At 37.2% G+C, this 288,358-nt stretch overlaps 5 protein-coding genes across 5 annotated transcripts; 3 read left to right on the forward strand and 2 right to left on the reverse strand.

Moving 5' to 3' along the window:
* Window positions 1-593: 593 nt before the first annotated feature.
* Window positions 594-63,067, forward strand: LOC145999730 (polycystin-1-like). The gene is made up of 22 exons (XM_083137009.1): window positions 594-614; window positions 1,636-1,823; window positions 4,065-4,286; window positions 4,828-4,991; window positions 6,252-6,439; window positions 9,903-10,062; window positions 11,840-12,008; window positions 15,969-16,159; window positions 17,463-17,576; window positions 20,094-20,252; window positions 22,517-22,680; window positions 25,143-25,343; window positions 29,564-29,737; window positions 33,283-33,381; window positions 34,744-34,846; window positions 37,268-37,466; window positions 41,116-41,272; window positions 45,230-45,389; window positions 47,334-47,558; window positions 53,747-53,988; window positions 59,748-59,972; window positions 63,059-63,067. The coding sequence occupies exons 1-22, from the start codon at window positions 594-596 to the stop codon at window positions 63,065-63,067; spliced, it is 3,534 nt and encodes a 1,177-aa protein (XP_082993135.1).
* A 3,142-nt stretch (window positions 63,068-66,209) lies between these two features.
* LOC145999363 (polycystin-1-like protein 2) lies at window positions 66,210-123,490 on the forward strand. Its single transcript, XM_083136309.1, has 15 exons — window positions 66,210-66,313; window positions 74,043-74,152; window positions 80,066-80,231; window positions 81,213-81,491; window positions 82,852-82,978; window positions 84,220-84,292; window positions 90,243-90,429; window positions 94,475-94,598; window positions 95,311-95,407; window positions 100,429-100,570; window positions 101,896-102,077; window positions 103,547-103,693; window positions 107,171-107,366; window positions 118,580-119,344; window positions 123,193-123,490. The coding sequence occupies exons 1-15, from the start codon at window positions 66,221-66,223 to the stop codon at window positions 123,481-123,483; spliced, it is 2,979 nt and encodes a 992-aa protein (XP_082992435.1). The 5' UTR covers window positions 66,210-66,220; the 3' UTR covers window positions 123,484-123,490.
* Window positions 123,491-127,048: 3,558 nt separating this feature from the next.
* On the reverse strand, window positions 127,049-188,056 carry LOC145999535 (uncharacterized). Its single transcript, XM_083136519.1, has 2 exons — window positions 187,911-188,056; window positions 127,049-130,609 (listed from the first exon to the last, which is right to left on the reverse strand). The coding sequence occupies exons 1-2, from the start codon at window positions 188,017-188,019 to the stop codon at window positions 129,753-129,755; spliced, it is 966 nt and encodes a 321-aa protein (XP_082992645.1). The 5' UTR covers window positions 188,020-188,056; the 3' UTR covers window positions 127,049-129,752.
* A 40,431-nt stretch (window positions 188,057-228,487) lies between these two features.
* On the forward strand, window positions 228,488-243,731 carry Pmi (Transmembrane protein Pmi). The gene is made up of 3 exons (XM_083136310.1): window positions 228,488-228,575; window positions 232,301-232,521; window positions 243,179-243,731. Exons 1-3 carry the CDS (start codon window positions 228,553-228,555, stop codon window positions 243,460-243,462), a joined length of 528 nt encoding a protein of 175 aa, XP_082992436.1. The 5' UTR covers window positions 228,488-228,552; the 3' UTR covers window positions 243,463-243,731.
* Window positions 243,732-252,857: 9,126 nt separating this feature from the next.
* LOC145999365 (dehydrogenase/reductase SDR family protein 7-like) lies at window positions 252,858-272,177 on the reverse strand. Its single transcript, XM_083136311.1, has 7 exons — window positions 272,035-272,177; window positions 269,827-270,044; window positions 268,044-268,187; window positions 264,504-264,723; window positions 261,926-262,010; window positions 259,102-259,262; window positions 252,858-253,703 (listed from the first exon to the last, which is right to left on the reverse strand). The coding sequence occupies exons 2-7, from the start codon at window positions 270,007-270,009 to the stop codon at window positions 253,486-253,488; spliced, it is 1,011 nt and encodes a 336-aa protein (XP_082992437.1). The 5' UTR covers window positions 270,010-270,044; window positions 272,035-272,177; the 3' UTR covers window positions 252,858-253,485.
* Between the last annotated feature and the right edge of the window lie 16,181 nt (window positions 272,178-288,358).

Below are 288,358 nucleotides of genomic sequence, written 5' to 3' on the forward strand. Positions count from 1 at the left end.
AATGACACAGTATGCCAGAGACATGGGTTCAAGTCCTGGCCGAGCCTGCATTTTTCACTGAACATTCTGCATAATACATCGCCTGTGTGCTCTAAAGAGAATTTATGAAAAACCTTTAAACAAGACTGTAATGGATAGGTAGAACATGCATAAATATGCATTAAATTTTGGGAAATATTCTCTATTCTATTATGATATCCTTATTTATGCTTGCATAAATGTCTATTGGTGTATTTCAGGAAATGAAAGTAAATTTAACAGTGGAAGCCTGCAATACCCAGCAGGGTTGCACTCAACCAGTTTTCCTCTATATAGAAATTGTTGGGAAGGTTTCAGGACTCAAGATAGATGACCATTCAGTAACAACAAGAAAGGCAAGTTTGTTTACCATTATTATTTCAACTAGTGTGTTGAAATGATAAATGAATGTAGGTAGACCTTGTCACTCTGCCATTGCAAGAATAGAAGGTATTATTGAACCAATTCTGATTTATTGATATTGACTAATATCAGTGGTATCTGTTTTAGAAAATATTGATTCATATACCTAAAAGTCAACAGATGATAATTTAGTAGAATTCAGATTGTGAGAAATGTCAACAGATGATGATTTAGTAGAGTTCAGATTGTGAGACATGTCTACAGATGATAATTTAGTAGAGTTCAGATTGTGAGAAATGACAACAGATGATACTTTAGTAGAGTTCAGATTGTGAGAAATGTCAACAGATGATAATTTAGTAGGGTTCAGATTGTGAGAAATGTCAACAGAAAATAATTTAGTAAAGTTCAGATTGTGAGACATGTCTACAGATGATAATTTAGTAGAGTTCAGATTGTGAGAAATGTCAACAGGTGATAATTTAGTAGAGTTCAGATTGTGAGAAATGTCAACAGATGATTATTTAGTAGAGTTCAGATTGTGAGAAATGTCAACAGATGATAATTTAGTAGAGTTCAAATAATCAAAACTTTAAAAACTACACTGAGAAACGAAGAGTAAATTGCTTTGAATACATTACCTCTCTCTGCATACAAGCCAAATGGATATCTTTATTCTCTAGAGATGGAACAGCGTTATAATCATTTCATTGGTTAAATTACCGATCTCATGTATCTATAAATACCATGTAATTTATGAATATAAAGATAGAATTCATATACAATGCTTCTGTCTTCGTACAAAGTTTCTTTTTAAGGAAAGAGTATTGAAACAATATGGTTGAATATACATTAAATTAAGTATTAAGGTGAATTAAGCATTCAGATTCCTGAAATGTTTGCAATTTTATTTTGGATTTATAGAATATTGGTTATTAGCATCTGTAAATTCCATATCGGTACTATAACTGTATTTGCATAATTTTCATATCTGTCCTCTGCTTGAAATTATGATTAAAGTGCAATTTTGTTTAATTCTCTGTCAACATTATGTGTAAAATATATAATTTCATATTTAATTAACCAACTTTCAATTTTCCTTGTAAAATATGGAAGCTGAACCTGATAACCTGAAAGCTCCGTAGAAGAGCATTGACACAGAATACCAAAGACCCACGTTTGATCCCTGGATGAGCCACAATTTTCACACAACATTTTCAATAAATTTCAAATTAATGTTGCTTTGTTTTCCAGAATGAAAACAAGACACTGGCAGTGACGTTTGAGTCTATTGGTGGATCAACCTGCTTAGTATTAAATTATGGGGATGGGAGCCACCTGGAGTCATTTGGGCCTGAGGAGCTGTGCAGAACTAGATACAATAATATTGCTGTGGTATCATCTGAACTTACGAATCCAATGGAAATATCACACGTCTACATGTGAGTTGCTGATCAGATATGTAGTCAGTATTTACAGATTTGAATGCTCATCTGAGAACCTAAGTGTTTCTTTCACCAATTTGTTCCACCAATGTGTGACAAGTTGTGAATTTTTTTAGTTGTGTTCCATAGTTTCAGCATACAGTATTCCTTAGATATCAAACTGCAGACTGAGACTAATAGACCAAGTATGGACCAATTGAAATAATTTTTATGTTGTACATATAGGGTGACCAGACACATAAAAAAGGAGGACACAGCAAAAAGTGGCAACTCATAATTTAATCAATGTTAAAAAAAAAAACCTACCAAGACTTTCCTCACATATAATTCTGACGATTTTTTAAATAATTCCCTCTTAAAGGTTTAACCAATGAAAGCAATCTCCTAATCTTTTATTTAACACATGACAATCATAACTAAGAATATCTATACTTTGAAGCACAGAATTTTACTCTTTTTACAATTCTTGGATATTAGAATGCAATATCACCATAAGTGAATGCAAAGGCAACAAGCAAGCTTCGCTTTAACTTATTTCCAAAAACTGAATTTAAATTTTACGTAGGTTAGATTGTGTCAAAAAAATATGATTTTAATGCCATGAACATTTCTAGCACTCTTTCAACAGCAGGGGAAAGTGACAGCCACCTTACACTTTATCTCATATTCGTTTCTTCCGTCCTTTAAAAGCTGGATATTTTCTTTCAAGATCATTGATGAATTTACACTTTCGCTTCGTTATTTCATAAAAGTAAATACTCCCTCTGTCCCGTAATTATTGTCCGGTACACCCTTGTTTTTTGTCTTATAATAATTGCCTGATATTCAAACTGTGACATTGGTGTATTCAGAAGAAGAACATGAAACACAGGAATGAGTCATACAACTTTATTACTCAAGGATCAGTACAAATTGTGCTTTCCATCTGCCTCTTCGTCTGTCATTCCTGTACTACCATTTTGGCATACTGGACTATAATTATGGGACAGAGGGAGTATGAATTAATAATCAAAATTATCACTAACTCGATCAAAGTTGTTTGATTTAATTGAGGTGATTTAAATCGTGTGATTTTTTTAATCAGTTACTTAAATCACTTTCAGATTAAAGAACTAATTTTCACACAGAAAAATAATTTGTAGATCTCAGAATGACTTATGAAAGTACATTAATCTCGTAATCATTCAGTGATTTTAATAGGCCCTTAGATACTTTGACATTTTCAAAGGAAAAAATATTTCATATTTAATACACATATGTACATGATGGAATGCATGCCTCAGAGCAGACAGCCTTGAATTTGTTCACACTGGAAAATGTGGAAGGATCATTTGGGACGTGGTGAAGAAAAATATGTCTTCCATTTTGGAGAAAAACCCAGATACAATACAATAATGCAATATTTCCAATGCCTTGGAAAGTGAGTACACACCAGAAATTTGTGAAAGTAGTGTTTCTCCTACCAATAAACTAATGTGCCTATTTGAATATGGCTGATACCAATAATGTGATCCACTCCTGATAGATACAAGAGTCGGCATAATTCAATTTACCAAAAATGTAAACTATGTTACTGTTTGAATTTACATAGAAATATAAATTACTTGTTACAACAACTGCTCAAAATGGCCACCATTGTTTTTGATCCACTTATTACACCTTTTGGATACTGATTTACAGATTTACACAATTGTGGTGTGAGTATTTGTGAAATTTTAAGTTTTATGAGTTCTTTCAAGTGTTCCCAATCTCGCGGCTTCATGGCATTAACTTTGTTTTTCAGAATTCCCCACATGGAGAAATCACATGTAGTTAAGTCCGGAGATCTTCCAGGCCACTCTTCTCTTTATTGACTCCCTGAAGTACTCATTTAGTTTGTGTTTACCATGATTAGAGACTCAATCACAACGTCTGACACTTATCTCAGCAAGAAACAGGTCATTGCTAGTGGCAGGGCAGTAAACTGACTTATGCCTACCCCTGTATAAAATGACAATGCTGCTTCTGCACTCTGGGGGCCATTATTAACCAAAATATTATTTTCACGACACTGTGACATACAGCGAGAAACACAGGCAACTGAAAGCATGGAAATAAATCTGTGGATACAGGAGCACTGCTGTGACAATTGGAATATGAGAACAGTAAAATTAATAACAATTTCAGCAATACACTCATTGACTAATATTTGCCTCACTTCTCGAGTTTTAATTTATCTTGTTTTGTTTTTCTCTGCAGGACAGAGGGAGCTTTCAATGTAAGCGGACATGCATTTAACAGGCTCTCGGATGATGTGTATGAGTTTACAACAATTGTTTCATCAATCGAGTGCTCTGTGCCATCTCTTATTGTGCCAAGAAACAGCACGGACTTCTCAAAACCCATTCCATATGAGCGATCGACATCATTCACAATTTCAACTTGGGGGACTATAAATTGTTCAGTGGCTCACAGGACTAGGTAATGAATGTGGATAGCTTAGTCAAATGAATAATTGTTTTATGAAATCTGTGTTTGTTCAGTGGTGAGCAATTAATGTTTAGTCAAATGAATAATCGTTTTACGAAATCTGTGTTTATTCAGTGGTGAGCAATTAATGTTTAGTCAAATGAATAATCGTTTTATGAAATCTGTGTTTGTTTTACTGCTCATACCAATTAATTCCGATATCTTACATACTATAGTATACATATTCCAGCACCTTTATTGGGCTTTCATTATTCCAATTTACTCCAATGAAGTTGACTGTAAACCAATTCAGTTCAATTTTGAATTGGAACCAGTCAACATTTCCAGCTTGGTTGATAAATAGAAATACATATCTTAAGGAAACAAAATTATATATTGGAGGTAGCATGATTTTTTAATGTGACAATAGTGTATTAAAAATAATTTATTATTGCATAAATATCTTGTGTTAAGGAATATCTTGTGACAAATGTAGTAGTTTTATTTCCAAACAAATAAAAATCAATTTTTTTAATTGTGCCGTACTTTTTAGGAAAGTGTGGGAAATCTTCAAAATTAATGAAACTTCAGGACAAATAATAGAGCCAGTTGACATAAAGGACATCCTCCGATCGTGGAACAGATCTGAACTACAAGTACCATCTCGCTTCTTGAGATATGGAACATATAAATTGAGACACACACTTAGGATGTGGAGTGAGTACTTTTAAAGGATTACATTCTTTGTTTTTCTTCTCTGTCGTACATTCCTATTTCAAGTACACCGAGAGATAATTTTTCATTGTTGTTTAATCATTAGGGACACATATTTATGGTAAATAAAATATCAAGATATTGGTACAAGAACTGGGCATATTTCGGGATCAAAAGCAGTATATAAAATGGCCATGGTGGCTCAGTCGGTAATGCGTCTGACTACTACCATGCTAAAGGTTGAACCCGGCTAGTTCAAATCCGGAAACTTTTCTAACGTTGGAAGTGGCCCCGGTGCTCACCCAGCATCGAATAACATGGGTACCTGGGGGAAACCCTGGGGGGTAAAGGCGGTCAGGGGGATGATGCTGATCACATCACCCCCACTCACGACCGGATCAAGAAAGTGTGGGGCATTACCCCCACACCCCCTATACGCCTTCATGGCATGGTGCTAAGCACAGGGGAGCACTTTACCTTTTACCTTTTATATAAAATGGCATATTGGTATTAAAATGGTGAATAAAGTCTTAAATTGGATTTAAAAACTACAAAATTAACATTTCACTTTTAATAACACATTTATATAGTTATCCGAGTATTAAGTTTATTCCTGTGTTAAGGAGTGAGTTCATTTTTGTTTCTCAAATATTTACAGCAGAATTAATCAATTTTCTGTGATTTGTATAACTCACAGGATAATTCAGACCTCAGAAGGTGTTGCATCATAAATAAACTCTTAATTTTGTGTTTAAAAGTTTATTGCACATTTTGCAGTTCATTTCGCATCATTTTGTGACAAAACATGGTTACATAATCCACATGGTTACAAAATCCACCTCACGTCTTTCAAAAACATGAAAAATTGGGGAATGCCTTGCTTACTTCTGTGCAAGATTACTGATCTTGAAAGGTCCAGTATCCAAATCTCAAATGCCAGATTTGATATCCAATCCTCAAATCCATGATTCTGTATCTGAACCTTAGACGCAGGATTTGGTATCTGAACCTCCAATTTGATCTGAATCTCAGATCCTTTATCCGAATCTTCATTTTCTGAATCCATTATTATCCGATAACCAAATCTTCAAAGATTCAGATACGCCTATGTGGACTATATACTCCATCTTTGAATATAGAAAAATGGAACAACTTCTGTGCAACCATGTCACAGACAATGACACAACCGCAGAACCTTTTTAAGAAATATTTTATTAAGAAAAACTTTCTCGTTACCTACAAATTTTGTAATTTCGTTTTCAGATCCAAGTAAAATACCTGTTGATATACCATTCCAGAGAATGATTGAAACTTATATAAAAATTGTAAAATCGAACTTGGTGGCTCAAATTATTAATGGAACAGTCAGCCTTGTTAGAAGAGGCTATGGGCAATCTTTGCGACTAGAAGCTCTCTTGTATTCCATCGATAAGGACTTTCCTCTTGAGAAGGTGAGTACTCATTTATTTTTATTGATTCAGCAAACTTAGGATGTTGATATAATAATTATCTCTTTTGTCATGTCTTGCAATTAATAAGTGAGTCCCGGTTTCCATACCCAGTGGAGGCACATAAGCCGCGCGTCAGGCTAAGTTTGCAGCAGGTTTTATGTATCAATCCGTGCGGGAACTGAGCACAGAATCTTACGTGCCAGTCTTGCCTCAACCGCCGAGCTGCTTACATCGCAGACACTGAGAAAATCCACAGTATTGCCAACCGCACAACACATCAAAACCCGCATGCATGTCAAGCGGAATATATATGTGTTTCTTTTTGTCTCCTGAAACATAACATTTTAGAAGTACTTTCGGCGCATAAATTATTTTAAAAAATGTGTCATTACTTAATATAAATGCGAAATATCTTCGAAACATGAGTATTTTTCCCAGGGGGGCAAACAAGTCACATTTCCCCCAAAAGAGTGTAGTTCCCTAATAACATTGCTTAAATTTGAATTTATTGTGTTAATGCAATAATTAACACATATTATTGTGGCTAAAATGAAATTATATGTGTGAAATACATAATTTTTGGTTGACTTTCATTTTCCAGGGAGGGAACGGCCCCCTTGCCCCCCCTTCCGGACGCCCATGAGCATGTGTGTATATTTCGAGCACGCAAAAATAAAAATAAACAAAGATATAAGTAAACAACGACAGGCCCTCTTGAATTTAATGACAAATTCTTGTTTTTGGTTTATAAAAAAATACGTTTATGAAAACCTTTGTTACTGTAAGACACACGCACTTCAAGTTATACCAGAAAAAAAAAAAGTATGATTTGTTATTGTGGATATATACAATCAGGTGCATTGTCTGCTGCTATTATTCTGGTTACAATTTATGAATCACTTCACTAAACCAGGATTCAAATCTTGGTCTGTCCATTTCTTGCTAATCATCCATCCCTTTCCTTGCACGGAACAGTAAATATATGCACCTTCAACAAAGACATCATTGCCGTCAGTGGGTGAAACAATAAGCCTCCCCCTTCCCCTCTCCCTTTCTCGTCGGTTTCTTCAGCCCTGGCGGTGGTTTTGCATGGTGATATATATATAAAAAAAAAATCAATATAATGCCCACGCCCCTCCCAGAGTTAAAGCACGTCTGGTCCAAATAATAAACATGTTTCTTCTCACGGGGATATCTTTTAATACCGGGGACATTCTTTTGTAGTCAAACAACAAACAATCGTTTCCTCTTCCTAAACTCAAACCGCAAATCATTCAACACCCGGGATACTGTTCGTGCGCCCATTGACAGCAAATCACCTCACGCCCTGTTTTACTTTGATCTTGTTTCCGTAAGGAGGATTATGCATTTTAAACAACTTGATGATTTGAAGAGCTTTTCCCTTCCAGATGAAGCCCACAATAACACTCGCTGAACAGGAGACCTTGCTTGATTCAGCCATTCTCGCCGCTGTATAGCACGATTATTAATCACAGTAAGCATAGGGTTAAAATAGTGGGATGTGCAACACTGGTATCACGGATTCCACGCGCTCTGCAACGTATTCAGTCTTGCTCGACTCGCACTTGGGCTTCAGGGATTCCTCAGCTCAATACAAACTCCAGTTGGCGAATCTGCGGATCCAAGTTCGTCTGCACAGTGATTGCAACCGATCAAGTCCACACCTGCTAATGGATGTATTATTTTGTCTGTATTTTACAAATTAAATAACTGTTTTCTTGCAAGTATGCAGTTGTGTCGGAATAGAACCCGTCTCAGTGGAACTATATTCTTGCGCGCACGTTTGGATCTACATATGCGAAAACCTGCTGCAAGGTTAACCTGACGCTTGGCTTAGTGGTTCGGATCCAACTTTAAACTGTAGGTCCAGTCCTGATTAGCCTATCTGTGCATAAAGTGGACTTAAATTCAAATTCTATTACAATTAATAAGTGCTAAACTAAACTCCATGATGCTACAGGCCTCTAAGGGGCAGGACCTGCCAGACTGGCTTTTTTTTTCATTGGGTGAATTATGATCAGTGCATCTTCTTTTCAATTATAACACCATTAAGCCTTGTTTCCATGATTATAAAAAAATAAATATGCTGACCAAGGCAGTAATTTATTTTATTAAAAACATAAACTAAACGTAACGTTTCAACCTTCTAGCAAGGTCTTCTTCAGACTCTGTACCAAGTACAAAAGTAACAAGATACAAAAACAGGGCATTATATATACACAAACATTACTCCCCTCCAGACTATTAGAAAGTTGTTCTGGAACTTTCTAGCAGGTGGCTTTCACAACTTTCTAATAGTCTGGAGGGAGTAATGTTTTGTGTATATATAATGCCCTGTTTTTGTATCTTGTTACTTTTGTACTTGGTGCAGAGTCTGAAGAAGACCTTGCTAGAAGGTTGAAACGTTATGTTTGGTTTATGTTTTTAATAAAATAAATTACTGCCTTGGTCAGCATATTTATTTTTTCTTCTTTTCAAGTAGATCACCAATTGTCCTCAATGTGCTGGGTCAGTGCTGAAATTTTGGTGGCTCCCATTGTAAATCGAACCCAATACTGATCACACCTAAGGCAATAAACCAGTTGACGTGGAGTCTTACAGAGGTGCAGAGAATGTGCAGTGTTGTCTGTGGTTCCACGAAACACACTCCGTAGTTCCCGTTCAATGGCGTTTCAGAAAACAGTTCCGCCTCAAGCAAAGACTGCCAATTCCTGGTACAATTGTTTCATCAACACAGAGAATGAGGTCAGGAGCACCCTAGGGTAGCAGATCATCTTGTGGAAGCCATGAGGGAGACTTTGTGTGAAGTCCAAGAAAGTCTACTTTGAGAAGCCATATCAAACATTTATGTTACTCCCGAGGTTGTGAAGGCCGTCGAAGAAGAGAGGGAGTTCACCTTGGAATGGTGACATATACAATCGTAAGAGGGGAATGCTGGAGGGGAAATTTCACCTCCCACGCAGGATAGGAGCCCTCACAGTCCATGTGTGCTACCCAACACTGACGGAGGTAACTAGGGGATTGTAATAGGTCTTCGATATTTATTGGTTTTAGTTGTGTTTTTTGAGGGATTTTTAACCAGTGAAGACTTACATCGGGGTTTTATGATGTCATCGTAAGTTTTTTACCTTTTCCTCAACTTACGATTTAACAACGCGGTACCATGTTTGGCACCTAAAGTTTTTTTTATTACCAGATGAAGGAAGTAGTACAGACTTCCGAAACATCATTCTGAAACATTCCTACTCACTGACGTAAGTTATTTATATATTTTTATTTGATTTATACGAAACTTGATGTTAATGCAGCAAATTAACTATGTAAGTATATTCTAAGAATGGAGTTATTTAATTTTAGTTTTAAGTAACTAATTATGAATAATCATGTATGGTATTCTGTTCTTTGAACATAGTAGAATTTTTATCTTATTTATTTTTTACAGAATTTTACATTTGATTGGTATTGTAAGCAGATTTATCCAAATGAGGAAAACTACACAACTGATGAGAACGGCAGATACCTTAATGATGTTAAGCAGAAAATCCCTCAGGAAGGAGACAATGTAACAGATGATAAGGGAGGATGTTTTGGAAATGGTCCAGGTTTGTACTAATAGGTTTTGTTTTCCTAGTAATATATATCTTTGGCTACTCATAGAAGAACTGAAGATCAATTTTTTTCTCTACATGTTTGTGGGACAATTTGAGTCCAGTTTAAACTGATGCAAATACTTTTACTGTTACCAGTGCATGATTGATGTAACAATTTAAAGTGATGCAAAATGAGGAAAATACAAATTTTTCTTTAAATTGTTCATGATTTGTCTTTGCACTTTGCTTATTTTGCTTCACTTTTCTACCACTTTTGGCTAATCATTATTAAATTTGGTCTGATGAATTTCTTGGAACATTATTGCTTTCAAGCACAGGTACGACGTAAAAACATGTGTAATAACATTCACTTCTTCATCAAAATTTGATGGAAAATCACTGACCACATGTGATATCTTCTAATGAGAGCTGCTATCCAATCAGACAACAATCTACAGGTCACCATTTAGAGTGATAAACAGACTAATGATGCAAACTATAGCCAGTAGTTTTTTTTCCATTGATTGTAAAATGACGAGGAATGTAACCAAACATTGTCAAAGAGCTTTTTTTTCGAGATTCAACCTAGTTTCTAGTAGCTCTAGTTCTATCTTTAATACGATCATTCATGTCCTTGGTATTCAAGCCCATCTGCTTGAAACTCATTTATAACTTGAATGATGATGTATCCTGCTGAAACTTCCTTCTAAACTGCACTTTCAGTGTCACTTTAGGAGAAAGTTATTTTCTTAAAGGTTTAGACTCATTTCAGTACCTACGTAACAGTTGGGCTGAAAAGTTCGTAGGCTAACATAGTAAAAAATATTTTTTTGACAAAATTCGATTTTATTATTCAATATAGTTGCCTTTGAGGGCGATACAACGATTATAGCGGTCATACAATTTTTCGATGCCATTTTTATAGTACGATTTCTCTTTAGCCTCAAAATAGGCCTCAGTTTCGGCGATTACCTCTTCATCAGTGCTAAATTTCTTTCCAGCGAGCATTCTTTTAAGGTCTGCAAACAGGAAAAAGTCACTGGGGGCCAGATCTGGAGAATATGGTGGATGGGGAAGCAATCGTAGTCTAATTCATATAATTTTGCCATCGTTTTCATTGATTTGTGACACGGTGCATTGTCTTGATGAAACAGCACTTTTTTCTTCTTCAAATGATGCCATTTTTCCTTTAAACGCTCCAACAACGCTATGTAATAATCTCAGCTATCTCGATCAACTTCACTTTACGATCATTTAAAATTATTTTGTGGACTTTTTTGATGTTTTCGTCGGTAACAGCCTCTTTGGGGCGTCCACTGCATGCATCGTCTTCGATGCTCATTTCGCCTCGTTTAAATTTAGCAAACCACTTCACAATGGTTGATTTTCCTGGTGCAGAGTCCGAATAATGTTTATCAAGCCAAACCTTGGCTTCAACAGTATTTTTTTTCGCCAAAAAGCAATGCTTTATTTACACACAAAATTCTTTTTTATCCATTTTTTCACAATAACAAAAGCTGCTTCACTCACAATGCTATATCTCACAAACTAATTATCCGGCAGCTGTCAAATTTCTACACGTATCTTTTGAAGGTTAGTACTAAGTAAAAATCACATGGATTTAATTCTAGTAACGCCATCTATGAGTCAGCCTACAAACTTTTCAGCCCAACTGTTATATCTCAAAAGAATGAAGAGTTATTGTGTGCATAATACCCCAGTGTAAACACTTGAGCTTCACCATACTATGGTGTACATTGATACAAATGTTGTAATTTTCTCAATCTAGGAGCATTAGACGTGGATGAGGGTGCGTTAAATCTCCACACTGGATCCTTTGTGAGGAGAAACCAGAGTGTTTACCAACTGATGGTGATTGTGAAGAAAGATGTGAGGCATGCAGAAGCAAAATTGGATGTGGAAATGGTGGACACCACACCACCAGAAGTGGAAATTATGTAAGTCATTACTTGCTTATTTCAATGTTTTATCCTATTTTTTTACTTCGGAAAATATCTTTTTAATGGGGTGCATGGGATGGCCCTTTCCGAAGACACCAAAATGTCAATCTCTCGTCAGGGTGTTCTGGTATCTGGACTCCCAACTCTGTGGGGTTGTGTTGTGTCACCCATGTATATTTGTAATTGTCCCTTCATCCACTTCATCTTATCATCATCATTCATCCCAATGCTGCATAGTGGTCAAGCATGTTAACTGTCATCCATCATCCATCATGTTGTGTTTAAGGGTGGGGGTGATAGGTTGGTATCAGATTTCTTGGTGTGGTTGTTTAAACAGCTCGGGATATTTGTTTTGTGACTAGGATGGAAGGATGATCAAGGTTGACCAGGGCTTGGTGTAGATGAAGGTTCCCAAGTTAAACATGCTATGCATTATGTTAGAACTATAGTTTTAACCTTCAGGAATTGTTCCAAGTAAGCTATTGTGTCTAATTCCAGTTGAATATTTATATTATTACCAGGCACGTCGCCTGATAATGTTCGCATGAGCACGTGAACACTCATGTATCTGTCTTAAATTAGCTACGTACATATTAAATGCACACACACACACACATACATATATTTATTCGAAAAAATACTATGTTTAATGTACGAGTATACACACACAATTTACTCTGACACGACTTCTTTCACGTCTGATAACTTTTCTAGAAAGTTGGTAACACTGAATCCCACGGTGTTCCACGGAGGGCGTTGAACACAATTGCTGCACGTGTTGCATAGATATGACAGCTAAGGGGCTGTTGGCCACTATACCCCAAAAATGTTCCCTTCGCTGTGCGAACACTGATGCAAGCGACACTACTTCTTACATTTCGCACCAGAGTGCAGCATATACAAGGCATGTCTAGGGGGACTCGAAAAGGTCGTCTGTGCTACATAGTTGCAAACTTTAGCGAGGATTCGCTAAACCTGGTGAATTTTAAGGGGGAGAAGGACAATTTCCCCATGGTCTTCTTGTATTGCTTCAAATATAGCGTGATTGGGGGGGGGGAATGTTGAAAATAAATTGAATTATAAGAGAGAGGAGTAAATCTCAGTACAAAAACATTATTGTGAACACTCGTATACGAACTTCACGCGACGCCACTGATTATTACTCTGCTAGGACTTAGTGTGATCATATTTTAACAGATGTCATTTGAAGCACGCTAAAGCGTACATTTGGAAATTTTTGCCCTGGTGGAAATCTGCTGGTTAATCTTTGATGATGGAGTTTTTGAGTGATTCTGATAACACATTTACCGACCTGGAACTGGACAGCAACTTATTACAAGAATCTAGGAATTTTGAGACTGATGCGATGAATGTTCAAAATTCACTGTGAATTATTTCTTTGTGGCTATAACAAAATTTTTATCCATAAATCATGGCGAGGAATAGAACACTGTAAGTTAGAATAATGACACTTAAATGAAATGTAGTGTTTATTATATATTTTTCATCTGATGCATACAATTCTTGAAGATAAATCTGATTGTTAAGATTTGTATTTTGCATACAGCCAGAAATGTATCAGGGTAAAATCCACATTTTTTGGGGCATCTAGGAGAATATACTATTCTGTCCTCCTCCATGGCTGTGCGGTCTAAGGTGCTGTGTTGTGCAGGATGGCATGGGTTCGAGTCTGCCTGGGTTCAGTCTTTGGGTTCTCGGCCTGTGCATAGGACCGGTGACAACCCACCATCATGAGGAAATTGGGGAGCTATGAGTGAGTAGCATAACCTTGTCTGGGAAATATCTTGCAATGACTGAGGGTTTGATTTGCTGACCCCATGCCACCCCATTACCAGTTGAAGATCTCTACACATCTAGGTAGAATTGGGGGAGGGAGACTGGCAGTCGGGAGATAGGCCAAGGGCTGTCGCACCATGGGTTATGTTTTTTTATATACATTAAAATATTGATTCAATTGTTATATTTTACAATACAGCCCCTGGCCATATTATTAGACGCACCACAATTTTTTTGAAAATAATAGTTTTGAAGGGGAAAATTATACAAAATTCACCATTAGTTATCTGAAAAGTTTCCACCATACCGCAAGATCAATAAAATAGTTTCTACAGAGTGAAAATGCTCCTCTCTTGCCCTGGCCGGGAAACTCTCCAGATATGAACCCAATTGAAAATGTTTTGTACCTAGTGAGAAAGGAAGTGGCAAAGCAAGCAATTACGACGAGAATTGGCCTAATTGAAAAAATAATTCAAGTGTGGATTCACCATCCTCATATGAAAGAGACAGTACAAGCATGCATTGATAGTATGCCAAGACGAATCCAAGCACTGATAAAGACCAAAGGCGGCTCAACCAAATATTAAAATTGACTTCCAGTCATATGTACATATTATATATCTAATATTCAAGAAACACAGAAAGAAATTGTATTTGTAACTATTAATGTATCAAGTAATTGTTTTTTGTTAAGGTTCACATGTAATCAATGTAATATTTCATGTAAAAAAATATAAATAAGATAAATTGAGAATAACAAAAAAATTAGATGAGATAATAACATCTTTAAAATTTTGCATACAATTTGGAGGTGCGTCTAATAATTTGGCCAGGGGCTGCACATGGTAAAGTTATCTGAGCTTGCAATGACACCAGAGGTCCTCAGTTTAAATTTCAACGTGGCATGGCTGAGTTCCCATTCATGATTTTCATTTAACCATAACTCATCCTCATCACTGTGATTAGGAAGAAGTGGCAGAAAAGGGTGATGGAAAATGTAATCCAAATAAAAGTATAGCATGTTTATGTGCAAGGCCAGTAGGTCCCAAAAAAATACAAGAATTCAAATAATAATAATGAACAAGATTTGCTAAAGAAGCAAATAAGGGGCCAAAATAATGAATATGAATGTAATGGACAAATACAGTACCATGTAAGTATAGGGATGTGAAATAGGAAAGGTATGACATGAAGTTTTTTTTTTAATACCTATAAAGTATTGATATATATTATACCAGTATTAATAACTGTTATTCTCCTGATGTAAAGTTGTAATTGTTCTAATTACTTGAATTATTCATTATCCTTATTACCGTGTATTCCTGAATCCAAGACGACGTTTTTTGCTACAATTTTGTGCCCAGAAGTATGGGGTCATCTTGCTTTCGCAGCATATGATATGGAGTTTTTATTTTCTTTACTGAACAGAACCACACGCTTCCATTAAGCTCTAACTCTACCCTCAACCATGCCTACCGCTTTAGCCTTGAACCTTCACATGCACTTTGAACATTGTACGATATCACATAGTGAGTGTTGTGGCGAACATTTTTTTTATCAATTGTTGTGACACATTGTAGATTCCACTTTTAAACTTCTGTGGACCATTTCAGTGAGGAGAACTAAGTGAGATCTGTATCTGACTAAGGGATGTCTGTATCTGATTTTATTTTTTATGTACCGCTACTTTTAGTGTCTCCATCAGTTACTTGTAATAAGGTAACCATTTGTAAGTTTTGAAAATAGTTTTCCTGTAATTTGTTGAAAAATGGGGGGTCGTCTTGGATTCGGAGTCGTCTTGCATTCAGAGATATACGGTAATTAATGTACACAACCAGGTGACTGAAGTGGGTTTTGTCTTTGAAATAGAAACTGCATATTTAGACATTTATTTCACAAAGTATGTTTGTAAAAATGTAATTGCAAAAATGGTACAATTTTACATTAAATCACAATATATAACACTTATATCACTTGATATATATATATATCCTTCCCATATTCACATGCTGACTTAGGAAATTAGCATTAAACAAAAACTTTATTGTGTTATTTATTTATATATGTATGCTTCTTTATATTAAGTACACGCAGCTTCAGCATGATTTCATAGCTGTGTATGTAACATTCTGTAAATTTTCTCAACCATACTCAATATAGATGTTCTCATGCATCTCTGTGCAAACCCTACAAAGATGGATACCTTGTCAATCCTTCTACAAGGCTTGGTCTCAAAGGGCACTGTATGGATCTATGTAAAGGACCGTTCACTTATCAGTGGGAGTTAAGCACCCCTTCAGATGATGGCAAAACATTTACTGAAGTACAAGTTGATGAAACTCTTCTAACAGGTAGGTACAACATTTAGAATTTCAATAATACGTCTGAGCAGCTACTAGTATATTGGTACTGGTTCATACTAGAGGTACTGGTATGGCAGAAAGTCAGTTGGAACTTAATCACTGACAAGGCTGCACACAGGATTTCTTCCCAGGAGGCAGCAGTGCTTAAAGTGGGGGAGGCCTCCCTGATGGAGGCACATAGTGGTTCGGATCCCACTTTAAACTGTAGGTCCAGTCCCGATTAGCCTTACTGTGCATAAAGTGGACTTAAAACAACAAATCAATCAATCAAATCATTAAAGTGTGGGGAATGTGGGATGATGCTATACCCCCAGTTAAGAAATTTCTAACGGGCCTCCCCGATGGTGCAGAGGTAGTGTTTTTGCCTTGTAATCAAGAATCCCGGGTTTGATACCCGGTGGAGGCACGTGACACAGTGGTTCGGATCCCACTTTAAACCGTAGGTCCAGTCCCGATTAGCCTTACTGTACATAAAGTGGACTTACAACACCAACTCAAGACATTTCTAAAAAAGCATCCCCTCACGGGGATTATTTGTATATGCATCCCCCCACCCCCCACATACTGCATTGTCTCCATGTTGATCCATACAAGCATCTCCCACTTTTCCCAAAACTGAGCAAAGCATCCTCCAGGTAGGAATTTCCACTTTGAGGACTGGGGCCAGTGTAATATTTCACATCTTGCTCTACAGTCATAAAAACTCATATTTTAAATTTTATTGACTATTATTGTTTTACAAATCATTAAATCGAAAATGAAATTGGATTCCTAGGTTCGATACCAGTGGAGGCACAGTGGTTCAGAGTCCATGTTAAACTGTACGTCCAGTCCGATTAGCCTATCTGTGAAATTGAATTGAAAATACCATGGCATTGTTATCAACTTCAGACTTGAGTCCACTGTTTAAATAGAGACTGGATTCAACTTGCTTCTTTTCCATAAACATTTATCACTTTGTTCATGATTGGTTGTTTGCATTCTTGTGCTTCTTCATGATCAGAGACCACTTAATCTGCTGTCTTTCATAGCTTCCCTCATCCATGTTCTTGTGCTACGATTTCACGAAACTTTATATCCAGTTATATTCAAATACACACAAAATAAAACAGGTACGTGGATACATTCACATGTTTCGTGTGTATTTGAATTCAATTTCAAAGTATATGAAGTTTTTCCAGGTAGCTCAGGGGGAGAAAGTGCCTCCCTGGTCCCTCTCTGTGGGTGCCCTTGATCACCGATACTTTTCTGGAGTTAGAATAAACATTATGTATTTTAAATTTATTTTCAGGACAAGATAAGCCAGAAATTGCAATACCAAAGTCGTTCTTTTCTTTCTTCAACGAAACCAAGACATTTCATATAGCAGTGCATGTCAACAGCAGTTGGCCTCATACCACAGAAGGTACGACATGTAAACTCATCATATGTTAATGTTAAAATATGCAAAAGTTAAGCCACCTTATGTACAGAGCATTCCCTGACATTCACTACGAGACTAGGCGGCAAGCGGCCCGGCATCAGCGCTTGTCTTTCCCAGTGAACGGGTCCACGACAGTTGCTAGAGTCGGCTATTAAAATTACAGTTTTCATATTGTGTACTAACCTTGACTACAGAAGGTGTTGAAAATGATGTCCCTCTGCTGCAACACATTCCTGGCATCTCTGAAGGAAACTGGCATTTACACGTGCAAGTTCGTCTACTGTAATTCTCGCAATTAAGAATTTTAGCGACTCTAAATGCTGTGGTTTTTGAAACACCCGTTTCTTGTGAGAGGCGGCAGATAGATTTCCGAGGAGACTGTTCTAACCCTTGTCCTATCTCATCGAGTACACATGGGTGTTTCTGTCCACTTTTATTCAGAACTTTTTACGAGGTTTAATATAGTGGTGCTATGTGGAACGGGAACACCAGGAGATTTCGTTGCAAAACGTCATCGCACTTTTCCACAATTCCTCTTTCCGAAGTAACACTCGACAAGATAAATCCTTTGTTGTAATGTAAACTTTTGTGGTGCCATATTAAGCCACAATCTTCAACACACGGACACAACACAACACAACTTCCGAGGGAGGATTATACTGGCGTCAGTCTGTAACGTCAACAGAAAGGGAAAGAGAGCAAAGGCAGGGAGAGCGAAAAAAACAGACTGTAGCATGCGACTGTTCACCATTCACCGGGAAAGGCAAGTGCTGATGCCGGGCCGCTTGCCGCCGAGTCTCATAGCGAATGTCAGGGAATGCTCTGTAGTATACCAACAGTATGCCATAATTTTAAACGTAATAAGTCATACGTGTATATCTTTAAGCCAGGGCTACCCAAATTACAGCTTTCGGGCCACATCTAAACCACCATGGTTTTGATGTGGTTCTCCTTATTACTTAACCTCTAAATTTATTTTGATTGATAGATTTGGTTTATATTACTTCGCTTTTCTGCCACTAATTGCATTTGATTGATAGATTTGGTTTATTTTACTTCGCTTTTCTGCCACTAATTGCATTTGATTGATAGATTTGATTTATTTTACTTCACTTTTCTGCCACTAATTGCATTTGATTGATAGATTTGGTTTATTTTACTTCACTTTTCTGCCACTAATTGCATTTGATTGATAGATTTGGTTTATTTTACTTCGCTTTTCTCCCACTAATTGCATTTGATTGATAGATTTGGTTTATTTTACTTCGCTTTTCTCCCACTGATTGCATTTGATTGATAGATTTGGTTTATTTTACTTCGCTTTTCTGCCACTAATTGCAAAGATGAGGATGAGTGATGACGTGATGAAATTGATGAAGAGACATGCCTGGCTGGGATTTGAACCCAGGACCTCTGGCATTGTAGCATACTGTGGTAACCACTCTGCTACATAAGCTGGCTAACTTTATTTTCAAGCATTAACCTTTGTATAAATATAATGTAATATGACCATCAACCAATAGCTCTAGGCCATCAGCTGCCACTGTGAAGAAGTTCTTCATGCTTCAGGGATGGAAGGGCATGGCTGCAAATTACAGTGGAACCCCGATTTTGCATTCCCAGGGTTGGCATTTTCCCGCAATATGCATTTAACTTTGATGGTCTCAACATAGCAAAATGTTATAAAATTTTCCTCAATTTTACATTTTACCACATTTGAATTTCTATCAGCTTAGTCTCCTGAAAAACTTAAAATCGACGTTCCACCATAATATACTTACTTTAATGGAATGAAGTACTTAACTTCATTCCAGTAAAAGGTGGGAGCATGATGCAGATCACATCATCTCCAGAAATTGTGCCTTCATGGCATGGCGCAATGAGTACAGGTAACCTTATAATCTTGAAAGTATTAAAATGGCTTAAAATAAATTCCTAGGCTATTTATAGAAAAGCAGATTAGTGAAATTATTTGCAATTTATCAATACAATCCTATGCCTATATTGTCTCATGTCAGTAGTACTGATTAACATGTCCTATTCCTGGTAATAGCTGGCCCCCGTGGCGGAGTTTTTGCACATCGCACTATGTTGCCAGGCAGTGGCGTTCCAAGTATTTTTGAAAGGGAGGGGTTATGTATACTTTTTCTTGGTAGTCAGCCCTCATTTTGTCATATTTTCCTACCTTTGATGTTTTTTTTTATAGGAATACTGGGCCAAAGGGGGGGGGGTTATAACCCCCACCAACCTCCCTTGGGCACGCCACTGACGCCAGGGGTCCCAGGTTCGAATCCTGGCCTGGGCACGGATGTTTGTGAGTGTCCATTCATTACTTTCATCATATCATCACTCATCACCATCTTCACAATTAGCCAAAAGTGGCACAAAAGCGAAGTAAAATAAAGCAAATCAATTAATTAATTAAATCATGGTAAAAGTCATCTCAAACTCAAAGTTTGTTCTTTGTCACGATTTGAAACGTTTGTCCCACTATTTCAGGTCTTGCTGGTATTTACGTGCAAATGAACGAACCCCCAAAAGGTGGGAACTGCACATTATCAAGCTTTACAGGAGTAGCAATGATTGATAACTTTACCCTCGAATGTTCCAATTGGAAGGATCCTGAGGATATGGGGATTGCTTCATTTGATTTCTACCGTAAGTGTTTGATTGTATATGCATGAAGACTATAGTCAGTTCATGTTGCCTCTTTGCTCATTCATTATTCATCACACCTCTATAGCTGAATACAAGGCACGTCCAGAAAGTAAGTTCCGTTTGGTAATAAAATTAAATTGTGTACAGATACAGAAAAGTTATTTATTGCACAAAATTCTACAACTCTTAAACTACTTTTCCACATAACTGCCGAAATTTTGCAGGCATTTGTCATAGCGTGGCACAAGTTTTTGTATACCTTCTTCATAGAAATTTGCCGCCTGTGTCTTCAACCAGTTGGAAACAGTTTCTTTCAGCTCGTCGTCATTGTTGAAGTGTTGACCGCCAAGGAAAGACTTGAGATGTAAGAACAGATGAAAGTCGCTAGGAGCGAGGTCAGGGCTGTACGGAGGATGGTCAAACACGTCCCAGCCAAATCCCTGTAGGAGGTTTTTCGTCACATTTGCAGTGTGTGGTCGTGCGTTGTCGTGAAGAAAAACAACACCTTTTGACAGCAATCCTTGACGCTTATTCTGTATTGCGCAATAATAATAATACAGAATAATACAGAATAAGCATCGAGGATTGCTGTCAAAAGGTGTTGTTTTTCTTCACGACAACGCATGACCACACACTGCAAATGTGACGAAAAACCTCCTACAGGGATTTGGCTGGGACGTGTTTGACCATCCTCCGTACAGCCCTGACCTCGCTCCTAGCGACTTTCATCTGTTCTTACATCTCAAGTCTTTCCTTGGCGGTCAACACTTCAACAATGACGACGAGCTGAAAGAAACTGTTTCCAACTGGTTGAAGACACAGGCGGCAAATTTCTATGAAGAAGGTATACAAAAACTTGTGCCACGCTATGACAAATGCCTGCAAAATTTCGGCAGTTATGTGGAAAAGTAGTTTAAGAGTTGTAGAATTTTGTGCAATAAATAACTTTTCTGTATCTGTACACAATTTAATTTTATTACCAAACGGAACTTACTTTCTGGACGTGCCTTGTATATTAGTTGATTCATCATTTGAAGTTCTTGCTTTTCAAAATATCACACAACCTGTAATAGTCATAGTAACTAGTTCAACTACTAATCTGATTACCAAAATACACTCCTCCACAAAACTTAAGGAACACCAAGGGAATAGAAGGAAACAAACACAAAATCAGGGTTCACCCTGTATACCATTTTGCAATGTCGCTGGTCATTCTCGTTGCATTTTCCATCTGTACCTTATTGGTGTTCATAAGCCTGATCAAGAGCATCCCACACATGCTCGATAGGATTGAAGTCCGATGAGCATTCAGGCCATTCAATATGGGTGATGTCTTCTGTTTCCAGGAATTCCGACACAATATGTGAGCGATGCAGCCGAGCATTGTCATCCATAAACAGGGACTCCATGAAAATTGCAAATACATGAATGCAAAATGTTGTTTCTCTCAATTTCAGATGGGGCCGAAGCCTTATCAACCTCTCTCTGCCTACACCAGTGTGGTGTGACAAAGCTTAAATAAACTTGGGACGATGATATGCAGAAGAGATATTTTATTGTAATCACCCCCTATACGCCTTCATGGCGTGGTGCTATGCACAGGGGAACACTTTACCTTTACCTTTATTATTTTCAAGATTTACAATATTCTCTAATACTCTACTTGCTCTCATAATCCCTTGGTATTCCTTAAGTTTTATGGAGCAGTGTATATTTCTAGATAGTATACATTGAACACATTTCACATAAATTGCATGGATTATATAAATAATATGCATAATTACTAAGGATATGGCCCACTACTAGGGGTTGTCCTTTCGATATGAAATTTTGGTTGATACCGATAAAGTACTGGTATAAAATTTACCGATATCAATAACCAATATTTGACCGATCCTATTTAAAATTTCAAATGGTCCTTGAAGAATCTAAGTGGTTCATTTATTCCTTAATAAATGTGTGTCAGCAGAAGACTGCAATGGGAAGAAGCTGCATATTTAGACATAGTAGGGCATAGAGATTGTATGTTTATATCCAAAAAAATTATAACAAAATGGCAGAATATTGCACTAATTTATAATATATTTATAGATATATCGGATCGGTAAAATAATCGGTAATTTTACCAATAGATCGATATGCCAATAGAGTAATAACAAATATTTTTTTTACATTGCATTGTTCATAGTTTTTTACTGGAAATCTTAATCATATACTTGATTATACAGATATATAATTACTGTTTACATGTTTTCTCAAATTAGTTGTCTATTCTGGCTCGGACATGTACAAAAACACCAGGCAAGATATAGTTTCGACAAACAACTTCCCAATCATGATTGTATTTCCATATGGAGATGCTGAACTATATGTTGAAGTCAGGGATGTAATGAATGCCTACACTGTACTTCTTTTAGGTGATATTTCGGTAGGTTGTAGATTTCGTTTTTAACAATTTAGGTGTTTGCAGAAGGATGTAATTGGGGCATTTCATTGTCACGGGTGGGACACGTGGACTACATTTTTTATATTAAAGTAACTAATCTATTGATAGTTAAGTAACATTATCCTTGCAATGAATTACGAAACTAAAAACTGTTGATTAAGTATTAACACCCTTACAATACTTTCCCAGATTTATAGCTACAAGTGAACAATTTTGTATTACGGGTGGGACTGATAAGACACTGCCTCTTTACTTAATAAGAAATTTATTTTAATTTCTGTGAATTGTCAAACGAAAAATAAATTGTTTAATATAAAGAGAGAAGGGGGGAGTTGAAGGGGAAATGTAAGAATAAAAGAAGAAATTACAGGGTAGCTACTCACCGGGAATTCCTTGAATTCCAGGATTTATGCGTGAATTCTACGTGAATTTTTCTGTGCAGACGTGAATAATTGGAACTTTCATTAATCTAAATCCCACTGAATTATATTTATTAATGCCTTGAGGCAAGTTTTTCACAGCTTTAGCTTTTATTTTTACCAATGAAGCAAAAGAAAAGACAGCTGCATGAAAAATAAAACAGAATTCTCTCAACCCATTTGCTTTGTTAGTGTCCCTTGCAGAACATTCTATCTGACAGACGGAAAATTATTGCAAGATATCTTAAAGTTCATTAGGTGAATTTGAAATTTTTATACAATTATTAATTTCTCGTAGATTACTACGAGGGTCATCCAGAAAATAAAGACAGTTTGGTTATACAAAATGAAAAACACAATGTTTATTGGAAAATAACAATTCTGTTACATACCTGAAGCTTCCTTCACTTCTGCTATATGATGAGAATTCTGAGAAACGTTTTATCTTTAAATGATTTAAGGACAGTATATTTTGGACAGATTCAACCTGTACGTACATATGGTATCTCTTTCTGGGGCAGTTCACCCAAAATGCAGAAAATTTTTATTTGGCAAAAACGGATATTAAAAATGATGAAAAATGTATCCCTCTCAAGCCCAACGAAACAAATTTTCAATGAATTTCAAATATTACCTCTTCCATGTTTGTACATATTATAAACATTGTACTTTATTCATACAAATTCTGAAATCTTCTAAAAAAATCTGGACATACACAAATACAGCACTCGTATGCATAACTCCTTCCACCTTTCTACTGTCCAAGAATCCAAAACACATAGTGGTCTAGGATTTCAAGGTGTAAAACTTTATAACAAACTGCCAGAGGAATTCAAGAATCATAATCCAACTAAATTTAAAATGACAGTAAAGAGCTTGCTAATGAAGTATCTGTTTTATAGCACAGAGGAGTACTTAGATTATATTTTTTATTAATAGACATAACTTTTGATTTCTCTTCTCATTAATAGACATAACCTGGATTTTTCTTCTATTTTTTATGTTATTTTATACTCTTTTATATTTTTTAATATGCATAAGTATGTGTTAATACCTTAGTACTCAAAATTATACATGTAATTGACCTATCCCATATCATAGTGCTATTTGTACTTATATGATCAAGTGGATGGAAATAAATCTTATCTTATTTACTTATCTGCATACATGTTAGTAGACAAGAACGTGTACAATCTAAAATATAAGTTGTTTCAGTTTTCCTTAACTGAGAAAAAATAAAATTGCATGTAAATTATTTTGTGCAATGTGTATAATAGTATCTGTATATTAAGAAATATTTATTTATTGAGCCATTATTTTAGTCTGTAGGATGTCTCATTTCCAAGCAGAAGACCTAGGTTCAAATCCTGGGGTGCAATTGTTTGTGTAGAATTTTCCATCTGGGGATGTTCATGTTTGGGCAGGGGGCGGGGTTGGAAATGGTAAATTCAGAGCCAAAATGGCCAGAATTTGGGTCTTTGTGAAAATATTTAGGGGTGTTTTGGAGAACTTATGAAAGGGTAATAGGGGTGAGGTGTGTAGATAGATAAATCACTACTGGGGGTGGGTTTTTCCCAGGTGGGAATCTTTCTGACAATGTCCCTGCATGAAGTGGCTCTGGGGCACACCAGCCTTACATCTACACCCTTTATGTGACAGTTCAAGGCAAATAAGGCAAATCTTCCCCTGTGCATGTAGCACCGTGCCATGAAGGCACATTTAGGGGATGTAGGGTTAGGGTCCCACACATTCTCAATCTTGGACATTTTGGAGGTGATGTGATCAGCACCATGCTCCAGCCACTTTTACACTCCATGCTTGCTCTCAGGTACCCATGGATTTGAGGCTGGGTGAGCCCTGGAGCCACCTTATTCCAGGACAGGGATGAAAAAATTCGAATCTAGATCAACCACCCCGGGAATCAAACCCAGGTCTCACACATGGCAGTCAGGCAAAACTTCACCTTCTAAAATGTATTTTCAAGTGGTGCTGCTACACTAATGCATTTTCTCTCTGATTTGCAAGATGTCAATGCCAACCGAAGATCAGTACAGCACCTACATTGATTCGGCAGAGTACAAAGCCATGATGGGACCAGGAAATCCCAAGATCATCTGCATGTATTCCCAAGCGCAAGCCTCCATCCTCTATTCCGCACCTTGGCTGCAAGTTGAAAGTGATGTTGATGCGGAAGAGCAGGCAGATAAGATACGAAGCATTTCACAGGTACTTAGTTCTCTGTTAGTTGTATTGAAATTATGCAAGTTTCTATCAGTGCTGGGTGCCTCCCCAATGGCATAGTGGTAGTGTCGTCATCTTGTAATCAAGCGATCCTGGGTTCGATACCCGGTGGAGGCACATAGTGGTTTGGATCCCACTTTAAACTGTACGTTCAATCCCGATTAGCCTTAATGTGCATGTGTTGTTGGAATTTCAGCTCTATTTTCAATAAGTTTCTAACAGTGCTAATTTACTTCTGACTGTACTTTATTACAATAAAATAATAAGAATTTTTAAGTCAGCAAGTGAGAATTCAATATTCAAAATTTGGTGCAGTTCACAGAGTGTGATTAATGAATGAAAAATATGACTTGTTTTGATATTGTGCTTCTTATTCTTGACTAATTAATTTCAAAGGTATTCGAAGGTGCCAATATGCACCATGGCCATCCAGTCTAAGGTGCCATGCTTTGGGCTCTGGCTATAGAACGTCTGCAGGTTCGAGTCTCCTGGGGGAAGCGTAACAACTTTTCTCCTGAGATTTCGGCCTCTGTATGTGACCGGTGGCCATCCACCATCATGAGGAAATTGGCAGTGGTCAAAAGTAGCGTGCTACTTGTAGCGTCGCTACAGTAGCTAGCTACAAAATTTGTAGCTGTAGCTGTAGTGACGCTACATTTTGAAAATTGTAGCTGTAGCGACGCTACATTTTGAAAATTGTAGTTGTAGCGGTAGCGAAGCTACAAAATTCCTGTAGTTGTAGCGAAAATTTCGCTACAGCTACATTTTCTCTCAGCATTTTGAGGTGAATTTTGAATGTGGCAACAGCATCAGAAAAAATCGACAATAGCCTTTAATTTTGCAGGAGGTTCATAAAGACAAAGTCTATTACATGGAAATACAGATTATCTAGATTGTAGATTATAGATATCCGCATCTTACGTAATTAGTATCTGAATAATTCAGATATTCAGATAACTAACTGACATATATGAACATATTCCAGCTAACAGCTACGTTTTTTTGTGCTGCATCGCTATTTTGGGGAGAAACATGCCTAGTTTGCTGCACCGCTGGAAAAAAGTGCCTCGTTTACATCACCCCCAGAACAAATCCTGTGGATATCCATGGTGTAAGAGACACCAAAATGTCATTAATTGCTGTGTAAGATACAACTTGCAGGGCAAAAACGAGCGATGGATTTTCCACTGCACTGACAAAAGAATAGTGCCAGCAATAAATGGTTCAGTACGTTAACAGCATTGATCATTGTCAGTACATAGGATCTCACCAGCAAGATATTATTGTTACAAGAATGATAGAGTTTCTGGAATCACAATTATTTTCGCGATAATATTTGTTCACAAATTTTAAAATTACAATACGTTTAGAACACTCGGGTTTACACGACAGTTTCCTCAATATATTGTATCACATTGTATAAAGTACGTACGAGTTATTGACTTTTCTGCAGAAACGACAATTTTCTTCAGTTAATATACATAATTTTCAAATTTATGTATTTTTCCTACTTTTGCGTCACTTTTCTGTAACCATTGCTAATCATGACATCATCATCATTGTCCTTTGCTGTTTCCTGCCTCTGACTGGGTAGGCATAGAAGTCAAGCCTCTCTATTATTTCCTGGTCTTCCACCACTCCTCTCTTTTCACGGTGTTACAATCTTGTCCTCTTCTCCTAACACTCTCCACTATCTGCTCTTTCCACCGACATCTTGGTCTCCCCCTTGGCCTTATTCCCACTCCTTGTGCATTATAATGTCTTACTGGTAGTCTTTCTGCATCCATCCTCTTCATGTGTCTGAACCATCTCATCTGTGCCTGATCTATCCTGTCCTGAAGCTTCACCACACCCACTGTCTGTCGGATCTCCTCATTCCTTATTCTATCCCTTCTAGTCTTCTCCCATAGACTCCTTAAACATTTCATCTCCACTGTCTGCATATTTTTCTTGTATCTCTATGTCACGTAATTATTGGCACATAGTATGTGTTATATATTACCTTCTTGCATTTCATAGGTACATCCCTGTTCCATATTAATCTTCGAACGCTTTGATATAGTCCACCACCCATTTGTCCATTTACCTCCTCATCCATTCTTCAACTCTTCTCAATCATGACAATGATGATGAATGGTTTATTTAATTATTCTCTTATCTATGGTCGCTTTCTGCCACTAATTGTGAGAACGAGGAAGAATGATGAATGATGAGCAGTGTGGGGAATGGAGGAGCAGGAGGATCCCATCCTTCCAACTTGGAATTTTTCCTAGTTTTTGTTTTGTGTTCCATTTTATGCATAGATAAGCTGATCAAGACTGGATCCGAGCCACTATGTGCCTCCACTGGGTATCGAACCTGGAGCCCTTTTGTAAACAAAGGGCCCCAGGTACTTTTCATTCAAAATGCTGCCTTCATATCAGTCTATTAAAAAATGAAATATTTATTCTCAAGAAAAATATGTTGATGTGAACATAAATACGTAATTCTACCAAATTTCATCTGTATATAGTTGTAATCATTAATTTGTGTAACACCCTAATTGCAATATTCATATATCAAATTTGAATTGAAATGCCACTTGCATAGGTATGTTAATCTCAAAAACTATAGTAAATATAAGTAACTGAAGTTACGCTGCTTTCAAAATTATCGAATCACGGGAATCATGATAATAAATAACAGAATCTATTTACCAATAGTAGGGGATTTTTTTAATATCCACATGCTTATTTTTAATTTTTTTATCCAGAAGTAGCGCAAAAAGTAGCGAAGTAGCGAGTAGCAAACAGGAGTAGCGTAGCGAGCTACTTTTTGGTAAATGTAGTTGTAGCTGTAGCGAAGCTACATTTTGGAAGAGTAGCTGTAGCTGTAGCGAAGCTACTTTTAAAATGTAGCGTTCTGATCACTGGAAATTGGGGAGCTACAAATGAGTAGCTTCACCCGGTCATGGAAACCTACAACAATGACTGGGTTCCTCGTGCTGACCACACATCACCTGTAACTTGTTGGATGATCTCCCACCTCGGGGTGGGAGTGGGGCCTGCAGTCGGTAGTTAGGCCCAGGCCCATAGGGGCTGTTGCATAGCAGGTTATGTTATTCGAAGGTGGCAAATGGTTAGGGCACTCACCTTTGGTGTGAGTGGTACTTGGTTCAATTCTCAGTGGGAGCTCAAAATATCTCGTTACTGACCCAACACGATGAGGATAATTCTACTTGAAAAGACGAAGTAGTGGATTCCTCTCTTGAAAGCCAGAAAACAGTGGCGATGGGACTCAATGTGCTGACCACCCAACAAAAAAGCTTCTTGGCAGGCAGGCAGATCTGTTGTGCTAAGGCTATTCATAGTTTCTTTTACTACCTTCATTATCATATTGCCAGTTGAATGCTGTTTCGTCGTATCTCAACTGTTTGCCGGAAAAGAATGACATTATTGTTTTCTGTATGTCTTAATGCATCATTTTCTAGTTTAGTTTAGTTTATTTGCATCCAAGGACTACAGGTGTGTACAAATTACAGTACATGGTACATGTCAATACTTACATTACAATACAATACTACATTAATAGATTTTACAAATACAAAATACTTAGCCAAAAATTATAAAAAATTGGGTCTTACTCTGGTATTATATCAAAATCACAAAAAATATAACATGAGAAGATATAGAACATTACAGCCTACTTCTAGCTGATATTAATTATTCACCTTCATTTGACATTTAATTTTACAAGAATAATATGTGATTATACTACATTATATACATTTTGTCTTATGTAAAAGTTACTTCCATGTATTCAGCTATAGAATAAAAAAAACATGCTTCAGAATCATTGATTTTATCTTGTGCTTGAATATCATCAATTTTGGTTCTTTTCTCACATCTTGTGGTAGTTTATTGTAGAGATCTATGGAAGAGTTTAAGGGACCTTTCTTACATAAGCAAGTTTTGTGAATTATCAATAATAATAAAATGTTTGCATAAATTTTGTAGTGTATTTGAAGTCCACATGAAATTTCAATCAGCCATCCTGAAAAGTGTCAAAAGTGACAGAAACGCGCAGTCAAAAAAATCAAATCATTCATTCATTCCTGAAAATTTTATTGCAGATAGACGTGTGACAAATAGTATTCAGCCGGCGATATGTGGATTGATATATAACTAATTAAATTGGAATTTTAATAAGTAGAATTCATTTTACAGCAACTTCTGGATTCTCTAACCTCCATGAAGGAAGAACTGAATTACAACAGTATCGGCCAAATCAACAGCGGAACAGCAGCACTGAGTTCTGTTCTGTTAAGCGCAAGCAATGATGGAGCTAAGTCTCTTCTGATTGGCTTGTATTCAAGAACAACAGCAGTTCATATTCTCAAGGTAAGACAAAGTTTAATGTTTCTTTGTTATGTGGTAAGCAATTCTCTCATGCTTGAGGTGAGTAGTCCTGGCTTTCATCCCAGCTGAGAAACAATAGTTTTTGAGCCGATACTATGACAAAGTATCAGTCAAAACCTGTGGTATTACGGTAGAGCCACACATTTATGGTGAATAAAAGAACAAGATTTCGATACAAAAACTGGGCATATTTTGGGATCAAAAGCAGTACATAAAATGGCTAGAGGCATGCAAATTTTGTTTTTGATGAAAACACGAAATATGAAATAACATCCTGTAATGTTCATTTTTCATGTTTCTGAAAGGTGTGAGGTGCATTTTTCTACCCTGTCTTGTCACGAAATAATGAACTGCAAAATGCGAAATATACTTTTAAATACGAAATTTACTGTTTATATACCGACGCAACACTTTCTGAAGTCTGAAGTATCCTGTGAGTTATGCAATTCATGGAAAATTGATTAATTCTGCTGTAAATATTTGAGAAGCAAAAATGGACACCTCTACACAGGAATAGACTTAATACTCTGGTAACTACATAAATGTGCTATTAGAAAGGGTAAGTTTATTTTGTGTAATAAGTGCAGTTTTTAAATCAAATTTAGGATTATATTCACAATTTTAAAACCAAAATGCCATTTTATATATCACTTTTGATGTGATTATTCACCGCTATAACACCGAAATTTTATTTTATTTACCGCTTTTGAACCCAAAATCGACTCTGTTTTTGTACCGAAATTTTGCATTTTTATTTACCACAAATATGTGCCTCTAAAAATGGCATTTCGGTGTTGAACTCGTGAATATAACCAGTATAAAACCTTTCTCGGGTTTTGGGATCGAACCTAGGCTGTGCCAGCCTAGACCTACTTGTTCTGAGTTTGCGAAAGGTATTGGATGGGGTAATACCTCCGGAGAACAACATTAACACGTAACAAGCAAAGGGGGCTCGCCCCCTGTGAAATAAGAACAACACTGAAACATTCGATATTAACACTTCGGGGTTGCTGGTCTGGCAGCGTTGTGAGACTAATAGAAAGGGGATATAAGAACGTTTGTTTACGTCTGCTGTCCTGTAGAGTTGATGGTCTCGTTAAATCAGTAGACAAGGCACGGTCCTGAAATAAGCTTCTTTCGGTAGCGCAACTCCCATGGTAACTCTTTACATAACAATTGATTATCAGATAAATTGGAGCCAACAACTGTTTACGCGATAAATTTCTGAGTACAACTGGAGTGAGAAATGATCTCTCGAACTATTTATGGTGGATTCGAATTTCCGATTGTTAAAACTGTTGGCGAGACTGCATCTGCCGTTAACGGTGCTTTTAGCATAAAGCTGAATTTACTTTATTTTTCATACGATTTCCAATAGGATTCGTGTTAGCGGATTTTTCAAGATCCGCTGAAGATTGCTGGTGTTATGTGTTTGTAAGAAGCTCTTTCCAGCTCTTCAATGGGCCCCATTTGTTGGAGTGATTAAACTATCAAGTTATGATGCCAGGGTCCCGGATGCCTTCGGCATGATTCGAACCAGAATTTTGACTTTAAAACATGTATTACACAAAATAAAGATACCGCGGTGGCTCAGTCGGTAATGCATCTGACTACCATGCTAAAGGTCCCGGGTTCGATCCCCCGGCCAGTTCAAATCTGAGAACTTTTCTAATGTTGGAAGCGGCCCCGGTGCCCACCCAGCTTCGAATGAAATGGGTACCTGGGGGAAACTCTGGGGGGTAAAGGTGGTCAGAGGCGTGATGCTGAATCACATCACCCCCACTCATGACCGGATCAAGAAAGTGTGGGGCGTTACCCCCACACCCCCTATACGCCTTCATGGCATGGTGCTATGCACAGGGGAGCACTTTACTTTACTTTACTCTTCTCATAATACATTTAGTCATTGTCAGAGTATTAAGTTTATTCCTGTGTAAAAGAGTACATTTTTGCTTGTCAAATATTTGCAGCAGAACGAATCAATTTTCTGTGATTTGCTTAACTCGCAGGATAATTCAGTCTTCAGAAAGTATCACATTGGTACACATACTCTAAATTTCATTTTTAAGAGCATATTTCGCATTTTGCAGTTCATTTTACATCATTTCGTGACAAAATATGGCAGGAAAATGCACCAAACACCTCTCAAAGACATGAAAAATGAACATTATAGTGCCCTATTTCACATTTCGTATTTCCGTCAAAAACGAAATATGCATGCCTCTAGGTATTGGTAATGAAAAGTATCAGTTCGAAATTATTCTCCAATACAGGTTGGTAATCTCGCAGGAACCACAAAATTGCCGTGCAACACTTTTGCGGTGTCTTGCATCAGTATAACATGAAAAAATGCAACTTGTGATTAAAAGAAAGTTAATTTATATTACAATGTAATTTTTGCCAAGGGTTCCGGGTTCGAATCCCACTTGGGTTTGGTTGCTTGTAAATGTCCATTCATCAATTTCATCATTTCATCACTCATCTCCATCTTCGCAAATTAGCCAAGAGGCACAAAATGCAAAGTAAAATATACTCAATCAATCAATACAATGTAATTTTTTAATACTAGTTAACTGGTTCCATCATGCAATATCTACACAAAATCATTTTTTCAATGAAATCAGTAGAGAAAATTAGACACTGATGAAGATAATTATCATCGTTAGAATTCAGAATAGAAAATTGTTCCACCACAGTTTGCCACAAGACCTCTTTTCATTATTTTTCCATGAAATGAGTTCTAAAACTTGGTTTGAATGATTAATTTGGTTTATCTTACTTTGCCTTTCTTCCACTCTTGGCTAATCGCAAAGATGAGGATAAGTGATGATACAATGAAATTGATGAAGGGACACTCACAATCCATTCCCATGCCATGATTCAAACCTGGGACCCCTGGCATTATATGTGTTTGTGGATAAGGTAAAAATCCCTGTGCCATGAAGGCACATTTAGGGGATGTGAAAGTAGGGCCCCACATATTCTCAATCTTGGTCCTTTTAGAGGTGATGTGATCAGCACCACACTCTGGCCACCTTTAGCTTTCCAGGGTTCTCCTCAGGTACCCTTTGATTTGAGGCTTGGTGAGCCCCAGAGCTGCTTTATGCAGGAACAAGGCTGGAATCAATCCCAGGTTCCCACATGGCAGCCAGACGCTGTACCGACTAGAACACTGTTGCTCTATGTTTTATGGAACATGGCCTTGGACGTCCGCAGGATTTTTTCCAGGGAGGGACAAGCAAGGTAATTTTTTCCAGGGGAGCAAAGGAGGCATATTTTTCCTCATAATAGCGATGCCCCCCTAAAAAAAACACTATTTCAGTCTGAAATTATCATGTTCCTTCAATGTATTTATAATAATTAACATAAATTACTGTGGCTGAAGTGAAATTATGTGTGAAATATATAATTTTCAGCCCTCCCTCCCTCCGGACATCCATGAACGTGTTAAAGAAAAAAGAACTTAAAAATAGTTGACTTGTACATTTTGACCTGAATTAGATGAACAAAAACTATCTCTATTTCAGGACATGGTCTCTAGTTTGGTTGATGTCAATGCAGAAACCCCAGAACAAATGAGGCAGATTATCACTAATATTGCATCTGCAATGGGAAGCTTAATGAGTGTAAGTTTATTATTATTATTCTTATTTAAACACAAGAAGCACACATAAAAAACTTGAAACATTCTCTGAACACCATATTTTAACCTTTAATTCTTGAAAATTTGAAGAGCACAAATACAAAAACAACAACACTTCTGGATTTGTATAAAAAAAACTCCATGCTCAAAGCCAAGGCCTGCCAGAATGGCTTTTCATTGGGTGACGCATGGTCAGCTCATCGAGTCTCATTGCCGTTATTTTTCTAGCTTTCTAGACTGCTACTTCTTTTTCTTTTAAGTAGCTTTCCAATTGTCCTCATGATTCTGCTGGGTCAACTCTCAAATTTTGGGAGCTCCCACCAGGAATCGAACCCCGAACCTCTTGCACCAAAGGTAAGAGTGCTAACCATTTGGCTGCATTAGGGCCCTTCTGATATTGTATACTTCTCACCAAAATCATAGGAGATCAAAGGTGATGTAGAAAAATTGATAATTGGTACAACTGGATGGTCCAATCTTTATCTTTGTGCTGTTCAACTTTTTAATTTATAAGTACAAATAGGCCACATCTTCGTATAGTCCAGCGTATACCTCTTCATGCTTTTTGTTTATGTAACTGGTAAGAAAACTGATTATGTTACCAAAGAATTTATTTTATTTATTTATTTATTTATTTAAAAGTGTTTTTAAACTGCCGAGAATAGCTTTTCAGCCTTAATACAGCAGTATTACATGTTACACGTTACAAGGTTACATATTACAAGGTATCCAAAACCACAGTATTGGACAAGAGAGCATTTCAAAATATTTAGCAAACATAACCTAAAACTACAAGAATTTTAAAAATGCATTAAAGAATATACAATTGTTACATTTCAACTATAGAACTACGCATAAAAGATTTCTTACATAATTATCCTTATATATGAAGTTGAAATTGTTTTACAACATTATCAATATCTATCTCACGGTATTCAACTTATAACTGTTTGAGATACAGAACATACTTGTTATTTTTGTAGTTCTTATCAAGACATAATAATTCACTATTTCCTCTCAAATTGTATGATTTCACCTTAAGCCATATCATACGAAGGAGTTTTGGTACCATATAATTTCCCTACAAGATTCCTTCCATATAAGATATAATTCGCTTTTCAGCTCTGACATCAAGTCTGTCTATTTCTAGGTGATTCAGCAGGTTATCACACTCATAATAGTATTTGAATAGCTTGAATTTGTAATATATAAATGTGATAAATCTGTTTTGTATTTTGAATAAGTTGGCACTACGTTTTAATATTATATAGTTTCATATATAATATTAAATATAAATTACATTGTTTCATATATGTATTTTCATATATATAGTTTGATATTTCAGGGCTCATCAGGAATTCTAACTGAGGATTCTTGCTCCTTTGTTCCACCTCAAGACATTGATATAGCAGATGTTCTTTACTATGACACAGACATTGGAAATGACAGTAAGTTTTCTTCCCTTTTTTTATATTATTTTTACTAAATGGGACAGATTATGAGGGCATTGAACCAATCTGGATAGGCTCAGTAATCTGTCTCTTTAAACAGCAGTACTGAATGCTCAGCGTGTAGGTGATCATATGCAAGCACACTCTCTGTATTGAACCCGTTCATTATCATGGCAGACATGATTGATGTGAACAAAGAAGTCACACATAAATGCAGTGATAAAATCCATGCAGCTAACACAAGTATAATGGATCAAAAGGAATGGAAAGTGGTTAATTTATAATTCCTTTTAATGTTCTTATCAAATATTTATTGAAAACTAACTTATATTTGTTATCCTTGAATGCCGCAAGGTAGACTACTTTCTGCTACATCATTCTATACATTTATGCTATTTCCATCAACTTTAAAAGTCAGCACATACACTATAATATTCATTCATCATGTGTAGTTCCGAAGTATGAATAGCATACTTTTCCCACTACAAAAATTCACTAATTGTTATAAATGCTTTGCAAAATTTCAGTTCAAAAACTTTCACTGAGCTGAAGCATTTAACCTTTTGCATCCCGAGCACCTCCATCGAGATCCTACATGTAACCCCTTGCATCTCGAGCGTCTCGATCGAGATCCTCTAGCATACTCGTAGTTTTTACATTAAAAATGTCGCTATTTTTGGCTGGATTTGCAATTTTCTTGTTTTACATTATTGTTAGCACACATATTAAACAATTATGACTCTTGCACATCTTGGTGTCGAACAAAAAAAGAAGGCCAGATATGTTAGTAATTCTTTTCTTCCACCACTGGAAACTAGACAGGTGAAAAGTTTGCTTCTCGGTACCCAAGGTCACAAGGAATTTTCCCCCTGTTGCCACAAGGAGGGGAAGAGGGGTTGAGGAAAACTGCACTATTACAAAGAAGAGTTTGAAAGCAAGACGAAAACAGGTCTTGTTGCCAAGCACATGTTTTTTCAAGTTGCTGCAATGTGACCTGCATTGTCTAAAAATAGAAATGTGCTGCAGATGCAAGAAAGGGGAAGATTTGTGGCACTTTCGTCACCCCTTTCCTGGCTATCGATCTAGCAACATCTCGTAGCTCAGCAGTGGTGGTTTTGTGTGTGCATCAGTTGGCTTTTTTTGTGTGAAGTTTGTTATACGACCTCATCAATTAGTTTGGTCATATGATAATAATGCAATTATTTTTGTGTTCCTAAAACTCTAGTGATTATTTCCATGTGTATTGTTACAATTTCTTGTACTTTTTGTCGGGGTGGGGGGCAAAACCCCCAATTTTTCAAAAAAATTATTGAATTTTCAGGTTCATCCCCCCTCCCTCCATATATACGCCAAATGTGCATCAATTTTATATAGTCCGAATCTATGGTTCATTCCGAGTAAAACGATATATCATTTGTCTGTCTACGGCAATTAACGTCCGATCTACAGTAATTTTTATAAAACTCTGCATTTTGCTGAAAATCAGCTCGGGCAGCAAGGGGGTACATGTGAAAGAGACTTGAGTGGCTAAAGGTTAACAAACTTTGAATTACTAAAATGAAGTCCAGTTTTGGCATGTTTACTGTTTTCTTCTAGCTTTCACCACATCATGTAGCTTCATCAGGAGATTAGACAAGTATAGCAAAAATTTAAAACACGGGAAGGTAAGTTAGGTTAAAAAGGTTGAGTAGGAAGGAGTGACAGGGCACTGCATTGTCTTTTACCATTTTCTAATGCATAGCAAGTCACGAAATATGCTGGAAATTACATAGGAATAAGCATGTACAGTATATTGTAATGAGATAAATATCAATCATTTTCCTGTTTTTTTTTTATCCAAATCTCTTATGGCGATGCTTTCAACCCAAGAAAAAAATGTAGTGGATATCATTATGATTGTGGCATGCTATGACAAAAGATTCCAGCGAACATCACTCAGACACATTACCAATTTTAATAAGAAATTTTGAGAAATGGTTGCATAATCTATCAAACTGCCTGTAACATTTGGGTTTGAAACATCATGAAGTTACATTGAGACTAAGCATATCGTATGCTTCTCTATTGAAAATCTAATTTGATATAGCATATGAGCACCATTCTATTTTCAAGATAAATTTGACTCCAAGATGGTGGACTTCAAGATGGCTACAATGCTGGTAACTTTCTAGAAAGTTTCTTTCCTTTTGCATATCATGTGTCAGAACATTTGTTTTGCATTTTCCTATCTGTATGTGTTTAAAACCATTGTTTCCACTCTTTGTTGACCACCCTGTACAATACTGTGTTATTTGGAACATATGGTATTAAGGTGAGTATTAAATTAACTTAGATGTATGTTTGTGAACTGTAATAGAGACTGTGAATGATTAATCTTGTGAGGTAAATCTCCTAATTCCACTTGCGCATTTCTTCTAGTTAACATGGTAGTCCCTGCAACTCTAGAAGAACAAGAACGCTGTAATGTGTTGGATCACACCAAATACGACACTTCAACGCATGTTCCATCAATGGAGGACATGGTGTTTCAGCTGTCCTCTGAAGTAATTGGCATGAGCATAGTTGGAGAGCTATTGGAAACACAGTCAGAAAATGACGTCTATATTAAAATTGGAATGTAAGTAATATTTCTGTTCTATAATTTTTTAAAATATAGACTAGCATGCAATCAATGATTGCCAATCATACAAGGTTTTTTAAGAAAATGGCACTCACACTTCTAAATGTCAATACATTTATGCATGCAAGTATTGAAATTTTGCCATAACATTTGGTAAAGCTACTTCCTGAACATTGCAATATGCTGTGAAACAGTGACATATTCTGAAAATTTGACCTGCTTTTTCACAACAATTCTTTTTAATTGTATATATTTATTAATATTAATTAGATACAGTACTTCTCTGTTCCTTGTCTTTTTGTATGATATAATGGTATAAGAAAGCAAAATTAATTAAATCAACAAACTACCGTATTTACTCATGTATATTGCACATTTTTTTCCAAAATTTTGCCCTCAAAAACTGTGGTGCGTATTATGTACAGAATAATTCAGACAGCCAACATGAAACTGTACAGGGTCTTTCCTTGATTTTGTGACACTTGTATTGATTTTTCATGTTTACGGAACCCTATCATGTTATATATCATCGTAAAGCTAAAATCCTGCAGTTTCTGAATATGGCAACATTATTGCATTCAAGATAGCGACACTAATGTCAAATGCAGTTGAAATAAGGTCATCACAAAATGGAGGAACATTCTGATTTTTATGGTACTTTTGATGAAAGAAAAGATAAGGAAAAAGTAATAATAATTATAATGTATTACTGGCCAAGTAATATGATATATATGGTGTGTGTAAATGTCTTAATGGAAGAAATCTTTTGCTGCTAACTGCTAATCCTTTTCCGCGCTTAGAAGGGACTGCACTGTAAACACAAGGGCAAAGGTATTACTCCGCCAGGCTTCAGCGATTGGATGATCGTAAAGCTTCTGCTGCTTCCACCACGTGTGAGAGAAAGTTGGCGCGAAAGCAATGTTACAAGCTACGAGAAATTAAATAAAAAGGAAAACTATAACTATTCACAAGATAAGCTGAACTTCTGTACTTAAGAATTTAATTTGAAGATATAAAAGTGTTTTACTTGCCTAAGCAGAGTCGGATAGAAAGTCGATTCCTTAAATAGATTCCTCCCCTTCACTGTTGGTGCCGCCGCTACTGCTATCAGCTGGATTGATAACAAGTCGGTCAACAATCGTGTCGCACATGTAATCTGATTCACCCACGTTTCATCAAGGAAATACAACTTTCGCCCCTCCCGCCTGTATTCGCGTATTTTCCTCAGGTAGTTCCGGCGCCACAACAATATGTCTTCTCGGTCAACAATAATATTTTTTCTGTTGCGTTGCACAAACTCGAAGCTGATTTCTTTCAGAAGTGTGTGGAAACTTGTTTTCTTAAGGTTCGGCAGATCCGGATCACTATTCACACTCACCAACACTTTATTTATTGTTGGCGCTTCGTTCCTATCCAAAAAGTGATGAACCTTACAACGGATCCTCGCAAACTCATCGCACTGAACTTGTAACACAGGCTTTTGACGTTGACGCTTTTTCCCTGGTGTTGTTAAAATGCCCTTATTTAGAACCTCACTGCACGCAGATTTTACACTCTTAACAGAGACACCAGTAAACTCAGATGTCAATTTCATCACGTCCTGGATAACCATAGTTGGATATTTCTCGCAAAACTTTGCGAACACATTCAAATCAATTTGTTTCTCGGCGCTTTTCAACGGTTTCCCGCTGCAGTGTTGAACGTAGCCAAAGCGAACATGCATCTCGCACAAATTGAAATTCCCTCCCGCCTGCCCAGCCTTTACGCATGGGTGTTGTACCCAGAGTAAAAATTGTCACGTCTTGTGTTTTTATGCCAACCTGGAGTTCATTTACATACTAAATATTGGTTATGATAATTCTAGAGTACAATAATTACAATTGTGTTGAAGGAATGTTCTATTCTTGCAAGTTAGAAAGTGGACTATATTTTGTTGCGCGTGGCAGGGTCTGTTGTTCAAGCAGACTCAACGAGAAGTGTTGCCAATCCGCCTATTCTTTTGCTAAAATTAGCTGTTTGAACTTTTTGGTCCTGCATTGGTGACAATAATGGCTTTCAGATACTATTTGCACAGTAGTATCATACTTATTTGACTTCATTCAAAATTAGACACGGAAGTGACCTATTTTTCGTTTATTTATATTCTTTAACAGCAGTATTAATCCTTGTGGTATTGTTGCAGATGTTCCTATTCGAACGTTCTCTACGTCGCTGTTTCTAAATATGGTGCTAGATTTTAAAAATTTTGAAAAATGGAAGAAATAAAGTGGCTGAAGTTCCATTTCGTTGGTAATTTTCGATTCGTCAAACCTCTTACGATTTTTGAGTAAATTAGACGAAATTCTGCACATATATTCTCTACGTCTATTGCAAGACAGGGTCTACTTCATTTTTTGATAGCATAAAAAAAGAAAATCGCGGATCCACGATATTGGATTTTTTTTCAAATTCTCTTACAATTTTGTCCAATTTGCGTGAAATTTGGAAAACTCTAAAAATGTATGCAAAACTACTCTAGTTATGTGAATATGTTTATACTACATATATATATATATATTTAATAAACCTACGGATATACAAAGGTAATACTCGGAATGAACTGGCCATTCAAAATATGGCTTTTCTTTTGAGGGAAGTGGGGAGGAAAATTTGTATTCTTTATTCTATGAAAACTAGCAACAAATAGGGTATGACATGTCCACATTGTGATTATGGTGATTATCCATAAAAAGCATTTCTACAATATAATGTAGAACCCTACATACACACTGTGAGAATTCGCTTTTCGCTATATTCTGCAGTTATTGGTTGGCAACACTGTATTCATACACTTGCATTTGTTTACAGTACAGTTCCTTCTAAGTAATAAAAATAATTTCTACAATATAATGTAGAACACTACACACTATGAGAATTCGCTTTTCGCTATATTCTGCAGTTATTGGTTGGCAACACTGTATTCATACACGTGCATTTGTTTACCGTACAGTTCCTTCTAAGCGCGGATCCAGTTTAGTTTAAAGGTCCTCAATGTGCTTCGTATAAATGTTAGTCACTGAAAAGTATATATTTTGAAGTTTTATTTTGAAAAAGTAAAGAAGGAATGAGCAAAACCATGTATAAAAGTTTGAAGGCCATGTCCCACAATTTTTCACTTTGTAATGTAATGTTCTGTGACACCAAGAAAAGCAGTGCCATTATTGTTTACACAAGAGGATATTCTCCTCGTGGTCAACATAGAAGAAATGAATGGAATCATTGAACAGATATGATGTCATTCACTCTTGATCGGCATAGCAACAGCTTTACAACCTACAACTATGAAAGCCATGTCTTGAAACTAGATTGTACTGCACATTATATGTGAGATATAACTGTTTGTCACTTTTCTCCATCAAAAACCAGGGTGCGCATTATACACACATGTGCATTATGCACGTGTAAATACAGTATTACACTAAAGTTTTCAATTAAAATTTACCAGTGCTTCTTACTCTTTTGGTATTATTTAATAACATATTTTGAAAAGATGTTTTCTTGCCTGCCAGTGACTGAATCATTGATTTTAATTTTAAAATATATGTTGAAATAAAGTGTTCCCCTGTGTCATTCATCTGTTGCCAGAATTTTTCCATTACTTTTTCAGACTTGAATCATCAGACTTTGAAAATATGAATGTAACCTTTGGAGATTCAGGAGGTAGTTTTACTCTTCCCTCAGGATTTTGCCCAATGACTCGTGAAGATGGCAACTGCACAAAAGCCACAGCTGTCACGTCGATTCAGTGGCCTTCGAAGACACATGTAAGAATACAAAACACAATTTTATCTTAATGTATGTTTATGCATAAGGCTAGGCATTGCAGATTCTTTATCTATGTGATTTTACAGAAAAACGTTCCAATTTTTAAACATTATTAAAAAGAGCATGGTATTAAAACTTTTATTTCACAGTTTGAGAGAACAACCCTTTCTTATCTCTTTTTTAAAAAAATTATGTCATCCAGCACTTTTTTCTAAGTACAATCTCACAACTCTCTCCCACACATTTTTGTGAACTTCTGTTGACAGTTTGCGCAATTTACAACCTGTTTCATACTATCAGCCTGTTATGAATTTGTAGGCTCATTGTGCATATATTTTCCAACACAAGGCATAAAATGTTGCCTTGTGTGAGAAACAATCTTGAAATTATTTGATACCTTTTGTTCTGTTTCTGTAAAGAAAACTAGTTATTTTAAAAAAAATTGTAAACAGAAACATATTCTTGAAAACTGAAATTGGAAAATGCTGAAAATGAAAGAGTGAAAATTGGTTTTGAAAACTGAAAAGCAACTTTAACCCTTACAATACTAAGTGAGATCCAGGTATCCCAAATAGTAACATCATGTATTATGAGACTTTGGGGACTTGCTGTAGCTCAGATGATGTTTCAGAGATCATATTTTTATTGCTACAGGATGCTTAAAATGTGTCACTGGTAATTTGATAATGGCTACATGGGTGGGGTGGAGATAGTCCCAGATTATTATTATTATTTTTTAATCGATTTAAAAGTATGAATCATTTCCTTTAATTGTCTTGTTGAAATGTGTGTTTTGCAACTGTCAATCTGTTCATACCTGCAGACAAATATGTACATGGTTGCTACGCATCTTGAAAACCTGGAAAACCAGGAAATTTTGCTTGTCAGGGAAAAATCAGTAAAATGTCAGGGAATTTTGCAGATCGTCCAGAATGTACTTGCATTTTGGAGTCTGCAAGAGAAGAAGTTGCAAAATGAACAAGCAGTTCACTTCCACTTCTTATGATTCTGTCTTATGCAAAATTATGGTTCCTTTCTCTAATAAATTTTCACTTTTATAATACTAGATATTAGAATGAATATCAAATTAAAACTTGCAGTCCTGATATCTGATTGATAACTAAAGTACCAGAGGCGAAGATATAGTACAAGCAATGCAAGCACTGCTTGCATAATTCGAATATCATTTAATGTACTTAATGTTCTAACTGTATTTAGTTTCCATCGCACTCGATTTCGCGAAAAAATGCGGCCGCAAACTCCCCCAGCAGCTCTGTAGCAAGCACCAGCCTCAATGCTTGCAGCCGTTCTGCGGGAAAATAAGGCCTCCGAAGGAGTCACATGGCGAAGCGTGAAATTCTGGTGGAACCCATCCACAAAGCTTCTACAAAAAGCTGTGCTTTCCGAGCTTGCGTGATTCCCGAAAATAGCCGAGTTCAACCGAAAGCAGAAGGATTCATCTATGGGTACGTTGCCAGCAAAAACTAGTAACGAATATTTGTCTTCATGAACACGTAAACAAGATCGCAAATATAATAATAATTGTTAGTCATAAAATAACTGAAAGAAGTTATTATCACTGTTCTAAATTCCATATATATCATATTATATTACAAATTATTTTAGATTTCGCGAAATGTAAAACGCGTAAAAAAAGTTGACATTGGGAGTTGGGGCAGTGGAATTTCTGCACCCCCGTGAAGAGTTTTCTCAGGGAGGGAGGGAAGATTGGACGGACCTTGGTCCTGCACCCTGCTTCCTGGTCGGTCCAGCTCAAATTATGCCAGAAGTGTTGACCGCTACCAGTGTTTGCAACTGCCAAATTATTTACGCAGTAATTCAAGTGAGCTCTTTCACAAATTTTACAATCAATAAATTGACTGCTTTTGAATAAAACTTGGGGTGAAAATAAAGCTATCTGAGAAAGAACTATCTACTGATATTTGTACATGGCATAGAAGTAAATCGTATACTTTCTGCATATTATGAGCACAAGAATATGTTTTAATGATTGATTGATTGATTTGTTGTTTTAAGTCCACTTTATGCACAGTAAGGCTAATCGGGACTGGACCTACAGTTTAAAATGGGATCTGAAACACTTGTGCCTCCACCGGGTATCAAACCCGGAACCCCTTGATTACAAGGCGACGACACTACCACTGCGCCATCGAGGAGGCCCGAATATGTTTTAAGTTCTATTATTATGACGCAAGTGGTGTTCCCAGGGTCATTTTACGGTCCCCATTTTGTCATCTTTTCCTTCCTTTGACGTTTTTTCTTAGATATACTGGGCCAAAAGGGGGTTATGTCTACCATCCACCCCCCCCCCTTCGCCCCGGGCACGCCATTGAATGACACTTTATTACTTAAATATTAATGTACATACTCGTTCTGCTGAAATGATTCTGATTCCTCCGCGTAATTTTTATCTCCAAACTGATATATCTTTCCTTTGTGACGGATAAAATTAAGGAAATAGGTTGGTATCACTTTCTGTTGTTTCAGAGATTTTCAAAGTGATCTTGTGTGGATGCTTGTATTTGCAGTTGTGGAAAGCGCGTGGGATAGTGTGAGTGTTTGTTGCTTCGTGTTTTGTGCTGTGAATTTATCGGAATGAACGCGTATTTAGGAACGGTTGATGTGAAGTGCGGGTGTATTATTGAGCAATTGAAAATTGCTTCGTTTAGCTCGAGAGAGATAAGTGTTAAAATGAAAATCGTGGAAGGGGGTCGACCAACACCAAGAGTTTGAAATTTATTGTGGTGAGTACATCGTCAATGCATGTGTTTCTTTGCTTTGAAATGAATTTTTTATTGTTTGTGTTTAACTTTTTATTTAGTGTTTAAGTTACTCCAATGCGGTTTTTAGGGTGCCCAAAAATACTAAATTACATCATGCAGCGTAAAATCAACAAATGATTCCCATTTTTTTTTTTATCTAAATCGGTTTGGTCACCGTTTGACCATATTAAATAATAATGAACAAATAAAGGTACTAATAAGTAAGTAAGAAATTCCGTCTCCCTTTAGTCGTATGCGGAAAGTTCGCATATGCAAAACGTTTAATATCATATGAATAACGTTACCTGGATTTTTTTTAAAAAGTAAATGTGACGTTTGCGGATCATATGGTTTATTTTTAGTACAGTCACTTTATTACGATATTTTGACAAATCCAGCGACTGGGTAAATGAGGCTATAAACCTTGAATCTTTCCCCTCGGCATGTCGTTGTACTACATGTTTTGTTGTACTGAAACATTGCTTGCCTCCTTCGTAAGACTACGCTTTGCTACTGTAAAGTACATTGACAATATGAACATAATTATCGGAAAGGTTGATGAAGCTGAGGTTATCGTTTATTATTTTATACATCCTAGTCTTGTTGGCATTTCGTATAGAATTCCTATATGCAATAAAATATCTCCTGAAGCTGTGTACTTATAAATATAAGCAAAAAACAGCATTTTCTACGACACTAAAAATCCGCCAGAAATTGAAAAATTGTCTAAGATTTATGAACTTTTTATGTTGTTTTGATATTTTGGAGATCTGTTAATGGTGAAATAATGTACCTCTGTTACCGTAGCCTGAAGGCTAGATGCATGTGATTGTAGCACCCCCTACATTTGATGCCGATTGTAATTTTACATTTTACTGTTCGAATTTTCACGTGTTCTTGTGTGTGTAGAATGAAATTTGTATAAATAAAGTTGTTAATATTCATAATAATTAACATATTATATATTTAATTCAAAAGCAAAAATCATGATGATAAACATGTCTTGAAAAATTTCATTTTTGGACTGGAAAACCTGAAAAAATTGTAGCAACCAAGATGTAGTTTCTTTTTCACAGCTGAGTGATAAATTATTGGAAGGGAGAAAGGAGGGGTGGGGGGAAGAGAGTTGTGTTTCTGGTGCATTTACTTTCACTTGTTTCTTTTATATTTTAGTCTTATGTTAAATCAGCAGCAAGATTAGCTCCTGGCACAAACATTGTGGAACTTTCTCTACACACACGTCACATGCAGAAGATCTCTATTTCAAATTTGACAGAACCAGTCAGTTTCATTATTCCCAGAAAGCAAGTTGGAAGTAACAAAACACTACCAGGTAAGTATGCTGAAAAATCAGTTAATCAGCTTAGATCTAATCATGAATTGATAATCACAAATCTGTCAGTAATATTACTCATAATTATACTAGACAGATAAGTCCATAAAATGCATCCATAATTCTGTTATTTCATTATTGTTCCTATGAGTATAGAAAGTTAAATCAATACAAATATTTCTGTTGATTAACTTTAACAATATGAGCTAGTATTTTAGGTTCAGAGAAATCTCGTCCCCTACATTGCTCAAAGATGGAGTTCAATAATCAGGTTACACAGGTAATTTTGTTTGAAGATTTTTTATCTTTTTTTTTTAAAAAAAAAACGTATATTGTGTTACTTCAATACTACTTTTTTACTAATCATGATGATGATGAATGAGGTAGTGGAAGTACCAGCACCAGTGCCTCCTTCTCATCATCATCCTACTTCTCCTCCTGCTGCTGTTACTACTTCTTCTTCTTCTTTTGGTGATTGTGGTTCTTCTTCTTCTTTTGGTGATTGTGGTTCTTCTTCTTTTGGTGATTGTGGTTCTTCTTCTTCTTTTGGTGATTGTGGTTCTTCTTCTTCTTTTGGTGATTGTGGTTCTTCTTCTTTTGGTGATTGTGGTTCTTCTTCTTCATTTGGTGATTGTGCTTCTTCTTCATCTTTTGGTGATTGTGGTTCTTCTTCTTCTTTTGGTGATTGTGGTTCTTCTTCTTTTGGTGATTGTGGTTCTTCTTCTTTCTGCCATTTATTCACTACAATGAGCACGAGTGATGATATGATGAAAGTGATGAAGGGACTCGCAGAGAACACCCTTGTCCTGGCAGGGATTTGAACCCAAACCCATAGCATCGTACCATGCTAACCACTCTGCCATGGGGTTGGCAAAAGAAACATGGGATGGGAGATTTCTTTGATATTCAGCACAAGATTGACATTACAAATTTCATCAAATGTAACACTGAAAAAATGAAAATAAGCATATGATTCTGGAAAAAATAATAACAAGAAATTAATGCTTGTAGTTATCGGTATTTTATCAGTATCCAGCATCAACATACATTCATTATGTCAGTGACTGAACACATTGTTTTGTGTGGCTGACTTCCTTCCTTACTATTTCCGGCCGCCATATCAGAATGGTTAGCACATCCCACTGTGACGCAAAGGGTCCCGGGTTCGAATCCTGTCCTAGGCTTCGATATTTGTGAGTGTCTATTCATCAATTCCATCATATCATCGCTCATGTCCATCTTTGCAAATTAGCCAAAAGTGGCACAAGAAGCGAAGTAAAATAAAGCAAATCAGTCAATCAACAAACCTTCGTCACCATTGAAAATATTCAGTTCTAGTCCCATTACTGGGGATAGTAGTCATCAATTTCACCTAAAGGTAAAATTCTCATCATTACAATAACCTCAAAGTGGCACAGAAACCATGTAAATGAGAGGTAGAAAAAAGAGCCCAGGGCTGAGCGGATACCACTTGGAACCGATATCCTTACCGATAACGATACTCGTATTCATTCCCATCAATAGTGATACTTGAAAATTGTAACAAAAAATGTTCAAAATATTGATTAATATTAGTGTGTGAGTATTCAATTCCAATTAGGATATAAGTATCAATTTACCAGAGTGTTGCTATTAATATTACAAAAAAACCACCAGCATATTAAAAAATACCTGTTATGTAATTGCAAAATACAGTTCTTCTACATAATATTAGTACAAAATCAGAAATCCGAATTTTGCATAACTTTCAAGATAATTACACTCTGTGAAAGTTTGTCACGGCATCTTTGCTGCTCAAAACACTGGTATCAGTTATTAAAAAAACAACCAATATTTTCTGATACTGATACCACTGGTACCAGCTGATATCGATACATTGACATCTGTATCAGCTCTGCCCTAACAAAAACACATGCATTTTTATTATGCATTCCCTCATTTCAGATCCAGTGTTTGTGAATGCATCAACAGAACTAGAAGGCAAAGCTTTACCGATTGCATACTCAAAGTTTGTTGTTTCCATGCCTGGTTCCAGCATCAATATAGAAATTACTCCAGTGGAGGACACAAACCACAGTCTTTTCATTCTTCTGGATCACGAACGGATGCCCACACCTGAGATGTTTGAGAGAATCATCTTGGTTAGAGATATTCTGACTGTCAGAAATGGTATGTTTATATTCTGTACTTCAGCAAAGAATGGTAAGAATTTAGCAAATCAGAGAACTTTGGAGTGAAGGTAGAGAATGTCAAAGATCCAACAGGGTTTCCACTGAGGGTGGGTAACTTTATCCCTCCCAGATAGCAAACTATTTGCATAGCACCCCCTTCCCCCAACTATCTCACTGTCTCCATGTTAAACCATAGAAGCACCCCCCCCCCCTGCTAACCCCAAGTCTCGACCAAGCATTCCGCAGCTAACATTTTCCACTTTAAGCGCTGGTCATGGAAATACGAGGGTCACTATTTATATTTTGAGCCTAACAATGAAAAAACAGGAATTTGGCATTGAAAACTGCTGTATTGTTTTTCGAAGTATTCTCCTTTATGGTCAATACACTTTTGCATTCGTTCGAACCATTTGTCAAAGCAGTTTTTCCAATCTTCTTGAGACACCTCCATAATACGGTTTTTGAACGCATCAACGGCATCTTCCGCAGACGAAAATCGTTGTCCACGCAATTTATTCTTGACATTCGGGAACAAGAAGAAGTCATTGGGTGCCAAATCAGGACTGTATGCCGGATGACCCATCAATTCGATTTTTTGACTGTTCATAAAGTCGGTTGTTACACGAGATGCGTGACAGCTGGCATTGTCTTGATGAAGAATGATCCGACGGCATTTGTTTGTTTTCCGTATTTGACCGAAGACCTCTGGCAAACAAATTTGTTGTGTACCATTCTGAGTTGACCGTTCTACGTTCCTCTAAAGGCACGGTTGCCACATGACCAGTTTTCCCAAAAAAATAGGCGACCATTTGTTTCGATGTGCTTTGAGCGCGAACAACTTTTGTTGGATTGGGTTCATCTTGAAACACCCATACAGTCGACTGCTGTTTACGTTCCGGCTCATATGCATATATCCATGATTCGTCACCTGTTACAATCTTATATACGTCTTTTGAAGCACCGCGATTGTGTTTATTGAGCATTTATTTGCACCAATTGACGCGAGCGTCTTTTTGAGATTTTGTCAAATTGTGTGGGATCCAACGAGAACATACCTTTCTCACAGCTAAATGATCATGTAATATTTTATATATGCTGGTGGAACTAATGCCTATGGTTGCCTCAATCTCAAAGTACGTCACATGACGATCTTGCAGTATTAGGTTTTGCACAGCATCAATGTTTTCTTGAACAACAACTGATTTTGGACGACCTTCGCGAATCTCGTCGGTGAGCGAATGGTGGCCACTATTAAATTTGTTATACCAGCGTTTCACAGTGGCAAAGGATGGGGCTTCATCGCCAAATGTGGAAGTAAGTTGATCGATGCACTCTTGTCTTGATAATCCACGTCGAAAATCGTAAAAAATCATCGCATGAAAATGTTCACGAGTTAATTCCATTTTATTGTTGTCGTGCAATCTCCAAGGCAACATAAACAACACAAATGAAGCTTGACAAAACATTTGAAGTACGTTATGGTCAATAATGCCAGACGATTCTGTGCAAACGTCAAATCGCGCCTAACTTCAATCAGTGTTGCCAAGGCTCAAAATCTAAATAGTGACCCTCGTATGAGAATTTTGTAAGAACATTTCAAAACCTGTAAAAAACAGAGAAACTGGGTGGTTTTTGTGCTTGTCAGAATTAGAGACTTAAAATCAGATCAAAGTTAAGTTTGTTTTAAGTCTATTTTATGTACAATTAGGCTAATCGAGACAGTTTAAAGTGGGATCCAAACTACTTTGTAACTCCACTGGGGATCATATTGACTGCACTATCAACCTGAATCGGTGATGTATTTATTTCACTTGAATCAAACCCAGGATCCCTTGATTACAATGAATCAGCAATATGCTGTCAGAAAGGTCTGAAAAAACATATTTCACATTTCTCTCCAACAAACTTCTGTGTAATAATATTTTTATAGTGTGTTTTTCATCCTTTACTTCCAACAGTGTTGAATAAAACTCTTTTCTTTAAGTAGTATGTGAAGTTGAAGACTTAACATTTACATATTAGTGTTTTATAACAGTATAAAATCACCTGGAAAGTTATTTGAAAATATGTGCAGAACCTGGAAAAGTCAGGAAATTTGGTTTGGCAAAATGAATGGGACAGTGTTCAATAACTGGTTGAACCATAAGTTTTGTATGACTTTTTAATAAATTATTTCCTAATTTTTCTTTTAATTAGGGATGTGCCAAAGCTGATTAAAGATGTATGAAAATTGGCAGAAATTGACACATCGGTATCAGTATCGGCAAAAGTCCGATATTTAAACCGGTACAAATAATGTTCGAGTTTACCTTCTAACTAGTGTAGAGATATGGAGATTATTAAACCGAGAAAACCTCGTCATGGTAATATTTACGCTTGTTTATTTCCTGGAATTGTCCGACCAGCGGGCGATCCCAAGAATGCACTAACTTTGTAACTTCCGTGAAAACAATGACTGAAAGGCAAACGCGTGGATCTAAGCAAGATCTGGCGTGTTCGAAAGGTTTAACAACCTTTCAAAGCCTAAGGTTATAAAAGGGAGCTCACTCCCCGAGCTCGCTCTCATTTGGATTACTTTTATCATCGAACGCTCATTTGACTCTCATTGGATTTTGACTCTCATTCGACGCTCATTCTGGAACATGAGTCTCTGATTACACTTTACTCTACAACACATTACAACTACAGAACTACAACGACGGAACACGAAGTTACGGCTGCCTAGCATGCAGCGAGTCACGCGGGATCGCTCGGTTTGGTGAGCCAAGGGTCGCAGGATAGAACCTTGGCATCAGTCACAATTCGGTCTGCAAGAAGCATCTGGACAAGAACATCACACACGTACCAGGTATGAACAAGCATAAATAACCTTTAAATTCAACCTTCCATATCTCTTCCCTCTTAATCGGAGCAGGTTTAGCTAACAGATACAATTAAGCTCTACCTAAAATGTGTAATTGAAACTTCCCTGTGACTTCAGATCCCAGGTAAGATGGGATTACAACATGGTGGAGGTGCTTCAGGCCCTTTTTGCAATTGAGTACCCTTCTGTACAGATTGCTTTAAATTAAATTAGTCTTCCCCCCCCCCTCCCACTTTGGGAGCATTTTTGAAAATAAATTTTTAGTAATTCCAATTCATACTCCCACAGTACGCTTAAGATGCGTCAGACCCAGTGACAATTTTATATATTACCATATGGAATACAACCCCTCTTTTTCTTTTTGTGCCGAGTCCCCCCCCCCCACAAAATCTAGTTCTTCTGCATAACATTCACTCTGGACGTATTTGAGCATCATTCACACAGGAATGAGAACAATTGCTTATATTTATTTGACAGACGATATATTAATGACATAAATAACTGCATACCCATACTTTCATTTGTTCTTTGGTCAGCACGACGAACTTTAGTCTATGAATACGTCACAGATAGCATTGCACGAACACCTAGATTCCTCCCTCGACCAAATCATAGAGTTAGCTACTGCAATTACGGCGAACCCAATAAATTCACGACCTTTATCCCCAGTCCCCTCCCCTCCACTAACACAGTTAAGATCTGCTAACAGAAACTACCCTCAATTTGTACTAGGACTAGAAACACCTAACAGAAACCGACACCAACCCTTAGCAAGCACTCCAGCTAACGTTCCTACTGCCTCGAACAATACTAATAGCCCTGATAACGTTACTGTAGAAATTCCCACCACTAACATGGCCACTCCAATCCCAACTGCGTTATATCCAGCGCCTTTTAGCGGGAACGACCCCAAGGAAGTTGACCCCTTTTTCCTCAAGTTTCAAAATGTAGCACACACCGTGGGATGGTCGGAAGCTAAGCGTAAAGAGATGTTACCTTTATTTTTGACTGACACTGCTTTGACTTATTTTCATGATATACAGAAACGACCTAACTTTGCAGACCTGACATATACACACATCAAAAATGATGTGTACGTTGTTTAGAGGCTCGTACCTATCAGCGGAGCCCGTGCAAATAGTCTTATCCAGAAGACAATCAATTACAGAACCAATTCACACCTACGTTATTGCTAAGAAGGCATTAGTCCAGCAATACTTCCCGAACGCCACTGAAGAACAAACTCTATCTTATATAATCACGGGACTGCGAGCCAAGTACATTGGTTGTTTAACTAATAAGCACTTTGCCAAAACAGAGGAATTAATAGCCCACCTACAAAATTTCGAACGCCAGCAGTCATTGATTAATTCCCGTATGATGGAGGAGAAGTTTGAAATTGACCAGGCAATAGCACAAGCAAGCTTGCAGCATCAGATATTGACCCAGACGCCACTTCACAGCTGTTCTCATACACAGGTTTACTCCCCCTACCAAGTAATCCGCAGAACCCGAATCAGCAGTTTGTAGCATATAACCAGAGTCCATCCTTTCTCCCATCCCCTGCTCATCAAGTCCAAAGTCTGCAATCAACTCCCGCGCCCGTCATTCCCTCCCAGACAATGTATCAAGGACACAGTTTCCCTTCTCAGTTTTCCGCTTCACAACCTATCGTGGTTTTTGTAATATTTATTGAAAATTAGGTTATGATTCTTCATCATTTGTAGAGTTTTTGTAATAAAATTATTGCAAACTCTCATTCAGAGGATCAACGTACTTCAAAATCAGAAATAAAACAGTACATTGCTGAACCAACTATTCCTCGTGACCAGGATCCAATACAACAGATAAGCTGCATCAGTCAGTATTCAGTGTTGCTGGACAGATTTGCGATAAGAGAAGAAGTGGGTTACGTCCAGAGGTGCTTCCAAAACTCGTGTTTCTGAAGTTGAATCTGCCAGCATTAAATTTACAACATTAAGAACAGGAACTCATTTTGCGTTTCAAAGAACTGCTTGTGTACTAATGTTAAATCTCTTGAGAATTTATGTTCTTCTTAAATGTTCACATAACCTCTTTTTTTTAGATGCAAATGTACATTTGCATATCTTGAGAATATACAGGGTGTCGCAAAACTCTTTCAACAATGCTTGGGAGCTGGTAGATATCATAAAAACAAGTAACTTTTCCCTATAAAGTTTACCTCGAAAGCGCTTAGTTTCTGCGCTATAAGCACTTAAAGTCTATTCTGTACATATGCAACCCAACACAGCAAACGCTTGCTCTGACATAACTAGCAGGGGCACGTGGCAGGGTTGCCACTAGTGTTCCTCGTTAAGAGAGACGACTTAAAAACAACAACTTGGGAGTTTTGCCTGAGCAAAATCCAAAACATTGATGAAACTTGCGATGTTGTAAGAAGGATTCACAGTATTTTTAAACTGACCAAAACAAATAATGGACAGACTGAAATTCAAGATTACTCATTATTAACAAATGACACCAATGTCTAGGCCAGGATTTAAACCCGAGACACCTGGCACCGTAGCGATCTGTGCTAACCACATCACCACGGAGTGTTTCGTGTATCATGTAATATCAACAATTGCAAGGGACACGTGAGATAGGGGAAATCCACGAACGAACAAATGTAATGAACAAATGGTCTATACATTGGTGTCATTTGTTATTTCATCATATCATCCTCATCTTCGCGATTAGCCAAAGGTGGCAGAAAAGCAAATTAAAATAAACCAAATCAATCAATCAATTATGGAGATATTTTAGAATGAGTAATCTTGAATTTCAGTCTGCCCACCCTGTATATGTATATACATATGATACACAATAGAAATGTACATAGCAGCCTCCCCGATGGTGCAGTGGTAGCACCGTTGCCTTGTCATCAAAGGGTCCCGGGTTTGATACCCGGTGGAGGCACATACTGGTTCGGATCCCACTTTAAACTGTAGGTCCAGTCCCGATTAGCCTTAGTGTGCACAAAGTGGACTTAAAACACCAAATCAAACCAAACCAAATGTACATAGCAAATTTATTTTTGTCATGCTGAAAATAACATTCCATTTCTGTTGAATAATCTTACATATCAGAATCGGTTAAATATCGGCATCAGTATCGGTTCCAAAAATTATCAGCGAGTACATTTCAGCTTCATCACATTCCTACTTTTAATATAAGCAATACTTACATTATCTGTATCTGGATACAATGTAAAGCTCTGCCATTGAAGAGGTGTGGAGATAAGGTGTGAAAGGTCTCAATAATTATTCTCGATTGTTTCTAGTCTCTATTTTTCCTTACAGGAACATATGACTATTTCATCGATAGTGACTCGATTGAAAACAGAACTGGGAGATTTTTCATCGGAATTGCAGAATTTGCAGACAGGTTCAATGTAACCACTTCCGAGGATCTTTATGCAATGAATATAACAATACGTGACTTGAAGAAGAACTTTAGTACTGACTATTTCTTGAGGATTTTTACATCAGGGTGTTACTATTTTGATAACGAAACAAAGGAATGGTCGTCAGAAGGTGTGAAGGTAAGTTAAATGTTCTTCTTCCATTTAACACTGATATTTGGCTATCTAGCTTCTGGTCCTTTCTTGTGCACAAATTATCAATAGACCAAGAAACAGTCTTAAACATGTTTTTCCATTAACTAGTATGTCCAACTGGTGGCCAATTGAATTGAATTGACTTTATTGCTGGGTGAGGTTCAGCTGTTGCTGGTCTACCACCTAACTCCAAAAAGTACAGATTAAAATAAAATTAAAGATTACAAAGAAATTGAACAAGAAAGTACAATAAAATACAAATGGAATAAAATCCCATACAATAGAACAGATTGAAATAAAAAATAAAATAAAATTAAAGATTATGAAGAAATTAAACAAGAAAACAAAAATACGTTAGAGTATTGAATTTCATCTACTTACGTAAGTGAGTATGTATTCGTTGTAAACTATGTTTCGGAAGCTTTACTGCTTCCTTCTTCTGGTGGTTGTATTTTAGGCTCAGAAAATCAAGCCACGTCGAAGAAGTGTCATGCGAGGATACTAGATGAAAGGTTTGGGTTACAAACACTTCATGGTGCTCGACACATACAGATTTAAAACTACCTTTGTTTAAAACCCTTAAAACTCACAAAAAAACATGTTAAAATCACCACCACGGTGTGCCTGAGTGGCTGTTGAAAGCCCTAGTTCCTTGCCAAGGTGAAGCGTGCGTGCAGCTGGCGCCACGCTACGGAGTTGTGGAGTACTTCCCCTCCCATGAGAGGTCCTTCCCCCTTTTTTTTTTTCTTTCTTCCGTCACCAATCCAAGGAGAATTCGCGTTCCACTTCGGCTGTTTTCTATACCTCCAAGGTGACATGGAAGCCTATCGGGCACTTTTGTCATTCATATTGTCCCACTTTTTAAAAAGCTAATTCATACATCAACCAAATTACCATCGTTTCGGTTCAGTTTATTTCTGTTTCCCGCACAAATAAGTGCCGTTTTGTATACATTCCTATCCAATTTACTGTTACTTCTTTCGATAACCTCCCTTTTTATTATTCTATGCCCACTGCTATTAAACAAGAAAGTACAATAAAATAGAATAGGAATAAGACTATATACAATGGAACAATATTAGCAGTGAATTGGATAATAAAGTAATTGAAGTCGAGAAAGTTGATAGTAAGATAGAAATAAATTCTGGCAACTCACAGTCTTTTTCATTATTCATATGTTGATTTATCCTGCTTCTGATTGTTGATCAGTGATTCACCGAGCATATTGCGAAAACATCTGAAATTCTAACTGCAAACAGTAATCAGGGCTGATTCAATAAGAGCGTGAAAGAATAAACTTTATTAAGGACCTGGGCATTATTATGGATCATAATATGATGTTTAACAAACATGTATCATACATGGTAAACAATGCATTTATATCATTAGGTTTTCTTATAAGAAATACGAGGAATCTAACTAATGTAGACAGTATTTCTCTCTTGTATAATGCATTAGTTAGAAGTAAGCTTGAATATGGTTCTAATGTTTGGTTTACATATTACAAATCCCAGGAGTTGGTAATTGAAAGAATTCAAAAACGATTTTTAAGATATTTGTATTACAAAAAGTATAATGTACCATCATATTATAATAACTTATCATACAATGACCTATGTAATGAGTTTAATTATGAAAGTCTTATTAATAGAAGGGAAATTACACAACAAATATTTCTGTACAAAACAATGATTGGCATCATAGATAACTCTACTTTTCTCCGAAAGATATGTTCCAAAGCAAGGAAATGTGGCTTAAGGCTGCGACAATTGATGTCTTATGATATTCCTAAAACAGAAAGATTCAAGAATTCACCATTATTTAGAATGCCCTTTGAGTACAACAAAATATCTATATTACAATCTAATCTTGATTTTAGTATCTCTATCAATGAGTACAAAAGAATATTATGACAAGTGTTTACAACATAAATTATCAGAATTAGTGTTATACTTGGTAATATATCACTGCATATGAATAAAAATGACATCTTGTTTTGTTTTTTTTGTCTTGTTTTGTATTGGGTGAAGTGCTTCTATATTGCTAATTTGGTGTTGTTATTCTATAGTATAGTTTAGTAATTTAAATTACATTATATTTGTGTATGTGTTCTACCTGTGTTTTGTCTCACTGTATTATATTAAGTGTTTCTTTTGTTTTTGTCCACCTTCTGTAAAAGGAGATAATTTCTCTGTTGAAGGAAATAAAATAAATAAAAAATACAATTTTCAAACAAAACCCATATAGTCGCTGATTTCCATTAATAACAACACCAATAGTAGAAGACAGATGAGCTCAGTCATTAGGCATCTGACTACCATACAAGAAACGTGTGTTCGATCCCCTGCAGGGGAGAACTGGAATTTTTCCCACCTGTTCAAGTGGGTACCTAGAGGAAACTCTAGGGGTTAAAGGCAGCCAGGGGCATGGTGTTGATCTCATCATCCCCACCTTCGGCCTTGATCAAGAAAGTGTCGAATCCAACTCCACACCCCCACATGCCTTCATGGCATGGTGCAAAGCACAGGGGAGCACTTTACTTTTTTAATAGTAGAAGACCTTCCCGATGGTGCAGTGGTAACATCATCACCTTGCAATCAAGGAGTCCTGGGTTTGATCCTGCCTGGAGTCACACAGTGGTTCAGATCACACTTTAAACTGTAGGCCCAGTCCTGATTAGCCCATCTGAGCATAAACCAAATTTGTAATAATTAAGAATTGTTTAAAATATTCATTGATGTTAATATGTAAGTATTCCATTACAACTGTTCTGCACTTTGGCCATGCAGTCTACAGCATCATGCTTCGGGCTCTGGCTGTGGGATGCCTGCAGGTCCGAGTCTCCTGGGGGAAGCATGACAACTTTTCTCCTGAGATTTCGGCCTGTGTATGGTACCGGTGGCCACCCACCATCATGAGGGAATTGGGGAGCTACGAATGAGTAATGTAACCCAGTCATAGAAAACCTACAACATCGACTGGGGGTTTGTCGTGCTGTCTACACGTCACCCCATAACTGGTTGAATGATCTCCCACCTGGATTGGGTGAGTGAGTAGGATCAGTGAGGCTTGCAGTCGGTAGGAAGGCCTGGGCCCTCAGAGGGCTGTTGTTCCACGGAGTTTATTTTGAATTATTTTAATTGTAACTAGGGATGTGACGAAGCTGAAAATTTACCGATGACGATGTACTCACTGATAATTTTTGGAACCAATACCGATGCCGATATTTAACCTTTTGGGTCCCAAGCATCTCGATCGAGATACTGTGTCAAGGTCGTAGTTTTTACATTATAACTTTTCTATTTTTGGCTAGAATATTGATTTTTTTATATATATTGTTCCTAACACATGTATTTAACAGAAATGTTTCTTGCACCTTTTTTTTTTCTTCATGAAAATGGAGGGGAAAAGGCAGGAAAAGGTACTTTTCTTTTGCATCTCTTTTCAAGGGAAAATTTTTGCCGACAAAGGAAGATGGGCTTTGTTGTTCTAACGCAATGCTTTTCACTCCCGCCTGGTAACTGCATTCGAAGGAAGCTTGTTTATCAGTATCTGATGTCAAAATGAAAGTTTTCCGTGAGGGTGCAAGCAGGGGGTGGGGGAGGGGGAAGACTGGTTGTTGAATCTGCGTTGTGAGAATGGAATTTCGAAGCACGCTGAAGGAAACCTTTGTTTTTTTAGCACAAGTGTCCACAAGTTGCAACACAGGTTACCCTGCATTGTCCAAAAATAGAATTTCAAGCAGCTGCAAGAATCGGCGCTCATTTTTCACGGCGTTCTAGCTTTTCGTCCGTGAAAGTTGTGCATAGGTGTGTCATTTTGTGCTCAAGTGCGAGGACATTTTTTGAGTGGACATAATTTTTTAAAATTATTTTTTGGGGGTTTTCTCCCTTCCCCTCCATATATACGCCAAATTTGCATAAATTTTGCATTTTGTGCATTTTGACATTTTGATACTTTTTTTTTCAGAGGGGCGGGGGAAACAATTTTTTTAAAAGTATTTTTGAGGGGATTTTACCCCTTTCCTCTTCCATATGTACGCCGAATGTGCATAAATTATATATCGTCTGAATCTGTGATTCATTCTGCGTACAACGGTATATCGTTCATATCTCTAGGGCATTTAGTTTCTGAGCTATAGTCATTTCAATGTAACTCTGCATTTCGCTCAATTCTGAAGCTTGAGACAGTGGCATACAAGCCTTTCGTTTCAGGGGTACAACTTGCATAATATTGGTCATATGAAAATATTTTTCTGTTTCTTACATGCCAGCCATAATTTCTATGTGATTTTTGAACTTTTCATATCTTTTTTTTCGGGGTGGGTGGGGTGGGGGAGAAACCCCTTTTCTTTAAAAATATATATTTTTCAGGGGATTTCCCCCCTTTCCCCCTCCATATGCACGCCGAATGCGCATAAATTATATATCGTCTGAATCTGTGATTCATTCTGCATACAACGGTATATCGTTCATATCTCCAGGGCAAATAGTCTTTTAGCTAAAGTCATTTCAAGGTACCGCTGCATTTTGAAGCTTGAATCAGTGGCGTGCCGACCATTCCTTTTTGGGGTACAACTCACGTTACATTGGTCATATGATAATAATGCAAATATTTATGTGTTCCTTACATGTCAGCGATCATTTCCATGTGCATGTCGACACTGTTATGTATTTTTCTTTGGGGGGGGAGGGGGGCCCCATTTTTTTCCCCTGAAATTTTGGAATTTTTAGAGTTAGCCTCTTCCCCACCACCACATATACGCCGAATTTGCATAAATTTCATTTAGTCTGAATCTCTGGTTCATTCTGCGTACAACGGTATATCACTCATCTCTCTAGGGCAATTAGCCTCCAATCTACACTCATTTAATTGAAACTCTGCATTTTGCTCAAAATAAGCTAGGGACCAAGGGGGTTACATGTGAAAATGGTCTTGGGACTCAAAAGGTTAACAGATTCCGATACATAAGATTATTAAACAGAAATGGAATGTTATTTTCTGCATGACAAAAATAAATTTAGTATGTACATTTCTATTGCATATCATATGTATATACACATATATTCTCAAGAGATGCGAATGTACATTTGCATCTACAAAAGGTTATGTGAACCTAGAGATTTAACATTAGTACACAAGCAGTTCTTTGAAATGCAAAATGAATTCCTGTTCTGCCAGATTAAACTTCAGAAATACAAGATTTGGAAGCACTTCAGGAAGTAACCTACTTCTTATCGCAAATCTGTTCAACAACTCTGAACACTCAATCACTGAATACTGATGCAGCAGGTATGCCCAAGTATTTTCTCAGGAGTTGCTTCAGGTTTGCATATTAATTTTTGAATTTCCAATACAACAGCAGATCCTGGTTCAGCAATGTACTGTTTTATTTCCGATTTATAGTTAGGTTGATCCTCTGAATGAGAGTTGCAATAATTTTATTACAAAAACTCTACAATAATGACGAATCATAACCTAATTGTCAATAAATATTACAAAACTAGAATAGAAAACTTATTAGAAGGTAAAACTCTAGTATAATCTGTACAGTTTAAATATCGGATTTTTGCCGATTCCGATACCGATGCTGATGTGTAAATTTCTGCCGATTTTCATACATCTGTAATCGGCTTCGGCACATCCCTAATTGTAACTCAGGTACTTTAAAGAAAACTAACTTTCCAAAGACTTCATATGATTTATCTTGAATTCCATTTTTTATTTATTGCATCTAATTGAAGGTGACTGCAGCAGATTACAGCATGACACATTGCCAGTCGACTCACCTGTCAGCATTCGGTGCTGGTTTCTTCATAGTCCCCAACACGGTGAATTTCTCTTATGTTTTCACCCATGCGAGCTTCTCCGACAATCTCACCATTTACATGTGGATCATTGTTTCGTTCCTGGTTTACTTCATTCTCCTTATATGGGCACGCAGAAGGGACAAGGAAGATTTGGAAAAGGTAAGGACCACATGCTGTGAATTGTTGCTTAAATTGTGCTTATTTGGTACGAGGGTCACTATTTATATTTTGCGCCTTGGCAACACTGGTTGAAGTTAGGCGCGATTTTACGTTTGCATGGAATCGTCTGGCATTATTGACCATAACGTACTTCAAATGTTTTGTCAATGGCTTGATTTGTGTTGTTTATGTTGCCTTGGAGATTGCGCGACAACAATAAAATGGAATTAACTCGTGAACATTTTCGTGCGATGATTTTTTACAATTTTCGACGTGGATTATCAAGACAAGAGTGCATCGATATATAAAAAATATTATAAAATATAAAATATTACATGATCATTTAGCTGTGAGAAAGGTATGTTCTCGCTGGATCCCACACAATTTGACAAAAACTCAAAAAGATGCTCGCGTCAATTGGTGCAAACAAATGCTCAATAAATACAATCGTGGTGCTTCAAAAGACGTATATAAGATTGTAACAGGTGACGAATCATGGATATATGCATATGAGCCGGAACGTAAACAGCAGTCGACTGTATGGGTGTTTCAAGATGAACCTAATCCAACAAAAGTTGTTCGCGCTCGAAGCACATCGAAACAAATGGTCGCCTGTTTTTTCGGGAAAACTGGTCATGTGGCAACTGTGCCTTTAGAGGAACGTAGAACGGTCAACTCTGAATGGTACACAACAATTTGTTTGCCAGAGGTCTTCGGTCAAATATGGAAAACAAACAAACGCCGTCGGATCATTCTTCATCAAAACAATGCCAGCTGTCACACATCTCGTCTAACAAGCGACTTTATGAACAGTCAAAAAATCGAATTGATGGGTCATCCGCCGTACAGTCCTGATTTGGCACCCAATGACTTCTTCTTGTTCCCGAATGTCAAGAATAAATTGCGTGGCCAACGATTTTCGTCGGCGGAAGATGCCGTTGATGCGTTCAAAAACCATATTATGGAGGTGTCTCAAGAAGATTGGAAAAACTGCTTTGACAAATGGTTCGAACGAATGCAAAAGTGTATTGACCATAAAGGAGAATACTTCGAAAAACAATAAAGCAGTTTTCAATGCCAAATTCCTGTTTTTTTCATTGTTAGGCTCAAAATATAAATAGTGACCCTCGTACTATATCAATTAGATCTAAACACTTACGATTTTGTTTACATAGTGGCATTTATCCTCTTGTTTACCAAATATCTCGATCCGAGATATTTGCCTGTAACCGGGGACCAAATATCTCGATCGAGATATGTTGACATGTTCGTAGTTTTTATGTCCTAATGTTGCTATTATTTGCTGGAGTTGCGATTTTTTTCTTTTGTATTATTCTTAACACATATACTGCACTGTAAAGACTCTTGCACGTCTTGTTCTTCCATAAAAAGGTGGGAAAATGGCGGCTTCCTTTGAAACTGAGTCATTGCAGCACAGACATGTCGTTTGGGGGGTACAAGTCATGTTCTATTGCTCATATGATAATAGTGCAATTATTTTCTTGTTCCAAACATGCCTGCGATCATTTCCATGTGTATTTTGACAATGTCCAGTACTTTGTTGTCCAGGGAGAGCTTGGGAGGGGCTTTTTTTCCAGAAATTTTGGAATTTTCAGATTCCTCCCCTCCCCTGCATCCATATATACACTCAATGTGCATAAATTATATGTTGTCCAAATCTATGGTTCATTCCGCATATAACAGTACTTCATTGATGTGTCTAGGGCATTTAGCCTCCAATCTACAGTCATTTCAAGGTACCTCTGCATTTCGCTGAAATCCGAGGCTTGAGTCAGTGGCGTACAGATATGTTGTTTGGGGGGTACAAGTCGTGTCCTATTGCTGATATGATAATAGTGCAATTATTTTCTTGTTCCAAACGTGCATGCGTCATTTCTGTGTGTATTTTGACAATGTCCTGTACTTTGTTGTCCAGGGAGGGGGTGAGGGCAATTTTATAATGAAATTTTGGAATTTTCCGGTTCCTCCTCTCCCCCCGCATCCATATATACATACACTCAATGTGCATAAAATGTATGTAGTCCGAATCTATGGTTCATTCCGTGTATAATGGTACTTCATTCGTCTATCTAGGGCAATTAGCCTCCAATCTACAGTCATCTAAATGAAACTCTGCATTTTGCTAAAAATTAACCCGGTCTCGGCGTGCTTCTATGGCAAAATGGGCTCGGTAATCAAAAGGTTAAGCACATGCACATATTCGAGTTTCACTGAAACATGAAATTAATTTTGAAATTCCATTTTATTTCATTTGAAATGCCTTGCAAGTGCATAGTGACAATAAATGTGGTTGGAACTGTCTCACCGTGATCCCTTCAATGGAATATTATATTAAAAAATAATATTGAAATGGTATTTTTTGTCAATTTTTATTTTGTGTGAAGTTTCCAAAGTTAATATTTTATTAACCATAATAACGACATATCACTTCATTAAGGAAAAAGAATTAACCAAAAATTGAGCAATTTTTGTGTGCCTCCCTGATGTCGTAGTCGCCTTGTAATCAAGGGGTTCTGACTTTGATACCTGGTGAAGGCAACTTGCACAGTGGTTCAGATCCCACATGAAACTGTAGGTGCAGTCCTGATTAGCCTATTTGTGCATAAAGTGGACTTAAAACAACAATTCAACTAAGCAATTTTTGTACTTAAAAATTTTGATTTTCTTTTTCATTTATCACAAATATGTGTGTCTTTTGACATTCTTAACAATACTTTCTGATTCTCAGAGCAAGTGTCTTTTTAAACCACTTTGAACCAATACTGATGTCAATATTTGTACTGATTCTCACCGATACTGATGCTTGAAAATTGTAACAATTAAAAGGTGTTCAAATTATTTATTTATATTAGAGTGTAAATATTCCACTCCTGTCATAATTATCAATCTACCAAGAGTTTCCCTCTAAAATATTCAAGAATTTAATCAAAACATCAATTACATGTTACAGAATCAGAAAATCCTGTTTTTTACACAAAGTAGTGCAAAACAAAAAGAAACTTTGAATTTTTCATAATTAACAGGATTATTAGACTTGCTTAAAGTGTCATGTGGCTTTTTTGCAGACCCTGTAAAAGACCAAAATTGCAGAAAAGCATCACCAAGTATCAGTAAATAAATTCCAACCATACTTTCCAATACCAATACTTTCCAATATGCTACTTTCTGATACTTTCCGATACTGATACTTTCTGATAGCGATACTTTCTGATACCAATACTTTCCAATACTGATACCTTTTGATACTGATACTTTCCAATATGCTACTTTCTGATAGTGATACTTTCTGATACCAATACTTTCCAATAACGATACCTTCTGATATCAATACTTTCCAATATGCTACTTTCTGATAGTGGTACTTTCCGGTACTGATACTTTCCGATAGCAATACGTTCTGATACCAATACTTTCTGATACCGATACTTTCCAATATGCTACTTTCTGATAGTGATACTTTCCGATACTGATACTTTCCGATAGCAATACTTTCTGATACCAATACTTTCCAATACCGATACCTTCTGGTACCAATACTTTCCAATATGCTACTTTCTGATAGCGATACTTTCTGGTACTGATACTTTCTGATAGGGATACTTTCTGATACCAATACTTTCTAATACCGATACCTTCTGATACCAATACTTTCCAATATGCTACTTTCTGATAGTGATACTTTCCGGTACTGATAATTTCCGATAGCAATACTTTCTGATACCAATACTTTCTGATACCGATACTTTCCAATATGCTACTTTCTGATAGTGATCATTTCGGATAATGATACTTTCTGATTGCGGTTCTATCTGATACCAATACTTTCCAATACCTCTGATAGTGATACTTTCTGATAGCAATACTTTCCAATACCGATACTTTCTGATAACGATACTTTCTGATAGTGATACTTTCCGATACTGATACTTTCTGATAGCGATACTTTCTGATACCAATACTTTCCAATACTGATACCTTCTGATACCGATACTTTCCAATACGCTACTTTTTGATAGTGATACTTTCCGATACTGATACTTTCCGATAGCAATACTTTCTGATACCAATACTTTCCAATACCGATACCTTCTGATACCGTTACTTTCCAATATGCTACTTTCCGATACTGATACTTTCTGATAGCGATACTTTCTGATACCAATACTTTCCAATACCTCTGATAGTGATACTTTCTGATAGCAATACTTTCCAATACCGATACTTTCTGATAACGATACTTTCTGATAGTGATACTTTCCGATACTAATACTTTCTGATAGCGATACTTTCTGATACCAATACTTTCCAATACTGATACCTTCTGATACTGTTACTTTCCAATATGCTACTTTCCGATACTGATACTTTCTGATAGCGATACTTTCTGATACCAATACTTTCCACTGATACTTTCTGATAGCGATACTTTCTGATACCAATACTTTCCAATACCTCTGATAGTGATACTTTCTGATACCAATACTTTCCAATACCGATACTTTCTGATACCAATACTTTCCAATATGCTACTTTCTGATAGTGATACTTTCCGATACTGATACTTTCTGATAGCGATACTTTCTGTTACCAATACTTTCCAATACCGATACCTTCTGATACCGATACCTTCTGGTACTGATACTTTCCAATATGATACTTTCTGATAGTGGTACTTTCCAATACTGATACTTTGTGATAGCGATACTTTCTGATACCAATACTTTCCAATACCTATACCTTCTGATACTGATACTTTAAAATATGCTACTTTCTGATAGTGATAATTTCCGATAATGATACTTTCTGATAGCAATACCACTGCAATTGGCCGATACGGATACATCAGCATTGGTATCGGCTCAGCCCTAATTGTTTTATATAACTCTTCTACCTGTTGTGTTAATCTCAATGATGAGAAATGATGAATAGAAGAGATTGATGATGACAAACAGTGAAACCATCCTTGCCTTGACTAGGATTGAAGCTCTAGCATCACAGTGCATTTTGTTGATCACTCTGTCACACAGGCTGGTTGTAGGTGTTTTAGCAGTAGCTACAACTGCTAGAACACAGTTGTAAGTGTTACATTTCAACTATGTATAACACCAATCTACCAGAGCTTCGTTTTCATAAAATTCATGGATATATATGTGAAAACATCAATATATTAAAATCCGCACAATTTTATTGTTGAATCAAGAAAAATCCACATTTTGCATAATTTTTGCAATGTGCAAACTCAACATATTGGCTGATGCTAAGTTTTGTTCTAAGGTAATGAAGTAAACAGGCAAAGCTTTACCATGAAGCTTTCCATTATGTGAAGTGTGGCTGCATATAGATTCCTGTAGCTGTTGTATTTGTTCTTTTGGGAATACCAAACTTCTGATGTCGTAGAAAAAACACATGAATGAAAAGAGGACATGTTGAAGATTTGATTTGTCGTAGAAAAAGAACATTGGCTGTAAGTCTTATTTATCATATTCATGGGTGTAACTTGGGACCTAACTTTGGGGGGCAGACTCAAGCTTGGGGGTCCCAGAATCAAACTTTGTACTTAACTTTTGGGGAGTCAGAATCATGCTTAGGACTTGACTTTTAGGTGGGGCAGGGGGCAGAATCAAACTTAGGACTTAACTTGGGGGAGCAGAATCAAACTTGGAACTGAACTTTGAGGGCAGAATAAACTTGGGACTTAGCTTTGGGGTCATAATCAAACTTGGCACTTAACCTGGGGAGGGTCAGAATTAATAAGTTTTCCATCCCATAAAAATAGCATCCAGAACTATTTTCCTGAATAGCTTACATTTGCACAATCATAAAAAATATACTTCAATACTTTGCTACTCAGGATTCAAGAGGTTAACAAAAGCATCATTAACTTTTACATTTACTAGCCTGAAAATTGGGGGTGGGGGGTAAGTGCCTCCCCCTTGCCCCTTCCAAGTTACGCCTATGATCATATTTTTCAAACATTGTGTCCAGCTTAGAAATCATCTTGAAAAATCACTTCCACTTGCGACATGGGGAGAAATTAATACTCTCTCTTATATAGTCAGATTTCTTTATAGTAGCAGTGTCCATTCGGACAATACTGAAATAAATGCACACCTATTCTTCATCTTAAGTGTAATTTTATTAATCGCTATACTTTTGGCCCTGATGTCTACAAACTTTATATTATATCTATATTTTAAATTACACTTTTTCAGCTGACTGCCACAATCATGCTGGACAACAAGCCAACCGATAATTACCTGTACGAGATCCTGGTTTACACAGGTGATAAAAGTGATGCAGATACCAGTTCACAGATATTCGTGAGTATATTTATGTTTCTATCGGCAATGTAGCTATGCAATTTCCATTATTAATTTTTGATCGTAATAAATGTTATAAAAAATTCATACTGATCTGGATATCCTGCAAAATCTGGAAGAGTTTGGTTATTTAAGAAAAGAACGTAGAAAGTTCTAGAATAAAAAGACTGGTGTGGGCGTACCGCCTATTATTTTCGACATTACAATGGTTATGGTTGAATGCTTGATATGGACATATACCTGATGGTTTAAGACAGTGGCAGCGAGGGGAGGCAGTTGCTCCCCCTACTTTTTGCCAGTTTTGCCCCCGCACTATGCTAAACCTTATCTACGAAGGGAAATATATTGTCTTTGCCTCCCAGTTTTGGAACCTTGCCCCCCCCCCCCTTGGTTTTGGAACCCAATCGCCACCACTGGTTTAAGGGTCTGGAACATTGGTGTGGAGATCATAATTTTCGTAGCACAGTCAAATGTTGCATCATGTTTTGGCACACTTTGCATTGTATTATTTGAATAAGACCTTTCCCAGGGAAGGATGGGCAGGGGAAATGGAGGTTATATTGGAAGAGGTTCTAAAGGGCATGTAGATTGTTCATCAATGACAGAGTCAGAAATAAACATTTATGCACAACATAAGAGTTACGAGCAGCTGTGGAAGATGCCTTCATGCACTTGACCCCCTATTCTCTGCAAATAATCTGCCAGAACATGATGCAGCAGCTGTGATATGAAAATTACGGTCTCTATACCAATGTTCCAGACTCTTAAACCATCAGGTATATGTCCATATCAAGATTTAACCATAACCATTGCAGTGTCGAAAATAAAGGGGTCCTCTTTCGAAATTACTTCATATTTTCTCCTGGTGGGCAAGCGCCCACCCAAAAAATCCTGTGCCCACCCCATTGCCCACCCAATCAAATTCACTAAGTACAAACACTTTGGGATATGTGAATGTTGCAATAAATAAGTATATTCTGGTATTCATTACTTGTATATTTTACTCATGAATATTATGTATACTAGAAATGTTCACATATCAAATTCCATAAAAAGCTGTCTTAACTTTGTCATTAGAATGCAAAAAGAATTACTAGAGATCTTGAAACAAAATAAACTATCATCAATTGAATACTTATATGATTAGAAGGAGCTAGTAGGCTTAGGAGGTGCAAAATTATGCAGGGTATGGTCAGGATTTAGGGTGACCTTGAGGGCTGCAGCTCTGGGCCTTCACTGGGAAAAACTGCTTGGAAAAGTACTGCATAAAGAGAAAAAGGAGGTACTTCGGATGTGATGAAAAATGTAGAAATACGTATAACTAACCACCTCATGTAGATTAGCGAGAAGTTATAACTGAAACTGTGGAGGGGATTGGGGTAGGGTCTTGGCGTTGTAAGCTCCGGGCCTTCACATATAGAAATCCCGGCCTGCGCATGATTAAAATAATCTCTAAATGAACCAATAAAAACCCATCTTAGCGTTGCTTCCTCTAGCAACACAATAAATTATTTCCACTTTGTAATTACGTCCACATTGAAATTCCAGAGGTGTCTCTTTCTTTATTTCATTACAATTTTTACATACATGTCATCTTCAAATATCTACGTGATATACAAACAACAACTTTGTAGTCGTTCTGCTAATAAATACTAATAAGAAGTAATTACAATAATCACTACAATACCGAGGTGTATAAATTGTGATGTAACAGTTATGTGGGTTTGGAAAAAGCTACTGAATTATTGAATTGATAATAGCCTATCAGTTACATAATGATGCGATTTTTTCTTGTGATCCACTTTTATACTCAGATAGGCTAATCGGGACTAAACCTACAGTTTAAAGTGGAGCCCGAACCAGTGTGCATTGTGCTTCCACCAGGGGAGGTGCCAGTAGAAGCCAGAACCTCTTCATTATAAGGAGACAATGTTATGCCATTGGAGAAGTAAAATATACAGAAAGAACTTACAGGAAAATTGTCATTTTATCACCACATTTAAGAGGGTGTATTGCCAGAGACAAATATTTGAGACTTTCGGAAAACAACGTTATTGTTCACGGAGTTAGCTGCCTTGATCCAACAATGAAACAATGTGAAATTGAAACTACCACCTCAACTTTCGAAGGATATGAACTAATGAAACTCCACTTTTGAAAGAGTAAGTTGTTGCTGATTCGACTGATTTGTTCTATGTGAAGTCACTTTTCTGGCTAATGGCGAAGATGAGGTTCAATGGTGATTAGGTAAAAGTGACGAAGGACGAAAACAAATGCACGCAGACACTGAAAATACAACACACCACAAATTATTATTTTGACTGTGCTTCCAGGCGCCAGAGATTCGTTCACCTGCAAGATTTAAAGTTCTCAGGGTATGCTGGGCAGGATAGAGGTTGACATTTGAGAGTGTTCGAAAAGGTCACGCCATACAACCCAAGTCGTCTGTGAAAAAGAGATATAACACCATTAAGCCTTGTTTCCATGATTATGAAAAACTAAATATGCTGACCAAGGCATCATTTATTTTATTAAAAACATAAACTAAACGTAACGTTTCAACCTTCTAGCAAAGGTCTTCTTCAGACTCTGTATCAAGTACAAATTTAACAAGATACAAAAACAGGGCATTATATATACACACAAACATTACTCCCTCCAGACTATTAGAAAGTTGTTCTGGAACTTTCTAGCAGGTGGCTTTCCCTTGTCAACTGTACTTTCACCTAAAAGGCTAAACATATTTACTTCCATATAGAATGTGGTTGGACTTTTTATCTCACACTCTTTTTCATTTATTTTTCTTCCTTCTCCTCTCCTCTTTCTCTCTTGTCCTTTCCACTCTCTCTAACCTGTCATCAGCCTCTTTTTTTCGTTTCTCCTATGTACACACTCTGACATTCTTTATATTTCACTTCGTAGATAATCCCTTCCTCTTCCTCTTCTCTGTTTTCCTTTTTCTTGTTTGCATTCTTCTCTATTCCTAAGATGCTTCTCCCACCCTTCTTCATATATACATTTTACGAAATGAAAAACTGGCAGGAGAAGTTTAGAGAGAAAATAAAAATAAAGTTGAAGAAGAAAGGAGAAGGACTAAAATGGAAAGAAGAAAGGAGAGAAGAGGAAGAAGAGGAGGATACCAGAAGAAGAGGGTAATAGGGAATGTAGACCTATCAAAAGAAGAGGAAGCTTTTTTAAAACTAGGAAGAGGTTTCAAAGTTAAAGAAAGAAATGTAGATTATGAGGAAGTTATATATGACATTGAAGAAGCTTCATACAAAAGAAGAACCAGAAAGAGACAAGATTAGAAGAAGAACAGCAGCCATTCTGAAGAAAGAAATGGGAAAACAAGGAAAGTAGATAATTTGAGTCAAAAAGAAAGGGAAGGGATGAAGAAAATCAAGACAAGAAATGATGTGGTGATAGAGCAGGCAGATAAAGGAGAAGTAATTGTGGTGATGGAAAGAGAATGGTACAAGAGAAAGTTTGAAGACCTAAAAGAAAATGGATATGAGGAGATTTGTGGAACAGAAGAAGAACAAACTATAAATGAAAGGGTCATACAAGACTGTAGGAGGAGAGGATTCAAGAAATGCAATAAAGGAAACAGGAAAACTACCAAGTTTGAAAGGCTTTCCAAAGATTCACAAAGAGGAGATAAAGTTAAGACCAGTAATGAACTGCAGAAACAATATTTTGGAACCTTGGAAAAGAAATTAAAGAAAGTTATTCAAGTGTTAGTGGCACAGCAAGAAAGCAGAGCAGTTAAGAACAGTGAGCAAGTAGTAGACCTCATAAAAGGACTTAAGTGAGATGAAGACGACAATGTTTAGCTTAGACGTGAAAAGTATGTTCTCGAGCATCAAGAGGGGACACGTATTGGACATTATTAAAAAGAGAATGGGACAAGAAATTATAGGAGAATGGGATAGTGAAAGGGTAATGAAGGCGCTGGAAACCATTTGGAATAACAGTTACAATATAATGGGAGATAAAATAATGTTAATGAGTGAAGGACTGATTTTATAAAGAATATGGAGAACAGAATAAGGAAAATATACACAAAAGAATGTGAAAAAGAAGGCAAAATAAATAGCCTATGGAACCAGCTGGAAAAGAATGGCTATGAGAAGCAGGAGAGACTGGACATAAACAGAAGAAGGAAGAAAAGGGCAGGGGAGAATTGGAAGAGAAAGAAAAAGAGGAAGAGAAAGAAAAAGAGAGAAGGTTTGGAATAAGAAGTATGGGGAAGACCACAGAAAAGATATGCAAAGTGCTTAGAAAAGCGGGCATTAAAACTTACAGGAAGGGAGGGAGAAGCATCTTAGGAATAGTGAAGAATGCAAACAAGAAAAAGGAAAACAGAGAAGAGGAAGAGGAAGGGATTATCTACGAAGTGAAATGTAAAGAATGTCAGAGTGTGTGCATAGGAGAAACGAAAAAAAGGCTGAAAGACAGGTTGAAACAACATAGGGATGATGTACGACTTAAGAGAGAGAGAAATGCGATATTTAAACACACGAGAGAAACAGGACATGACATAGAGTGGGATGAGGCTAAGCAGTTAGGAAGGGAGAAGAGAATGCTAGTGAGAAAATGGAAGGAGGCCAAGGAAATAGAGAAGAAAGGTGAAGAAGACACAATGAACTGCAATGGGGGACTGAAGTTAAATTAAGAATGGAAGAAGGTGTTAGAAAAAGTGGAAAGGACAAGAGAGAAAGAGGAGAGGAGAAGGAAGAAAAATGAATGAAAAAGAGCGTGAGATAAAAAATCCAACCACATTCTATATGGAAGTAAATATATTTAGCCTTTTAGGTGAAAGTACAGTTGACAAGGGAAAGCCACCTGCAAGAAAGTTGCAGAACAACTTTCTAATAGTCTGGAGGGAGTAATGTTTGTGTATATATATAATGCCCTGTTTTTGTATCTTGTTACATTTGTACTTGATACAGAGTCTGAAGAAGACCTTGCTAGAAGGTTGAAACGTTACGTTTAGTTTATGTTTTTAATAAAATAAATGATGCCTTGATCAGCATATTTAGTTTTTCAGAAAAAGAGATGAATTACCGGGTATGGTGATCAATTTCGATGTATTCTTTGTGTCCAAAATCACATTCTACAAAATGTAAACTATTTGTTACCTCAGTGCATGTGTTTATCTAACCACACGTGCATCATTTCTCCTGCATTAGTAACGAAGACTAACTTCAGAAAACGAATAGCAACTTATCAAGCAAATAATCTCTTCAATTCTTAACAGATTTTTCAATGTTACTTGATTATTACTTTTGGACGATGTCTTGTCAAAATAGCCTTTCATAAGCCTTGGGATACTTCATGCAGAATGAAGAAAGAACTGTTTTCTTGTGTGTTTTTTTTTTTTTTTTCGCGTGCGTTTGTGCACATTCCTAATAAGACATTAATTTTAATCCAAATATCTAGTGGCGGCGATTAGGAGGAACAAGGTGGGAAAGTTTCTCCCCGCCACATTATGCCACACTTGTTGTATCCACACTATGGCCTCTTAATGCTAAGACTTTTCTACCAAAAAAGTAAACTGTCCTTGCCCCCAAGTTTTGGCACCCGATCGCCGTTACTGCAAATATACATTCAGACATTTGTCAGTTGCAATAAACTTGTAAGCCAAGAAAAGTGATCATTAACCCCCAAGTTTCAGTCAAAAACTCATATGATGAAAATTATATGATCAGGAACATGCATTTATATTATGAGAAAGTAATTTAATTCTTCACCATTGTCTGCAATCACACTTTCCATCACTGTCGCCGGATAGCTATATAAAATTGAGTATGTGCTTTGTATTTTTTGCACTTGAAGGACAAAATATGATGCAACCGATTCACATTTATTTCACTACATTGACATGAATGAAAGAATGTGATTAGAACGTATGACTGCGCACACACAAACACTTCCTTGAAATAATTGTGTCCATCGGAGACAAAGAAGTGGAACAAGATGCGAGAATATATTAGAAAAGAAAGATGAAAGACACCAAACACACACATGTGTGTGTGTGTGCCGTTTAAGAGAAACATTTGAAGAATGGAACGAGAGAAGGTGAAAAGGAGAAAGGGGTAACAAGCTGAGAAAGATATAAGAAGGCATTAAAGAGTAAAAAAGAAAAGGGAAATCGGGAGTGTAAGAGAGGAGGGGATACATATACATGTATGTCATACATATATGTATATGGCCTTACATTTATACCTGCCCACCCTAATCTATCAATATACAGCTTCTGCCCACCCGGTGAAAAATTTCTGGCGCCGCTCCTGGTTTTAAGTCCACTTTATGCACAGTAAGACTAATCGGGACTGGACCTACAGTTTAAAGTGGGATCTGAACCACCATGTGCCGTCACCGGGTATCAAACCCAGGACTGCTTGTTCTCTCCTGGTGTGTTCTTTTGATTCTTCTACTGTATGGCTTCAGGTGTAAAATTTTGGTAGCTCGCCATGCAGACGTCATGCAAATGTATGTTTCTTGTGCAAGGCACCAGAGGGATTTTTGAAAAGTGTGTACCAATCAAGCACCATCGTCATCTAGTTTCTCTCCAGTAAACACATGCCATTTCACCCTTCACTTCTTATCAAGAGCAGACATTGTTTCCCTAAATTTGCTCATAAGTTCTCGAACATTGTCTCTGTGTGGAACAGAAACATCTGGGAATTCTGCTGCCAAACACCTTCTGATTTCCCCACAACAGTTCGTAATGACACAAGAGTCGTACATAAAAATCCCTTGTTTTAAATTGTACTCATAGCGTGGCATTATTAGACTGCAGAAAATCACCAGTTATACATAAACTAAAACAAAACAATCTTAAACACTTGTTAACACCTTAACACTTTACAAACATGTTCAAACTGACACCAGTTATGACCATGTCTAGTGCCAAGGTCAGCCTAAAGCTGACCAGCCAGCAGATGCCCTCCCACCGCCGCTTCACGGAAAACTCGACAGTGAATGGCACTGTATATTCACCAGTTCGGTGACTGAGCATGTTAAGTGGTCAACGTTTGATCTCTCCACTGAAGTTCTTGGGTTCAAATCCTGGCCTGGGCATGTGTAAGTGTTCTTTTATCAATTTCATCATATCATCACTCAACCTCATCATCAAGATTAGCCAAAAGTGGCAGAGAAGTGTTGCTAAATTATGATAATACAAACTATTATATGTTCATATTCATAAAAATAATAATAAATTGACAGAATGTTACTTTAATTCCAGGCTATTTAGAGATATATTGGATTGGAAAAACTACCGATAATTTTACCAATAAACCAACACACCTATATCAGGGGGAACGAATAGAGTACAGATTAATCTGTCCTGTCCCTAGTATATATGGTTATTGTATTTGCAGTGTACATAGATTTAGCAAATGTATGTAAACTCTAATTTGTCGTGAGTGAAAAAGAATTTCAGAAAAATAAAACATAAATTTTCTTCGAGCTGGAGCAATTGTTTTCATATTTCCACTAAAAAGTTATTCACAGTAAATTGAATTTAAAAATAAGTTATATTATTGCAAAGGTAACTGAAGTTCTGGCTACTTATTACTTTTGGTTACATTTCTTTGTGGACACTCTGTACATAATAGCCTGGAAATTTACTTATATATTCAGAGGTAACCGTGAATAGATATTAGCAGTAGTAGTGCACGTAATTGCTGAAAGTGCTAGAAACTCAAACATAATGTTTTAGTTTACAGTTTCTGGAGACCTCGAGGACACCGACATCAGAACATTTGGGGACACAAGAGGCAAGCGCTTCAAGAAAGGAGAAGTGGACTGCTTTGTTATGAGTACTGCAAGGTACGTTCAACAAACTGTGTGTTTAGCTTTTATCAGTGTCTTTCTTACCAATATGTTGAGTTGGCTGTAGATTAGGGTGCTGGATTTCTGTATGGGGAGCCAAGCAAATAACGTGTTAGATATTGATGTCATGCACAGAATTATTTTTCACCTTTCTTATCCTCATATTCTTGGTATTTAATAAGGATGGCCACAATATCCAGATAATTCGGATATCCAGATAGTACAGATTTCATGAAGGATTTGTAAAAAATCCATACAGTGAAATACGAACATGATGAATATGTGGATAGCCCGTAAAACGGACAAATGATAAAACTGTCCGGATAATGCATACATTCAGATATCTGAACATTTTGGATAATCTGAATATCCAGATAATAACCTGTGGCGCAACAGCCCGCGAGGGCCCACCGACTGCCAGCCTCACTCCCACCTGACGACGTGGGATATCATCCAACCAGTTACAGGGTGACACGTGGTCAGCACGACGAACCCTCAGTCGTTGTAGGTTTCCATGGGCAGGTTACACAACTCACTCATAGCTCCCCTATTTCCACCTGTCCCATACAGAGGCCGAAATCTCAGGAGTAAAGTTGTTACGCTTCCCCCAGGCGACTTGCACCTGTGTGCGTCTCATAGCTGGAGCCCAAAACATGATGCCTTAGACCGCATGGCACGGGACATAAATATCCAAGTAATCCAGACAATTTGCATATTCTTATAATTCAGATAATGTGAATACCTGGAGAATTCAGATAATCCAGATAACAGAATATCCTATATCCTGATTCCTAGTATATAGTTGCCCTCTATGGTATAATATTTTAAGTTCTTAGTAAATATTACATCTACATATATAGAAACCAGCCTGTGGACTAGTTTTTCCTCAACCTTTAAAATGACATGTTTTACGTGCTCATAAAAGTATTTTAGAGTGAAGTTACAATTACTGAGTTTTTCCTCTCCAGGTCCACCTTCCTATTGTATTCAATGGGTTCACTTTCCACTATAAATTGTAAATTCTGTACTGATTAGCCTATCTGAGCATTAAAAATGGCCAAAAATGGACAAATCACACTTAGGCGAAAATAAAAACGGCATAACTTACACCACATGCCATCATTTCACTAAATAATAAAGACTAGTTTTGGCATGTACTTACTTTGTTCTCAAGCTTTCACCACATCATGTGGATTCCTCAGAAGATAGGACAAGTAGTAAAGATTTAAGACATTACAGTCCCGTGCGAATTAATCGGAACAAGATATTTTTATGCATGATAGTCTCAAACTTGACTATGGTTTCATGATGATGAATCTATGACAAATTGTGTAATACAAATTATATAACAGAAATAAGAACATATTAGCTATTGAGTTTGAGTTTGAATTTAAAATTTTGGGTGCGTCAGCACTTAGGCTATTTTGCACCCTTCACATTATACTGGGGCCAGCCCCTTATCAATACAAATAACAACTCTAACGTTGCATAACTAAAAATCCTAAAATCTTCTGACTTAAAAGCTGAGGCAGTAAACGGGCACTCAGCACACACAAGGACAAAAAACAGGAAACACAAAAACTTATACTGGCCATAGTGCCAGTCGCCAGAGCCTCGTTAGTCTTCAGTCCAGGGTGCACTATGTGGAAGTGAGGTTGACTTTTGGGTGCCTACGTGGGAGGCACCCCTTACACCCCAACATATTAGCTATTAAGAAATATTACGAATATGTAATTTATTGTTTCTGAATAGTGTAATTGATGAATTAGGGTATAAGTACAAAAAAATACACAACATGTGTAGTTATTGTCATATTTCAATTAATTCTCACGGGACTGTAGACCTCATTTCTGATTGTCCTACTTTATTTGAAATATTTTCTCAACGTTCATACATTTAGTGGACGAATTCACACACACGTACAGTCCCATGCAAATTAATTGAAGTACGACAATAACTACACACTTTATGTATTTTGTTGTACTTATACCCTAATTCATCAATTACACTATTCAGAAACAATAAATTACATATTCGTAATATTTCTTAATAGCTAATATGTTCTTCTTTCTGTTATATAATTTGTATTACACGATTTGTCATAGATTCATCATCATGAAACTATAGTGAAGTTTGAGACTCTATCATGCATAAAAACATCTTGTTCCGATTAATTCGCACGGGACTGTAGAAGGTAAGTGTGAAGGTTAAAAAAGGTTAAATAGATATGAGACAATAAAAGGTAAAAGACAACGCAGTGCCCTGTCACTCCTTTCTACTCCAACTCTGGCTGCCAAAGACTGTCCTCTCCTGAGGAAGCCCCATGATATGGTGAAAGCTTGAGAACAATTAAGTACATGCCAAAACTAGTGTTAGGAAAATTAAAACCCTTTACTTCTCTTGAAGTGCTGACTTCTGTTAATCCATTCAGTTACTAGTGTTAGTTCTTAAAACGCTTTTCCATTTCTTGTCAGATATTGCATGAAGTCTCATGCTTTTATCCACTGAAATTACTATATGTTTAATACTAATGTACAGGGTGGGCCAAAAGTCAGGTGACAGCATTGTCATAGAAAAGGCTGGTGTATTGGAGGTCCACTTTGGCCACGTGTGATGTTTGAGGGGTGGGGCCAACCCAAGGACACATGTGACCACCCCAGGCGCCATCTTGGAATCCGCCATCTTGAATGCAACTTAGGTTTCTTAAATGGAAACATAGGCATGTGACATATGATTTCCAATTGTTTTTTCATCAGGAGTTCAATGCCGCAAACCGTTTTGTCCTGTCGTGAACCTTTTCCTAATTATGGCCTGCCTTTCCTTCTTTGTGTCTCCTCACAACACATGCTTGAAATGACCACCCTCCTGCACAATGGTTTGTGCCACACGCCTCTTCCAGTCCTCATGCACTGCCAGCAATGTCTCTGGACGCACAGCAGCACAGGCATTCACAATCCGCTGCACCAGATGCTATAAATTCTGGATTTTCACGGGGTAAACCATGGCCTTGTGGCGGCCCCACAGGTAGAAGTCGAGAGGCATGAGGTCCAGTGACCGTGGGGGCCATTCTACCAGTCTCCGATGCCCGATCCACTTCCCAGGGAACTGCTGGTCCAGGTAGTCCCATACACAATGTCCGTAGTGGGGAGGAGCTCCATCCTGCTGGAAGAACGTTGGGTATGAACCATCCTCCGACAAAACCGACGGAAAAATCTCCTCATCCAACAGTCGTTGGTAGTGGTCGGCGTTCAGCATGCCAAAGATGAAAAATGGGCCAATGTTCATCGTGCCAAAAATACCACAACCATACCTTAACCTTCTCGGAACCAACAATCCGTGATGCATCAATCCAGTGTGGGTTGTTGTCATTCCAGTAATGGTGATTTTGTTTGTTCACTTCTCAGTTTATGTAAAAAAGTGCGTCATCGGAGAACAACACTTGCAAGGGGAGATCCGGGTTTGTATCCAGTTCCTTCGTCACCCATTCGGCAAACTGTACCAGACGATCAGGATCGCCCTCTGTCAGATGCTGGTGCATCTGAATTTTGTATGGGTGCCACTTGTTAACGACAAGTATCCTCCGTATGGACATTCGGCTAACTCCAGATTCAAGGGCGATACGTCTGGTGCTACGTTGGGGGCTTTTGTAGAAGGATGCGAGGGCAGCGACAGTGGTTGCCTCATCTGTTTTCGGGCGACCACTGCGTGCTTTATCAGCCACAGATCCCGTCTTTCGGAATATGCTGATGAGTTTGGCCACACCATTGTGGGAAATAGGCTTCCTATCGCGATGTAACACATTAAACTCTGCAGCCACCACACACGAGCTCCGATTTCCACACATGAGGATGATCCCCACATGTTCTTCGGTCGTCAGCACCATTATTCAGTCGGTGATACCTGCATAGATAAAACAGGCCATAATTAGGAAAAGGGACACGATAGGACAAAACGGTTTGCAGCATTGAACTCCTGACGAAAAAACAATTGGAAATGATATGCCACATGCCTATGGTTTCATTTAAGAAACCTAAGTTGCATTCAAGATGGCGGATTCCAAGATGTCGCCCGGGGTGGTCACATATGTCCTTGTGTTTGCCCCTCCCCCCAAACATCATATGTAGCCAAAGTGGACCTCCAACACACCAGCCTTTCCTATGACAATGCTGTCACCTGACTTTTGGCCCACCCTGTACTTTGGTTTTAACTCTTTCCGACAAGCCTGAAAGTATAGATTTTTCCCCAGGAGATGTGGTTTTTAACTGTTTTTAAGAAAATCATAAAAATATGTTGTTAAGTGTGTTATTATTTAACAATCTTTTCTGAAATCTACATGTCCTCTTTCCACAGATATATACTATGTTACATTTTATATAAATTTCCACACATTTATGAATATTTTTCTGTAATAATATTTTGAAAGTAAAAAAAAAATAAGCATTGTAATAAAAGTTACTAAAAATATGTTTTCGATACATAATATAGAAATAATTAATGAAAAATAACCAAGAAACTTCTTGGAATTGAAATCGTCACTAAATGTGAAATCCGGTGCAGAATCCATATACAAAATTTCAAAATGTGCATATAAATTATTCAAGCCAACATAATTTGGCACAAGTTCAAGCAGTCACAAGTAAAAGCAATATTGAATATCATAATAGAAATTATGTAACTTTATGTAGCCATTTTGGTCTCAATGCCTTGAAAGACAGGAGAGTTTTTAATGATCTAATGATTTTTATGTAGATTAGTAAGACGAGATTGGCTATGTTCTGAGCTGTTAAAGAGAATAAACTCCCATGTAACACCTTTCTACAGGCCATTCTCAAGGTTCAGGAATCGTTGAATGAGTTATTCTTAGTGCATGATTTGGACATATTTTTCGATTCATGTAATGTTATTAGGTGCAAAAGTCTGTAAAACATTATATTTTATCGGATTTGTCTGTAAAGGAGTTTTTAACTGTACAGTAGACTCGCGATTAACCGATTCCCGATTAACCGAGGCTCCAGGTTAATCGAGGGAGTGGTTGGAAAACATCGTGCTTCATAACGCACCCGCTGTTTGTTTACTAGTAAGTTGGAGTCAAGTCACCATCCACGCTGCACGTGTTCGTTACATTGTCAGTGTATCCAATTGTTACGGTGGTGTTTAAATCTGTGTATAGGCATATTCTAAGCCAGTAATGTAGTATGAGTGGCAAACGGAAAAGGTGTGTCCAAAAAACTATGAAAGACTTTTTGAAAAGTAATCTTCTCATTTATGTTGTACTAGTAATAAATAATTACTATACAGTTTTAAGTTTTGTTTTGTCATTTACGACCTATTAGTACATTATCTCCATATTATCCGAGTTTTTCCGTATCCGAGGTAGTCTCGGTCTGAATTAGCTTGGATAATCGCGAGTCTACTGTATTTATATGTTGTCACACTATCAAAAATTTTAACATTATTTTTTGTATTAACATTAACATTATTGTTAACATTTGTAGGTATTATTAATATTATCTTTGTGTACATTATGTTCAGCATAAATGGGTCTTTGGTCCTGTGATGGACAAATAAATTATATAACAAAACCGTGTTAATCTGAACCCCAATAAGCCAGACTTTGCCTAATCCGGACAGCCCCCCCCCCCAAAAAAAAGAGCAGAATGCAAGAAGGTTTTAAATGTGGCTAGAAGCACTGCATTGTCGTATTGCTTTACAATTTATTTACATTTTACTGTACTGTATAGTGTATTTAGGCCTATGCACTTTCTACTGTTCTTTTAGGTTATTTCAGTTAATCCGGACTTTCGTTAAACTGATCAACTTATCCCACCCATTAGTCCAGATTATCAAGATTTTACTGTATTTCTTTTATCCTGAAAGCTAAGTATAACAATTCTTCTTCTGTATTTTTAGGCCATTAGGCGATTTGAACTACATGAGGATTTGGCATGACAATTCTGGCAAAGGAAGGCTTGCATCTTGGTACCTGAGTTTCATTATAATCCATGACCTACAGACCGGAATGAAGTATGAGTTCATAGCTGATCAGTGGTTTGCTCTTGAAGAAGGTGACGGGATGGTATGTTTCTTCAAAATGCAGTGGCAAATATGAAAAAATATGTAATTTAGAAGTTGTGAAGAGGTCTTGAGATAGTGAATTTTACTGGATTGTGATCTTTAGAAACTAGTGTTTCTCAGCCTAAATCTTTGTATACTCCAAGGTTATTTTCACACATTTTATTAACAGATTTTAACATATACAATTCTCACAATGAATATATTCAGTATGTAAGTTATCAAATAAGCTGAAGTATGTGTCGCATCTTTTCTGTTTACTTTAAAGGAACATTTATTTTTATAATTTTATAATGTTTTTTTTGCATTTTTAAGGTAATCCTGACAATAATGAACAGGTACCAGATTTATACATGTGGAAGTTCACGAAAACATCCCTCCCTCATATACAATTTTCAGTTATAACCTTTTGCTCAAATTATGCCAGATGGTTAGTACTATTTTTTTAAATAAATATTCTTATAACATTTCAAATGCCTCAATTTTATTTTACATTTTCTGGCCCACACCAAGGCAATTTTTTTCCCAGTAGAGGTTCAGGGCTGTAGCCTCCCAAACCTCCCCCAAATCCAAAATATCGATAGAGGCATAACAGTATCACAAGAAGCTCTGTCGAACCTGCTGTAACATCCCTTGAGTTATTCTGACGATATCACTGGCAGCAAGGATTCTTGCCCTCCTCACTCTACCGGTGTCTTGTAGACAACACTTTTGACATGACCAATCAGGCAAACGAACTGGCTGCTGATGCTGGGGGCTGCCATTTTGAACACCTACTGTAATGTTTTCATCGTATAGTGCTACGATACACTGTAGTAATGTCAGTATTAAATCTACAAGGCGCATCTTTCAGTCGTCTCATTCCACTGCCATAGGCAGCCCCAACTACTTTTGGCTTGTAACTTCTTAATGCTGCATTTACAGATGAATGAAGGTGACAGAAACACCCTTTATTTCTATAACAAAAAACACTTTTGTCTTGCAGATAGATAGGTTGCTGCCTGTCGCCTGTGAGGCAGAGAAGAAAGACTTCTCACATCTGTTCAGCAACCAGAGCCGACAGAACCTGAGAGACACCCATTTGTGGTTCTCCATATTCCTTCGGCCCCCAAGAAGTCGCTTCACAAGGGTGGAGCGTGTGTCATGCTGCATGGCCCTCTTGTATCTGACCATGCTGTCGAACGCCATGTGGTACGAAAAGGCACCCAGCAAACCGGGAGAAAGCATTTTGAAGATTGGACCACTTTCTGTGACTCCGGAACAGGTACGTAATGTAATATATACACAATTCCTACTGACTTGGGACTACATGAATACTAGGAAAAGTCAGGGAATCTTAAAAATATTGAAAAACCTGGATATTAAAAATGATATTTTTGTACATGTAGTGATTGTGGATTTTTCACATATTTCTAAACCTTAATTTGATGATAAGCAAAAAATAAATACTTCATAATCACATACCGTGACATTGACGTTAAGGGGCGCAGCAACTTTGTTCGTCAGTGAAAGGAAAGTTTCCCTCGTGGCTTTATGGTTGTGACGGAATTCGGATATGAGGGTAAGTTGATGATATGCAAGGTGGACAAAAACGTGAAGGTGAATGCCAGATACTTCCAAGACTCCATTGTGACACCTATCGATCGGAGAGACATCCCACAATTGTATGGAATGGACGCGAACCAGGTGATGATCCATATGGACAAGGCTTCAAGTCATACTGCCAGAACATCACTACGTTTTTATCAGGAAATTGCAGAGGAATTAGGAATTCGTGTCATTCCGTTTGAAGACATTCCTGTGAAAAGCCCAGATGCCAGTCCAATGGATTTTTTGCGCATTTGGACTGTTGAAACGACGTCTTCAACATCGCCGCCCGCGCACCCTGGATGGTCTATGGAAAGCTTGCAGGGAAGAGTGGGACAGAATTCCCATGCCTGTCCTGCGCCGGAGCTTGCTGCAATGGAAACTGCGATGCCGGGCGATAGTCCACGATGCTGGGGGTCCAATAGAACATGATCGGTGGTGGCAGCGCAGTACCTCAAAAATGGTTGGATATAAAGCGAACAACCTTCTGTAGTTTGAATTCTGATCACGGAAATTACATCAATTTCTTCCCATCACATCAGGATTTTTCTCCAAGTCACTAAGTTCAATCAACCTATTATAGCATTGAGTATTGGACATTTTGTGAAGGAAATTTTTATGAAAAGTTTTCGAAAATTAAACTACTCGTATATTTTAAAAGTCCACACAATTTTAATGCAAATGTGTCTTGTGAAGGTGGATTAAATGCATACAATTCTGTATGTATTTATAGTTCAAAACTGGAGGATTTGTATTGTAGAAAATGAACATTTTTACCACCATCTAAACGGGGGGGGGGGGGGGGGCAAACAAGACACATTTTCCTCCAAAATAGTGGTTTTCCCTAAAAAAATATTACTTAAATTTGAATTTATGGTCTTTATGCAATAATTAACGCATATTATTGCAGCTAAACTGAAATTATATGTGTGAAATACATAATTTTTTGTTGACTTTCATTTTCCAGGGGATGGGGGCATGCCCCCCCTTGCCCCCCTTCTGGATGGCCATGACTGCACATTAATGTATTGTTACAGGTGGGAATTGGAATCATAGCCAACATAATAGTTTTCCCTGTGATTATTCTCATTGTAATGCTGTTCAGGAAATCAAGATTGAGGAAACTGAGGAAAAACAGGATAGACGAGGCACTCAAAAATGCAGGTAAGTGTGGCATCTTCTGTTTGGAAATTTTGCAAAGTAATCATTGAGTATATTGGGTTGAGGCATAAGTTCGTAACTTTTTTTTATCGTGGCAAAGGATTTTTTTTTATTTCGTACTCATTCGAGATGAACAAAAGACAAATTAATGAGTAATATAATTTCCTTCATTGTCTATGACTTTCTACTAATGCTGGGACAATCTTTCGATTCCACGCCAGAAGAAGTCAACTGATTTGGGGTTAAGGATGTCGTCAAGCCAAGTTTGAAGATAATTTTTGTTACCAATGGAGTTTCCTTGAAGATTGGTGGATTGAGGGCTGAAAATATGGAAATCTGAGGGTGCAAGATCAGGGATGTAAGGAGGATGTGGAATAACCTCCTAAGCAAGCTCTTGGATAACAGCTTTTGCCACTATAGCAAAGTGTGGGCATGCATTATCCTGTTGGAGCTTATTTGTGTTGTTTTCACTTATCCATGGAATAAAAATATCGTATGATGAATGAATGGTCACATTTGCTAATTCTCGGGTTGACTGATGTGGATCTTCCCAGATTAAAGCATTTAAATGGTGTTCATTAAAGGCTGATGGTATTCCTGAACGTGGAGAATCACTCAAGTCAAAATTGCACCCTCTCTTTGAAATGACAAAACCATTTTCTTCTCCTGCTTTAAGCTTTACATGCTGACATTATCCCTGTACATGGCACAAGTGTTTTCAGCCTCCACTGCCTTTGCTCCTCTGTTAAACCCAGACAGAAAAATATGTCGGAAGTTTTTTTTTTACCTGACACTTATTGTTCTTTAGCCCAAAACTAACACTGTCTTCCTTCAAACCTACAAAATTCAATGCGTATTCACAAGCATAACAATGCCACTCCAATTGATGAAAGTTAAACGATAAACAAATTCCTAACACGGCAGTGTTGCCATACCAAACACAAATGCTACGAACTTATGCATCAACCCAATAAATATTCGTTTTTGTGTTAATTCAAAATTTTGCAGTTGTGGCAACTACATTGGATCTAAAGATATCCATTGGGTGGATATGTGGAGAGAGGTGATATGTGCCTGACGAAGCTACCAGATACATTATGAAATTGATCACGATCATAAAACCTGTGTGGAAAAATTAATAGTGAGATGATTCTAACAGTTGAGACAACTAATTTGTAGACACTAAGCAAGTCTATCAAGCTGAGACTAAAATTTACAAAACCCAACTTTATTTCTTTACCTAGGTGATGGATCAGAGGAGTTACCACCAAAGGAAACTACTGACAATGAAGAGGATATAGATGCAAGAAAGAAAAGGTAGTTTTTATTTTATGTATATTTGTTGAATGTAATTGTAATGAATACAGTCGTACCATGGTCACACAAAACATATTTTCTGTACAGATCATAATACAACAAAATATGCAAACCATAATATAATTATGAAATTGCTGCACACATGAGTAAGAAAATTGCATCTGAAGCAGATGGAACCATATTTTATGCAATGATCCATATGTGTCTGTGCACCTAGGGATGTTTTCCTTATTAGTTTCTGCTAATTCATTTTGATTTCTTGTAATTTTGTTCTGAATACTTGTGAAAACATAGAAGAAGGTTAAAGAAACAATTGTTTCACTAAACATTTGTTTGTTTTTTAAGTTCATGTTTAAGTTCATGTTATGGTTAGAAACAATTATGTCATTTTATTGTTCATGTTATTGTATAATGTGCAATCTGAATCCCTGAAATGTATGTTCAGTTGTAACCAGGGTCGCCGACTTGTCAAAATTATTTGGGGGGGCTCTGATCACTGAAATAAATGAATGAATGACTCACTCCCTCCCTTTTTTAAGTTTTGGCCTCAGTGTTCGGAATCTCGTAAAAGCTCATGAATTCCTCAAAAATGTTAAATTTTTCATTTACAGTTCGAATGCAAAATGTCAATTGTTCACGGATGGATATGTCACAAGTTTCGTCAACCATAATAGCAAAATATTCCCTACTTTTAATATCTGCTTCCACGGAGCGCAAAACAGATCTCCCTAATATATCAATGATCTCGTTCTGAATGTCATGTGAGAGCCATTTGTAGCCCGAACGTCCCATCCACTCTCCTAGTTCATGCACATCTTCTTTTGAAACTCTTTTGAGTAAAAATATTAACAATACTCATAATTATATACTTCGTATATAGTAATAAGTCATGAGTTTTGCTGTCTCTGGTCATAGCCCCTCCCCCCCAAAGTTTATGGTTTAGCAGTCTCAGCCCCCCAAAGTTGATGGTCTAGAACAGGGGTTTCCAACTGGCGGCCCGTGGGCCACATGCACCCCACGATGCCCTTTTTTGCGGCCCGCGAAGTCAGTTTGCAAAATACATTAATTTTATGTATTTTTATTAAAATAAGTTCTATTTTTTCTGAAGGAACGGAAGCTCTGTGAAGAAAGACAATATCACAGGTAGAATTTATTTTGCAGTCAATAATGATCATCAGAAGAATCTAAAGTAATGTAACTTTCTCTTCACATCATGCATTTCACCCCTTCGCTATGTGGAATGAACTCGCCCGCTTCCGTTAAGACTTCACTCTGTGTGTTTAGAAACAAACTGCAGAGCGGCGCTAAAGAGATCTGTTTTACTACGCACGAAGTACGAAGTGAGTTCCAGTGTTCCAATTCGGATTGTACTGTAACTAATTGTTAAAGTTTGTGCAAATATCGAAATGAGCAATATCTCTAAAAAACGTAAGATTGAAAATGAAAATAGAACCTACCAAGAACGTTGGGAGAAAGACTACCTCGTTACAAACAACAATGGAAAGCTGCAGTGTTTGGTGTGTTTTCAAATTATATCAGTGTTCAAGGAATATAACGTGAAGAGACATTATACAACTAAGCATGAAGAAAGATACGGAAAATATGAAGGAGAGTCTAGGGATTTGCTAATTGTGGACCTGAAGAAGAAAGTCAAACAGCAGAGAGGTATGTTTAGCAGTTTTACAAAGGGGCAGACGTCAGCTCTGCATTCTTCTTATGCAGTTTCACTTGAACTTGCTAAGGCAAAGAAACCTTTTTCTGATGGAAACATAGTGAAAAGGTGCGCAATTGAAATGGCAAAGGCTTTCGGGGACTCTATCGTTGCTAGCAAATTTGAATCAGTGTCACTTTCTAACCAGACTGTACAAAGATGGGTTATGGATATAGGAGAACAAGTAACAGAAAAAAATGTATAACATGGTTAAAAGTAGTTCCTATTTTTCGTTGTGTCTGGATGAAAGTACTGATCAGACAGATGTGAGTCAGCTCTTGTCGGTAGATAAGATCGGAGGTTTTGATAAGTGTTCATACATTCTAACAGATGGAGCAAAATTGATGACAGGAGAAAAATCTGGATTTGTAGGAATGCTTAAGGAAAGTGGAGTAAATTGTCCAGCGTTGCATTGCATTCTTCAACAAACGGCTCTGTGTGGGAAATCAGTGAAACTAAATGAAGTATTTAAAACAGTTATACAAATAATAAACAAGACTCGAGGGGGGAACAGAGCCCTTCTACATAGAAACTTACGTGAGTTTTTGGAGGATAAGGAGGCAGAATATGACGACTTACTTCTTTTTAACCATGTGAGGTGGTTGAGTGCAGGAAAGTGCCTTCAGAGATTTTTTGCAATAAGAAATGAAATCCATGCGTTCCTTGAACAGTTTGCCTCATCGGACGCAAGACAACTGGAACAGTTTGAGAGCATGGATTTCATTAAACAACTGGCGTTTCTAACAGATATCACAGGTCATCTGAACGAACTGAACTTGAAACTGAAGGGAAGAAACCAGCTGGTGTCAGATTTAATGGGAAACATAAATGGGTTTCGTAATAAACTGAAGATTTTCAACGTTACTTTGGAGAGGAATAACCTGGTCCATTTTCCAAGCTGTCGGCGGCTAGCAGGAGATGAAGAAACACTGGACTTTTCTGAATTCAGTGCAAATATTAAAGAAATAATGGATGACTTTGACTCCAGATTAAAAATTTAGAAGAACTTAAAAGCAGCATCCAGCTATTTAGCAATCCTGTTGGCGTTAACATCGAAGAACAAGAAGCTTCTCTCCAACTTGAATTGTGTGATTTGCAAGGCGATGTGTTCCTTCAAACTTGCCAAGAAAAGGGGCCAGAGTTCTTCAAATATCTTTCAAACGAACGCTTTCCAAACCTTCCTAGTTTTGGGCAAAGAATGACATCGATGTTCGGCAGCACATACACGTGGGAAAGGGTTTTTTCTTCAATGAAGCTCATCAAGAACCGCTACAGAAGTCGATTGGTGGATTCTTCACTGCTTCACCTTCTGAGACTTTCAAATACAGAAATTGAAGTGGACATTCCAACTGTAATAAAAGAAGCAGATCGGCCTCAATTTTCACATTGAACACTTACTATGAAGGACTCTTATTTGTATGGTGTGTTTTTCATTTCTTTCAATTCATCCATAGGTATCAGGTTTTTGTGAAATAAATTGTAATTATACCATTTTGATTTGTGATATCATTATTTTTATTGCCTCATTTTAGAAATTTAAGTCATTCGAAAGTACTACATTTTCAGTTCAGTACTTACCCAAAAAAATGCAGCCCACCAATCAACTGCTGGATATAATTTTGGCTCTCGGACCTTTTGAAGTTGGAAACCACTGGTCTGGAACATTTCAAATGTGTATTTAAAGTTAAGTTCATGTGGCACAATTCAGAGTAAACTTTACAAGAGAAGCAACATAATACATTAGATCCTCTTAAGCAAAATTATTTGAGGGGCTCTGCTCCCACATTGTTAACATTGGGTGGGGGGGGGGGCTCAAGCCCCATGGGGTCGGCACCTATGGTTGTAACTGAACTTGGTTACTCCTAATTACGAGGTATCGCACTCAGCATATACAGTAAGTATGCTGCCTTAATATGTATCGTATATGAAATGTGAAGCCAACGTATCAGTTTTTTTCTGAATTACTACACTGTAACTACTTTTACTGAATTACTACACTGATATTTACTGCTCCTTTTTCAATTTGCAGTTTCATGTTACATAATGTATGTAACGTTTCCATCATGAGATACTAATTTGCAAATTCAAGATTAATATTTCAATAAGTAATAAAGTCCAGCTTTTCTCAAGCTTTCACCACATCATGTTTCTTCCTCAGGAGATGGACAATTCTAGTCAAGGTTTAAAACATGGGGAAGAGTAAGTTTAAGAAATGTTAAAAATATAAAAAAGAGGATAAAAAGGCAAAAGACTGTTCAGTCAGTTGCCAGCCAGAGATGGAGTAGGAAAGATTGACAGGATGTATCTTTTTATCCTCTTTTTTCTTTTTAACCTTTTTAACTTACCCTTCCCCACGTTTCAAACCTTGACTAGTCTTGTCTATCTCCTGAGGAAGCCACATAATGTGGTCAGTTATAATAAAGGAGAAATTGAACTATTTAAAAATGAGAAATAAGACAGAAAAGTTATGGAATGAATCTTATGAATAATGTTCTTATATACAGCGTGTTCTGCTTATACTCAAACTTTGTACAAACTTGTAACAACTCAGAAATTTTTTTACAAATCAAGACATCTAGCGCACTTCCACATGTGAACCGTTAGTGGCACGGCAAATGTCAAACCGGTTGTCAGCCTCAAGCCACACGTTTTGAAGCATGTGCGGGGTAATGTTGCTTACTGCAACCACAATTCTTTCATGCAAGTCTTGCAAATCTCTAACCGGTGTAAAGTAAAATTTGTCCTTAACACACTCCCACAACAAAAAATCACACACAGTGAGGTCTGGCGACCGTGTGGGCCATTTAATAAAATTCGAACCTCTTCCTATCCATTTTCCATTGAAATGCTCGTCCAGGAAGTCTCTAACGAGATTTGAGAAATTAACTGGTTTCGCGTAACTGTTTTTCCCATTTGTTTATTGAAATGTACGATGGAACTACTTCTTTAGCACCCAAACCATAAGGTGCACAAAATCGTCTCTGCACAAGTGCCACAGACTTCACTTCAGACAACGTTAAAACACAAAACACCTTTTCTTGTGGCGACCACATGACGAATGGCTACTGAGGAACTGATAATATCAGTTTTCAAGACATTCTGGCTACTGCACATGCGCAACTACAACTGAATGTTTTGCTAAAAAAAATTCTGAGTCATTCTTTAAAATGAAACAACAATCACATCATTATGACAGTTTGTTTAGAAGTTATGAATTTTTCTTTTATTATACGTATAAGCGGGACACGCTGTATATAGAGTGCCATTATATTGCCAGAGATAAAATTGTTACAGTTTTCAAGTATTGGTGCTGGTGGGAATAAGTAAGAATATTGACATTGGTATGGATATCAGGTCAGTGTGGTTCTGGGTCAGGCCCTAGTTATACTATTGGACTGCCCGATGGCATAGTGGTAATGTCATCACCTTGTAATCAAGGTATCCCAGGTTCTATACCCTGTGGTGGCACATAGTAGTTCATATCCCACTTTAGAGTGTAGTGCCAGTCACAAAAAAAACAACTTAAAAAAACATAACTCTAATTCTTTTTAGAGGGAATAAGAAACTTGGTTAATAATTACAAGACATAAGTGAGTACTAAAAAGATATCTGCGAAACTTACTTGTAAATGTTGTATTAATTTAATTTATTAATTGAGTTTCCCAAGTAGATGGTGGCAGAGATCACTGAAATTAATAGAACATTTACAAGTAAGTTTCGCGAAAATCTTTTTAGTACTCACTTATGTCTTCTAAATAACTAAAAAAAAAAAAGGTAAAGTGCTGCCCTGTGCTTAGCACCACACCATGAAGGCGTATAGGGGGAGTGGGGGTAACGCCCCACACTTTCTTGATCCGGTCGTGAGTGGGGGTGATGTGATCAGCATCACGCCCCTGACTGCCTTTACCCCCCAGGGTTTCCCCCAGGTACCCATGTTATTCGACGTTGGGTGGGTGCCGGAGCCGCTTCCATCGTTAGAAAAGTTCCCGGATTTGAACCGGCCGGGGATCGAACCCGGGACCTTTAGCATGGTAGTCAGACACGTTACCGACTGAGCCACCGTGGCCACATCTTCTAAATAACTATAATTTTAAAATTAAAGACCATACATTCTCTTGAAACTTGACATCAAGAAATGTGTTAAATCACTCGCAAAACCATTTAAAGAAATAAAACTCTAGAATGCAAGCAATGCACACACATACAAGAAGATCCATTTACTGTTATTTGTTCTTACAGGAAGAGTTTTATGCTACCTTGGTGGTGCCGTATATTAGCGTGGATCCTCATTGTTCTTGTTGTAGCTACTTCAGTATTCTTCCTGTGGGCATACGGCATACAGTTTGGAGACACTAAAACAAAGAAATGGCTGACTTCAATGCTGGCTTCATTCTTTTCTTCTATCCTCCTGATAGAACCACTCAAGGTATGCAGTTTATTTGCTTTTAGTTTTCTGTATTGTTAAGAGTTTCTCATTAGTAAAGCCCTATAAGATAATAATTTAGGTTGATACATAAATTGTACAGTTTAGTAGTTGTAGGGTACAAATTTCTGTGCAGTACACTAGATCAAAAATTAACGTGGGAAGAACAAATTAACAACATCTGCAGACAACTATCATCTAATCTATACCTGCTAAAACAAATGGCTGAATATAATTTAACAGAAATTAACAAATGCATATATTATGGACTAATTTACCCCTATGTTGAATATGGCATAATAGCTTGGGGTGGATCATTTTATAATAATACTGTCAGAATACTGAGACTTCAAAAGAGAGCACTTAGAATAATGTACAAACTAGGCTGTAGGGAATCTTGCAAAGAGTTATTCAGGGAGAAACAAATAATGACAATATACTCCCTATACATCTATAAGGCTATAACGTTTGTTCTAAATACTGGAAGCATGACTAAAAATAACCAATTACACAACCACAATACAAGGGGGATAGATAATTATTACCAGAACCAACACAGACTCAATATCTCAAAACAATCACCAATGAATGCCGGAAAAATATTCTACAACCAGCTGCCTCATGACATGAAACTGATATCTCCAAAAGATAAACAAATACAAACAATAAAAAAATATTTGACAGAAAGAGCTCTCTACAGTATCAGAGAATTCATGGAACAAGACAATACAAGACCAATGTACTAAAAAATATGTATTTTAATTGTATTCTTATTTCAATCATGCAACAATGATAATGTATTTTTATTTTTATTGTAGTGTAATGAAGTGTATTTTTTAATTTTTACTTTGGTGTAGTGATGCAATGTACTATACAATGTTTCTTCTTTTATGTTATGATGTACTTAACTAATTATTATTTCATTATGTATCTTGACGTTTTCCATGCCCTTTTAATCAAGGGTCAACGGAAGAAGAAAATAAAATTCAAATTCAGTTTACTCTATTCTGAATATACGAATTAACCCATCGGAATACAATTTTTAATTTGACATTTTGACCTAGGAATACAATTATTTTTCACTTTATTTTGCCTTTTGCACATATATATGCTATTTATTTATTTATTTATTTACTGCCCTCAACAGAGGTAAACCTCCAATTACAGATGTCAGAAAAAAACAAAGAAAACAATACAAGTAGCAAATATATAAACATACATCAACTGATAATACAAGTAATCAATAACATAATCAATAATGAAAGTAAATGATCTGGCCCTTTCTCTTGTCTTTCACCATACAAGAACAAAGACTTGTGCAATAATTACAGACATAAAATACCTATAGATATATAATTGGAGAATGCAATGGAAAATAATGGGGAGAATAGTGATACCGGAATGATTACAGTGTATTTTTGTCATAATTCTGATTCAATCATTTTTTTATATAGTTTGAATGGCAATGATAAATCTAAGGCCTGGTTATTCATTGAAAGCGTTTTATACAAATCACACATTCTACTTAATGGGCTGCTTTTATATTTCCAAGTTTTAGGAATTTTTGGAATTGTGAGAAATTGTGTGAAATTGTCCACACCACATGTCCACAGCCAGAGGGTTTCAAAAATAGTTCAGTTACATCTGTTAAACCATAAAACATGTTCAAGAATAGTTTCTTTCTGTACGGTACAACATGAAACACTTGTCCATATGTAGGGCAACCCTGCATTTGCTACATTCAAAGCAGGATTCTCCTAGGTGTCCTCTATCATAGCAGACCTTACATCTTCTAGATGGTGCTACCTTCTTGTCAGTTGGTGGTATTTTCATTGGAAAATAACCCCCACATTCTACCTTGAAGCCGTAGGGGATTCTCTGCTTTGCTCGGGTATCCACGTGTTGCGTACTCAAATAGGATAACATTCTTCAGGATTTGCTCTGTCAGCCGTAACTTCGTGAATCTCATTCTCTTGGTTGTTGGATCCAGAATGTGATGAATGACACTTTCATTTAGCATTGCCATGCCTAGCATATAGAAATATATATTTTTATATCCCTTTAAAGATCTTCTCATAAGCGGATATGAAGCCAGACGTTGATCATGTACATCAACTCTGCCCATCCCTTGGTTATAGTCAATGATGCAATTAGGTTTCAGCTTCGTCTTTTGGTTCTTGTTTATTTCCATATAGTCTGGTCTTTCATGAATGGTTATTTGCTGATGCAAATGTCAATTCCCCTTTGTTCAATGCGGTATCGTTGAATAACTGTGGCAAGGTTTTCCTTGTTGGTCTAACAGTTCCAACAGCATGGGTGTTCCTCTCCAACAAGTTGGGAGAGCTGTACCAATTATCCATGTATATAGTTCTTCATTCGTCAAGCAATGTTTCACACATTTCCAGGACCACTTTCTCACTTGCTGGAGTTTTGGTAGTATCTTGAACATATTCTCCCTCCTTGCCTGTGTAAATTTTGAATTTGTAACAATAGGCATTGTCAGATGATCATACTTTGTATGTTTTAACTCAAAATCGTGCCTTCTTTGAAGGGTGATACTGCACATAGGCAAGCCTTCCTCTAAATTCCATTAGACTTTCATCTATGCAGACATTTTTGCCTGGAACATATACTCTTTGAAATCGATCAAGCAGCAGAGTGATAACTGGCCTAACTTTTCGAAGTTTGTCCTGTTGGTATCTGTGGAATCAATCAGTAGCAAAATGAAGATATCGTGAGATAGATTTGAACCTCTGAAAGGCATTGTCTCCCCAAAAATTGGTGTTTCTATTATTTTTCTCTTCGACCAATTATCTTGCATGGTGGGTTTCCTTGTTTGAGACATGAGGATACAGAGACCTTTCATTTCATCTACAGTTACAGGAAACCAATGTTCTTCATCGTATGCTTTTTCCTGGCTGGATCTGCTTCAATTCAATATAAATTAGTTTCCCTAACCACTGAGTCCCAAAATTGAGTTGTCGTGAACTGTTCCAACACTTGAACCTCTGAAGGATTTTGCCCTAAAGATTGGCGAACTGTAGCTTCTATTTCACCGCTAATATTGCAAGCACCAACACGGCAGCTATTACGCACATTATCCCAGTTCCAGTCATTTATATTTCTAGCTACAATAGGCCTACCTGTTGCTACAGCCTTTGGTTGCGATGCTTCGTGGCTTACATCTTGTACCTCTTCTTCACTACTATCACCACTGGTAGTTTCCGTCTGCCATTCTGAATCTTCATCAGATACACTAAAGTCGCTTTCTTCCAAGAAATCGTGATTTTTTTGAGTTGCGACTTCACTCTCTGACGACTAATGTATACCGTCTGCACAATGCCATCTGCGCTCAAAAGAAAAAAAGAAACAGCTTCTGCCATCTATTGACAGAATGTTGAAGAGCTACAAGCACAGATACAGCTTCTGCCATCTATTGCCAAAGTGCTTGAACTTAATGCACCATATGACTACAATGTGTATTACAAATCACCTGCACGATGACGGGTGTACCCGTCATTGTATCTTAATGCATGTTAACAATGACGGGTGTATCCATCATTGTATTCTAATGGGTTAAACATGATATCTTTTGAAGGGAACTTTGCTTTAATTTGATACCAAAACTTCTCATAGTCATTGATGAAAAGGTTTTCTGGATATCTAGCAGGTGATTTCCGGATAGGCTTCAAAGCTCTCGAAAGCTCTCAAACCTATCTGGAAATCACGTGGTTGATATCCCGAGAAAACCTCTTCATCATTCGCCACCAGGAAAGCTCATAATCATTGTTCATTTATTATTATTATTTTAAAAATGTTTTTTAATAAAAATAAATAGCAATAATTAAATAATTCTGTTACCATTATACCTTCCTTGGACTGGTGTAAACTGAACCTCACCCATTTTTTCTGCATGTAATACAGCCATGTAAAATCCCTCATCTCAGCAAACTGTAACATGCCTGTGAACTAAATAGAAAATTTAAATGAGGATCTGTTGTAAACTAATTGTGGAAATAGTTAACGTGGTGCTGTGTTATTGTTGCAGCTCTTCCTGTTGGCAATGGTTTTCAGCTGCATTTGTAGGAAGATGGAGTACATCGATGATGCTGATGAAGATGAAGAGGAACCTCAGCTGATACACAAAATGAAAGGAGTTTCTTCAGGAGAAGGTGAGCTTTCCTCTGTATCTTCACAACATGTTCATAATCTATGTTCATTACTTGTAACATTTTAATTTATGATATTCCCCTAAAAAGCTAACTAACTCTCTAGCATTCTTAAACCCGAAGGTTTATGGCTGCAGCAACACAAGCCTTCCATCTGTCCATATCCTGTGCAAGATCAGTCCAGTCGTTTCCATCCTTACCTATCTAAACATCATCCTTCCATCTTCGTCGTGGCCTTCCTACAGGTTTCTTACCATCAGGTTTCCCAACAAGAATCCTGTAAACTCTTCTTTCCTCTCCCATTCGTGCCACATGGCTGAGAAAGAGAGCTGTAGAATTGACTTCACAACCACCAAGATCATCAGTAAGTCATCTAATTACTGGGACCAAATCATCAAAGAAGCAATAGCTATCCACAGGGAAAAGGAAAACCTCAACAGGGACATGGGACTTGAACTGCACCCAGCCTGGCTAGTGATAATCGACTGGGACTGTGGACGTCATAGAGATGATACCTGATTGGCCCACCACCTACACACCAAATACATATAACAATACCCTAAGAATTCTCTACACTTCAATCCCTGAAGATGAGAGTGATGTTAACCCTCGAAAGCTTGGAAGCCTATCCAGAAATCACCTATTTGATATACCGAGAAAACTTCTTCATTATATATATATATACAGCAATGTTTATATATGCTTTTTCTTTCAGCCTACCATGGCGAATATTTCAAAAAGAAACCTCTACCATTGGATGAAAAACGTTTGGCTGCTCTGCGAGATAACAGAATGAAAGAGATTAAAATGTGGTAAGAAGTATTATTATTAGCCAGTTTTAGATGCTTATTTTTCATGTTTATTTCTGCTGTTAAAATATCATGCAACCTTGGATTGTTTCTGCAGTGGTTTTGTCATAAAGGTACAGTAAAACCTCGTTAATTCAGACTAATGGGGGAGGGGGTTGACCGGTTGACCGGTTTAACGGAAGTCCGGATTAACTGAAATAACCTAAAAGAACAGTAGAAAGTGCATTAAATCTCCGTTTATAGCAACAAGACACGTTTATTATGGCGTATTTAAAGGACATAGGCCTAAATACACTATACAGTACAGTACAAAGTCTGCGGGAAACAGAATTTCCTCAGTGGTTGACTGCCTTTTCTTTGCGAAGTTCTCTTGTTGACTTCTAGCCACATTTAAAACCTTGCATTCTGCTTTTTTCTTTTTTTGCCTGTCAGGATTAAGTGAAGTCCAGCTCATCGGGGTTCGGATTAACGAGGTTTTACTGTATCTTGTTTTAATGTATCTTGTTTAGATAAACTATGCTGATATTATAGGAGAATGAACTAGGCGATCATACTTAGCATGAGATTCCCAAGCCTAATGGTAAGGACTAGGACTGAAAAGATGCTGATGCCATCGTGTTGGTATCAGCAAGCATTGTCTCAAATTTAATCACTGATGCCATGGTATCAGCTGGTACATTTCTGGGATGAAAAAATGCCACATGACACATTCCCATGGCCTAAATGTCTTGAAAATTACGCAAAATCCATAATATTCATTATCTTAGCAACAGAATTGAAGAGGAAAATGGATTTTATGATTAAATAATTATCATGTGTGAAATCACGAATATTTTAAAGTAAAACAAATTACAAGATTGACACGGCTCGGTTCCAATTATGTTGTAAAATTTTTAAATATTTCGAACTACTTTAAATTGTTTCAGTTTTAAGTACTGGCATTGCTATTGGTGTGAATTGGTAACAGTATCAGTATTGACTCGGCTTTACTAAGAATAGATGGTGATCATCTTCCTTTTAGATCTATAAGTGATCATTCCCATGATATGATATGAAATGATTTATTTCATTCCATTGACCATTGTACAGTCGTTGTTTTCTACACATGGTATGAAACATGTTATAACTGCGAGATAACAGAATGAAACATGTTACAGGTAATAATTATTTTCAAATAGATACAAGCATATATGTGTGTGAAGATATTATACGATTGATTCATTTGTTGTTTTAAGTCCACTTTATGCACAGTTAGGCTAATCGGGACTGGACCTACAGTTTAAAGTGGGATCTGAACCACTATGTAACTCCTCTGGGTATCGAACCCAGGACCCCTTGATTACAATGTGACGACGGATATTATACGAGTATATTATACAAATATATTATATTATACCGTGCGTCCATTTCGATCTGCAGCCGAGAGATCGGGAGAAGCGTGGCGGGCGGCGCTGACGGAGAAGCCGACATTTGCGGCCTGTAATGCCCGCTTATTTTTATAGACATATGCAGACATTTATATAAATATTGCAAAACGATCACTAACCTGTGTTATAACACGCAAAAGTTCTTCTGTAATTCATCCAAGTTCTGCTCTTATATACACAAATAAATACGCTATAGAAACGATGTTAAGAGCCACAGATAAAAAAGCATTTTAATCATGGTTTTGATCAGTAACGTCCTGCTTAAGTTTATATCCTTGAAAAAGTTTTGTGGCAATGGGAATTGTTTGGAGGTTTCGAATGTGCAACACTGTATCAGGATTACACTGCAGACGAAACCGATAAAAGTGAATGGTTTTCGTGAGCTTCCTCGCAATCCGAAATATCCGAGCTCGAGTTTTTTGTTCCTTCGCGACTAGATGAAGACAGAGTTGTAAATATAGTGGCGAGCAATGTAAACCAAGAGCGTGTTAATTTCGTACTGTGCGCAAGAGTGTTATTCTTGGTTACTTGCAGTTACTTGTTTGTGTTATTGTAGTGTGTATGTGTGACGTGTCAGTGAGACGATTGGAATGCCAGCTGCAAGATTCACGTTAGAACAAAGATTTTTTATGTATGACACGTACCTACGTGAAAACAAACTCGTGTCGAGACGTGTGTAGGTAATTTGTACAGAAATTCCCATGCGTTTCAACTCCACACAGAGATACGGTTAGATATCTTGTCCTTAAATTACGAGAAACTGTATCGTTAAATTTTAAAACACCTAAGCAAAAACGACGGATTCTAACCGAAGCAAAACTCGATGATATTGGTGCAGCGTTAGAACGTTCTCGAAACAAACCTCTACGCCGTGTTTCACAAGAGGTGAGCGTGTCAAAATCATCGGCACATACAGTCACTAAGCTACTAAAATTAAAACCATACTCTTATAACACAGCTTAGTGCTCGTTTTGCAATATTTATATAAATGTCTGCATATGTCCATAAAAATAAGCGGGCATTTCAGGCCGCAAATGTCGGCATCTCCGTCAGTGCCGCCCGCCACGCTTCTCCCGATCTCTCGGCTGCAGATCGAAATGGACGCACGGTATTAACATACATAACATTTAAAGACAATGATTACATTATTATTGATTTGATTAAGGATTATTGGAGTTCTCTTTGTTTTTGCTAATGTTAGTTACAAGTTATGTTTACATTAATTTACATACACATAATAGATAAAACCAATACATACATATGCATGTCCTAGGAGTTTATTTAGGATGTGACAATTTGCAATTTATTGCCAGATACTCTTTAACAGAATAAAAAGAATGATCCAGTAGGTATTTTTTTACATATTTTTTATATGAGGTAGCTGATTGTATTGTTTTTATGTCACTTGGAAGATTATTGAAACAGTGATCAGCCATGTATTTCGGCCCTTTCTCAAATAATGTGGTGTTGTGTGATGGTATTGTGAGGTTGCTGCCATTCCTTGTGTAGTATTTATGTGAGGAGTTGTTACACTTGAAGGAATCATTTATGTCTGTTTTACATACATCAGCAGATGAAGTATATGCAAGCATGTTGAGGGTAATATGCCCAAGTTTTTAAACAGTTTTTTGCAGGGTGTATTTCTCTTAGCTCCTGCTATTATTTTGACAATTTTCTTTTGCATCACAAAAATTTGGTTACTATTAGTGGCATTTCCCCAGAAGATTATACCGTATGCTAATAAAGATTGAAACATGGTGAAATATAATATTTTCAATGTTTCTAAGTTTGATATTGATTTCAGTGTATTAATGGCAAATATAATTTTGCCTAGTTTTGCGGAAAGGTGATCTATGTGTGGGTCCCATTTTAAGCTTTCGTGAATCCATACTCCCAGGAATTTGACTGTTTTAACGTGATTTACTGTCTTATTACCTAATATAACGTTTGGCTCATTTATCGTTTTATTCCTTGTGTGATGGAAATTGACAGGAACAGTTTTGCTGCTGTTTAATACTAAATTATTGTCAGAAAATCATTCACTGAGTTTGATTGTTATTTGTTCGATATTAGAGTTAAAGGGGGTGGCTACACTTGTACCATCTGCATAAAGGGTGGTTTTTGCTGAATTTAAATTTAGTGGCAAATTATTAATATATATTAAGAAGAGTAATGGTCCAATAATAGATCCTTGTGGAACTCCACTTGATATTCTGCAGGGTTTTGAGACAAAGCTAGATTGTACACTGTCATCCTTTCTGTATAATCTCAACTATTTGCACACATTTGCTAAGATAGGATGTGAACCAATCATGTGCAATGCCTCTTATGCCATAATGCATAGTCAAATTGAAATATTTTTATGTGTGTATTCACAGTATATTGTGTTCAGTGTAATTGGGAAGTGTATCCTGTGCTGAACCAATACATAAATAATAATAATAGGGTAGCTACTCGCTGGGAATTCCTTGAATTCTGGGAATTGTGCATGAATTATTGGCTCCAGGAATTCTGTGTAACTTTTTCTCCATAGATGTGAAAAATTGCAACTTCTATTAATCCAAACCTCATTGAATTTATACATATTTATAAATGTCCAGAGGCAAGTGTTTCATCATTTAGCTTTTATATTTATCAAGGATGGAAAAGAAATCAGGGTGGAAATGAAACAAAATTCTCTCAATCCGTTTACTATGTTAATGTCATTTGCAGAACAATCTGTCTGACAGATGGAAGATATATCTTGAAGTTCATTAAGTAAATTTTGAATTTGAAATTCGTACACAATTAACAATTTTTCATACGTTAGTATATCCCGTAACATTTGCAAGTCTTTGTAGATGTATTTCGAGTCTTAAGCATTTGAAATAGTAAATGTAAAGTCCGCACCTTAAATTAAATAATATAAATATATATACAGTAAAACCTCGTTGATCTGGACCTTAATAAGCCAGACTTTGCTTAGTCTGGACAGGCAAAAAAAAAAAAGAAGTGGAATGCAAGGTTTTAAATGTGGCTAGAAGTCAACAAAGAAAAGGCAGTCTACCACTGATGAAATTCTGTCTCCCGCAGACTTTGTACTGTACTGTATAGTGTATTTAGGCCTATGCCCTTTAAGTACACTATAATAAGGATGATTTGTTGCTATAAACGGAGTTTTAATGCACTTTCTACTGTTCTTTTAGGTTATTTCAGTTAATCCGGACTTTCGTTAAACAGGTCAACTTATCCCCCCCATTAGTCTGGATTAACGAGGTTTTACTGTATATATCATGTAATTGAATTGAGTTATAATTTTTTGGATACATTGGAATCACACAGACCCTTTATATTTTAATATATGTAATACGTAATACATAAGGTTGAAATAGAGAAAACATCTGCTTGTACCCTTGGATTTTTTAAATTTCACCTTGAAAACCAGGAATTAATACTGAATTTTATCATGGTCTTAGGGTGGCCACCCTGAATAAGCAAAGGTATGAAGAAATGAGCATGAGATGGAAAACATAGTCCAAAATGTAATTTTGTGCTTTTAGAACTGTAATTATGAAATAGCTAATTATATGAGTACATGTGTTTGTTTTCTTATTCCAGGTCAATCATTTATGAAATTGTGGGCTATACGATATTTGTGTGGATTATAATTATAATATCCTACGGCCACAGAGACTCCCATGCATATTTTCTCCAGAAAAATCTGTACCAGAATTTCGTCAAGCTTTATAAATATGAAAGGGTAAGGCATTAGTTAGTAGTGAAATAATCACAATTTATATAAAATTACATCCTTCTTTAACAATACTTTTCCTGCATGGGCATTGCCAGAAACTTTTCTTGGGTTGTCAGGATTTCTATGAAACTTGAATAGTAGAAATAATAACAATAATAATAATGATTATCATACTTTATTTATTTATTTGAAAAATCCTGAATACAGAAAAATCCATTTTACATCAGGATATCAACTGGAAAAGAAATAAACAAAATAATGGAATGGACACATACACACACGTATACATATATAACAAGAATAATAACAACTAGGGCAAAAAGAATATTATTTACACTTTAGCTGCTTCATGCATGCCGTTCTGTAAGTCTGTTTTGATAAATGGAAGCCCGAAGCATCTTTTAATGAGTTGTAAATGGTTTGTAGCCTGTAGAGAAGTGATCTTTGATCTAAAGATAGCCTTGAAGATTTAATGTGAAAGAAGTTGTTGCATTTGCTGTTGGGACGTGGGAGTCTGATATTAAGAAGTGGCAAGAGTTCGCTGTTGAAAAGTTGTCCATTAATGATTCTGAAGAGTAGTGTTAAATCTGAGAGTTGACGGCGAAGAGAAAGGTCATGAATTTCTTGAGTGGATAGAGTTTTGTGTTTGGAGAACTTTTCAAGGGTCGGACATTTGTGTTTGACTATTCTGAAGAAAAACTTACAACTTTGTCTGTTATCTTTATATTGCTTTCACATGCCATTGACCAAATATTATTATATTATACAATAATAATAAAATACAATTATTTTATTCCAATTTTATTATTATTATTATATATCTGTGGGGAGACTTTTATACTTGATCCACCAGATGAGTGAATGAATATCCAGCACCACTGTTTTTTTATTATGTTTTTACATTTCATACAGTTAGTGCACCAAAATATATAGTTATTATACTTTGTTATTAACTTTTACACACCTTATTCAAGAAAAAGCTTTAGAAGTTAGATAGATATTTTACTCATAAATTGTATAACATTCTAAATTTTGGAATTTTTAATTCTTTAAATGCAGAACCATTTATTTTTTAGATTAAATGGTAGAATATGAAAGTGAAAGAACATAACCTGGTTCATGCATTTTACACTCATTTTTTTTATCTAATGACTTTGTTATTTCGGATATTCTGTTCAAATACTAACTGAATTTTTTTCTGTTATTTACAATAAAAAATAAGAAACACTCTGCTTTTTGTAACTTTGAGTGAATAAAGTCAAATTGAAGGCCCCTGTTTCCCTACCTCAGTTACACAATCAGTATTTTCAGCTTTTCCCCTCTGCTTCCAGATTGTTACCACTGACAGTTTTTGGAACTGGACCGGGGCTGCCGTCATGGAGCAGCTACGATCCGATAAATGGTACAATGGAATGGAGCCGTATGGTTTGAGAGGATTCATTGACGACAAACAGAACCGCATCATGGGATATGCTGTTCTCAGGCAGATTAGAATAAAGCCTGAAGCTTGTCCGTAAGTTTTTCATGGTCTCTGTTAAAAAAGCAAATTGTACATCACAGATTGCTAGTGACTGTTTTTTGAGAGTCAGTGCTCTCAAGATTCCTAAATATAGAACTAGACATTTTATTCATGTTTCTGGAATAAAAGATGTGTTTGATAATAATTATACGTGAGTGAGTTACTAACTTACATGTAGAGGTTCTATTAATTTCGGTCCCCTCTGCCACCATCTGCTTGTGAACTTGTTGCTTCACTGCTGGGCTGGTTTGCGGTTCTTCTCACCCCTTCACAAGCCAGGAGTATATGACGCCCAGTGTGAGTGCAATTCACATTACATTGGGAGGTCAATCAGAACCATCAGTGAGCATATACAACAGCAACATGTGGGGCCTCCCCGATGGCGCAGTGATAGTGTGGTCGCCTGTTAAGCCATCCGCATACCATTTAAGAAAACAAGATGTCAAATATTGTGAAAACTATCCAAGCAATTTATGTGAAAATTTTATATATTGAAGTGAAAGTACAGTAATAAGTAAGCACATATGCAGTTTACTTGAAAAATAAATAGAAACTCACCTAATAATTTTGATCACGCATCTGTCCATTTCCATTCCTCAATCTTTCTTTTTTTCCTGCCACAGCCACCTCTTCGTCACTTTCACTACTTTCACTAAATTCTTCAATTTCACTAATACAAAATGAATCCCTGTGTTCATCTCCACTTCCAAAATCCACATTTTCCTTTTCACCGCTATTGAAAAGCAACTTTTCAATCGCAGAATCTTCTACAACATTCTTATGCAACATGTTTGCAAGACGTAACAAATGAAGATTTGTTTACATGAGTATTACTGAACAAAACACACTCGAAATGGTATGAAAAACTTAGCAGCACAAACATACACATCATAGAATCGAAAGATCATACAACCTCTGTCATCTATTGACAGAAGAAGAAACTACGTGATGAAAATCGGGAACCCGTCGATTTGACGACTAGGTACGGCAAGGGAACGTCCAGACAGGCTGTCGATTCGACAACTAGGTATGTGGATGGGTTAATCAAGGGATCCCAGGTTTGATACCCGGTGGAGGCACATGGCACAGTGGTTCGGATCCCAATTTAAACTGTAGGTATAGTCCCTATTAGCCTTGCTGTGCATAAAGTGGACTTAAAACACCAAATCTCCCCCACCGGGGATCGAATCCGGGTCTCTCGCATGGTAGTCAGACGCCTTTAAGACTGACCTACCATGGCTTCACCTTTTTAGTAGTGTACAATAATATATATGACTGTCAATAGAAACATATTCTTTCCAATCAAATGTAAGTTTGATGGGAATCAATAAATGTTAGCTAAACAACAAATAGTAAACAATTTTTTGCTTATTTTATTTTAGTACTTGTGAACCCTTTTGGGATGGGGGGGATTCTTTGGACATTAATTCTTGGTGACTGAACATTGTCATTTCCTTCGACAGTGTTTCTGAAGCAACAGAGTCCTTGACCACCTCATGCAGTGGCTTCACCAACTACTTCAATGAAGACGACAGGCAGTATTGCAAGTCTTGGGAGGAACGGACAAAGAAAAACAGGCGTCTACCAGACTGCAACTTATCTGAATTCAAGTAAGTAAACTTGTAAGAGTGGTAAATCATATACAAACTGTATCTATAGGTATATATGTGTGTGTGGAGGGGGGGAACATAAATAGGGTGCGAAATCCTGGAGGGACAGGGGGGATTTCCTCCCCACCAACAGTCTTGGCTTAAAAAATCTCCCCACCAAAAATTTCCAGGGGGGGAGAGTGGTTGTTATAAAAACAAAAGATGAGCAATTATTTTTTACATCAAATATACTCGTACTTTACTAAGGATAGTATTGAAAACACACAAAAAGTAATGTGTTTGAGAGCGTTGCATACTTTCTCTCTCTCTCATTCAAGAGACCACTTACAGATCTTACACCAATAACAAATGTTATATTGATATAATATATTCATAATAAGGCTAAAATAACAATGCAAGACAAATATAACTATGAAATCTAATTGATTTATATTAATAGAAAGCAAAAGCTAAACAAAAACTTAAAACAAAATAAAAATATTTCAAATATTTTGTAATTTATTGACATCCTTAACCAGTCAGTAAAGGAATTAGTTTGTTACTTTTTAAATATCTGATATATATATATATATATATATATATATATATATATATATATATATATATATATATATATATATATAAAAGTATTTGTATATACTTAATACTAATTATAATAATAATGTATTTTAAATATTAATTTACTTGTATATTTATTATTATAAATATGTATTATATGTATAAATATTTATATATTTGTGTATATATGTGTGTGTGTGTAGATTAAGATCTTCCTTTCCCCCCACCAATATTCAATGATTTCGCACCCTGGATTTAGAGGATGTTGGGTAGGGCTCCACACATTCTAGATCTCAGCCACTTTGGTGTGATTATGATCAACATCTTAGGATATTGACTGTATTTATAGAATGAGAGTTTTTAGAGGGCCTCAAAGTCCACTGCATAATGTCATGTGTACACAATGAAGAACTTTAAAAAGATCTAAGATCAATTACTTACGTGTGTGAGTACGATTTGTCAATCAAAACAATGTTTCAGAGGTCAAGACTTCCTCCTTCTTCAGGTTAATGCGTATTCTTAGGCACCAAACATGGTGTCACGTTAAGAAAGTGTTAGTTGAGGATACAGGTTAAAGGTTATGTTAAAAAACACTTATTGAAGAACCCGCATTATAGCTATAAAAACCGTCATTCTGTCCACACACAAATCTAAGATGTCTTCGCTTCTCCCAAGCTCTGGTCGGGTGGCTTCTAGCAGCCGCTTCAGACGTTTCTTTTATGAGGTTTTAGATTTGTGTGTGGACAGAATGACGGTTTTTATAGCTACCATGCGGGTTCTTCAGTAAGTGTTTTTTACCATAACCTTTAACCTGTATCTTCAACTAACACTTTCTTAACGTGACACCATGTTTGGTGCCTAAGAATACACATTAACCTGAAGAAGGAGGCAGTCTTCACCTCTGAAACGTTGTTTTGATCGACAAATCATACTCACACACATAAGTAATTGATCTTAGATCTTTTTAAAGTTCTTTATTATTTAGCTGTGAGTAAATCACACATCACAATATGTTACTAAGCATGTGCACACAGTGAAAGTAGCAGACATTTGCAATTAAAATGCTCATGAGAAGAAAGAAAGCACAGACAAATAAGAGAAAACTAGAAAGGGTGAGTTTCTGAACCCCATATAGTCCCTCTACAAAGCTGACCACCAATGACTTTCTCCTGAGCGATCACCATTTTGATTGCACTTTGATACACTATGGACATCTACTGGTGAAGTAAAAAATTATATACTGTTTGAGGTGTTGCTTGACTTGATGTATACTACAGTTGCCTAGCCATGAATACGGGAAGGGGGTGCCCCTCTAATATTTTCACTTAGAAATTAAGTGTAGAGGGGTTTTCTCACCACTAATAAACAATATTATAATCTTTAAAACTCTTGTACCAACTGAATGAAGATCAGTGTATTGTACAGAGCGACCACAAACAAAAGAATGTTTGACCAGAAGCTTTCCTGCACCTTCCCCTCTACCTGTTCAACTAGTGCCACAAGGAAGCCTGCCCCAATCTACCCCTCCCCTTCATGCATGAGTATGATGCAGAGGGTCTTTTGAATGGTGCTATCCCACTATAGGATAAGATATTTTCATAAGACTGCAGAAGTTCACTCTAATATTGGACCAACAGTGTTTCAGGTGTTACCCAATATTTGTAAATATATGTGCATTCAATTCACAAGCATGTGTCTAATGGAAATTTTAGTTTAAGAGTCGTGAATTTTGTTTGGATTCAGCCTGCCTTTACTTGGAGTAAATAAGAGTTCCTTTTCTGCATCAAAGGTATGCCAGGTGTAGAATTAAGCCTAATATTACATTAATGTTCACAGGAATGGGATTTTTGGTGGTTCTGGATCCACCCTAGATAATTCCTTGCTTTGTATACATCAATACAGAGTTTGTTTAAAATTGAGACACAATGTACAGGGTGTACCAAAAGTCCCATTACCCACCCTCTGAATTCTAGACAAACCTGCAAAATGTTATTTTAACACCATGCGTATGATGAGAAGATGGTATACCATTAAATCAGATCAATGACCACCATTTACTCCAGAGGATCTGTGTGCACACTGCCATTTTCATGGCACAGTATTATTCGCCTCCAGGTGCGATGTGAAATCCTCCGTAACATGACTGGCGTGAGGGAAGCAAACACACTGCAAACAGCTTCAATTGAAGTTCCCCAGTTTGTCTGATAAAGATTATGAGCGACTTTCTGTTTGATGTGTCCCCATAACACATTATCACAAGATGTCAGATTTGGACTTTGGGGTGGCCATTTTAGAGGTGCTGGTAAATTTGGTGATTCTCGTCCAATCCATTTGTCTCTGAACACATCATTGAGGTATTCTCTTAAAATGGCCACCTGAAATCCAGATCTGACATCTTATGTTACGGAGGATTTCACATCGCACCTGGAGGCGAATAATACTGTGCCATGAAAATGGCGGTGTGCACACAGATCCTCTGGAGTAAATGGTGGTCATTGGTCTGATTTAATGGTATACCATCCTCTCATCACACGCATGCTGTTAAAATAACATTTTGCAGGTTTGTCTACAATTCAGGGGGGGGGGGGTAATGGGACTTTTGGTACACCCTATACTTTTTCTTACTTCATTTGAATTTTTTAAAAATATTTTTGCTCCTTCCTAATCAGAGGATGTGCACACGCCTATGTACGGTTGGAAAAGTTCTTTGGTTCTTCAATATTGACCACTAAAATACTCTCAATAATTTATTACAATTTATCAATCATTTGTGGACATCCTGTGTAGTATAGTGAACTTTATAAGCCTCAATCGGAACTCATTATTTTACTCGCAAATCAATTTTAAAAAAATTAAATCATCCTTCAACAGCCTCATTTAAAAATTCTAATTAGTGTTATTTGGCTATGAATATTCCAGGCATGTGCCTTCTAGCGAGCTGGGCGATTTCCCTAAAATTGGAAACGTGGACACATACAGTGGAGGTGGCTACATTCTGAAGCTTCGAGGCCGAGTGAGTGAAATTCAAGAGAAACTGGAGGAAATGAAGGAGGCGAATTGGATAGACATGCACACTAGAGCCGTAGTACTTGACTTTGCCACCTACAATGCAAATGTAAGTATGCATCTTTATTGTTATTATTTATGTCATCATCATCCTTTGCCGTTTCCTGTCTCTGGCTGGGTCGGCATAGAAGTCAAGCCTTTCCATTTTTTTCTGGTCTTCCACCACTCCTCTCTTTCCACGGTGTCCCGATCTTGTTCTCTTCTCGTAACACTCTCTGCTGTCTGCTCTTTCCACCAACATTATTTATGTATTAATATATTTTTTTATTGATACTGATAATTGTTAACTGGCAACTATTTCATGTAGAGCATGCATAATTATTCACCTCCTTAATTATGATTATGACTGATAATTTTTGTCTTAAAGGAACTGAGTACGTAAATATGTATTTTGCAAGGACAATTTATATGAATATGAACTAAAGGTTAAAAGATTAAAAATCCCCAGTTGGGGAAAGGTCAGAGAGGAGGAGTTTCCCTTCTCCAAGCACGAGCTGACACCGTACATTCGCCTACCCCGAGCACAGATCAGCAGTTTGCCTTCAACAACTTTGAATGTTCTTTTGATTTATTTAGAGTATTGTGCGGTTTTAAGTATGTATATCTTACAACATCTTTTTAGAAAGTGTATTTTCCTATACCTTTTGACCTAAATCCTCAACCAACACTTTCTCGACGAGGCACCATGTCAGGTGTCTGAAAACATCACATCAACCTGAACAAGGAGGTAGTATAACCTTCGAAATGTTGTTTGACCAATCTCATGCTCACACACGTAAGTTACTGATTTTTAATCTTTTAACCTTTAGTTGATATTCGATTGTGAGCAACTCACACATTATCAGTATGTATAAATTTATATGAATTATACCTTTGTACAAATTACATTAAAACAGCTTTTTGAGGGCCAAGTATCACCAAGCAGGTTTATTTTGGGGGAGAAAGTCGTTAATGCATACATAATAATAATAAAATCATCTTTATTAGAGCAGGCACATTTCGGCCTCGAGGGCCATTCTTACAATATTCCCTTGTCTGATAGATTAACACAATACAAAGGTGGAATAAAGAGTACACATTGAAAAATATGATAAGTATTGAATGTAAGAGAAAATATATATATATTGAAAAAAATGGCTTCCTAACTTTTTGTCAAGTAGTTTGGACAGTTCAACTGAAACCATTTTACATCATTTTTAACATTTGCATCATAGATAATGATACAAAAGTGTTTGTAGCTAAATTACAAAAATTGTCGAAGCAATGCATCTACAAGAAATTGTGAAGAAGTTATTGTACTGCAAGTAATGTTTCACACAAGAATAATAACTTCTTTTTATGCTGTCACTTTCGTGACCTGTACTAAGTCAATTCATATTCATATTCTTTATTTCCGTTGACCTATGTCCATAGGTATGGAAATCGTCATATAACAATACATACAGTAATAAAATATTAATACAATTTTAGACAAGGATTACAGTAATGATTTTAAGAACTTCTGCATGAAGGAAATCTAAATAGAGGAAGAATACACTATTGGAGTGAAATTACATACAATATTTAAGGCGAGCACAATAATAATCAAAGATTTTTTTTTTTAGTGTAAAAATAAGATGTAAAAGTAACTATGTGACTTATAGTACATGGAAGAATGCAATATATATACAGAACCGATTAATGATAATTTAGGCACAATAATAGCATATAGTGAATACTTCATACATGATAATATAAATAGTATAATTCCATTTTCTGTACAACCGAACCCTCTTTGTTGACAATTTATGTAATTGAATATTTACAAATTTAGAAATTCATTTATTGAATAAAAACAATGTCGTAATAAGAATTTTGTTAATTCCCTCCTAAATTGGGTAGTTGATTCCATTGTTTTCATGTGATCAGGTAATTTATTATACAGGTGGATACCTACGAATTTAGGACCTTTTTCAAGGAGAGTGGTATTATGAGTTTGTATAACCAGATTGTGATTTTTTCTTGTGTTGTATTGATGTACTTCCTTGATACGTTTGGAGAAACTAGACATATCTTGTTTTACATAGCACAGTAAATGTAATATATATAGGCAAGGTAATGGTAGAATGCCAAGATCCCTGAAAATGTTCCTACATGGTTCATTTATTTTCTTTCCTGCCATAATTCGTACTACTCTCTTCTGCAAAATAAAAATTTTTGCACTGTTTCTAGCATTCCCCCAAAATACAATTTTGTACGTTAGTTCTGACTGGAAAAGACTGAAATATGTTATTCTTATTGTCTCCCTGTTTATTATGGTTCTTAAGGTTCGTATACCATATATGGTTTTGCTTAATTTCCCTGCTAGGTGCTATATATGTATGTCCCAGTTGAGATTTTCCTGTATCCAAATACCCAGGAATTTTATGGAATTTGTATATTTGACGTGTTCATTTTCTATTTTTATTACTGGTTCTTCATTGTTCTTATTTCTTGAATGATGGAATTTTATTGCTAAAGTTTTGTTTTTATTTATCGTCAACTTATTTGTGGGGAACCATTTGCAGAGTTCGTTTGAGGTGTTTTTTATATTTGAATTTAGAATTTGTTCATTTTTGCCAGTTATCACAATGCTCGTGTCATCTGCATATAAGGTAGTTTTAACTGAGGGTAAGTTTGAAGGCAGGTCATTTATGTATGTGGTAAATAGTACTGGCCCTAGAATAGAGCCTTGAGGAATACCACATGTCACTTCTTCTAGCCTAGAGATATGGGAAGATGCATTGGTATTTGTCCCTTCTACATGTAAGATCTCTACAGCTTGACTGCGATTTTGCAGGTAAGATCTAAACCAGGTGTTTACTATACCCCTTATACCATAGTGATTTAATTTTTCAGAAGTTGGTCATGCGATACTGTGTCGAAAGCTTTTGATAAATCAAGAAAGAGACCTACACACTGTTCCCTATTGTCCAGGAGTTGTCTGACATGTTCGATGTATTCAAATATTGCTGTAGTTGTTGATTTGCCTTTACGGAAACCATGTTGTGATTTAGATATTATGTTGTTTTTATTTAAGAAAGTTGTAATTTGTTTATTCATTGCAATTTCCATGATTTTTGAGAAGGGTGGAAGCAGAACTATGGGCCTGTAATTATCTACACTACGCTTATCCCCTTTTTTATACACAGGTTTGATTTTTGCTTGTTTTAGTTTATCTGGGAACACACCAGTAACAAAGGATAGGTTCACTAGATAACATAGTGGGTGTAGGATATGGGTGTGACATTTCTTTATAATTGAGGATGGAATTTCATCCAAGCCAGTTGACCATTTGCTCTTCATTTTTAAGATGATGTCTGTCAGTTCCTCAACAGAGACTGGGCGTAGAAACATTGATGCACTATGTGTATTCATTTTAACCTTACCAGAGTTTTGATTGGTTTCGACTTTATCCTTATTTACATTGATTAGATATTTATTAAAAAAGTTTGCCACTACCAAAGGATCGCTTATGTTTGTGTCATTTTGATAAAGTGTGATGTTTTCTAGTTTTTTGCAATTTCCCTGCAGTTCTTTTTTTTTATTATGCCCCACATTGCTCTGGATTTATTTGAAGAGTCTGAAATTAGTTTCCCATTATGCCCTTTCTTTGCAGCTTGTAACACACGTTTATATGTTGACTTGTATTTCTTGAAGTATTCTTCAAAATCAATTGTTACAGCTGTGCTTTTCCTAGCCCTGTTTAGGAATCTCATTCTATCACTAGCTATCTTTATTCCTTTTGTGATCCAAGGTTTCTCTTTCTGTGTTGCCCCTTTAACTTCCTTCTTTGGGAAGGCTACATCAAAATAGTAAGAAAATATGCAATGAAATTTGTCGAAAGCATCATTTACTGTGCTACACTCATATACCGTGCGTTCATTTCGATCTGCAGCCGAGAGATCGGGAGAAGCGTGGCGGGCGGCGCTCACGGAGATGCCGACATTTGCGGCCTGTAATGCCCGCTTATTTTTATGGACTAATGCAGACATTTATATAAATATTGCAAAACGAGCACTAACCTGTGTTATAACACGCAAAAGTTCTTCTGTAATTCATCACACAAATAAATACGCTTTAGAAACGATGTTAAGAGCCACAGATAATAAAACATTTTAATCATAGTTTTGACCAGTAACGTCCTGCTTAAGTTTATATCCTTGAAAAAGTTTTGTATCGATGGGGATCGTTTGGAGGTTTCGAATGTGCAACACTGTATCAAGATTACGCTGCAGACGAAACCGTCAAAAGTCAATGGTTTTCGTGAGCTTCCTTGCAATCCGAAATCTCCGAGCTCGAGTTTTTGTTCCTTCACGACTAGATTAAGACAGAGCTGTGAATATAGTGGCGAGCAGATGTATACCAAGAGCGTGTTAATTTCGTACTGTGCGCAAGAGTGTTATTCTTGGTTACTTGTCGTTACTTGTGTTATTGCAGTGTGTGTGTGTGTTGTGTCAGTGAGACGATTGGAATGCCAGCTCAAGTTTCACTTTAGAACAAAGAATTTTTATGTATGACACTTACGTGAAAACAGACTCGTGTCGGGAAGTGTGTAGGCAATTTGTACATAAATTCCCAAGCGTTTCATCTCCACATAGAGATACGGTTAGACATCTTGTCCTTAAATTACGATAAACTGGATCGTTAAATTTTAAAACACCTAAGCAAAAACGAGTGATTCTAACCGAAGCAAAACTCGATGAAATTGGTGCAGCGTTAGAACGTTCTCCAAACAAACCTCTACGCCGTGTTTCACAGGAGATGGGCGTGTCAAAATCATCAGCACATACAGCCACTAAGGTACAAAAATTAAAACCGTACTCTTATAACAAAGGTTAGTGCTCGTTTTGCAATATTTATATAAATGTCTGCATATGTCCATAAAAATAAGTGGGCATTACAGGCCGCAAATGTCAGCATCTCCGTCAGCGCCGCCCGCCATGCTTCTCCCGATCTCTCGGCCGAAGATCGAAATGAACGCACGGTATATGTTTCCAATCTTCATTGCTGAGTAAATGATTGAAGTAAGTTGTATTTTCAACATTAAAAACGCTTATGGTGGTATAATCATTTATTTGTTTAACATTGCTATTGCTTTGTGAAAATGGTGTTGAAAGTGAGAAAGACTGCGCAAAGTGATCTGAAAATCCAGTGTCAAAAACCTCTACTGTGCATTGGTCGACTAGTGTGTTCAATAGAGTCCAGAGCACTTTTTGTATTTTTTGTTACTCTGGTAGGTACTTTAACCATTGCTTCTAGGTTGAACATGTTAAGAAGCATGTTTAATTCATGATTTACATTCTTTTTTTAGAAAATCAACATTTAGATCACCTATCACTGCTACCTTTTTGTTAGACTGCTGAAAGTGATTTAGAATAACTTCCATGTTACTGACAAATATATTCAAATCACTATATGGCGTTCTGTATACACACATGATTATATATTTTAGTTCTGGTAATTCGATAATACATGATTCAAAGTGTTTTTCAATGTTGAGGTGAGCAAACCTTTTTGCATTCCTCTACTGCGATATCAATTTTACTATATATGCATGCACCACCTCTCCTGAATTTACTTCTTGAAAAGTTTGAAGTTAAAATGAAGTTTGCAAAATTTACACAACATATTTCATCATGTTTTAGCCAATGCTCAGTGAAACAGATGATGTTTTTATCTGCTAACTTATCAGCTAGGAGTGTTTCTACCATTAGTTTCTTTTCGGTGTTTAGTCCTTGGATGTTTTGATGGAATATATTCAGAGATATTGATCCTCTACCATTTCTTACCAAATTACAGTTTCTCTTAACATTCCTTGTACACATTATTTTCTTATCTACATTTGAATTTACAACTTCAAGGTTTTGGTGAGAATTATTTAAGGTTTCTGACTTCCTATAACTTACCATAGTATCCATGCAGCCCACTGATCCAATTACATTCCCCATAAAAAATTACTGTCATGCATTAACGGGAATTTGCTTTCCCTTGTAGATTTCCGACGGGTATCTTCAATACTTCTATTTGCACTTTCACTAGTCAAACTTTCCTTTGATTCACTATCATCTTGATTGTTTTTAGCATTTTGCTTGATGTGGTTACCACTATTTACTATTTCCTGATTTACTTCTGTGATATCTTGAAGTAAGGGTTGTGCCAAGGGTAAATTCTTAGTCTTCTCAGTAGGATTTGGAGCCGGAAGAACTATGGCATTTTTCCAGTTTGGGGGGGGGGGGAGGTGTACTGTTTACCAATAGGGAGAGTTCGTCACACAGCAAATCTTTCCCTCTTCTATTGAAGTGTTGGCCGTGGGTGGTATGACCATCTCTTCCGATTTCATTTGCACTTAACATTTGCACTTTTAGGAAAACTTTGCAAATTTTGGAAAATTTGGAGTTTGTCTTGTTTACTTCCACATTTACACATGATGATTGCATTAGGTCATGTCATAGTGGGATGTTACTAACAATAACGTTTGTGTTTTTTACTGTTTCAAGGCAAGTTTTGAGGGCTATAATTGCTGATTTTGTATCATTCCTTGCTACATCATTAGATCCACCCATTACGATGACGAAGTCGTCGCTTCCATAGTCCTTGCACTTGAAAGCCACTGAATTTACTACCTCACTTAATGGTGCTCCGGGTTTGGTAAATCCAGTTACTTCATAATCCGCATGTCTCTCTGTTACTCTCGTCGCAATGCCACGACTATGGCTATCCCCCAAGATCAAAATCTTCCCTTTGCGCCCTTTGTTTTGTACAGCATTATCGTCTTGGTTCTTCATGTATGGGCGATTTTTTGTCTTATTAATAACCCTCTTTTTGCTGTCACTATTCACACAATTTCCAGCATTTCTCCCAGTTGAGCAGTCAAGCCTTGTTGCCATGGGGCTAACTTCTTCACTGTTTAGCACCTCGAATTGATTATGGTGTATAAATTTGTATCGTGCATTTTGATTTTGTCCTTTTGTGTTGGAACTCGAATTTATCACAGATTTCTTATTTACGTTGCAATTTACAACCTCCGACCACATGTTTGAGTTTTTCACATCATTGATTTCATTCTTGGATGAGAGCTCAAGATACAGTCTTTCTATCTCTCGTTTAGTTCTGTCGCACTTACAACAAACCGGCATTTTGTGACTTTTCACTTACTTTACCTATTTTCCGAGCAAATACAGTTGTCTTGTAGCTTCCACAATGTCTGTGCACTTACGAACAGCTTCTTTACAGCCTTTTACCTTTTAGTTAACGATTTTTTCAGGAGCTCTTCTACACGCACTACTATGACCGGCGGCCATTTTAATGATAATGCATGAATAGAAAATCCAAAATGCTGTACAGATCAGTGATGCAGGATGTGGATTCCATAACGTATAGGAAATGTTCATTGGTTTATCTGGAATTTTGGAATTTCCAGTAACGATTGAACCTTGAGAGCACATGTTCACCAACTAAAGATAATAGTACTAACCATTGGATTAATATTTATTGGCATGATAACAACATGGTGTACACTCAAATTTCTGTAAATATCACATTTCCAAAATTATCATCATCAAAGTTAGCAATATAATGATAAAGCTATTTTTCTACCAGTCAAATAATCACTTCTTAATTTGTCTTGTCAAAATGTTTTAGACTGGTGTTTGCAATGCAGAAAATTATAATATATATTAAGTTTCATGTCAGGTCTCACTTGAATTATCCTTGAATGCATTAAATATCACTGTTACTTGTTAAGATAATTTGCACGACAAATGTGTATAAAAAATACAAAAGTACAAGTTGAAAGTAAGCATATGATATCAGTAATATCAAGAAATTACTGTTCCTCCATGTAAAACAAATTAGCTTGATTGGCCAAATTCCCAGATATAGGTTCTACCAGAAGTAGGTAGAAAACATGCATGAAACTGTGTTATAGCTTTGAGATCAGTATTTCATTTGTATGTGTTTGTTTATTATATATTTTTAAAAATGGATATGTTACTACATTACTAATGTTCCACTTGCAGCCGTTACCCTATATTACCACTAGACTTGCCCTGTTAGCGCATGCACACTTATTTGCATGGTCACGGCTAATGTAAACCTGCTTCCCTATCTGTCTTTCACTTGCAGCCTGTCATGTTCCTTTCTGTCAAGACCAAGGATTACCGCATTATAATAGCTGCTCAATCTCCATACACAGTAGAGTTATGTACTCTCCATCATATTGTGGCTGCAACAAGGTCGCTCAGGTCATGATGTCAGATAAATTAAAAGATAATTTCTTACCTTTTGTCAAAGTTTATTGTTGTTTTATCATTAAAATCACTCACAGCAATACAATACCACTTATGTCACTTACACACTATCAATACTATGAATCTTACTCTTTTAAAACAGCCCAGGGGTGCCGACTTGTCAAAATTATTGGGGGACTCTGATCACTGAAATAAATTAATGAATGACTCACTCTCTCCCTTTTTTAAGTTTTGGCCTCAATGTTCGGAATGTTGTAAAAGCCCATGAATTCCTCAAAAATGTTTAAATTTTCATTTACATGTTCGAATGCAAAATGTAAATTGTTCACGTATGGTTATGTCAGAAGTTTCGTCAACCATAATAGCAAAATATTCCCGACGTTTAATATCTGTTACCACGGAGCATAAGACAGATGTCCGTAATATATCAATGATCTCATTCTGAATGTCATGTGAGAGCCATTTGTAGCCCGAACGTCCCATCTACTCTCCTAGTTCATGCACATCTCCTTTTGAAACTCTTTTTAGTAAAATTGTTAACAATAATCATAATTATATACTTAGTATATAGTAATAAGTCATGTGTTTTGCTGTCTATGGTCATAGCCCCCCAAAGTTGATGGTTTAGCAGTATCAGACCCCCCCCAAAAAAAATTGATGGTCTAGAACATTTCAAATGTGTATTTAAAGTTAAGTTCATGTGGCACAATTCTGCAAAATAATACATTAGATCGCCTTAAGCAAAATTATTTGGGGGGTTCTGCCCCCCTATCGTTAACATTGGGGGGCTCGAGACCCCAAGCCCCATTGAGTCGGCGCCTATGAAACAGCCCTTTCTACAAATTTTGCATCTTCACTCACAACGCAAACTTTGTTCTAATTCCAACACACTGTTCTTGTAACTCATTCAATAACAGAACAGATCTTTGTAGACTTCAGCTTCCAGTGTTGAAGTTGTGGTATCTTAGATAATTTATTTTCATTGTATAAAACCAAACTTCATAAATTCAATAACACTAACAATAACATTGAAACAAACAAACAAAACATGTGCAAGTTAAATATAAAGAAAGGTGTAACGAACTGCCATCCCTATCTTGCCACCCCTGCTGAAAATGTTGTCTACTATTTTCAGTAGATCTATAGGTGTTTTGAAACATCTACTGTGTACAGATTTTCAAACAGATATAAATAAAAATTGTTAATAAGGATGAATGAAGTGTAATACTTATAGCCACCATTTTAAACTAAAACGCTACATACATATTAAATATAATACTGACGAAGATATTTTCACTTGTAATTTCTCTACTGTACTGTTTTCAGTAGATCTATAGGTGTTTTGAAACATGTAATACTGTACATGTACATTGAGTTTCAGTAGATTTCCGAGACACAAAGTAGAGTACAGTTGATAACAGTAGATTCTGTCTACTGAAAACAGTAGAAATTTCCAGCAGTTGTGACATCTTGCTCGATTTCGATGTTGTTTGGAACAATCCGTCACAACCCATTTTTTTATTATTTATTTGGAAGTACGTGCTTTTTTCCCTGGCTATCTCCCTGTAATAGAAATAAATAACACACCCTCCACAAAAGAAAATACTTACTATATATATATATATATATATATATATATATATATATATATATATATATATATATTGAGTTTCTCAATCACGGGAGGCTGCGGTGCTGTAGGGAGAAAACCAAAAGGATCTGACAATCAAAATGGGCACAAGTCAAAACTACTAATCCCAGTTTAATTTTATTTTTTGGTATTAAATAGTACGTCGCTCCAAGATCTCGCATATACTGCCAGCTGGTCCGGAGTTTTATAGCGGGCTCGTCTAGTCCCATTCCCGACGAACTGACGTGTATATGACCAACAAAAAAATACAACTCCCCTTTTTTTTGTGCCCCTTGCCAAAAAAAATAATAATAAATCTGCTACGCAAGAAATTATACTGGAAGGGGTGAACTTATCTTAAAGAGCACCCAGCGCTTTGCGTAATTACATGAATAGTAAGATTAGGTATTTTCTCAAAACGCTTTTTATTTGCTTAACAAGTGCAGAGTATTTAATTTCTTACAACAGTATTAACAACGTGTTCTCATTAAATAAGTAGTTTCTTACCAAAAAAAAAAAAGTTACCAATTACCCCCCTTCTTGACAAATTTTCACAAAAACATTTTTTTTACAATGACGATCCACGTCAACCATTCATTTTTACTTTGGGTTCCCACTGTCTCTTACATCACTTATGCTACCAAAACTAAGTCCATGATCATTCCTTCTTTTGACTACATATATACTTTGGAGGAATTAGACCCCGGCGATAGGAAATTATTATCGCAAAAAAGAAATGAAGTTACGATGTTTCCCCAAAAAACTTTTAAGTAAAAAAAAAGGGAGATGAAAGATTCAAAAAAAAAAAATTGTCTATTAAGGTAACGCGATAAACTAAACCATTCTTGTAATAATACTTAACTCCATATCCGCAAGGTTTCCACGTTCTAGTCAAGGCTCACAGGTGTACTGGAAGATAAGAGCTGAGTCACGCCACTTTGACTCAGCCAGCTATCACGCCGTGGAACACCGTTGCTGGAGTTGCTGTTATCGGAATTGGCCCGGGGAGAACACTGGTTTGCCCAACAAGGAAAACGTCTGTCCCGAGAAGCTCGGTAAGTGGCAGTCTCGTCGGCCCCCATGCGAGTCTCTTTGAAAACAAACAAAGTTTCTCCGCGAACTGCCAATCTCACGCATCGGTCTAATTCCTCTATACAGGGTGGGCCGAAGAATGTGGCAAAACGGGATAAACAAGTCCCGATTCACCCCACAGTCCAGTACTGGACTAAACAGTTTAGCCATGTGTATCAATGGTTGCAACTAATGCGGACGAACTGCATGTCAAAATACTATTTTTAGTTGTAGTACTGAAATGATTCATTGTTTCTTTACTTTGCTTGTGACCATTTTCACTCTTTCCAGGTGAACTTATTTGCTGTTGCGTCCATTTTAGCAGAATTTATGCCAGGTGGTGGGGTAATACCTTCTTGGAGGTTCGACTGCTATCGTTTACTCGAGGAACATGTGGGATTCGGTCTGTTTGTACTCGTCTGCCAAATAGGCTTCATCATTTACACATTCTATTACACCTACAGAGAATGCAAATTGATGTACGTACAGCGCCGAGCATACTTCTTGTCATATTGGGGATACGCAGAAATTGCAATCATCCTAATCTCCTACATTGCTGTTGGTTTGTACATTTACAAGATTTTTGTAGTAAAAAAGATAACCGAAACGTTTGCAAAAACTTACGGCAATGGGTACGTTAATCTTCAGTATGCGGGCTTGATAGATGATCTTCTTGGTTACATGTTTGCCATTCTTTTGTTCATTGCAATAGTGAAGTTCTTAAAGCTGCTCCGTTTCAACAAGAGGATGGGAACATTGGGAAAGACAATACGAAGATGCTGGAACGATCTTTCAGGCTTTCTCGTCGTATTCTTTGTTGTGTTTTTTGGCTTCATTCAACTCTTTTACCTTATTCTGGGACCATTCCTAAAGGCTTACAGCAACATTGTTCGTGCCGTCGAGACCTGCTTCTCTGTTGTTTTGGGGAGTTTTGATTTCATTAGTCTCTGGCAGACGTCTACAGTGGCAGCACTTGATTTCTTCGCTTTCACCCTAATTACATCGATTCTGCTCGTTAATCTTATGCTGACAGTCATCATGCAGGCTTTCACTCAGGTAATTATTATTTTTATTCTTAGTTATGTTTAAATTAAACCTCATTATTAATTATTTATCTTTAGACATCTATTTTTAATTTGATTAAAGTTACAGTTATAAAATGTTTCAAATTTTTAAACAAAAAAGAGTCAGTTATACAATGGATGTTGTCAATGTTACATTGCTGTAATATAGCAAGTTAACTGTGGAAACAAGCAGTCTGTTTTATTTTTATTTCAGATAACAATTTTGATCACATAATTTTTTTAATTTTTTTTTTTATATTTATAATTTCATTATAATTCACAACATGATCCAAAATATATAGGTAACACCAAATTGTCTCTCTTTACTAGGCTACCATACCTTTAATTAAACCTAACCTAATCTTTTTTCACCTCTTCTCACCCACTAGTAACATTTAAAAAAAAAAATGTGGTCAAATGTGGTTGATAGTATTAATTATTTGTAAAATCGAGGTAGTTGTACATTTATCACACACTTTGGAAATATTGTAGCTCGGGTACCTTCTGCTTGTACCATCAGTTCACCAGTTAACGCAGTTATGGGCATGCGATACAATTTCCACGGGAGTCTTCCCAAGCCCTTCCGTCCATGGCAGTGTGCCAACTTAGCTCTCTTGGAGCCAGATCTGGCTCTTTCGTGCACTCTTGCCGGACCCTGTGGCCGAGTGGTTAGCACATCGCGCTGCGACGCCAAGGGTCCCAGGTTCGAATCCCGCTCGGGCTTGGTTGTTTGCGAATGTCCATTCATCAATTTCATCACTCATCCCAATCTTCACAAATTAGCCAAGAGGCACAAAACGCGAAGTAATATAAACTAAACCAATCGATCAATCTTTCGTGCACTCGTTCGGCTGTGAACTGGGATGCCCACCCCCTGTGCCCCACTATGATGCCATCTCTGGTTCCGACCCACATAGACCACCTTTCGTCATAATTATACATTTTGCACGTGACGTGATATTGTTATATTGGCTGCATCGCCCCACTCTCTCTTATCTCCCCAGCTACTTCTTTATAGCGCAATGTTAGACGTGAAATTGACATAATATTGTCGTCAGGGAATTCTTTACTTTCGATTTCATACCACCATCGGTGGATTATTGAGATGGGCGTTGCCGCCGGATCTAGATGTTGAAAACTAAGAATAAATTGTCATCAATTTAGAGTTAACGATAATAGCAGTGCCCCACTCCTTTTGACAACTAACATTACCCTAGAAGGCACTTTATCCAGCCATCGTAAATCTAGCTCCACGAGAGTCAGTTTTAACTCCATTTAAGGTGAAATTTAGTTCTTTTATGCCCATCAGGTTTGGCAACACTGCCAGGAGGCAAGGAAAATAGCATTGATCATATGGGAGTATGATTTGATGCATTCTCTTGTGAATATAAAACTTCCGATGGAATAGAAAGAGATGTCAACGGGAAGAGGGAAGTTTGAAGATGAATTTCACCAGCGGAAAAGTCGAAACTTCCATTTGATTAGCCGTAACTTGATGTTCAAGTTGATTCCCCATAAGGAATACTTGGGATTCCGAAAATTATTATTCATCATATTTTTCAAACATCGTGTCCAGCTTAATAATCAACATAACAAAATGTTTGCACTTGCAACATGGGAAGAAATTCATACTCTTGGATACACCCAGAGTTTGTTTTAGTAGCAGTGCCCATTTGGGCGATACTGAAATAAATGCACAATTGGTGCGTAATTGTATCTCCTCACCTTAACACTACTACCTTGTAATTAGAAAATCCAGGATTCAGTTTCTGGTTTTGACTTATTTAGGTGTCTAGTAAATCTAGCCCTGATTAATGCATTTGTGCCAGACTTTGCTTAAAAGGATTTGCTGAAACATTTTCTTTGCTCATTGTAATATAATGTTATCAATACTTTTTATAATACCTAACCATCTTTTATGAGAGAGTCACGTGCCCCTTGCCCCTCCCACCAAATCCACTAATGAGTATGAGTGATGATTAGAGGAAATTGATGAAGGGACATTTACAAAACTCGAACCTGGAATTTGGTGGCAAGATTGAAATTCAAACCTTTAGTTCCAGAACCTAACTTGACTGAAGTTAAAGATGCTATTAAAAGGCTAAAGAATAACAAAGTACCTGGCATTGATTTAATACCAGCTGAGTTAATTAAATATGGTGGAAATTCGTTAATATGTCAAATTCATAAATTAATTTATTTAATATGGAATAAAGAAGAAATCCCTCAACAGTGGAAAGAATCCATAATTGTTCCTGTGTTTAAAAAAGGTGATAAAATGAACTGCAATAATTACCGTGGAATTTCTCTACTCTCAACAACATATAAAATATTATCTAACATTCTTTTAACAAGACTAACCCCATATGCTAATGAAATTATAGGTGATTATCAATGTGGATTTAAACGTAACAGATCAACTACAGATCAAATTTCTCACATCAGACAGACACTTGAAGAAAAGTGGGAATATAATCAAAATGTCCATCAGCTATTCATTGATTTCAAGAAAGCATATGATTCGGTCAAAAGAGATAAATTATATAATATATTAGTAGAGTTTGGAATACCTAAGAAGCTTGTTAGTATGATAAAAATATGCACCAGTGAAACAGAAAGTAAAATTCGTGTGGGTATTACGTAATATGTCTGACAAATTTACAATTCATGATGGGTTAAAACAAGGAGATGCATTATCTCCATTGCTCTTTAATTTTGCCTTAGAATATGCTGTTAGGAAGGTAAAAGAAGCTAAAGAAGGACTAAAATTAATTGTGTGACTCAGTTGTTAGCATATGCAGATGATGTAGACTTATTAGGGAATGATATAAATACAATTAAGAATAATGCTTAAATATTTTTCAAAACTGCTAAAGAGATAAGTTTGGAAGTTAACAAAGAGAAAACTAAATATATGCTTACAGGCCGAAACCAAGTGTTAGGTAATAACCGAAATCTAATTATTGATAACAACTTGTTTGAACCAGTTTCCAAATTCAAATACTTAGGAGTAATATTAACAAATGAAAATTATATTAAAGAGGAAATAACAAGTAGGCTTAATTCAGGAAATGCATGTTACTTCTCTCTTCATAAACTTTTGTCTTCTCGTTTAATATCTAAGAAACTAAAAGTTAAAATATACAAAACGGTAATTTTGCCTGTAGTATTATATGGATGTGAAACTTGGTCCCTTACATTGAAAGAGGAACATAAATTAAGAGTATTTGAAAATAAGATCCTTAGGAAAATCTTTGGACCTACAAGGGATGAGGAGACAGGTGAGTGGAAAAGGTTACATAATTTAGAACTACATAATTTGTATTCGTGTCCAGATATTATTAGAATGATTAAATCCAGAAGACTTAGGTGGGCAGGCTATGTGGCACGAATGGGAGAGGAAAGAGGAGTTTACAGGATTCTTGTTGGGAAACCAGATGGTAAGAGACCTGTAGGAAGACCAAGACGAAGATGGAGGGACAACGTTGAGATGGACCTAAAGGAAATCGGTAGGGATGGAAAAGAGTATATAGAACTTGCTCAAGATAGGGAAAGATGGAAGGCCTGTGTTGCTGCAGCCATGAACCTTCGGGTTTAAGAAGGCTAGGGAGTTAGTTAGTTAGTTAGATTGAAATTCAACTACTTAAAGCACTGAGCCACCTAATTTGATTACTGAATCAAGTGTCTATTGGTTCAGCAGTGTTACTTGACTGACTTGTAATGTAAGTCAACAGTTAATTGTAAAAGGCAATAATTAGAGATCTTAGTTTTGCAAATTGTTTTTTTTTTTGTGAGTGTGTGTTAAATATTGTAATAACAGCCTTCATATTGTGAATTCAGGTCAAATCAGAGCTAGCCAAGGAGAAGAATGAATATGAGCTCTTGGACTTCATAATAGCTAAACTGAAGACATTCATTGGTCTGAGGACAAGCAATTCCATTGCTCCGGGAAAGGAAGTCACAAGAAACAAGATCCCGACAATAGATGAACAGATAAGACAGCTTCCATACAAAGTTGATCAGCTGCTAGATTGCATGAACAAGAAGTACTCTGATGGTAGATCACATTTGCAAAGTAAGGATATAAAGTTGATATGTCCAGTTCAGAGTGAGAAGCCAAAGGAAATATAATTTAATATAAGAGTGGATATACACATGTCTATTGGTCATAATCTTGGAAAGTTTCTAAAAAAATTCAATTCCTAATGATATAGATATTGTTGTAAGAAGTGCACATATGATATTTAACTGCATGTACTAGGTGATAATATATATGTTTATGTATATGGTGTACGTGAAAACATTGTAAAAAAATAAAAATGGCCAAAGTTGATCTGTTATGAACTTGTATATTTTTTAAAAGAATGTTGGCAACACTTAAGTGCCTTATTTTTGTATAAAGATAAGCATATTTTGTTGATATTGTGTTTCAAAATACATGAGGTAAATTGTCAATTTGAATTAATAGTCCGCAACTGCAAAACTGACATCAGAGAGGTACTGTTACTTTGTTAGAAAATACAGACATTTAATAATTATCTGAATATTAGTGATAATGGATCTACATTAGCATGCAATATTTATTGGACATTATCCATTGTCTAGTGCTTTAAACTATATACCGGGTGGTCCAAAAAGTCCCGGAACGGTCAAATATCATGAGAAATACACATCGAATTGGAAAACGAAAAAAATACATGTTGAATAAGTGAAAGAAAGCTATTCAATGATATCACACTTGATTCCCCACCCCCGACCCCTGGGTTGATTTGGAATCTGCACGTCAAGACCTTTCAATAGAGTATATGAAAGGGGAGGACTACGACCACATGCAGATTCCGAATCTGCAATTGCTTTCACTCTAGCTCAATTAGGGGCAGAGATACGAATCTTTTTAAATTTAAAATCGCCATATCTCTGTTCCTAATTGAGCTAGGAGGATGGTAGATAGCTCGTTGGACTCGGAATGAAGTCCTCTTTCTGATTCTACAATACAAAATGGGGGTTTCCATTAAAAATTTTACAGTTGCCCCCCACCCCACCCTAAGGGGGTGGGGGTAGGGAATCAAGTGTGATAACATTGAATAGCTTTCTTTCACTTATTAAACACGTATTTTTTTGTTTTCCGATGTGTATTTCTCACGATATGTGACCGTTCCGGGACTTTTAGACCACCCGGTATATTCTGTCACTACATTTCGAGAGAGAACCTCTTCTCTCGTCCTCAGGTAAGATTTCATTTGCTGGTGATGGAATCGAACCTACAACAGGCCTGTGATTTTACTACAAATCCATTGTGCACACAGGTTAAACAGTGACAGAAAAAAATCAGGTGAATCCAGGGCTGATAGATCAATGGCACAGTATGCCAGAGACTAGGTTTGAGTCCTGGTCGAACTTGCATTTTTCACTGAAATTTCTGTCTGACAGTTTGTAGTGAATAACTAAGACTTCATTAAGTGGAGTGAATCTACAGGGTGGTGCAAAAGTTAGTTTACCCATACACAAATTTAAGTTTATACACAAAATTCAAATATACATAAAAATACAAGTAGATACACAAAATACCATTTTCAGTGGTTTTGTTCAAAATGTCCTCCATTGTTTGCAATACATTGTGTGCAACAATCAACAACAGAATTGCGAATATGATGCAGTAAACTTGTATCATTGTTGATGACATTAAACGCTTTGTTAATTGAGTCTTTCAGTGCATGCAAATCTGCCGGTGATGATGAGTATACCATATCCTTAACAATTCCCCACAAAGCAAAATCGCATGGCATCAAATCAGAAGAACACGCAGGCCAATCAGTGGTACCACGGCATTCTATCCACTCTTCAAATGTGTCATCTAAAAGAAATCGAACATCACGTCCACAATGTGGAGGAGCTCCATATTGCTGCAATACAAACAGTAATCTGCTTGTCTTGTGGACTTATGAAGACTTTTTACCAGGCGCGGTTGGCCCTATAGCGCACAGGATCAGTGAACCCCCAGTAATATACGATAATCACCTCGAGAATGAACAATGTCTTTAAATTTTCACATTATTTCGCTAAAAATTCTACACAATAAGTCATGTATTTGTGCCCGTAACACGGCGAACTCTCTTGCTGAGAAGAAGAAACCGCGAATCGGCCGCCCTGATACAGACCCTCAGTTGAACCCCCACAGGACAGCTCTTGCCATTGTGAAAGCTTCGTGCGGGAGCAGAAGCGCGAGGAGGGTATAGGACAAAATACATGGGAGACGAGATTTGCAGAACCTATGTTCAACCCAACGGTCATGCGCAGTTCGTTCTCTCGCAGAAGGCGCGGGACAAGGCTCCTTTCTCGCTGCTTCCTCCCTTCCAGTGTTGCTGCGTGCGGTTCAAGTTTGAAGCGCACACATTACATATTCAATCTTCTCTTGTATCATTTTTGCACCGAACTTCTTGGAATAAATGCAAGATTGTGTCAGAGATGGATGAGTGGAAACAAATAGAAGCTGGAATTAGATGCGATGAATTAAAATAAAGGAGATACATTACCAAAATACCTTGTGCATGCATTCAGAGGTTTTTCCTTAAAGGTGGAAACACTTCGGGTTCGCGAAAGAGAAAGAATGGCGCGAAGACGTGACTCGCTGTCGCTCGGTGTCAAAGTCTCAAGTTTTTTAGTTTTTGAAGTGCTTGGATACTTGTTGGAAAGTATTAAGTGATGCTGCGAGTGAAACGAGGGATGGACTTTACCTAGGTTATGTCATTTGATGCAGTGTAGGCGTTGCTGTCCGCGCAGGTAAGAAATGACCGATAGAAATGCACATAATTAACGTAAACAAACTTCCTTGTCCACTGAAAAAAAGCGTGTGCTGGTCGACCAGCCCCAAATTTGAACAAACCTGTCGCGTATAAATGAAAGGGTCTCAGGTTCGATTTCTAGTATGCGCATGCCATTAGTTGCCATTTCCCTTTAACAAATGTAGGACCAGTTCTGATTAGTCAGCATGGACGTCCGGAAGGGGAAAAGGGGGCCGCCCCCCATGGAAATTGAATGTAAACCAAAAATTATATATTACACGCATATAATTTAATTTCAGTCACAGTAATTTTTGGTAATTATTATAAAAGCGTTGCAGTAACTTTAGACTGAAGGAGTGTTTTTTGCTCCTCGTGGGGAAAAAATATATTACTTGCCCCTACTTGAGGATGTCCATGATATTCCAACAAAACTCAACTTTTTTCATAAAGGCACAATTTATTGTAGTTTCAGCCCTAAATTTATTCGCACACCCCTACAACAAAACCTTATACTCCCAGATAAAAAGAATTCTTGACAAAGCTTTTAAACCCTCCCCCATCCTTTTGTTGGGCGAAGGAAGTATATTTTGCGGAAAGTGAATATATGTCACATCACTTCAGTGAACCCCCGGGTAAATAATGCACGAGCCGCGCCTGCTTTTTACAAATGCTTGGGCGACCAACTGTCTGTTTTCTTCGGTACAAACACATGTGCAGGTCGTCCAGACTATTATCAATGTGCGTTTTGGGTAAACTGACTTGTGCACCACCCTGTACTCATATTTCATCCCTTATACCTTTCTTTCCAATGCAGTTGGCAGCAATGCATACAGTTGTTGCACATTATACTGTACCTCAATAATCACAATATAAAATCATTAACTTTTATTGAAAACAAGTAAAAAATACAATCAACAATGCTCCAGCAGTGAATACAATTTCAATGCCTAATAATATATATACACACAGACAATTACACTGCAGGTAATGTTTTTACGTAAGTACATAGTTTAATTTATTATTTCTGCTGTTATCAGAAAATATGTTATACATAATATGTGAAGGTAATTTTGAACATCATTAGCACTTGAATATTACTTAAATTTCACATGTTTACATTGAAACAATAATCATAAAACTCTCTCTCTTGTTAAAGCTTAATCATTATTATACATTGTAATAATATTCTAGTAAAGTTTACAAAAATCACATTATTTGAGTAGCACTGGTGCCGCTAAAAAGTGTATTAGATAATGTAAGACAGAGTAACAGAGTATAACACTGGTTGAAAAGAAAGTACAACTTTGTCTTAACCCTAGAATGGATGGTTGAAGAGAAGAAACATAATTATACGGGTTGGATCTCTCAAACTCAAAGTGAAAAAAAAACAAAACTTTTTCTTCAAACATATGTTTTAAAGAATATAATAGCATATACGAGGGTGGATCAAATGAAAACTGAACAGTGGATGTATTGGGTTATCTTTATGTATGTGTGTGGAAGAGGTAGAGCGGGAAGTGAGGAAGAAAACCCCTACTGCATAATGGACTCATCCTAGCACGTGATATGTGTAAGCAGTTGGGCAGCAGTATCGTCCGAGAAGGCGAGCACGCAGGCAGTCAGTCAGTGCTTCACCTGCAGCGACGAAATGCTTGCCAGCAAAGAAGAGCGACATGGTATTATTAGTTTTTTAGTGGCAGAAAGACTTGGACTCCTTGAGTTCCTGGACCATGGTCGAACGATCAATGCTGCTTGTTACTGCAGTACCCTCCACCGTTTGCATGCAGCAATCAAGGCCAAACGGCCCGGCCTGTTGTCCTCTGGAGTGGTTTTGCTGCATGACATCGTGCGGCCACATACATCAGCTTTAACACAGAACATGTTGCCGACGTTTGGGTGCACAGTGTTGGAACACCCACCATATAGCCCTGATCTATCATCATGCAACTTCCATATCTTTGGTCCGTTGAAAACGGCATTGGAGGGTCGGCGGTTCCACTCGGACAATGAGGTTATTTACTGTACAATGTTCGCAACTGGTTCCGATCTAAGCCAAAGGAGTTCTACGAGCAGGGTATTCACCGCTTGGTAAAACAGTGGGACAAGTGCTTGTATAATTTTGGAGATTACATTTGAAATAAACCTCGTTGATTTCATTCTGTGGCCCCTGTTCCGTTTTCATTTGATCCACCCTCATATATACTCATGTAGTATTAGAATTGAAATATCGGTAAATGTTTGATCTAGCACAAGCAGATTTCTTCATTTTTACACAAGAAACTACTTACAGGAAATGACTTTGTATAGCATTGTACAAGTTCCTGAAGGCATTTTCTTTCATCGGGAAGCTATTTTATGGTCATTTTTTTTTACTATGTTTGCCTAACCTAACCAAACCTAACCTAACACTACATGAATGGTTTGTCGGGCTATCGTGAATTGTCAGTGTGGCTTAATGGTTAGGTTAGGCAAACATAGTAAAAAAAAATTGACCATTCACGACAGCCCACAAACCATTCACGTAGTGTAAGGTTAGGTTCGTTTAGGTTAGGCACACATAGTAAAAAAATTAGTTTCTTCTTTATTTAAGTTCAGGAAAAAAAAATATTTTCCGCTAAAATAGCTTCCTGATGAAAGAAAATACCTTCAGAAACTTGTACACAATGCTATACAAAGTCATTTCCCGTAAGTAGTTTCTTGTGTAAAAATGAAGAAATCTGTTTGTGCTAGATTGAACATTTACCGAAATATCCTAGACCCAGACCAATTTTCGACAGGTGTAGTATAATTGCTTATGCCAGTGGTTCCCAAAGTGTGCACCATGGCATCCTGGGGTGCCATGGCTGGCATTCAGGGGTGCCGTGAAATGTTTCAATATTTTCACTGAAATGATACTTACTTGTTATGTTATGGTATGATTGTTCCTAATATGGGCTTATTTAGTACTTTTTACATGTAAAATGTTTCTGAATTTTAAATATGTTTATTTTTTTAACTTGAGGCAAGCAACCTAACCACACTAACTGAGCATTGAAAGTAATAGGCCTACATTCTGACTTGGGTACCGTGGAAAAATCTTGAAACACTAGAGGTACCGTGAAACGAAAAAGTTTTTGGAACCCCTGGCTTATGCAATAAATGTCTAGACAATACAACTAGGGATCTCTACTGGCTGTCAACTGCACAGTATGTTGAGAACTCTATTTGACATTTAAGGAAATATTATCATCTGGGTCCCAAACACTCAGCTTGTCCATTCTAAGGTTAATAATGTGTAGGACTTAATAATTTTATCTTGAAAGATGTTAACAAGTAATGGCATGGGAACTCATGAGTTTTCATCTCATTTACAATTAATTCAATAACTCAATGTTGCTGTTACAAGCACGAAATAAGAACCTAACCTGAAATGCAACACTCAAATCTCTCTGCATATCCGAACAATGACTCACTGAAATAAATAGTATATTTTTTATTAGAGAGCAATCTTGTTATTATGAAACATAGAGGAAATTATTTATTCAGTTCGATTTCCTTTATATGTTCTACATAAAAGTTTATAACTCAAACTCTGTCGGACAAGAGTTCAGTAGAGAATTCCATTTTTCTTCATTAGTTTTAATTTGAACCACTGCATGAAGATGGAGCCACTGTGACCGTAACCGTTTCTGTTACAGTTCTCGTTGCAGCAGGTTGAACAAGATTGCGTATTGTTGATATTAATCCAGCATACTCCGATATAATTTCAGTTGGGATCACGAAAGCAGGTGTGGCGTCACTCCATTTTGTGGCGGCAGTTGGTAGCACAGCAGTAGGTTTGTTCGGGTACTCGTCAATCACATGATTGGAGGGTGAAAGATTGGATGGTTTATCGTTAACAAAGCTAGATTCTATATAACTTGCATCGTCCTGAAGAGGCATCTGCGTGTGGAATGTATTTACAATTACCGATGGTTCTATAGCCCTTTTCTTGCGTTCAATTTCTTTAATATCCTCTTCGTCTTCCTCTGAGTCATAATCCTCATCTACTTGCTTACTGGGTAATTTCGGCGATGGTTGCTGCTGAGCTGCAAACGGCAGAAAGGGGAATAATGTCGGTTGCGCCACCAGAGAAGAAGTTGTCATCGTTTTCGTTGTTGTTATGACATCCGTCTCCGTATTGATGATTGTGGTAGTTATTTTCTTGACGCCAAACAACAATGGCAGAGTCTTCGACACTAACTTCGTGACAGTGGTGGTGATGACGGTTGAGTATGTGTTCGTGACGTACGATGGTGCTGGGGCGAAGAATGGCTGCTGGTGAGGGATCTGGTTGCTGATTGGATCCTGCAGCCCTGCTGGAGGATTTGCCGTGTCGGCAACTGAAGTTTTCCCAATCAGAGGAGACTGTGCAAAGAGACCTCCTCCACCATTTTGCATAGCACGCCAGAGAAGTTGATAAAGAAGGAGCTCAGTCAATTGACAGGACCCAGGAGCTGCAAAAATAATAGGAAAAAGAATTACAAGAAATAATGTACGATATAAAATAAGAAGGCAAACACAAAAGTGGGTAATATCTATTTTTTCTAGTAGTATTTTAAGGATATTTTGGAAAGAAATATACATTGGTTAAGGCAGTGCTTGAAGTGGTGGGGAGCGGAGAGGATGTAGAGGTATGATATGCCCCCAGTTAAGAAAATTTGCACAGGACAATCCTCCATGTTGAACATAGATGAATACGTATACCAAAACTCGACCAAGCATCCCTCAGCTGGGGCGGGGGGAGGATTTCCACTTCCAGCACTGGATGAAGGCAGGCCCATAGCTAGAATAGATCTCCAGAGGGGGCTCATGGGCTTTGTAAACCAAGCCCATTTTTCAAATGTTTGACAGTATTAAAGGAAGGTAAATTTTGTGTGTGCAGGGGGAAGGGGGGTCATTAAGTTATTATAAAATTTAGAGTCCTACAAATACTATCGTTTTGTTCTATAGTTTTTAAAACGTCTCTTGAAGTGTTTAATTGACTGCTTCTGACATCATCCCCTACTACACACACCATACTACTTTTCATGATACAGATATTTATATCATACAAGAAAAATGCACAATATTCAAATATAGTCTTTACCCTACATTCCACCCTCAGCCGATGCAATAAAACTCCCCATCATTCCCAAAACTTTGGAAGTTGACCTTTGGCTTTGACATAGGTGTGGAAGGAATGTGGATGATGACGTCAAAGTCAAAGATTTCTGTCTATAAATGGGAGGCCACAACAGGATCAGTGAAGGTACAGATAAAGAAGCTCCCCTATGAAAGATTTTCTAGTCTAGAGAATCTTCTAAATACTTACCACTACTTAGACTACTGCCGGTGTTGCCAACCACTTTTCGACAATGTCCCTACAGATGTAGTCAAGATGTCCCTACAACTGACCAAATGTCCCTACACCAAGTAAATCGACAAAAAAAAAAAAACCTCGAGCAGGCAAAACAGAAGATAAAATATACCAAATCGTTCTGCTCGATGCTCCCACAATTTATGAATGACGTTGAATCGTTTACTGTTGATTATATTATTTGAAGTCATACATGCTGCTGCTGTGAAGAGATAGATGTTGGTTGGTGATGCTGTATTTCTTGCAGTCTTCTTCACGTGCCTTAAGGGAAGAATTTATCACCAGCAGAGAATTTAACAATTCTGGTCCCATTTTATTTCTCTTTTTTGTTTTGTATCACTTAACATTGAATATATTATTTCCATTTCCACGTTAGAATGTGGTAATGTTAGCACTATTTTCGCGAGAGAGGAAATGTTTTCAAAAAAGAACTTGCCTTCAAAGTTCTTGGTAACCGATAACATGTTCCAAAATTCTGATGTAGATTTGTTAGTTAGTTCTTTTTTCTTCTGCTCGCTAAAGTATCGAGGTAAACTAATCCATTCATTTTCTAATAATACAGCGTTGGGCAGCAAGTGAGGATATCTAGATTTCAAGACATTGAGTGATGGATTGTTTTTCTGCTTTCGTAGCCTAATGCAGTAGGTGGCATGCGCAAGGGGGATGGGGGGCAAGGGAGTGCATATTACCCCTTGCCCCCTCAAAAAATACCACTTGAATTTGAAATTATCTCATTCCTGCATCCCCATTACATAATAATTAATGTAAATTACTATGACTGAAATCAAATTATATGTGTGAAATATATACTTTTAAGTTGACATTAGTTTTCGAAGGGGGCGGTGTGGTCATCCTTGCCTCCCCCCCCCCTTTCAAGACATTCCATGCCCCTGTACCTAGGTATTATTATACTTTCACCTAGAATTTTAGTGGAGAGGAATCTTATCGCTGTTATAAAACGATATTAGCTAAACTCTTAAAGAAAATGAAGTAGCCTATTCTCCAGCCGATGAAAGTTCAAAGCAACTGCGGAGAAAGGAGATGCAGTGCCGCAACCACAGGGGGGTATTGCCTCCCCCCCAACCTTGGACGGAAATCAATTCTAGGGGGGCAAACATTGAAGTAAAAGAAAGCAAGACTAGCAGAATCTAAGAGTATCAGGACAAAAGGTACTCAAGATGGAATTAGTTTTCATGTCTTTCTTGCATTATTTCTTCCAGACGACCAGAAGCATCTGCAGAGGGGAAATTATCCCCTCGACTTCAAATATTATACAAATAAAAATACATTTTGTAAAATGTTCTTGCTCGCTTCGCTCGCAATGTTTCCTTTTCTTACAGACTTGCGAAGTTCAGAGCCGTAGCTATGGCGGTGGGAGTTGTCCCTGGGTGCCAAACAATCTGATTGAGAAGAATTCTAAAAGAGAATGCCATGGCATCCCATGAATTTTTTTGCACCCTATTAAATCAATACTGTTTTCAATTTGCAAAAATTTGGATTGAAAAATTTTCTTGATTGCTTCTCTCACAATTTGTTTTCTGTAATGCATTTTAAATTGCCAGAGAGAAGTAAGAAGAACTAAATACTTCAGGCAGTTGCTGCTATATCACTTTGGTTTGGAGGAAATGGAGCGTGCACATTTCAGAGACAATTTATATAATTTTTGCTGTTGGTTTGTTATGGGGAGGATGAATTAATTATGTAATGTATTTAAATTATATACATATAATATATACACACATATGCACACACACACACACACACACACACATTGGCCCTTGGATCCTGACTGACTACGAGCCTGGATGAAGCGCTGGTAATACATGACTTTACCAATCGCTATAGTTAACAGTTTGCATAGTGTACTTACAAAGCAGCTTCTATCTATATAATACCCAATAGGAAAAATTCCATAATCTCCTTCCCAGATGGCATTTTTTGACAAGTGTGTAAGTGGGTATTAGAATTTTCATAAATTTTGGAGATCTGGTCTAAAATCCTACATTTCATTGTGTCTGGGAAAGTGAGTGTGTGAATCGGTATGGGGGAAAGGGGCAGTGGCGTAGCACAGATCTTTGGGGCCCCCCCTGCAAGTAAAATATTGGGGGCCCTTAGTGCCAAAGAAAATATGATACCAGAGTGGGATGGAGGTACATTAGTTAGCTAGTAAAGAAATTAACTTTTACCCCAAATATTATGCATTTCCATTTTTTGTTATCGACTTATATCATTGTAATACCTTCTTGAAACCAAATCAGGATGGTCTGAATCTCTGATAAATAACTGGAAGAAGAATCTGGAAGCATTTTCTCTTACTTCAACGCAGCAGCACAGCCAGGAATCACTTTTGGAGGATGGGGAGCTTCCCGCTGCCAAAAATTTTGTTTGTGATGCTTTGTATTTCTTGCTTGAAACATTTTTTTAATGAAGTTACATGTAATACACACATATTAAAAAAAATACTGTTTTGGTGGAATTGTAAAAATATAGTAAACACTTCTCTTTTGGACTTTGAGGTGGATGCGCCTTCAGCCCCTAAGCCATCCCCTGGTTCCTCCAGGCCAAGATTCAACGTAAGAGTCGCTCATATTAGCCTTCTAATATTGAATGAGTAATATACTCAAGCAAAGTTATCCTTCAGTAATGGGGGTTGAACCGGACATCTAGATTGTCAGTAGTAACCTAACATCATAAGGTAAATTTCAATCTGCTACAAAGAAATAATTGCGGACTCTAGTCTTGAGAGATAGATAATAAAGCTGCGAAGGGACTCTATTCACTGAAAATTTGTCACTCAATGAAATGCAGTTTGGAAGGACTGAGCCAACCCCTACCCCCAAATAAAAGAAGGTTGCCACAGGTTAGTAGACCTCAACATCATTATTCATAATTTTAACGCTGCATTTTTTTCTTTCGATAGACCAGTGATCATATATTTATTAAAGACTTTTTCATGAAACAAGAACATTTTTATTAATAAACCATCAGTACTTGAATTTTCATAAGCATTCTTCTTCACCTACTGCATTGTCTTCAAGTTGTTCCACACAAGGATCATTCCTTCTATCCCCAACTCAAACAAGGAAATTCACAGCTAGGAATTTTAATTTCGAACACTGCAGATCAAAAACTCGTAACATGTTGGAAAATAAGAACTAGTTTGCCAGAAATGTCCACAAAATTTCAATATGTAAGAAAAATGAACTTGAGTAGCCCTATTGAATTGTTGAATAGAATTTTTGAGAATATGCTAATAAATATGAGAGTTCTTCCTTGGTGATTAAGTGTTCCCAAAAATGTTTTGGATTCTTCACCAACGGTTGGAGTAATTGATAGTCAATCTGTGAAAACGACTAAAAAATTACACAAAATAATGGTCACATTTAACTCATACGTTGTATACCCTATGTGGCAGAGGAGAGGATAATATGGACCTTAGGGCAAAGGGATAATTTACTCCGGGCCCCACCTCCAACTGAGGTTTTGGACCCCTTTGAAGTAAAACGTTAACAAGTGTAGACTGTGGGAAATTCATTTCAGCTCTTATTTCAATATGAAAAGGAACTGTGTAGCTACAAAGTTATGAGATGAGGGATATTTTCCTATCGATGATTTAAATGTGTATTAATGGCCTGTTCACACCATAATCATACAAATGGAGATTGATCTCATAATTCTATGCTGACTGGCAATTTATTGTTAGCTTAGGACTTCTCTGTAGAGGGGCGGTGATATCTTAATTTTTAGATGTCAAGAAAAGTGTCATTTTATCTTACGTGACTGTCCATTTAATATTGTGTTTTAGATATCTCAAGAAAAGGTGATCATGATCGCTTAATTTAGTAAGGGAGTGTTCAATTTTTTTGGCTGGATTTTGCAGGGCTTGGAGGCTACAGTCAGGGCCGCTGTTAGAAAATGCTAGGCCCTGTGCGAATGAATGTGGCCACAAAAAGTGGTAAAATATTAAAATCTATATCTGGCATAAGGTATAATTGGAATTTTATATGTATGATCATTGACATGCCGGTGATTTTCGTAAGGAGGTCCTTTTTGCCAGTGACGTGCGGTGACGTCGACACTTGGGGTAGCAGTCAGTGGCGTGCTCAAGGGGGGGGGGGTTGGTGTGAGTCACACCCCTTCTCCCTTTAGGGCCAGTATTCCTTCAAAAAAGAAGAATGTCAATAACAGGAAAAGATTGCAAAATTATGAATGAGTACTAGAAAAAAGTACACGTAACCCCCACCCACATTCGAAAATAAAAAACTATTTGATTTGACTCTAAGCCAGAGATCCTGGGTTCGAATCTCGGATTGGCCATTTGTGTTCTTTGTGTGTGTTCCTTCATCTATTTTGTTGTACCAAAGGTGGCGGAAAAGCGAAGTAAAATAAACCAATTTGAGCAATCAATCAATGATTTGATTTCATTTTTGTTACTTAGCGTCGTTTTTTTTGTCACATTTGATTAATTGTGAAGATGATACGATGAAACTGATGAAGGGACGAGCACAGGGAACGCCCATGCCCGGGTCGGGGTTCGAACCCGGAACGCCTGGTGTCGTAGCGCGCTGTGATAACCACTCCCCCGCGCTTGGTTGATTTGGTGACAGGAAACAAAACACAACACACTTTTTTGTAGTTTCTTCAATGATATTCATTTGACTTTTTGAGTTCTGAGATACATTTTTCATTCCAAATTATTTCATTATTCACTGCAACACATAGGACAAGAATGCGCACTCATCACGGGTTCGAATCCTGGCCTGGATTGTTCATATGAGGTCCCTTCACCAATTTCATCATATCATCACTCAATCCTCATTTTCGCGATAACCAAATGTGGCAGAAAAGCGAAGTAAAATAAACCAAACCAACAACAATATGAACACGCGTTCTCTTGCCCAAATAAATACATCCGTATTTATGACTGTTACAGGCCAATATATTAGTATATTTAAATAAAACACTACTAAAACGAGAGTCAGAGAGAGCCTGAGCACATATTTGTAATTTAATCATTATATATTCCATATTTGAAAAAGGAAAAAAGAAAGAAAGAAAGCATAACATTATTGTCTGCACATAACACGTTCCCATTTTATAAACAATAAAACTACATCCCATATTATACATACACACATATTGTACAACGTGTAAAAGGTTGTGTAAATACAGAGAACATAAGTACTGCAGAAAATTTTACCCTGTGTTCTTTAGAGGATTTACAAAAAAAATATGAGAAACCAATCCCCTATCTGTCCTATAGGAGATAGACTGGGGGACCTGAAAGCCTGGGCTTTCAACCATTGCAGCGGGGAGCGTGGGGGCAAGGGAAGTAGAGGTAGAAATCTTCCTTTTCCTTGGGCCGGCCGTTTCTACCTGGAAACTGGCCTGGCTGAAGAAGAGCGAGCTAGGGTATCCGGCCTGCTTTGCCCGCGGAGAACACCGATGGACGAGAAGCGCGTGGAAAAGAAGGTGTTGCGTATGAGCTGTGGTGGCTTTAACAAGACAATAAATATTGTGATTTGAATATAATTCGAGATGTGAGATTGATTGATCTATCTCTGCTAGACTAGCTACTCCTCAGTGCACGTCACTGCTTTTTGCCATCTTTCCCCGCGTTTGACGTACTTTTTTTTATTTTTAAAAAAAGGAATTCTTGGCCAAAAATGGGGGGCAACAACATCCCTATTGGGTACGCCACTGCTCACGATATTGTTAGCCCCGGGCATGTTAAGGTCCATACAATAAATACATATTTGGGTTATGAAAGCGTATATGCATATTCATCTTTCTTGTTTGCTGAAGGGGCGTGCGCCCCTCTGACCCCTTCCTCTAGAGGCGGCACTCCTCACGTTAGATAAGAAAAACATTACACACGAATTACTGGAATATCCCCTGACATGGTAGTCACGAACTTGCACGTAAGATGTCACTGTTGTACGGTTGGCTCAGTTAGTTCGCAAAGAGACTACATGTGGCGCTAAAGTACTTTCAATTTCATCATGCAGCATGGAGATTCGATGTAAAGGTAGGTTCAACCGTTCATGTGTGAATTTATTATTGTCTAAAACAAATATCTCACGTAATAATGGTGAAGTTGCTAAGAAGAATGTATAATGAACGTAATAGTGTAAGCGAACTTACGCCATTTGATGACAGACAAAAGGGGATCGACTTTAGAATTATATAAATTTAAAGTAATTTGCAAATTTCAAGCAATAAGTACGGGACAAATGAGACGTTGCAGATACAGTACGAAGGGCGAATTCAACAAAAGTACATTTTGAGGAAAATGTGGCACAGGGTAAACTCAAAACAAAAACTTTGGAAATCACCCAGGAAAACTTTCCGATCTACTGTTACCAAGTTTTTTGTGGAGTTCGCACTGTGCCTGAACACTTGAAACGCATTTCCCTCACAATGTACGTTTGTTGAATTCGCCCACCGTATCCTCAACGCCTCAAATATTGTGTATTATTTTAATTTATCCACTCAATATTAATTTGAATTATAAGTTTGCATTAGAAAATATAACTGAAATTAGAAAAATAAATCGTCCAATTTCGACATTAATACGTTGTTGCATCATGCTCGTGTTGATAATGTTGTTCTATTACGCTGTTCCGGAGACACACATGATGGAATCGGTCATGTTTTATGAATCGATCTCGATGTGGGAGAGTGATCAGCGTAATGTACAGTCACGGACACTTCTGGGTTGTAATGATACCATTACCTTTCAATGGAATTGTTACAACACAGAAGTGTTCGTGACTGTACAATGACAATGTGCAGATAAATCGTCGAGTAACACGTCGTTTTTCTTGCTATTTTGTATGTATAGTTGGTTGCTTATATTTATAAATTAACCACGGAAAGTACATTTTCTACTGCCGTTTTCATTATCTATAGGGCCACCCCAATGGCGTAGTGGTAACGTAGTCGCCTTGTAATCAAGGGGTTTCGGATTCGATACCGGGTGGAAGCAATCCCGATTAACATTTCTGTGTATAAAGTTGACTTACAAATAAACTCATTATCTATATTTTTCTTACACAGTGTTAGCATATACTTTTAATGTGTGTGTGTAGTAGGGTAAAAAACAATAAATGCAACCTTACTGTAAATAAGCAATAACAACAACAAGAAAAACCGAGTCACTGTGTATAGAACTAAATAAATATATACATTTTCGTGTTTTCCGATGAAATACATACTCTAGAGCAGGGTTGTTAACGGTCCCGGAATTTTAAATAAATTCAATTCCGGTCCAGGAGAGAAAATCAGCAAGCGTAAATGGGTTCTGGACCGTAAATAACTTTTTGGCTGTAGTGTTTAAATTCGGTCCAGAAACCTTTTTCCGGATCAATTTAAATACGGTCCAGGAACTTTTTTTCCGAATCAGTTTAAATAGGGTCCAAGTTCCGTATTGAAATGAGACAATACGCAACTTGGATCGAATGGGTTCTTGGACTTTCAACATCCCTGCTTCTCATTACGGACCTGATGAAAAATAATTATCCACTTGTGAGCATTAAAGACTAATCCAGGTGATGGCTGTCTCGAGAATCTAAGCAACAAGGTTGTATAACGGTAGAAAAAGGGGAGAAAGAGAATGGGCGAAACGCAAACGCTGCAGTCACGTTACCCCTCTCCATGTAACCCCATTCTCTTGCGCGCATTCTTTCCCTTGGCTGAGACCTCTCGAGTCACTATTTGCGCAGAGACTTGCTCCCGTTCGCTTGCTTCTTACCTTCGTTGAAAAGAACGTTTGAATAACGATCCCATCGCGCTGCAGGGCCTCCCCGATGGCGCAGTGGTAGCGTCGTCGCCTTGTAATCAAGGAGTCCCGGGTTCGATTCCCGGTGGAGATACATGGTGGTTCGGATTCCACTTTAAACTGTAGGTCCAGTCCCGATTAGCCTTACTGTGCATAAAGTGGACTTAAAACAACAAATCGATCCAATCCAATCCATCGCGCTGCAATGTAAAGCTTAGAGCAACCAAGTGACGAAGGAAATTCTTTAGGGACACGGCAGGGGTGGCGCCGGAACTGGAACAGCTTGGCAATGAAGAGCCCCATTTGCTACGAATTTCCTTGTATAAAGGACAATTTCCCTTGATTTAACAACACTGCCCGTCCCTGTTGTGATAGCTACTGGGAGCTCAGCAGCTCCACCGACGGCTGCTATTGGCTGCTGTTCCTGGGTCGGATGCAGGAGCAACACGTGACGGGTTTGTTTGAACTCTATGTGGCGTCACACCAGAGGCGTCTCGTGAACGCATGCGGTGCATGTTGCGCATGCGTAAATTGTGGGAAAAAGGACAGCTTGCTCTGCGACGACATTCATGAGCATTTCTACATTCTAGTTTCTTCATATAGGAGAAGTATTTATTTTACACGAGAGCGCTGAACTAAGCTTATATTACATTTATTGGATCTGAAGTGACGCATGCAACAATTGTGGGAAAAGAATTATTACTTTCACTTCAGATCCAAGAAATGTAATATAAGCTTAGTTCAGCGCTCTCGTGTAAAATAAATACTTCTCCTATATGAAGAAACTAGAATGTAGAAATGCTCATGAATGTCGTCGCAAAGCAAGCTGTCGTTTTTCCCACAATTGACGCATGCGCAGCATGCACCGCATGCGTTCACGAGACACCTCTGCGTCACACTAATATGGTCCATTGAGTTATGTTACACTTTGACAAGGGAGGTTTTTGAACGTTTACGTGGCTCACGAGAGAACAACAGCGTTATGATTAATTTCCTGCGCTACGGTTTCTACAATCGCAGTGTGACATTCCAATGTAAAACGTACTCGCGGACATTTTTAGAAGGCAACTTTTGATCGGTCAACCCTGGTCCAGGAATTGTAAATAAATTCAATCCCGGACTGGGAGAGAAAATCAGCAAACGTAAATGAATTCTAGATAGTATAGAACCTTTTCACTTTTAAAGCATTTCAATTCGGTCCAGGAACCATTTTTCGGATGAATTTAAATTCGGTCCAGGAACCTTTTTTCAATGTAACAATACGCCACTTGGACCGAATTTAAATAGTGCGAGAAAGAAGGTTCCAGTCCTGTAGCGGAACGTATTAGAATTTGTGGGTACCTGGACCTTGAAGAACTCTGCTCTCGAGTCCATATGGCGACAGATAAATTTTGTGACCACAACAGCCAGTGGCGGCGACTGGGTTCCAAAACTGGGGTACGGTGCAAGACCAGCTTACTTTCCCTTGATACATAGTGCTGGAGCAAAAGTGGTATTATGTGGGTTGGGGGGGGGTCAACTGCCTCCCTAATCGACGCCACTGACAACAGCTTTTGAGTTGAAATTGTCACAGAAGCTAGACCTAAATACCTTTCAAGGCTCAATCGATATTGCGTTTCAGAGATATCAGTCACCACGTTTCAGTATGGCGTACTTTTATTTATTTATTGATAGAGCAGAGCCCAATTATAGTGCTCTAATTACATAATATTACTACAATTGATTCAGTGTTCCAGTAATAGTATTTTTAAAATTGTATAAATTCATTGCAAAAATATCAATTGTGTTATTTGCACATGAAATTGTGTTGAAAGAGTTGCACGCTCTCCACACCGGAGAGGTAGAAAGAATTGATGTTTTAGCTCTCTGGCAATTAAAGATTTTGTGCTTAGGACGTGTTTTGGAACTGGAAACATTAAACGATACGGCTGACAATAAGTTGGAATCGTCTATTATACCGTTAATTACTTTATACAGAAAAAGCAGGTCATTTACTTGTCGTCGAAGTGCTAGTTTGCTGAAGTTGGTCTCTGAGACTAGATTATCGTATGAATCGAATGTTGGACATTCTCCACAGGTTTTGAATTTCAGGTATCTAAGGAACTTTGACTGAATACGTTCTAGTTTACGAATTAAGTTTATTTGAGTGGGATTCCAGATTACTAATGCATATTCTAGTTTTGACCGTACGAGGGAATAGTAAAGTATTTTCACTGGTTCTATTTTCGTGAAGTCGTGGCTTGACCGGATTATAAAACCTAAGTTTCTGAAAGCGTCGTTAGTAACAGTTTCAATATGCTTATTAAATTTGAGTTTGGTGTCGAAGGTCACTCCGAGGTCTTTAATTTCATTTTTGCGCGTGATTTGTACATTTTTATTACGGTATGGAAACTCACAAGGTGCTTTGCGTTTTGTGTACGTGACTACGCTGCATTTTGTTGGGTTAAGATCCAACTTGTTATTTTTACACCAAGAAATCACTCTGTCTACATCTTCCTGTAGTTTCAAGCAGTCGTCAGAGGTAGTTATTTCGTGGAAAAGCTTAAGATCGTCGGCGAAAAGCAACTTTTGAGAATTTTGTATGCAATTGGGTAAGTCGTTGATAAGTAATAAAAACAAAAGCGGTTCAAGATTGGACCCTTGGGGAACACCAGAACGTGGCGTGATGGGACGACTTTTGATTTTCCCGTATATTACAGTTTGCGTTCGATCGGCTAAATATGAAGCGAAGAAATTTAAAGTATTAAGTGAAATATTGAATGATGCAATTTTCTGTAGTAATATATCATAGTCAATTTTGTCAAATGCCTTAGTAAAATCGGTGTATATTGCATCGACTTGTCCTGTGTTATCTAGTACATTGCATGCGTAATGGGTAAAGTTAGCTAAGTTAGTTACCTGCCTATGGGAAACACACGTTTGGCATTGAAGAGGTATTTATTAATTCTAATTATTTCTCGGCTTTTGCTTCGATACCAAAGACAAATAGAAATAAAGTCAAGTTCATTGCTCTGATTCTTTTTCTATTGGTGAAAGGAAGAAAAAACAGAATTCCGGTCAGTGACCATCGGAAGTGGAAGTTTTCTGTAGTGGTTAAACAAATAGCAAATGGAAGTTTGCTGCGCCACTTACGAAGTTTTCACTTCGTTGACACAGCTCTTTCAGTCTTCAGTCACGATTCGCACAGGATGGCTGAAACCGCAACTCGAAAGCAATAAGGAAATTCTTTCAATTTCCGGAGGAGGAGGGGTATTGACTCTGAGGAGGGTCGAATTCCGCAAAAAGGAATTTAAATGTGTATTTCAATATATTTTATTACATTTTCCATCAGTGGAGGCGGGTGGCTGCCAAAACTCGGGGAGGGGGACACGTACTCAAAGTGGGGGACAACACCCCCCCCCCTTTGACCCCTAATCGCCGCCATTGTTTCCCATGTATTTGACGCCGGCCTCCGTGGCAGAGTGAGAGAGCGCTGCGATGTCAGGCGTCGCGGGTTCGAATTCCGGCCTGAGAATGGGTGTTCTTTGTGAGGCCCCTTCATTAATTTCAAAATATCACTCATCCTCATCGTCGCGATTAGCCAAAAGTGACAGAAGAGCTACGCTAAATAAAAATCAAATCAAAAAGTAAAAAAAGTAAAGTGCTCCCCTGTGCATAGCATGTGCCATGAAGGCGTATAGGGGGTGTGGGGGTAACGCCCCACACTTTCTTGATCCGGTCGTGAGTGGGGGTGATGTGATCAGCATCACGCCCCTGACCGCCTTTACCCCCCAGGTTTCCCCAGGTACCCATGTTATTCGACGCTGGATGGGCGCCGGCGTCGAATCAAACGATGCATATTAAGTATGCTCCTTTTTAAAGGTAAGGATTTTTTTACAAGGAAAAGGGATGCCAGCTGCATACACGGGAACAAATTTATTGAACCAAGTATCATTCTTTCCAAAGAGAAGAAATCTGTGGATACAAGCGATGTGAAGAGAGAATCGACATCCGAATCAGCACAGTCGTTTGTCTAGCTTCTATTTTGTTGCAGGCACGTGCGTCGTTTATCTGTAAATGGTTTTGTGGTGAAAAACACGTCTCTAACCGTTTGAAGTAAATTCGTGCAGGAAAGAGTAGCATGTCTTATCTGAGGTTTTCCCCAAACTCCTCAGGCGTAAAGGTGAAGTTGATAGCACACATATTTTACCAGCATTTGTATCTGTTATTTCTGCTTCAGCAGATTTGTTGACCAGGCTCCACTTCAACCTCGTACATTATGTGTAACAGTATCACCGGCTTTATAGCATTCTATTTCCCTCACTTTTCCATTTGCAAAATAAGTGTGTCATCTAAACTTTCGTATGTGTTGAGCCCAGCAGTGTAGATGATGAGATTCTCGTATATGTCTGCATATACAACTCGTGCCGACAAAGACACGTCGTTTTGGAATAATCTGTACCGCAGTTGATCATCGAAATGATCTAGCAAGTTCATTGTATCATGATAAAGCTTTAACAAATACGAGGGTCACTATTTATATTTTGAGCCTAACAATGAAAAAACAGGAATTTAGCATTGAAAACTGCTTTATTGTTTTTCGAAGTATTCTCCTTTATGGTCAATACACTTTTGCATTCGTTCGAACCATTTGTCAAAGCAGTTTTTCCAATCTTCTTAAGACACCTCCATAATATGGTTTCTGAACGCATCAACGGCGTCTTCCGCCGACGAAAATCGTTGTCCACGCAATTTATTCTTGACATTCGGGAACAAGAAAAAGTCATTGGGTGCCAAATCAGGACTGTATGGCGGATGGCCCATCAATTCGATTTTTTGACTGTTCACAAAGTCGGTTGTTAGACGAGATGTGTGACAGCTGGCATTGTCTTGATGAAGAATGATCCGACGGCGTTTGTTTGTTTTCCGTATTTGACCGAAGACCTCTGGCAAACAAATTCTTGTGTACCATTCAGAGTTGACCGTTCTACATTGTTCTAAAGGCACAGTTGCCACATGACCAGTTTTCCCGAAAAAAACAGGCGACTATTTGTTTCGATGTGCTTCGAGCGCGAACAACTTTTGTTGGATTGGGTTCATCTTGAAACACCCATACAGTCGACTGCTGTTTACGTTCCGGCTCATATGCATATATCCATGATTCGTCACCTGTTACAATCGTATATACGTCTTTTGAAGCACCACGATTCTACGTATTTATTGAGCATTTGTTTGCACCAATTGACGGGAGCGTCTTTTTGAGTTTTTGTCAAATTGTGTGGGATCCAACGAGAACATACCTTTCTCACAGCTAAACGATCATGTAATATTTTATATATGCTGGTGGAACTAATGCCTATGGTTGCCTCAATCTCACAGTATGTCACATGACGATCTTGCAGTATTAGGTTTTGCACAGCATCAATGTTTTCTTGAACAACAACTGATTTTGGACAACCTTCGCGAATCTCGTCGGTGAGCGAATGGCGGCCACGATTAAATTCGTTATACCAGCGTTTCACAGTGGCAAAGGATGGGGCTTCATCGCCAAATGTGGAAGTAAGTTGATCGATGCACTCTTGTCTTGATAATCCACGTCGAAAATCGTAAAAAATCATCGCACGAAAATGTTCACGAGTTAATTCCATTTTATTGTTGTCGCGCAATCTCCAAGGCAACATAAACAACACAAATGAAGCTATTGACAAAACATTTGAAGTACGTTATGGTCAATAATGCCAGACGATTCCGTGCAAACGTCAAATCGCGCCTAACTTCAATCAGTGTTGCCAAGGCTCAAAATATAAATAGTGGCCCTCGTACCATTCTTGACTATGGTCGTTTTGTCCAGTCCACACATCACTAATATCCCTACAAAATTTCCTCAACACACCTAAAAATTTTCACTAAACACCATTTAAGGTCATTTGAGCTCTAAATTGAACCTTGCACCTCCTCAGATAGAAAATTCTAGCTAGATAAACCCTTGGTTTTGCCTTCCTGATAGCGCAATGTCTTCGCCTTGTAATCAAGGGGTTCTGAATTCGATACCAAGTAGATGCACATAGTGATTCGGATCCCACTTTAAACTCTAGATCCAACCCCTATGGCCTATCTGTGCACAAAGTGAAGTGGGCTTAAAACAAAAACTCAAAACTAATCGTCGCACAATTGCTGCAAGTGACAATTTCTTACTACATATGTCGCTGTATCTGCACTGGGAACTCGGACTGATCTAAACCGGAAGTCTCTGAGATATCAGACGAAACTTCAGGGCTTATACATAAAGGTTAATCAAGCATTCTTGGATTTTGAATGCAGATCACTTTCAGTTTCCAGAGAAAAAGGAACACTGAAGCCTACACGAGCTCAATTACTTATTGATATTTCAGGATTCTGATTGAAGGTATCACTTCAAGTGGCATTTACAAAATGCTTTGAATACTATGTAAAGACATTAAAAATATTAAATAGGAGTGTTTCACATTTTCCACTCATTCTATTCTTCCATTTAAAAAATCCTGAGCATTCTATCAAATATAAGACATATTTTACTTTAGCAGTAGAAAGTAACAACGCGCAAATGTTTCGTGTTTAATAAATCATTGTCAGGCAAATGGAAAAGAACATCCGTGGCCTTTTATTTGGAAATTTAAAACTATTTCCTTTCTCCTTGATTTCGTATAAATAAAATGAAGACACTGCGTTGCTGTAATGTCATTCTGAGAATCTATTTGGGACAGTCGTTTATTTTTTCTTTCTACGAAACAGATGACGATCGAATAAAGCTGCCAGCGCTTTCGGGTACGCTACGTGAAAACAGGCACCCACACTTTCAATTGTTTCGTGACCGTGTAATACACTTTCCCCCCACTCCCGTTTCGAGACGCACCGATGCAGTTTCACTCGCAGCGTCTGGTGAACTGAAGAAAAAAATAGCAAAAAACACGTCTGAGCTACTTATGGCTCTTGTGGGGAACTTGACCTGGATATCGGGCGAGGGTGTGAAAACGTCAACACAAAGGCTAAGGAAGAGTTTCTGTCATTGCACCGAGAGATGAACAAGGAAATGTAAGATCGTCCGTATTGCAATCGCTTTTTTTTAAAAAAGAAAGAATTTCTGAGTACAACTTACGTTCGGAAAGGGGGAAGTGTATTTTTAGTTCGCACTCTCTGAAACTTTTGACCTACAAAAAGAAGCATTCAAATCAGGGTTGTTACAGGTCCAGCAATTTTAAATAAATTCAATTCCGGTGCAGGAGAGAAAATCAGCAAGCGTAAATGGGTTCTGGGCCGTAAAGAACCTTTTTATCTGTAAAGTATTCAAATTCGGTCCTGGAACCTTTTTACCACATCAAGTTAAATTCGGTCAAGGAACCATTTTTCCGGCTCAATTTAAATACGAACCAGAAACCTTTTTTCAATTAAACAATACGCAACTGAAGTCGGAATCACGAACCTTCCGACCCTCTGTAAACAAACCGTCTCAATTCTAGTAACGTATCACTCCGCGTCAGCTGTTCGTGAATGCCGTGGCCATCATATTCTGTTCACCCGATCTTTAATTTTACATATCATGGAAAAACGTATTCCTATTTTAACTTATACACATTGAAGTATAAGAATTTTTTGAGAAGTGATTAAATACGTGTTCTTGTACAAAGAATGAACATATTTTTCTACGCCAAAAGTTCCATTTATCTGACACTGGGTTAGCAGTTTCCCCTTTCCCCTCCTCTTTCAGTGTGACAGCGCCAAAGTAAAACTTACAAGAGAGTGAGAGAATCGTTTCAGTAAATTCAAGCCTTTTGGTTTTGTTGCTGCCAATTCCACCAAATTATTGCCCAACATTGTTGACATACAGTGTATTGTTTTCTCCTTTGTGCAACAAATATACCGCTAGTTTTAGCGGAAGCTAAACAAAGATAAGCTGAGGAATAAAAAGAGATTGTTTATATTTCTTTCTGTTTCTCGTGCACTGGAAAACAATAAGGCGATAATACCTAAATTGTGCGAGAAACAAGGTTCCCGTCCTGTTACGGAACCAAATAGAACTCATTAGAATGTATGGATTTCTAGATCCTTAATATCCCAGGGTTGTTAATTTCCAGGAATTGTAAATAAATTCAATTCCCGTCCGGAAGAGAAAATCGCAAGTGTAAATGGACTCCAGACCGTAAAGAACCTTTTTATGTATAATGTATTTCAATTCGATCCAAGAACATGTTTTCAGGATGAATTTAAATACGGTCCAGCAACCTTTTTTCAATGAGACAATACGCAACTTGGACCGAAATTAAATTGTGCGAGAACAAAGGTTCCGGTCCTTCAACGGAACCCAATAGAACCCATTAGAATTTATGGGTTCCTGGATATTTAACAACCCTGGTTCAAATCGCCAACGGTGTTATCATAAACATCCTGCAAACGTCGGTAAATCCCACTTGGAGTGATACCTTCAATCAGAGCACTGAAATATCAAGAAGTAAGTGAGCTCGTGTAGACGTCAGTGGTGCTATCTATCGACGAGTTACTTTTTTACTCATCCCTCGTATATTTTTACCAGATATTGAAGACATCTGCACACGAATGGTTTTGGGCATTTGAAAATGACGTTAAAGGTTAAGAAGTCCGGAGCTTCAGGCGCCCTGTCGAGGGTTTGCAATACGGGAGGGGGAGGCGATTTTTTTTTCCAGTCAACTTGTGAATGCGGGTTCATTTCTTGCTCTCTGATTGGCTGTTGGAAAGTTATGGTGCTCTGATTGTGAGAATATCTTATTTCCTATTTTTCAGAGAAAATTTGGGTTTTCTAATCTAACCTAACCTAGCCTAATTTAACCTAACGTACAGCGCAAGTAAGATATTCTCACAATCAGAGCACCGTAACTTTCCAACAGTCAGAGAGCAAGAAATGAACGTGCATTCACAAGTTGACTGGAAAAAAAATGAGCATAAGGGAGTGTCACGGACAGACTGTGGTTGAATATTGGGACAAGTAAGTAAATAAACATGCCTAGGATTTTTCATAAGGATGTTTACTGCCTCCCCGATAGCGTAGTGGCCTTGTAATCAAGGGGTCCACTTTCGGATTCCACTTTAAACTGTATAGCTGCAAGACAGCACAAGTTTACCTGTTTATTCAGCAATAATAATTTGCAAGAATAGTTAAGTTACTTAACCATACTTCCATACGTTATTTTTACTTTAGAAATCAGGTCGTAAAACTATCTCCATTGCTAAGAAATCTTCAATTGCAATTTCACGATTCAAGATTTCTTGCACGCTTATAACGTCAGCGTACAATGAGACTCCTATTTGCTTAAACCAACTGCTCAAGGCTTCTTCAAAACGGAAAAGCTTCCGCAAATAATCCTGTGTTTGCTTAACCAGTAGAAGGCTAACTTGCAGGTACACTTAGGAGCAAAAATATTTGGATATCCGTTTCATATTATTCGGATGCTTCTGTTCATAACCTTCTATTTCTTCTTCACAATTATCCTCTTCATTGTTCTGCATCAAGTGGAAGCAATAAGATCTGATTATAAGATTGTTCACAAGGATTTTGGGTTTGACTGTACACCACTTGGTGAAAGCTTAGCTTGGTTTTCCAGTGAAGGCATTTGCTAAACAAAAAATGTATTCTTGCAGGTCCAAAAGTGACCTTTTTTTATTAACTTTTAAGAATTAAATGGAAGTAAATGGGATATTTATTAGATACGATTTCTAAAGTTTTAAAATTATTCGAATACAACGCAATAAAAAGATAAACGTGGTTGATGACAAACCTGGATGATCCATTAAGCAAAATAAGCAAGCACCAAACGTATGTCTTGTGCATATGTTTAACATTTGATGGTTACAAATTGTACAGTTGTGTTGAACGTTCATTTAGTTTATTACCATAACTAGAAGATATCAAGTGACAGTGGATCAGGGGCGGCGCCAGAAATTTTCGATCGGGTGGGCAGAAGCTGTATATATCGATAGATTAGGGTGGGCAGGTATAAATGTAAGATCATATATCGTATATACGACATATGCATATGTATCACCTTCTCTCTTACTTCCGATTTCCCTTCACTTCTTTTCCCTTTCCTTTTCATCATTTCTGTTTTACTCCCTAATGCCTTCTTATATCTTTCTTTCTCAGCTTGTTACCTCTTTCTCCCTTTCACTGTCTCTCCTTCAATTCTTCAAATGTTTCTCTTAACTTACATGCACACACACATCACATAGCTATGTGTGTGTGTGTGTTTGTGTCTTTCCTCTTTCCTTTCTAATCTATTCTCGCATCTTTTTCCACTTCTTTGTCTCCGATGAACAGGGGCGTATCCAGAAATAAAATTTGAAGGGGGGGGGAGTCCAGCCAGGGGTGCCCATCCTCCAAGGCCATTGGCGTGTCTGCCTCTATAATAATACGATGATAGCAATTTCAGAATTGAATCTGTTAACACTTTTCAGAAGCAGTTTGAAATATTTCACTGAACTCTTCATTTGATATTTTACGAAGTTTCTGAAGCAGTTCTGTGACGTATCTTGGGTTAAGAAAGAGCAGAGGCTAAATTGTGATGAGGGTTTTAAATACTTTGGCAACCGTACAGTAAAACTGAAAACCTTTTCACAATAAAGGAAGTCAACTTTTCAATTGCGGCTAGATTACTTGCTTGGGATGGTTCACTCAGACAGCTCCACTTGACTGACAAGGTTGAAGACATTTAACCAAAACATGGAGTGAATCATGTTTTTCTATAGAAATCGAGTTTCACACACTAACAATAGGTTGTTTTTTACTGTCTGGTACATAATGCAATCAATATATTTGTTTCTAGTATTTCACCTCTGCATTTATTATTTATAAAAAAAGACACAATCTTCACTTACTGTACCAAAACAGTTTCAGCTGATATATCACTACCCAGTGTAAAACTAAAAAAAAAATAATAATAAAAAAAATGAGTGGATGTTATTTTCGGAATCCACAAACCGTGCACACACCGAGAATTTTCTATACCTGCCACATCAAGTGTCTCATCGGAAAGTATGCTGAATCTTCATAGCATTTTCAAAAAAAAGAAGGGAATTGGGGGCCCAGAACCCCTGGATACGCCCTTGCCGATGGACACAATTATTTCAAGAAAGTGTTTGTGTGTGTCCAACCATCTAATCATTCTTTCCTTCATGTCAATGTAGTGAAATCAATGTGAATTGGTTGCATCACATTGTGTCCTTCAAGTACAAAAATGCAAGGCACATACCTACTCCACTTTATATATTAGGTGACAGTGATAGAAATTGTGATGGCAGACAATGGTGAAGGATTAAATTACTTTTTTGTAATTTAAATGCGTGTTCCTGATCATATTATTTTCATCATATGAGTTTTTGACTGAAAATTGGGGGTTAATGATCACTTTTCTTAGCTAACAAGGTTATTACAATTGACAAATGGATCTGAATGTTTGCAGTAACGGCTATCGGGTACCAAAAACTTGGGGGCAAGGTCAGTTTACTTTTTCGGTAGAAAAGTCTTAGCATTAAGAGGCCATAGTGCGGGTGCAGCAAGTGGCAAAATGTGGCGGGGGGATTCCCCCTCACTCATCCTAATCGCCGCCACTGAATATTTGGATTAAAATTAATGTCTTGTTGGGAATGTAAACACACACGTAAAAACCAATTTTATTCATCCTGGATAAAGGCTAATTTGACAAAATATCGCCCAAAAGTAATAGTCAAGTAACATTGAAAAATCTGTTAGCTAAGTTGTTATTAGTTTTCCGAAGTAAGTCTTCGTTACTCATGCGGGAGAAGTGATACACGTATGGTTAGATTAACACATGCACTGAGGTAACAAATAGTTTACATTTTGCAGAATGTGATTTCGGACACAAGGAATTCATCGCAATTGATCACCATACCAGGTAATTCATCTCTTTCTCACAGACGACTTGGGTTGTATGGCGTGACCTTTTCGAAAGCGCTCCAATGTCAACCTCTATCCTGCCCAGTACACCCTGGAAACTTTAATCTTGCAGGTGAACGAGTCTCTGGCGCCTGGAACCACAGTCAAAATAATAATTTGTTGTGGGGTTGTATTTTCAATGTCTGTGTGTATTTGCCCCCCCCCCCCCTTTCGTCACTTTCATCTAATCACTATTGGACCTCATTGTCGCCATTAGCCAACATTAGCACAAAAGTGACTTCACATAGAACAAATCAGTCGAATCAGCAACAACTTGCTCTTCTAAAAGTGGAGTTTCATTAGTTCATACCATTTCGAAAGTTGAGGTGGTAGTTTCAATTTCACAGTGTTTCATTGTTGGATCAAGGCAGCTAACTCCGTGAACAATAACGTTGTTTTCCAAAAGTCTCAAATATTTGTCTCTGGCAATACACCCTCCTAAATGAACGCATCTTTTATGGTGATAAAATGACACGTTCCTTGTGGGTTCTTTCTGTACATTTTTCTCCAATGGCATAACGTTGTCGCCTTATAATGAAGAGGTTCTGGTTTCTACTGCCCCCTCCCCTGGTGGAAGTACAATGCACACTGGTTCGGACTCCACTTTAAACTGTAGGTTTAGTCGGTTTGGTTAGTTATACGTATTTCTACATTTTTACATCACATCCAAACTACCTATTTTTTTCTTTATGTGGTACTTTTCAAATCAGTTTCTTCCCCAGTGAAGGCCCGGAGTTGCAGCCCTGAAGCTCACCCTGAATCCTGATCTCATTTTGACCATACCCTGCATAATTTTGCGCCACCTAAGCTCACTAGCTGCTTCTAATCATAGAAGTATTAAATTGGTCACAGTTTTCTTGTTTCAAGATCTCTAGCAATATAATATTCATTAGTACAATATACATGTAATGAACACCACAATACACTTATTTATTGCAACATTCACTTCACATATCTCGAAGTATATATACTTAGTGAATTTGATTGGGTGGGCAATCGGGTGGGCACAGGAATTTTTGGGTGGGCACTTGCCCACCTGTGCCCACCCCTGTCGCCGTCCCTGCAGTGGATGTATCCAAACTTCTCTTATCATGGATGATTCGAACCCTGAATTTCTGCTTTTATAGCGGGATACGTAAAAGGTATGTTTGTTCATTACAGTCATCACATTGCACATCAAAACTTCGATGCTTTAAAGCATGGGCGTTAGGTTGATGAGGCTTATAAAGTTATGCGTTGTCCGACAGGTATTTAAGAGCTGCCGGTGAGATAGCAGGGTTGCCAGTTCATTGTCCACAAATATAGTCTTACTATTTTTGTTATCTTTCCAAGCGGAATGTTACTAATTTTCAGAGGTTTCAACTGGCTTGAATTACTACGCATTTAAAGCCAACCACAGTGCCGGAGAGGATAATGGCAAGCTCCGAAACCGGAGATCCTAGGTTTGGACATATCACTGTGCTTGGTTCTCCATCCGTTTCATGAATTCGCCATTCATCCTCATCATCTCAATTAAAGTACAGAAGTAGGAAACAACAACGTAAAATAATGAAAAATACAAGAAAGCTAACTTGTATTACAAAAGCAAGTTACCAAGATTGACATTAGTGGTTAAACTTTAAACTGAAGGTTTTGCTCTGAATAACTAATGAGTTTAAATGTGAACATTGCGAATTAATGTCAGTGGAATTATAAATAATTTGGAGTCCAAGCTCGAGAGAAAGGGTTTGATAAGCGTGAAGGTTGAATTTAATTTAATATTAATTGCCGCAGGTTTTTAAAATAATTTTGCGTGTAAAGCATGGTTGCATTTAGAAATATCCAGAGAATGTCTTATTTAATTACGTTAGCAAAACAAAATGCCCTTTGGTTGATCGGTAGACATCACAGCTTCATTTACGAAGTTAGGCCTACATATTCTCTAAGCTTACGAGAATGAACTCAAAATTTTTAAAAGGCATCAAACTTGTAAATATAGGAATAATAACAATTAGCCTGTCCTAATTTTCCGGGAGGAAAGGTTGAAACTAAAATATATCATAGACCACATTCTTTGTTTTCTATGGTCTATTTATTAAAAGGAAGAATGATACTTCCTCTTTAAACCTTTGCACTTATTTTAACTGTAGGACACAAATTCAAGTGATTTAATGAAGAAAAATGACATCATAATGAAATGGCGTATTGTAGTGCCAGCTGTAAAGATTGATTGATTGATTGTTTATTTTACTTCGTTTTTCTGCCACTTTTGGCTAATTGCGAAGATGGGGATGAGTGATGATATGATGAAATTGATAAATGGACACTTACAAGCACACATTCCGGGATTGGAACCCCTGGCGTCGTAGCGCGATGTGCTAACCACTCCGCCACGGGGACCGGCTTCGAGCTGTGAGGAAAATCCCAGAAATTGATCACGGTAAGCTAAAGTTTAAGCGAGATGAGAATGATATTAATTTCAAATCGCTGCATTATTTTATGTCCATTTTTTAAAATCTACAACATAAAAAGAGCAACATAAGTACAGAACGACCGTTACTGAATTCAGAGTGGCTTGATGAATGTGATTTTGCAAGTTCGTATTTATTTTCGAAGGTGACAAATGTTTTAACTGGATATGGCAACCCTGGAGGAACAAGGAAGAAAAAGAACACCTTCAGTAAGCTACGAGAGACATTGAACTTGAAACATCGCCCATGTAAGAGCTGAGAGGTGATGAAAACACGTTCAGAAGACAAGATTTCAACACCCACTAAAGCATAAACCTTGAACAACGGTAAACGTTACCGGTATCGTCCACACTATTGAGAACAGATTTTCATGAATCATAAAAATAACGTAACGTCAATTATCTATATAGTGTTGCTCTCTATCTCGTTTCTGTGTCATCGTATTTCTCTGTGTCTCTCCCTTTCCTTCATTTTTCTTTCGTACAGTTGGTTCCGGAGAGAGGGAGAGACATAAATAAAGAAGCAGAGAGGAGAGAGAGATGGAGAGAGAGAGAGAGAGGAACACGACAATAATACAAGAGAGAGAGAGAGAGAGAGACGAGCAGAGGTAAATACAGAAGAAGAGAGAAATCGAGGGAACAGGAAAGTGAAGTGACAGTGAGCGAGAAGAGGTGAATTCCACTGCAATAAGAAAGAAAATAACTCGTCAGTCTATACTTTACAGATAAAATTTAAAATTATGTCAATTTGTCTTGCACAGAATACCTTCTTCGCTTTACAAATTGAACATTTCAAGCATAGGCGCCGACTCCATGGGGCTTGGGGGGGGGTCTCGAGCCCCCCCCAATCTTATCGATGTGGGGGCAGAGCGCCCAAATAATTTTGCTTAAGAGAATCTAATGTATTATTTTACTTCTCTTGTAAAGTTTACTCTGAATCATGCCTCATGAACTTAACTTTTAATACACATTTGAAATGTTCTAGAGTCGTTTTCACGTTCAGAAGACACAACGGCGCTTATGGAGAAACCGCACAGTGTTGCCAATACAGCGCTAGCTCATGTCGCCGGGAAATGATGACCTTCCTTCACAATGAAGGTGTTACATATTTTGTATAGATAATGATAATTATATGTAATTATTAATATTAATATTATACTGTGAACGTTACAGTTACCCTTTTTACTATGATCCATTGCGATCACTACACACGCGAGTGTAATGCACGAATATGACACTTCAGAAATCACTTAAAAAAGTAAAAATCACTGAGAGCTCACACAACTGAAAACACTTTTTCGGGAGAGGAAAAAAGTCTAAACAGACCAAAGTAGATCTCTCACTCAAGTAAGGGGAACCTGGCACATGGGTTAAATTCAAGTTGCAACCCAAACAAACAAATGAGTTATGGCCCACGTGAACTGATAAGACGTGAATGACTCAAGCAAGGCATGACATATTTCTATCTTGAAGCCCCATATTTTGTCACGTGTTGGAAAGCCTTTCAAAGGTTAATATGGTGTCTATGAATTTATGTGTACGTTCGAAACTGAAAGGTGATCTTCATTTCAGTATTAATGTCGACAGTAATGTAAACGAAAACAACGTGTATTTGCGACAGCACTAATGTTGCTCACAACAGCAACATTGGAAATAATTGTCAATTATTAAATTTAAGTAATTTCAATTCTATTATAACAAACTGCATGAAGTTCATATTTTTACTGAATGGAAATAAATTAACAACTCGAAAACTTGGTGGTGATAGCCGGAATGCTGCGGTGAATCGGCTCAAGATGGCCAGACAACGTCTCCTTACTTCGCGCGCGGTTCGGGTTAAAAAGAAACTCCAAATGCATGGAAGTAATATTTCTGAGAACCTTTGAGTAGTTATTAAAAATAATTTCATTATTTTCTTCACAACTTTGTCGCTGGAAGATTTTACTTGGAATTACAGAACAAAAAATGGCCAGCGACGACATTTTCTACTGCACGAATATAAAAAATCTCAACATACTTTATTTGAATATTTTTTAATGCGAATATGCTTTAAAGTATTGATAAATTCTGAGTACCACCATCACCTATGACAATTAAAAAACAGTGTCAATTTTTTTAATAATGAATGCTTCAATTTTACGGCATGTTTCAACGTTAGGAATGAAAACAATGTAAAAATTGTGTTTTCACGGACAATTTGCGTTTTTAATTTATCTAAAATTATGTAAGCAAGTTACCAGTTTTTTGTGTTCACCATCGTATTCTCTACAAAATTTCCTGCAAAACTGTAGGTACCGATTTTACTTAAGCTAAATTTGTAAATCCAGAAATTTCACAACAGCGCGCTCGTATTTCCCATAAGAAAAGCATTGCCCATAAGAGCCCATTGTGTCTTCTGAACGTGAAAACGACTCTAGACCATCAACTTTGGGGGGCTGAGACCGCTAAACCATCAATTTTGGAGGGGCTATGACCAGAGACAGCAAAACACATGACTTATTACTATATGCTAAGTATATATTATGAGTATTGTTAACATTTTTACTAAAAAGAGTTTCAAAAGAAGATGTGCATGAACTAGGAGAGTGGATGGGACGTTTGGGCTACAAATGGCTCTCGCATGACATTCAGAACGAAATCATTCATATATTAGGGAGATCTGTGTTGCGGTCCGTGGTAGCAGATATTAAAAGTCGGGAATATTTTGCTATTATGGTTGACGAAACTTGTGACATATCCATCCGTGAACAATTGACATTTTGCATTCGAACTGTAAATGAAAATTTTAATATTTTTGAGGAATTCTAATTTATTTCAGTGATCAGAGGCCCCCCCCCCAATAATTTTGACAAGTCGGCGCCCCTGATTTCAAATTTATATAATTTGGCACTTCAAATATTAAATGTTGCATGCTCTTCTTAATATTTTATCACTCTCTTTGAAAAAACATAGCATTAACCTGTTCTGAATAGGGGAAGGAAGGGTATAGTGGCCATTCTAAGGTTTGATGAATTCTTATCATACTTTTTTAATCAGCAAAGTTATAGAAACATAGACCAATAGTAAGTATAATAATAACTTTACTTCCAATTTCTATTTTATTTTAATTCTTGTTGTTTAGAAATGGACACGTTACTTTTTTTAAAAAAAGTACGAAGTGGCCACTTTGCCCGCCTAGTTTGGGTAAAGTTGATTCAGAGTGTGTATTTAATCAACACAAGGTGAAGTAATACACATTAAGAATAAGTATTATGTTTTTTAAGTATTATCTTAAGTATGAAACCTTTACAAGATAAATATTAATAAATAGTAATTCGTAATCAATAGTCTATCAATAAAGGATTAGGCGTATGCCTATTTGCAAAACTCGCACTCAAACTCATCATCTTCTTCGTCACGCACTCTTCTTACATTTTAGACATCTAATCCATCCTTCATTGCCTTTCGAGTCTGTCTGTTTCGTGGCCACTTTGCCCGGAATGACGCCATTACAAAAACTGTGGTCTAACGTCTAACTTACATGACTTAGCGTTTTCAAACCCACATAATTTAAAAGGTTATTTCACGCTGATCAAACAGCACAAGAGCATATAATTATAACACTTACTATTATTTAGCTGTAATCAACAATTTGTACCACTTAGCTAAAATCAGACTTGCGAAAAAAAACAATAAAATGAGTTCACATCTAGAAAAGTGCAGCCTCCCGCTTCAAAGTCACAGACAACACTGACAGCATCCGTGGCGACTGTTTCGCCCGGCTCCCGCGTGGCGGCAGCACTATACAGCGAAGAAAACTCACATGGCCACTTTACCCTTCCTTCCCCTAATTGTTTCAAGACTGCGGGCACAGACTGTCTTCCGGTATGGGATGGAAGGGATGACCTTTTTGAGAAGGTCACTTCCTCGCAGTACACCAGTTTTGCAGACCAACGAGGCACTGGCGTCTGGTCCTACGGCCAGTATAATTCTCTGTAGGGCTGTGTTTTGTTCTTTACAGCCTCAGCTTTTAACATGGGTAATGTGATTTTAAGTAATGAGAGACAAATGTTGACAGTAAGAGGTTGGGCCCCGTATAATAATAATAATAATAATAATAATAATTCCTTGTGACAGGTGCAAGTAACCCAACGGTTGACACACCCAAAAGTTTTATTTCCATCAATGAATATATTCCGGTATGATACCAAAACTTTTGAAGCACATCGTCGATTTATTTACCTAGCTCTTCGCCAGTCATTTTCTAGTTTCCAGAATCGACCACCAGAGGCGTGCCAAAAGAAGTAAACAACGTAAGTCATTTGTTTTGTTACATAACCCAATACCTTACAAACAGTCGTTTGCCGAAAGCGGAACTTGATTTCCTATACCCATGGCCAAGTGAGACGAAGTACAATGTTTTTGCGAGTTTACTTCACTTTTATAGTCACGATTTCCTTGCTGTAGTATTCTTTTTTCACTTGTAATGGATGCCAAGGACAAGTTGTATGCCCAAGGATAACATTATCTTCTATTCAAGGGAAGGAGAGGTCGTGGTTTTAGAATTTTGTTCGTGTGGTCGCTTTATTACATATTTTCCCAATGTCAATTTAATGTGACGGTTTGAGACAAGGAGGCGCTTGGCAAAGTCTCACATTGTCCCGGAAATGACTCTTCTCGACTTTTTCCTCAGGGGTGCAGAGTAAGATCTCATATCTTGCTCCTCGGTAATAGAAATGCTATTATTGTTGTTGTTATTATTATTATTATTAATACACCGTGTCTCAAAAGGTACTTTACAACTTCGAAGTCACACAGCACAACTTGTAATTGACAGTGGAATATACTTGGTTGTAGGTGATTCACCAACACCTAAGTTTTCTTTTGTCAGGTATTGAATGAAATGTTGCACCACTACACTGGACCTTAGACAGACATGAGAGGTGTTCTGGACAGGTATTGTATTAGATGTTGTACAGTGGGATCCATGAGTATTACCGTGCAAATTTTCCATGACTATTTTCATGAATCCTATGTGTTCTTAAGCGATGGATTTTTATGTATGCTGGTGCAGAAGTTGTCAACAGCTTGTTTTGAGTTTTCTTTTAATTCTTGAAACGCTTATTGGGTCAAATAGAGTGCACAAACATGGTGATGGACAATTGCACGGTAATACTCGTGGATCCCACTGTACACGCCACCAGAAGTGGACTAATACAAAATAAAACTTCATGCGTTGATAAAGCAAATGGGAATAGTATGTTTCTTTATGTCAAATTACAAGTTGTCCAGTAAGACATCAAAGGTGTATCCACCTTTAGGGACATCATGTAATTTACAAATTATGAAATTCGAATTGAGTTGAAAATAGTCCACTATTTAAATATAAATTGGAATCACCTTGCTTCTTTACCATAAACATCTATCACTTTATTGATGAACAGTTCTTTGTCTTTTTGTATTTTTCACAATGTACAGATATGAGAGACTACTTCATTTACTGTCCTTCATGGTACCTCTGATCCATGTTTATACATGCCGAAGGGTACTTTAAATGAAAGTAATAATTCAAAATGGCGGGGTGTGAATTATCAAGGTCAAATCCCCACTTTTCGTAATCCCGAACAGCCGAGAAATTCCAAAGTATATTATTAAAAATAGGTTAATACTTGATATTTCCTGCACTATAAGTGTCTGAAATTTCTTGATATTAACAAGTTTTTTTTTCCAGAAGTGCAAAAACAATCACTTGAGGGGAAATAATATATAAAATTTGAGATTTCCACTGCATCGGGGAAAAAAAACTAAAGTTTCCCGTCAATTTAAAATTTAATTGAATTGGGTCCAATTTAAAACGTACGATTTAGCCCTTTTACTGGCGGTCAAATGCACATACAATTCAAAGTTTCGTGTCCGGGACAAACCAAATATAAAGTAACTAGATTTTTAAAACAAAACTGCACATTTTTCAGATTTTCCTGAAGGAAAAACAGAACGACAAAATGTACACATGTAAAAACTGTTTCGTCACAATTATTTATGTTTGAAAATTAAATAAATAAATACTGTATAAATTAGTTGCATAAGATTGTGATGTGAATTGCACTCCAACCAAGCAGTCTTTTAGAATTAGAAGTCATTCATTGTTATTTTGCCGATGAATGGGTATTCTTCAGTGCATCCTTCTTTTCAAATAATATTTTGCCCACAACCCATCCATGTACGAAAATACTCGTTCAGTGGGGGCATTACAGTTCCATGTAAACAGAAAAGACACTCCCATATTTTACGAAAATGAAACATCGCCCATTGTTGATATTGAAATGTGAAATAATTTCTACTCAACAATGCCATAGTTCATAAGAGGAGGTCTATTGTTGCAGTAATTCTATGTCGATAAGTCATTGTTACAAAAAAAAGGGACATCGGGACAGACGCTCTAAAAAAGGGACTGTCCCGGCTATACAGGACGTGTAGTCACTTTAGCCAAGCAGTATGTAGTTCTGTGTAAAATACACGAAAGATGATGAAACTTTTCTCGCCTGTCAAGGTTAAGCAAAAATAGATTAACATTATAATAAACGAGAAAGCTATTCTCGAACATGGTTTCGATGTACACCGTCAAAAGCTTCATCGGCAGAATGACTTATTTTTGAGCTTTGTAAGACTGTTGGCAACTTTCAAACTTTTGAATAATCACAGGAAATGGGAAGGAATTTGAAGGTTGATTTCTCTTACATTATGGATGGAACGTTTCACATTAACATTTCCTTTATACGAAACATATTAAAGCGCTCGCTCACCTTAGGTTTCCTTGACAGGATAGGAAGTTACAAATACTGATACAATATAGCGATAGACGGTGATTTTTCTTTTGAAAAATACATGGCCTGAATTATTATCAATAGTTATCTTTTGCGCTATCTATTCAGTTAATAAAGAGACAGTAGCGGCGATTGGGTGCCAACATTTGGGAGGGGGAGAACAGTTTGCACTTTCTTTATAGACAGACGAGGCTTAACATTAAGAAGCCATAGTACGGGGGGGGGGGGAGAGGTGCAACTGGTCCAGTTGTATGCACAGAAACGACAGATCTTGACGACCTAAAGAGGATTGCAAGAGTGTTTGGATGTAAATGGTGCCCAGCTGGAGATCAGGCGATGAACCAAACAACATCAAACATTAATTTTAATGTTCCTCTGTGTAACAACCAATATTTCATTGTAATAAGCCTATTACTCTAAAGACATAGGTTTTTAGAATTCTGCAGGACTTTTAAAACACACTGTATAGTCCATTATTAAAAAGCGTAGGTATCATTAAAATTTCATTTTCAGTAGCACTAAAAACGGTCAAGGGGAAGAGGATCCCTAGAACCCCTGATTATTCGCACACTGGGTTTATCAGTGCACAAAACCATTTGTATGTGTTACTGAGACAACACTACCCAACTATCCTCACTGAGTGGCGGCGATTAGGGGACGATGGCGCAATTGCCCCACCCCCACTTTCGCCCACGCACCATACTAAACCTTACATACAAGGGAAAAGTAAACTGTCCTTGCCCCTCTGTCCTCACTTGATAAACGCTATGCACATGTAAGAGAACTGAAAATTAATTAAAAAATTAAAACATAATTCGCTTTCGTGTCGAGTCTTGCAAACCGTTCATAAGAATTACGCAATCTCCACTAACTGCTTGTTATGTGTGCTCACTGCACCATGAAGACCATATTTCTTCACTTACTTTAATACGTGTTAAAACCAAAAGTGAAAAGCAATTGAAACTGCATTTAGGCTCATCTAGCGAGGTAAAAACATGAAGTGAACTACAGAGGCAATGAAAGTTTAACACCTTTGCTAACAGATGTCACCCTTTGACTTTACAATGTGGTTAGAGTGAAAGGATTTTGGTATGTAATTCAGTGACAAATCTCGACCAAAATAAGTTACCGCATATACATGATTTCAATGCTTAATTCCATGCTTGTTGTGGTCGTAGATACTAATTAGATTCACTCCACCATAACAGTAATTGCCTTCCAAGATATTGTTCGAGTTTAAAATGTTCCAAGTCTGTTCATATTGACCAGTCAAGTGTATCGTCACCCTCTCCCCACCCCTTCCGAGTATATAATCTTTTGGGCCAAATGTCATCATGCACCACATTTCAAATATATATTTTTTTCTTAATTTTGAAGGCCCCCCGCTATTAATATGAACGTCATTCTTATTCTCTATCAGTGGACAGAAATTCAATTGCATCTTCCAACAAGAAATTGAAGAATATTTACGAAACAAGATTTCGAAAGGTGTGAACGAAGGAAATGCAAGGAAGAACGTGGCAATGGCTGAGGGAGCGTCAATGGAGGGAGGGGGGCACCGGCAGTATTTATTTTTCTTGCATACTCTTGCCCTCGTAATTCTTTTATCACCTATTCTCCTTCGTTTTCTGTATCGTTTTAATTTATCTCTAGCTTCTTATATTTCTTTCTTCTCTTTTTCTGAGTTCTTGTTTATCTTTCTTTTTCGAGTGTTTTTCATTCTCTCACTCTGCTTCTTGAGTTTGTTTTATTCTATCTTCCCCGAGTTTATTTTCTCTCTCTCAAGTTTCTTTAACTTTCTCTTTCTCTCTTTCTCGAGTTTATTTTATTCTCTCTCTATTTCGTTTCTTATCTCTCTCTCTCTCTCGTTTATTTTATTCTCTCTCTCTATTTCGTTTCTTATATACTCTCTCTCGCTCTCTCTTTCTCGAGTTTATTTTATTCTCTCTCTCTCTCTCTCTCTCTCTCTCTATTTCGTTTCTTATATACTCTCTCTATCTCTCTCTCTGTCACCCGAGTTTCTTTTATTTTCACCCTCCCTCTCTCTCTTTCTAGAGTTTATTTTATTCTCTCTTTCTTTCTCGAGTTTCTTTCACTCTCTCTCCTCCCTTTGTTTGTCTTGAGAAATCTCTATTTTATGACGATCTGTAAACATGACATATTGTTTCCCTATTATGCTGGGAATTTTCTATGAAGGGGCCAAGTCTCTCTGACCCTGCCTAACTACTGTGTATACTATTTATTATTGTTACATAATTAACCCCAGTTCTCTGTTCTTACGAATATCCCATGTTTTCCCTCCCATTCAAAACAAGCTGCTGGTTAGTACTCGCGCAACGTAACTCTGTTTTGCTTTCGAATGTCAGCTGAACAGCGCTGATGTGGAAGAAAACATCAAAACCAGTCACGAAAAGGAAATCAAGACTCCATAAATTATACGAAAACTGACAAGTGTGCGAAGAGATTATTACTACAATAATAATAGTTTTATAACAATAACTCAGTTTCTAATAAGCGCTAAACATTTCTAACGGTTGTGCAACACCTTTCGCGAATTATAGAGAGCATTGGCATAGGAAATTTGCATGATTGTGCCATTTACGTAATAACAGCAATTTAGAATATAATGCGCATTATCATTGTAATATTCCATATATAGTTATGTTCGTATATGCATTATGCGTTTTTTTTCGTTGTGGCAAATTCGAATGCAAAACACATAAACAGGTGTCTCCCCAATAGCGTAATGGTTAAAGTTGTGATTGCAGTCACAGGGTGCTGGTTGCATAATTTAGAACTGCACAATTTGTATTATTTTCCAGATATTATTAGAATAATTAAATCAAGAAGACTTAGGTGGGTAGGCCATGTGGCACGAATGGGAGAGGAAAGAAGAGTTTACAGGATTCTTGTTGGGAAACCTGATGGTAAGAGACCTGTAGGAAGGCCAAGACGAAGATGGAGGGACAACGTTGAGATGGACCTAAAGGAAATCGGTAAGGATGGAAAAGATTGGATTGATCTTGCTCAGGATAGGGACAGATGGAAGGCTTGTGTTGCTGCAGCCATAAACCTTCGGGTTTAGGAAGGCTAGAGAGTGAGTGTGAGTATTTATATATTTTTGTGTTGCTGCAGCCATAAACCTTCGGGTTTAGGAAGGCTAGAGAGTGAGTGTGAGTATTTATATATTTTATATGTTTAATTTTGTAGCTTATTGACTTAAAGCTATATTATGTTTTATGCTGTGCTAAGCACTTGAAAGAAAATCAAACTATTATTACGTAATGAAATGTACAGGGTGGCCCGTAAGTCCCTACCCATTCATATATCTTATGTATCTAATGTATAGAGTTTTCTGTGTGCTCTTGAGCATTATATTATGAGATGCCATGTTCTGCGACACATCTTTCTCATATCTCAATATATTACAGCAATGGTTTATACCGAAACTCGATGAACTTGGAATCAGAGATGAGGTTTGGTTTCAACAAGATGAGTTGAGGGCAGCTGTTACAGTGCCATTTGGAACAATTACCCCTGCTATATTGCGAAAAATGTCTCTCAGAACATGGCGTCGTATAATATTATGCAGCGAGAATGAAGGACAGCGCACGCATACACTGGACACATAAAATATGTGAATGGGTAGGGACTTTCGGGCCACCCTGTATATGTATAAATGACCTGAACCTCTTCTTACTTCGTGGTGATGTTCAAGATCCAAATGAGACCTGGTCATGAAACTGTTTCGCATTACATATGTCGTTGACTTATTGCATTTCTACTCTTGCGTTTCCTTCTGATCCAGTGTTTGGCAACGTGGTGTATGGAGTCGTTCGGGAATTACAACAAGCTACCGGACGTGAGCTGCGTAGGGGAATCAGCGAGCATCTTTTTGTTACCCAATGCAGCAGAACTCCACATGCAACGTGAGAGCGGCTGATGCGCACTACGAAAGTGCGTGTCCCGCGTTCGATATCGCTCGGGGGAAAGTTAGCGCCCAGAAGAGAAAGCACAAGCGTTTCCTGTTGCATTATCGGAACTACCATTCCCAGACTAACCGTTGCTTAATGCAATGCGTAAACAGTCAAGGAGGTCCTTGTCGTGTTTTTTGAGGGAGAACAACTAGAGCGAGCAATATTAATTGCAGGATTAACAAAGCACTGATTGTTAACGAAGGGGTACCAATCGGTTATTGAATATGAGGCTGTACATAAAAATAACATTCAAAATACGAAAATATTTCTTTATCACTTTTCTGAATGTTGGGTTAATCGCGACAATGAATGATAAACTCGATGATACGACAAACACAATTCCTTAACCAAGGTTCGAACCTGAAATCGCTGGCTTCGTAGCGCCTTACACTCTTCTCTTTCAGCTTTTAGATTTCTTTTTCTTTCGCTGAATTTAATTTGTACTTTACTTAGTGTACACCTTCTCACTTTACTCTTCAATTTTTCATTATGAACAACACGAATACCAATCTTATTCAGGATTCGAACCCAGGACTCCAGTGCTGGCCATTCCGACAGGAAGCCTGCTCGGTTCGAAGAATCTTATTTTCTTTATTAACTGAAGTCTCAAACCACATAGCTATACTGTCTTACCAGTAGCGGAGATTGGGTGCCAAAACTGGTGAAGGCAAGGTCAGTTTACCTTCTCTTGGTAGACAACGCCATAGTGCGGGGGCTAAAAGTGAGAAAAGTGGTGGCAACTGCACTACTGCCCCCCCCCCCCACCCAAGCACCTCCCCCTAATCGCCAGAACTGTGTCTTAGTTCTTTTGATAGATTGCAGGCGTTGCATAATTCTTGGTTTCAGTATATGATATAAACATATTCAATATTAGCAATGTCAATAGGCTATTATGAATTTGATCATTTCATTCCTAGAACAAAAAAAAAAAATCCCGATTGCCCTTCCTGTGCATGAAGTGGAATTAAAACAAAAAAATCATTCATTCATTCAAATTAATTAAGTTACAATCAGTGCTTATAAAATTTGAGTTAGGAATTAACTAACAACTAAAATCTTCCCATAACATTCACGGTTGTGCCGTAATCCATTTTTTAACAGTTGTTAATTCGCTGTGAATGAGAATTATTTCTGCTTGTGGTGTTGTTGTCACGGAAGAATCAGATTTAAGGATTTAAATACAAATTTGTAAAGATACGGCTTGTGAACTTCAGTTCTCACCCATTCGTGCTTAACTTTGCAACCTTGATGATGATTTTCATCCTTTCGGAATCTTCGCGTAAGCTTCCGATACTCCAACCTTCAGCGCCATCTCCCCGCAGGAAGTTTGTTTAGATCCGGTAAGAAAAGCAAGAAGGTGAGACATTTGTCGCGTGCATTCACGGTGTATAAACAATTCTCCGAGCTGTTTCCTTGAAACATGTATTCTTCCGCTGTCCTTGCGTACCTTTAAATCTCCTTGGGCACGAAGCATTGTTGTCATAAAAGTAAGATTAAAAGTCTGGTCATCGTATTGTTCTAGTTTCGGCATAATGTTCCCGCCGGAAATAAAAAATTATGACATTGTTGTTTGCAGAAAGTGGAAATATTTTCGCTTTCCCTTAGTCGACAGATGGAATATTAAACAAAGAACCTGCAACTGGTAAGGCATTCCTGATGCAACTATTCCAATGCCACATTTCATGAGAAACGTAATTAAAAGTAGATTTAGACGCAATGAAATTATAATTTATATTCAACAAATGTATGTAGGTAAATATGTTAGTGAAGTTACGACAATATAGTACCATCAAAACAAATATTTACTTTAAATAATTGTTGCAATTTATCGTAATGTATTGCAAGAATAATAATTATGAAAAAACAAAGGCTGCTTTAAACGCTCTAGAATTAAAATTGTTATTGCTGTCCCTTCTTAAACCGTAGGTGTGTGCTCGGGGAGACAAGGGAGCAGAAGGCCCCATAATATTTTTACTTCGAAATTCAGTGATAAGGATTAGTGACATTAGTTAAGGTGTTTGAACGAAGATACACACTGTAGATGTTTATTCCAATGTTGGACCAACAGTGTTTGGTGAGCACATTCAATTCGTGTGTAGGGTTTTAGTTTAAGAAAAGCCATGTTTTGATTCGTCTTTTGATTACTTGGTAAGTAAATATGAGTGTTATTTCCACATCAGAAGTATAACATGTACATAATTACGTCTAAAATTGCACTAAATACTCTTATATACAGGAATGAGATTTTCCTAGGGTCCGGACACTAGCATACTCAGGATTCTTTCGGAAGGGGCTGTTATTGGAATTCCAGGAGGAGCGAGATAACCACTTCTTTACTGCTTTCATTCGAAAATGTTGTTTTTTCTCAAAATTTGGAAGGGGGCTGCAGCCCCATAGATACGCCCCTCGTTGTAAGTAACATGTAAAACAGTGAGATGAAATGTAGTTTTCATTTTCCCACCGGAATTCATAGAAATAACTCTCCAAGGCCTGCTAAAAATGTTTTAATTTTATCACAAACACGCAACAATTATATCAAAATATTTATTCCCTTTACCACTATACGTATATTTGAGCAGTGACGTGCACTGAGGAGTAGCTAGTCTAGCAGAGATAGATCAATCAATCTCACATCTCGAATTATATTCAAATCACAATATTTATTGTCTTGTTAAAGCCACCACAGCTCATATGCAACAACTTCTTTTCCACGCACTTCTCGTCCATCGGTGTTCTCTGCGGGCAAAGCAGGCTGGATACCCTAGCTCGCTCTTCTTCAGCCAGGCCAGTTTCCAGGTAGAAACGGCCGGCCCAAGGAAAAGGAATATTTCTACCTCTACTTCCCTTGCCCCCACGCCCCCCGCTGCAATGGTTGAAAGCCCAGGCTTTCAGGTCCTCCAGTCTATCTCCTATAGGACAGATAGGGGATTGGTTTCTCATAATTTTTTTGTAAATCCTCTAAAGAACACAGGGTAAAATTTTCTGCAGTACTTATGTTCTCCGTATTTACACAACCTTTTACACGTTGTACAATATGTGTGTATGTATAATATGGGATGTAGTTTTATTATTTATAAAATGGGAACGTGTTATGTGCAGACAATAATGTTATGCTTTCTTTCTTTTTTCTTTTTCAAATATGGAATATATAATGATTAAATTACAAATATGTGCTCAGGCTCTCTCTGACTCTCGTTTTAGTAGTGTTTTATTTAAATATACTAATATATTGGCCTGTAACAGTCATAAATACGGATGTATTTATTTGGGCAAGAGAACGCGTGTTCATATTGTTGTTGGTTTGGTTTATTTTACTTCGCTTTTCTGCCACATTTGGTTATCGCAAAAATGAAGATTGAGTGATGATATGATGAAATTGGTGAAGGGACCTCATATGAACAATCCAGGCCAGGATTCGAACCCGTGATGAGTGCGCATTCTTGTCCTATGTGTTGCAGTGAATAATGAAATAATTTGGAATGAAAAATGTATCTCAGAACTCAAAAAGTCAAATGAATATCATTGAAGAAACTACAAAAAAGTGTGTTGTGTTTTGTTACCTGTCACCAAATCAACCAAGCGCGGGGGAGTGGTTATCATAGCGCGCTACGACACCAGGAGTTCCGGGTTCGAACCCCGACCCGGGCATGGGCGTTCCCTGTGCTCGTCCCTTCATCAGTTTCATCGTATCATCTTCACAATTAACCAAATGTGACAAAAAAGCGACGCTAAGTAACAAAAATGAAATCAAATCATTGATTGATTGCTCAAATTGGTTTATTTTACTTCGCTTTTCCGCCACCTTTGGTACAACAAAATAGATGAAGGAACACACACAAAGAACACAAATGGCCAATCCGAGATTCGAACCCAGGATCTCTGGCTTAGAGTCAAATCAAATAGTTTTTTATTTTCGAATGTGGGTGGGGGTTACGTGTACTTTTTTCTAGTACTCATTCATAATTTTGCAATCTTTTCCTGTTATTGACATTCTTCTTTTTTGAAGGAATACTGGCCCTAAAGGGAGGAGGGGTGTGACTCACACCAACCCCCCCCTTGAGCACGCCACTGACTGCTACCCCAAGTGTCGACGTCACCGCACGTCACTGTATTTGAGGTATTTGAGTGGACAGAAAGAAGGTATCGGACTGCCTCTGCTCCTTCGTCCGCAGGAAGAGACGTCACAGCTTAGAAAACAGAGAAATGCGGAACATTACTTCTCACATCCTCCTTTTTCTTACACAATAAAATAAATATTTGCGCATAAAACGTCAATAAAGGATACACCATGGATTCAATGTCGAACGGCCTTTCCATTCGCAGTTATGGAGGTATTTACAGATGCCACGCCTCACTGCACTTTAACCAATATTTTACGAATGAATAGTTTTTCGAAGACGGGCAAGAAAAATGCTGTAAATATACTTCTGTTGTGGAAATAGGCTTTCAAGTTCAGCTGAGGATTTCCTTATTATTTCCACAAAGGAAACACATGGAAAATTTAGAAAGCGTTATTCGGAACTTCGTATTGAAATGCCTATGAAGTGATAATCATTAACTAAACTTTTAGTGGCGTACTGAAACTTACTCCTTGCCCAGGTTCTCTAAAATAAAAGAGTCTACAGATGCGCGAAAAGATGGTAAATTCGTAAGAAAAACAAACTAATTGAAATGTAACAAAGTTATAAATACCGTTATTTGAAAAAGTAATTGTAATAGTTACTTTATTCTGCATATCTACATCTGGTAGAACTTGCTACATAAGGGTTATCCTTTTCTTTACTGATGAGACAGTCTAAAATTAACACGAATTTCCATTAAATTATAAAATGCCTCGTGTATTAAACGCTTACGTGATGTAAAACATTTGCTCGTAACAAGTATCCTACGAGTATGTATGAAGTTTGAATTTTAATTTTTGTAATTTATCAAATTGTAATTTGCTCATTGTTGTTGAAACTTGCAAAAAGTAAACATTTAATTTAGTTAATCGATACTTGGGCTCATGAGCGAAGTTTGAGCTTTTGCTTTGGGGGGGGGGGCATACTCTGGGAGAATCATATGATGTACCTGAGGATTGTTGAATATCCCCTAGCTTATAAGGGGGTCCGGAGACCTTCCCCCGGAAATTAAGAAACAACAACTTAAAAACACTGAGTTCTAGGCCTTTTAGATTTGAAAATGTTAAATTTCCTCACTTAAGTAAACAAATATTAATTAGTATATTGGTTGTCAGTTTTAAAAGAAGCAAAACAGTGCGGTTATTGTATTTTGCTTTTCATTATTTTTTTATTTATACAATACTCGTATTACTTTAAAAAAGTTACGGTACAATAGTAAGCTTCAGAAATTTTAGAAAAATTAAATTGAAAAGTTCTTTTCATACCTCAGCAGTAACTGTTGACTCAACACAAAGTCATTTTACGTGCTCCTTTCTTCAAACTGCACACATCAATCAAATCGTCTAAGACCCGCTATTGCGGCGCAATTACCGCACATGCCAAACGTCAAGATTTGCGGTATGGCTTCATAACAAAAATGTAGTAACTGGACTTAATCATGTGTTATTTGTTTAGTCTTTTTTAAGTTGGGGGGCTCCAGAACTCCGCCTATGCTTGGGCCGACCTCCGTGGAGGAGTCGTTAGGACAGCGCGCTACGACGCAGGGTTCGAATCGCGACCTGGGCATTCTGAGTGTTTCTTCATCAATTTCTTCACACCGTCACTCATCCTCATCATCGCGATTAGCCAAAAGTGGCAGGAAAGCGAAGTAAAATAACCTAATTCAATCAAGTTAATCGATACTTGAAAAAATAATTGAGATACAGTCAGGGTGAGAAATAATTTAAGACTACGGGGGGGGAGAAAGATCTTAATCTACAACCTCCCCTCCACCCACAAACATACATACCTATAAATTATACGATATACATATTTATAATGTTATTAAAAGTAAAAATAAATTACTAAATTAGTAATTTTATTAGTGATTTTATTATGTGTAAGTTTGATTAAGTTTTTGCTTTATGTTAATAGAAACCAATAAGATTTCATAGTTACTTTCTTGCATTGTTGTTTTACTTCTATTGTGCGTATTGATGTATATTTGTTAATGATCTCTTGAGAGAGAAAAAGCATTGAACACTCACAACTACACTAATTTTTGTATGTACTCGATATTATTCTTAGTACAGTATACTGTCTTTGAAATAAAAAGTAATTGCTTATCTTTTGTTTCTTGTAACAAAAACTCTCGCCCCGGAAAGTTTTGGTGGGGGGATTTTTGAGGCTAAGATTGTTGAAGGGGGGGAATCCCCGTTCCTCCTAGGATTTCGCACCCTGGTTACAGTTGTTCATTTCAAAAAGTACATAGTTACGTTTACTTGTAACTGAGTTACAAGTAACTTGTGTTGATCTCGGCTATCAGTGAAATTGTTAATGACACTATTTCGGGGCTTTTTGAAGCTATGGTCATTATATTGCCTGAACCAGTCGCTTTACAGGCCTTGAGAAAGGCCCCCTCCGCCCCCTTCAATCTGCCCATTTAAAGAACCCTTTCAGGCGAGAAATCACACAAGCATTTCTGCCAGGCGGCGATGACAGTATAACAAGACCTTTCCCAGTTCCAGATGAGGTTTTCCTACAACTTCCGGCTTTAGTTCTGTTCGCTTCAAATCATTCCGTAGCGTTCCTCTGAACGCGGGGATCTTTAATAGGGATGTACTATTAGAACTAGTTGATGGTAGAGACAGCCCTGAACGGGCAGGTACAAATATCTAACTATACATTAAAATAGACTCATGATTCGTTTCTAGACTGAAGTGAGCAATGCAAATGGCAGAATGGGTGTAGACTAGCTTACCCTGTTCGGTTTAGAAATAAGACCAGTAGCTCCTGCTTCTCCGATGATTCCAGATTAAAAGACCTCGTGTCGCTCTCATGCGCACGTATTTAAACACTCGCTTGGCCTCTCGTCACCTCTTGCCAAAGGCCAGTGTTCTTACCATTTCCTGTAGAATGCTTATTCTACACATTCTGAGCAGGAGCTGACAAGGTCTGCCAGGGTCAATATTTCTTAATCGAACGGGGTATGGTACGATTCAACCATCGCCTTATTGTCAGTGTACCATGAAGTTAGCTTATTTCTTTCTTCATTTTCTGAGCAACTTGTCCATTCGTGAAATCCACTTGTGTACAATGTGAGAGAACGCTATTATTAGATACGAGTTCTCTGTGTACTGTCTTGTGGTTATACGAGGGTCACAATTTATATTTTGAGCCTTGGCAACACTGATTGAAGTTAGGCGCGATTTGACGTTTGCAAGGAATCGTCTGGCATTATTGACCATAACGTACTTCAAATGTTTTGTCAATAGCTTCATTTGTGTTGTTTATGTTGCCTTGGAGATTGCGCGACAACAATAAAATGGAATTAACTCGTGAACATTTTCGTGCGATGATTTTTTACGATTTTCGACGTGGATTATCAAGACAAGAGTGCATCGATCAACTTACTTCCACATTTGGCGGTGAAGCCTCATCCTTTGCCACTGTGAAATGCTGGTATAACGAATTTAATCGTGACCGCCATTCGCTCACCGACGAGATTCGCGAAGGTCGTCCAAAATCAGTTGTTGTTCAAGAAAACATTGATGCTGTGCAAAACCTAATACTGCAATATAGTCATGTGACATACTGTAAGATTGAGGCAACCATAGGCATTAGTTCCACCAGCATATATAAAATATTACATGATCATTTAGCTGTGAGAAAGGTATGTTCTCGTTGGATCCCACACAATTTGACAAAAACTCAAAAAGACGCTCGCGTCAATTGTTGCAAACAAATGCTCAATAAATACAATCGTGGTGCTTCAAAAGACGTATATAAGATTGTAACAGGTGACGAATCATGGATATATGCATATGAGCCGGAACGTAAACAGCAGTCGACTGTATGGGTGTTTCAAGATGAACCCAATCCAACAAAAGTTGTTCGCGCTCCAAACACATCGAAACAAATGTTCGCCTGTTTTTTCGGGAAAACTGGTCATGTGGCAACTGTGCCTTTAGAGGAACGTGGAACGGTCAACTCTGAATGGTACACAACAATTTGTTTGCCAGAGGTCTTCGGTCAAATACGGAAAACAAACAAACGCCGTCGGATCATTCTTCATCAAGACAATGCCAGCTGTCACACATCTCGTCTAACAACCGACTTTATGAACAGTCAAAAAATCGAATTGATGGGTCATCCGCCGTACAGTCCTGATTTGGCACCCAATGACTTCTTCTTGTTCCCGAATATCAAGAATAAATTGCGTGGACAACGATTTTCGTCGGCGGAAGACGGCGTTGATGCGTTCAAAAACCATATTATGGAGGTGTCTCAAGAAGATTGGAAAAACTGCTTTGACAAATGGTTCGAACGAATGCAGAAGTGTATTGACCATAAAGGAGAATACTTCGAAAAACAATAAAGCAGTTTTCAATGCCAAATTCCTGTTTTTTCATTGTTAGGCTCAAAATATAAATAGTGACCCTCGTATGTAATAAAATTATGTATTATATACGCACACACACACATATATATATACATGGTCGTATTTAAGGGGGGTTCAACGGGTCCAATCCCCCTTTTGGTTCAGTAAAATTACCAGATTACCTGTTCTATCCGCTTGTTCATAACAATTTCTTCAGACTTATTTTATTTTCCTAAATTCGAGACGTGACGAGATATGGATGGTAAGGAAATTACGTAATTCCACACACCAGATGGAACTGCAGACCAAATGTCTGCAATTTCCTGAAAGTTTCTGAATTTCTGCGATAAGAAATTACATTGGGACTGTCAAATCAGTTATCATTTTTTTTTTCTCGAGTCTTGTTAAAGAAATTTGTTTTTTTAAAACTAAGGAACGAGTTTACAATACCGGACCATTCTCAAATTTCTATGAAATTTCGCCTACTCACTAATTGTGAACTCCTAATCACAAATCTACATGTAATAATTGGCGGTCGAGTATGGAAATCGAGAGAAAAACGAAGCAAACTATGTTTTCTTAACGTAACGTAACCCTACCATAAGAACAGTAGCTCCACGGAACACGCCATTTCCCCCGAATGGGTGTCCCTTATCGCACAACACTTTAGCAACATAGTGTTCTGACGTCACGGGAGAGAGCTTTTTCATGTTAGGCAAGACAAGGTATAGTTCTCTTAGCCAAAATATTAATTTTTCTTTGTATTTATGCTAATGGAACCTAACCTAACAGGCCTAACCTAACCTCGTAGGCATTCTTCGTCTGACGTCAATATTCAAGGTAGCAAGATTGTTGTGCGTAATGGAAGACCATTAACGAATTGCGAAAGAAAGATGGTTCCCAATTGCTGTCTATGGACAATGACCGTGGTAAATCGCATGGTTATTTTACAAGTTCTACACGTAAATGTACAATTTTAACAAGTGACCGCCAAATATGAACTATAGATACGTCATCAGGACACCGAAATTAGTAAGTAGGCGAAATTTTATAGAAATTGGAGAGTGGTCGGTATTGTAAATTCATGCCAAAACGAAGTGCAAGAAAAACAGGTAAACAGCGTAACATTCTCAAGGTGTTTCACACAAGATGAACAGAAAAGTATCAATACTAAGTAGCGTGACTACATACACACAACTCTGTCGGGTCTAGAAACTCCCTCCTCCCGCTCACCAACAAGCTTCCGGTCAGCAGTGCCCTGGATTTTCACTTATGAAATAAAGCGTCCAAAAGTTGACCCCCCTCCTCTTACGTGAACTATATATACACCCATGTATGTATATATAAAAGCGTGTGCGTCACAGTTGGATAAGTTACTGAGAGTTACAGTTTCAGATAGACTATAATTTAATATTCAAGCAATAGATAATAAGATAAATACATCCACAACTCAAACTCTGCCTTTATAAAATCAGAATATTCGTTAAACTTGCTGATTTTGTCCAAACAGTTGATATAATAGATTGCTTGTTAAATCTCATATTGCAAAGTTCACTTTTTAAAAACTTTATAATTACAATTTCAAAGTAGGTTTTTCTACTAATCATACTAAAATTTGTACTATACGATAACGACAAAAAGTATAAGTTACTTACGTAATAATGTTGTAATGGTCTTATACTTTATGTTCTATTTGGTAGAAATAGAATCTTGCGCTAATGCAGTGGCGGCGATTAGGGGGGCCGGGGGCAGTTGCCCCCGCAACTTTTCACCACTTTTGCCACAATGCTAAACCTTATTTACAAAGGGAAATATACTGTCTTTGTCCCCCCCCACCAGTTTTGGCACTTTGCCCCCCAGTTTTGGAACCCAATCGCCGCCACTGTACTAAGGTTTTACTGCTAATTACACTACAGGGTGGCTCAATAAGTCACTTAACACCCCCAGTACAAGGCCACTGCAGCGCGCAACATGAAAATGGTGATGACCAATCGTTATGAGGCCAAGGGGGAACCACATTGACGCCACCCACACTGTCGGCGGCCATCTTGATGTCCGCCATCTTGAATTCAACTTCAGAATTTTAAATGGGGAGGGGGTCGTGCGACATATCAAAATGGGCTAGAATTTCTCGAGAAATGCAATGGTGAAGGTTTTTTGGACGTATCTTTAACCAGTAAAAAGTTATAACTGAATTCTTGTACCAATTTGCTCCTTTTCGAGGTGTTAGAAAAATGCCTTAAAATTTGTTTAGCGCTTCGGTAATGCATCGAGATCAAAGTGACGTCTATGGAGAGACGTTCGCATGCCATTGCACATTATTTTAATCGGATGCATCCATGAAGAGCTGTGCATTATGAATGATTGTCGCGAACAATTTACAGTGTGACGCTTCAATTGAATTAAAAGTCCTTCACAGTGACAAGGCTAATGTTTATGTTCATAAGGAAGTTTATAAACAGAATATATGATCCTTGTCATCTGATAACTAACTTTGGACAAAAACTGGTTCATAACGTTCCCATAAGTGTTCTGGTGTTCTTCCCTATTGAAAAATCTCTGTAAAAAGTACCTTCTTCCATAAGCAAGGATGAGAAAAACTGTTTATTTAACAAATCCAAGTAGCCCTAAGCATTTAAGGTTCCGTTGATGGAAAATTGACTAACCAATCGTGTTCCACACAGCACGCCACACCATTAACTTACCAACACTAACCATTCAGCTTTGATCTGTCGAATATGGGTTTTCAGATAAAAATCATCAAAAATTCTGTTTATGAACTTCCTTATGAACATAAACATTAGCCTTGTCACTGTGAAGGACTTTTAATTCAATGGAAGCGTCGCACTGTAAATTGTTCGCGACAACCATTCATAATGCACAGATCTTCATGGATGTATCCGATTAAAATAATGTGCAATGGCATGCAAACGTCTCTCCATAGACGTCACTTTGATCTCGATGCATTACCGAAGCGCTAAACAAATTTTAAGGCATTTTTCTAACACCACGAAAAGGAGCAAATTGGTACAAGAATTCAGTCATAACTTTTTACTGGTTAAAGATACGTCGAAGAAACCTTCACCATTGCATTTCTCGTGAAAATCTATCCCATTTTGATATGTTGCACGACCCCCTTTCCATTTAAAATTCTGAAGTTGAATTCAAGATGGCGGACATCAAGATGGCCGCCGACGGTGTGGGTGGCGTCAATGTGGTTCCCCCTTGGCCAGATAGCGATTGGTCATCGCCAATTTCAAATTCCATGCCGCAGTGGCCTTGTACAGAGAGTGTTAAGTGACTTATTGAGCCACCCTGTATAATATATATAACATATAAGGTAGGTGAGCCAAAGGTGACCATGGTTAAGCTTGAAGGGCAATTTACAAATCTCTAATGAGAGAATACTTAGGAATATTAAGAAATAACTCTTATAATTAATTAACAACATGTACCATATAATTATTTTGTAAAATTACTTATAACTTTTTTTAAAGAAAAGAATTACAAAACCTTTACATCTGATTCCAAGGTGGCCCATGGCTACAAAAGGTGGCGCACTGCTTATAGTTTCGTAGAAAATGTTGCTTGTGCTCAAGAAAACATACGAATTCATGTTCATTCATTTTTTTATTAGAGAAATTGTTAGTCTCAAACTTTTGATTGGTAACAGTAACGACGCATAACGAAATAAATAAAAGGAACACTTCCACAAATAAATTTATCACTGAAGTATTTAACATATTTATCGGTCAAAAGAGATACATTATATAATATATTAGTAGAGTTTGGAATACCTAAGAAGCTTGTTAGTATGATAAAAGTATGCACCAGTGAAACAGAAAGTAAAATTTGTGTGGGTATTAATGTGTCTGACAAATTTACAATTCATGATGGGTTAAAACAAGGAGATGCATTATCTCCATTGCTCTTTAATTTTGCCTTAGAATATGCTGTTGGGAAGGTAAAAGAAACTAACGAAGGACTAAAATTAAATGGTATGACTCAGTTGTTAGCATATGCAGATGATGCAGACTTATTAGGGTATGATATAAATACAAATAAGAAAAATGCTAAAATATTTTTCAAAACTGCTAAAGAGATAGGTTTGGAAGTTAACAAAGAGAAAACTAAATATATGCTTACAGGCCGAAACCAAGTGTTAGGTAATAATTAAAATTTAATTATTGATAACAACTCGTTTGAACCAGTTTCCAAATTCAAATACTTAGGAGTAATATTAACAAATGAGAATTATATTAAAGAGGAAATAAAAAGTAGGCTTAATTCAGGAAATGCATGTTACTTCTCTCTTCATAAACTTTTGTCTTCTCGTTTAATATCTAAGAAACTAAAAGTTAAAATATACAAAACAGTAATTTTGCCTGTAGTATTAAATGGGTGTGAAACTTGGTCCCTTACATTGAAAGAGGAACATAAATTGAGAGTATTTGAAAATAAGATCCTTAGGAAAATATTTGGACCTAAAAGGGATGAGGAGACATAATACAACTACATAATTTGTATTCATGTCCAGATATTGTTAGAGTGATTAAATCAAGAAGACTTAGGTGGGCAGGCCATGTGGCACGAATGGAAGAGGAAAGAGGAGTTTACAGGATTCTTGTTGGGAAACCTGATGGTAAGAGACCTATAGAAAGGCCAAGACGAAGATGGAGGGACAACGTTGAGATGGACCTAAAGGAAATCGGTAGGGATGGAAAAGAGTATATAGATCTTGCTCAAGATAGGGACAGATGGAAGGCCTGTGTTGCTGCAGCCATGAACCTTTGGGTTTAAGAAGGCTAGAGAGTAAGTTAGTTAGTATTTAACATATAAACCCAACATATTAATAACATTTAGTAATTCATGAAAGTCTGTTCAAATTTAACATTATTAGGTAATCTTCAATAATAAAACGTATTTTAATGTGAAAAAAGGTGTAAATTCCAGAGGCGAGTGTAACCTGTTCCCGTAACCTTAGGAACTCACCTATTGGACTACGTTTTTCAATAAAAATAGGTATCGTTCCTTTGATACAAAAACATTTTTACAATGTAACTATGTGATCAAAAAGATAATTAAACGAGCTTTCAAAATATGTATCAAATATTAACATTCGTTAATTTCAAGGACGTACACACACTCATTTCTATTGTACCTTAAAATAACAAGGACGACTAATCTGCTCGATCCCTGACACAATAACTAACATAAAATGGCTGCTGGCAGCCAGAGACAGTTCGTTTTCTGCATGGTGCACCAGAGGGGGACTGGGTACATTGATGTAGTGCCATTTGTTAACTTAGTTAAATACTAATATGATTTTCGTGAAGTGGGCCACCTTGGGAACTATGGCCACCTTTGGGTCACCTACAGAGTACACAACAGAAAAATCTATTTCCAATTTTAAACGTAATTGGAGATAAGATATTTTTTTATATCATGTACCAAAAATTAGTAGTCGTCTTCTGTATTAACTGACGACATTTGTTGTTTCTTGTAGTAAAATCGCCAACTTCCATATTAGGTCATGGTCATGGAGTCATTGGTTCCAAAAAGTGGATCAACAGTGACAACGCCCTAAGACAAATATTTGCTACTTGAATTATTCCTTCTTTCTCCAGCTCTGATCATGGGAAAATCCTATAGAAAATATGTAATGTGATTCATAACTTGCAGTTTGCAATGTCATGGTCTGAAATCTGAGCATAAGAGTTGAAGCTATATTTTACCATCTTCGCATGCATTTGACATTAGAAGAAAAGTCGACAATAAAACCGTGATTCTCGTCTAGTGAGTTGTTTGATGAAATATCACTGTTACGTCATACGTTCGTTTTTCGTCTTTTTATCAATATAAACAAGCTCTTAGTTTTCCAATACAATACATACTATACACCGTGGTGGTAATTGGAAACAATCGACAATCTATTAGGAAAGTAACATTTAACAGTTTTAAACTTTCAATACGTCTTAAGAACTATTACCCAAAGGAAACCAACTAAAGAATATGGAATATGAAAAGACTGCAGTTTTAAAACAAGCTTTACGTTACTACGGACAATTACTAATTGTTTTGACAGCACCCGAGTTATAAATACAATTAATCCTGACCTGAAAATCAGAACTTGACGTATGTTCACACATTTGTAGACCCCTTTACGTAAGAACGATTGATTTGATTAATTTCGCTTTTCCGTCACTTTTGTCTAATTGTCAAGATGAGAATAACTTGTCATAAGGTGAAATCGGTGAAAGGACAATCATAGACACGCATGGACAGAGTACAGCATGAGCGGGTCCAGACGCCAAAGCTTCGCTAGTCTCCAAAATGCAGTCCAGAGTTTATTACGTGGAGGAGAGGTTGATATTTGCATGTCTTCAGAAAGGGCACACCTTATACCCCGTGAGAATGAGACAAACGAGAATACTTAACCGTTTCTTGAATATCCACAACGGACCCATTTCACATTATATTACCATGCTCTTATACGCCTGTTTGACCGAACCTTACATCTTATGTCGAAACGGCAACATAAACGAACCAAGCAGAGCTTGATCCAAATTTCCCTTTCGAAGAAAAATTTCAACATCCGCAAAATGCGTCACAGTAGGTGTTGATGTTGCACGGATTTTGCAATTTAACGACCTTTACGTGACCGAAGAGAATTGCAATCAGGAAATGCGTCACGGGGAACTGAAAAACGGAATTGTTTCTGTACATTTTAATAATTTCTATTTTCGTTGCCATGTTCTTGTTCCACCCAATCGCTTAGAAATCTTGAGTCAATTTCAGCTTATTTCAAAATAATATGGTTGTATATCAGGTTAAGCAATCAACAGTATCATATTTCTAGCAACCCTCACGTCCTATTCCGCTTGCCCCCTCAACAGTCACTCAGTATAGTTGGGAAAGATGCTGGATATGTCTCGCATTGCCGGAGAGGCAAAAGCGACGCCAGGGAGGAATGCGAAGCTGTTTTTGTCCCCTTTTATTCAGTTCCGCACCCCCAATTCTCATGTCAATAATAATAACAATAATAATAATAACAAATTAAAACAGTTTTTTTGGGGTTAATGCCAAGGTTAAGTCGGCCTTCACTTATCATCAAGCAATGTTTAATGAAGACATTCTCCTATGAGAGTAATGTATCGCTCCAACGTTGGAAGTAAAGAAACGACTTAATTTGACGCAATTCTAATAACAAAAATAACAAATTAACGCGTATGAGAGTTAATTATAATGTATGCTCCAATAAAGTGATCTTCTCGTCCATTTATCTGTGGCGATTCACATGTCCAAAATATAACTCGGTCCCGATTTGCTTCTGTGTAAATGCAACTACCACTTTGAAGCTAGCCACAATCTATTTTAAAGCAGCCAGGAGCTGTTTTCTCTATGTTTTAGTCGCCTATGTAAATATACATTACTTGGTTGTTGGTTGATTTGGTGCCTCCACCGGGTACCGAACCTGGAACCCGTTGATTACAAGGCGACGACGCTACCACTGCACCATCGGGGAGGCCCGAAATATATATATTAGTCACCTAAATTACTTTCATAATGTCCACTTCATAATATCAATAGCTGAAATATTCGAAGATATCTACAAAATTACGATACGATATGAGGAAATGTTAGCGAATACAATTACTGGATGAGATTCAACTAATACCGACAGGAGAAAAGTTATTGAGAGCCCTCATTGAATAATGTAGCCGAGGTTGGAGAATAAGTTGTTCTTTGATTCAGTCCATTTTGCAAAGCTCTCAGAAACGTAGCGAGAAGGATTTGTGGAGGTGTGCAGGGACACGCTAAATACCTCTCGGAAAAGTTCCATGCACGAGTGGCTCTGGTCGATCGAAAAGCCAGAAAGTGGCATTGCCAGGAACAAGAAGGAAATTCCACTTGGCTAAGCTGCGAACGAAATTGGAGGCTTTTTGGGGTTCACTTTATGCACAGACAGGTTAATCAGGACTGGACCTACAGCTTAAAGTGAGACTCGAACTACTGTGCAGTTTGCTTCTACTGGGAATCGTACCCGGGACCCCTTGATTACAAGGCGACAACGTTACCACCAGACTTTCGGCGAGGCCTAGAGAGTAACTTGCGAAAACGTATGAGAGTACATCAGGGTGCGAAATCATTTAAGACTGGTGGGGGGGGGGGGGAGAAAGATCTTAATCTACAAACCCCCTTCCCACAAACATACATATAAATTATACGATATATATAATTATAATGTGATTAAAAGTAAAAATAAATTACTAAATTAAAAATATATTATTATTATTATTAATTACAAAAAAAGAAATAAATTTGTTACTTTTAAATATATCAGATATTACAAAGCACCTAACTAATTCCTTTAGTAACTGGTTAAAGATGTTAATAAATTATGAAATAGTTGAAGTGGTTTTATTATGTGTAAGTTTTTTTAAAGTTTTTGCTTCAATGATCACATTACATATACTACTAAACGAGCCATGCGTCTCCTTGGTATTCTGTACAGGTTTCCTGAAATCCAAAACCAATCAGCCATTAGCATATTTTTCAAATCCTTTATCTCTCCCATTCTTGAATACTGCTCTCCCATCTGGACTATGGCTTCTAAAACTAATCTTTCCAGGATTGATTCTGTCCTCAGCTTTTTCCTCGCCATTGCTCGCCATAGAATTCCTTCTCTCAGACACCTCCATAAAACAGATATTATGTCTATTTTGAATATCCAGTCACCACACACTCGTCACGAACTAGCAGACATGAAATTTTTGCATAAAATCATTAATGGCAAAATTAAAACCGAATTCCTTGTCAACCAATTTCATCTACGAGTACCCACACGGCCAAGCCGCAACGTAAAGCTCTTTCACATTCCCTTTACGAGGCTCTCTCTCCTTCAGCGGTCTCTTTACTATAGGCTCCCACACTTATATAATAACCTGCCTGTAAATACCGATATTTTTTTGTCAGAACACAGTTTCCGACAATCGCTAAGAATGTAGTGTAACAATTTCTTTTTTTCGTCTGCCATCTTGTATTGTCTTGTTTTGTTGTTGTTATTTATATTTTTATTATTGTTTTTATTTTCTTCCTGTTGCTACAGTTTCAGTATAAAATGGTCATTCAGTACTGTATCTGAAACTTTAATTAAATAAATCAAATAAATATAAATCAATTAGATTTCATAGTTATTATTGTTTTGCATTGTTGTTTTACTTTTATTGTGCGTATTGATGTAGATTTGTTAATGATCTCTTGAGAGAGTAAAAGCATTCAACACTCACAACTACACTAATTTGTGTATGCATTCGATATTATTCTTAGTAAAGTATATTTGAAATTAAAAGTAATTGTTTATCTTTTGTATGTTGTAACAAAAACTCTCCCCGCGAAAAGTTTTGGTGGGGGATTTTTGAGACCAAGATTGTTGGTGGGGGGGGAATCCCCCCATGATTTCGCACCCTGGAGTACACAAATAGATAGAAGCATATTATATTCTTCCCCTACATAAAAATCATGCTTGCTCCATCAGTTTTACCATCTCTTCTTCTTGATTGAATTAGGTTATTTTACGACGCTTTTCCACCACTTTTGGCTCGTCGCGAAGATGAGGAGGAGTGATGAATTGATAAAGGGGCACTGACAAAGAACACTCATGTTCAGATCGGGATTGGAATTCGGAACCCCTGGCGTCATAGTACTCTGTGATAACCACTACGTCACACAGGTCGGCTACTAATTTTGTTCTTTACTCCATCCATTTATTTTTATTTCTCATCACCCTATTTTCATATCTCACTCTTTTCCCAGGCCTCCTTGATTGCATAGTGGTAACCGGTAGCTGCGATTGGGCGCCAAAACTGTGATGAAATAGGGGCAAGTAGACAAAGCTTAGCAATAAGAGGCCATAATGCGGGAGCAAAATGTGGAAAAAAGTTTGGAGGGGAGGCAACCGCCCCCCCCCCCGTAATTGCCGCCACTGGTGATGACGCTGCTGGCTTGTAACCAAGAGGTTCATAGGCGTAGCTAGAACTTTATATTTGGGTGTGCACAAAGAAAAAAAATGAGGTCTTGTACCTTTTTAATAGCATATTTTGCAACACAATCACTTGGCTCTTTAACTGCACTGATGTTTGTAAAGGAATATAAATTCATTAAATGACAGTGTTGAAAATTTCTGAATATATGTAGTAGAAAAAATCAAACTGCATAGAAATTACACACACACAAAATGTTCATAAATGTTACAAAAAAATACATCAAAATACACGTCATCTATAAAAAGAGACGTCTGTCAAAAGGTACAATGTTCTTAAACCCATCAATAACTTCATTTACATTAAAAGACTAAGCTTTTTCCTGTTCCACAAATAGCAAGAGCAGGGCTTCCAATCTATCCTGCTTCTGAGTTGCTCTTAATTTAGTTTTAACTTGGGTAAGCTTGGAGAAAGCTCTCTCACACGTGCAGCTTGTGACAGGTATAGAAGAAAGGCGCTGCAGTACAGAGTAGAATGCAGTAAATATATTATTTCTTCAATGACATAAAAAAAATCGAAAATCTATAGACACCCGTTTCATCAGCGATAATGCACACGTTTGTACCAAGTAATGACATTTTCAACTTCTTACAAACTGCCGCTTATTTTCTCTCTTATTGAAATATCTGTCTTTAATTCTCTTTGATAAAACAGCCCATTAGGGTGTGCCTAGGCATACCCGGCACACCCCGTAGCTACGGCTATGCTCTGGTTCGATCCTGTTGGTAGCACATTTCACAGTGGTTTGGATCCCACTTTAAACTATAGGTCCAGTTCCATTAGCAACTGAATCAGCAATATGAATATAGCATCAAAAGTCGATAATTCAGTTTTTCAACTCGCCAAAGTTTGTAGTTGCAGTTTGAACATTCATTTTACTGCCGTAGACAGATGGGTGGACCAGCGCAAGAATTTTCGTCGCATTTGCTAGGCCTTCAGGTTTAGGAAAATTTGGATCCTCACATTTTGTAGTTTCCGATATATCGACAGATCACTTAAGATCGATTTTTCTCTCCATGGCTGATCGCGTTAATTTATTGCATTCAACTATTAATTGCTAGTGTCCATCAAATTTCTCGTAGTTTCTGATATGCCGGACGGAACACGAATGGTTGAATGATTTGGTTTATTTTACTTCGTTTTTCTGCCACTTTTGGCTAATCAGGAAGATGAGGATGAAAGATGATCTGGTGAAATTGATGAAAAGATACTCACAAAGAACACCCAGGCCGGGATTCGAACCCGGGAGACTGTAGCATGGTGTTTACTGATAGTGTATGTATATATACAATATATGATCTACTTCACACGAAAATCCCCGAACACAAAAGCGTCGGATGGACCATCCTTTATGTATCCACCTTGATCCTTACAGTATATTTACACCATCCGGCACTTTATCGCGACATCGAACATCAATTTCGAATCTGAAACAGCATATTTCTGCAACATATGCATACGTGCTGTTTTCGCATGAATACCTACGGTGTTGGTAAAAGCTAAGCCTTCCCTGGAAGTTGCTGTTAGAACGGATTTCCTTAAGCTCCAAGAAATGTGCATAATTATTTCATTCCTTTTTTGAAATGTATTTCCAAGTGCGTGCATCCGAGTTGCAGAGTTTCTATCTGCGAACAGGATACAGTTCACCGCGACTTTTCTTTTCGAAAAGAAGTACCCTGGCTTTTCCCGGAAAATTTTCCAAGTGTAATCAGTACGGCATTTCTGCCACTTTTCAATGTTAACAATTCCTGAAATAAGTAGCTAGAACTAGTAATTTCGTTATTCGTCTTTTTGATATTTCTACACAATCAATGTTTAGAATTTTGAAAGGACATCATAACCGCAGTGATGTGCCGTAGGCTATAAGTGTACATCTACATGCGTTGTCTACACGTAATCTACGCGCAGATTACATTGGGTTGTAGTCAGTGATGTGCATCTACGCGTAAACAACGATAGTCTACATTTTACACGTAGACTATTTTATACACGTAGATTACGTAATCTATGTAAACAACATGGCGAGAGGTGATAACTTAGCAATGGGTGCCATGGAATTAAAATAAAATTATACTGCGTATCAGTTGTTGATGTGTGAGGAGAACTTTTCATACTCTTTCTTCCAAATTCGAACAATTTCTCACCTAGGAAGAAACCTAATATAGGAAATATTCTAGTGTTTTATGGGGAAAAGACCACTCTTTCCTCACTACTGCCATCTGTTATTGTTTTTTGCATACTATTTATCTTCTTCCATAATTGATGATAGAAGAGAATAGAAATTTTGTTGTAAATAGGATTCTTTTCATTTCGTTAGGAACCAATACAGTTGAAAATGTCACTTTCCTTTCATGAAAGCCTTGAAAATTAATTTTAATGCACTTTAGATTGTCTACGTAGTCTATGTAAACTACAACCCAATGTAATCTACGCGTAGATTACGTGTAGACAACGCATGTAGACGTAAACTTATAGTCTACGACACATCACTGGTTGTAGTTTACATAAACTACGTAGACAAACTAAATTGCATTTTCAAGGGTTTCATGAAAGGAAAGTGACATTTTCAACTATATTGGTTCCTAACGAAATGAAAAGAATCGTATTTACAACAAAAGTTCTCTTCTCTTCTATCATCAACTATGGAAGAAGATAAATAGTATTCAGAAAACAACAACAGATGGCAGTCGTGAGGCAAGCGTGGTTTTTTCCCCATAAAACACTAGAATATTTCCTATATTAGGTTTCTTCCTAGGTGAGAAATTGTTCGTATTTGGAAGGAAGAGCATGAAAAGTTCTCCTCACACATCAGCAACTGATTCGCAGTATACTTTTGTTTTACTTTCACAGCCCTCTTTGTTAAGTTATCACCTTTCGCCATGTTGTTTACATAGATTCCGTGATCTACGTGTATAAAATAGTCTACGTGTAGAATGTAGACTATCGTTGTTTACGCGTAGACGCACATCACTGCGTAACCGGTATCACTTCGGAGACAATGCTATTGCCCAGGAGGGGCGGGGGGAGGGCGAGCCTCTTATTTCTTTAGAAAAGCATAAGACATGTGAGAATAAGGTAAATAAATTGTCGGATACTAGAGAAGCAAACAAGACGGTGATTTTTCCACCCACCCATGCACCCCCTAACACCCCTCCAAAATTTCCTCATAAAAGTTTTCACGAATAACCAATTTATAGTAATTTACTCTTAGATCCCCTAAAATACGAACTTAGCCCCCTTCCTCATGGGAAATTCTGGATAAAATCCTGGCGTTGAGGGTGAAAAAGGTTTCGATTACTTTTGGAAGATAAGCTTGGCACTATATTAGCTCGTGGTACTCTTGCACATGAAAAACATGTATGTGTGTGAGTGTGTTCGTTCTACCCGATCAGTAATATTCGTAATTTCGGCTATTTAGCATTGTGGTTCTTTTTATGCCGCTCTTGTACGTCTTATAACGTATTAGTTTACTGATGAGAAGGATTCCCCGGGTTCGAATCCCGGTCTGGTCATGGGTTCATCATATCATCCTCATCAATCAATGATAAAAAGGATGGAAGAACAATCACAAAGACCATTACACGTCTTAATCCGAATGAGATGCTAACCACTACACTACAAAACCAGTTTTAACCAGATGCGTTGTGATTGGGTAGGCGAGAGTGGGCACTAGCCCACCGTAAACTATACTACTTCCTACCTAATTAGCCTGCACGTGAAACTTTTAAAAGGAGGAAGAATTAAAAACTCTCGAGGGATAAAGATTCAGAAATAGATTGAAATAAGGAGTGGTTGGAATAGATAGAATACATAAAGAGAAACAGAAGTAGAAAAACAGAACAAAGATGAGAGAAAGAAAAGTAGACAGAAGCATGGGCGTCCGGAAGGGGGGGGCAAGGGGGGCCGTGGCTCCCCCTTGGAAAATGAAAGTCAACCAAGAATTACGTATTTCACACATATAATTTCATTTTAGCCACAATAATATGTGTTAATTATTGCATGAACATCATAAATTCAAATTTAAGCATTGTTTGTTTAGGAAACAACACTATTTTTGGAGAAAATGTGCCTTGTTTGCCCCCCCCCCTGGAAAAAATACCTTCCCTGCCCTCCCTGTAAAAATTCCTGCGGACGTCCATGGACAGAAGAGTAGAAAGGAAGAGATATAATAGCAGAGGAATGAAAAAGGAAGAATGAGCTAAATAGAAAACGCAAGCAGGAATAGAGAGAGGGAGAATGTGTGTGGGAGAGAAAGAGAGGGAGAGAGAGAGAGAGAGAGAGAGAGAGAAGGGAAGAAAATGTTTGATTGATTGATGTGCTATATTTTACTTCGCTTCTTGTGACACTTTTGGCTAATTAGCGACGATGGGGGTGAATGATGATATGATGAAATTGATGAATGGACACTCACAAACATCCATGCCCATGCCAGGATTTGAATGCGGGACCCCCGGGGGAAGAAAATGGGAAGAAAGGAAGACAAAGAGAGGAAGAGAGATAATTGAGATAGAGAAACACATGCAGATAGAAAGAAATGGATAAAAATAGAGGCAGAGAGAAGTAGAAAAGAGGAACAGAAAAACAATGATATAGATAGAGACGCAGAGAAAGAAAGAAAGAAATAGAAAACAAGGGAGGAAAGTGATTAAGAAAGATAGAGAAAATGAGAGAAAACAAGCAAGATGACAGAGGTAGCAGGAGCATATTTAGAAGCCATGACCACAGAAACGCCGACCTGAAAATATTTCTGGTTTTAATCGACAAGAAATGAAGACACCATTCCTGTATCACTGAATACCACGCGCAACTTTTTAAGAGTTCCTGGAATCTTCGTCATGACCAATCGCACAGGTATTTATGCTTTTTTAAAAATGAGAATGAATCAGGCCTGAAAAATAAAACAGTTTGAAATGCCCGAAGTGACTTACCAGAAGTGCTTCTCTTGTGCCGGCTTGAATTTGCTTCTTCCGACAAGGAGATCGCGCCGAATTCCAGTACCACAACTGTCACGCACAGCGCCACAGTAAACTTTCCCATCGCTGCACCTAGCGCTTCTTTCTCGTGAACACCTGAACACGTTCTGCCTCTCTGCACCTCAAGCACTCGGAGCCAAAACAACTGTTACGGTTCGTTCACAGTACGCATGCGCAGACGCTGTTCAGTTGCGAAGGCGAAAGTTATCACATCCTGCCGGTATTTTCAGCAATCTTCCAGATTTGTTTATTCTCACTTTAATTTTCGATCAGATTCCACCCTAAAACTATTGAAACTGTTCCTATCTACCGTTTAGATCACCACCTTTCATTTTCTATTCTTCTAGTTGGCATGTCTGCCTTTCCGTGATATACTAATTGCCCTTGCACACATTTTTACAGATATGTATCATTCTGAGAAACGTTATACCTGCAAGGCTGAGACCTCATATTTCAATACTAGTAAAAAAATGTCAATGTACAGTGGGATCCAGTAGTATTGCTCTGCAAATTGTCCATGACTATCTTCATTAATTTTTCTCTTACATCCTATGTGTTTTTAAGAGATGGATTTTTATGTATGCTAGTGCAGAAGTTGTCATCAGCTTGTTTTGAGTTATCTTTAATTCTTGAAGCTCTTATTAAGTCAAATAAAGTGCACGAACATTGTGATGCACAATTTGCACGGTAATTCTCATGGATTCCACTGTACAAATAAGACTTTCACAATCATAATGCGTAGATCACAGAAAAAATAGGTTAGGTTAGCTTATCCTTAAACATTTCACAGCATTGTTTGAGTGAATTTACATGTTGACGGTTGAGATAAATTCACCAGTAGCCTTTGGGTGGTCAGGTAGAAACACTCAAATGAGGCTCTTAAATGGGACAAATGGCATGATCTAATCATCAGTCACTGATATAGTCTCATTTCGCATACCAGCATTCAAGATAATTCTGCAAAACATTGCGTTCTATTACGCCTTAAACAGTTACAAAGAGTTTTGTCCTAGTCTTTCTCAAGATTATATCATCAGGCAGAATCATTTTGATGCGTCGAATTGTTATACAGTGGGATCGTGCAAATTGTCCATGACTATTTTCATTATTTTTTTTTCTTACATCCTATGTCTTTTTAAGCGATGAATTTTTATGTATGCTGGTGCAGAAGTTATCAACAGCTTGTTTTGAGTTTTCTTTTAATTCTTGAAGCTCTTATTGGGTCAAATAAAGTGCACGAATATGGTGATGGACAATTTACATGATAATACTCATGGATCCCACTGTACACTGATATATTTTGAGTTTTAATTGATTTGCTTTATTTTACTTCACTTTTGGCTAATTACGAAGATGAGGATGAGTGACGATATGATGAAATTGGTGAATGGGTACTCACAAATATCCATGCCCAGACCGGGATTGTACACTGATATAAAACGAAACGTGGGTTTTGTGATACTTCTAAAAGCAGATAAGAAACATGAAATAGAATATAATGAAAATGCTATTACAACAGTTGAACAGTCACTTTAGATCATAAGTAAATGAAAAGTAATCCTCGAAATAAGTTGATTTGATTTGAATGTAAAAGTTTGTGGGAAATAAAATAAACAATCAAGATTTGAAGGGCAACAGTACGCCATTGAAGAACCAAGAACGTTTGAGGCATTTACATAAATTAGTAACCCGAAGCAGTTTGATAGGATTAGTGTTGTCCACGAGACGAGACTTTGGCCTGTCTCGTCTCGTGAAAATGCTGTGAAATGCTGTCTCGTCTCGAAAATCTTCGTTTGTCTCGGGACACATGATCAATCTCGGCTCTTCTCGAATTTTTAAAAGCCTGTCCCGTCTCGTCCCGTGGGCAACACTAGATAGGATGCTTTAGTGTTCAGTTCATTAGATGTTTTACCCCAATAGTAAAAAAAAAATTGCAATTCAGATGGAGAAGGGTTGCATGTCGCCGATGGATTAGTCAAGTGCCAACAATCCAGAAGAAAACCTTTGGGTTGGACACACTGCAGCTCTGCACCGGTATGATCTGAGATGAAATCACCCATCGGTCAACTTCTAGTAGTCTATTGTAATAATGGTTTCATGTATACATTTGTAATGGTATTGCATAAAGTGCAGTTAATTCTTGTAATTTGGCCCTGATAGCTCTGGCAAAGAGATTTTGGAAGAAATGTATTTTAGGAGAAAGAAAAAGGAAAGAAAGCATTGAGTACGGTAGGATCCAGTGACGGCGCCAGCTTGAAATAAATGGGGGGTGGGGGCTACCGATTTCGGAGTCAAATTCTTGGGGGGCTAACGTATACTGCCTAAAAGGTATTTACTTAATATTTTACTACGGTATAATTTTACCAGTGACATATTTTACAGTCGTATTAGAAGATAAATCACTGCATTTTGTTCCAGATAATAACCTTTTATGTCAAATATTTATATTGTTTTATTTTCCTAAGCAATTATTGAGTGGAATAATACCACAGACTTACTAATTATATGAAACAAAACACGCCATAAAAACTACAGTTATGAACTTGCTGGATATACGTATAAATACTATTATTTCTATGTAAAGAGTTTCAGTACATTTTTACAAAAATGAGAAAATGAACCACATGAATCAACTACGATAGTGTATGCCTATGTTTATGAGCAGCCACATTCTTGTTTAAATCCCAAAGATTTTGAAAGTTCTTTCTCAAAGAACGAATTAGATAGAGCACTCAACCTCTCGTTACCAATTCGATTACGAAGGTAACTAGATGTGCTGCAAGCAGCCGTTAATGGGAGTATTCACATTTCAATAACACAAAGCTTATAAAGTTCGTAAAAGGCAATTTTGAATGTTTCAACCATTGCAAGCAGCTGCTGAAGAGTCTTTATTTTGAGTTTCCTTTCTGCTTGGTTGTGTGCCATAACTCTAAGCTGTTAAAACCATAACAGTATAAGGAGCGGCGGAAGATTATAGCTTTTCGTGCTTCAGAAAAGCGGCACTCACTTAATAAAGTAGGCATCACATAAACAATACCACCCTTCAATAGAAAGTGTGTTCATGCATTTTCTCTGCCATGATGAAATATCTTACATTTTCTTGTTCATCGATTGGAGTTCAGAGCTAAAATAGGGGAGGATGCGAGAAATACCGTCCTAGGAAGTGCCTCTCTCAAGGAACAAACATATTTTCACTACAAATGTACCTCCATTAGAAGACAAATATACTGCCATAAAAGTAATGAATATAGTTGCAACTCTGGCATTAGGCATTTTGATTAGTGAACATAACTCCTCAAGATTAAAATTTTATTCCAGAATGTATTATGCATAAAAACTGATCAGAATTGGATCAATAGTTTTAGATGCGCTTAAAAGATTGATTCTCCTGCTCGGAATCAAATTTGCCAATTATGACGGTAGTTGCTGTAGAAAATATATTTTCTAACCTCACAAATGATTATTAACTAGGACTGCGAACAATGAAATTGCCCAAGCGTGCTGATTTTCGCACCGTATTGCAGTAATTAGTTGATGGATTTGTATGAAGGCCCACAGTATGCACAGAGGCTAATCGGAACGAGAGCTACAGATTCTAGTCGAATCCGAACCACTTATTGAAATGTTACCTCCACCAGGGATCGAACCCGGGACCCCTTGATATCAAGGCAGCAGTTTTATCGGGTCTGGGAGCCTAATTTTAATATTTCCGAATTCTTAGTATGTAGGTAGAATTATGATTAGGCAGTTTGTGTACTTTTTAATTCATTAACATCGTATTTCTCCCTGTTAAGTATTTGCAGCGATAAGGATAGACGAAAGGAAACCAATGAGAGAACATCGCTAACATTCATGCAATTGTCGGCATTCGAATGAGGAACTAATAAACAGCAAAGAAGCATGACTGTTCTTTAGATTTTGAATGTCGTCCTACTTAAAAGAACTCATTTGTCACACCTGTTAGACTTATTCCGAAATATAGTCATACGTTTTATAGAGGCTTATATAGCTGTTAAAAACATTTAGCTGTATATTCCAACAATCCAAGAAAAAGTTCACAGCCACTGAACAAGTGTTGCCACAATATGATAACACAATTTTCCTTTCCAAGGGACAAAATTTCCCTTTTTGGACCATTTTTTCCCTTCACCTAAACAAATCATGTAATGATGATGATAATAATAGCAATAATAAATAGTAGTAGAAGCAGCAGAAGTAGCTATAATAATAATTGTTATTACTATTAGTGGTGGTGGTGGTGGTAGTAGTAGTAGTAGTAGTATAGTAGTAGTAATAGTATTTCCGTTAGTCCATGTTAGTATGAAAAAAAATCACATAAATATCAACTTCATCGCTCCCTGGCCAGATGTCCTAGGTTCCTGCTCAGGAATCCACTTAATCGTTAATCCTCATCGTTGCTATTATGCATAAAAGCGACGTTACAATAAACGTAACAGAAATATAAATAGATGTGAACTTATATTCAAAGGAGCAGGGATAAGAAGGGACAGAAAAATAAAAAAAAATGTGGATATAGAATTGAAAATTAACATGAACTGTAATAATGTGGAGTTAGATGTCTTCAAATTTCCCTGAAATTCCCTTTTGGCTAAAAATTGGGTGCGAATTTCCCTGCAAAAGGGAAACTTCCCTTCATGTGGCAACACTGTACTGAACACGTCCACCTACGTTCCAGGCAACCAGCAGATTACGTAGCAAATTTGGGGACTCATAATTGGGCAATTACTTAAGCCCCTATCACACGGAACTGGATTTCTAGTTTGAATGCCCTAGTTGGCGATGAACTGACTTTCTAGGTAGAAACCATGGCCGCCTGGCCGACTGCTTGACTGGTTTTGAGGAATAGGACATGTTCTAATTGCTACTAACTTCTTCGACTAGATTCTGTGGAACAGACAATCAGAGCAAAGTTTGGCCATGTGAAGATAATCTGTGAGTTTGCAAAGTAGCGTTTTTAGTCTGTGGTTTCCGAGTGCATACAGCACGAAAGGCATGTTTACAATTGAAAAAGCTAAAACATTCTTCCATACGTGTATAGTAAACGTTGTAAAGTATATATTTAATCAGCGCCATTCTTCTCTACCTAAAACCATTTAATACGAAGCGATATTCCTCTCGGTTGAATAGTAATCGTATTTTAAAAGTGTGAAGTGATACGTTGTTTACATCTCGCGCGGCCGCCATTATGGGAACGAAAGACTATCGACAAGTACGGCATAACAAGTACCGTGTGAGGCGAAAACTAGCAAATGGGTAGCCAGTCCAGCTTCAACTACAGCATTCCTACTGGATATCCAGTTCCGTGTGATTCAGGCTTTAGTATCAAATGATCAGTGGTCAGTGATATTCAGGCATATCTGCAGCCAGGCCCGTAGCTAGAGGGGGGCAGGTGGGGCAACTGCCCCCCCTGAGAGCCTGCTCTGCCCCCCTCTGTGAAAAATACAGAACACATTCCTACCTGGAATTCTCACTAATCTTTACAATTATATCATGTGTTACTCTAGCAACATTACAAAGACACTTATTGATTTTGTGATTTATTAGGGTGTATGGGATTCCGTATAATGTCGTATCAGGATTGGGGGAAAAAATTCTCTTCCAGATTAGACTTCGGGAAATGATTTCGCAATTTTCAGTATGACATTTGTGACATTTTGAGTAGTCTTGTATTAAAGGTGCCTAATGTGTTTGGATGTTTTTTCTTGGATGTGTTGCTATGAACTTTGAATTGCTTAAATTTTTGTTTCCCAAGTCTATCTTTTGGTAATAGTGTGGTAGAGAAAGGGAGTGGATATTTGATTTTTTTTACTTTGCGTTGCTTTTCTGCCACTTATAGCTAATCGCAACAATGAAGGATGACGTGAAATTGATGAAAACACACTCATAAACAGTGCAGCAACTACGGGGGGGCAGGGGGCATTGTCCCCTCCCCCTGACCTTGGACAGAAGTTTATTCTAGGGGAAGCAAACATTTAAATATAAAAACAAGACTAGGAGAATCTAAGAATAGCAGGACAATTGGATACTCATGATGGAATTAGTTTTTACGTGTTCCTTGCATTTTTCGACCAGACGGCCAAGGGCACTTGCAAGGGTCAGAGAGGGGCAATTGCCCTTCTTCGACTTCAAATTTTATACAAATAAAAAAAAATCGTAAAATTTTCTTGCTCGCTTCGCTCGCAATGTCTGCTCTTCTTATAGTTGAAGTTCAGAGCCATAGCTATGGGGCGGCAGGAGTCAGCCTTGGGAGCCAAACGATCTATATGAAAAAAAAATGTTAAAGAGAATGCCGTGGTGTCCCGTAAAATTATTGCACCATATTAAAACAATTTATTTCTATGAGACTTAATATGAAATATTAATGATGACACTGTAATCCAAGAAGTCATTGATCAATCAAGGGATTCATATTTGTTTGTCAGGTGTCAAAACATGTATTTCAACTATAATATAATACAATTCACACAATATTTTGCAAAATGGTTAATGTAACCAGTAGACAAACATTGTCTGTAGTGATGCAAGAGTCTTCCCTTTGAAAGAAATAGAGTCCGTGGTGGACTAAGGGACCCATGTTTTAACGTGTTAGCAAGTACAAAAAAAAAAGTATTAGCTACAAAGTTTTACACAATTCATCAAAGTGTAGGTAATATGTAACCATTTTTATTTAATTAATTCTATTTTTCTTGCATAACACAACACAATGGTGTTGTTGGATTCTCATTAGATTCCTTTGTGCGTAAAAATCTTGCATACTGGAAACTAAGAGGAATCATATCATTATGAAGCATGATTTATAAAGGACACCCTTAATCAGTTCTGCAGAAAGGCCCAAAGTTGTTAGTGCATATTAATAATCTATTAACATTATCGACCTGTAAATATCAAGTAGATACAGTCCCTATTAGCCTACCTAGGTATTTATGTTAAACTTCATATTCTTTGGCAATCTGGAGAGGCCATTATCGAAATATTGCTATTTGATGTTGCTCGAAGTTCTTTTGTTCGTTGCAGTTTCAAGATATCATCCCTTTTCTGTTACTTATCTCTTTTGGGGGGAGGGGGCAAGTCACTCTGTGTACCCTGTTATATCTCCCAATGCGACACAATATATTAAAAATTTGCCCCCTCTAGGATTGACTTCGCCCCCCCTACTAAGAATTTCTGGCTACGGGCCTGTCTGCAGCTACCCTCATCTCCTTGCTTTTACAATACATCGTAATAAAGTAACCTTGTGATCTAACCGAACTAGAAAACGTACTTGTGCTTGCTCCAATGGACGTTTTATAATGGAAAATGTAAACTTCTAATTTTTAAGTTTTCAGTCGAAATGAATCTACCGTACTAGAGAAATCTAAGGGGGCTGAGACCTGTTTCTTTGGGGGGGGACTTCAGCCCCCATAGCCCCCCGTAGCGCCGTCCCTGGTAGGGTCGGAACCAGAGGCGTCTCCTGAACGCATGCGTCAATTGTGCGAAAAGGGACAGCTTGCTCTGCGACGACATTAATGAGCATTTCTACATTCTAATTTCTTCATATTGGAGAAGTATTTATTTTACACGAGGCCGCTGAACCAAGCTTATATTACATTTCTTAGATCTGAAGTGAAAGAAAGTAATAATTCTTTTCCCACAATTGACGCATGCGTCACTTCAGATCCAAGAAATGTAATATAAGCTTAGTTCAGCGCTCTCGTGTAAAATAAATACCTCTCCTATATGAAGAAATTAGAATGTAGAAATGCTCATGAATGTCGTCGCTGAGCAAGCTGTCCTTTTCCCCACGATTGACGCATGCGTAGCAAGATCGAATAGAGAGAATAAGAATGAATGTGAGATGGAGAATGGCTGAAATTGGGAGGGGAAAGAAGTAGGGGTAAAGAGTGTTTAAAAGTGAAGGAGGAAGAGTTTTGGAGATCAGGTAAAAATGAGCAGTTCTACCTCGATGCAGGCGGAACTGGTGGACTTGGAGGACAGAGTAATACGGGTTGTACGAAAAAAGAAAAAGAAGACACTTCTGGATAGAAAGTAGCCACTTAGCACATATGTAGATTTATACATATAAAAGAAGTAATTTCAGTAAAGGATCTCATCCGAAATTCCAGTACAGGTAGATATTACGGCCATTTTCAAAATGACAAACATTCAAAATTGAAACCTCTGTATATCCATACCATTGGTGTTGTAAGAGGTAGAAACTGGCTCATTTTACTAAAGATTGAAAGTGGAATCTGACACATTACATTTCGAGTATGGTCAGTTGGTCCCGTGACCATCATTATGAAAAATGGCCGCCACATTCTATTCGTCTGACGAGATCAAAATTGAAGAGCGCATATTTTCTTATGACAAAAAACAGGCACGTATTTAGATATAAGCAAGTGTCTCAATAATAATAATAATAATTCTTGTTATTATAAGGTTTAAATTTAAATAATTGCATTAAATCAAATTAATACTAATTACTACATATAAATCAATATCGTAATATTATTACATGAATAGATAAAGAGACTGTATAAGAATGACGATATAACAGAGCATATTCATTATGTACATGTAGCTTACCTGTAGTTAAGATCGGAATAATTTATACAAAAACAAGTGCTTTGGCAATGAAATTAATGCTAAATACATGAAGAATTGAATATTTATTGAATAACAAAAACAATGTTACATGCAGTCCGAGAAAAGTAAAGTTTCTGATTAATATTTTATGCACATTATTATAAGTAGTAGTGTGTATAAATCTTTGTAATGTCATTCAAAGCTGTATAATCCCAATATAATCCTTGACTTTCAATACGTTCATAGGAAATTAATAACCATCGATTATACAACAAATGTTGAACGAGCATATTTTCATTATTTAACTTTAGTACTTGATATGTCTTTCAGGTGGGGGGGATGTCCGGACCCCCTAAATATGTACTTGCTGTCCTTCAAAGCAGTATGATCTCAGTACAATCCTTGCCTTGCTCAGAGGAAATTAATTACCATCGATTATCAAATGCTAAACGAGAATATTTTCATTATTGAATTTTAGTACTTGGTAATACTTTCGGGGGATCCGGACCCCCTGGACACCCCCCGCAAATACGTCCTTGGACAAAATCTATTTTATTTTTTCGAATTGATGCCCTTCTGAAGTTGTTGCAATTTTTTTTCAGCTTCAGATCAAAGCGGCAGGCGACATGCTGAACAGGGCTTCCAGAGAGATTTCACACCGAAGCGACACCTGATACGTGTCACTTCAGGATTTCACTAATCGAACGCAGTCTTAGTGGCCTGTCATGCCGCTATAGTGTGAAACATTGCTGTTGATCGGCGACCTCCGTGGTTACCATAGAGCACCACGAAGCCCGGGTTCGAATCCCGGCCTTAGCATGGCTGTTCTTTGTGAGTGTCTCTTCATCAATTTCATAAAATCATCACTCATCCTCATCTTCGCGATTAGACAGAGGTAACAGAGAAGCGAAGTAAAATAAACCAATTCAATCAATCAATAAATCGCTTCGGTCTGAAATCTCCCTAGGCGACATGACCTCCACTCAGTGTATAGTTAATATAACTACACAGGCCCTTACCCAGGAATTTTTTTTAGGATGGGCCAAGCCCGAAATCTTGGTTATATATAATATATATAATTGTCATGAAATATATGTCAATTATTATATAATTAATTAATACATTTATATACCTATATATTTATAAACATATATAAAGAAATTAATTTGCTACATTTATAAACTAGCAAATAAATTCCTTTAACGACCGGTTCAAAATGTCAAGAAATTAGAAAATAGGTGAAATGAGTGTTAGATATTATTTAATTATTGCTTTTTTTTAAAAAAAAAGTGATAATTAAATTTTCATACTTTTATTGTGTTATGTTTTTATAATGGTGTAAATCTATTAATGGTCTCTCGAAGGGAAATATTTCCTTATCAGAGTTGTAGCTAGAGATTTCAGCGCTCAGGACGAGAATGATTTTCGCACGCCCTACTTAGATGTAGCTGGCATACTTTGACATTGTAGAAATTTTATGTACTTACTATTTTCGGATGAATCCGATGAAAAGAAAACTTGGCATTCAAGATATGTGGCTAATAAAAGGACAGTCGGTTGTGCATCCCATACCATCTTCATTGAAGCAGGGTGTGTTATTGTTCACATCTGCAAAATCGATCACAAATTAAAGATAATTAGGTGGAGGGACAAAAAATGAGAAACTTTAAGAAGACATTAGTTCCCTATTAAATTAACATGTAAATGCTATGTTTTATTCCCGATGAAAGGAGGTGAGATATGGAGGAGAAATAACAGGTCGGTCTAATTTCTATCTTCTAAAGGCCTAGGGTGACAAAGACAACCACCTTCGCAGTTAAGGCTCCATTTCTTACTAGTTCAATTTGGTATAATTTTAAAATCTTATCTATGACTTTAGAAGTACATTTTTACCCCTAAAGAGAGAGATAGAGAGAGAACAAGAGATGTATGCCACATTCAAACACAGGCAGACATCATTCTTTGCTATTCCTTCTTTGTATGTGTTTATGATGTTATTCTTAGTAAAGTATATTTGAAGTCCAAACTAATTGCTTATCTTTGTTGTTATAACACAAAATCTTACCCTCAGAAAATTTTAATAGGACAAGATCGTTGGTGGGAAGGTGGGAGATCCCCCTTCCGCCATGGGAATTCATACCCTGAATGTGACCACCAACGCTATGGAATTATCCTTATAATGAAGAACATGTCTGAATGTGAATTACCCACAAAAAGAGGACATTTTCTCATCAAGAGTGCAGTTCGAAAAAAGTCAAAACAGGGAGTAAATATGGTGAACTGTCCCGACCAAATTGGAACATTTAGTAGCTTCGCATAAATGGTTATAAAATTAAAATTACTAAATATAGTAGACTGCAGGCTTCTGGAGTCTGCCACTCTCCAGAGACAACCCATTCATTTATACAAGAAGAAAATCTAAATCCTTGCAAAATCTTAAGAATTATCCATGTAATTTTTGTAGGTTTGCATCAAAATATTTCATAGCTCGATGGGTGCAGCATGGCCCCCTTGGCCCCTCTGGGTACGGGCCTGTAACAAAACACAAGGCATATGTAAATTGATTCTATCTAAATCCAAATGGAGAAATTAGAAATTGCTCGAAATTGCGTTGCTTGATAGAGAAAGACATGTTTAATAACTTTATAAAGAGTATGATATAAACTTAAATTTCATGTATCAATTAAGATACTTAGTTAGAAATTAACGGAGTTACAGCACATTTCTCTATTGTACGTAGTATCATATACTGAAGAAATCTCATGTTACTAAGAGGCTGGAAAGTGTGTTAAGAGAAATCATTGCACTCACACTGGATCAGTCTCATGGTTCCTTTGTAATATACATACAAATACTTCATCAAGAGAAGCCTTGTTCATCTATGCTACATTTCTCCATGGCCATATTGTGACTCCAGTTCAAGGTTTCGAGAGCATCTTCCATTTCGTTTTCTTTCGTCTGTGTGAATCTCTTGCTATTTCTTCTCAAGTTTTAGAACTTTCTTTTCTTCCAGAAACTGAACGAGCTTATGCGATGTATTAGTGAACATTTTCAGCGTCTTGAATGCAAATTTACTTGCAAAAATATGCGAATAGCGTCTGAAAGGGAAACAACATTGTTGGTGTATGCTATCGTGATAATGTGTCATGGTTGTTACCAGGTGTTCAGTTGTCAGTTACTTATGCATCTTCAGTTTTTCCTTGCACCCTTGTCCTCTCTAATTTCACACATTCGCTTTTACTGGCCGTGTGTATATGGATATCTATTGTGGTGATAGTAGAACTTTTCCACAGTGAAGAACAATCAACCACTATCCACGGAAAAATATATGTTTGGAAAGTTACTTTATAAAAGTAGAAATGGTACACAGACGAGAAAAATTTCGATTTTAGTTGGGATATCTCGAGAGCGAATACGAGACCATACACAATGCTTGCTTATTGTTTCTTATTTGAAGAGAAAGTAACTTTTTCAAATAAGCTGGAGAATTTGAGTTCATACATTTTTCAGATGACTAATTCATTTTCAAATATTAAGTTTGTTAAATATGTGAGCTATTAACACATCAGCGCCACATGTATCAAACAGTGGCGGTCCCTCCATGGAACACAGGGAACAGGCTGTTCCTCCTACTTATCTCCCATTGAAGCTATTTTAATTATCTATATTAACTTAATAAGAACACTTCTTTTTCTCGAAATCAACACGCCGAAGAAAACTTTCACCGTGACTGGACGTTTGTTTACTTCACCCACCCTCGTCGTTCCACCCTCTAGTGCCCGACGCCGAGTATTTCCGACCACGCGCGAAGGTAAACGTTCCTCATGGTCCCACCTCCCCCACCACGGAAGCTGAACTCTCTGGCTGTACCCTACGAGAGACAGCGAATTCATTTTCCTTCGAGTTTTTGCTACGTGCTAAAGTTTAATTGCGTCGTAGTGATAGTTTTGAGTGTAGTAAGTCTATAGTTTCCTAATCTCATTGCAAAATTGCGTCTGACATTCATAACGAACTGGAAAAATCTTCTACAGTTAATCGTCTGCTAAATGCCTTGGCTAAATGTTGCGAAATGGCTTCCGAGGGAACAGCTCGCGTCCAACTGTTCCACCATCCCCAACTCCAAGACGCACGCAGCGGCATGACAAGAAAGCGAATGTTGCGAGCGTAGGGTTGAGAATGTTGTATGATCGACCCACTGAAGACGAACGCTTTTAGTTCATTGAACTTTACAGAAAAGACAGCAAACCAACACCTACCCTAACCGAATTAAAAACAAAAACGAAATCGTACACATGGCATTTTATAAAAAGTTACAACTCTGTAAAATGATTAACTGGATACTCTTCCAGTGGCAAATTATTGTTGTCCTTGTTTGTTGACGAGAAGGGAGTTTGAAACAGTTCGGGTTTTGTCACAATTTCTACAAATCCAACGGACGTAATGAAAAAACTCGGCCATCTGAATGCCATTATTGCATTGAGGACGTTTGAATTACAAGAATGCTCAACTCTACAAAAAAGTCAACTTAGTCTACAAAGAGAGAGATGAAACAGGTTTCGACAAAACATTTTTTCTCTCCGATCACTCATAAATTGCTTTTATTATTATTTTCTTTGTTGCGCATCAACAATTTTTGTTTTTAATGTTATTTTTACATTATAGTATCATATTTGCTTTAACATTGTTATTGTCCAAATTTTAACGTGCTTCATGTATGTTACTTCTGACAATTTGTAACACATGTATCGTATGTTTATTTGGTCAGGAGGGGTGCCAACAGGGGGGATTATGGCGCAGGTTGCGTTATCGAGATTTTGGGGGGCTTCCCTTCAAATAATATAAAATTCAACATTTATATCTTTTTCCAAAATATATGTAAAAATTTTACACCTTAAATACACCATATTTAATCCATTAGATGAAGAAAAGAAAGTGTTTAAGGTGTTATTATCGAAGAGGGGGGGGGAGAAATATCCAACTCTTACATAGCTATTAGGCCTTAATTGACACGGGGGTTCTGAGGTTATTGTGAATTAAACTTTGGGGGGAACAGTATCCAACTCTATGTCTTAGATTATTGCGGGTATTTTAGTTAGAGGTGGGTTGAGCCTTAAATTGAGGGCAATTATACAATTATTGTGTATTACTATTGTCTTCGACAGACTATTGCGGAAATTCTGGTGTGGAGACTGAGAATTAATTTTTTGGAGGAGGCATAATCCACTCTTCAATATCAACAGAGAGTCTAAAATTGGCACGGGAACTTTGGTGAAATCTCAGATTGTCAAGAAATTTCTGTAGTGGAGAGAGAGTTCGAAAATTAAATTTTGGAGACTGTATTTAACGATATGATATCCACACGTTTTCGACCCTGAACGTGACAAAAGGGGAAGCTGGGAGGGAAGCTGGAAAAGACTAAATATCTCGGGATCTTAAGAAAGTATTGACATCCCATTAAATTAATATTCTTGGAAGCCTGCAAAGGAATGGATTTAAAGATTTTCTTGCTCGCTTCGATCGCAATGTTATGTTACTAGGATGCCTGTTTGGCGCTTGAAAGAGGTGAATGTGAAGTTTATATACTATAGCTGCATTACAAGACAAGATATATTCTCGATTATGATGAACGATTTTAGGGGTGGTCTTGAGTGATGGGCACCCCTGTTTAGGAAGGAGGAGCAGATCAAGTATAGTGTTCAGTAAAGCTAAGAAAGAAGTTACTTTCGGTAGACACGGTGTCGTAATTAAATACGTTGTGGGGATTACGATATGGTTTAAGGGCACAAATTATATGATTTGGAGGGGATGCGCCATTGGCCTTGGGGCCAATGTATTTAGTTCATTTCAATAAGGGTTGAATTTTACTTGGTCTACTGTATTATATTACGACTGGGAGGGGAGGGGAGGGGGCAAGTGCAGGCCACCTGTTCCCCTGTCTGATTTAGCACCGCACGCCACTGGTATCAAATATGATACATCCTGTACTTTCCAAGTGGGCTTCGTGTAGCAATTTTGGTAAAACTGTTAAAGCCGGGAATCTGATTTCTTCAAATTTACAGGAGAAATTACTTACGGAATTGAGTTTCTGTGTAATTTCAGAAGGTCGTAGAAGTGTTTTCTCGTATTTTTCAATGTATTTGGCAGCTAAATCATGTATTTTTCTATAATAATGTCCCTCCGATGCACGAAAGCTGTTGCTTTCATTTCCATCCATGTACTTGAACTGGATGTTGCGAGCATCTGATGACGTAATCCCCGGTAAGTGTTTCCAAACACACAGTTTTTTCACTATATTGCCCAACCTAAAGCAACCTAACCTAACCTTACCGTGATGGTGCGTGGGGCTATCGTGAATGGTTTTTGGGGCTATTCGTGGATGGTCATACTATCCCGAATGGTTTTTGGGGCTATGCGTGAATGGTTTTTGGGGCTATGAGGGAATGGTTTTCGGGGCTATGCGGGAATTTTTCTGTTAATAAGGTTGAAACACTGTTTTGCCGTTTGAAACACAACGCTAGTCAAGATTTGCCCGCCATTTTGTGTGTTTAGGAAGCGAGAAAAAAATACTCGATATTTTGATAATAGATACTAATTTCGTTAAAAAAAAAAGCGAAATTCCTTGTTAAGCAATCTTTCCCAATGCAGAATAAGTAAGTACAAATGAAAACAATTACAGAATAAACGAGTTACAGACGATTCTCGGCTTTAACAGTTTTACCTCAATTTTGATACACATGTGGTACCTTGTTTCAGGCCTTGTGTATCGGCTCTGATACACACGCCTGTTGATTTAGCATTGGTTTCTGGGCTGGACTCTTGTGGCCCAGGAGAAGAACACGGCACAAAGAGGTTTGGAAAAAGTTGGCAGTGAAGATATTTATAGCCAAAATCTTTAGGTGCTACATGAATTTTGACTCAATTGAAGCCTTGCACAGAGTGTATACTTCAGTTCTGGCCGTGTGTATCAAAATCAATACACAACCACATAAGTTTAGGATAGGTTTGAAGATTCCAGTGGCCCAGGTGTGAAGGGTGAGATGAGAGATTTGACGTAGAAATTATAGAAATTGCAGCACACTTACTAAAATAATTTCAAAATTTTCATCTTTATTAGAAAAATAGTTGTTTGATTACAAATCATATATACTCGAGAGTAGTGGTATTGATGATAGGATGAGGACCACTTACAAGTGTAGAAAAGGCGAGGCTATTTGATTGAACAATCTGATTTGCTTACACTTAAAACAAAGCCAAAAGGGGCCTATACCCCAATTTTTCAGGTGTGATATGCTCTGATTTTTAAGAAATTCTGAATTTCTAGTGTAGAAAAGGCGAGGGCTCAACAGATAGATTTACTCATACTTAAAACAATGGCAAGAGGGGTCTATACCCCAATTCTTCAGGTATGGAGGTTCGGGTTTAAGTTCTCATAAAATGTGAAGCCTCCCCTGATGGCAAAATGATAATATTGCTGTCTTGTAAACAAGGGGTTCTGGGTTCGAGTCCTGATAAAATATTTAAGATTGAAAACATGTGGCAAAATAATATCTCCACAAGTGAGATTTTGAGAATAATTACTGCTAGTTGATAGCCCCCAGATCTGAAAACCTGGTAAAAAATGTTTTACAACAATATATTGTACAAAAACTGAATTTCTTAATTTTCTTATTTTTTCATGTTTTATAACCACCCGCTTAATACAATAGAAGAAGAGTGGGTAGGCATAATTAATTGCCTCCATGTCCTGCCGGCACGCAAGAGATAAAATCTACACGCTAGAAGGGTTCATTAATGATTTTTCTGTGCGATTCACTGAAGGGGCCATTAATCTTTCTGTGCGACAGGGGGAAAAGTGTAACATGTCTGCAACATGTAAAAGTGCAACAAAGATTAAGATAAAGATACACATTTTCTGACATAGAGGCAATGAACTGCCCCCCTTCATGCTGAAAGCAATTCTATTCTGATAATATGAGCCTAGGCAAAGACTTAGAGAATATTATGGCAGTTCAAAATCCGATTTTGTCTGTATTAAGATCTCAGAACCCAGTAAAATGTGGATATATTCCATATTGAGAAGTGTTAATATTGTTGCATTGTAATCAGAGGCTTTGGGTTTGAGTCCTGATATAAGATTGAAATATATACAACTGCCCACACATGAGATAATCACTGCTAGCTGATAATACAGTTGAGGTTTCAAAGCTGGTAGAGTGTCTGGGGCCTCTCTGACAGCAAAGTGTTGGTATTATTGCTTTGAAATCAAAGGGCTTCTGTGTTTGAATCGGGCCTCTAGAATTGCTCTGTGACTCTCTCATTTCTTACATCATAAACATATGATTTTTCACCTATGAGAATAACACTACAAATGGTGTCATCAGGGAGTGTATCGTGAAATTCACAGATAATTTTAATGTTTGTCCTGTCATTCACCACAACTTGTTTTCTTTTTGAAGTGTTGATTACAAACATGGGTCTCTGTGCTTTGAATTCATCTGGTGTGTAATACATATCAGTACTGCCAGTAGTGACCCTCTTGAAAGCCGAAAAAGCCTCATATAATTTGAGAAAATCATCCTTGGACATGTCTAAATTATAATTTTCTCTAGGAAATACCTCATTTCTGCCATTTTTAAGATAAATGTTCTTGATGTTGCAGTTATCAAATCTACTTGAATTTTTTTCCTGATTGTTGTGTCTTCCAGTCTGAAACAATACTACCACAAAATCCGGCATGTCGTATTGTATGCTGGAGAATGAACTTGTAGCATCAAATTCATAATATGTGCCAGTTGCGGGCTTCTGTACACATTGATATGTATAAAATTGCAGAGGAACCTGTGGATTTTTTATTATATCTGCTTTGTATTTAAGAGCATAACTGGCTTCATATTCAACAACAGGGATTCTTAGCTCCATAGTCTGAATAATGCATTTGCCTTCATCAGGTAGGGTATTGGGCAGAGCTTCCCCTGTAGGGTTTAATGTGCTATACCTCATCAAGGCATTATTATCATTGGCAGCTCTTCTAAATGTAATTCTTAACCCGCCCTTCCACATAATATCTTTGTAATCTGAGAAGAATCCTGGCAACAGGCGCATAGGGAACAGCACTGTGTGGCTCTTGGTTAATATCTTATCACCAGCCTCAAATCCACCAATTTGGTAGTATGAAGCTTCTGTTTTGGATAATTTTAGAGTGGCCAAAGCTGTGGAGGTAATGCCGGGGTAATCCACTCTGTTTATAACAACACCATGTTTTCTGATCTCAATTTCAGAGAAGAGATGCGGCACAAAATTGTCCACCAATCTTATATTTGAATTTGCCGGATAATCTGTTCCATCCAGCTTTACAACATCAAATTTGATGTATAGATCTGCTCTGTGAGGGTGTATAAATCCATCCCCTACATCAAGATCAACCTCAATTTCTGTGTTGGGTTGATTTAAATTTGCAAATGTCCTCCTGTTTGGAGGGAATGATTGTAGCTCATAACTCTCAATATTTTCCATTTTCTTCTTGTATGTATTTTTATTTAAATATTAATCTCTATGATTGCAGTTGTTGTGGCTCCAGCAAAATCAACTAATTCTTCTTTTTCATTAGTAACCATCAATTCAATGTAATCTATTCTATTATGGCACACAGGAAAATATAATGTTGGGGATGGATTGTAGATGATTGGCTCCATAAATTCGGAATTAGGTTTGAATGTTGCAATGATGCCAGTTTGTTTGTGAGTGCCTATGCCATTTGATTTGGTGATCATACCCTCGGCCACATTACAGTGAATATTCAGAGTCTCTATGGCTAAGAATTTAGGTATATTCATAGCAGTGTGTTTGATGGCCGGTTCAAGTTTTGTGTTGTTCTCAAAGCCTAACAGCTCTCCTATAGTACCCAGATCCACTGTTTCTGTAGCAGATACAATCTCTACTCTGTGAGTGACAGAATTTTGACTTAACACTATACCTCTGGGTAACTGAGCATTTAAGGTGGACAGATTATATTGCCCTGGAGTGATGACAATTTTTTGATCCCCTACCGCAATTTTGTTGTTGTGGTGTGTAATATTAGGGATCAAGTACATGCCGTAAAATGCTCTGAGAGCTATTGTTTTGGGATACACTATGTCATCATGCAATTTGAGTTTCAATATTGAATTTTGGCTGGTGAGATGGAATACCCCCATGATGTTTCAAATACCACAAGGCTTTTTGAAAATTTTCAATTGATGGTTTATTTATTTGAGACATATATCTGAGAACAGATAAACACAAATGTCCGCAATTAACATCTTTGAAGTTTTGAACACGGGCATTATTGTAATAAAGATTAGGTGAATTTAGATATTTTACTAAATTTTCAGGTGGAACACCTCCAAATGAATCAAACACAAATGCCTCATTGTTTAAATATTTAAGATAACAGATCCAGTGAGTGCCCTGATTTTTGTACTTATCCAAATTAACAATGCCACACTCTTTGTTGAGTGGTTGCTCTGGTAAAGAATCAGACATGTACACACCTCTAAAATTTTTGATGCCCAGTGGCTTGATTAAAGCTTCAATATCTTGGTTTGTAAGCGGCTCTTGTTTTTTTTAAACTTACTCATGGCTCTCTTAACACCTTTGCCTTGTTTCTCCATGGCCAGGTTATGGCGCCTCTGCTCATCTAATTCTGCCCTATTTTTCTTGGCATCTATTACTGTTTTCGCTATGGCAGCTGATCCCCCAGCCAAGCTCCCAACAGCCCCAAGTGCTGCTAAGATGGCAGGGATAGTAAATATGAAACCCCCTGTATGCAATTTTTTTCTAGATTGCTGTAATTTTTTTAATTGGGGGGTACTAAGCAACAATTTCATACCATGTCCCTTTGCAATACAAGAGCTTTTTTTCTTGCGCTGCTTTTTGGTTAAAAGACTGTCAATAGTTTTAAGAGATTTGAGACCTGCATAAGGTATTTGATACATAACACCCTTGGCCTTCATTGTAGGTTTATTATATACATATTCACAGCCCCCACCCCAGTTTTTGTTTGGTGCTCATAGCTATGGTGGTCCCCAATGCTGATATTCTCTCACTTAAAGAAGCATCTTTGCTTACAAATCTACCAAATGCAGCCTCTTCTAATTTCTTGTCTGCAACATGTCTCTTGTCGAGATCAGAATGTGTGTTGTATGCTATGTCATGGTCTCTGCAAGCAGCATCTAGGGGATTTACACCAGGATCACCTCTGTTTAATCTATGATCCAATTTTGTACCTGGACCACAATACTGATAGCCTGGAATATGTAGTTCAAATGGCAACTTGTTTATAATGTCATTAACCAGGCCCCGACCCTCAGAAATATTCCAAAATTTAGGTGGTAGAGTATTAATAATTTTTATGAGATATCCAATCCCCTTAGGGTCATTCACTATAAAATTAGATAATTTTGTGCTTATCATGTCCATAATTCCAACCTTTTCATTGTAAAAATTGTGGTTGCCAGCATTTTCCTCCCCAGCTATCACCAATAACCTGTCTACAAGTTTCCTGACATCATCAACCCACACAAATTCTTTAGGCAGGGTGTTGTATTGTTTGATTCCACTGCCAGTCTTGATCTGTGACCATATGGGCTTGATTAAGTTGTTATATTTTGCCCCACTGCTAGACTTGACTCTTTTCTGTGTGGGATCATTGTTCTGGTATAGAGCATCTGATTTTATTAATATTTCTTTGTAATGTTCATAATCTTGATCTGTATAGCTGCCAGGCCTTTTCCTAGTCATCAGTTCCCACAACCCAGGTGTGCCGGGGTACTTAACAAAACCACCTTTTTCTCCGAGACGAGATTCTGAATATACAATTAGATCATCTCCCATAAATGTTACTCTGAAATTGCCAATTCTATGTATGATGCTACCATCAAGCTCTGTGTCAGCATATAAGCCAAACACCTCATCTTTGTTGTCTTTAGGTGTGGTTAAATATTTTTGAGCAAGAAGACCCAATTCAATAGGATCCTGAGTAGCTTCAATTCTTCTAGGAGCAACAGGACTAGGTGTATGAATACTGGAAAGTGGGGTGAGTGGATAATCTAATATGTTCCTTGCAGCTACAGGTACAAGCTCTGTGATCAAATCTTGATTTTGCTCTGTAACAGTTTTGATATTTTTACCTAAATTATTAATAGCATCAATTACAGGCTGTTCTGTTTGTTTGTGTTTTTCATAGATTCCCCGGTTCTCTGATTTCCATCCCTTAAATCTTTTTACAAGATAATCTCTTAACTTAAGATCATCAATGATTGGTCGTTTCATGGTTATTTATATACGTCTCAACGTCTAGAAAATCGTTGATTTTATTTCTGTATTTTCCAGTATTAGGTGTTCTTGTCATATCAATTGTGACAAACCCATAGCTGTCCTGGTTCCAGCACCTACTGCAAAACTTGGAAAAATCATTGTAGCTCAAGTCCCCACCTACATATTCATCATGTATGTGTTTGAGGTTGGTATGATCTTGATGAAACACACATATAAAATTGCTGTTGTCTCGGATCAGCTGCTTCGGTATTTTTGAAAAAGTCTGTGCCAGGTAGAAGCAATCAATGTTTTTGTGTCGGCCCTGTGTAAAAAAATTTCTAACCTTGTTTTGATTATCCAGTATAATGTCATCAAACACAACAACAGAATTATCGAGACATTCATGAAGTGGCTTAACATCTGGTTCAAAAGTAGCAATATCCAATCCATCATATAGCTTCATCAGCTGCTGATATTTTAATTGTTCCAAGCTCTTAGAAAAAACATACAAGTGCCTGTTTTTCCAGTCTAACCAGTTAGGGGCTAATAAAAAATTATCAATCATTAGTGTAGTTTTACCACAAGCAGATGGCCCAACAATAAGACACCTAATATTATCAGGCAGCAAGTTGCCATTTCTCTTATTCTGCTGTTCAGGTTCTGGCAGCCTTTTTATAACATCCCAGGTGCTCATATTATCACTTTGCTTGCATCTATCCAGCTGTTTTCCGGATGACCCAGCCATTTGACAAGTAACTTGTTGCCTTTTCTGCGGATGATTTTTTCTATGAGATATGTGTCAGGCTGTTTAGTTTTGCTGAGTTCTTGTTCATAGAACCTGCCTTTGAGAATTTCTCCTCGGTGATCTTTTATTATATATGTGTTAAGGGTCCCGGGTTTAACTTGAACCACTGTAAATAATTCGGTGCTCCAGTTTCTTGTAAAGCCTCTTTTGAATAAGTGCTTATATTTGCTGATTCTTACTTGATCACCCACCCTGAATTTGGCCCTTCTTGTTGTTGGCTGGTATCTAGGATAATAAACAGTCCTGATCAATTTTTGCTCATCAGATGAAGTTACTTCAGAGGGTTTCATGTTGATTGTGGAATGGACCGAGTTGTTATATTTATGTAGAAGTTCTGGAAGAATATTAATCCATTTATAATTACCTTGAAGTGTAAATTGTTTATACATAAGATTTTTTAAGGTTCTGTTGAATCTCTCTACAATTGAGGCTTTGAGATCACTGTAACTCGAGTAATGTTTTATTGCCTGGCTTTTAATAAATTGTTGAAACACTGAATTATAAAATTCTTTGCCATTATCTGTTTGCAAATAGCGCGGTGATCTTCCACTCTGATTGATGATTGTCCTGAGGGCTTCTGTAACACATTTTCCAGTCTTGGATTTGAGTGGCACAGCCCAGGCAAATTTTGAAAATGTGTCTATTACAGTGAGTAAATACTTGTAGCCCTTGTTGATTTTGTCTAAGTTTTTCAACTGCCCACTTGCCAACTCAATCAAGTCGCTCTGCCATAAATCATCTATGCCTTTTGTGACTACTGGCAGTCTCTTATAATTATGTCTGGCTTGTCTGTGTAATTCATCAACAATAATTTGTCTAGACATAATATGTAAACAAAAATATTGCAACTATAGGGTGTTCAGCAGCTGAGACTGCAGGATTTTCTAAATATAATTTGTCTCCTATTTGTATTTTAAATTCCAGAGAGCCATCATCTTCAACATAGGCTGTTTCTAATGTATTGGGGTCTGTAAAATCTTCTAACTCCACACTGGTGATTTTTACTTTGTTCTCAGCATTTGTTATTGATAAGGTGGGGTAGTGGTGTGCCTGTGGTTGAAGCCAATATTTGATCTTGATTGGTCTCAATGTTCCCCCAACAAAAAATTGATAATAAAATTGTGCAGGGGACAGCATATATATTTTGCCACCTGGTGTAAATGGTGAATCATATTCTTTGTTGGGGATGCTGTACAATTCAAGAATTACTGTGTGTTTTGGATTCTCGATTATGCCTGTTATTTCTTTTTCTGCTGTAAGCAATCTGCTTGTTACAGATTCAAGGTGCTCATTGATGGTCCTAACAACATCATCATGGCCTGGCTTGATTTTTATGTCCACAATAAGTTTCTTGTATTGTTGCACAATCTCTTGAAGCTGGGTGGCAAAAACAGACAGAGCATTTGCTTGATTGGATTCCATGGTCCCTAGCTGTTGCTTGATATTAGCTACAATTTGTTGCAAATTTTCAACAACTGCCAATTTTGAATTTTGAGCAGTAAGATCATGTACCTGTCTTCTGATATCCTCAAACAGGGCATGCAATTCATTAATATGTTGATTGGTTGGTAGAGTGGCCACTGTCTGAGTGAGTTGTTTGATCTCTGTCTGGATATTCTTGATATCTTCTGATTTCAATATGCGATTCACTGCCCTCTTAATATTTTTAAGTTCCTGTGATGTAGGAAGATTTGATACTGTATTTTGCAAAGATTCAAGTGCCAATTTCACATTGTTTAATTCAGATGCATCAGCCACATTTTGCATAGCATTTTGGAGCAGGGCTATATCAGCCTGAGAGGGTGTTGATTGTTGTAAAATTTCAAGTTTTGTTTGGATATCATCGATCAAGTGATGAAAATGTGAAAGCTCAGATTCAGTGTTGAGGTTTTCAAGCTTTGTGATTTGGTGCTGGACACTAACAAGAGTATCTACAATACCGGGCAGGCGGGATTCTAGAGTTTCTTGTACATTTGCCAAATCATTTTGCACTGCTGCTATTGTACCCTCAAGATGGGTTATGGTACTTTGAATTTTTCCAAAATCTTCATATGTTTCAAGTTGCAGCTTGATGTTTGCTACACTCCGAGTTATTGCATTCAAAGCATCAGAAGATGGCAAATTGTTCATAAAATTTTCAAGTGTCTCAATTTTTTCTTTAACCTCGGCTATGGCATTGTGCAGAGGGATCCAGATTAGGTATCTGGAGTGATTGAATCTGTTCTTTTAGAGTGGAAATCACTAGATCAAAATCTTCTTGTGATTTTATGCTTTTGACAATTGTTTGGAGCTGTGCCTGGACATTATTTATCTGCTCTTCCAATTGTTGCTTCAATTGCTCAGAGTTGTTAGCCTGGGTCTTAAATTTGGCTTGAAGAGCTGCTACAGCTTCTTCTAAACTTTGAAAATTATCTAATGTTGCCAGATCAGTATATTTCTGAAGCAATAATTTGAGTTCTGAGTCAATTTTAAGAAGAGGGTCCATGCATTGTGATTGTAAATTTGTAATTTCTAATTGAAGACTGGCATTGAGTGTGGTTTGTAAAGCCTGTAAATCACTTCTTAATTTCTTCACTCTGACATCAAGCATCAGAATCTCATCACTGTGATCTTCATGTCTTGTATGGCCAAATATATCATTAGGCATTTTTGTTTTAGTGGTTATTTATTATAGAGTATCTGATTCTTAATTCTATAAAAAAAGGTATAAGCTTGTCATAAGATCCAGGGACCTCAATATATAAGCAGTCACCAGCAGAAACAGTATATACAGTGCCAGAAATCATGTTTGAGTGCTTAATTCTATAAATATTTCTCCCTACTGAAATCTTGACATCACCCTCAGGGGTTGTAATAAATTGCAATTGCCCACCTACAGGTAATTGGTAATGATTTAAATTATTGTTAAATATGTACAATATTTTACCTGTTTCATCATCAACATCTGTAAGTATGCTGTTCAGATGAATAATTAACAAGCCACTCAGTTTAGACAGCATATCAGAAGAGGGTTGTGGTGTCGGCAGGTCCATAATAGCCTGTTTTTTGAACCCAAATAAGTTCATAGGCATGTTTATTTATTTCAAATCATGCTCTGTAATTGGGCATTGTTTGCCACTTTTCAAATCGCAATGACCCCATGGTAAAGTATGTATGCCACATGATAAAATGCATCTCTTATCATCATGTGGGTCCAGGGCCACTTTTCTTACAATATTGCTAGTCAGCAAGTGATCCTCACTCTGAATTCTATTTTCCGATGTTTTGATTGAACTCTGGGATTTGAGGCAATTTTCATAATCTTCAAATTGGAGATCTTTTTCAACAGTCACTCTGCCAATGCCCTTGGCTTTTTTGACAACAGCACTACATGTTTTAAAAGTGTACATCTTGGCACTTAACCCAGCAAATACCACAATAACATCACCAAGTGTCTCATCTTTTAACTTGCCAGGCACCTTTTTGTTGTGGGGTTGAATTATTGTATGTTCACTGGTATCAAAGTATTGAAACAATTCAGGCTGTGACATATCTTGATAAACATCTTCTGTTTGAATATCAAGAATAAAACTATCCGTGTCCATGTACAATAATTTTACACGATCACCATAAAAAGGTTTCAACACATCATAATAAAGTTTTAACATATGTAATTTGGACAATTCCAATATCACAGCCCCTACATAAATAGGTTTATCAAACTTAATCTTTGTTTTTTTCATGTTGAAAAGTGCCATGTGCTCATCATAAATTCTTCTGTAATTGAAATTAGGCTTTGCAACCAATTTTTTGCTCAGGCTGGGGTCAGTAATTATTTTAACATCGGTATGTTTTCTGACATTTTCAATAGTTTTGCCATACACTGAATTCACCATCAATTTAAACAAGCCCTTATCAAATTGGCTCTTTGCAGATGTTCGAAGCTCTGTATTTGTATCAATGTATGGTTTCAACCACCTTGAGTGCCTGAACCTCAAGACTTTGCCAACTTTGGTCACTTGAACACCATGTTTCATCAAGAACTGGAGGTTTTTGTAATATATGACATAATCCTGTTTCGGTTCCAGAGTCATCATGAGCTTCTTCTGTTTAGAGCCAGGTGAGCACTGAACCTCGGGAATTGGGGGCAGATCAGAAAATTTATTGTGCAAATCATCAGGAATTGTCAGATCAACCTCTAAGAAGAGGCCATAGTCACTGTCATCAAAGTTCTGAAGATCTTCAATATTAAAATCTTCAACCCATTCAAGCTCTGCATATGGCAGTTTTTGCATCATGGCATGACCATAGAGGCTGTTTGCATCTACATACACTATATAATTTGATGGCCGTGCTGGATCATAATCAGGCAGCATAATATGCTTGTTATTTGCTCTGGCATATCTCTGGGAACATTGCACCATCCCTCCTCTTATACATTTCTCCATAAACAGATACGTATCTTGATCCTTGATCAGATCCAATGGCTTTTTGGTGTTCAAAAGCATTGCGGCCCATGCTAGGCCCGGGGCACTGTAAAAATACACTGGGTCCAGTTTATAATTTTGCATGGAAGATTTTCTGAATGCCTGCAATATATCAGCTAAGAGAGTGACATCAAGTTTTAAATAAGCCATGTGATAATCACCAAATGTCTTGCATTTTAAATTGTTCCACATCAACTGAGCATGGTAATAATCATCATCAGTGATTCCAGATCCTCTGATTTTGCTGTAAAACTCTTCTTGTGGTGGCAGGGAACACTCATCAAATTTAGAAAAATCTGTAACATAGTCATATGGATATACACCCTTCCGCCTAATTAATTTCAGGTCCTGATTTGGAAACAATGCACGTGTGATTTTGAATTGGTCATCAGATAATTGATTTGCCAGTGTAGCCAGGCTAGCAGATAAAAATCTGTAAGAATCAAGAAATCTTATGTGAATAGGAACACCATTAACTTTAATTATCTTGCTAATAGATATATATTTCTCATCATTTTCAGCTAAAATATTTAAATTCTGCTTGTCAAACCCCCCGTACCTGATCAAATGATGGAAATCATAATTGGATGCTCCATGAAAAAATACGGGGATACATCTTGATCTCTTGATCTGAATATTACAGCTATTGCACAGGGCCTGTTTATATCGACCATCTGTATGAGAATGGTGTTTCACCTTGATATTTGCATCTGAAAATTCAGAATCACATACCGGGCATTTTTCTGCATTGTTGAAATCCTCAATCTGTTCCTCTGTTAAAGGCAACATAGGCTTTGATTTTAATAAGATGTTGGATGCTATGTCACGGCTCTCATTTTCTATTCTATGTTCAAATATTTTGATGGCATCTGGTCCCATGTATGAATATGGCTCACTAGCTACACCATCCCGTACAACTACATAACAAAAACTGGAAGGTTCATGTTGCTGGTATGGTGTAGTTGAAGATTCTTCGGGATCTGGATTGCAGAATGCAAGAGGTTTGAGGTTCGATTCAAAATCACAGACAATATATGCTGGGTGTTCCAACAAGGCTTCATACTTTTTGAATTTGCAATTTTCACTTGGATTGGGCATCACCATATGAACAGGTTTATGGTTCCCACAGTATTTCAGATGCTCAATTAACTTGTTTTTAGCAATTTCTGCATTCTCTTCCCGAACCCCATTCACCATTTTTTGACCATCAAATACAGTTAAACATCTTCTGCACAACTTAAATATTCTATTAGATTTGTCTAGTTGTGTTCTCACCAAAGCTTCAAGACTGTGTATCAGAGTGTAATGATATGTGCCATCCCCTTCAATTAAGAGCAGATCAATCGGAATAGCAGATTCATCATCAAGTGTACTGATTCTGAGAGGTGCTATCAAGCAATTGCCACGGCCAGTGGAACAAATAAATACATTAATAGATAATTGTTTGCCATTGATGTGCCTGGCCCTTTTTTCAAATTTATCAATATTCTGAACAAACATTGGATATTCCAAACCCTCCATTGCTTCATCAAAATCATGTTCATGTTGTTTGTAATAAGTTATTCTCTCAGGATGCCTTGAAACTGGATACAAAGCAGCTAAAATACACCACAAAAAGCATTTCTGGTCGGTGTTTTTTATATTGACCACAGCTCTTCTGTTTTTGATATTGGTAGGTAATGGCAAATATGTGGAACCTTCCAATGGCCTGAATTCAGAAATATTAACATATAACTTGTGTGGAGAGCCACATAGGCTCCATCCAGACTCTTTTGCTGCAAATTCAGAGTGTTTGATATTCAGTTGATTTATCAAACTGCTTATTATTTTGTCCGAATTTGCATTTGAATATACAGGTACAGTTTCTGTTAAGTGGCGCTGTGTAAATTTTGTGTCATTTGGCTTCTTATATTGTACAAACAATTTGAGGGACAGCTTATAAGAGCCATTTTGTGCATTGAGAATTGCCTGCAGATCAGGATTTACACTGTTCAAAAAATTATTAATGCCACATCTTGGCTCTGATACAAACCGATAATCCCTTAATTGGCTGTTAAAACTGCTACGGATGGGTTCATAGCGTGGCTGCTTTGCAGGTAAAGCATTAACAGGTGCTTCATGCTTCCTTTTCAGACCAGATGTGGATGGTTGCGGGGGCAATGCTGATGACTGTACATAAGAATTACACCTATGCCATTTGTAATATGCCTTGCTTAATATTTTATGGCATCTTGGACATATTTTCATGGCCTTTCTGCATTTGCTAGGCTTACAAATATGCCGGTGCCTAGCCCAATGAGAACTAGATATATTTTTATTACACTGATTGCAATATTTTTGTTTTGGCATTTTTTCTTGTTGTTTATTATATAAGATTTTCTGGGCTTCAATTCAAAACTTTATACTTAATAAAAATATCAGTTGGGTTCAGCAGTTAATGGCTGAGCTGGTGCTTTTATACCCAAACAACAGCAGTAACTAGGTTTTGGTGATAGTTTTGCTGATGTACAACACACTTCACCAGGTTTAAAACCTCATCTCTATATCAACTAAATACAATTCAAAATTGGATTTTGAACTGTGCAATAAATATTCTGTAAGTCTCACTTGTGTTTATATTAACAGAACAAGACAAAACCAGAATTGTATTCAGGATTGCATGTTTTCATACAAAAAAGCCATATTTTTGACAAGTTTATAAACAACAATCATACAGATATAACTTTTACACACATGGCCGAATCTGTCTGAGCAGAGGAGAAAGAAGGTTTTCAGATCTGGGGGCTATCAACTAGCAGTAATTATTCTCAAAATCTCACTTGTGGACATATTATTTTGCCACATGTTTTCAATCTTTCATATTTTATCAGGACTCGAACCCGAGCCTTTTGTTTACAAGACAGCAATATTATCATTTTGCCATCAGGGGAGGCTTCACATTTTATGAGAACTTAAACCCAAACCTCCATACCTGAAGAATTGGGGTATAGACCCCTCTTGCCATTGTTTTAAGTATGAGTAAATCTATCTGTTGAGCCCTCGCCTTTTCTACACTAGAAATTCAGAATTTCTTAAAAATCAGAGCATATCACACCTGAAAAATTGGGGTATAGGCCCCTTTTGGCTTTGTTTTAAGTGTAAGCAAATCAGATTGTTCAATCAAATAGCCTCGCCTTTTCTACACTTGTAAGTGGTCCTCATCCTATCATCAATACCACTACTCTCGAGTTGGATTTTTACATTCTTTTGATTTTTGTAACTGGTAAAATACATGAGAAATAAATGTGTAGATGAGTACATACATATGGATAATGAAATATTACATGCACCTATTTAAAAAAAAGATCCTTCGAAGTATTACCATAGCCTTCTGATTTTAGTTATGTTTCATTTACGATAACAGTATCTTCGCCTGAGTGAACTGTAGAAAGCACTAAAACATCCCGTTTGTCTTTCCACTTCAAAATTGTAACTCCTTCAGACGATTCCTGGGAAACTGTTTCACCTCTCTTGAGTTTTGCTGCGAACACAATAGGTGGCAAGTATTTACTGTTTGACCTCAGAGTTCCAACAAGGTGTGTGTGCATGTCCATTAGACGCTACACTAAAGGGATACTTGTATAATAATTATCTGTGTACAGAAGACGTCCCTCTCCCAATAGAAGATCACTTATCAGCTTCATGACAATACTTTCAGGGTACAGACATGTCACAATTGGCTTCCTGTTCCGCATACAGACACAAGTTCCAGGTGTACCCTTTATTTGTGCACAGTTTGAACACGTACAATCCATATTTGTGGCATTTAGTTGCTATGTATTGGCGAAATTGCAGGCGTCCACGCCAAGGGCCAGAGGCGTCTCGTGAACGCATGCGGTGCATACTGCGCATGCGTCAATTGTGGGAAAAAGGACAGCTTGCTCTGCGACGACATTCATGAGCATTTCTACATTCTAATTTCTTCATATAGGAGAAGTATTTATTTTACATGAGAGCGCTGAACTAAGCTTATATTACATTTCTTGGATCTGAAGTGACGCATGCATCAATTGTGGGAAAAGAATTATTACTTTCTTTCACTTCAGATCCAAGAAATGTAATATAAGCTTAGTTCAGCGCTCTCGTGTAAAATAAATACTTCTCCTATATGAAGAAATTAGAATGTAGAAATGCTCATGAATGTCGTCGCAGAGCAAGCTGTCCTTTATCCCACAATCGACGCATGCGTTCACGAGACGCCTCTGGGCTTTCACCTATGCATACAAAACAAAACAATAACTAAATGGAAAATGAACGTGTATCATTATTGATACACATGGCGTACAACAACAAAAATACGTTCCAGGCCATGTGTATCACTTTTGATACACAGCACAAAAACCGTTATAGTTCAAAAAATAAGAAACCAAAATAAGAAAAAAGTTGGTTTCCCTCACTCAGAAAAGTAAGAGTGTCATAAATTTCAACTTGGCCCAGGACGGTAAATTGGTGAATTTCCAATTGGCAACTTGGCCCTACTTAAATAACTAACGAATGACCTGGCGGTAACTTCAATAAATAATATAAAGGAGGGGGGAAGGTTCGACTTTCCGAGGTAAGGTTATGATCAAAAGGTGTGAGACGCACTGGAAACAAACAAAAACGATACTCTTTAATAATGATTGAAAAAAATGTTTCGATATTATGCGTGACTTTGTATAAGAGCGCTAATATCACTTTTTTGTCGACCTTTGTTAAGTTGTTGAACAAAAACGAACCGAATTTGTGAACTGGAGAATTGAAATCCTCACAATTATGAGCAGAGGACAAATTAGTCCAGTTAAGGCAATTCAGTGACCATCGACAACTATATCCTTCGTAGTTAAAAGAAATTCGTGCCACGCTATGAAGGCGTATAGGGGGTGTGGAGTTAGGGCCCCACACTTCCTTGATCACGGCCGAAGGTGGGGCTGATGTGATCACCACCACGCCCCTGGCCACTTTTACCCCCCTCCCAGAGTTTCCTCCAGGTTCCCACTTTATACGACGCTGAGTGAGATCCGGAGCCGCTTCATTAGGTGGAAAACATTCTGGTTCTTCCTCGCCGGGGATCGAACCCAGGTCTCTCGTAGTCAGACGCCCTAACAGCTGATCTAAATCTAGTTTAATATTGATATTAAATTAAATTTTAAATTTATATTGAATTTTTATAAACTATTTACATGATTGTTATTTAGTTCTTACTTTAAATTGCTAGTTTTGTAACCAATAATTAATATATTTCTTTATCATAATACTACCTTATAAATCCCTGATATCCAAATTACTGTCTTATTGGAATACATAGCAATGACGTTTCGGGCAAACCCTATAATTATTTTCTTCAAGGGTACACATGTTGTCCATATATCCATTGTCTATTCAAGACAATAACAAGAAGCGAAAATATGTGAAAGAAGTCCGGATCACATTAAGGTAGAGTGATATATCTGGCCAAAGTCGTGGATTGGGCCTTCTTGGCTTAAGGTTAGATCTGCCCATGAGCATTCATTTATGTTAGAACCCATTCCTAAGTCGTAATGTATTTCATTTGATTCTCGGCATTCATTAAGGTGAAACTTGACCGCTTTAGGCAGAAATTTTATCCTTGAGCTGAATTCGATTGCCCTTGCACATAAACTCCAAAATGGCGTTGACCTCTTCACATGCAATCTCGGGTATTTCCTTCTCCAAGCAGTTCGTCATACTCCATGACGTGAAGTTATGAATAATGTCATTGTTAAGCGTTTTAGTGAAGTGCCAAGGTGATTAATTTTCCACGAATTGTAGGCCATCGCACCAAAAGACCGACAAAAGGGAAACAATAGCTGTAAAAAAATGACACACAACGTCGGTACGGTGGGGTCCATGACTATATTCATTGATATGATATGATATGATATGATTTATTTGCATCCAAGGACTACAATTTTGTACAAATATACATCTGTAGTATAGGACATGTCAAGTAGAAGTACATGATAATAACATTTGGTAATTTTAACATAAGATACACGCATATATATTGGTGTATTATAACCCTTGCATATCAAGATATTATACTATACAATTTCAGTTTGATGTGCATTAATTTTTCTCTTACATCCTGTGTGTTTTTAAGCGATGGATCTTTATGTATGCTGGTGCAGAAGTTGTCTGCAGCTTGTTTTGATTTTCTTTTAATTCTTGAAGCTCTTTGCACGGTAATACTCATAGATCCCACTGTACAACACAAGAATAGCTTCCAAACAGGCCCGTAGACAGAATTTTATTTCGGAGGGGGAGAGGGTGTCCTCATCCCTTATCAGCACGGACGTCACCAAAAATATTTGTAGAGGTGTAAGCTATTAAAAATATACCAATTTCAATCCAAATCTATTATTATTCCATAAATGGAGAAACGTTGCTACTCGATCCACCGTATCAGTGAATATCTAACACAATTGTTGTCCATTATTGTTCTTACATTTTGTACAGTTAGTGTATTGAAAATCATAGTTATTGTATTTTCTTATTAACTTTTACACAATCGTTCAAAAAGGCTTTAACAGTTAGTGGTAAATTTTACTCATCAAGTTTATATTCTGTGGCCTCTCACCAGTGGCGACTTGTGTCTTTTTCGGAGTGTAGGAAGAAGTTATGGTAAACCGAGCAAGGTTTGAAAAATGCGTTCAATTAGATTCACACGTTTTGCTTGTACAGTGGGATCCATGAGTATTACAGTGCAAATTGTCCATGGCTATTTTCCATTAATTTTTGCTTACATCCTATGTGTTTTTAAGCTATGGATTTTAATGTATGCTGGTGCAGAAGTTGTCAACAGTTTGTTTTGAGTTTTCTTTTAATTCTTGAAGCTCTTATTGGGTCACATAAAGTGCACGAACACGGTGATGGACAATTTGCACGGCAATACTCATGCATCCCACTGTACTACCCATTGCATTTAAAATGTTAGCTGCAGGCCCATGCTCAAGGTGTGGCAAGGGACCCTTGCTCCTCACTTTGAACTAAGAAATGTTTAAAATCGACAAACATTGACGATATTTCAGATTTTGCAATAATTTATATTGTCTTCCCCCTCCCTGTCGTGTGGATTGACGATAATAAAAAGTGCTGCTTAAACTCCGAAATTATGCTAAATGCTTCTAAATTGTACTAGGATTAATTAACTTTTTTTTCGGATAAATGTAATTCTGCATCTACTTTTCTAGAGTTTGAACTTGCGTCATTTATTTTTGACAGTTATGTAATAGTGTAAATTTCCCTCTAAAATTGTTTAAAATGGTGCAACAAACGACATAGGTTCAACATCGAACTTAAAAAGGTTTGAGAAAATTGTTTACCCCCAAGTTTCTACAGATTTCCTACCATAAAATATCTTGACGAACTAAATCGGGCAGGATGAAGAAGAGGAGACAGAGGATGGTTCGTGGCATGGTTTCAAAAAAGCTTTCCGCTGGATCGGCATACTCCCTTTCGTTTGAAACATGTCCGCTGGTGAAGTAGAAATAAGATTTGGGCATAATTTTATTTTTATTTCCTGAAAACATATTCCTTTGAATTCGATTTCCCTCTCCCAAGGATTGGGCTTGCAGATTATGCTAGAAACGGTGCTAAGTGCCAACAAAGATCAAATTGTGATTGGTTTAGTAACATTTTGTTGGGGTTGGCATCGCTGATTGAGGAAGGTCTTACTGGTTCCTCGATCCTCGCCGATCTTCGTAACCTTATTTAGATACAACATTAAATTGGTCAATTCATACCCAGGAACTATGTAAGAAACTTGCCCGTGTCTTATATGTATTGCGGAAATTAAAAAGGTCTGTAAGTGAGGAAATGATCTCTGTGTACTACGCTCTTTTCCACTCACACTTACTGTATGGAAATTTACTATGGGGAAACTCTACAGGTGCAACGGAAGTCTTTAAATGGCAAAAGAAGGCTATACGTTGTATTAAAGGAGTACAGGATATGGAGTCATGTAGGCAATTCTTTAAGGAATACCGTATTATGACAGTGCCCTCTATAAATATTTATCATAGTTTAATGTCCATAAAGGAAAGCCTCCCCAGTTTTAGGTTCCGTTCTAATGTACATGACTATAGTACAAGGCACAATCTGAATATAGAAATGCCATACGCTAGACTATGCAAGACTCAACAAAATTTTAAACATAATGGAATGAGATTATTCAATTTGCTACCAGCTTCTATACGTAATTTAGAAAACAAGCAGTTTTCTAAAACATTAATAATATATTAGTACGATATTGTATATATAGTGTCACGGAATTTGAAGAACACTTCCATCAGGGCCTGTAAAATGTAAATGTCTACTCATAATGCATCACAGAGCTGTAAAATGGGATTTTGTACATGACTTGTATTGTAATCAAAATAGAGTACTATTTTCCAATTGCTTTCGCTGTAATAAAACAAGTAGTTTAATTTGCAAACTGTATTGTTGAATGTGTAATATTTTAATATGTTTTTTTAATTTTCTTTTCTTTTGTAATTTTTTATATTAGTATTTATATACTTATTATGACGAAGTCTATTGCAATCATGTTGTCTAATGACTAATAAAGTATTCTATTCTATTCTATTCTATTCTGTTCTATTCTATTCCATTCCAACCCCTACCCATCTGTCTATAGGATGACCGCCGAGGTTCCTCAGCGAGCGGCAGAAAAGCCCGTGTCCATCGTCTTTAGACTGCTACTGGAGCGAGAGAAAGCAGTCAACTCTTGACAGTAGCTAACCTAGGCAACTGTACGCACGGATTGCGCTCATAATTTTATAACACGCATTAAACTCCTAAAAAGTAGAGAACTGGATATAAGTGAACTGTAAGAAGTTCCTACATGGAGGAATCGCCCCTGACTCTCACAAAGAAAATTATGAGTTTTGGAAGATGTGGATCCATTTATTCTTTGTATTAAATGATCGGATATAAAATATAGGAGAAAGTAGGGGGAATTGCGACCACGTAAGGGAGATTTTAAAAATCTCAAAAACTGTACGCAGTGAAACAAAAAGAAAATGTTGGCCTGAAAAAGCAATGTTTGTAGTACATCTCTGCGTATCACTTTGCTCCCTGTCGTTAATAGTTATATCTGTAAACGTCAAAAAGTAACAATGTGCGTGTGAGCGCAATTGCCCTATTGGTAGGGTAATGGCACTCAGTAATCATCCTAATAGTAAATCAATACCATTTTTGTACTCTACAGAAACTATATCTTTAAGTACTTATATTTATTAATATGCAGATACAGATTAAATTGAGCACAATTTTGCACAAAAATGCACACATTATTATGAGAAACGTGTTTGCACCCTTCATGTTCCCATCACAAACAGCGTGAGCGTCATTACCCGATAGGCGCCATATTATCTTATTTGTTTCTCGTCTCATGAAGAACCTCAAATGTTTACTTTATAATAATTAAGAAATAAACAGGAGATACTATTATTATATCTGTAAAATTTTCAAGACTCTAGCTTAAACGTTCCGTCTACTTACCTTGCACTTTTTTCCTTTCCAATTTTATAAGAAAATATGACGAATTCGTTTTTCGCACCCTGCTTCTTAAAAGTCAACTCCACATGTGCCGCCTTTTGTTTGGTGCCTCGTAGTACTGGGTTCTAGATGTCAGCACAGGTTACTTTTCAATAACACCCTCCGTAACGACTACAGAGGGGTGAGCGCCATTCCCCCACCTTCCCCTAACCTGGTTCCTCTGTTATACACTAAACGTATTCAGTTTTTACTGTGGTTATAACTATATTTCTGTTATTAACAATAAAAATAACATTTAAATTAGATATTTGTAGGAATTCGGGGCTTCAGACCCCTTAGTCCTCCCCCTGCTTACGTAGTCATGAGTATGCACGTAAAATTTAGCAAAGTGATTTATACGAGCGTAATCACAGGGTTACAAGAAATTGTTGAACATGACACAATCACATTCACGGTAAATTACGGACGGTATCGGGACAGATGACACAAGACTGATGGAATCGGTCTCGCGAAGTAAAAACCTGTTTGGTTCTCGTTCTCTTCTCGATTTATAAACATTCCTCTCGGTCTCGTTTATAACACAAACAACATATACAGCACGTTACCTCACAAACATTTACAGCGCAATTCTTCCTGAATATGTATGCAGCCACGCAAAACAGGCTCACACTCGACAATGATGGATTGGTTTTACAATTTCTATGAACAAAATATATGATTAATCTGTAAATAATAAGATAAATATCCGCTTGGCGTAGCCTTTCTGAGGAAGTTGCATAGCAAAGTAAACATGGTGTAAGTATTTTATTTTCTTCTCTCATCGATTTTGCAGAGGTCTCTTTCGTTCTACGTACCATCCTTACAGTAAATAATATACTCAGTGGGCGAGGGGGGCGAGGGGGTGCAGTTGCCCCCAACTTTTCGCCGCTTTTGCCCCCGCACTATGCTAAATCTTATCTACAAAGGGAAACGTACTGTCTTCGCCCTCTCCCCCCAGTTTTGGCACCTTGCCCCCCCCCCACCCAGTTTTGGGACCCAATCGCCGCCACTGAATATACTGCAAATAATGTGAAATTGGCTCATATTCACTTTTAGAGACAAAATAATTTAGCTGCAATATGTAAGGATATTTTTAAGAGACTGCTTTGCAATATGTACGAGGTGCTATCAGGTTGCTCTGACCCTAACAATAGGGTTTCAATTTTTTTTATTTTTCAACACACTCCCTTGCAACTCCAATGCACTTTTCCCATCGGTGCTCCAACGCCTGGATACCTTGCAAAAAAAAAAAATAATTCATCCGACTTGTCCTCCAACCATGAGTCCACAGCCCTTATCACCTCAGAATCATCAGAAAATTTTTGCCCACAAATGTCACTCTTCAAATGTTTGAACAAATGGAAATCACTGGGGGCCAAATCTAGGGAATAGGGTGGGTGGGGCAGCAATTTAAACGATGCATCTGCGATACTGGACCTCGCAATGCATGAGGTGTGTATGTTCTTTTGAACCTCTGGTAAAAGTCTGCCATTAATATTTGAAATAATATGCTAAGTTTTTCCAAGGAAAAAGCTGCCTTCCGATTTATTAGTGAATATTGATTGATTGATTTGTTGTTTTAAGTCCACTTTATGCACAGTAAGGCTAATCGGGACTGGACCTACAGTTTAAAGTGGAATCCGAAGCACTATGTGCCTCCACAGGGAATCGAACCCGGGACCCCTTGATTGCAAGGTGACGACGCTACCACTGCGCCATCGGGGATGCCCTTTATTAGTGAATAGAGGTACTAATAAGTATTAATTTCGCTCTTATTTTTTCATTTACTTCTAACAACAGCCTAAGATATATTTGTTTTTTGGAATTTTGCGTTGCTCTTCTGCTTTTTGACTAATTGCGATAATGAGGGTTAGATAAAATTGACGAAGGAACACTCATAAAGAATAGTCATGGCCAGAGTTGTATCAGTTTACATTCGTTATAGATAAGGTCCCGGGTTTGATCCCCGGGCCGGTTCAAATCCGGGAACTTTTCTAACGATGGAAGCGGCCCCGGCGCCCACCCAGCGTCGAATGACATGGGTACCTGGGGGAAACTCTGGGGGGTAAAGGCGGTCAGGGGCGTGATGCTGATCACATCACCCCCACTCACGAAAGTGTGGGGCGTTACCCCCACACCCCCTATACACCTTCATGGCGTGGTGCTATGCACAGGGGAGCACTTTACCTTTTATTATATTTGATTTAATTTTATGTTTTCGTATTTAGCGTCGCTTCTCTTCCACTTTTTGCTAATCGCGAGGATGAAGAGAGTGGTGATTAGACAAAATTGATGGACACGAATGCCCATCATGGGAGTCGCCAAAATTTTTTTCAAGGGGGGGGGGTCGAACTAACGATAAAAGTTGAATAGTAGATAAATAATACCTAAGTATTATTACCACGGTTAAGAATGTTATTATACAATAATAAATATTACAAACTAACCAAAAGAAATTATATTCGAAATAATAATATTAATTATTATTGCGGTGGCTCAGTCGGTAACGCGCTTGACTACCATGCTAAAGGTCCCGGGTTCGATCCCCGGCCGGTTCAAATCCGGGAACTTTTCTAACGATGGAAGCGGCCCCGGCGCCCACCCAGCGTCGAATAACATGGGTACCTGGGGGAAACCCTGGGGGTTAAAGGCGGTCAGGGGCGTGATGCTGATCACATCACTCCCACTCACGACCGGATCAAGAAAGTGTGGGGCGTTACCCCCACACCCCCTATACGCCTTCATGGCGTGGTGCTATGCACAGGGGAACACTTTACTTTTTTACTTTATTATTATGTAAATGGGGAGGTACAGCACAACTATTTTTCATTATTTCTTTTGCATTTTATGCAGTTATTATCTGAATTCATTTTGATATTATTAACCTTTGCACGTCTCGTTCAAGAAATGACTTTAAATGTTAGGGGGATTTTTTCCACAAAGTTTGTTGTGTAACCTCTCACCTTCAACTGTAATTATTATAATTTTGAAAACCGTGAAACCATTTGTTCTTTGGATGAAATGTAGAATGTAACCTTGTTCCTGTATTTTTCACTCAATGTTTTCGATCCAATGCATTTTTACTTTGATTTTTCCGTTCGAATACTAACTGAATGAACTTTATTTCTGTTCTTAACAATAAGAGTAACAAACTTTCGACTTTCTTGTATCTTTAAATGAACGATGTCAATTTCCAGGGGGGTCCACTGACCCGTTCGACCCCTCGTCACGACGCCCATGATGCACATGGCGGGATTCGAATCCTGGACCTCTATCGCCGTAGCGCGCTGTGTTAACCACTCCATCATATTTACTATTCCCCGATGGTGCAGTAATAACGTCACCGCTTTGTATACCCTGTGGAGGCACATAGTGGTTCGGATCCAACTTTAAACTGTAGGTCCAGTCCCGATTAACCTTAATGTACAGTGGCGTAGCAAGGGGTGGGCAAATTGGGCTACCGCCCGGGGCCTCGTGCCTGAAGGGGCCCTGCGTAATGAATAGAAGTGAGAAAAAAATATGAAAAAGGCAATAAAATTGGAACAATTATAACACCATTAAGCCTTGTTTCCATCATATGAAAAACTCAATATACTATATAAGCCGGACGCACTGCGACGCTAGGGGTTCCTGGTTCGAATCCCGCTCGGGCTTGGTTCTTTGTAAAATGTCCATTCACCAATTTCATCATTTCATCCCTCATCCACATTTTCGCAAATTAGCCAAGAGGCACAAAACGCGAAGTAAAATAAACTAAATCAATCAATCAATATATATAAATTCTGCCTTGGTCAGTATATTGAGTTTTTAACAAAATTGGGTGCAAAAAATATAAAACATTTTGTTTTTATCTGGCTTTAAATTCTAGTAAACGTCATAATTTGAATGAATACGTCAAAACGGGTGTAACATAGAGGCAGGAGGGCCCAAAAGTCTAAGGGGACCCGAAATAAGTAAAAATTATTGCGTATTTCCCATGTGAACATTTACTGAAAATTCACGATAGCTTGCTTGGATATTTACCCATTTATTCTTATCTTGAATAAAAAGCCCTTTGTCTTGTCTTTTCATCTTTCTCTTGACCTTGCATTTCTGATTTCAATATGCTAACAATAAAGCACTACCAACGGCCACGAAGCAAGTGTGAGGCATGGCATGGATAATATTAGTTCTTCCTTCCTACAGCTTCAGATTTCAGCTCCCAGTAAATTCGATTAAAATCGAAAAACTCCATCTCCAGAAATATTTGAAATTGTGAATATTTGGTCGGGTTAAAGTTACAGTGGTGTAAGTCACTTTTTTTTAGACACAGAAACCAGATCTTTATAAGTAAATCTGTTAACAGAAAACGTGAAGTAAATCTGAGATTCATTCAACTGTCAACAGACGACAGTTTAAGGTCTCGTGATAAAGGAAATAGCTGTTGTGTTGAGCAGCAAATTGCTGTGAGTCAGACTCTTTTTTAAAAAACAAAAAGTGACTTGCACCACTGTAACTTTAACATGTCCATTTTTTAATTCGATAGATAATTCTATTAAGAAATTGCATTCCACTCTAATCACATTTCCGATTTATCACCACCTTTCAACTTTTCATTTGAAAATAAATGTTATATCTCTATTGACCAACCCGAATAGTTTCTTTCGGCATTCCAGAACATAGAACTGTATTGCATTTCTTATTCATCTGGTATCATAATTGAAACGGACGGAAATACAGAAACATTGGTTTACGAATTTATTGAGATGAACTTGCAAAGCAAAAGAAAACAAATGCAGGCTGCTGAAAGAAAATCATTACGCATGTTGATGCTCATTTGTTTAAATTTTGTTGTGTTGTGGGAAGCAGCTGGTTTCATTTCCTTGCAAAGATGGTGGATGTTTCTGATGACAGGTGTGTTCGGTTTTCTCGTAAACTTTGTTGTATATGTTCATGTAATCATTACTGATAATGGCAAGGCCAAAAATGTCTCTATCATGAACCTACGATGACCGCAGTTATGTACACTTGCTTCTTGTGTAAGCAGGAAACAGGAAATAGTCAATGATACAACAGGTTGAGAAGAGGGGTAATATAGCAAATATTGAGCCAGTCAGTGTTTTGAATTACATCGACGTGTACTTTTAGCCTTAAAAGAAGAAGTGTAATGTAATTCCCTCCCCTACCGTCTCCACCCGCTACTGAAAAGCTCCCCGGCCATGATAGTCCACTACTTACAAATTAATAAAGTGTGCTTTTTTTAATATTTCAAGTAAAACTTATAGAAATTAAGATACCCAGTGAAAGGTCTTGAGAAAGAACGTTTATGTAATTGAAATTCGAATTTGTAAGTCGGGCCTGTGAAATAATCTTGATCATTACCGGGAATGACTTCGCATATTAATGATTGATAATTCTTTTGGGTATGAATGTTTGAGGGGATTTCTGTAACTGTAACAAATGGGACAGGGACACGGACTGCTACGTAATGTGTTACGAATTTCATGGAAGTTTTGAATTTGTGTCATTGTTTTTTGTTTTTTTTTGTAGTAGTAGACACGTACAGTTTAACTTCTAAGATTCCAGAATCCTGTCCATGTTAGAAATTGCAGTTATCTGATTGTCGAAATAGTGTATGTTTGGGTGCTATTTATACTAAACTTTCAGCAGAAAAAATGAAACAATACAATACTGTATCAGGCCATATCTGGAGGCCACAAGACTACAGAAGCAACACACTCACATGAAAGTTTGTCGTACCCACTTGTTTACAGAAGTAGCCCAGGATCTCTGAATAGGCAATTAACAGGGGAAACATCAAACATTTTATCTAAAATAAATGATTGCGTTACGTCAGTTCATATAATTTAATGGATGTGGCCATTTGGATATTCTTATTAACAGTATTAACTTGAACAGCTGAGAATTGCATAGCAATTATGAATGTAAATAAATAGAAATGTAGACCAAAGTTAATATTAGTCTCATACTGGCAATATGTATACTTAAATAACAATATCATTTTCTGGCTTTTAAAAATGCCTTAAATGGAAAGAAATGCAAATAATAATAATTGGGCAATAACAATATATAAGAAGTTTTTGCACAACATACTCCAAAGCCATGGACTGTGAGGGAGTTTTAAATATTTCACAAATATGCTGTATGTAAACTGGGCAAATAGTTAATTTCCTGGAACAGAGCAAAAACTGCCAACAAATCATCACTCATCTCGGTATACCCTCATCTCTTCCAAGAGAGGGCAGCATTGGGGTTTTAAGGCGTGCCATATGCTTGTTCCTTAATCATAAATCACTGGAAAAAAAGTTGGAATATTTTGAGTAAAATTGAAGGAAATCAGTCCTTCATCTACATGGAGAGCCCTCTTTACAAGAACCAGAAACATCGGTGTTATTTGTCAGTTCAAGTTTTTCAATATTGTAAGGAATATAAAGATTGAGTGTCTTTGTTTTTATTTGGTATAATTTTGTTGTCAGTGCTATGAAAATCGGCTTTAAAAAGTACCAGTCTTGATCATAGTTGAAATGATGTGTTTGGATACTTCAGATGTATATTAATTTGAATTACCTGTTCTTTCCCTATATTTTTCTACATGCATTTAGTAAATAAACTATATTTAGTGCCATTATTTCATTGTATGCACCAAATTTTGCCCAAGTTCCTTTTGTTTTATTGCGATTTCATCATGCTATGAATGCAATTTTAACATTGTTTGATTTTGATTTACATCTGTTAACACATACTGCGGAGTTTTAGCGATTACTTAAGTTTTGTTCAATATGTGCTTTCGTAGTTCAGTTAGGCAGGCCAGGTTTGGTTCTCTTAGCATTAAAATAAAGTGCCTAACTGCATTCTACTATGGTTTCGATTTACTTCTACATTAATTCCCACTAGTCTAAGATACTTACACTCGTTTGTCAACAGAAAATACATTGTCCATGGGAAGTGTGCATGCTTGCGTAAGGTAATTTTTAAGTTTTTTTTTTTTAATAACAAATAATTTTTTCTGAAATCCAAACAGTGCTCATTATTTTAAGGAAGGTTCAAATTTCGTTTGACAATGATTGCCAAAATTCTACGATAATTAGTCTGACCCATGTTCCTTGTGTTTTATTGCCATTTTATCATGCTACGAATGCAATTTTTTTCCATGGTTTGATTTTGATGTACGTCTGTTAACACATACTGCAGAGTTTTAGCGATTACTTAAGGTTTTGTTCAATATATGCTTTCGTGGTTAGGTTAGGCAGGTCAGGTTTGGTTCCCTTAGCATTAAAATAAGGTCCCTAAATGCATTCTACTAAGGTTCCGATTTACTTCTACATTCATTCCCATGCTTCTACGATATTTACTGTTGCTTGTCGACTGAGAATATCTTGTCCATGAGAAGTGCGGAAGGTAATTTTGAAGTTTTTTTTTTCAACATAAATAACTTTTTTCCGAGTCCAAACAGTGCTCATTACTTTAAGGAAGGTTCAAATTTCGTGTGACAATGATTTCCAAAATTCTACGATAATTAGTATTTGTGCTAGGAGAAATCATAAAACAATCGAAACAGTTACCGTGAACTTAAAACACAAAGTCAATCAATCATTTTGAGTATGCATACAACCAGTTTTTGTGAGTAAAGAGCAGTGAAAGTAAGATGTCATTTGTGTGCTACTTGACACATTTCACCCTGCAACTACTGCAACATAGTGGGCCGTTTATTTAATTATGAATGTTGAGTTTAGTGGTGTTAATAGTTTTACATTGTTAGGTCAGGAATGTAGATTTGATACTGATAGTAATTATGTATTTTTTATTAGGTTAGGAGTGTAGGTTTGATGCTGATGGTAATTTTACATTATGATTTGGTTAGGAGTGCTACGTTTGGTGACAGCATTTGCATGTGCTTTTTGATTGTGATACAACTTGTTTCTGGTGAAAGTAGTTCAAGATAATTTTTTTACTTACGCAAGTCATACTTTGGGATCAAATATCTTGGTTATTTGTGGTTTCTGCACCAGAAACAAATTTTACGTACATAAAACTTCAAGATACATCGATTAAATAAAATACAATGTAATTTTCAAGGGGATATAGTCGTCAAGGGCCTCCTACATCATATGAATTAACTGTGTGAATTATGAACACACTGTATTTTTCCTGTCCCATATTTTTTCATATGTGTCTGGGATACAAACTATGAAAAACTAAATATGCTGACCAAGGCAGTAATTTATTTTATTAAAAACATAAACTAACGTAACGTTTCAACCTTCTAGCAAGGTCTTCTTCAGACTCTGTATCAAGTACAAAAGTGCTTTTGTACTTGATACAGAGTCTGAAGAAGACCTTGCTAGAAGGTTGAAACGTTACGTTAGTTTATGTTTTTAATAAAATAAATTACTGCCTTGGTCAGCATATTTAGTTTTTCATAATCATGGAAACAAGGCTTAATGGAGTTATAATTGATACAAACTAGTGCTTCTGTCTGTGCAGGTATATACAGTCACGCATGGAAGTCAGACCACAATTTATCATATCTTCATTTATCTTCTAAAATGTATGGAGTTGGCCTAGAATGTACCATGTTAATAATGTTAAATCATGTTTGTTTTGTTTATTTGAAATAGGGATTTGGATCCTTCCGACATAGCCATAATCAGGGAAGTTTATGACAGTGAAAGTGCCCATGAAACATTCGAACTGGAGTTGGAGCGTGCGCTAGAAGCAGGGTGTGATGTTATCGTTGTAGAACCTTCTCGGCTAGGGGACGAAACTGCTCGCTGGATAGCAGTGGGCAACTGTTTGCACAAAACAGCTGTAATCTCTGGACTGTCAGCTGTAGTTACAGGTGAGTATTGTGTTGTAAGAATAATTGCAGTTTTGACACAGTTTTTCGTGTATATACATATATTCATTGTAGAATTATTTCTCTTGTAGTTTATGGCTCTTGCAAGCACAATTTTCGATGTAACGTTTTGGAAGAGCACATGCTCCCTTCAAAATACATTTGGGTAAGATTTTACAATACTGGACGCATCTGTACTTTCTATCCTACTTCTTATACTCACGAAATACGTAGTCCCGATGAAGTATCTGAGGTTAACATGAGGGGGTGATGTGTTGAAATTGTTAATTGACGTGTAGAAGTTGTAAAATAAGCTTTTCAATTATCGCGATCAAAATAAGCTTTTCAATTATCGCGATCGTTCTCCGTATACAAGCATGGAAACCATGTTTGATGATATGAACACGTGACTTTGTGAATCACTTACGCAGGAGCGTTCACTTGTTCAGTAATCTGTGTGGTGTGAGGAAGATGGAATCTTTGAAGGTAGGAAAGAAAGTCCTTTCTTTCGTAAGTTTTGCTTTGAAAAAAGCTATTTTTTAGTCATTTTCAATTGGGTACATATTTATAATATGGGGCATTCGTTCATATTTCGCATACTCAATAATTTAGGACACTTGAACACGATGTGTAGTTAAAATTTGTCGCTCAAGTGCTATGAAACAGACATTTTTTGACGGTGCCTGGTAGCAACTAACATTAAACCCCTAGAACCATGCTTGCGTAGCCCCACAACCCATTCATGGTAAGGTTAGGTTAGGCAAACATAGTTAAAATTTGGGGTCTTCATAATATCAGGACTATATATTTCGTTTCTTAAGTATTGGAAACTCATAATCTTACGGTAAATAATGAGCAATTGTCGGTTGCGATCACGGGCCCCCTTTTTTTGCAAATTTGACACGTGAGCACCAAATTTTAACTGCAGATTTGTGATTAGGAGTCCTAAATTATTGATTATACGAAATATGAAAGAAATTTGGGAAGTGTCCGGTATTGTAAAATTGCTCCGGCATTTGTTCTTAGTTGATTACTGATTGATTGAATTGATTTATTTTACTTCGTGTTTCTGCGACAGTTTTAAGTAATTGCGAAGATGAGGATGAATGATGATAAAATGAAGTAGATGAAAGGACAATCACAAACACACATGGACAGTATGCAATACTTGTCTCATAGAGGATTATACTGACCATGGGTCAAGATGCCTGAGTCTTGTTAGTCTGCAAAATGCAGTCCTGGGTGTACTACAGGGAAGTGAGGTTGATATTTGGGTGTGTTACATATGAAACATAACCCTGTTAAGCCTTGTTTCCATGTTAATGAAACATTAAAATGCTGACCAAGGCAGTATTTATTGTACAATAAATATACACTAAAAAGTAACGTTTCCACCCTCTAACAGGGTCTTCTTCAGGTACCTGAATTGAATTTATTGTAGAGATTATTGTGAATCTTTGTCGCAAGCCGACCCTGTTAGAGGGTGGAAACGTTACGTTATTAAAGTCGGGCCGCGATAAGAAGCGGTGTGCAATCAGAACGCAGAACGTGACCAAATTCTGTCTCCTCGTTAGCTGCCATGTGGCTGGGGGTTTTCTGCGTTGCCACGTTCGCACAAACAGGCAGACAGGATAATCAGCTGTTGGGAAGCTCGGGGAAAAAGTATAACGTCACGCGAAATTAAGCACGTACGTATCACTATGCTAATATATGTCATTTTCTTCGTAAAGTGATAAATTAACGAATCTAGAAGTTTGAATCTGAAGTTTCTTGTAGGTTAACGTTAACTTCCCATGTGAATTTTATTTTCTGGCAAGCGTGAAACATTTTCTCTTCCTGCTCTACACAGCAACCGAAAACCTTCACTGAAAGAACCTCTGTTGTGTTTTTATTATGGTACATTGGAAGCATCAGCTACTGGAATCTTTTTACTTGTGTTGTATCGTATCACAATTACCTACAAAAGAAAATGCGTCTTGTGTTATGAACAACTGTGGCAAATTGTTCTCCTTTGATTTCATGCCGCCTCTCTTTGCTTTCTTTGTCACACCGCAGCGTTAGTCTTTTTCGCAACTCGATACCAACCGCAGCTATGCCCACCTATTGTTTTTGTATACGAAACTCGCCCTTTGTTTTGTAACGACATGGAATTTATACTTCTGTGACATTGTTGAAGCTTCAGAAAGTACAAATGAAATGTATTTCTTGAAAATTAGGGCGAATTACGTACAACTTGGTTTCGTTAACATGTTTTTAAATTATATTTTGCAGAACCTACAAAAAATTACCTCTAAGACAGAATTTCACTGAACTGAGTTACTGTATTACGGAGAAGAATTTATCAAGAACAAATCAATTGTGTGTGAATTGATTGATTGATTGATTTGGTGTTTTAAAGCGCACTTTATGCACACTATGCCTAATCTGGAATGGACCTACAGTTGGGAGTGGGATCCGAACCACTATGTGCCTCGGCAGGGTATCGAACCCAGGACTACTTGATTAAAAGGTGACGACGCTTACCCTACCACTGTACCATCGGGAGGCACATGTGGGTGTGTGAAGTGAGATAATTTGGGAAGCTACCAATTACTTTCTTTCTTCTTTCCGACATTGCAGTACAATTTCTCCAAACAACTCTTACAAACACGCACACAATCGCCCGCTCACACACAAAAGTATTCAGTACAGAAATCGGACTGAATATTTTTAAAAAAAATGCACTTCAATCAGCCAAAAGCTCTCCGCCTATTAACGTTGTTCCTTCAAATATGAACAGAGTCGGGCTGAGAACAATGGAAGTGTTCCGTTGTTATATGTTTAACAAGATGTTTAATTCTACACATGTTTCTGTGGGCTCGCGAAAATCCTGAAGTAAGTCAGTCTGGCAACAGCACGTCACTACCAGAGCGGGTGGTTCCACGCCAGTTGCTAGCACGTAGTGTATATTTTTTATGCAATAAATTTTTCCTTGGTCAGCATTTTAATGTTTTAACAACTTAACTGTGAAACAAGCAATTTGTTTTTTATAAATATTATTATTTTAAATGGAGGTGTTATCAAATTTTAATTATGGATCCCAAATATTATCAGGTAATTCAAAATCGTCCTCCTTTTTACAAAGATTTTTGATCTCTTCTGTAGGATTAAATTTCAAAGGTGTAAAAAAGAGAACTCCATAGTGGGTCTGTAATACCGTTCTCGTTATTTAATTTCTTCCAGTGTTCTGCAATGAACGACGCCTCCCACACATTTAAACCTGCCTCCCGTTGCTCTTTTTAGAACCTTGATCTTTTTAATCATATGTTCCTCCTCGATAATGTGAACTGACAAACCTGTTCTCGAGTCTAAATTTGAGATATCTGAATGATGTTGCTGCCATTTTTCACACTAAGAATAAATGTCTGAGGAAGGGATCATATGCTCTCCCAAGACGTTACATCAAAAATTGTGTTTATGAGCTTGTAAGAACCAGATGGTGTTCTGCTCATGTGTTTTGAATTGCCTGATGACATTTGGGATTTATAATTTAAAAATGTGATAAAACATTTCATCTAAAATAATAAAAACAGACTGCTTGTTTCACAATTAAGTTGCTATGTTACGACAATGCAATATTGTCAAGATCCATTGTATAACTGATTATCTTTTGTTAAAACATTTTAACTATTGTTATAACTGTATCTTTAATCAAACTAAAAATTAATGTCTGATGAAGGGAGCGTGTGTTCTCCTGAAACGTCACAACAAAAAAAAAACAAGTGTTTTTATGCTTATAACAACATTAGACTACAAGAGAAATAATGATTTTTTGAAATCTGAAATATTGCATCTGCGTAGAATTCCTTTTTGAGAATTCACATGAATCTTTATGTGACTTGCTTTGTTGTTGTCTAGATATTCACAGTAGTTTAGTAGACTTACATAGTCATGGAACTTTTACAAAGGAAACCACATTAAAGCTTTAGAACAGGGTGTCTATCTGTCAAGAAAGTAAAGAAAAAGTCAAGATTTTTGCTATTTTGTACAGTATAGTGAATTTACATTGTTATATACCTGTACTGGGATTTGGTAACATTGAATATTTGGAAATCTAAAATTGTATTGGTTTGTGGTTAAGATTTCTTCACTTTGTTTCTTAACAATGACATTCTTGTATGCTTGGAGTTTTGTAAAAATATTTAAGTAATGTGTCCATTCCACATCCAGAGTGAAGCCTGAAGCATTAATTTTTACATGCATTAATAATTAAAGCAAGTCTAAATCTTGTTAAAGCACATCTTCAGTTTTCATCTTAACTGGCCTTGTGGTAGGGGTTTTTCATTGAATAAAAAAATATATTTTCTTAATTTCGAACTATACTTACGTAGAGGGTGATTAAATAAATGTTAAGAAAATAGGGGAAAAGGTGATGAAAAAGTCAAGAATTTTGGATTTTTTTATTTTGGTAGACACCCTGTAGAAATTCTAAGCTGATGTAATTTTTTAGCTTTTGGAATATCATACAGTTTTTTCGAAAGGTGAGGAAATTTTGAAAACAGCTTTGCTGACGTAAGCCAATGGTTCAGCCGACTCTTCAGATAATAAAGTTGAGAATCTCTTGTCTTGGGTAGTTTGGTTTTTGACTGTCAAGAAAGTCTCCGAAAATAAAAAAACTTTCGGCAGACGTGGCGGTTGTATTGTACATCACTCTTTTTTTTTTCCTATCACTGTATTAATTGCAGTGATGACTTGAGACATAATATTGGGTGCTAACAACTTTCCTGATAACATTTAAAATCTACATCAATTTAGTTTCATCCATGGGCAGGTGGAAAATTCATTCACTGTCTTAATCTAAACAGTCTTGAGCAACAGACTCCAAAAACTATTTACGAAAACCGAAGTTTACTCCTGTTTGTGGCAACCTTTTCTAAATTTAAAAGTAATGATGATTATTTTTAGGAGCATTTTTTCCTCTTACTGTAGTATATAACCTTCCTTTCAGATATTTTTACTTGCATGTGGAGCTTAATCCTGGAATTTTACTTGTACGTAGTTTTTGCTGTTAAATACAGGGGTGCCATGCATCAAACACAATCCATTCCAGGATGGTGTTTCTTATGTGGGATGCTATTTCTTGTACTTAATATGGGAATAATTTTAATCCATTTCTGAGCCTGGTCCAAAATTGCAGGGAATATAAAAAATGCCACCAATGTTAGAAATACAAGGAATTTACCGATTTTATAAATTATAGATAATATAGTATGTACAAAACAGTTACAAGAAACATACACTACAATATATATGTGCATACAGAGATTCTTGTTCATTGTTATTTTAGCTTTCAACGCTTTGGTTGATCTTTCATTTACTGGCTTTATAATAATCGTTTTTACATGAATTATAGCCAGGTTGCTGCTTGTGTATAAAGTACAATACCCCGCATGCTTGCTTCTGTAATGAAGCATGGCTGCTGAGGGGGGGGGGGGGTGATGATATATGGAAGTGGTTCATAAAGTGGGACCATGTTAATTATGCAAGACATTTTCTGGCCCGTGAACATGTTTATTGTGCAAGGCACCACTGTAAATGTTTAGGACCTTAGAAAATAGTTCCAGAAGATCAAGTAGAAGTAATGGAGCTTACCTTGTAGCTGGAGAAATCATTGAATTTTATCTGTCTTGCTACCTGTGTGGCTGAGTGGTTAGCATAGTGTGCTATGATGCAGGGTTTGAATTCTGGCATGGGTATGGGTGTTCTTTGGGAATGCTCCATCTTCCAGAAGTGGCAGAAAAGTGAAGTGAAGGAAACAAAACCAATCAGTCATTCAATTCTCTGTGGCCTAATGTTTTTCAGCTCTGAAGGTGGTCCTTTGTGATTTTTTTAGTCAAATCAGTCATCCTTGGTGTTGTAGTTAATGTAAACAGGCAGAAAATTATATAAAATCATTTATATAAATATTAGATCGGTAACATTATCATCAACTTTTGCCATGACATGCTTTTACTGGCCTGTGCTGAATTCCATTAATTTGTATAATATTATCATGTAATGATGTAATGAATTCATATAATGAATTGAAACTAAATTGTTCGAGTCCTTCCTTGAAACATGCATTGAAAAGTTCTTAGTCTTAAGAAATGCGATTTTCAGTGACAAGCACAAGTTAAATACTTTGAACATATAAAATCTTAATAGGATTTGATTTGATTGATTTAGTTTATTTTACTTCGCGTTTTGTGCCTCTTGGCTAATTTGCGAAGATGGGGATGAGTGATGAAATGATGAAATTGATGAATGGACATTCACAAACAACCAAGCCCGAGCGGGATTCGAACACGGGACCCTTGGCATCTTAGCACAATGTGCTAACCACTCGGCCACAGGGTCCGGCAAAATCTTAATAGGAGTTTTGAAGTTTGGTTATATAGTAGAGGTAGACCAATATGAAAATTACCAATACTCTTTACCAACACAATATGTTTTCTGTCTATATATTATATTATATTATATTGATCTGTGCAATTAATCAATATTGTAATCTCAAATATTGTATAATGAACGCAATAATTGGGTAATATACCTGTTGCATTAAATTTCTGAAATAAATAAATAAAATATTTGGACCAATACCGATGTCGATAATCTCACCAATACTGATACTTGAAAATTGTAATAAATTTGTTCAAAATATTGATTAATACTTGTTTGTAACTATTGCACTCCAATTATATGCATCAATATACCAAGATTTTTGCTTTAAAATATTCGAGAATTTCATCAGAATATTAAACTACATGTTATGTTATCACAAAATTACGGTTTTCACACAAAACTAGCGTAGATTAAAATGAAACTTGTAATTTTGCATAATTTCCAGGAGTATTCACTCCGCAAAAGTATCAGCTGGTATCGGTAAATAAATTCCAACCGATACTTTACGATACCGATACATTCTCATCAGCATCGGCTCAGCCTTACATAATATAAAATTTAGAAATGCTCAATGAAGAACATGAATGGTTCAGTTACCTTGTTATGAAGAAAAGTGCGTAAAACTAAGGTACATGAATTATTCGTTTACATCCATACAAATAAAGAGCATGGGAGTATGTTGCACCAAATTAACATTTTCAGTAATTGTAGTGATATGCCTACAACAGCTGATAACAATGGAGAACTAATTAATCTGACCCATGCTTTAGTAATATTAAAGGGAGGTAAATTAAAACTTGCTAGCATTTAGACTTGTGGAGAAAACAAGTGGAGTTGGAGAATTAAGGAAATTGTCCTAAGGGTTTAAAAGTTGATGGAAAACTTTCTGCTCTCCATCTATTAGTTAAAACTATAAACTAAGCGAAGTTTGAAATTATTCGTACTTGCCAACCTCATCTCATTCATATTACATAAATGTTAAGACATATATATGTATGCAATAATTGAATCCTTTTATTGACATTTCTAACCAATTGTATTGTCATAAATTATCTTCAGTACTTCCTGACATGCTGAAATGTTACTTTTAATTAAGGTTATGGATGCATTCTCCAATCACCTGTCCATTTCCATTGTCCTTTCATCTCCTTGTTAGTGTTATGATACAAATAATTGCATTAAGTACATCTACCATGTCTTTTTTTCTAAATTAGTTGTTTATAAGGTACCCAATAAAGTTCTGTCAGATTTTGACCCCTGCAAAGAGAAACGTGAGAATATGAAGTAAGACTGACTTCTATGAAATTTCGTATTTCCACGTTGCACAATTTAATGGTTATTTCCGATTAATTTCAAAGACTCTGTCTTCATTCACTAAGGGTACGACGTCTGGAGCGGATATGGTACCACGTCACTGTTTTGTTAGTTCCCTTGCAGCGGTAGTTGCATTTTCTCCCATTTTGCAGCGCTGGCATGTGTATCCTGGCTTGCATTGTCTGCTCTGCTTTCTGTTGTCAGGTGGTGCTGCTGGGGGCTGGGCGTGGCTGGAGGGGGATCGAGCATGTGCATTCCATCTTTTCTTTTTCTAAAAAAAGAACCATTTCCGCTCCAGATGCCATACCATTACTGAATGAAGGCAGAGTGTAAGACGTGTGTGGAAAATAAAAAAATACAGAGGTTGATCGGGTTATATCTGACCGATTTGTAAAGTGTACTTACCCTATGAAAAGCCGTGCTGCCACCACCGTTTATGTTCTATGGGACCACCAGCATTATGGACTATAACCAGACATCGCTTTTCACTGCAACAAACTACGTTAAAGCACATGCATAGGAATTCTTTCCCATTACTCGTTCCATTTCGGACCCATCACCCCACAATATATTTGGTCTAGGAATTAATTCGTGCGGTTGTTACGCACACATTGAAGCTGTAGTTCAAACACAAAATACATAAATACCTTAAGCAAAATATTGTCCATCGCGAGCTACCACTTTCGCCCATCTGTCAGGCAAGTTACGGATTCCGTGGCGAAAGAAGTCCTCATCCTTTGAAGCGATCCGGTCAGAGACAAATTTTTCGATATCTTCTGAAGAAGTGAACCTCTGTCCAATCAAATCGTTATTCATGCAATCGAACAAGTAGTAGTCCGAAGGAGCAACGTCTGGTGAATACGGTGGGTGGGGTAAAACTTCCCATCCGACATTTTCTAAATAGGTTTTGCGACATGTGGGCGAGCGTTATCATCTTGAAAAATAAGTTTATCATGTCTGTTCTCCCATTCTGGTTGTTTCCTGGCCAGAGCTTGCTTCAAACGCATTAATTGTCGTCAATAACGTTCTCCATTAATAGTTTCACCCGGTTGCATCAGCTCATAGTACACCACACCTTTCATATCCCACCATATGCACAGCATAACCTTTGCACAGTGAATATCTCGTTTCGGTTGTGATGGACCTGGTTCACCTGGCTTCACCCAGGCCTTTTTTCGTTTCGGGTTCTCGTAATGGATCCACTTCTCATCGCCAGTAACAATGCGATGCAAAAACCCCTTTCTTTTCTGTCTTTGAAGCAGCAATTCGCAAATGGTTTTTCGTCTTTCAACATCTCTGTCTTTCAATTCATGTGGAACCTAATGTGACATCTTTTGAATCATTCCCATGGCTTTGAGGCGTTTGGAAACTGTTGTTTGATCAACGCCTAATGCTTCTGCAAGTTCTTCCTGCGTTTGACACGAATCCTGATCGAGCAATGCTCTCAATTCTTCGTCTTCAAATTTGTTTGGCTGTCCAGGTCGCTCTTGGTCTTCCAGGCCGAAATCACCACTTCTAAACCGTGCAAACCACTTCTGACACGTTCGCTCAGCTAGCGCATGTTAAAGTAATGAAGCAGAACACCCCGCAAAAACACATCTGGCACGAACTGCGTCATGTTCAGTTGACTACAAAATGCTGTTGTTGACGCGTCAATCAACTGCCCTATACTACGAACGATGCACGCTGACAGGAGTTTTCAACGCATGTGTGGATACACGGAACTGTGGGACGATACGCTCGTTACGCCATCTCTTGTCCAGGCGCACGAATTAATTCCTAGACCAAATACCATTTTCAAGCTGATGGAGGTGTTGGCAAATGGTTTCGCACTGCAATTGAATGCTTCTCCCAATCGGCCTCAGTAGTTACCTTGAGTGCCACATCGTCTGTGGCTTGGGGACATCCCGTACGTAATGCATCCTGGAATTAAGAACGTGGTGCATTCGTTCTGAAATTTGTTAAACCACCATTGTACCGTCCGTTCATTTACAACATCCCTACCAAATGCCCGTCATATTTTTCTTCCCGATTCACTAGAGTTTGTTTTCAGTTTAAAATCGTAAAGCATAAAGGCCCATATAATGCTGTTTGCGGTTCTCATGTTTGACCGTCTCTCACTTACGTCCCTGTTGAACCATGGCGACCAAAACCAGCAGCCTTCAAGAGGAAACACTCATTCGTTTATCTGTGTTTCCTCGGAACGAAAGGTGTAGGGAGCACATGCAGTGCCATCCTGTAGGAACCTAACAGAACTGTATTGAGTACTTTATAATAATTATAATTGTTAAAGAAGGATAAAACAAAAAAATGTTGCTGTTATTCAACTATTTTGGGTCACATCAAGTGCTGTATTTATTTAATTATCAAAATACTTATTATTGGCGCTAAGTTGAAAGTGATGCTAATACTTAAGCATTGTAATGATTTGAATTAATCCAGAGTATTTATAAATTTCCTTTTGAACTATACACATGTCAAACTAAGAGAGATTTATTTCACAGTGTGTACAAGTTCACAATATATAAATGGATGCCTTTTAATAACAAAATCCATCTCTGTAAAATAAATGTAAATTGCAAATTTTGCACAACTTTCAGGATATTTAAAATAATAGAGGGTGTCGTGTGGCATTTTGCAGACTCGGAAAAGTATTAGCTGACTTGTGATCAAATTCAAACCAATAGCAACTTATTGATATCAACTCAATCCTACTTATTATATTTTTATTTGAATTAATAATTAACGAACACAACCAGTCTTATTGAAAAAAAAACTTGTCTCAGAAAAGGAATCAAATGTTGCATAAGTACATGTATGAACATTAACATAAACAAAGTTTTAAATGAGTACTGACAGAGGTATTTGAATCAGCTCTTGTCTTATTCAGATTACACTCTACATTTTGACCTTTTTATTTTTACAGGTTTAATCTGGACAGACAAACCACTTATATGCACCCCTTTAGGCGGCTTATCTATATTTTGTACAGGATTGTATACAGTGTCATGGCAATTTGACCCATGTTGCAAATACCAAGTAGAACACGACCCTCGGAAATTGGCGCAGCTTCCCCTCCAGACCCTCACGTCCACCTCCCCGGTCGTACTGGTAAGACGTGACGATACACGCCGAAAGATTCTTCATAGCACTGTGTCGTTGTTCGCAATTTCATTCTGTGCATGGAGGTTATATGACATGTACAAGTGACAATAATGGGGCGTGAGACCAAGGACAATTTTCGCCTGGGGGACTTTGCTCCGAAGTGATATTTGAATGTATGAAGTGCTTGTTGAAGTTATTTTTCTCTCTTAGAAGAAGGTAGTGTGGTAAGTTAATCTTCGTGGAAAAAGAGCTGTTTTTTAAAAAAATAAATTTTAAAAAAAGAGGCTTGGAAAATTGTGCACAGTGTGCATATTTTTAGAATAGAAACAGTATGTCATTTTTGTAATACAAGAATACAAAAAAATCTTACAATATTCTTTTACTTTCTGTCTTAACTTAAAAGACCCTGATCATGTTTTATCATTTCCAGCAATCAGTGATATTCTTTTGGGTGTTACTGGAATGAATATATATTGGCTAGACAGATATTTGCATACATAAACATGTACGTATGGGGAAAATGTCTGAAGTATACATTTTTTATGAATTATTATTATGAAAAACATCTCAAGCTCATTTTACAGAAATTAGCATTCAGACAAAATACTGTTAACACATCTCATCTCCTGCTACCTTGGTGAGTACATTGAGAGGGTTGACATTCCACGTTTTTTTCCTGAGAAATCAACTTGGGAGTGAAAATGGTCGTGAGAAAGTCCAGGAATTTTACAAATACAGGGTGTCTACCAGTCATGAAAATCAAGAAATTACTATAAAGACTGCTTGATTTAGTTTATTTTACTTCAGTTTTCTGCTCCTTTAGACTAATCGTGAAGATGAGGGGGAATGGTCGTAAGATAAGATGGATGAAATGACAATCACAAATATAAAGGACGACAGCACAAGCCCCGCTGGCTGAGAGTCCAGATGCCAGTACCTCGTCAGTCTGACAAATGTTGTCCAGTATGCATTAATAGATTAAGCAAGTTGTAATTCTCTTGTTAAATACAGCTTCAGTTTTCATCTTAACTGGCCTTTTGGTAGGGGTTTTTCCTTAAAAAAATATTTTCTTAATTGTTAATTTCCAACTTTACCTAAGTAGGGGTCGAATGAATAAATGTTAAAAAAAACTAAAAAAAGTCAAGAATTTTTGTATTTGTTATTTTGGTATAGACACCCTGAAATGCTTTTAAAAACCTTGAAAAGCAATTTTTTATTGTTATTATTCAAAGCTCACACACATTCTACTTTTTCCTCCCAGCTACTTTGTTGGGGCAATATTTTGTTTTAATACATGGGTTAGGGGGGGGGGGTTAAATAGTGGCAACTATGTAATTACCATACATACATGTTACAAGGATTTACTGTCCTTTGATGTAGTTGCTAGCTAGGCAGGATGGCTAGTGACCAGGAATTCCTTGAATTCTTCTCTGTTTACTTAAAAAATTGCACCTTTTATGAATCCAAATGGATTCATACATTTACAAATACCCCAAGGCACGTTTTTCACAGTTTAGCGTTTATTGTTATCGAGGAAGGAAAAGAAAAGAAAGCTGCGTGGAAAATAGAATTCTTTCAATCCGTCTACTTTATTAGTGTCTTTTGCTGAACGATCTGACAGGCAGAAGATTATTGAACTTGATTAGGTAAATTTGAGTTTGAAATTCTTATACAATTGACAATTTTCTTGTAAATTAATTTATCCCGTAACATTTGTGACTTGAGTTTGTAGATATATTTCAAGTATGAGTATGTGAAATGGCAAATGTAAACTTCGCACGTTAAATTGAATATTTTAGATATGTATGCAGTTGAATTGAATTGGAATTTTTGGATACATTAGAACCACACAGACCTTTTATATTTATATATTTGTATGTGTGTGTGTGTGGGTGGTGAGAGGCAGTAATATGTAAGGTTGAGATTGAGAAAGCATCTGCTTGTACCTTTAAATTTTTGGAAAGTTCACTTTGAAAACCTTGAATTTTATTGTGGTCTTAGAGTGGCCACCCTGATTCTGGAATACCTGTTGCCAGTGATATGGAATTTGAAAGATGTAGTAGTTGTTTGGTTTATTGCTCGAATAGAGCCTGAAGTATGCAGAATAGTTCTGAATTGAATGTCTCGAAGTGACTCTTTTATTTTCGCGATCAGGTTAAAGTCACAGTGGAGTATGGTGGACAGTAGAGCACTTCTCAGCCCCATCAATGGAATAACTCATCCGTAATTTGCACAGCATGTGCTCAAGCATTATCATGCAAAATGTGTGGGTTCTGCAGAGTGTGTGTGTCTCTTTTGTGTGTGTCACTTCCAGATTGTGTTCCAAAATTTTGGTGTAATACTGCACATTGATGGTCTGGTTTGGAGGTACGACATGCGTCAGGATAATACCATCACAATTCTACATGAGATTAACCATAATATTCACATTGCTGCGATTTTGATGACATTTTGATTTTCGCGGCAACCCACAATGATGCCACTTGTTCAATTGGCATTTGAATTGTGGCTCATACGATCTAGCATAATGATGTGGTGCAAGAAACTCACTTAAAATGGATACAAGCAGCATTGCGTTGTTGCTATTTCTGCATTTGATTCCACGTCCGTTTAGGGTGTCTACCAGTCTGGAAAAATCAGGAATTTACTTTTTCTGGAAAAGTCATGGAAATGTCAGGGAAATTTACTGTTTTTTTCTGGAAAAATCAACGTTTTGTGGTAGTATACTAAAAATTAGTTTTAGAACACACAATGAAAAAGAGAACAAGCAAGGAATTTCAAATTTGTTGCGGACAAAATACACTTTCACATGCTGAGTATTACTGCTAGTTACAGTGAAATTGCATATTGAATACTCTAGGAAAAGGTCATGTTTTGAAATATTTTCATGTAGGAAACTACTATAGTAAGTGGTTATTTGACTTTCCCACTTTCTTTTGCAATTTTTGGTTTGTGTTTGTTTGATATTAGAATTAATTCAAATACTGTTACTAAAATTTACCAAAAGTTAAGTATTATTTATGGTAGAAATGTTATCAATAGGGCCCGGAACTTTATGTTGTAACATATTTATTATTTGACATCGTATCATCCGATGAAAATCAGCCGAAATAGACAAACTTGATAAAGCATATTTTGACATATTTGACCAATTTCGCATTTTTACAATATATTTCTTCAATTTCTTTCGTAATAAGACATATTTTTGTATAATTTCGTAATTGTCTTGCATAAAATTGGCAATTTTATAATTTATTCTTCGTACCTTTAGCGTCACAGATAGTTTAATCGATGGTGGGATATAGAAATTACGGATTAATAAAAGCAGATACAGTATTCTCTTACCTACTAGTTCAGAACAATAATGTCCCCCTCCTTCTGTTATTTCGCCAACAGTAGATAGCTGTGTGAATATTATTGAGGAAAAATGGTCTCCCTCATTGTTGTGTGGGCATGAGAATCACCATAAACAAGTTTTAATTGTTCTAACTTATTTACCCTCTTCCTGCTACTCACAACTATCAGTCAAAGGTAAAAATAACATTTGGTACATTAACGGTCCCTACTCTATCGGCAATCGAGTAGAGGAGTTTCAAGGTCACTTGTTGTTTGAGCCAGGCACCTATCAGTGTGTAGCAGTGCAAGTGAATAGATTGCCTTCTGTAAAGGAATCTGTTGCAGTGAAAAATTCGAAAGTACTATTGTACATATTTTTAGATTTACTGGGAATATTTGTGCAATTTTCTGATGACATATTTTTCAATTTTTATAGCATAATTACATACATATTTTACAGTTTTATAGGACATAAAGTCCCGGGCCCTAGTTATCAGTTTTTACAACATAAAAAGTTCTTTTATAACCGTAAGTCACTATGTGCCAAGTATTATGTAAAAGCTCACCCCCAGATACCCCTTTTCAACGGTCAATTTCTATTCAGTTTCCGTTATCACTTTTACATGTGAAGTTAATATTCTAAAAACTTGGTTAAGTGGGGGTCTAAGTGTGATGTTAGCGAAAATACAAGGTGAGTCGTAAGTCTCCATACAAATGGTGAAAACTGTGACTAATGTTTGTTTTTCCTTTTCAGGCAGGTGAACCAATGAAAAAGAGATGCCACTAACAAAGGAAGAACAAATTGACATCATTCTGTTGGCTGGGAGTGGTAGCACCCGTCATGTAGCACGTACATTCAATGCAACCCACAGAACGCAGATAACCCATGACACCGTGGCCAAACTTATCAAGAAATTCAGAAGGACAGGAGGTTTCGTTACGGTCTTTGGTCTTCCAGGCCTGCTTTCGTCGGCGACGGAACCTGTCCTTCTGAATTTCTTGATAAGTTTGGCCACGGTGTTATGGGTTATCTGCGTTCTGTGGGTTGCATTGAATGTACGTGCTACATGACAGGTGGTAGAGTGGGATCCATGAGTATTACCGTGCAAATGGTCCACCACCATGTTCGTGCACTTTATTTGTCCCAATAAGAGCTTCAAGAATTAAAAGAAAACTCAAGACATGCTAGGCTGTTGACAACTTCTGCACCAGCATGCATAAAAATCCAACGCTTAAAATCACACAGGATGTAAGAGAAAAATTAATGAAAATAGTCATGGACAATTTGCTGAGCAATACTAGTGGATCCCACTGTACCACACCCAGCCAACAGAATGATGTCAATCCGTTCTTCGTTCATTAGTAGCATCTCTTTTTCATTGGTACACCTGACTGAAAAGGAAAAATAAACAGTAGTCACCGTTTTCACCATTTGTATGGAGACTTATGACTCACCATGTATATTGACCATTTTGCACACATGTTTAAACATATGAATTGCCCTAATTGTAGAGTCCATTTACCCTGAAGTAAGTGAGGTATGTAGCCATCTTGTTGCCCAAGTGGCATTGCCTTCCTTTTTGTACAGCAATGTTGCCAATATTAAAAATTCCAACCGATGTATTTTTACAATTTTATTTTTAGACATTAATTTTTAGCAGTTACATAAAATGCCTTTATTGGCATGTTAAATTATTACAGTGTGGTCTGGAATATTATTTAAAGTCAACTGATGATCTCACCATCGTTCCACAGGGCGAATACTCACTGGGAATTATGGGATTTATGCATATTTATAAATGCTCTGAAGCAAGTATTTCACACTTTATTTTTATCGAGGAAAGAGGAAAAAGCTGCGTGGAAAATAAAACAGAATTCTCTCAATTTGTTTACTTAGTGTCCATTGCAGAACAATCTATCTGACAGACAAAATATTATTGCAAGATACGATATCTCTAAGTTGATTAGGTAAATTTGAGTTTGAAATTCTCGTACAATTAACAATTTTTCGTAGATTAGTATATCCCGTAACATTTGTGACTTGAGTTTGCAGATTTTCATGTCTGAATATGTGAAATGGTAAATGTATACTCCGCACCTTTACTAAATATTTTAAATATATATACTCTAATTGAATTGGATCCAAATTTTTGGATGCGTTAGAATCATGTTGATCCTTGATATTATTAATATATGTGTGTGGGTAGAGGTGGTAATACATAAGGTCAAATAGAGAACTTCTACTTGTACCCTTGAATTTTCATCATCGCCTTGTAATCTAGGGGTCCCAGGTTCGATACCCGGTGGAGGCACATAGTGGTTCGGATTCCACTTTAAACTGTAGGTCCAGTTCTGATTAGCCTTACTGTGCATAAAGTGAACTTAAAACACCAACTCAATCAATCAGTACCCTTGAATTTCATCATGGTCCTTGAGTAGCCACCCTTTTCCAGACCTTTATGATTGTTTTCATAAATTTCATGAAATCATGAAAAGTAGCCAAAAGTGGCAAAATGCACTATTCCTCTGTAAGGTATGTGTAATACCGGGTGCGGCAACTGACCCTGATGGCTTTTAATTCCAAACAATTCATGCAACAAAGTTCAAAGCATTTTAGGAAAATAACATAAGTGGCAGTTTCATGCAATTTCTTGACAAGGAGAGTTCATTTTTTTAATAGCACCTGTGAGGTGCGGCAACTGAATCTGATGGTTTAAACCAACACTGAACGGAAGTTGCGCAAATTAACAACATTCAGCCTTTCGTTATCTCAAAGCATGTCAATCAGCATGGAGCAGTGGTTGGCACAACACTGTGCTTTTGTGGTTCAGACATTTGTCACAATGAATGTGTGGTGGCAATGCAGCGTGCCTTCCGTCAGCACTGTAACCTGCATGTTCCCAGTCGGAATACAATTTTATTGTGGGTAAGGAGACTGCGTCAGCAATGAAAAGAACACATTCTCGAGAGTTCAGATCTCTGTTTCGAGGAGTCCTGTCCAATTACCGTGAAAACATGACATTAGTCAGGAGTTGTCAGACCGCAGTGTTCGCTAAATATTGGATAATGATTTAAATTTTCACCGAGTTATGCAAAGCTTCAGAGAACATCTACAGAAATCTGTTCGCAATAATGGCAGCCATTCCAAAAATGAACTGTTCTCATGTCATGTTGTATTAAATTGACTTTGTTACATGAAAGAGTTTTATTTTTATTTGTAATTAAAAACTGTCAGGTTCAGGTGCTGCACCCTGTATGTTGATGTATTCTCATCTTTACATCAATGTACGAAACAAATCAGAATTTTGTTTCATGACTGCCGCCACAATTTTAAAAGTTACCTCTTGCAATGGAAAATCCAATGTTATCACATAGGGAAGCACCACATGACAGGTGTGTTTGGATTCAATCGTGCTCGGTTATCTGCTGGTGACATCACCACTAAATTGATCCATCTCCTTGACTACCATGCGTGGGACGTAGCTGAGGCAAAGCATCACAATACCAGGGATACCCTACAGACCTCCACCGTGGGAGTGACGATGAACATGGACGAGGAGGAGGTCAAGTGTAACTGGTGCAGGCTCGAGCAAGGTAACTGCTGGAGGCTATGTTGAATAATTTCATTCTGTATGCTCTTTGCTACTTTTGTACAGACTTGTATAAGAATTAGAGTACTTGTTCGAGTCCCCCGTCCTCGAGTGTATGGAATCAAATATCATTTCAATGTGACTGGTTGTTTCAGCCCATAATCATGTATTTCATTTTCATATATCGCAATGCATTGGTAGGTTAGGCCCAAACTACATTTTAACATTGAGATGATGACTATCTTCACTTTAGTTTCAATTTCACTGCATGATCCATATTTGAGGGACCAACTACGAGACATATTACAGTTTTACGTTAATTACTGGGCTTCAAGCGTATACTGCGTACTTGAGTGTTATTCTCTCGAGCAAAGAAGCTGTCAATTCCGTACACTATCCAGCATTGTCTATGCAAGAAGCCCTTGACGCAGCACTCTAATAAGAATGTATTGATCTTTTTCCCAAATCTAATTTGTTTTTCTCTATATAGTGACATTTCCAGATTTATCTCAACATCCGTGCATAGCGCAGTGTTATATTTCTTGTACTTTGTTCATTTTTCAATATAATTTACTTGTGTTAAAATATGCAAGAATCAACCTAATTGTTGGTTGCATAAGAATTTGCCAATATGCTGACTGAATTACAAGAAGCAGGAGTTAAATGTGAATTATGCATGCATGGTGACCCGAGATACCATTGTAAACAAACAACAAAGCAGCCATGCACGTAATGTAAAATCATTCATATTATGGGAACTTTAGGATCAGTGAAATGGTTAATTTTCGTTTTATTAATTATATTGTTAATGGATTGGACAGATCAACTGCACTAATGTGCTTCGTTGTTTCACAAAGCAATTGTGTGGATGTTTTCAGTTTTTCTATTATATCACACAAAAAGCTTAGATTTGCAGACAGGAACCCAAAATCATTTTGTAAACATCCATCTTTCAATAAGTCTTGAAGTATACAATGGATGACACGTTCATTTTGTCAAACTCATTCACGATACAGGCAAAAGCTTCAAATTATATTTGTTCCCGGAATAAGATAGTAATTTACTTATTTATTGCACATGTCATATATTTTATGCATTAACTCTAAAAATATGTGTTTACACAAAGAATTTGAAAATGTTATTTTGTCTGGAATGTCTAAAATATGTACATTTTATGCTTTTTGCCTAGAAATATGTTTTTTTATGCTAAAGGTAAAATTCTGCATTTTTGTGAAATAAAACTTTGCAGATTACATTGCAGCCATACAGTTTGGTGGACTTCTGAAGCAACACAAATATGCTTTTACTTAAAAATCCACTCCCTAGTAGTTATGAAGAACAATAAATTGATGGAATTCACATGTGGGAACAGGCAGAATAACAAAGTGAAGGAATTGAATAATGGCCAGCTGTGTCAACTATCGCTAGCCAGGATACGTCCCTGCCTGTACAATTGTTAAAGCATATAAACACAATTTTTGTTAAGACATTTTTGGGGAACATTCACTCCCTTCATCAGACATTTATTTCTAGTTTAATTAATGTTTGTTACAACAATGGAATAAATTAAACTAAACACTAAAAGAAGTAGTAATATAATAATGTTATAACTAACATTACTCAAACCAGAAATAAATGTCAGGGTTCCCACCCACCTGCAAAATACGGAAATCTCTGGGAATTTCAAAAAATTAAAATATGGAAATTTTGGGGAAATTATGAAATTGATGAATGAAGTCCATGTGAAGGACTAGAATATAGTGTGCCTGTTGATAACAAAACTTTTGTAACTTCCTATTCACAAGCTACTTTCAAGATATAGGCTTTGTGATATATGTTTATTTTGCATTACACATTATAATATTGTGCCCATTTGGAAACTTCTGATTGGTTCTATATATATATTATGTTGGAAATTTTATATAAGTACATAAGACTGCAATACAGTTTAAAAAGTGTTTTGTAACCTTATTCCGTAATTATCTGCACACAGTTGTCATTTTATTCTTAAATTAGTTTTGTTATTGGTACGAGAAAGTGAACTGATATAAAATAACTGAAATTCTACCGATATAATATATTATTGCAAATTTTCCTTGAAAAAGATGTATAGTTCGTTCACCTCTTTAATTGTCGTAAATAACTAATTCATTCCAGTGAGGTTTCCCTTTTAAAAACTGCATATTTCAACATTTACTTTACCCCGGCCCCCATGGTGGAGTGGCTATTACATTGTGCTACGAGGTCAGGGCTCCCAGGTTCGAGTGTCCATTCATCAATTTCATCATATCACTCATCCCCATCTTCACAACTTTTAAGATAAAAGAAAAATTGAGGATTCTGGAAAATTTCAGTTTATGTGGGACCCCCGTGTCAGATGAAGGGAGTCAATATTCTCCCAAAATATTACAACAAAAATTCTGTTTACATGTAACAACCGTAAACTATACAAATAATATTTCCACAAAGTCCCATTTTCTCTTAACTACAGGTTTGAAATTATGCATTAATATAATTTGTTAATTCGTCAGTCTGTAGATGTTACAAATAAATTAACTAAATGAAAAAGATCATAAGGCTTTATTACAAATTGGAGTATTCCGACATGAGAATAATGTATAAAGTAAAAATGCATTCACTGTACACATTAACATTTCCAAATATGCTTTTGTCCACATTTCTAACTTAAGTACAGGCATAGACATAGTCTACAAGTATATTTCAGAATTAGAAATAGTTTTTTTAAAAATAATTATCTGAGGTAGTAATCTATCTTACTTAGAATACACGACGTAATACAACGCATGAAATTTAGGTTTCTGTGCGATACTAGCAAACTCTGTAGCTTGTGAAGTAAAAATGTGACGTATTCACCAGAGCCGATATAACCAATGTAACACTTTGCCAACTGAATATTGTATTTTTCAAGTCTACTTCAATATAGAAACAAATTTATTTATACATATTTTTTTAAATACAAAAGTTTATAAAAATTTGGCATTACAATACTTGTTCCCACTGTACACACATTACACTATCAATGGATCTCTTAATAATCCCCTTCTATGAAGAGAATTATTTTTTATATTATATTTTGTTTTCTATAATAACAAGTACAAAAATATCGTACCATACAAATACATTAACAATGTTTCAGTGCTTTCGATGATGCCAGCTTTAACATAACAATACTCATAACATGCTATTTATCCTTCTCCACATCATAGTTTTTTTTCAATCTACTGGCACGATTATTCATAATCCAAAAGTAAATTGAAGGAAATAATGTGCGTAAAAATATAGCAATTTTAGGTGTGTACGTTGAGATGGTCAGTTCCTTTTCTTCCTTCACAACAGCATGAACTATTTTCTCGGCGACTTCGTTTGGCAGAAAACCACTGGCCGTTGTTTCATCCATGACTGAAACAAGGAGAACAAGTAAATATTTGAACTTGCAATTTTTACATAAATTAAGAGAGCTTAATGAATGAAATTACTGATAAAATTTTTGCCGATATTGACAAGCAGTAGTATGCAAAAGAGGAAGTGAAGTGCAGTCCCTTTGAAATTGACATAGTTTATTTCAAGTTACAAAAAAAGGAAAGCTCGTTATTTTTATTGTTAATAACAGAAGTTCAGTTGTTTGTACTCAAATGGAATAACCAAAGTAAAAATGGCAGGAATCAGGCTGTTTTTATCATATTCTACCATTTACAGTTAATCCATAGAAGAAATTGGTCCACCCTTTTCAAAATTCCAAAAATTGGTTTTATGCAAGAAGTCAAACAACACGACTAAAATTTTCCTTTACATTTAAACCTTTTTCCTTGAATGAGGTACGTAAAAGTTAGTGACAAAACAGAATAACTATGCATTTCAGTACATGAACGGTGTGGAATGTAAAAAAGATAATTATACACTGTTGGACTGAATATTCACTCATCTGGTGAAGCAAGTTGAAGGAAAATTTCTCCAAGGACTCCGATATTATCCCAAATTTATAACTAACTATTATCAATTTAGGATAAAATTAGTTTATTTCTATTAGTTCATCAGCGTGACCACTCTAGAACCATGAAAACATTACTTTAATTCCCGGTTTTCAAGGCTAACTTTCCATAAATTCAAGGATACAAGCAATTTTGAGGTTCATGCTTGACAATGTGAGAAAGTGAGTTTCTATGTGCACAAGGGTAGTTTTAACAAATATCTTTTTTTAACCATGATCTTTTACTATCACCTTATTCCTTGTTCTTTTGTGTAAATTGACGTAGGCATGAAGTAATTCTGATTGCCAAGAAGTGCACCTGAGGAACAGACCAGTTGAGTCTCGAAATGTTGTAGTGTTTTCTATAAAACATATACTCAGTAGTTGTATTGTAACAACGTGAGTAAGTTGCACATGCCTTTTTTATAAAATGAGGATGATTCAAGCAGATGTTTTCTCTATTTCACCCTTACGTATTACCGCCTCTCACCATCCACACACACACACACACAAAAATTTATATTACTAAATGTATACAAAAATTCTAATTCAATTTAATTAAACCGTATATTTTTTTTCTTTTAAATATTTAATTTAAGGTGTAGAGTTTACATTGCCATTTGATATTCTCACTCTCAAGATACAAATTCAAAAAAATAATTGTTAATTTTATAAGAATTTCAAACTCAAATTTACCTAATCAAATTCAAGATATCTTTTGCCTGTCCAAGCATCTTTCTTTTCTGTTCCTTCTTCGATAAAAAATAAAAACTAAACTGTGAAAAACTTTCCTTCAGCCATTAAAAAAATGTGTATGGGATTTTGATTAATAAAAGTCGCAATTTTTCAAGTCTACGGAGAAAAATTCACGCATAATTCCTGGCGAGTAGCCACCCTGTTATAATATATATTATTGTATATTAATAATCATACCCCCCCCCCCATATGCATCTGACTGTCATGCACGAAACCCAGGTTCTATTCCTGAAGTGGGAATTTTTCTGACAATGTCCCTGCACTGCGTGGTTCTGGGGTTTATGAAGGGAAAAGGCAGTTGGAGCATGGTGCTGTGTGTGTGTGGTCCTACTTCCACATCTATGCGAGTTCAACTTATGGTACAATGCACAGTGGATCGCAAAACAAAACAATATGACTGTATTGAAGCCTTATCTAAAAAAAAATTGTTACAGAACTTTAGTTTGGGAATTTGTAATTTTTATATTGACATTGTACTGTATTAAGTTTTACCAGATGGGAACCTCTTCTTGGGACAGGAACTTTTCAGTTGCGCACTTTTCAAATGTGCAAAATGAATCGTAACAAATAACTGATTGTCGTAGAGATAAAATCATTTTTTTATTTTTCTGGAATGATGCTACTCTTAGCAAAGATGAAATTTATACATTTTACAATAAGGTAAAGTTTCCAAACACTCTGCATCATGCCATGAGGCATACATAGGAAGGACACTATTGTTAATCTTGGCCATTTTGGAATGGCAAGTGATGTGATCAGCACCATGTTTCAGGCTGCTTTACCCCCCAGGGGTGCCCTCAGATCCCAGAGCTGCTTTATGTGGGGACAGGGCAGGGAAAATTCCGACCTTACATTACCCACCCCGGGAACTGGACCCAGGTCTCCTGCATTGGCAGTCACATGCCCTACTGACTAGACCAGTGTGGCTCTATATCCGAAAAATGAATGCTAAGAAAATTGAAATTGTATGCAAAAATTCATATTCAGCACCACCCTATGGCCACCACAGATAGACCAAAGTGAAGGAGAAAAATGCATTATGTAGCAGTGGTATATTCGTACTATCATGTACGTGGAATAGATTTCTTGGAAATGAGTTCCTGCATCAGCCCTATGGATGCCGGATGCACCAAATTTGAAGGAAGGCACGACAAAACATCGTTCTTTAAGGATATTTAATCCCCTTTCCCAAATTTTGGGGGAAATATGAAAGTAATTTTTAAAAAATCTTAATTTTTGGAGAATTTTGAAAATGGCAGTCCCCTACTAGACTCCAAATTGTTGACCTTTGTTAATATTTTCTTTATTTTTGCCATTAGTACATTCAAATATAAAATATGAGATGAAATGGTGACTGAAAATAAATACTACATTTATATGTTATGCTTTGAAATAACACTGCATATTATTTCTTGAAAAAAAATTACATTTGCAAAATGCATTGTTAAAAATAGTAAAAAAAAATAAAATAAAATATGTTTTGTCAATCTAGCAACATTCATATGTATATAAATTAAGTAAAGAAAGGTGGAACTGAAATATCAAGAATTGACGTGTTACTTGCTGCCACGTAAATAAAACCTGTTGTCTGATAAAAGATAACAAAACACAGTCTAATATTTCATCAGCTTCTATTGAAGCATTGGGATATTATATACATTGTAAAAATATGTATGGCTTACTCCTTCAAGTACCATCCCAGCACTACCATATTAGTTAATTATAACTAGGTCCCGGGACTGTGTTATAACATATTTTTTATTTGGCATTGGATCGAATACTGGGCGAGATATTTACATATCTGATGAAAATGAGCCAAACTAGATCAGGGTGTCCACCAGTGAAGAAATAAACAGGTAGGTGAAGAAAAAGTCAAGAAATTATGCTTGAGTTGCCGCACAAAAGGACCTGGGTGTCATATTTGACGAGAAACTTTCCTTTTCTGAGCAGTCACAAGGGGTTCAATGCGTATGCTGGGTCTTCTCTATCGTTTCACAGAAATAAACAACTGGACTGCCCTTGGCACCTTTTACAAATCTTTTGTGTCACCTAAAATTGAAAACTGTTCCCCGATCTGGTCTCAAATTCAGATAGACTAAATTCCATCCTAAATTTCTTCCTGGCCATTGTTTGACACCGAATTCCGTCCACAAAACACTTGCAAAAGTCCATCCTCCTGCAAATGTTAAATATGAAAACTCCTCAAGAGAGAGAGACTGGCTGACCACGTATTTCTACATAAAATACTGAATGGCAACATGAGAAGTGACCGCCATCTTCAGGAAATTCACTTTCGTGTGCCTGCCCGCTCAACAAGAAGCACTCAACTTTTTGCTTCTCAGAAGCCGAGATTGTGCCTCATCCAGCGCTCGCTGTTCCATAGACTGCCGAGCGAATAAAATAATCTAGGAAGCCAAATAGACATTTTTGAAAATCTGGACCGTTTTAGAAGAAAGGTAACTAAAAGTATGTAAGTCTCTTAACCACATGTAATTTTTCTATGTTATTATTTTTGTTGTATTATGTTATTATTTTTGTCCTTATGTTCTACAAAATCGTTCCAATGTAAAATGGCTAACGCTGTATTTGGAATCTTCTATTAAATAAATAAATAAATAGTGAAATTTTTTTTACATTGTTATATCCTGTAATGGGATTATATAAAATTGAATATTTGGAAATATAAAATTATATTGAGTTGTGGTTATTTGTTCAGTTTGTTTCTTAAGAATTAGATTATTGTATGCATGAGTTTTGTACAAATTAACGTGGCCATTCCCCATCCAGGATGAAGTCTGAAGTATTAATTTTTACGTACATTAATAATTAAAAAAGTCTAAATCTCTTGTTAAAGTACAACTTCAGTTTTCATCTTAAACGACCTTGTGGAAGTGGTTTGACATTGAATAAAAATATATTTTTCCTTAATTTCCAACTATATCTAACTAGGGGGCGATTAAATAAATATTAAGGAAAAAAAGGTCAAGAAAACATCATGAAAAAATCAAGAATTTCGGATTTCTTATTTTGGTACACACCCTGTAGATGAACATATTTTGACATATTTTACCAATTTCACATTTCTTACAACATATTTCTTTAATTTTCTTCTAAGAAGGCATATTTCTGAATAATTGTATAATTATCTTGCATATAATTGGTTATTTTATAATTTATTCTTCATAGCTTTAGCGCAATGGATAATTTATATTATCGATAGCATGATGACGAAATTAAGGAGGAAGAAATTAAAAGCAGATGGAATCTTTTGCAACACATTCCTGGCATCTCTAAAGGAAATTGGCATTTACACGTGCAAATTCATCTACTATAATTCTCCTGATTTCTCGTACAATACTCTCTTTTAACTCACGGATGGTGTGCGGATTATCTTGTAACTTTATTTTTTTAGATTTCCCTATTTTTCTTTCCACAGGAAATTTTGTTGCAAAACGTCATCACACTTCTCCACAATTCCTCTTTCCGAAGTAACACTTGGCAAGATAAATCCTTTGTTGTAATGTAAACTTTTGTGGTGCCATATTAAGCCACAATCTTCAACACACGGACACGACACAACACAACTTCCGAGGGAGGATTATACTGGCGTCAGTCTGCAATGTCAACAGAAAGGGAAAGAGATTGAAGGCAGGGCAATCTATGATGCCGGGCCGCTTGCCGCTTAGTCTCGTAGCAAATGTCAGGGAATGCTCTGTATATAGATAAGATCTGCATGAAAAAGTTGTGTTTGTGTATTGAGTACCAATATATTCAGTATATTCCCACTACATTCTTCGGTTAAAGGATTTCTGACTTCATTTCATACCCCAACCTAGTCGATCTTCCCTGGAAGATACAGACTTCCCATATAATGAGAAATTTGAAAGTACTGTTGCGCATATTTTCACTTTACTGGGAATATTTCTGCATTTTTCTGACATTTTTAATTTTTTGTGACATAATTACATACATATTTTGCAGTTTTATGGGACAAAGTCCCAGGCCCTAATTATAACCATCAATCGAATAGCTGAAATTCAAAATGGAGAATGAAATCATGTAAATTCAACTTACCTCCATGAGTCTGCCCAGATCCAGTGATAGCATTTATCGAAAGGCTTGTTCGAATGTATCCAGGACTCACAACGGTGATCTTGATATCGCTGTCATGAACCTCTGCCCGCAGGGTATCGTAGAAAGCCTGAACGGCATGCTTTGACGCAGCATACGCTGATCTGGAAATGGATTTGGTTGCAATGACTTGAACTGAATAATTTATATTTAAGTTATAGTTCTTGCAATATCGCAACACAACACAATTAGGTTTGCAAAAGAATATACAATAGGCAGATGTGTGTTCTTGTATATGTTTATAAATAGCTCAGTACTTTGCTAAGTTGAAATAAATTTTATTTCATTAATCTTCTTCTCGAAAAGCAAAGTTTCGTTAGTAATCATCATCATCATTTTGCATGCCAAAACAAATTCAACATCAATAATTTACTCTGATAAGCTTACTTTTCATTTTTCTGAGCAGATTTTCGATTTCGCCACCCATCTGGTGGCTTCGTCAGATGTGTACTGGTCTGACATGCCTGACGAAGCCACCACACGGGTGGCAAAATCAATCCCAAAGAAAATTTGCGTGGAAAAATGAAAAGTAAACGTATCAGAGTAAATTACCTATCTCTGCAAAACCGCCAAACAGATATCTTTAGATACCAACATCAATAGTTTAATACAAATCTGTCTGCAACAAGACATAAGTTTTATTTTTTGTGTGTGCATGTGATTTGTTTAACCCCTTAAGTGTGTATTGCATATATATATATATATATATATATATATATATATATATATATATATATATATATATATATATATATATACCTGGTCGATAGCCCGAGAGAATCTTTTCATCATTCGTCGCCAGGAAAGCTTCAAGTCTTACTTCACACTTAAGGGTTAAACATCCGCAGTATGCTATTGCAGCGTTCGCTTCGACTGTGGGTGGCATATATTCACCCAGATGCTGCGAACATATTATTCACATTAGGCGAGATTGTGCTAGCTGGAGTAAAAACAAAACCAGAAGAACAAGACAAAAAAGAAGAAGGAAGAAGATGAAGAAAGAAAATACAAGTTAGACATAAAAACAGTTGTCTGGTCTTGTGTGGTGATGTTTGTGGATTATAGAAAACCAAAATACGGCTCAAAAACTAAGATTGTGTGATGTGTACACACCAGAAATATTTATTCTATATAAACCTGAAGTACATACATGCCAACATGCTGTGTGTGTTTGTATTATTGTATTTGTATACTATTGTATTATTTACATTTGTTGTACGATATGAAAGCAATACTATAAAAATACTGCCTAAAACAAGGAGGCACGCAAATACTGGTGTTTTATTTCAGTTAATTTTGTTCAACAGAATTCTGATTTTAAAAAAACCTACATTTTTCAGTAGCAACTTGTTCAGAAAATACCACACCTAAGGGGTTAAATTATGGGACATTAATTTGCAAATTATCAGATCAATTAATATGGGCATAGCACTATCACCTTATTAGTAAAACTGCAGGCAACTTTGCTGATCCAATATTACTATAAATAACCTGAAATCACAGCAGTTACTTTTAGGACTATAGAAACATTCATATACATTGATTTTGTAAAATATTTTTTTTTTAAATGTCAGACTCTCCATGCAACATTTGCATCTTTACATTGTATCAGTAGAAAACTGGTTATTGGTTGATTGAGTTTTTTATGCCACTTTTGGCTAATTTGGGAACATGGAGATGAGTGATGACATGATTAAATTGATGAATGGACATTCACAAACAGCCATTCCCAGGCCGAGATTCGAACCCAGGAGCCCTAGCATCGTAGTGTGATGAACTAACCACTCTGCCACTAGGGCCGGTTATTGGTAGAGCCACATATTTATGGTGAATAAAAAAATCAATATTTCGGTACAAAAGCCGTATATAAAATGGCATTTCGGTGTTAAAATAGTGAATAAAAATGTAAATTTGATGTAAAAACTATACTTATTACACAAAATTAACATTTCACTTCTAATAGCACATTTATATAGTTATCAGAGTCTTGAGTTTATTCCTGTGTAAATGAGTCTATTTTTGCTTCTCAAATATTTACAGCAGAATTAATCAATTTTCTGTGATTTGCTTAAAACACAGGTTAATTCAGACCTCAGAAGGTGTCATGTAGGTAAATGAACCTTAAATTGTGTGTTCAAGAGTTTATTTCACATTTTGCATAATTTCGTGACAAAATTTGGTAGCAAAATGCACCTCACGCCTTTCAAAAACCTGAAAAATCAACATTACAATGTGTTATTTCACATTTCGTTTTTTTTTTGGTCAAAAACTGAATATGCATGCCCTTGGTTAGTAAATTTTCTCTATTACCAAATCAAATGTTATTATGTGTTTGTTGCATTGCTGTCACTTTTGGCTAATTGCAATGATGAGGATGTAATGATTTGATGAAATTGTTAGGACACTCACAAAAAACAAACATGCTGAGACAGGGATTCAAGCCCAGATGCTTCGGAGGGTGAGATCAAAATCACCAAGCCAGCAAATCAAATTTTCGACCAGAATAATACCAGAAAATTTGTTCCTCAATTTTTGATAAACACCTATAATGTACTTCAAGAGATCCACAAAGCCAAAATATTGTACAGTGATTAAAATATGTACAAATGAATAAAAAAAAGGAATATCAAATATCTATCTTCTATCTCTCCCGAGCGCAATAACAGGTTACTAAAAACCTAAGGAACAAATTTCCAGGAGCTGCCTGCTTCACTGATTATTCACCTATATAATTGTCATAATATCCACGACTTTAAAGGATACTTACCTGTAAGGGATTGCAACTCTCCCCTGTACACTGCTCACCGCAACAATATGCCCTTCATGCCTCTCAATCATTGATGGGAGAACAGCTACATCATGCAACAGAATGAAAATGTGCTAGTGTCAGTTGAAAAAAGCAACATATTCATGGATCTAATATTAATATAATGAAATAACTTTTGTTTATATTTCACAGGCATATTTTCCTTTTGCAGGATATTTAAGCTGTATCCAATAGTCATGTGATTAAACTATGATCATAGGTGCTGGTAGGGGGTTAAACCCGTTCCTCAACCTACCCTGGAAATTGGCATCATTCATTGCAATTTATAAAAAAAGCAGAAAGTTTGTTATTTGTATCCTTAATAACAGAACTAATTAGCATTTGAACAGAATAACCTGTAGATAAAGCTTACGCTTCTTACTTGCAAAATTAATCAATTAAAAGTTCATAACATGCAGAAATGAATTTCAATAAAGAAGCATGGAACAAAACCATGCTCTGCTACCAAAATCTTTGTAACGTCCTGCTCAGTTTACGAACCTAACCCAAAAAGAGGATATTAGGAAACGCACATAAAGGGGCCAAGGTGGAAATCGGTTCAAAAACTAACACAAGTCAATCACAATCTCTCGTGCACTACTGCCACCACTAAACCCTCCATTCACCTACATGTGCAACTTTTCTGCTCATATTCAAACTGCTCAGATATACATACATTAACCTCTCTTATTCAATGGTTTACTTTTCTAACATCTCAAATGGATCACGTAAAAAGAAATTATCTGTGTTAAAAGTGTTTTTTTATTACAAAAACTATGTTACCATAAGACATAAGCTTTGAATTATTATAATCCATTAATGTCAGAGTCAAATCAGAATAACATTTTTGCACATGGTAACTTTTTCGATAATCAAATTCAAGTTTTTAGAATAAAAACAATCCCTTAATATTTCCACATAAGATTATCATTGACAAAAGAACAATAAAGGTGTGTAGTACCGAGCAATGAAGGCACATTGGGGAATGTGAGGGTAGGGCTCCACACATTCTCAATCTCGGCCATTTTGGCTCCGGTCACTTTTATCCCCCAAGCACCATTCATTTGAGAGACTGGGTGAGCCCCAGAGTCACTTTATGTGGGGACAAGGCCGGAAAAATTCCAACCTTGGATCACCCACCCCAGGAAACTAAGCTGGATCTCCCACATGGCAGTCACATGCCCTACCAAATAGACTCAATAAAAGAACAAAACCATACAAGTACTGTAAACTTTGCAAATAATTTAATCCTTTAATTAACTGGACAAACTTCTTAATATTATTGCAATTATTAATTACCAGGGGTGCCTGCAGGGGGCATTCATGACACGCCTGCATCATGGGAATTTTTTTTGGGGGGGGGGGGAAATTTTATAGTTTAGCTACCAATTCTGTATATATATCCACGTAATTGATTTTTAGTTATGGTTATTATGTACAGTTTTTCTACCTACTTGCAGGTGATCGTGGCGATGGGATTGAAATGAAACCCCACCTCCTATGCCTTTAGAATCGGCTTGGAATGGGGGACGTTCTGTTCGCATTAATACAAGGTTAGTCAAGCAGACAGTTTGTCTGCTTGACTAGTTTTTATTGTCCAGTTTTCGACCTTTCCAAATTTGCAGGTATTTTGTAACATTCTGATCTCCATACCAGTGACAAGTTGCTCTACAGAACACACAATGTGTGTCATAAGAATAATTAAAAACAGACTACGTTCGTGTATGACCTTAATTCCATCCTGTGAGTCCAATGTTTTAAAAGTGGTTCAAAATGAGGAAATTACCAATAAATTTGCTGCAACAACTTTTCACCGTTAGAAGTTATTATTAGTTATGTAAAATGTTTTTCCAATTAATGTCAAAGTAATATACAATATACATGTAATTGTAAACAATACATAAAGTAAGCATACATTGCTTAAATATATCCGTATTATATTATTCTGCAAATTTTGTCTCAACAAAAAAAAAATTGAGTAAATAATTCGGCATGAAGGGGGAAATGTTCTCTGAGGGAGAGTGCATCATTATTCCAATCTGCAATCTAACAACACCAATAGTATCAGAATACCAAAATGTAATAAGGCAAGATACGCATCAAAATCCCTATCATCGCTGGCAAGTAAGTCGTGGAATCAATTGCCTGTAGCCTGGAGAAAGGAGAGAAATTTGGCCAAATTTTAACAACAAATTAAAATGTTAATCTATAATTACTAACACCGTGCCTCATTTACCTCATTGCCTCCTTCACATATACTTACTTAATTTTTATTTCTTGTATGTTTCAATTATTTAGGTACACTTGTAATTCTCTATATTTTGTACATTTATACACATTTAGCAGAATTGTATAGCTTAACAAATTAATTCATGTCTGACAAAAAGCTGTTTTTACAGTAAGATAATCTGTGTAAAATTAACTGCAAGCTTAAGTGTAACCCTACTTTAAGTAAATAATAAATAAATAGGCCTTGGGGAGGAGGGGGGGATGAGCACCTCTGCTAATCACAAACAAAAACAAAACAAGGTGTGCTTACCTTTTGTAATGGCTACTTGACCAAAATAATTGATAAGCATCACTTTAATGTCAACTTCTACATTTGTGGTGGTGATTGCCCCTCTGTAACTTATCCCACCATTATTTACAAGGATATCAATGTGGCCAAAAATACTGACAGCTTCAGATATACGAGATGGGAGTGCATTCAGATCGGAAAGATCTAACGGCAACACAACTGGCGGATACGTTGGCTTAGTCTGGAAACGAAAAAACTAGCATTAAACACTATTATCGTAAAAACAATTGGTCAAAATCTAAAATTGTAAATTACATAACATTATAAATCACAGCTTGTGGTGTAACTTGAACCAACACTCACGGACCTCTGTGATAGAGAGGTTAGCACAGCATGCTACGATGCCAGGGGACCTGGGTTTGAATCCCACTCTCAGCATAGCTGTTCTTTATGAGTGTTCCTTCATCAATTTCATCAATCATCCTCATCTTCACAATTAGCAAATAATGGTAGAAAAGTGAAGTAAAATAAGCCAAATCAATCGAGTGAATCAACACTCCCTTTGCAACATATCAATGTCATAGCGTGCCCTGCTGTGCCCTCCATATCGAAGGTCAGCAAAAAATATTTGTGTCCAGGTCTGGACTTAGATTCAGAATCTTTGGTGGCAAGATTATGAATTGATCACACAGTGCAGTCCACCACAAACACTGCACATGCGCAAAAGTTTGCATTTTGTTAGGTCATGAAAAGTAGCGCAACAATATTCTGCATGTTAGTGACAATGGTTCTTTATTAGCATGCAATGTTAATAGGACTTTATCCATTGTCTAGGTTTTTTTACTTATACAGTAAAACCTCGTTAATTTGGACTAATGGGGGGATAAGTTGACCGGTTTAACGAAAGTCCGTATTAACAAATAACCTAAAAGAACAGTAGAAAGTGCATTAAAACATGTTTATTATGGTGTATTTAAAGGGCATAGGCCACGTATTATAGTGACCAGAGTTTTACGAGAATATGCCGAGGGTATTCCTGTGTCAATGCAGCTTCTTCCCGAAAGTCTGCGGGAAACATAATTTCATCAGTGGTTGACTGCCATTTCTTTGGGAAGTTCTCCCATGGACGTTGGATGTACGTATTCTTAGCTGTATGACGAATGCAATTGTTGACTTCTAGCCACATTTGAAACCAGCTTACTGGGCTCTAGATTAATGAGGTTTCACTGTACTTATTGTAACAGTCTCTTGAAAGACTGATTGCACTTAAAAGTTGTTGCTATCTGAAGCACTTTTTTCCAGTAAACTACCAAAGAGGACGAATAATGCATAATTACGAAGGCAATCAAATTTACTAATCCTGTCCTACCCAAAATATATAAATAATAGTAACCAGTTGTTTTTTTTTTCTGGGAAGAACTATTTTTAGTTGGTTTGTTATTGTGTTCATCATAAGATCTACTCAAGATATTGTGATATCTTTATAAATGACTGTACATCCATATATAATAATCCTCCCCCCTACATACACACACAATCATGTATTTATTTTATTAATAGTTTCATTCTTACCTATAAAAAGGTGCTGGTACAGCATACCGTTGCATATTGGCATGATAAAAGTACTTGTAATAACACTAAGCATATAAAGCGTAATTATAATGCTAAGATTGATTGATGACTTGTTGTTTTAAGTCCACCTTATGCACATCAAGGCTAATCGGGACAGGACCTACAGTTTAAAGTAGGATCCGAACCATGTCCCTCCACCGGGAATTGAACCCGGGACCCCTTGATTACAAGACAACAACGCTACCACTGCAACATCGGGGAGGCCCTATAATGATAAGAGTACCAAACCTGAACTGGATAACACATGAAAGCATGTAGGAACATAATGGAAAAATTATGTCACTATAATTATTTTGTTCCCATTTTCCTGCCCACAATAGCATTCAAAACTTTTTTCAGCAGCTGCCCCTCCTCCTCCCAGTCAAAATACTTTGGTTGCACCTATGAATTGGAAAACTGGGATACATTGGAGAAGTTGTGTGTGCAGAAACCAGTTAGGACTTGTTCAGTATATGCTTTTACAGATTACAGAATTTGATTAATGTGGAAATTGCATGTGCATAATACTGACATCTGAATCAAACAGTCTGCACTTAGGCCAAGGTATATGTAATGTCAACAGTCAATATTATCACCTTCTAGTCGAGGCCAAACTGCAAGGCAGAGTGGTTAGCACAGTATGCTACGATGCCAGGAGTACTGGGTTCAAATCCCACCTGTCATTGGTATTCTTTCATCAATTATCCTCATCTTTGCAATTAGCCAAAAGCGAAGTAAAAGAAACCAAATCAAACCAAACGTCTGTGGTGCCAGTTTAACATCTTTTTTCCATGTCTTCCCAAATATCTTCATCCTAATTCACCGCTACCAGAGACAAATCTGTTGCATAAGGCTTTATGTAGAGCGATCCATTCAAGTATATACTGCCATGTCGGTGTTTATGCTATCTACAAGTGAGGCACTGTAGACTGTCAGTGAATCAAGTGCATAAGTTTCCATAACTAGTTTAAAGAGTGATTTATTTACTAACCAATTTATGAAAAAAGTTACCTTACCATGAAGAACAGCCTGAAGGCTTTGCGCAAGTGAATCTAGCACCCAAAATGACATTCTACAACAGCAACTATAATGTTACATAGTTAGGTTTGGTGACAATAGTTATTATTGGCATGTTCTTTCGCTATTTGAGTGTGCATACAAAGGGATTTAGTAATAAAAAGCAGCGAAAGAACTCCGAAATGGCAGGTTTTTGCTTCCGCTTGTCATACTTTGTGATTGAATATCGCCGTTATTTGTGTTTTCCGCATGCTGGAACTAATTTTGTATTACGCAAAACATTAAAATCTGTTGATTAATGTAAACTTCAACTTAATTTTCAAAGGGGTACGGTGGTTAAACAGCCCCAAAGTGCACACCTCTTGATGAAGTTACCCACAACTCGCTCAAATTCCCATTCATTAATGTTGGTAATTTCTTTGCTGATGTTGTATAGAGCATTTTTAATCTACTACAGAGATAAAAATCACATGAACTTTTAAACCCTAGAATCTTGTTTCAAATCGCCTTTGAACTTCACGTGCTGATTGAGTTAACATATACGAACCATAAATAAATAAATAAATACATGCTGTGCAGTATAAAACATTTTGTGGTTGAATACACTAGAAAAAACACAATACGTAACAAGCACTTCATAGGCACCAGACTACTTTCAGGACCTCCATAAAAACCTGTTTCTAGCCTGCTGGCCAGCTTACGTTAGTGGGTAAATCACTTTTTAAAACAATTACAGAAACTATTGTGCAATTGCTTCATCGATACTCTACGATGCCGACGAAGCGCCACAAGTATCTCACTAGCATAAACACTGACGTGGGAGTCTACACTTGTATATTCTGTAGTACAGACCTATCAATTCAAGTTGAATTTTACCACTTAAATAGATAGTACTTCGGAGAGAGCATAAGCAAAATATCATGGTGTCTTTACCGAGTAGCTTCGAAGAAGATCATTCTTCACTTTCTCCAATTCTTCCTTTCTGCGTGAGGCAAGAATTACTTTACAGCCAGATTTGTAGAAAGCATGTGCCAAAGCTTCACCTAGCCCAGAACTAGCTCCGGTGACTAGAACAACCTGCAACAACAAGAATTCATAGATGTACCAGTGCAAAACAACAACAGACCTTAGCAGCTATACTAACTCCATTATCATCATCATTCAATATATCTGAGTTCTTACTAGTTTTTAAGAAGGTGCCTGCTTATATGTAAGTGGCCTATCAATTCATATTGTAATTAGGATGCTGCACAAATTAATACCTACAACTGGACATAAATATCATTTCTTTATACCAACATAATTATATAAGAACAATTATTTTATTTTTAAAATAGGCGAATATGATGGCACTATTTGAACAAAAAATATCAATGGCAACTGAACCATATATTCTGAATATCCAGATGTCCGAATTGTACGCATCATCCACAAGGAATTCACTCCAGAGGGTCACACTGTGAACGCTGAGTATTACGTGGGTATTTTGCATCATCTATTGGCCAGGATTCGTAGAGTTCTGCCTGAATATTGGGAACAGGGCTCATGGTCTCTGTTGCACGACAATGCACCCGTGCACAAGAGCAGGTTGGTACGCCAGTTTTTGGCCAACAAAGGGATAGTGGAGTTCGATCATCCCCATATTCTCCATATTTAGCTCCATGTGACTTCTAGCTATTTCCAAGGAGTTTCATCACCATTCCAGACTCCAAAAGGTTTCAACTGCGAGCTTGGAGGCAATTCTGAAACAGGAGTACCAAGACTGCTTCACAAAGTTCTACAACCGCTTCAGTGCATAGACAAGGTGTCTATTTTGAATAAACGTTATTGCAAACTACCAGTCCACAATGTCTTGTCTTTGATTTCTCATTAGTCACCTTTCCCACTGGACGGACTGTATTTATCCAAGTGTCTGATATTTGGATTATCCATTTATTGCTACACACATTATGGGACTGCTACAAATAACATGCTACTTCTGACCACAGTGTATTGATTTGTGTCGAACGACGTATCCAGATAATCACTTATCAATTTCCGTACTTGAAATTACTGCATGCCTCATATTTACATAAACTAGGGTATGACTTGAGATGACCAGACACCTCTCCGATTTTCTTCATATTTGACATAGTCACTAATTGAGGCCTCCTAATCACCAATCTGAAGTTAAAATTTGTCGGAAACTTCTAGAAATTGCAAACCATTGACGCTAGCCTCACGAACCATTGGCGCTAACCCCACAAACCATTGGCATGTGGTTAGGTTAGTTTTGGTTAGGCAAATATAGTTAAAATTTCGTGTCATGGTAGTATCAGGATCTAGAAATTGCAAATAATTGCGAACCATTGGCACAGGGTTAGGTTAGGCAAGCATAGTTAAAATTTGGTGTCGTGGTAGTATCAGGAATATATATATATTTGCTTGTGAAACAAAAAAAAATCACGAAAATCGACCGTTTCCATTCAGAAAACTAACGCTTATTTTGCAATTTCTAGACGTTTCCGACAAATTTTAAATTCAGATTCGTGATTAGGAGGCCTCAATTAGTGAGTATGCCAAATATGAAGAAAATCGGAGAGGGGTCCGGTCATCTCAAGTCGTTCCGATATCTCAATGCAAAACAATGCTATTTATTTAGCTGTTACACTAATTACCATTAAATAAATATATTCTGGCTACAGTAGGTGCTTGGAGAGAGTATATTAATACAGACCTTTCCTTGAAGCTTCTCTATTCTCTTATACACACTTTTCCGTATGTATTTGTATAAAAACCAAGGTACTGAGATTGGGACACACACTGTTATCATAAACCACCATATATATGGCCATACACTAGTGACCATGGAAGATGCCACTGCTCCACTATTTTCAACAGATCTATCCATTTTTTTCATTTTCAATATCGCCTTTCTAGCAGTTGTTTACATCCCTGAAAAAAATTAAAAATAAAGTAGGTAAAAATATGTTAGAAAAATCAGACATTGTTCATTGAGTTTCATAAAAGCAGAATGATAAACTATTTCTTCAGAGGCAAAAAATAGAATACACTACTTCAAATATGTGAACTATGCATATTCATACTTTAGAAAAATAATGTAATTGAATAACACGACAGTTAACAAAAGCATCATGCGATTTGGTGCTTATACCTCTTAGAAATATCTAAAAATGTTATTTAATCATAAGAATAAAATGTTGGCGATATACAGCTTGAATTTTTTCATAGTTCTGGTATCTGTTACAAAATCTGTTTTATGTATTTGCATTAACAGTCCTGTTAAGCCATGATCCTATGATATTTTTTGGAGACGGAATAAACACATGAAAAACAGTACTAGGTAAGGATTAAATAAGCCGGAAACACATTTCTTGAAATTTACAGGAGAAAAGACGAGAAAGTACTTACGGAATTTAGTTCTTGTGGACTTTCTGAAGCTGGGGAAAGTGTTTTTTCGAATCGTGCAACTTATTCGGCCTGTAAATAAGGTATTTTTCGACATTCATGTATCTCCGTTGCACGATAGCGCATGCCACCATTACCGTCGACTACGTGAATCAAATGTTCCATGCATTCTATTACATAACCCCCTGTCAGTGTAGCAACCACACGGTAGTTTTACAAGATGACGTGCGAGTGGGATTTTTTTTTCCATTTTAATTTTCTGTTTGCCTAACCTAACCTTTCGTGAATGGTTTGTGGATTAAAAACAATCATTTTTCAGTTAATAAGTGATAGTGTAACAACCACGCGGTAGTTTTACAAGATGACGTGTGAGCATGTTTTTTTCTTTTCAATTCAATTTTCTATGTTTGCCTAACCTAACTGAACCTGGAACGAGTTTACAATACCGGACCACTCTCCAATTTCTATGAAATTTCGCCTACTCACTAATTGTGAACTCCTAATCACGAATCTGCATGTAATAATTGGCGGTCAAGTATGGAAATCGAGAAAAAAAAAAAATGAAATAAACTATGTTTTCTTAACGTAATGTAACCCTACCATAAGAACGATAGCTCCACGGAAGACTCCATTTTCTCAACATGAAGAAATTAACAGGCAAGACAAGCTATAGTTCTCTTAGCTAAAATATTAATTTCTCTTTGTATTTATGCTAATGGAACCTAACCTAACAGGCCTAACCTAACCTCATAGGCATACCTCGTCTGACGTCAGCAAGATTGTTGTGCGTAAAGGAAGACCATTAACGAATTGCGAAAGAAAGATGGTTCCGAATTGTTGTGTATGGACAATCACCGTGGTAAATCGCAAGGTCATTTTTACAAGTTCTACATGTAAATGTACAATTTTAACAAGTGACCGCCAAATATGATCTACAGATACGTCATCAGGACACCGAAATTAGTAAGTAGGCGAAATTTTATAGAAATTGGAGAGTGGTCCGGTATTGTAAACTCATGCCCTGAACCTAACCTTCCGTGAATGGTTTGTGGTTCAATTTTCGCTTAAAACCTTTTGTGAATAGTTTGTGCGGCATTTATCGGTTCATAAGTTTGGAAACTGCACATCAGCTGACGATAGACAACGTGAGTCAAGATTTGCCCGCCTAATTAGCAACGCCCAATAAATAATTAAAATGTTAAAAATAACGCATTTTTCATGGAAAAAAAGTGATCCAAAGTTGAAAAATGTTGAGTAAGGAATCTGAGGTAAGTAGAAATGAATTTTATTTGAAAATAAACGAGTCCAATGTGTTTCCGGCATATCTAACTGGTACCCAGTTCTAAATAGGGTCTCTTTACTGTTGGCGTAGAGTCTAATGTTTGACAGCATAAAACTAGACATATTCATTTAGATTTAATTTCTAAATAGCTTTGCTATAATACAGACACTCGATTCGAAATCATCAAGATGTCAGATATTGCCATTCCTCACACTTCTCACAATTAGTACTTACAATGTTCATAGAAATATAAATTGCTAGCTCACTGTGCACATCAAAATTGGCATATTGGCGTGACCTTCATTGAATTTCTTTTTCAGCAGAGTCACTTTCTTGTCCAGCTGACATGTAAGGGAAGAAAGCTTGTAACGGCATGCGGAATTCACTTGTCAGCGTGATTCATCATGAGTCGTCTGCTTCTTCAATTTGAAGAGAGTCGCACATAGTGCTGATAGTTCAGCGTTTGAATGAATAAATATTTCTTAAATACGTTACAGATTTGTAAATTCAACCCCTGCCTGAGTCAATGAATTTTTTCATTTTGTTGAATTTTCCTTTCGATTCTTTCATATGAAAAATGTACGATAACAGTAAGAGAAGACGGAGAAGACATTCAAAGACTCCTTGTAGTGAATGGACATTTCCACTATGACATGAAAAACGTTTTAAATCTATTCATTTTACTGATAATGACACCAAAATGAGATGTGCAAAATATCTCGGCGATATTTGTTTTGGTTCTCGAGAAACACGGCTTCAAGCACTGCTGAAATTCACCTCCTGTCAGTCACAGATTTGTAGGGATGTGCAGGACAGAATTTTTTTGGTCGGGTTGGGAAATTTTATTAATCCCGACATTCGGGACGGGAAAAATTCGCCATTTCCTGACAAAATCGTGAAATTTTCGGGACGGGAAATGTTCAACATTTCCAGAAACTCGGAAAATCTCGAATTCCACACGTCATTTTCAACTTATTTTCAGCTATTGTTTTTGCATTTCTGGAATAAAAACAAACAATTTCCGAAAAGTTCCAGACACTTGCAATGCAGAAAACGTCGAGGATTAAGAACTTTTTAAAATGACCATTCGGTATTTTCCGACTTTTCGGGATCCCGCACACCCCTACAGATTTGAAAACGTCCTCTGATTGGCGTGACGTCATCGCTTACAAATGCGTGCTTCTGCGTGGGCAGTGAAAGCAACAGCAAAAAGTCATTTGTTACTGTGTAAAACAAGTATCTTATAACTTCAAGTGCAAAAATGTGTGCTACATTTCATGGAGAGGGTTTTTCCATTAAGCTGACAAAGCAATCCTGGCAACAGTCAATGGCTGACACGTGAACAGCCTTGTTCATTGCCAATACATATGTTCTGACTGGCAATATATTATTGTTACTAGAATTACAATGGACATTTCCACTCATGTTTTTAAAAAGGAATTTTTAAAAACTACACCCTGGGAAAATGACCCATGCAATTTTTCGCGTTTCTCTGCGTTCAGTTTAAGGGGAAAACCAGACTTTCAAAGTTGCGAGGCTAGTGTTGCGCTGAAAAACACGCCCCGCCATGTTAATACGTCACTACTCAGATACAGCAGTTTTGCAAATCTGTGTAGAGTTAAATAATGGAAGGGAAACTATAAAGCTATGCTTTATAATGGTCATTCTTCTATTAAATATCCCTGCTGCTCACGTGAAAGATAAACGAAAGAGTTCTGCCGCGTGCGTGTTTTCATCAAGTCACAAGAAAACTATTCGCGATTAAAATTAACCGATATGCCAGCTGCCGGGATTTTCAGGAAGTACTCTAAGTAGGATACGTTGTGTTGAAGTCGTTTAAAGCATGGTGAATATGCGAGAAAGTAAGGTCTACTGTTCAGTTTTTTTTTTTTTTTTTTTTTTTGCTCTAAATAGTTTTATGGGTCAGAACAAATTAAAAGTTTTCATGTGTTTCCACCCCGTGGAATCAACAAAATGAAATTTGTTAATAAATCAGGGAAAACGTAATTGACAGAAGATTGGTATGGGGGGATATAACACTGTAATTCGGCAAGGAAATTACGAAGAATGCACGAGTCTGCTTATATCATTTATCGAGAGATAAATACATATTTCCATGAAAGTAAAGTTTTAAATTGTACTTTATAAATAAAGCTTTTTTTTTTTTCGAAAAATCATGAAGCGTCTTAACCAATGCGTCCATGTATTACCGGTGTTACGTATGTGAAATTTGGAACAGGTGCAAGTCGATTAAGAGGGAAGATGAAAATAGTTTGGGAATGAATTAATGTCAAATGTAACCAGAAAAAAAGTGGATATGCTAATGTTACTGTTTCATTCAGTACGATGTCCTTTTTCAGTGAGTATAGCCTGGTCATGAAATCGTGAATATTGTTATTAAACCAGCCTTTCTCTTTCGAGAAAGAACTGCAACGATATGTTCGCAATTTTCTCCTGTCCCAGCTTTTCAAGTACAGGTCAATTTCAATTCCTTTATTTTCAAATAATTTCCGAGAACCCGTTACATGACGTGCAGATGATACAGCACTGCTTTGGACAACCAGTGCGTATACATAGTTTCGTCTGCATTTTCCGTGTTATTTTTGCCTATTATAATTAAATGCTTCGTTCTCAGTACAGCTTCACGTTTGTTAGAGTACCTGGAATTCACATCGCATTCGCAATATTTAAAAATAATGCGTAATTTAAACGTTTTCTACCATACCAGTCATGACAACACGCTGCTCTTTTGTACTACTGCTGAATGTAAACAAAGATCTATCCTACTTAGAGCGGCCATATTGGAAGCGACACTAGCGCTCAGGTGGTAATTTTAATCGCGAATTGCTTGTAAAATTCGTTACTGACCAAATTTTCAAAAATATATTTTAAACTTATATTTATCGAAATTTACCATAAACCATGTAGTGCAAAATAAGAATTTTCACATTCTTAACTTTACTTATAACGCCTATTTTTACTTTCTTTTCCATAAAGCAATTTCAGTCTGTGTTTCATTTCTGTTACGCAAATTATGATAAAATATTTTTGTGCAGATAAGAGAAAATACACAGAAGATTACATTAGTTGCATAGTACATTTCAAAGCTAGCTTTATGTGTAATTATTACAAGGAAATAATGTATATAACATTATATCACATACTGAAATATATTTTGAATTTTGTACTGCGAAAAAAGCTGCCTCATCTCTTTCCCCGAAAGCATTAATTAATTGGTTCACCACAACCTCATCACTAGGGATCCTATCGAGACGAGACATGGCAGTTTTGGTTTCGTTGAGAGTTGTAAATGTCTGTCTCTTGTTTATTTGTAAATGCCTCTTTGACAGTCTCGTCTCGGTTTCGGAGGGCAATTCTCGTTCTTGTCTCAAGTCTCGAGAAATATAGAATTAACAACTTATGCAAAGGCTTATCGTACAAACTTTCACAGTGCATAGAGATCATAAAGACAAAACAACTTTTTTAAATTATTTTTTTGTTTGTTTGTTTGACTCCTCGTTTCAACGCTACGAGCCTTCTAAAACTGGATATTATCCTGCTTATACGTGTATATGCAAATCAAACTGCCGAATCAGAAGTACCACGAATGAACTGGCGTTGTAATTATTATACACAAAATTCATGATTTAACTGAGGAACTCACATGTTCCAGGTTTGACTCTCGAGCTGGGCATGACTGTTCCTTCGTGAATGTCCTTTCATTGAAGTGGAAGTTGTTTGGTGGAGGAGGGGGGGGGGGTTGCTCAAGCCTTTGGGGACAGTAGGCCTAAGGGGATACTTCTATTGTTAACGTTAGCGTTGCTCACGAGACGAGACATTTCCCGTCTTATCTCATAAAAGGAGACGGGAAAAGAGAATGTTTTGAAATGAGACAGGACAGACCAAAGTTTCGTCTCGTCTTGTAGGCAGGTTGGGTGATACTTAGATTGTGCTGGTTGGTGTTAGTGGGGGTGGGGGAGTTTCTCCTGCACACTGCTCGTAGTCATTGTCGCGATTACCCAAAAGTGGGACGAAATGTGACATTAGAGAAGATACATACTAACCATTAAACAATATGACGGAAAAGCAACGTAAAATTAGGATAAATACATAAATTTGCCATATAATATTAACTGAAGAAAACTGTCGTTTACTGCAGGAAATTTAAAAACTCCGCGAACCTTTTTTTTCACCATATCACCTCTAATATTGACGAAAATGTGCGTGTAAACCCGAGTGTTCTAAACGCAGGGTACGAAATCCAGGGGGGAATTTCCCTCCCACCAATGATCTTGTCTTGAAATTTCCCCACACCAATCTGTTCCGGGGAGGAGAGTTTTTGTTTTAACAAGAAACATAAACAGTTAATTTGGGATTCGAATATATTTGACTGGAATAATATCGAAAACGTACAAAAAGAACGGACAACAAAGAGCCTCATCTCTAAGGACACTGAACACAGCTATCCCCAGAACACAGAAATAAGGCCGACTTGTTATTTCTTCTCCATTTCTCATCGGCTTTCGTTAGCAACCGCGAAGTATATAAATATATTAATAAAACACGTATTAGCATTTATATGTGGATTTTATACAGGAAACTATTATCTTCTCTTAATGTCTCTTTAATTTTTGTCCCTCCCTCCTTAGGCAAGTCATTGTTCATAGCTTAAGTAGTAGCTACATTAAAATCTTCAATTTGCAATTACATTTTGAATGAAGGACTGTCGATATAATATATTGTATATTTTATAATTTAATTTAATTATTTAATAAGTTACACCTATTTAATGACATTATATATACGTGTGGTGTGTGTGCAATGATTTCGCACCCTGTCTAAACGTATTGTTATTTTAAAAATTGCGAAGAAAATACTTGTAATTCCAGAAAATACATTTTTGTAACAATAATTTCTTGCCAGTCAGAACCTATGTATTGGCAATGAATAAGGCTGTTCACGTGTTCAGCCATTGACTGTTACCTTACCAGTATTGCTTTGTCAGCCTAATGAAAACCCTGTACCGAGTGGCTGAATTATAGTAAATACTGCTACACTGTTAGGGTATAATTCATATCCAAGAAATGAAGCACACATTATTTTTGCACTGGAAGTTATAACAAGATACTTGTTTTACGCAGTAAGAAATGACTGTCGCTTGCACGGCCCATGCTAGTTTACGCAACGAGCAGAAGACCTGCCTGCACGCATTTCTAAAGGATGACGTCAGGCCTGTCTACTCTGTGCAGAGGAAGTTTTCAAACCTGTGGCGTAGGAGGTGAATTTCAGGAGTGTTTGAAGGCGTGCATCTCGAGAACCAAAACAAATATCGCCGAGATATTTTGCACATTTCAGTTCGGTGTCATTATCAGTAAAATGAATAGATTTAAAACGATTTTCATGTCATAGTGGAAATGTCCATTATTTTCGTCATAATATTTTCTTCTCAATTTTTAAAATAAGAATACGTTTAGAATACTCGGATAGTACTGTGATACGATAAAACGAAAGTACGCGGAGTTTTTAAATTTCTTGCAGTAAACGACAGTCTACTCTTCCGTTACTTTATCTAACCGCAACTATGAGAACGCATGGTTACATGTATCTTCTCTTCTCTAATGTCCCATTCCTTCCCACTTTTGACTAATCGCAACAGTGACTGCAAGCAATATTCGATGTCGGGGTTCAGGAAAAACCCTCCCGCTACCACCATCACCAACCAGCACAATCTAAGTATCACCCAACCTGCCAACAAGACGAGACAAAACTTTGGTCTGTCCCGTCTCATTTCGAAAACATTCGCTTGTCCCGTCTCCTTTTATGAGATGAGACGGGAAATGTCTCGTCTCGTGAGCAACACAAACGTTGCTAGCCAGACCCGTACCCAGGGGAGGGAGGGGCCATGCCTTCCCCCTCGAGCTATGATTTTTTTTAAATTTGAACCTATAAAACTATGGGTGCGTTCCGCCGAAAATCTTAACGAAACGAACGCATTCAACGAAAATAACTGGGCTCGTGAATCTGGTGAAACCAGTTATTTTACAGACTTATGGGACACACTGGGCGAAAGCGCAGGCGCAGGGTATTGTTTAGAGAAAGTTTCCGCATGGCGTCAGCGGAAGGAATGTCCTTATGGCAAAAATAAACTCTACTGTGGACAATGTTACTCATTTTAATCACATTCTAAGAACGGTCAAGGCATACTCATCTAGTGCATGTTGTTTCATATCGGTCTCTGTTAACATTATAATACATTTTCCGAACTAGTGCAGTTTGAATCCATAAGCACGCGCGATGTCTGAAAGCAGCAGACGATTCTCACCGAACAAACCAGCCTCTTGGCCCGTGCGTTTGGTGAATCTCGTTCTTGCACGAAACGCACGGAATGCGACTTTTTTATTTATTTATTTATTAATGCCTTGTTTTAAATGGCGGAGTTAAGGCCGTACAATGCCTTTTCTTCCACTCAACCATACATTTAAAATTATACATTATTATATTATACACAAAGTACATAAGTCATTTCACATAGGTCCACACACACACATTATACTCATACACACAAGTCTTAAAGCCCTGAATATAACACACAAAATACAAAATATATAATACACAAAAAACTAAATATGGAATGAAAGAATGCAAAATTTAAAATTGTATTTAAGTAACTGCAAGGTATTTTAAGAATTCGTTCACTTGCACATGCTTTTTAGTCTGCTTGACAGGGGAAGATCTAACGACTACTCTGAAGAGAGTGGCGAACACGTCTGCTAAAGGAACCGACGGAGCTTACTGCTCTAGTGCTTTCTGGCAGCTGATTCCATAGTCTTACAGCCGATACGGAGAAAGAGTTGGAGAAGAAGTTTGATCTGTGGACAGGGATAGAGAGAACTGAGGAGCTGCGTGATCTGGTGTCGCGATCGTGAAATTCGTGAAGAAATTGGAAGCGAGAGAGGAGATAGGAAGGTGACTTGAGGTTGAGAACTTTGTAAAGTAAAATCAGAGTGTGCAGCGTTCGTCTTTCTTGCATACGTAGCCAACCCAATTTGAGAAAATAAGGTGATAGGTGGTCCCAATATTTTAAATTAAAAATGTATCGTACGCAGGCATTTTGAACACTCTGCAGACGTCTAGCTGACTCACCTGTTAAGCCGGAATACGCTACGTCACAATAATCTAAATGGCATAAAACTAGGGACTGACATAGTTTGGCCTTGATAGAGGTGGGGAGGAACTTGCCCATGCGTCTTATAGAATACAGAGATGCGAAAGCTTTTCTACACGCCGAACTTGTGTGATGTGACCATGATAAATTTCCGTCTAATACAATTCCCAGATCTTTAACAGTTTGGTTAAATGGAATGTGAGTCGAATCTACAAGAATGGAAGGCAGAATGTTAAGATCTACGTAACGTTTCAGTTTATCGGAAGCAATCAAAATTGCTTGTGTTTTATTAGGGTTAATATACATGCCATTGTCTAGCGACCAGTTAACAATCCTCTCTATATCTTCATTAACCTTGGAAATACCATCGTTTAACATTACTGGGGGTGCAGAATAGTACAACTGGAGGTCATCGGCATACAGGTGATAACGGCAGTGTTTCAAGATATTTGGTAGGTCATTAATGTATAAAGAAAATAATAAAGGGCCGAGTACACTTCCTTGCGGAACGCCACAAGTAATCTCAGATAGCGCCGAGCACTTGCCATCATAAACCACCCTTTGTTTACGTCCAGTTAAGTAGGATTTGACCCAGTCGGTTGCAGAGGTGGTGAAATTAAAAAATGATTTTAGCTTGGAAATGAGAATATCATGGTCGAGTGACTGGAAAGCTTTCGTGTAGTCCAATAAAACTAAAACTGTCGCCTGTCTGCAGTCCATAGCTTGTCTGACGTCGTCGGTTATGTGAGTCATGGCGGTGCTAGTGCTGTGATTAGGTCTAAATCCCGACTGAAACGGAGCCAGAACTTCATTTGTATGTCGGCTGATTTGGTCGTGAGCAATGTATTCTAATGCTTTCGATAGCGCGGGAAGAATACTGATAGGTCGGAAATTGTCAATGGAAGTGGCGGGGTCAGTCTTGGCGAGAGGAAGAACGTGTGCTATTTTCCACTTATCTGGAAAAATACCAGAGCGCAGAGAAAGATTAAAAATGTCAGTGATGTATGGCAATACATGAGGTAAAATCAGCTTTATTAGTCGCAATGGGAGGTTGTCGGCTCCTTCAGAACCAGATTTGATCCGACCGATTGCAGTTGCAACTTGGAACTCATAGACTGGGTTAAAATTGAACTCTATCATTTCTGTTTTGTGGTTTGCTATAGCTCTAATAGTAACATTTTTAGCATCGTTATTCATTGAATTAGAGAGAGAGAAATGTGTATTTAATTCATCAAGGGACGAAACACGAGTAGGATCTACGTTACGTTTCTCTCCTAGCCCTAGATTTCTTAAGTTATTCCACAACATTCGGGGGTTGCCTTGCATATTTAATAATTCGTAAGAGAGCCTTCTCTTTGCGTTGCGCACGGCCTGATTACATCGATTTCTCAACACGCGGTAGTTATTAAAACTGTTTAAAGTATTTGGAGATTTGAGGCGCTTGTCAGATTTAAACCTGCGGTGAGCCGAATCACGCTCCGCCATAAGTGCGAGAATGCTGTCGGTCATCCAGGGGGAAGCAGGCCGCGTGACGCGTTTTTACTTGAGTGGAGCATGTTTGTCGAAAAGGTGTAAGATTAGACTATTTAATTCATTAAGCTTATCGTTAATATCAGTGAAGCTGTTTATTGAATTCCATGGGGTTCTTGTAGCATCTTCGTTTAGTGAAGCGGGGTTAATTTTCTTTGGGACAGCATATTGTTTTATTTATTTTATTTGTCTCTTATTTATTTGTGGCGGAGATTAAGGCTCATGCCTTTTCTTACACTCAACCACATACAAAATTTCATAATATAAAAGGTGTTTTTTTAAGTGTGATAGAACTTTCGATAGGGATAGCTGTGATTTCTTTTTTTTGATGACTTGCTGTTTTGTCATTTCAGATCAGTGAGCATTGGCAAATGATCATGGAAAGCCTGTCGCCGCAACAACGTTTACAAATTGTGGAAATATATTTCCAAAATCAATGTTCTGTTCGCCAAACGTATAGAGCACTTCGGAAATATCAGTGCTGTCAGTGAATTGGCATCTAAATGAAAAAAGTTGTGAAAGAGAGAATGTCTTGGCGCCCCGTGATATTATTTGCGCCCTATAAGGGGCAAATAGGGGGGGCAAACATTGACGGCCAAGGGCACCTGCATAGGAGGCCACAGAGGAGAATTGCCCCCTTCGATTTCAAATTTTATGCAAATAAAAGTACATTTCGCAAAATTTTCTTGCTCGCAAAACCTGCTTATCTCGGTTTCATCAAATTCAGAGCTGTATCTAGGAGTTGTCTATGGCTAGGAAGCGGCGGGAGCCGTGGATGCCTAGCAATCTAAATGAAAAAAAGTTGTAAAAGAGAGAATGCCATGGCGTCCAGAGAAATTATTTGTGCCCTATTAAATCAATATTGTTTTCAATTGCCAAAAATGGATCTATTTTTCTTTCTTTTCTGGTAATGTAATGTATTTAAATAATATGTGTTGTATATATGTATTCAATAAACTTGATATGATCCTCTAGAATCCTATCCAAGATTCGGTCATATTTAATGCTATCAATTCTGTTTTCCCTGATTTATTTACAAATTTCATTCTGTTGATTCCACGGGGTAAAAACATGTAATCGTTTCACTTGTCCTGACCCACAAAACGATTTAGAGCAAACAACTGAACAGTAAAGTAAACGTTACTCTTTCGAACATTTCCCATGCTCTGAACGATTACATCACAACCTAGTATCCTACATAGAGTAGTTCCAGAAAATCCAACCGGATGTCATATAGGATAATTTTGATCGCGAATAGGACAGCCCCTCTGCGAGACACGCCGGAGACCTCTGTCGGCGTATTCGCAAACATCCTAACTCAGCAAGGCACGCGGGCGTACTGATGCAAATTTGCGTTCATTTCCAAGAGAGTGACATGTTAGCATGTTCACAGGGCGAACCTAACCATGCCTCAGAATAACAAGTTCTGATATTTGATTTGAGATTTAACCTAATTATGCAAAGATTTAATTAAAATTTCAGGAAGCTTCAAAATAAAGTTTACATGAACTGATTCTTTCGTATGATGACATGTTAGCATGTCCATACGGCGAACATGACAGAATAACGATGTCTCTAAGTTAATTTTGAGAACGAAGAAATGAGTTCTTGAACCTTCCCATAAAGGGAGCTGAGTATTTGAGATGTTAATTCATCGAAGTCGGTGATGAAAATGCCCCTGAATTAGGTTCCGAGGCTGTATTTATGTCAAGCAGAGCGCCTCTCGTGACATAAAAGATAAACATACAGCTGTGATATAGAGAACTAATTTGTGTACAATGACAATATTTTAAAGATTAAACAGTATGTTCCATAATGTTGAATTTTCTGTCTAAAACAACAATTTCAAACTTTGTCACATTCGTAAAGATTGAAAGTGAAAATATAAACAAATATCATCTCATTTCACAGACAGAAATGATTGTTTGGATTAACCAAAAAATGGTAGTGGTGAACAATTCGTTTGTTTAAATAGGCACCAACCAAATAATTGTTCACCAGTTCCAAAAGATTTGGTCAAACTCTATAAGCTTGTTGTAAACAATTTTTTGATTACTAACGTTACTAATACCAAATATTCATTTCGTAAATCCAGGCACGTATCTAATGGGGCGGGCTTAGGGGGCTCGAGCCCCCCCGAAAGTTTTCGGTTTACACTAGATAAAATGAGGTTTGTGGTTTCTTTTGGCGTGAAATAAAATAATTTGACGATAATTTAAGGAGATAAATAATTATCGAGGCAAGACTGAGAATGTTCTGTAACCCTCTTATTGATAATAGCACGTACCCAAGGTGGAGTACGGGGGGATCGATCCCTACCTTCAAGAAATTTTTCAATTTACACTAGATGAAATGAGTTTTTTTTGTTTCTTGAATAATGTGAATAATTTAAGGTGAGAAGTAATTATCGAGGAAAATGGGAATGTCCTATAACCTTTTTATTGTTAATAGCACATATCCAAGGTGGGAATCAGGGGCTCGAGCACCCCCCCCCCTTTCAGGATTTTTTTCTGTTTACACTAGATAAATTTAGAATTTTGGCTTCTTAAAAAATGTGACGATAATTTAGGGAGATAAATAATTATCGAGACAAGACTGAGAATGTTCTATAACCCTGTTATTGTTAATAGGGCGTATTCAGGGTGGGGATGAGGTGGTTCGAGCCCCCCACCGCCAGGAAATTTTTCAGTTTACACTACATAAAATAAGGTTTTTGGCTTCTTGATTAATGTGATAATAATTTAAGGACAAAAATAATTATCGATGCAAAACAGAGAATGTTCCGTAACACTGTTGTTGATAATACGGCAAGTGAACTTTTCTTGCGCTTTCGGTGTTGTCCCAACGAACTTGAACACTATGTTGAGAGCTAGAGACTTGTCAGCATTTGGAAGCTGTACAATAAAGGTAGCGCCACACGTAGGGCGATTCGTTGTAATTTTTAATCTCTGGAACGTTCTTGAATAAGAGAAGAAGTCGAACCACTGGCAATAGTTACGAATAGTTTTATCTGCGGAACATTCTAGAATATAATGAAGATATAAATACGCGGCTAACAGAATCGGTTAATGAGACGTCAGTTCATACAGTCGATTAGTGATCAGTCAGTGTCTATGTGTCACCGAGACACCCTTGACTTCGACTGATTTTTAGTTAAAATGTCTACATAGTATGTCCTGTGTATAATATGTCAAATCGTAAGATGTTGCCTGTATAGTGAACAAGCACAGATAATAAAGGAGATAGAAGAAAACTGAGGAGCATTCTCACCGGTTGAGGATAACAACAAGAGTACCACTTCTAGGTGACCACGACAGTGGCCTACTAAGGGAGATTTCACACCGTGTCGCCTGAGGATTTCACAAGTCGAACGTAGGTTTGTGTCGCTACCGTGTGAAACGTTGCTGTTGATGTATCGCGTGTCCCTTCAGTCTGAAATCTTCCTAAGTCTTGAAGATTAGTCGCAAGGATGGAAAATTAAGGCTTTGCTAAGGTTAGGCGCAAAGGCAGGCGACAGCAGCCTGAAGCATAATCTCCAAACCTGCAGAAAGAACACATCTTACTTCAGTCTCCAATACTAAATGATAAAAACTTCTGGTGAGTTAATTATAAAAAAAGGTGTCCGAAATAAAAAGAGGCGTGCCAAAGATTTTCGGAGGGGAGAGGGGTTACGCATACTATTTTTGGTGGTCAGTCCTCATTTTGCCATCTTTTCCTGTCTTTGACGCTCTTTTTTTAAGGAATACTGGGTCAAATGACTAAGCATGTTATCAAATCGGGAGACAAAACATTAGATGTGTTGGGAACGGAAGGGTTTACGCTGTGCATTAGTTTCACGATCCAACTCTATTCTAGAAGACTTCCTTTGTTTCGTGCCGATATATGACAAGACTGCGGAAGCTGTGACAGACAAATTTTGAACACTTGCGAGTGCTTAGGCCTGAATATGTACAATTGGGTGGGTTTCGGCTGTTATAATATAAGAGCTGCAAACATGGGTGGACAAGACACATTAGTGGTGTTCAGGCTCGAATCAGAGATAAATATTCGAGAACTGTCTGCGTCCAGTTCGCAGCCCACAGTTTGAATCTCGCGTTGTCCCCGTGCATGTGTAACAGCTTCGTAAAAACACTTCTGGTACATAGATGTTTTGATGCCTGATGTGAAGAAATGGACATACACACATCGTACTGAGATTGTTCCGACACACAATGTTAGTGCATGGAAAGAGAGGGGGTCAATTGGTAAAAAATGTTCCAATTTCACCTTCCGATTAAAATGACAGCCTTAAACAGTGGCGACGATTTAGGGGATAGTTGCTCCCCATGCTATCATAATGCTAAGCCTTGTCTACCAAGATAAAGTAAACTTTCCTTGCACCCCCCACCCGTTTTTTGGAACTCAATTGCCACCACTGGCTTAAACATACAATTGAGAGGTTCTATCTATACCCCATTAAAAATGGTGTTCAGCCCCCCCCCCCGAAAGGAATTCCTGGATACGTGCCTGGGTAAATCTAACTAAATGTAGCCCATTTGTTTAGGAGAACCCAATAATGTAGTCAAAATTAACAAATTTGCTGACCTGGATATAATAAATATTTTCGAGCAGGCCGACATGCGTGAGAATAAGTCAACTTCGTGATAATTCAGTTTAATTTCTTCGAAACTTATGCGTAATATATTTTGAGTTTTGCATAAAGCACAGGACTTGATGTTATTCTGCCGTATGAGTAGGTTCGCCCTGTAGGCATGCTAACATGCCATCATACGGAAGAATAAGTTCAGACTTTTTCGTCTCCTTAATTAATAATTATTTATCAGGTAATTCATTTTTGATATCGGGCATGGTTAGGTTCGCCCTGTGAACATGTTAACATGTTGCCATACCCGATATCAAGTCGATGTCTCTAATATTCTCCGAATTATCACATTTTTTATATTTCTTTGTATTTTGAACAATCTTGAACCCAGCCCATATTGTCTAATTAGTTTGGAACAACTTATTAATATTAAATCGGAGTCAACACTCAAAACTTTCGCCAGTCTTGTCAAAGTTATACTTCATTATGTCAGGGAGAGTTCGGAAAGTTTCAAGCAAGCGCCTGGTCGTTTATATATAACGGATATGACAGCTTGATCCATGTTCAGTAAATGTAATATGAACTGCAAGTGTTGCATTAATTTGATGATAAGCAGGAAAGGTAATAGTTCGTTATATCGGAAACATATATTTCTTCATTTTTACAGAAGAAACTACTTACGGAAATGAGTTTCTCCAAGCTTTCCAACGTTCGTGGAGGTATTTTCTTTCATCGTGGAATCTATTTGACCGGCAAATCATATATTTGCACAATTGACATGCTTCCCGTACGTGAACTGCATGCTCCGCACGTTCAATGACGTAACCCACTGTCAGTGTTTCAAACTCCCTTTTTTTTACTATGCTTGCCTAACCCAACCAAACCTAACCTAACCTTATGGAAATGGTTAGTGGGGCTATCCGTGAATGGTTCGTGGGGCTATCCGTCAGCTACCCGTGCATAATGTATAATTTCCACCGGTGACGAACACAATAGTAGGTATTTTTCGGTGAAGAAGTTGGAAACACTGCATACCCATAACGTGACTCAAGATGTGCCCGCCATATTGTGTGTTCCGGAATCGAAGAAAGGAATAATAAAATCACTCTGTATGTGAAAAATTGTGTTTGTTTTCGTGTAAAAAGCATAATGGCACCTTGAACTATGTTCCGCAATACACAATTGGTAAGTACGAACCATGGGAAACACAAAATATCCGATTTAAATGTGGCTCCGATATAACGAACTGTTACCAAGGGAAATTTGTTCAGTCCTTTGTTTTTGGAGATCTGTAACGAAGACATGTAAATTTCTTTTAGAAATAAACCATCTTGAGAAAAAAGAATTGCCCTTAAAGAAGCCTACTGAAGACGCAGACCTTTCTTCGGCAACAGACATTGTTCATTTATCTAATCTTCCTTTCCCATAGCCTGTATCAGAATAGTTTGGTGTAGTTGAAGCCTCATGCTCCATGTACCGTGCGTCCATTTCGATCTTCAGCCGAGAGATCGGGAGAAGCGTGGCGGGCGGCGCTGACAGAGATGCCGACATTTCCGGCCTGTAATGCCCGCTTATTTTTATGGACATATGCAGACATTTATATAAATATTGCAAAGCGAGCACTAACCTGTGTTATAAGATTACGGTTTTAATTTTAGTAGCTTAGTTAGCTTAGTAGCTGTATGTGCCGATGATTTTGACACGCCCACCTCTTTTGAAACACGGCGTAGAGGTTTGTTTGGAGAACGTTCTAACGCTGCACCAATATCATCGAGTTTTGCTTCGGTTAGAATCCGTCGTTTTTGCTTAGGTGTTTTAAAATTTAACGATCCAGTTTCTCGTAATTTAAGGACAAGATGTCTAACCGTATCTCTATGTGGAGGTGAAACGCCTGGGAATTTCTGTACAAATTGCTTACACACTTCTCGACACGAGTCTGTTTTCACGTAAGTGTCATTCATAAAAATTCTTTGAACTAACGTGAACCTTGCGGCTGGCATTCCAATCGTCTAACTGGCACAACACATATACACACTGCAATAACACAAACAAGTAACTGCAAGTAACCAAGAATAACACTCTTGCGCACAGTACGAAATTAACACGCTCTTGGCTTACATTGCTCGCCACTATATTCACAGCTCTGTCTTCATCTAGTCGCGAAGGAACAAAAAAAACTCGAGCTCGGAGATTTCGGATTGCAAGGAAGCTCACGAAAACCATTCACTTTTAACGGTTTCGTCTGCAGCGTAAACTTGATACAATGTTGCACATTCGAAACGTCCAAACGATTCCCATCGCCACAAAACTCTTTCAAGGATATAAACTTAAGCAGGACGTTACCAGTGAAAATTATGATTAAAATGTTTTATTATCTGTGGCTCTTAACATCGTTTCTAAAGCGTATTTTTTTGTGTATATAAGGGCAGAACTTGGATGAATTACAGATGATAAATTATAACACAGGTTAGTGCTCGTTTTGCAATATTTATATAAATGTCTGCATATGTCCATAAAAATAAGCGGGTATTACAGGCCGCAAATGTCAGCATCTCCGTCAGCGCCGCCCGCCACGCTTCTCCCGATCTCTCGGCTGAAGATCGAAATGGACGCACTGTACTTCTCTTACTATACCCGTACCTGAGAGGGGTCAGAGCATCTGCCCACTGAGTTCAGCCGAGGTGAAGAAACAGATGAAATTGAATATGAAAGGTGATCGAAGGAAATAGGAAGGTAAAGATGAGGATGGACGCTTTCTCTTCGTGATTTTTTTTAATGTAATAGCTGCGATTGTATAGTTTTTCGAAGGCGATTTATGCTCGAGGACGCTGACGACAGAGGGTGGCCTAAAGGTTCGAGAGAGGAACCGCCACGAAGCCTAGTTCAGTATGAGAGCAGCCTAAAGTGTCGCGATGGATGTTTCCGCTCACTTTCTTCGTCTCCTTCGAAGTTTAGAGCTGGCGATCGAGCGCAGGTCTCTCCCCAGCCATGCAGCTAAGCTATGATGATTTTAAAAGGATGATATTTCTTTGATTTTGAGTATTTTCCCTCATCATCATCCCGTAAGTAGTTGTGTTTTCTTCCTAGTTTTTCATCTGTATATATGTTAAAAGATAGATTGAAAGGACAGGAGTGAAGGCACCTTTCAAATTTTGAATGAATCAAACACAATAAAAGTTAGCATGTTGCATATGTATTTTCTTATTTTATGTCGCTCCATGTTGCATATATGTGTAAAAAATATCTTGTACATGAGTTATAGAAGTTATATGTACAAAAAG

This window comes from Lepisma saccharinum, chromosome 15 (assembly GCF_977018435.1).
Source record: "Lepisma saccharinum chromosome 15, izLepSacc3.1, whole genome shotgun sequence".
Taxonomy (NCBI): Eukaryota; Metazoa; Arthropoda; class Insecta; order Zygentoma; family Lepismatidae; genus Lepisma; species Lepisma saccharinum.

What these genes read in the sequence shown, in the direction of transcription:
- LOC145999730 (XM_083137009.1), top strand. Translation starts at nt 594, where the DNA reads ATGTCAACAGATGATGATTTA. An exon ending in CCACCAGAAGTGGAAATTAT is followed by an intron (nt 12,009 to 15,968) that starts GTAAGTCATTAC and finishes TACTCAATATAG; the next exon opens with ATGTTCTCATGCATCTCTGT. An exon ending in TTGGCCTCATACCACAGAAG is followed by an intron (nt 17,577 to 20,093) that starts GTACGACATGTA and finishes CCACTATTTCAG; the next exon opens with GTCTTGCTGGTATTTACGTG.
- LOC145999363 (XM_083136309.1), top strand. Translation starts at nt 66,221, where the DNA reads ATGCTGGACAACAAGCCAACCGATAATTACCTGTACGAGATCCTGGTT. An exon ending in ATAGATGCAAGAAAGAAAAG is followed by an intron (nt 84,293 to 90,242) that starts GTAGTTTTTATT and finishes TTGTTCTTACAG; the next exon opens with GAAGAGTTTTATGCTACCTT. An exon ending in ATGAAAGAGATTAAAATGTG is followed by an intron (nt 95,408 to 100,428) that starts GTAAGAAGTATT and finishes TTCTTATTCCAG; the next exon opens with GTCAATCATTTATGAAATTG.
- LOC145999535 (XM_083136519.1), bottom strand. Translation starts at nt 188,019, where the DNA reads ATGGGAAAGTTTACTGTGGCGCTGTGCGTGACAGTTGTGGTACTGGAA. An exon ending in GCACAAGAGAAGCACTTCTG is followed by an intron (nt 130,610 to 187,910) that starts GTAAGTCACTTC and finishes TTATTTTTGCAG; the next exon opens with CTCCTGGGTCCTGTCAATTG.
- Pmi (XM_083136310.1), top strand. Translation starts at nt 228,553, where the DNA reads ATGGTGGATGTTTCTGATGACAG. An exon ending in GTGGATGTTTCTGATGACAG is followed by an intron (nt 228,576 to 232,300) that starts GTGTGTTCGGTT and finishes TATTTGAAATAG; the next exon opens with GGATTTGGATCCTTCCGACA. An exon ending in ACTGTCAGCTGTAGTTACAG is followed by an intron (nt 232,522 to 243,178) that starts GTGAGTATTGTG and finishes TTATTTTTACAG; the next exon opens with GTTTAATCTGGACAGACAAA.
- LOC145999365 (XM_083136311.1), bottom strand. Translation starts at nt 270,009, where the DNA reads ATGAAAAAAATGGATAGATCTGTTGAAAATAGTGGAGCAGTGGCATCT. An exon ending in TAGAGAAGCTTCAAGGAAAG is followed by an intron (nt 268,188 to 269,826) that starts GTCTGTATTAAT and finishes TTGTTGTTGCAG; the next exon opens with GTTGTTCTAGTCACCGGAGC. An exon ending in ATCTGGGCAGACTCATGGAG is followed by an intron (nt 253,704 to 259,101) that starts GTAAGTTGAATT and finishes TCCTTGTTTCAG; the next exon opens with TCATGGATGAAACAACGGCC.